Here is a 288,358-nt window from a genome sequence, read left to right as displayed (position 1 = left end):
TGCATGTTTTTAGATGCTTCCTCAAATCTAATCTCTGGTCAGGTTTATTTACTTGCATTGGATTTCAATGGTGACAAGATTTTCCTGACATTGACACTTACAAACACATAGAATAGAAGCGTCTCCTGCAGCATAATCCCCTCCATCTGCATGCTCACCATGTTCCCAAACACCCACAGTTGTGGCAGAATACACAAACTCACATCAATGCCAAAAATGTGAATGGCATGGATGTGCGTATAAAGACCATGAAAACAGAAGAGTGGAAGAAGCCATGTTTTGCTCAGTGTGCTCCAAATGCTCGATATTCCGCCAGATCCTGAGAACCCTGTGTTGGAAACACACTGAGCATATGGATGGGCAATATGTGTGTTTATTAATTTTTACCAAAAGATGGCTAATCAGAGATGTGGTGAAAGAAATAGATTGACAATGGGTGAATTGGTTACATTGCAAGTGTGTTTCCATCCAGATCTTTGTGGGGACGTTGCATCCATACAGAGTGGGAACTTTGTATTAATTTGGATGTTTGTATTCACGTTTTTTTTGTGATATTTCTCCTCCCGTTGTGAAACCTGGTCACCCAGAGTGTGTTTGGACCAGCATGACTTGAAGGTGACTACCATTGCTATTTCCTCGAAGAAGCAACATATATATAGATAGCACAGATTTTCGGAGGTATGAGCGTCAAATAACATTATTTTACTGCTGTTCATCTGTGCATAAAAGTCTGTCAATGTTGCAATCCACATCTTGTTTTTAAGGCTGTAGTTGACCATGGAGGAAAATACTTGAGGTTTGCATAGATTTGCCATATTACATAACAGATAAAAATCATATTTAATGCAGTGTTATTGCCTGTAACTTCCAGCCATACCACCAATAGGATTGGTCTCTTACCAGGAATCTCCATAATTTAGCCTGTAGACCAACCCCCTTTCAAATGGCATTCTCCCATGAAATCCAGCAGTTCAACTTAAAAAAGTTCCCTTCTCTGCTCGTGTCATTTGAATAGTTTTAGAAGCCTGAACTCGGTCCAAACATTTTAAATATAAAATCAAATGTCTATATTCACAAATGTAAGGGTCTTTTAACTTGAAAATCAAAGCCTAGCTGTTGTTTTCTTTGGCCACAGTAACATATATGTGTTTCTAAAAGTTTCTTCTTTTAATATTGATTTACAGTAAATGCTTTACTATATAAAGTTCTATTCTAAGCATCCCTGATCACATTGGAGCAATAGGAAAGATGGCAGAACTTTCAGGTGCTAAAGATATAAAGAGAGACAACAGTACCATCTAGTGGAAAACACAACTCTGTACCAGCCTTCCTGACCTGCTGAATCATGCTCTGCTGTTATAACTTCCACAGTTTATATGAATATTGTTGATTTGTCAGACACACCCTCGGAGAAATTGAGTCTTTCCTTTTGTTTGGTTTTGGATTGTTATATTTATGTCATGGCAGACAGCCTTTAAATGGAGAATGGAAAGTTATGGGGTCGAGAAAATACATCTACTACATTTAGTGTGAGAAAACTGGCAAGAAGACAAGCAAACAACCGACCTAGACTTGAAACAAACTTTACTAACCCAAGTAAAATCAAATAATGAACCTCTAATGGATTTCATTTCTGCTATTTTTGACCCCTCAAATTGTATTTCAGCTGCTGTTTAGTGAACCCATGAATAACCCTTCCCTCCTGTATTCCTGGGGATATAAACACATTACCTAAGTTACAAACCTCTAAACATTTTAACTTTTGACGCATTGCATCTCTCTCTGTTTCCCGTCTGTAGACACATTCTTCTCCACACAATACCTGAAAAACAATTGAGAATAGAAACTCCATATTTCCCCGTTTCCCTCCGACAACTGATGAGCTGATTAGATTTCGGGAGCACCTTGCTGCATTAATTTGCATATCAGAGATGCACATGAAAAAAGGTCATTAAGCAGCTCAAATGCCTCGTGTTTAACTCCCAGCCTCCCTCAGGCAGGAACAAGGTCAGTCTGGTTGTGATTAGCATCGAGGAAAGGTTACTTTGATTTGGGTAAAGTAATTGGAACAACAGACTCGCAGTGAGGTGGAGTTTGGCAACGGAGAGCACATCTGTCCGGACTGAACAATAGGAGATGCGTGTCTTTAGAGAAATGCCTTCCTTGTTTCCTCTGTGACCTAGAAAAAATGATGTTTGTGCTACAGTGTTTCATGCTGTGCCGGTAATAGAGGATATAGAAGAGGTTGCACTTGTCTCACTTGAAGAGAGAATCTGACATCAATGATAAAATGTGAGAAAACACAGCAAGGGGAACTACCAGTTTGTAAAAGAAACTGTAGGATTATTACAGATTACATTAAAAGTGATTTCTATCTGTGCTTATTCAGAAGTTCGATCTCGAGCTACCCGTGTAAAGCTGGTGTAATGCACGTACATCTCCTCAGTAGCAGACATCCATTTTTGATGAAGTAGAATATAAACGGCCTAAAAGAGCCTCCACTTTCCCTGGCTACTTTCCTCTCTACCTGCACTCCTCCACTCTAAGTTACTTTCCTGTAGGAGAAGAGTGGCTTTTAAGGAACATGGCTATTTAAGGGCTTTGTTCCGCTGAGTACATATCCAAAGGTGTTTCAAAAATCCAGATTTCAGGAAATCGAAAAAATCAAGTTCTCTCTTATTTCTATTTATATAAGTGAATGTTAAAGTTAGCTAGTGCCTGAAGTTATTATGTACCTTTCTGATTATTTTCTATGGTGTTTTTTTTGTACTGTATTAGATATGTCACTTTAATTACTGTTGGAGTCGGGGTAGGGTTAAGTTCTAACTAATTTGTTGACTTTATTCTTTAAAGATGTTGCTAATGGTAAAGGTTTGTGGTTGCTGATCACAATGCATCTGCTTGATAAAAACATTTTTCACGAATAAATAAAAAACCTATCCCATAAGCCAATGTTTCAGGATAAACGTCATTTGATACTCCTATTTTTTTGTTTTAAGCTGCCCACAAAGTCAGCATTTAAGGCGAGCTTATTTGTTTAGCAGTTTTCAACAGAAAGGCACTAAGAAAACACATAGAAGAACACAAAGGCAATACAAAAAGATTATTTTAAAGACACACATAAATAGGATGTTTGAATGGAGACTTCATGAGTTTAAATCAAAACAAAAAGTAGGACAGTTGTAGCATTAAGAGATTGTCGCACCATGGAAAATTGAGTACATGCACATTTGTTTTAGTTTTTTAGGTAGATGGCTTTTCTTTTCTTTTTTTTTATACGAGAAGTGTTTCTGTATTGTGTATGATTTACTGCAAATTACCATATGTGACCAGTCAACATATGGGTGCACACACACGCCCAAAAGTGTGCACACAGCCAGCTGGCATTTAGCAAAGCAAACAGGCAAACATGATGAGTATATTGCTTTATGGCAAGGCTACGCTCATTTCGCAATTACTCTTGTGTCAGCTGTTAGTAAAGTGCTATCTATCATTTATTGCTTTCATATGGCGAAGAAACCGTTCCCACTGAGCACAGCTGGAATTTAATTGCGTAGATGTTGTTGTCATCTGCTGTTCATGCCAGAAACCAGCAGGGGGCAGTGTTGTTACACCATAAGGAGCAATGCAAATAAGTGAAGACTGCACAGCGTTTCATAACAGCACAATGGAGATTATCTTAAAAATAGTGCTGAGTGTTGCACTGCCATTGTGTCATCGCCTCAAATGCTCTGGGAGAATTTAGCCATCATGCCACGATCTTGCAAGCTGCGTTTTCCCTCCCACAGTTACATCGAATAAATTGACAGTCGAGGTGACAGAGCCAGTCATGTGGAACAGTGAAATCCTTATTTATTTAACCGTAAGCCCTTGCATTTATGGTTTTCTTTCAACTCTGCATATATGCACATAGACAGTGAGTGAGCCTAAGTCCCTGAGGAACACCGTTACCATGTTTCCTGATCATGAAACAGGGCTCTACTTGTCATAATGTTAATTTTCGATGCTCTATTGCAAGATGGCTACTGTGCTATATCAATACTGCTTCTGTTTAAACGCTCCACACATATCCTGCAGTTGAGTCTACACTGCCTGGCTTTGGACACAGGCCTAACATTGCCTTACCTCCCTGCCTGATGCCTGGGATGTGTTGTCCTTCACTAGGCTTGAAGTTGAGAGTAGGATATATTTATGCTTGTTATAAACTCGCCCCGTTTTTGTAGAGCAATTATAACACGCTGCTAGCGGTTGCTCCCATTTGGGATGCTACCAAAGTGGTTATGTAAGACGCAATTTTTCTGGGGATTGCATACAATTTCACAGGGATAGTGCAATATTTAAAGAGCCTGATCACATCATTTTATTGTTAATATATCTGTAATGACGCTATATGGCTACAGATGGGGTACAGTAATTACATGTGAGAATACACAAATTGTCATCATGAATGCAAAGAGACAATGAGCTGTGCAGGTTTTAAATATTAAACATGCTGTCAGCTCTTTGTAAGATCTAGGCGACCAAGCTGACTCACTGCAGTAAATATGACATCATGTGACACTAAATATTTGATGAATTGTGTAACAGTTTAATTTTTGTAAATGAAGATTGATGATTGAATGATGATTTATGATTGAATGAATGATTTATGCTCATAAAGTAATTGCGCTTTTTTTGAAAATGGTAATAATAATATAATACTATAATAATGGAGTTGTACCCATTTAAAAAGAAATTAACCCTTTTCATAAGTAAACAGCCATAGGACAACTTGACATTTAAAAAATGATCAAGGTCATCGTGATGCCCATACATTATTTGTCAAATTATTTGAAATATAATTTTAAATAGAAATACACTTATTCCCCACTGCCAAAAATCTCTTCATGTTATGGACGCACTTCTGCCTAATGTACCTTTTGTGATGAATGATGATGTCAATCTTAATGCGCTTTCCAGCACACATATTAACCATATAATGTGATTAAAATTCATTTAAAGTTGTGATCTTGCAACATATGTTGTTACTTCTGTGCAGGCAGCTAGAATATTGTTCTTGGCTTTCACTGTTTTCCTTTGCTGTAATTTTGTCCTCCGTATCCTCGCTTGGTATTCCCTCCCACACTTCCAATTATCCTTGACGTGATAACACACTATAATGTGACACAGAAGGGCAAACGGCTACTCTGTCTAGTAACACATCTCCCCCTCTGCATACTGGGGAAGAAAGTGTCTGAAAAGTAAAACTGCTTATTCATTAACCAACAGATCTCACAATATATTTGCATCACTGTTATTTATTTCTAGAAAAAAACACTTCTGAAACACCATTCATTAGGCATTTTGCAAAATGGCAGACAACTACTTCTTATGCAGTTCAGATGCAAATCACTGACTATTTAATGTCATTCAAAGGCAGAAAATGAAGTGAACCAATCCACCTGCATACAAACTAGAACACCCACACACTGTTGCAGTAGTGGGCTTCATGAAAGTTACTTAGCGACCAAGGCTGCTGTCATGGATGTGTTACTTAAACACTCATGACATTAGAATATGACACAATAGAAACACACACTGGTGATTGAAATGAAATATTATATTGCTGTACAACAGTATTAAAGAAGGCATACTTGTGTTAGTCAAGAGTATCTTTGTGAAGACTGAGAGGATATTACAGGTTTTATTCTCCTTCATACAAAGTAAACATACGACAAATTAGTACTCCTCGAATAAACCACACTGATAGCATAAAGACACACGGTCATGCTACAAGTTATCCTCTATGAAATGAATAAATCAAAGGCTTACAATGATTGATCATATCAGTTAAACTAATCAACTACTAATCAAATCATCATTAAGGCTTCTTCTACCAACAACCATTTCTAGAATACAGTTATACAACCAAAATAATACTGGCAAAAGAGTGCACGCAACCTCTATAATGAAACTACTGTATAAACAACATCGCAACAAGCATGCCACTTAATGCACAAATGACGACATCCATTGCAATAGTGTAGTTAAACGTGGAGCTACCAGTTACCAAATTACTCAAAGCATGGTAGAGACTGCTTTAAATGCTTTCTTTAGACACCCCTCTGCTGATTGCTTTAAGCTCTGTCCACAAATGAACAAACACATTGATTTACCTGCTAGACCTAAAATTGGCTTTGCCTCCCACTTCAGCCACCAAATGCCTCAGCCTGCTGATCGCTACAGCTTTACTGTACCTATGCTGGCTCATTAGGGATGCACCAATTTATCGGCCCAACGTCAGTATTGGCAGATATTTGCCTTGTTGACTGCCACATCGGCAAATAATAATAATACACTTTCTTGATTATGGTGGCCGCATTTCTGACGGACTGTATATAATCTGACATATCCAGCTGCAAGTTTGGAGAAATCCATGACATGCAACTTGTACATGTTTCTTTAAAGGTCACCTATTATGCAACATTCACTTCTCCATGTCTTTTATACATGTGTCCCCTCTGTGTAAAGAGATTCTGAAAGTTTCGGGAAAAAATATATCCTCCCTTTATTTTCTGATATAAAAACCTGTCTGAAAATGAGCTGATCAGATTTTGGCCAATTTATGATGTCATGTTTTTTTGGCTTGTGTAACCATTAGCCAATCACCAAGCAAGGTAACCCCCCCCCCCCCCACCTTATCACATGAATCTCTTCCTAGAGCACCATTGTGTTATTTTTAACCAAATATCTCTGAGGGGCGTGGGGAGTGGCTCCTTATTTTCATTTAAAGTGGACCTATCATGCTATATTTTAATAATATAGTGTAGGACCATACCTATATAAGGCATATTTATACTTTTTTTTTTTTCAAAATACCAAACAGATCATGCATTTTAGCCATGCCTCATTTTGCTCAATTTGCACTTTTTTAGCCCTGTTTTTGCAAGGGCTGATTCAGTGAGAACAGCACCACCTACAGGCCTGGAATATGTACTACAGCGTCTCCAGCGCTTTCGAACGGCAATGGCCATGGCTGTGTCCTCCTGATTGGTGGAGTTGGCCCAATAGCCGCAGCGCCACCGTCCTGACGTCAGGACAGTGTTCAAATCTGGATCAGTTTTTATCAGATCCGTTGCGGCCCCTTTTTTAGAGATTTGGGTATGGAGGAAAATAGAGAGTGTTGTGTTTTCTGACACTTGGTGAGTTCCCTGGAACACCGGGGACACATATTCATGTATAAAAGACGTGCAAAAGTGCATTTTGCATGATAGGTCCCCTTTAAAGTAACAGACACAGAATCTGCACTTTTGAAACAGGGCTGAAACAGAGGGGATTATGGGATGCTACAATGCATGATCAGTTTGGTATTTCAAGTCAAACACTCCAGAGACATGGTTTGTATATATCTGAGACCTATAATATATTGATGAAAAACTGTATAATATAGGGGACCTTTAAATTGCACCTGTTTGATTGAGAAAAAAAATCACCTTTGTTTTCAAGCACTTTGAGCTCTATGCTTACATGAAAAGAGAAATAATTTAGCTTCAACAAGGCTATTGGGCTAGTATAGCAGGCTATAAATGTTTTGAAGAAAGAGTCTTTAAAAAAATAGTAATAATAATTTCATGTTAAAGATTACAAAGATGAAATGAAGGGAAAAACTGAATGGCTTCATAACAATTCATTTTTTATAGTGAAAATGTCTTTGTTCCCCTCTTACAGAAAGAAATAAACAACAACAAAAACTGGTATCTGCAGTCAGCCAAATCACTATTCTAAACATCCTATTGGTCAAGAGTTCCACAAAGGGTAAATCCTTAAATCTTATGAAACCACTAACCGGTAAAGTTAAAGTGGACCTATCATGCTATATTTAAATGATATATTGTAGGGCCATACCTATATAAGGTATATTTATACGTTTCTGTTTTCAAAATACCAAACAGATCATGCATTTTAGCCATGCCTCATTTTGCTCTATGTGCTGTTTGCTGTCTACGGGTCTGATTCTGCTGACCACGCCCCCCTGCAGGAGAGGGGAGACGTGCTCTGATCAGCTGCTGGGCTGTCAGAAGAGGGGGAGAAAAAGAGATCTCCGTCCTCCGTGTTTTATTATATAGAGTCGTTATTCATTTGTTTTAAAGCTCAATAAATAACAAAGAAGACCTTTGACCGGCACTTTTCTAATTTTGTCCGGAAGATTTAAACTTTAACGGACATCTTGACCGGCGAAACAAACTGAAACTGAAACTCTGCCGCACGGTCCCCTCGTTCCTTGGAAGAGGCGGAGAGGTGGGTGTTTGTCATCTGCTGGTGGACTAACCGGAGAGAATTACAGTGCTTGCCTCGACGGGGAGGGATTGCATTGAATTAAAGCAGCGGGAGCAAACGCTTGCCTCGGGGAGGGAGAAAAAAAGCCACAGCGGAGAATAAACGGAAGGGTAACCATGGTAACTATGGGCGGGAAGTCTTCTTCGCTGCTTTTGTGGCAGACTACAGCGCCACTTACAGGCCTGGCATATGTACTACAGCGTCTCCAGCGCTTTCGAGCGGCAATGGCCGGCCGTGGCCCAACCCCACATTCCCCTGATAGGTGGAGAGTTTTTTTTTTTTTTATATTTAGCCTTTATTTATACAGGTTTAAAATCTCATTGAGACACAAGGTCTCATTTCCAAGAGAGACCTGTCAGTGGTAACACTACCACACAAAGTTACAGACAGACAGGACACCAAACACAGAGGCAACAACAAAATACAACATCGTAAAAAAAGCAGTCACCGAAATCCACACAGCAGTCAGTTAAAGCAGGTGCAAACACCCACAGATGATTTCTCCAGCTTTTTTAAAATTAGTTTAAAATCCGTGATGGGTATCAAACTGGTCAGCTTAAGTTCCTGCTGAAGTGTGTTCCAGGTCGAGGGGGCAGAGTATGATATGGCTTTTTTTCCAAGCACCGTGCGAACTGAGGGGACGGACAGAATGATGTAATGTTGAGATCGTAGGCTATAGCTACGCTATAGAGTTGGCCCAATAGCCGTAGTGCCACTTCTGTGACGACATAGAAGTGTTCAAATCTGGATCAGTTTTGATCAGATCCGTTGCAGCCCCTTTTTTAGAGATTTGGGTATGGAGGAAAATAGAGAGGGTTGTGTTTTCTGACACTTGGTGAGTTCCCTGGAACACCGGGGACACATATTCATGTATAAAAGACGTACAAAAGTGCATTTTGCATGATAGGTCCCCTTTAAGTTAAAAATGCAATTCATGAAATCCTTCCATTCCAAACAGTCCAGTTACAATACTGAACCTTGATTAGAAAGCAGCTTCTCTCATTTAAATGAGGTTAACGTGCCCAGACAAGGCTTTCCAGTGGGAACGCTTCATTCCTGCAAAATGACCTTTCCCAAAACTTACTGCAGGCGTATTGATTAGGTTTCTAAATGGAATCAAATATGAAATGTCTTCATTAAATGTTTTTACTATCTTAATTTGAAGCAATAGAAGGGTTATGTAAAGATGAAATAAGTCAAAACCTTTAACTTTTGCATATGTGGACAGAGAGGGTTGAAATCAAACATTTTAAAGCCTTCCAAGCACTATTTTGGACAAAATGTAGTACAGACAAGCACAGTGACATGTTATATCTCTTCACCTACGCCTCACTAGATGCTTCGTAAACTTTGTTGTCATTTCAGAAAGCATTGAGATTTGGATTTGAGGGGTGCTGATAGAGTGTTTACACAAGCCACAGTTCACTAACCTTAGAACAATGAACATTAGCGAGTGACAATGGTATATTGAAACTCCTTAACTGAAAAGTGAATGGTCTTTAATGGGTTATTTCATTTACTAACACGATGTATGTAGTGAATTCTGAACCTAAATGTGGATAGTGCTGTTCTCTTGCCAGTTGAGCTGAACAGACTCTTCACTATATGCTTATGTCGTGTTTTCAGGCGTGCAGCTTCAGCAAGTATAAAGAGCAGCACATCCTGTAGTAGGCCATAGGATATATTCCTTAAACAGGATCCTTAAACTTTAATGGTTTTATATATTAGATGTGTTAAATCCATTGAAAGGAGGACCAGTGTTGGCACTGATCATGGTTTTAGACTGCAGCATATAAGTACAATGTGATGTAAAGCAGGGCTACATGAGTTGTCAAATATAACTATTTGCAAATGTTTTGACTCATATTAGAATATGATTTCCAATATTAGAGGGATTGATCATTTTGCATTAATATTCTCAATATCATTGAAAAATAAAGGTTATCTATTATGCAAAAATCAATTTGTTCATGTCTTTTATACATACATATGTGTCCCCTCTGTTCACTTTTATGGAAAGTTTCAGGTAAAAAGATTCTCTCTCTTTTTGTCCTGATCCATCGATATAAATATCTGTCTGAAAATGAGCTGATCAGATTTTGGCCACTTGAGTTGGTTTGTGTTGTACAACCATTAACCAATAACCAACCAAGGTAACCCCCTCCCACCTTATCACCTGAATCTCTCTCTTTTTACCAATGATCTCGCAGAGTGGGCGTGGCTAGCAGCTGCTCATTTGCATTTAAAGCTACAGACACATAATCGGCACTTGTGGAATAGAGCTGAAACAGAGGGGTTTATGGGATGCTACAATGCATGATTTGTTTGGTATTTTGAGATTTTTTTTTGTATATATCTGAGACCTATAACATATTGTTGAAAAAGAGTATAATAGGTGACCTTTAAAGGATTTCTACCAAACGATTGTGTTTTTTAAGTACCTAGAATACGATTTGATTACTGCAGCTTCCCAAAACTATTTTGAAAATAGTGTTTTAATACACATTTTGTTTTCACCAAATATTGAGCTTACTGCAATTTAAATGTTGCACTAGTCCATAATGCAATTAACAACATTTATTAAGGAAGTGTGCAGACCTTATTTTAAGTTTGAAAGGTGTATTGCACATTAAACACTTTACAACTTTAATTGAATAATTTTACCACCTGCCTACATGATGAATTGCAGCGTGTTGAATGCAGCATTTGTATCATTACATCACTTTAACCACCAAATAAAATGTCATCACGTCCACCAGGAAATGTCACCAGCAATGGGAAACTAATTTTGATCGGCACCACACTGCAGACTGAAGCTTGTCTTATCCATTTGAGTGCAGCACAAGCTGGGGTGGTGTGAGGACAGGAGTGTTGAATCTGTACTAGCGCACACCTTGCAGAATAATGTGCACATCCTGTTATAACTCAAAGTGTAAGGCCTTTTATGTGGGGTATTAAAAGGAACATTCTAGTGTGATTGGAGTTTCTTCTTATTTCCTGCCTCCCTGTACAGCATTCATCACTTTGAAAAATGAAATATTTGTTGTTTTGTATATACAAGGACATCAAATCCAGCTTTCTTTCATTTTTGCCAGACTGGGTTGTGATAGACACAGGGAGACTTTTAGCATAACCACATTTTGTAGGGGAACATTATGAGTTTATAAAGCAACGATTAATAATAATAAGAGGAAACCACAGAAGCAATACAAATCGAACTAAGGGCTATTATAGCGGAGTTAATATGAAACTCGGAGTGGAGCCAAAGCCTTATTACCGCTCTGATGGAACGTCCAAAAAATGTGTTTTGTGGCCTTCGGTTCACTTTGATGGATTGCTTTTGACCAACTGAATTAGATGTCTCTGGAGTTTGTTATACAGCTTCGGGAATCGACTGAGCAAAAGAGCTTTGGCATAACAGATCTTACAAAACTCTCGTCATGGTGCCTGCATGTTAATATGACTCCATTGACTTTACAACAGCAAAAAGAGAAAAATCAGCAAAAACTCATTTTACAATGGGACTGACCCTATAATGTAGACCTGACTATGGGCTGGTTTGCCATGCACACTCATGATCTGTCCTTCTTTTCTATGAACAGTGTATCTTGGTGAATGTGTCTGGACTTTTATTGTTCTGCCTGTTTTGCTGCTTCAGCTTTTCTGCTTGTTATTCATGAGTTAAAACTTTAAAAAAAAAGCCGCTTTCATCTGCCTTTCTGAGTCCTCAGGGTCTCTCCAGCTTCTTTACCACTGCTCTCTGTTCATAAACAACTGAATAACAGTATTTGTTATTTCTACAGACGCGTTGTTAAAACAAAATCACCAAACCCAACCAAGTGCCCTGTTGACTGCCATATGCAGTCCTTTTAAAACTACTTCTCTGTAGCTCCACAGAAAGGTACTAATGTGTTATCTTTAATCTCATATTTGCACAGAGGACAGCTTGTATTATAGGATAGATATATTCAGCCTGTGTCTCAATGCTCTACTGCTGGATATCATTGTTTCCAGTAAGTTGTAATCCTTTTAATACCAGTTTGCATAAAAGACATAAATGTACTGTTCCCCCAACCTTCGCTCCACTTTTCTTCATTGCGTTTTAATTTTCTCTAGCTTTTAGTAGCTCTTCCACTTTCGTTATATATATTGGACTGCTTTGACAGAGTTCATCAAATGTATTTGTAATGTATGTCACAATTCCACCCAATTATCTATATGCACTGACATGTTTTTATTCTACCAGTTTGTCGCCCCTTTTCTTTCATGTGACCCACCCAGTTAGAATTAGCATATAGTATGAAATTGGGACACCCCTTGTGTGCCACAATCTCTCCCACACATAGACATACTTAAATAGAATAAATTCAGCACTCTGCCTTTTCCCAGGACTTTACCATTTTGTTATGCAGTGGATAGCTCCTTATATCAAACGCTGAATTAATCGAGGCAACAGAGCAAATCACAGGTGCCTCAATACTGACTTGCCTAGAAGGCCTAACCTCTCTGTCTTCAGAGCCTTACACCAGGGACAAGCAGAGCTCTGCCCCTTTGCTTTGTACTGTGAAGTGCCCCTCTAGACCAATTTAAGAAATAATGATGGCCGTAATTATAAGGAAGTTGTTATCGCTGCTACAGTTATTAATATAATTATATACAATTATTTATGTACATTTGATTCGAAAACCTCTATCAATTCACTGATACTGTAACATGAGCATGCTTTGTGTTAGTATTAATGCTCTTTAATGACAACGTTAAGAAAGAACCTCATACTTTGTGTGTAAATGAATACAAACAAAGCTATTCTTCTTCATAATGCATGTGTGTTATGCAGTATTTATAGTTAGTTTGCTTAAATAGTGTTATATGTCTCATTCTGATAAGTTGAGTAGTGTAGAGGGTGACATAGCAGCTTTATTAGGCTTTGATTTTGTGGTTGTTTTGTAGCTGTTATCCTCACACATTTAAGGCCTGTTAGGATTAGTTTTGTGTTTTATGCTTTTAATTACTGATTTAATCAGATTTTATTAGAAATCTTGGGGTTGAGTTTCTGAACATTGTATTTTTATAAAACATATATTTAGGTCTTTATTTGGTTTGTCCGGTAACCGTATTGCACTTGATACTGCAAAAATCATTTATGGTGTCCACAAATGACACTGTTTGGGGTGAAGCACACCCCGCTGTAGCCTCTTCTCAACCTATCAAGACACTTTGTTGTTTTATGATAAACTCCATTGCCATAGTGATGGCTAAAGGGGAAATTGTGCTCCCTGCCATGATTGTTATTTGTATTATATTCTGTAGCGCAGCTGCAAAGCACACCTCAGTATCTTTAGATTTTCATGTGTTATCACACTTGGTCCACATGGTCTATTTTCATGCTTGGTGTACATTATACATTTCAGATGGCTTATATACCCTGTGAGCTGTCACAAGTGTACAAAACACTATCTTTTATTAAACAGTTGTGCACTTGTATGTGATGGATGAGGGGTACAGGCGTGTGCATAATCTAAGATAACTCTATTGCAGGACATGTATTAAAAAAAGTAGGAACTATTTTTCCATATTCTTTTTCTCACTGTGTACCCGATTTAAACTCCATTTTCTTTGTAAAATTATGATTTTTTTTTTTAGAACATACACTGCTTTACAAAGGTGAATGACAGTCCTTTTAGAAACTTGTTCTACCTCTTTCGTCTATTTGAACTAATGAGCCAGCTTCATTAAAATAATGTTGCATTAATTACATTTAAATATAGGATTTAATGGTAGCTTAAGCACATTACATAATGGGAATTAGTGAGGCTGTAAAGCTTGCAGTTACTGCTACTCATGTAAAGCTAGAGTAGTTCCCTTTTAGCCGGATATGCCTGTGGTTTAACTTTATCTTTTTCCATTATCGTTAGCTACTGCCTTATTCATTACTCAAGATGTTGGATCTTTAAAATATAAGTTTTAATCATAGCTAAAGTGTTTAATCTATCTTAAATTATCAGCTGACCTAGATTAGTTTCTTATGCTTTTGGTTTTTACCTTTTTTGCACATTTTCCTCTTTATTTACCCATAAAATGTAAAAACTTTATAGAATAATGTTATAACGGTGTCAAAAAGTCCACTCAGTTTCGACTTACTATGTAGTTAGTGTGTATTGGACTCTTTGGGAAGTGTACAATCTGTAAATTCAACAAGACTGAAGGCATGATCGACTGATTTCTTTGAGGCATGATGATTTAATTTGGGATATCCAAACTGTGACAATGTGTCAGTCACAAACAACGTCGACACAGACATGAGACATTTTTTTTCACAATATAACAATACTCATCAGTCAAACTACTACAGTACAATAGCTTAGCCCCCTTTCAGTTGAAGTGATATCATGCATTTTGTGATCTCATTACTCTGGGACAATGCTCAGGGCGACTTTACAGATTCCTCATTCAACATTCAACACCATCCCTTCGACTATAATCTGTTAAAAGCTCCTTTCCGCATGAAGCCGCAGTCTCTAAGAAAACCCCCAACGTGCCCCTATATAGAGATAATATGATAATATTCAACAATTAATGTTTTACTGTTTTAATCTACATATGTTTCTGTGTGTGTAAACAGATTAATGTTTTGCAAATCGGATACTGTTTATCTTTTGTGCAAACATAAGGGGCCTGCAATGCCTCTGTAATTAGAATTCAGCAAAAGCATCTCCAGTAATATGTTGTATAAATATCGTCATTCCATCACTTAGTTTGAGCAAGGGATTACAAAACTGCAGAGGTCTTATTCTTATTTTGTATCTAAAAGATTTAATCGTTCATATTAGATGCATTGAGTTTTTTTTTATATTTTGGATAGGGCGGCACAATTTGCAAAAAACAAATAACGGTTATTATTTTGACTGATATTGCAATTGTGATATTCTTCATTATATTGGGGGATTGCTCATTTTGGAGTCATATTTTTCATTATCATTGAACAACATATTAAAAATGATTATGCTTTTGATTTTAGTTATTTGAAAGACTATCTGTACCAAACCTGTTAAGTCTGAAGAAAACAATTTGGAGGCCAGGATATATCTGCAGCTCCATAATTCTTCAGTCAAAATGGTATGTCTATACATATTTAGACTTTAACAAATATGATGCTTGTTCCAATTTGAATATTGGTCTTCTCCATATTTCAATTTTGATTAATTGTGCACGCCGAGTTTTGGGGTGTTTTTCATTTTGCAGCGGGTTAGCATAAAGTGAATCACAGGGATATTTTAGCCATTTAACAGTGGTAGGGAGAAATAAACAAGCAGTTCAGCGCAACCTACTTTCAGCTTGTCTTGTTTAATGCCTATATATAGATTCAGTATGCCTTGGTTGGCTTAACAGATGGCAGTAAGCCCAGTCTCAGGCAACACACCAGCTCACGGTAGATGGCTCTTCATCATGATTGACAAGTGTTTTAAAGAAGTTCACCTGCTGAGGAGGATGAGGCTGAGACCAGACAGGTGTAACAACAGCAGCAGCTTCACGACTACAGAGATACCACAGAGTAGATTAGAGTGCTCCGGTTTGGGCTGAGAGTCACTGACAGTGTGACATGCTGTTGTTTGCAGCAACAGACAGTTGTTGTATCTACAATGTTGCAAGAGGGATTTCCTGCCTCTTCATATTTCCTGTTTGTTCAGACGTCGATTCCTACAGGGTCGCATGTGAAGCACTTTCCCTTGTTCTTCATCAAATTATTATCCGCAGGAATTAATAATGGCAGGGCAGGCTTTTTATGGGGCATATTGTGTGTTTCTTCAAAGGAAAACTGTTCAAATATTAGTAGGAAAGTTAATCCCCACATTTCAGTATTTAATTAGACTGAAAGTCATGTTGTCTTTTACAATCTAAAAGCTATTTTTCATAGTGACATTTTATGACATATAATCATAACTATTTTCTTTGCTGTACTTCCAATTACAAACTTGTATCTTATCTTTCAATTTCTCTCAGCAGGAATTTTAAATGAATGGGTCTTGCAGCTCAAATGTCAAACCCTATATTTTCCCTGTGGGATTTACAACCACTGATTAATACTAGGAACAATCTCCTTTGTTTTGCCACCGGGGAAAACAACAGGGGAAGCACTTCAACACTTCCAGACTCCTTGACTAATGGAACAAAGCTAAGTGACATTTTGGGAGGGAAAGTCGGGTGAGGCATTGTGTAAAATGTACAACCAAGCAGCTATATACAGAACATATTCTCAGTAAATATAGATGAGAACTGTAGCTTGTGCTGGATTGAACTGCTGCAGATGTTCAGCCTGTGGGAGGTCTGTGATGTGCGTTTGATAACAGATAACTACAGTACAGCAGTGTAGTGGGTACATAAATCAAAAGATAGATATGAGAGAGTGCCAGTTCAGCAGATGACACTTGTTTAGACTGCACTACACCAGATACAATATTATCAAAATGAGGCATGTGGACTATTTGCATACACTCTTTTAATTGTACAAATTGGTATCTGACCAAAAATACGGGACCATCAATTTGGCATTCATACAGAATGTTAAGCTGCTTGAAAGCACTTGTATTATATTTATATTATGCTCATTAAATTTAAGGAAGATCATTGCCAAGGCAAACTCACTGGTTCCCACACCTGTTCAGTTTGGATGAAAATGGATTTGGTTAAATCTGAAGAGATTTGGCTTCACAGGCATGTCTGTCAATGGCATTATGTTCTGTATTCATAAGCATACACAGACATTTTAATAACAAAACCCCAGCAGACTTTTTTTAGAATAATAACTTGAGTCACTGCACATTTTATTTGTTCCTCAGTTGGAACATGCATCATTAAAGCATTGCAGATGAATTCCCCCCCCTCCAAAAAAAGCACGGTATAACTTTAATGCTTTTATATTTCATCATACCCCTTAGACACATCCCAAATTGAGCTTGTTCTCGGTGAAAGAAGATGACATGAAGACAGCTAACAGGCTTGAACTCATTATTTCCTGGATGTGTGCCAGTGTTTCTCTGAAAAATGGGGAGAAACCAGCGAAGGAAAACATGAGATATTCTGTTTTCCCTGCGCACGGAACATGACACGATCAAAGTCATGGTGGAGTATTGCTCCGGGTTAAATCAGACAGCCAGTGTTCAGCCGGGGTGAGAGCCCTATTCATTTCACCTATAGACAATGTTGGGCTGGCCTGTTGATCATGTCCTCAACATCAGCCTCATATTCAAGCAAGTGTAGACTGATTTGCTGCAGCATATACCATCATTTCAATCTTTCGCAAGCCTGGCTGTGCAGTATCTGCACATGCTTCACCAATCATTTTCTCTCCATCTGCCCCGGCAATATCTCTCCCCGGGGACTCCTTCTTGCCTTCTTTGCAGAATCCCCTCAGCAGTATATTCATACAGGGGACGCCTTAAGTGAAGGCACAGATAAAATGCGGTTAAATATGTCATCCTCCATCATATATTTACCAGGTTTCTTTCTGCAGACGTAGTTACAGAAGCTTCATGAAAATGAGTGAAAGCTAAGTAGCAAGTTTTATTTAAGATTTCCTGCAATACCACAATAATTCAACCCTATTCTTACAAGGGTGGAGTCTCCAAACACTTTTTTCGCTCCACACTCCCATTCAGGGTTTTAGTTGAGTGGAGTGTATCCAGTGTTTACTGTGGAAGGCAGGGAGCACAAAGCCAAACATCAAAGCGTCGACACAGAAAGGCAGTTTAGAGTCTCTAGTGTTTTGCTTGTCAGAATGTAGAAAGAAACCCTTCCAGACTTGCCGGCTTCACACACGTCCCCGTGTTGCCCCTTCAAGTTAGATTTGTGTTGTAATTATGGTGTTGCAAAGAATGAAACGCAGAGACTAAAAGACAATGGCAAATATTAAAAAAATTGAGTTATATAATGCCTTATACGCTGTATGGAATACAATGTTGTGCTTACCTTTTGGTTTGACTTATTTTGATTATTTTTTTCATAACATTCCCTTAAAGTTAACCATCATTCGCTTAAACCATCATTTCCAGTCTGTTATATCCATGTTTTATTCAGAAATGTCATTACTGAAGCCTGCATATTAATTCATCACGTGCCATGCTTTCCATAGTTTATAATAGGTACAGTATAGTCTAGAGAATTACTTTCTCAGAAGCTATTTTTCTAAGAACTAATGAATGTATTTATGATTCTCTTTACTGTGTATTATATTATCAAACAGCTACTTGTGTTCCTTGGGGTTTTAGTTGATGTGTAGATGAGGCACATGCATGCAGATTATATCACTTGCTTTATATCTTTGCAAGGAAACTGTCATTTTCTTTTTTTTTTATCACTTTAACTGTAAGCACAACATTGCTTATATTTTTATGACCTTATTATTATATTTGAAGATGTAGTGATCTCTGACATGGGGCAGAAACTTGCAGTGCATGACATGAATCAGAACTCTAACACTAAAAAGAAAATTGAAAAGAAAAACGGTGCATTTTAAGTTAAAAGCTCGTGTTTTCTAGAGCTGAAAGATGAGACATTCCAATAATCTTCACTCTCTTCAACCAAGGCCTGTTTTCCAAGATGTTCAGAGTTTTTGACAACAGCTACAATCCTGCAGATGTGCCTGCTGCACATCAAACACTATTCACAACAATGAGCAGACTGCTTAAGATTCAACTAATGTTTATCCAGGGATCAGAAACATGCATTCTAATCACATCTCGTTGGAAGAGATGAGCCCTTTGATCGTTCAGAAGTTAGAGGCTTTAACTGCACTCATATTATTTAAAGCAATGTGAAGCACTCTTTCAATGAATGTGAAGATTGAAGAAGAAGATTCAACTTATTGTCATTACGTAGTACAAGTACTATGTAACGAAACGGTTCCTCTGCATTTGACCCATCCTAGTGTTAGGAGCAGTGGGTTGCCATTATGTACGGCGCCCGGGGACCAGTGTAGGGAACGGTGCCTTGCTCAGGGACACCTCGGTAGCACTTGGTCTTTCCGGGACTTGACCTGGTGACCTTCCATTTGCCAAGCCAAGTCCCTATGGACTTCGCCACCACCGCCCTGACGCGTGACATAGCAAAGGAGAAATAAACAACATTTTATTAGCTCACATTACTTAATATGACCAGCATGTATCATTCCTAGTTTGTAAATCAATTATAATGAATCATTGTCAAGGGGTGAACTCAGAGGCATGAACTCAAATGCACAACTCAGACTCAGACTCAGGAGGTTTTCAAAAATAAAGACTTTACTGGACTTAACACAGTAACAGAAACAGGAAACACAAAATCACTCTTTCGAGGAAAAACTAATTGCTATCGTCAGGAGCTTGAACACGGAATTCGAACATGGAGCAGGCTTGAATATAGTCATGAAGGAAAACGAACTGGCACTGGACAGGTGGGGACTAAAACAATATATACACAAGGTGAGGGGCACAGGTGGAAACAATCAGGGCGGGGTAAACAATCACGAACGCAGAAGACACATAGGAGCGGGGAGCATGGAGTCCTGAAACGAGAGGGAGAATTACTTTTCAAAATAAAACAGAAGGCACAGGACAAAGGGACATGACAAAACTAATTTAAAGAATAAACGTTCACAAAAATCTTCCGAGACATGACAATCATGGGATATGTATTGATAATGACAGTGTTATATATCATCAAAAAGAGAAGTTCACTTTTTGAAGAATGGTTTGAAATGTATTTTCTTGCGAACTTCCACAACAAACCTTTGTCCTTTTGTCCTTAACAAGCTGTGTGTTGCTTTGATCTTTTGAAAAAAAACACCCCCAAAAGATTCGACACTGACACAGACGAATACTAATAATGAACAGACAGAGAAACGAGTGCAGAAAGAGGCTCACAGCCGACCTGTGCAGACGAACAGACTGAGAACAACCCACACATACTGCAGGACAGCCAGTGGAGACAAAGGGAGGACGATCTGTCAAGCAGCAGCTGAAATAAATCTTAGAAAGGTGTTCGTGTTGCCAGTAAGTGCATTAGAGGTTCCCCTGTGCCTTCTCAAAACTATGGTATACTGCAGAAACATCTTCTGAAGGACTATTAAAAACTTGAAGGTTTATACTTGCTGCTACACCGCTCGCCTGAAAGTGTTGCTGACAATGGCCAAAAATACTATTTCCCATTGACTTAGATTAGGGAAGAGACGTATGTAAACAAGCACATTTAGCTAAATACCCTCCTAATTCAATTTTTTTTAATAATGACTTTCCTAAAGTTCTTAAATGTGCTGTATCCAGTTCTTTAATTAACTATTGCTCGCGACTGTGCCGAGCATAGTGATTTCTATTGTGTCAGAGCATAGGTAACAAATATCAGAGCTATACATATTCTACATTCACATACCAAACAAATCCACCTAATTTCGCTGACCAACACTGTCTCCTAAAATAATCCCATACAATTTTACTGCTTTTTCAATTCCATTTTGAGTTAAACATACTTTTCCCAGAATACGGTCACAGTTTTCACAAAGTATCCTGGATAGACGTTTGGAGTTTGCCCCCCCCCATAGACTCTCCCTCCATTCAAGGACTGCTATCATTACAAAAAATGCTTCGGATATTTTAAGCGTTATCTGGGCCAAACATTTTTCATGAAACTCAGTTTAGCTATATAGTCCAGGCTTGGCTGACGGAACATTACATTTCCAATTTTAACAAAAATGTCAAGAGTGGATTTTGAAGAACTCTATTGTCTGGGATTACACAATATTAAAAGGATCAAACAGGATGAGTTTGTGAGAGTTCCATCTCAAGCGCTCTTTACACTATGAGATGGCTCTCAGGATGCTAATATACCTTAAATCACAGTTCAATGTGTAAATTGTTGAACTAATGTAGCTAATTGTAACTAATGGACAAAGTCAATTGTCTGCAGTGTAGACTGTTCGGCTCTGTTCAGTTCATTTACGTGAAATGTATTTATAAAGAGAATCTTAAATTCATTTTGTGTGCTTTTACTTGATTTAATTCATTTACCCCCTCCAGTTTTTCTCTTATTCAACCACCTGAAATGTGACATTGAAAATATGTGTTGATGGCGTCAAACTGTGACCAAACATGTGAAAGTCTGGAATGAAACTAAATTGCATACAGCCTCCGTAGGCAAGGGTATGGTTGAAGATATTACAATTTGAAGAGTACATATTGTACTTCTGTGAAAATGGTAGAGAGTGGGTTTAAATGTCTCGAGTGCAGCTAATATACTGCCAAGAAAAACAGGAGAAGAGATATTACATCTTATACCATCAGTCTCTTCTCAACCTTAATATACAATAACATTTCTCAGTGGGAGTTCAGTGCGGTAGTACAGTCTTCATCCTCAATAAAAAGCAGGTACTTCAGATTACTGGCAATATATTAATACAAAAGAGATAAAAAATGATTACTCATTGTGTGATATCAAAGCTATCTGCACAGCAGGAAGGGCATTCTGTAGGAGATGGGCCTCTGCTTTTCTACTTTGTAATGCTACAGAGCTTCAAATGTACTGTGGACCAAAGGTGCTTCAATGTACCTCTCCGAGAGATAAGTCCTGCAGTCTGTAAATTGATAAACGCCTTTATCAAGCCGGTGCTTCACTGTTTAGCTCGGGATTATTACAGTTTCTCATCCGGCAGCCGCTACTGGAACCTATACTGCAGATATAAAGGGAGTGGGTTAACTGGGAGTCACTGCTTTCTATCCCAACCTGCTTGGGCAAAGATAGCTACAAAAATATAGAACTGTAAAATGTAATTATTGAATAACAATCTAGTTTATTGAGAGGTATGTTGACATAAAGAATTTGCATTGGTGGTTCAAACTTAAAGAATCTATTAAAACAATCTGCAGTTCTGTTTATATAATAATAATGGATGGTTATTAATGTCAGGTCACGCCACATGTATTTTCTGTGTTTCTCAAAAATGTTGTAAAGCACAGTAGGGTTTGGCTGTATATTGATATCAAATCAATATTGTCTTTCCCTTCCTCAATTAACAAGACTAATGAGATGTTCTATGTTGTCATCTTGACCCACTCTGTCATGAATCTGCTTGAATTATGGTTATTTAGAAAATGTCTGTAAATATTTTGTGAAATCATCAATGGTCCGCAGGGTGGGCTGTGCCTCAGGTGTTCGATGGTTCTCCACTAATTGAATCGATCCCCGCCCCTGCAGTCAATCAAGTCTCATTAGGCAAGATAATGAACTCTAAATTGCTCTCAATGGAATGGCCAACGTTGTGTGCGTGATTGTGAATGTTAGTCTCTGTTGTATGACAGTATCAGTGTGTGTGAATTGGTGAATGCTGACTAAGTAAAAGTGCTTTCAGGGGATGCAAAGACTGGAAACAAATGCTGCTCCAAAAATAAAGTTATACAATAATGAAAATAAGCTGTTTTCACTTGAAATAAGTACAAAAATCTGCCAATAGAACAAGTGAAAATTTGCTTGGTAAGATTTCTTGAAATAACATGGGATATTTAGGTAAATTAGATCTTGTAATTAGCTGGGAGAAAACTCATTTTGAACTATATTCGATCAGAATCAGGAAATGTTGCGTTTACAATATAATCCGCAAATGCTCAAAAGTTTTCTGTTTTCTGATGTTAGTTGGGGATTTTTTAATAAATATGTAAAAAAATGTGTTTCATCTGAGATACAACTCAAAATAAGATGTGTTGACTTAACAAGATGATGCATTGTCTAAAAACAAGACCCGGTATCTCACTGCAGTGTTACTTCTGAAGTTATTATGTCTTATATCAGGTGTAAAGACATATTCTGACTAGATATTAGACACATATACTTGGCAAGATTTCGAGTTTTTCTAGTGTATGAGTTCAGTCCGTTTACTATTCAACCTTACAATATTTTCACAATATCGATATGGAGGTATTTGATAAAAATGTCTGTGATAAATGATTTTCCTCATATTGCCATCGTATAAAATACAATTTGATTATCCGAGTTTACATTTACGATAGACAACATCTGAGCTTCTGAGGCCATTTGTCATCAGTATTCCCTTTTGTTCTTGGCCCCTAAAAACCTCCTCTGATGCTTCAAAGAGCCTGTGACAAGCCCCCCTCTGACTCCGACCAACTGCCATTATTCTAGTGTTGGATTGACACTTTAAATGAAATAACCATCAAACAAAGTAGGAGGCCATCTTTGTCCGTGCGCAGGCATCTGTACCCGCTGAGTGTTGAACAACAAAGAGCCATAGGGAGCCTTCGAAGACGTCGATTGGGTTTTGGTGGTCTGTGGGGGGTGAAGCGCTCGGCTCAGAAATGTCACGTCTGTGATTTGTCTCTGGTGTTTTATGCCAGAGATGCAGGCTTGATATCTGTGAGTACTGTCATCGGACGAGATGCCTCTGGTTGTGTGTTTCCGATGCTTTCAGTTCAGAGTAGCACAGACTGTGTCTAGCTTTAGGGACAACAATGGTAGATTTGTTCAGAGCTGAAAGCACTATCTGTGGATCTGCCATTCTGTTGCATCTAAAAATAACAACTCTTAGTTTGGCCAGTAATCAAGACTGACCTTTTATACAACATACAGCACCAGTTATGTGTTACATACTACTCTGAATCATACAGCGCTACGTCACTTCCTATAATAAAGTAATCTGTTTGTTTTCCATAATGTTTTCGGGTAGCATTCTTAGTAAATGTGTATTATATGTTTTCCACTCATTACTTTGCGGGAAATGTACCAGCAGGATATTTACACCACACACTGTCATGAGCAAATTCAATCTGCAGCCAACTGATTGAGCAATTTGCTCAGCAATTGAGCACAATAGGCCATCAACGTGCAGGAATACTAATGTATATCACACACCCAGGAGAAAAAGAAAAGCTTCAGTGAGAAGTTGCATTTATTTGTACCACTAATGATACTGTGGGTTTGGAAACACTGTCAAAAAGATGCCCGGGGGAAATGGCTCTAGTGTGCACCCCTTTTACCAAGGATTGTTTATGGCAGCGTCATGGGTTCAAACCCGACCTGCGGCCCTTTTCTTGCATGTCATCCTTTCTCTCTACACCTTTCTAGTCCTGTCATTTACATCTAAAGGCCCGAAAATTAAATATTTAAAAAAAGAAAACGGGTCACCCAGGGCATTTTCCTGTGAACTAATGCAAATTCAATACTTAACTATATAATGATCTGTTTTGATTAACACAATGTACCCTAAACTTTGTAAAACAAAACCAGTTGTTTTTTTGTTAATATACTTAGGCTGATATCACAGGCTCTGTACCCAAAGCTAGATCAGAATAGAAAGCCTGTTAACTCAAGTGATAGTAGTTTGTGCCATCCATTACAAGTGACAGATAGCTGTCGTCGCTACACTGAGGCTGACTGTGAGGGTCAGGTGATGAACTGAGGCTGTTAGCTTGATAGTGACAGATGGGGCAGGAGAGGTTAGTATGCACAGATTGATTATGTGAAGAACAGTCAGAAATGGCAAAAGAAGAAATCACAGGTACAATAGCTGCCACCTTGGGAGAAAATAACTGATGCAAACTTTATGTAAAACTTGCAAAGCTCTTCCTAGAAGATAAAGTGTACTTTTAATTCAGAGATACAGTGTTTCCCAGTGGAACAATCAACTCTCAAAACTCCTAAATAACTTCAAACCACAATTGTGGAAGACTGGTTGCCGTGTGGGAAAATATACAATATGAGATGATGCTTAAGAAACATCAGTTTTAATTTAGCTGAAATAGCTCTCCGAATGAAAAATGCTTTACTTTGTCAATGCAAAACAAATGAAAACAAATTACTTCTCTTCGCATCCCCAAAAATTGGGAAGACGGCATTGTGCATTAAATGTGATTAAACTCCCTAAAATGCTCATATAATAATCTCTATTTACACAGAGGAGGTAAGAATAAGGGTTTCATTACATTTGATACTTTTTCCTTCCCTATCCAATACTTCCAAAGCCAAACTTGTGCTTACATGAAATAGGCCTTCCCTTAAGTCTACAAATACACATGCTGATCTGATCAATATGTTACACGTGTCATACCAGAACTGTTTAACCTGCAGTAAAGTGCTGTTTATGTAAGCAAAGAGAATCCACTCCATCTAAATGTGTGACCTTAGACTGAGGAAAGTCAAAAACATGGCACCAATGTTTTTCTACCTACACTGCAGTGTCCACGGGGAGGGTGAAGGGTTTTGGTATGAATGCCGAGTAGGAAAAAGAGAAATGGGAAATCCAGGACTAAACTCCAAGACTTAAACTTGTTATAAACACCCACTGAAGGGATGAAAAATGTAAAATAGGCTAGTTTTTAAAAGAAACTCCGCAATCTACTCAGTAAAACGGACTTTTCTCACTCTTACAGTAGTTCAAGGCAGGCTACCTATTCCTGATGCTATTTGCAGCATGGCTTCTACATTCCTCTTTTATTAGCTCTAATTTCAGATGGACAAGAAAACGAGATGCATGAGGCGTGACCTACATGACAGAAGAGGATAACCAAACTAGGTTATGCTTTGATGCAGAGAAATACCGCCTCGGCTCCATGTTATTGTATTATTAAACCCTTCCGAACATATGCTGAAGTGACCAGTGACACTCGAGTGCTAGGTGATGCTGTTGCCAGGCGTGTTCGCGCATAAATATTGGACAACCTAGACGCTGTTTACAGATGTATCTTGAATGAGTGAGTCTAAAATAGAGTGAGAGAGCAGGGATTGCAGGAGAAATGATGTACAGGTACACATATAGATCAACTTTGTAACACATATATAAAGAAAAGAAAAAAACTAATTTAATACACAATATTTGCTGAGAAAAAATGTAATCCACTGGGGATCCCATGTCTGCAGTGAAATGGGTAAGAGCCACTGTGTTGTAATTAACTTGACATTCATTTGGGTGAATATGACATGGGCACCTCTAAGTCTAGGGCAGGGGGAAGGAAACATAATAATCTGTGCTCATGGCCTGCTGCTACACCCCGCCATCACTCTCTATCAAATTAAAAGGCCAGAATCCATGTCTTCCCTCCAGAGTGCCATCCCTCTCTTGTCAAACCCTAACAAGTAATTTGCTGAAGGTTATTGTTATTGTATGACATTTAATCCAAGTCATGATATTAGCATAATTTCCTGACCGGCCTTCTTAACCTGCAGTCACCTTTTAATTGGTCGGCGCTTTTTAATGCCCATGTTTCACATTGCGCTGAGTGTCTTACTTTTAATTGTTATTGCTTCCGCACACTGCTGCTAGGACACATTGACATTAAATATTGGAACACACTAACATTTAAATATTCTCTTGAATTTCTCTGGCATATCAAGCAGATATTATACATTAATATATGCAACATTTGTGTGTTCTTTGGTGATATGGAGAAAGACAGATATTACTTATGCCAAAATACAATGATATGGATATTGTGACAATATTGTAGGTTTTTCATGGTACAGCAGATACAGTATGTACTGTCAAGGTACTAGCAATGATGGGACAAAGACAATATGAACTTTGGATGCAGTAAACTTATTATCGACACTATTGTTCTGCTAATAATACTACAATATCAACACCAAATATGTGTTAAAATCAGCAGGAGGAGAGCTAGTAATGTTAGCTGTTAGCACCCGGTGGGCAGAACAGTCCTGCTAGGCAAATGAATGAAGATAACCGCTCACATACATGCAGGTATCATTCTATTTTTGTCTCAATAATAGGATTTATGTTAATATAATGACTAGGTGTGTAAATGCAAATCATTTCACCGTAATGGGGTTAAAAATGCAGCAGCACACGCAGGCATGACAACACGCCATCAATTGCCGAACCCTCATTTTGAGAGGCAGATCTGATCACTGACAGATGGGTGGACCCTGCGTTGGGTCTTGGATATGTGGTTACCCTTCTTAGTCGCATGTGCATTGTCATTTGAGGCAGTTGGAGGACATGGTGTCAGACCTCAGTTCACTGAATGATCTCGGAGTTCAGTGAAAATGAGGCAAATCAATGTTTGTTTCATGCCAAAGCAACAGCAGATTTCCAGATAGGATGGCCAAACCTAAAAGTATGGTCTGTTTTTCATTGGAAACATACCATTTGCCCTTTTCTTTTGGTTTCCCTCTTCATCCTGCTGTATTACATTGAATGAGACACACAGTAGAGCAGCTTACTGGGTAATTACTGCATACAAGTCAATTATTTGGCAGGAGGATCCAAACAATAATGTCTACATTCATAGTCCAAACTTTAAAGAACACTTAGAGGCTCATGCTGAAATATATACTAACACATGATATAAGAAGTATGAGGCCTTTCTTTGCACCAGATATATCACTTGCCCTTTGCATTAAAGCAAAGGGATAACCTATCTCTCCCTCCCATTAATAATTCAGAGGTAAGACATGACCACAGCCCTCAGCCTTTTGTAGGCTCTTAGTCTACAACACAATTATGCTCAGCTTAAATTGCCAAATTATTATAAAAACGTAAGCTAAAATGTCTACAATAAAGTACATACTTATTCAGTCCTTACTCTATCCAATGTTTTGTTTAAGGGGCACTCTTTCTTGTCTTCCACATGAGTAAATTATTTAAACTGTTGACTTTATTGATATTTCTCTAGATGTGGATTTCTGTACCCTTTTGTATGCTTAGATAAATGAATCTGGCATTTTAAAGTGTTCAGTGCAGATCCGTCAAAGCTCCCACAGACAACAAACAAACACATGCACAGCGGCTCGATATTAAATAAAAGATTGTTTATGTGTAGAAGTTTCTGCCGGCCTTGCATACTGTACAGTCATCCCCATGAATCCAGTCCTCCGTCAGAACTATTACCAATTTGGCAGGCAGCACACTCTTTACTTCCCTGCACACTAAACATCCCTCTATAAATATTGAGCCAGATTGGGTTTTCTCCATCTTCCCATCTTGTTATTTGCCAACTAGTCTGCAAGTATCCTCCATATAAACAACAGCAGTCACTTCCACATCTCAATTCTCTCAGAGGAGTGGTCAGCTGCAGTCTGTGAGGATGTGGCAGCAATTACAGCCTTTTTTTGTTTGTAGGTATCCCCCCCCATTAATAGCCACTAATTGCCATCATCATCATCACACAAGCTCCTGACCTCTAAAGCAAAGATGAATGAAGGTCAAGATCAAGAACTCATTGCTGTGTGAATGTGGAATAACTCTCCTGTTATGCTGTCATATGGGACAATCCATTGTTTCCCTATTATTTGTACATTTTGACATGGTATACATTTAATGAAGTTCCATTTACAATTTGAATAGAGAAACATTCTGAGCGATAACCAATGACTAGTAAAAAAAAGCTGAACCAAATGAAATGGACTGCACTTTTAAATTTGATCTACAGTAGATGTATTTGAGAAAAGGCTTGTGGATATGACATTTAAATTAAAAGCCTGATTCCCTGAAACATTTTCTTTGAATTTACGCATATTTCATTTTTCAACTCAAGGCTCCCATGAGCCTCAGCTGATGGGGAAACATGCCCCTAGCCAAAGGTAGTGGAGACACCTTTGAATAAACAATTGTCTGCGCAATTTCCATCGGCCCTCTTGTGAAGGAAAAGGCATTTCAGCCACTCTCCACCTACAAATGGAAATAATCCCATGGCAGTACAACCCCTCTGTGTTCTTTTGATGTTGTTTTTGGCTTTAGAATTCAGTCCTGTGCTGCAGGTTTAGAGTTTGTGCTCTTACCTGCTCCAACCTTGTGCATTAATAGTTATTTAACTATTTCCTTGCATGTGTTTCCCTTTGTATTCAACAACTTAGTATAATAACATTAGACTGGAAGTAAGGAAGCAGAAGTGATTTTCTGTAACCCTATTTATCTCATTGTTCCCATTATAATCACTTAATCTCCTTATGCCTCTTTGGTAGATTGTTAACTGTATATACTATATACATTTACAACTTCTTGTACCCTTTACAAGTGTATCCGTGTCAGCAAGTGGTCTGTGAAAGTAGCCCCTATCAGGTCTTTACCCTGTGATTACAGCTACCATGAATTAAGTCACCATGAAATTACACTGATATAATGTGTTGTTTTCCTTGCCACAGGAAAACAAGTCTCCAGCTATTTTTAGACATTGCATTTTTCAGGTACACCGTGCTGTTGTAGCAACTGAGAGGGTCATGAATGATAGCATGTGAAGATGAATAAATTGTGTCTCACTGAGTCTATCTGAATTAGCAATGTGTTAACTGCTCACTTTAGGATATCTATCAACTTATTTTAATCAAATACAAATTCTGTAGTAAGGGTAAGGGTTGTGTTAGGGTTCACCTGGTGTTATTCTACAATTCACTAAACAGCTATAGCTGAATTAACACCATCCTGCTCATTTGCATTTTGCCTCAGAAAGCTAAGGTGTTGCAATCACATTTGTTATCTGGCAAAATGTGTATTCAATCCCACAGGGATTTGCTGTGATAATAAAACACCTGCAATGTAGACTGTAAATGGGACAACTGACACTGATTTATAGTGTTGGGCCATCAAGTCTGATTATTTGAAAAGGCAGTTGTATATCCAGATATGAACCTGTTCTGAGAAACCAAAGCATTTCAAATGAACATGTTGTTATAACATTTCCTACCAACTGATCTGTGTTGTCTCTTTAACAGTTCAATTGGGTGCTGCTGGCAAGGAGATTCAAAGTGAGAACATAAGATTTATTCCGTCACATGCTCTACAACAATATTTTTGTGTCGGACAAACTCCATGTAAGGATCACCTTCCTCAAAATGGGCAGTTAAGAAGAAAGAACAGACACCGCTGCGGGCCTCCTGAAAGGTGAATCAGATGATAACATGGCCTGTTGGAAAAATAATAAAGCTTGATAACACTGCTCAGAGCAATGCAAGGAATACCAATATGTGACCTCAGAGGTATTTGTCATTTGCAGTAATAAGCCCATTTGTTAGCGAAGCAGGTACAAAGACTTCACCGGGGAATGTGCTCCGGTTCATGGTTGCAGAAACAGAAAAATAGCTACGCCATGACATATGGAGTCATTTTCTTGCACAAGTTGTCTGTACTATTGTTGAATCACGGTTTGAATGATTTAATGAGGATCCTTTCAACAGTGGCATATTGTGTGTGCAATGTGGCCTTAAAATGATCATTTGGATGTCATTACCTATTGTCGAGAGATAATGGCCATGATCCCCATCTAAGGCTGCTGCATGCCCAACAGATCTCAGCCAAAACAATGGTTCTTTAGCCTCATGTGATGTGATTTACTTCAACACATTAGATGATTGTTCTGCCTCTTGAACATATTTGACTCAGTGAAAAACACACCACATCTATGGGGCAGGTAGAACGAGAGGTGAGGCGAGGCAGTGCTACTGAAAGGTCTCCAAACGAACCACAGAGTGTTTGGGAGCCAGTTATCGACTGTAGGGGTTAGTGAACCATGTGCACAGATCACAGGTGTTTATTTGGGATGGCTTTATTTTCCCTGTATCCAAAGGCTGCACTTGGAGGCTGTTTAAATTGTTTGTTGAGCCATTCACCATGCATCCAGTTCGCCTCTGCTACGGCTCTGTTTCTCAGCTCCTACACAACCTCTCATCTCCTACCAGGAGGTATAGCTTTAATGAGGGGAGGACATCTGGTTACAGAAGGAGACGTGTGATGTTGCTAATTTTATCACGAATATCAGTGTCAATTACATGTCACGTGGTAAGCCAGTTGCTAAGCCTAATCATGGGTAATCATGCCTAGTTGATTGAAAATTGCTGAAGGCGACAGATTTTAAAACGGAACATCAGTAAATCTAGTCTGAATTGGATTTTGTAGGCTTCAGAAGCTTTTAGGAGCTCACAATTAAGCATTTACTGCACATTCACATATATGCATATCATTCAAGCTAATTTTGTTGGGATTTTATTGTTATATTAACGTCCCTTTAACACACAGCAGACTGTATGTAGGTCAGGCAATGTGGTGTGGTGGCATTGCGTGTGAAAGTACTTATCAAAAAAAGTTACTTCCATGTTTCCTCTGACAAAACAGCTCTGACAGATGTCAAAATTCTGGCACCGTGAGCATGATGGCAGGTTCTGAGTCACAACGGAAAGATGGAGGTAGAGATGATGGAAGGACCCTGGAGAGAAGCAGCTGGGTATGTCTGAAATAATAAATGGTCAAAACTGATATATTGGTAAATATTTATGTTTCCAGGGAGACGATAATGCCTGCACACATTAAGAAGGCATGTGTCCACCTCTTCACCTCAGGACTTATCCGTCCCCAGGATAACAACAAACCTCAAATGACCAGCCCCTAGAATATTATTTGAACTGTTTGTCTTATTTTAAGATAAAGATTAAGATTTGTCATTGCACAGAGTACAAGTACAAAGACGACAAAATGTAGTTTACATCGAACAAGAAGTTCTAAACAGTAGTAAAGTGCATAGTGATCTTAAGTATATTATAAATATATACATCTCACAGTATTTACATTACGTACAGTATAAGGCAGTATAAACATTACAAACTGCATGGAAAATGTAATACACTAGAGCTATGGTATAAATAAGATGCAATACAGAATAAATAGACTTATAACTTAGAAATCCTCTCCTATTACAGGAAGATGACCTAAACTCATTGCTGTGGCCTATTGAATATCAGACTTCGATCTTTATAATCAACTGGTCCTGTCATTACTGTATCTTTTATTTAAATGTACATGTAGACTTCTTAAAATACACAAGCAATAATGTAAATGGCTCTCTTGTTGACTAGATTGAAGTCTGAGAGTCAAGCTTAGCCAAAAAACAATACAAACAAAAAGCATTTTTGATATGAGCAGTGTCTGCCACTGCTCATATCAAAAATGCTCTGCGCCCCATGAAGCCGGATTTAGCATGTTGATCAAATGCCAAAAGAATTGTCTGAAATATACCCATTAATACATGGTCTGGGGGAATTAAAGAGCCATCATGAGGTTTGAGGTGCCTTTCAATCATCATTTTTCAGTGTTCATGTTGTTAAAAATCTTGGTTTTCACTGTCATTGATGCTTAAAAACACTGCAGCTATCATTTTTGGCAGTTATTTTCAATTCAGGACACAAGTTTATGCCATTAGGGTTCCTGACTTGACAAATTGCTAAGTGAGGATGGTTCTAAAATAGATAAATTCCTATCCTATTCCCAGAAAACATCCTTTTTCCCCCCCGTACACTGAGATAGGATTGGATTTTCAGGCTTCAGTTTTATGACGCCACTGTAGGAAATGTCGTCTCAACAATTCCCTCAGCAAAAATAAATCCCCAATAGTGGTAACGATTACAATTTTTTTCTTCCAACACTCTTTTATTTTAAGTTTCAGATGTTGGCTGACTTTCCACTTGACTGCCACATGCAGCCAAGCACACATTTGTTTTTTTCACACGCACACAAAATGTTTTCTCTGTAAATTCAAGCAGGAGAAAGGAGAGATAAAACGATGACTGTGGTTTGGAACAAGAACAATACAAATAAAACAGGGCAGTAACTCAGGAGGAGTTACTTCTATTTGCCTGGCCTTAATTCACAAAAAACCCTTGTAGTTGTTCGCCAACAGATGGCTGTGGTAAGCTTTGCTTTGTAGTGTTTCTAATTCCTAATGGCTCCCCCAATCAAAAGGGACGCGGAGCCATTTATTTAGAGTTTAATATAATTGTAAGACTGGTATTGCAATTTATCCTGCCATGATAAAAACAGGCGCATTAATAACCAATTTAGAAGTAATATAGATCTTCTGGGAGAATACGAGAAGCCAAGGCATAATGGCTCTTTTGTGTTAGGTAAGGTCGCTGCCATAGCAACTACCTGTTTTCACTCTTTGATTTGATTGGTTCAGCAGTTTTGTTCCCCCCTGTATCGTAAATCCTGTGGCGCAGCAACATGGTTACTTTCTCACTTTTGTAGCAAATGTTTAGTTGTATTAATTGAGAGTCAAAGGATGCAAGAAATGAATTAGGAGCTGCATCCATCTATAACAACGTGAGAGGAAGCAGGTCAGCTGGGATTCTCTGTGAGGAAATAAGCAGGTGGTGGAGAGAAAGGGGATCTCTGATAAGCTCCGTTTCATCCTGTTGGTGCCACAGATAATGAGAGGCTGTGCCCCGAGATCTTAACATGAGGTTTCACACTGATTGGATATCCTCATTTTGAATTTAGCAGTCGCTTCATGAAACCATTGCAGTTCATCTATTCTCTTTTATACATGCTTTTCCTGCTTATACTTCATTAAAGAATGTTTTGGGAAATGCACCCATTTACTTTCCTCCTGAGATTAAAACAGGAAGGATTAATACTACCTTCCTGACTGAGATTAAAATCGATCTGCTTGTCTAGGTCGGGGGGAAAGAAACAAATAAGCGTATTTCCCCAAACATTTGTTTCTGGCGACATGTGGCGAAGTGAATAAAAGTCGGCAGGCGCTCAAATGTGGAGACGTCCAAGACCTGCTGGTTACAGCTTGTTACTGAATGAAGAATCAGCCAGCAGAGTAGTGGGGCTTCGGATAGTAATTACAGAATGATGCACCTTGAACACACAGCTTGATGTTTAACACTCGCCTGCACTTGCCCTTTTTGTCTTGCACTCTACTCCTCTCATTCTCTAAAAGTGTTAACAGAGAGAGAGGAACTCAGCATCTACATGAATTCATCCAAATGATGACCAATGACCAAAAAACGAGGGTCAGTTTTATATTCTTCCTGCACAGTGCTACCACCTACCTTTTAAGCACACTGGAGACACACTTGGGCTATAAGTGTTCTACCGAGGGTGGTACGCTGGCTCAACAGTTAGCGCTGCAGCCTCACAGCTAGATGTTTGTGGTTTTGAGTCGTGGCCGTGCTGCTTCTCGTTTGAAGGCAGGTTCGCCTCCTGTTTGTGTGGGTTTCCCTCCGGCTGCTGTGGTTTCCTCCCACCATCAAAGCACATGCAGCTCAGGTCAACATGAGACTCTGAATTGTCCAGTGTAAATATGTTTTTCTAAGATTTGTAACCCTCCTGCTGTTCTCTCAGCACTTGCTGGGTCAGGCGCACAGACCTCCACGACTACAAGTAGAAACAGGAAACAGTATGCCTTTGCAAACAGAAATGCAAAGGCTATGCTAAATGTTGAGAAGTGTATCTAAATAGAACAGAAGGCCTTATTGTTGGGGAAATACTGAATGTACTCTTCCAATATCATGATAACAAAGGCCCAACGTAGCTGTGTATGTAACCGGATGTGATTACCTAGAAGAGCGTCAGGACACACTGTTTAAGGCATTTGATAGCTATGTGACAACGATTAACATGATTCAGCCTATATGGAGATAGACATACTGTATGACAAGCATAATAATAGCATGATAATTTCTGACGTGGGTCTCAGCTGATATAAACTAAACATTGAATACTGCTTTGAACCGGTATTACTGCAATCTGTGACTGTGTAACTCCCTCTCTTGTATATAAGCTTGTGAAGGACACTGTTCAGGAACTAGTTGTACCAAATGCTCTGTATGTGATGACTACTTCCATTCTTGCAAGGATAATAAATACATGTATCCTGATATTGAAACTCAAGCCGGTGACGAGTGATATTTTTCTAACATAATTCACCAACATAAGTTGTTCTTAAACATGTTCTTAAAATGGATCCAAAGAAAAGCCAACATCAGATCCATGACATATTCTTAAACCGCAGAATTCATCCTACCTGTGCTCTTATAATGATGAATCCCATTGTCATGTAAATTGAAAGCGTGTGCCAGTTGATCCTTATTAACATAGGTTAACGTCCTGCCAATCCGCGACTGCAGGGCTGTGTGCACATGCAGAAAAGATTAAGTCAAGAAAAAGTGAAAAAAAATGGTGGACTCTGGATTTGTATCAGTATCAGGTTTATTGCCAGGTAGGTTCACACATACGAGGAATTTGACTTGATGTCATGGTGCATACATACAATATAAAACAAAAACTCTCCATATAAAACAAAAATCTTTAAGGACACTGTAATAAAATATAGTTAGATAGCAATAAAATAAAGCAGTAATTTACAGCGAAATAGAATGCAGTGAATTACAGTATAGTATAGTTCTGGTGCTTCTAGTAAACAGCAACTGGCTGGTTCAATAAGGAGGAGAGTCAAACAATAACCACAAAAAGTTCCCATTTGAGTAAAACTACGTCAACAAGCGCCTGAGCAAAACCTCAATGTCGCATACGTTACACGTATACCCAGGAGGTAATATGTTATCATTTGACTTACAATTAAACCCTGGCCATTTTTGACCTGCTCTTAGAAGCACAGAAGCTTGTTAATGACTTGGTATTTCACTTTTTTTCATTCACAATGCAGGGAAAGGGCGTGTGGCCACAGCCTCCTGGACATTATATTATCAGCGCCCCTGTTGATACTCATAGAGTCTGGAAGTTTCATGTTTATTTATTTCAAAAGACCATAATGCTTTGTAAAATACTGAATATTAATCCTATGAATATTATTCTGAATATGAAATCTCATTCTATACAGATGGATTTAAAACCTTAACTCAAAACAGCATAAAAGTAAGGATTCCCTTCAGCTATTTATCATATGGAATAATTAAAGGTAATATAGAGCTTTGGGATATTCTTGTGCTTTTATTCTTAATATGATGTATAAACACCATCTACTTCAGACAGAACTACCTCATTTGCATTAATATCAAGAGAAAAATGTGTGTGTGTCCGTCCGTGTTTCCATCCGTGTGTGTATGTGTGTGTGAGAGAATAGAAATCAGATCACCATTAAACACATTCTGACTGAAATATTGAGGCCTTGCTTCACTGGGACACTTTCATGGTGCATCAGATATATTCACTTATCAGTTTCAAAAAATGTCATTGAGCGTCAACTAAGATAAATGCTTTTGTAGTTTGAATTATGAAGGAATCACATTAGTGATGTTGAGATGCAATTTCCGGCTCTTTCAAGTCACTTCAGACATCTGTTGAAGATGGGATTTTACATAATTTAACAACAAAATCGAGTTGGATCTGTGTTTTCCATCTGTGTGTCAAAGCTTTTCATTTACAAAGGCTGGCATCATGGATGGACTAGATGGATGTGTTGGGTGAAATAACGTCGGAGTTGTCTTTGTGCCGCAACACTTCTTCGTCTCATGTAAGTCATTCTTCCACCCAGCCATCCATCCACACAACCTTCACATAAATCTCTTCAGCAAATGTTGTGTGCAGAATACTTAGAATTGGCATGATTCATCGACATGGCGATGCAGATTTGTGGATTATTCCTTCATTGCACTGACTCTCTGGGGTGCAATCATGTCATTCACAGTGCCGCTGATAAATACAAAGCTGATTTCACACCACGTTTCATTTCAACGTTAATGATATCAGAAGCATGATCCATTTCTGCCACGAAGAGTGTGAGTGCCTGGGTTAGTCGATGCATCAGCTAGTATGTTATTTGAGAGCAGGGAGAGGCAGGTGGGTTAAACTGTCCATAAACAGATGGTATGAAAAATAGATGAGAAACAGAGAATAGAAGTGGATGTTGTGATATAAAAATACAGGTGTAAAATAATTTGTCATCATGAAAATTAATGCAGAAGGGTTGATGATTAAGTGGAAAGGGGTTGTTTTTGTTGTTTTAAAAAAATCACTCAACTATAAGCCATTTTTTTTAATGTCATAATTACCTGTAATCTTGCTGAATTTTTTTTTTTTTTTAAGTGCTCCATTCAGTCGCTAACAATGTCCGTACTCATGCTTGATTGCAGAGAGGCTCTTTCATTTTGGCAGTAGGCCAGTTGGAAGACCTGCTCATTACAACAGGTTAACCGCTTACAGCGTAGAGTGTGCTTGATCTGTTGGAGAAGTGGCTTTTTTCTCTCATCTAGATTAATATGGAATTATCATGGAAATGTTGGCTTTCATGGACAGAAATCACCCCGGACGAACACGTTTCTTCAGTTCTGACGTCAGCCTTTTAAAACGAGAGCACAAAGTTGGGTGACATTTAAAAGGCAACCTACATGTTTGAACTGACTCAGAGTAATTCCGAATGTTTTTTCCACCCTGTCTGTCAACAGGGTAGGTCAGGGTTGTCAAAGTCTATCTCTGAGACGGCCACACTAAGGAATTACAGAGGAATTCATTCATGTTCATCTCTAGACTGAAATCTCTTTGGATATAAACATGAGAAAATGTTTGAAACTCTAGTAAGCTATCAAAGTAAGCTGGGAAATATGATTAATATTAAGTATCACAATATTTTCAACCAGCTATCTCAATATTGTGACACTTTCTCGGGTTGACTGCTTTCAACAAATATTTAAAGATGTATTTATTGACTAGGTGGGGGAATGCAAATAATAGAAAAGCTACACGTCTGGTATCTTCATAAAAATGTCACTTTCTTATAATGTATTTTAAACTTAGAAAAGACAAGGGTATTATGATATCCAAAATATAAGACTGTATTTGTTCTTATATCTCATATTTATCAATATATTTCCCCACTTCAGCTCTATTGAGTTATAAAATATTTTAAAACTCTTCATGAAGTTAGCTTTTTACAGCGTTAATAATATAATAATAATAATAATAATAATATGTCAATTTATTGAACATGTCAGAAACAAAACATACATCAATACTAATAATAATATATATTGCTTCTTCCTTTTCTTCCTTCTCACTCATAATAATAATAATTATACCAAAGTACAATAAAATAAATAATAATGATAATGCAAAAAAAAAAGAAATAAAAAGAAACAACAACAATAAATCTTAAATTAGTCTCTGTCGTGTTCAACAGGGGCAAGAAGAAGCTTAAAAAAATGTTCTGGTCCTACCCCTTCTAGCGTACATTTTCCTTGCAGTATAAATGAAGTAATTAGGTCATCGTCATCAGCGACATGTTTCTCTTGATACTTTTTTACAAAAACAATCAGGAAGTAATTACTTTTACAATTACAGGAAATTAGCGTTCATTGTGTTTACATCCTTTATTTCAAATTGACCTTTTATTAACTGGCGGAATCCAGTATTTCCACATGCTATTCATTGCCTATCCTCACTAGGGACTTACAGGGATGCACACATGTAATCTATTAATACAGTCTTTAATACTATCCTAATATGTAGGATGTCTCTATTTAATTTAAATGTAGCCATTAGTTAGCAACTGCTGAAGGTCCTACATAAAATATCCACATACTCCACCAGCTTGGCTCACACAGCAAGCTTGGTTCACTTAAAGAATATGTAGAAGGCTGCTAGAAAATCTTGGCCTATTTGACGAAGATTATGCTTCTTTGAGCTAAGACAAATCAGTTCTTTTTATCTTCCTCCAATTTACATTTCATGCTCTTATCTTTTCTCGCATGTACTACTGCCACGTTGGTACTCCTTCAATATTTTATTGATCACATTTAAAGCATTAAATGGCCCTGCTCCAAAGTATATCAAGGATTTATTGACCCTCTGTGTGCATGGGCGTTGCCTTGCGTCAGTGGATGCAGCTCTGCAGGTCCCCCCCCCCCCCCCCCCCCATCTTGGCTTGTGACCAAAAGTGATGGGGATATTTCTTTGGATAACTCTACCTTTAGAAATGAGACATGCCAAATAATTAGCCTTCTTCAAATCCCTTCTTAAAACTTTATTTTATAGACATTTTATGAATATTTATGTTGTATTAAAGATTTTGATGTTTATGTTTTCATGATCCATCAGTTGTTTTTATTTTTATTCTATTGTTGTTTATGTTTCTTATGTTTGAAATCTTAACCTTTTGAATAAGCAAGAACATACTAAATAAATAAAGTTTAAAATTATCATCATTATTAAATATTGTTAGTAATGGCAACAGAAAGTAAATGAAATAAGACGACAACATATTTCTAAAGATGGCAGACTAATCAAATCTTCCCACATTTAAATTGAAGTAATTAAATATGTATGAGTTATAAATAGAGAACATGAATTAGCAGCTAATTAAGTAGCTATATAAAAGTAATCTGTATCAGTTTGATATGCTGTACACCACCTCACACATATTCCTACTCATGAGGTTTACAGGGTGTGAACTGGCAGTAGATTTGCAGGTCATGTCACTCGATTTGTTGAGACGCTCGTTTTGACCGAGGGTGACAAGTAGTAAGCACGACCAATCATTTCAATCTGCAGGGGTCAGTTGATGCTAATGAGTGGTAGCCATTTTTCAGACTTCATTAATCGCACATTGCAGGGAATGATAAATGCTGCTCACAGCAGTGTTTATTGGCTGCTGGCTAGAGCAAACAGCCACAGCCATTGATCAGACTCGGAGGACCAACATCTGCTGTGTTTGTTTGCACAGTTGCTCTCTCTCTTGCTTCTTTGACCTTGGGGATTCTGTTGTCATCCTGTATATGCAATGGTTTCTTTGCCAGCCCCCTTGAATTCATAAAGCCGGTTTTATTATCACCAAAGGGGCGTCAAGGTGGCCCTTAAAACTCTAACTGAATGGTTCTGGGTTGCTGCCTTTTTGTACCTACACCCATCTAATGAAAGGTGAAATTCCCCTTCAAGTCATTTTCCTTACACTGCCGTTTCTATTCCAATGTAGATTGAACATTATTGCCCACACCATAACGAGAATTGTGTGGACTCATGATGTGACAGGTGGCTAATGGGACACTGTACACCCATCATGGATTGGCGCTTCAACATAAAACTCCACTTGCTTTAGCGAATAACAACACTGCTGTCCAAAATCTCTTATCACAAAAACACCAAAAGCATAATTGTAAAGCACTACCTCTTCAAGGACAATTCAACAATGAAATAGGTGTTGACAACTGTCTAGACCTGATTGTTGCAGTATATTCTTGCCAGTTTTTTCAACAGCTTGATTATCCCTAACTAAATCACATCTATGTGGGTGGCTTCCACCAGACTTGTATTCAGCTATCCGCATATGAAAGACGTGTAAACCTCCCACCTTCAAATATTTTAATATTCAGGATGAACCACTGCTAATTCAAGGTTTTTACTTTGCATCACTGATCAGCCTTCCCCTTCTGCTTTGCTGCTTACTGCACGTTTGTAGCCTGATGGTATCAAATCTTTCATTACATTTTCTTTTCTTTCGCTTATCTACTGGGCCAAAAAGCTAAGCTTATCAAGACACACCATTTAACAGGAGAACCCTTTGGCTATCATTCTGCCCCCCTGCCCTTTAGATATAATTAGTGCCACTACATTTCTTCAAGAGGTGAGGGAGAGTTTATGTTAATTATATCTGTATTTCAACCTTAACTCCGACTATTTCAACATCTCCAAACTTTCCCTGAATAGCTCTCCAAATATACATACGTACATGGTATATCATTACAAAACTCAAAGGTCTTCTTTTTCTCACCTTATCTCATTACTGAAATGAACAGATGTGTTACTATTCATATTCTTTCAATAATTCACAAATGCATAAAAGTGATAATGTGTATGACATGTTGCATTGAGAAATGTCACTTCAAGATGGATCTATATTGATCTGTTGGCTATTTATGAATACATGTAGATGCGTCAGACGACTGTTTGTGTAATATATTGTGAAATGAATTGGTGCCAGTGAATGAGCTGCACGGCTTTCATTAGTGGTTCTTAACCATACGGCACAATGCTACTAAAGACTGCAGATTTGATCTACACTTAGTCTTAACACCTGGGGATTAGTTACATCTATAAAAGGCTTTAATCAGTGAGAGCGTCCTAGTCATTCTTATTGAAAAAGCTGCCAAATACAGGTTTATTTATTTATTTATTTATTTATTTGCACAAAAAGCTACTGCTAATGGCACCAGCTAGTCTTCCCGGGGTCCAAATAGATTTGACATGTAAAGGAAGCATTGCTGATTATTTGCAAAAGCTGACAGACCAAATAACATTGGCTTTGATTATCATTTAAAATACATTTTGCATAATTGCATACATGTTCCTTCACCAATAAACACCACATTTTGAATCGACTTGCAGTAAAATAACTTTTACACAGTGATGTGAAAATATTTAAGGTTTTATGGCAAGAATTTAAAGGGGCAGCAGGAAAATGACCCATACAAAAAACACATAGAAAACACCTAAAGGCAGAACATTATCACGAAAGATAGAAAAGATCAACGTCCATAGGCTGTGGTCTATTAAAGCGTTGCAACCACATTTTCAATATATTAGTTTACTTCTTCTATTACTTTCTGTCTCCAAAAACATTGAGTAAAAATGCTAGCTGTTCTTTGACATTTGCCCTTAAATTAAATCTGAATGTCACCACTTTGTTTTCCAAGTAATTCTGTCTGTAATATGCTGGTTTACAGTGGAAAACTATTCAATAGACACAACATTTTTAACAACCATTGCTGTGCTATAAGGTTGTCCAGCATGCTGAGTAAAGGTGCATGTAGGGCAGAAGAAGAATGAGAGAAACATGTTTTTAAAGCAAACCTGGACTTGGTGTTAGCCTCCCAGCTCTATAACCATAGGTTTGACCACAACAGCTCTACTGGGCAAAATGTTAAATATAGAGACAGTAACCTTGGATTTAATGATTAACAAAATGAAGCCCTGTGACATTACCTCCCCTTTTAATTTCTATTTAAGAAAGTGTATCAGAGTTAAAAGTGCATCAGTCAAACAGGGAAGCTTTTAGTTTCTTTGAACAGCTAAAGAAAGGTGGAGACTGCTGATAAGAAGAGTGGAATTGCTTAGAAATGACATGCTTTATATTAAAATCCTATTAGCTTTTAAAAAGAATACGACCACTTGTGGACCTCGGATGAACTTGTGTGCTATGAGATTATAAAGGAGAAAGCTTCTCTCCTCCTACAACAAAGAGTTAAGATAGCAGATGGTATTTCTTTATTGTTTTGGTTAAGGTCAACTATTCTTATACAGGTTAAAACATGTGGGATTTTCTTCAGGTTCAGTCAAAGAACAGATACAAATACAGTGGAAAACATACATAAAAAAGCCAAACAAAAACAGGAGCCCAGAAAGAGGTATTGAGAGGGGAGAAAAATACCAATCCTGAAAACCTATACCAAAATGTTTTATTAACCAGAAGAAGTCTAATTCCTAATAAGAGGAATTTTCAAATAAAAGCTGAGAAAGGAGATCATAGCAGTTTGAATGTTCCAGCTTTAGCATTTCAGTGGGAGATAGAGTTGCAATGCAAGTAGCAACTGACAACACTTATTCATACCTCACAGCAAGTGGTGAGAGATTTGACATATTATAAGGTACACGTTGAACCAAAAAGGCACCACCGTCGGGGTGTTGTTCCTCAGAGACGGTTGCTTAGGATGTATGTTGAGACAAATATTCTGAGGTGTTGCACAAAGTGGCTGTTAAACCAAACAGTTAGCTACATGTTGCACACCTTCAAGTGCTTAAGATAACAAAGGAAGTATTTTTCTACTGTATGGTTTCAGCAGAAGAAACATAGTGTAACAAGTGAAAAAATTCCTTTCTACATTAAGAAATCCCTTTTAAATAATTACTGAATTTGCATCAAAACCTTGCCTTGGTTCAGTCACACCATCTTTTTTTAAAGAAAGATCTAACATGTTTAGAAAGCTTCAATGATCACCTACTCCTCTGATATAATTACTCTTTTCCAAGATGCTTAAATATATTTTTTATATGCCTACAGTTTGAGAATTGGACTAAATAAACCCGAAAATGAGCGCCCCTGGCAGCTACTATACCTCAGGCAGCTGGCTTGGATGTCTCCATTGGCAATTTAATAAATTAAAACCTGGGTTTGGATATCTAAATACGGCAGTGTCAATTCTTCAAATGGTTTCGTTAGTTGGGATGTAGAACTTGTCAAATTAGGGAAACATGAAGCCAAGATCAGTCAAACACATTTAGCTCAAACCCATGTTAAAGAGCTGTCAGCTTGCCAAGTCATTTATATCACAGGTCTTTTTTAAATTGATTTTCCCGTTAATGGTATTTGAACAAATTGGGGGCACTTCTCAGCATCGTGGTATCCTACCAATGACTGTCTCCTTCACATTTTGTGGCTTTTGATATTCAAGGTTAACACTTTCTGGTGTCAACTCCTCATGGGGGATCTGACTAAAATCTGGATCAAAGTCTTTGCCATTTCATTGATATCAGTAGCTTGTTGTGTAATGATGCACCCACCTTTTTTTACTTCCCTACCAGTCAGAACGGTTTTCTCTATCTCTATATGTCATGTGTTTGAAGTGGGTTATAATTACTCTGCTGAATCCAATAAAACAGGACTTGGTCATTTAGATCATAAACTGGAATATGGCTAAATAGCTCAGCATCCTCCTACATATTGTTATGACATTATGCAAATAAATGTTTGAGCCTCCAGCCACTTCTTTGGTGCCTTGGGCGGATGACTCTTGTTCTCATGCTGTCTTCCACATCTTTATCCAGGGTTTCACTCCCGGGGGCTTCAGATGTCCCTGTATGTGCCCACCTCACCTGTAGCCATCTTCAGCCTGGCCTCTTTTCTTGCACAGAGTTTGAAGCATTGCTCAGCTTCCCTCCGGCCCACCTACACCAGAATACTTCCAGCACAAGCCTGAGGATGAGTCAAAGGTCAGGAACTCGAGAAAAAGATAACTCTCAGCCTTAGCACTGAGATGCATTTTAAATCATAGTTATTGCTCTGTTTTAATTCAAGCGTAAAAAGCCCATCATGTCGGCTGACTGCATCCTGCAAGCTTTCAGTGGTGGAAGAAGTTCTCAGATATTTTGCTTGAGTAAAAGTATACACCACAGTGTAGAAATACTCTGTTACAAGTCAAATTCCTGCATTCAACATTTTTACTAAAAGAAAAACAGATGTAACATCCAAATATACTTTAAGTAACAAATCTAAAATAACTTGTTGAGCTGATTTGCCATTTTCCCAAAATATTATATTATATTGCTGGATAAAGTTATCTAATGTGTTGCTCATTTTAAATGATCTTAATTCAAAACACTACATGATCATTTATTATTTGATTTATATTTTTTATTAATAATATTAACCTGCAAAATAAAAGCTAACTCAAATCGTCAAACTAAAGTAGTGGAATAAACGGTAAAATAATTACTTACAAAATGTAGTGGATTAGAAGTATAATGTAGCATCAAATGGAAATATTCAAGTAAGTACAGAACTTGAGTTAATGTACTTAGTTACTTGGCACCACTGCGAACATCCATTACTTTTTGAAGCAGGATAATCCTACAAGATTGTGAAATTAGCTATAAACCTCAACTATAAAATGAATCATCACTTCTGTGTTCAGTGCTGCAACATACCACGATTTAAAGTTTATGAATACAAACAAATACAAACATTGTAAATAACAGACAATGGTCCCTTAAAACCGTAGAGATGCTTGAATATGTCATTTCTTTGAACCCAGGCATGGCCCAGAATGACAAACACCCTCTGTGTTATAAACTCAGCTCTGCAATGCAGTGTCTCATTCACACGGGTTCGTGTGAGGCCACGCATTTGAAAAACTCACAGATCGGATCCTAGTGAGGAGGGGCTTCGACAAATGCTACATTTGGAGACAAAATGTCTGCTCTACTGTTTGGCACACGGACACTTCTCTTTGTGTTTTAAAAAGGATGAGTTAAAAAGTATGGTTGGCTTGTTTGAGAGGGCCAAAGAACTAGAGAGAATCGCTATGAGCAATTAAAGGCTCTGAGTCAGTGTGCTATTTCTGCTTCCCTTTTTCCACTGAACAGTCATTAGTCAATACACTGATGGTGTTAAAACAGAAAGATGAATTGCCAGAGAGTTGTGTAGCTGCAGATGATGGATGAATAGGCGGATAGATGGTTGGTTATTCAGCTTTTGACTTTCTCTGACTCGCTGAAATGTAAAATGCACAAACAGGAGAGCATGTGTGCTTGAATGACTACATGTGTACATGTTTACACGCCATCTCTGCTGATTTCTCCCCCTTACATCGCCTGCTGAGATCATTTTCATGTTAAGATCACTCTAGCCCTTTTTACAAAACCCAGCCCTTATCTTGTATGACATTTCCTCTCCTGTATTCATATTTTGAGCACCACTTTTAATTCTCAAAGCCAGTTTTGAATGTGATTCCAGGGATGGGAGGGGGGGAAGTGGATTTGAATAGTATGACATATGGCTGTGAATATTAATGAACTGTAAAAGTGCTCTGCATACGATTTCAATCTTGTAAAGGATTCTGCTGTCTAAGGTTTTTTGACATTCCTGAACCACTGATGCATTCTCAGTTTAAGACTCAAAGAAGCTATTTGACAGTTTGGCATGATCATGCTCTACTTTTTTTGAAGACATAAACTCTAAAATAATAATGGGAAAATCGTGAAATGTGCAACTAATCTGGGGATATAGCCCATGTACATTTTGATCATTGGCAGGAGCTACAGAAGTGGACAACGTCTACAGAGTTTGATCTTGACATTATGTTGTTAAGTTAGTAACTTTTCTTACACATTGTCCCTTTTTTTAAATCCTTTTTTCTTCATGTGTGATTTATACACGTCAACGGACCAGTATTGGTATGTAGGAAGATAATGCATACATTTTCCAAAACAATGCTGAGGTTCTTTTGGTTATAAATGACAGAATGACATTAAATAAAGTCTGTAGTTTGGGGCACATTTGTAAGAGAACAGTGACAACTATGCTAATCAAGGCTCACTAGTGAACGTGAAGGCCTTACACGTTCACTAGTGAGCCATATGCAAATTAAGCAGGCGGGACCCAGATTCGGATTGGTCAGTTCAGCTCTGTGAGGGAGAGCCTTATCAATGTTTTTAGCAATGTTTTCAGCAACGTCCCGAAGACGTGAGGTGCATCAGTCGGGTATTTAGTGCCTACTGTTAACATATTGTCCGTGGGAAGTCAGTCAGTGTGTGTTACTTTTGCCTAGAAAAATAATGTGTTCTGTTTCTGCTTTGCTTCGCTTTGTGTGTGTTTTTGTTGGTGCGAGTGTGAGTATGCTTGTGTGTGAAAACACCGGCACTCACGACACAAAAGTAGCGGATATGATCGTAGGACATTTTATCAGCGGTGCTCATGAAATGAATAAAGCTGAAACACTGGACAGATCTTAAAATCAGGGTAACGATAGATCCGTATGAAGATAAACAACCTCTCCATATGTGCCTTAGACTAATATTTACGGAAGTCACGGCGATCTCTCAGCCTCAGAGGAAAGCTGTGATCTGAAGAGGGTTATTAAAATTCAAATTCAAACGCTTTTATTGTCATTGTACAGAATACAACGAGATTTATAGTCACTGCTCCAGCGAGTGCTTTAAAAACAGACATATTAAACACAGATTAAACACGTTATTCCTCCTTCTACCCACCATAGATGTCACTCTGTGATCACAGTGCTATTCTAATCCAAACACCTTTCTAATTGCAGTTTAATCAAATGTTTTGAAGAGGATCTTTATTCCTGTCTGCAGTCCTAAGGCAACTTTCTCATTTTAACAAAATCTTCAATGTTCTTACCTAATTTGATACACAGGCATATGATCATAATTATATTTTTGTAAATATCGTCATAGGACTGTATTTTAAAACACAGTGTATTTAAGCTCTTAAATAAACTATTTGGGCTGGGTGGCGCTCTAGCTTAGGGCCAATAGGAGACCTTGATGCATTCTTTCCCCTCATTAGCATTCTACTAGTGTGACTAGTGCGCATTTGGGATCCACTAGTACCACTAGTGAACATTTTAAGCCTCACTAGTTAATTTTAAATGTATCTCACTAGTAAACTAGTAAAGGCAAAAGGTCCACTAGTTAACATGTAGACATTTTGAGCCCCACTAGTTAAGGTCAAACAGGCGTCAACTAGTTAACCTTTTGCCTTTACTAGTTAACTGGTGAGTCATTCTGGGTGCTACTAATTAACTAGTGCAGACACATGTATGCCACTAGTTAACTAGTTCTGCTTATTTTTTGTAACTAGTCAACATGTCAGAGCTTTTGCAGCGCACTAGTTAACTTGTAAGACTTTTAGCGTCACTAGTACGGTCAGAGGGCCACTAGTTCATCAAAAAGCTTACATGTTGGGACTTTGGTGCTACTAGTGCTGCTCCTGGCATCACTAGTAAGGCTTATGTGGTAACTAGTCAGACAAAAGTGCCACTAGTTTGACCATATATCTAACAAGTGAAATCAAAGAGCCAACTAGTGTAGGCAGCTGCCGTCTGATATCAAGGATATGGAATAAATACTCAAATGGCTTGCCATATGCAAAGGGATTTGACACCTTTGTTGTAAAGTGTGACCTTTTTAAGGCACTTTGCTCTAGAGCATTACCCAGAGGAAGAGCTCCTGACTGAAAGCTTGTAAAGATGCAAACATGACTCACTTTTGAACTTTTAATTAACTTTATTGCAACTTTCTAAGCGACATCTATTTTCAGACTAAATCTCATCAGATGCGTCCATTTAAGGCATGTTGCTTCTCAATGCTTTCCCACTGGCCTCTCTATAAGGCTTAGGCTCCACGGGAACGAAAACTGGTTGAATCCGCATATTTCTCATGCGTATAGCCCTTTAAGCTTAACGACGCCGTAACGGAAACGTAGAAACAGACCCTGCAAACGACAACGGGTCCAAAGGTGGATAGATCTGGGAACGGAGGGCTCTGGGGGGTCCAACGGGGCCGTGTGGTAGCCTATACGGTCATCCGTTTCTGATAATGACGACGCAATAGCCCCGCCTCTCCCCGCCTCTGCTACTCACCCCCGCAAAAGTACACTGCACACTGAATTCAGATTATTTATCTTTATCTCGATATGGACATAAACCCGAGTGAAGTCTAATCTGACAGGACGGAGACACGCAGCTCCTCCCGCTGTGATGCAGCGGGAGCAAAACACACACTTCAAGTCAGATCATCACCCTTAGCTATTTTAATTACCTCTCAAACTACCTAAACTAGTTATAAATATGTTTATTTTTACTGTCGGGTTTACTTACTGGATCAGCTGCTGCATGAGGAAGCATGAAGATTTAAACTTTAACACACGTTGACCGGCGAAAAACTCTGCGCGGTTCCGTCGGCCCCCACCGCGGAGAATAAACAGAAGTGCAGCCATGACAACCATTCTTCTTCGCTGCTTTTGTGGAGGAAGTTGCTGCTTTTTGTGGAGGAAGTTACAGCGCCATGTACAGGTTCGGCATATGTACTGCAGCTTTTGGAGCAGGTTGGATGTAAACGGAGCCGTCTCGTGGAGCTTGACACAATCCGGTGTATATTGCGTGTGGGCGGAAGCTTTTTTGCAGTTGCGTTTGCGTTACTCCGATGCGTTTTGCCGTATGCGTTCCCGTGGAGCCGGGGCGTAAGAAGACTGCAGTATGTTTATGAGGTCACAGCTAACCAGTGTGCATGCTCTGTCAGTAATAAGACAAAGCTTTTGATTGTCTCTATGCATTTGAAAGTACACAGGGATGATCTTAATTTTAGATCAAGGGCTTGTCAACATAGATTACATTCTGAATGACTTCAAGAAAAAAAACGTTTTAAAGAAAGGTTATTGTTATGAAACAAACACTGGTGACATTAGCATCTTTAGCGGGGTGTCATGAATGCCCCACAACCATTTCAGGCACCAGTTTTCCCTTTTTAAAAAGCAGGACTTAAAGGAGAGGTGTCATAGCCATTTCCACTGATCATAATTCCATTGTTGAGGTCTACTAAAATAGATTTATATTGTGCATTTTTCCAAACTCACATTGGTTTCTCATACAGCATCTCTGTAAACTACGTGTATTCACTGAATTTCACTCTCTGCCTTTAACGGCTCGTTGTAGCTCCAATAGCTCCAGCCCCCACCCTCCCTGTGAGCACAGTGTGCTCTGATTGGTCGGGACGTTGTGAATCGCGCTGAGCTCCGTGGAGGTGTTGTTTCCTTGTTTAAGATACATAGTGAAACACAGCCAAATTCATCCTGAGCACACACAAACTGACAGTCGAAGTAAAAACAATAAGTGTGGCTTGATATTGAGTAAGAAAAAGGTTGATAAACGCTGTGAGAATGGGTCTGCAGAGAGAATCTTGCCGCGATCCCAACTGTCTGTTATCAGCCTGCAGCCAGGGAGGAGAAATCAGCTGAGCTGCCTGCTCCCTGCACACAGATGTGTGTGTGAGGAAGTCCGTGGATCGGTCAATTTGGACCAATCAGCGGGGGCTTAACGTAACGGCTCCGCGGACGTAACGTAACGGCTCTTCGGGATTGGTCCATTTCGTTCCGGGTACCGCTTGACATCATGCCGTACCCGGAACGAAATGGAAGACTCAAATGGGCAGTGACGTATCTCCAACGAGGCGTTTTGGGGAGGTATTTTCTGTGTTAGAGTTTTACTCGCTACAGGGTGTACTTTGAGGGTTTTGACTCTGCACACCGTTTACATGCATAAAAACCTTCATAACACACAAGGGGAAGGGTAATAACCGGAAAAGCATGACACCTCTCCTTTAATGAATGGAAATGCACTGCAGTCGACAACACAAATGAAGTGGGATATGTTAAAAAATGAAAAGGAATAAAAACACCAGAGAGAATGTGCGCCTTCCTCCAGGCCTTTAAGCCTCAGTGGCGAAAAACTCAAAGAGTGTGGAAGAACAATAACGGAAAACTGTGACTCTACTAAATGATAATGAGGAAAGATACAACTAAGAGTTATTAAACAGTATGTAGGAAAATAAACAAACAGCTTAAGAATGAGATAAAACATGAATAATGTTAAGCAGGGATTTCTTTGTTGATGGATGGATGGAGACATATGGGGACACAAAGCTTGGCACCTAGCTCCTCATAGAAAAAGGCATTATAGAAATCCCCTCTCTTGTACCTGTGGCTGCAGTTCCATTCAGGTGTGAACGTTACGGCCGCATGCAGTTAAGCTTTCATCTCTAGCGACATTGTCCCGGAGTTTCCTGCAACGTGAAAACAGAAGACTATTTTGGGATTTACAGCGATATTGAATGTTGTCTTTTGTACCGAGCTAGGTTACTAGGTGTGGTGTTTGAAATGAGAGATAAAACAAGGAAATCAGCCGGCAGGCATTGAGCAATGATTTTCTCATCTATCACCATGAGAGATCATTTCATTCCAATTTGTAGCTGGGAGGAGGAAATAAAAGCATGTAATCACCTCAAAGGCCTTCCCACTGCTTTAAAAAACATGTTTTGTTGCTTGGAAAATACACATTAAATACGTGTGGCCGTTTGCTCTGTTGACACAATAGTCTTCCGCACCCCAAGGCGCTAAATACATGTGCGGTTCTTTAAACATGAGCGGAAATTGTAGAACCATTATAATAAATCACATTGCACATGATCAGCATTTTAAATGATGACTGTTGTTGTGATGTTTGGCGAAAACAAAGATATATTCGTAAAATAGACTCATTATATGTTACTTATCCTGCAGTAAACTACAATCACAAATAATCACACTAGTGGAAGATTATTCCTTTAATATATTTTTTTCTTCTGTTCAAAAAAGCACTTTCCATTAGATCTGTCGGTGGACGAGCCCCCTAACACATCCTGAAGGCTCTTCCCGCTTTCCACACTGATAAAGTTATTAATTAAAAAAGACATTGTGCAGTGAGACTGTGGCTGATGTACTCTGTGCAGACACACACCCCTGGGAGTGCTACATTATTAACATTCACACAGAAACAGTTTGGTAAAAAGAGAGAATTCTGCAAATAAAGTAGCTTCCTTCATGTGGTTATGACTATCTGAAGAACATCTTGATGTTTTCAAGGGAAGATTCAACTGATCCCTGTCACCAAAACTCTTCTTTTAGTTAGGGTGCTAATACAAACAGAGAAAAGAGACCAAGGGTAACTTACAATTATTGTTATAGTTGACTTATCAATTAGAAGGTTATAATTGTTTTGCTTGTTCAATTATAATAAAAAGATTGTCTATAAAATGTCATCTGAAAATAGAAATGTAACATTGATATTATTGTGTAAGAACTGCAACTACTGATGTTTTTTATCATTACTAATATTAAAATATCATACAATGGTGAAAAAGGAAATGTTCCAGATGTCTTACTTTGCTTTATCAACACTCAGACACACACAAATATGGTTTCTATCAAATATGGCAACACAAAGCTTCAAATTCTCACATTTGAGAAGCTGATGGTTATGATTTTTTAACACCCTGGCAGCTCCATTTTTCTATTATATTTCATTTTTTAAAACTTCTTTGAGCAAATGTTTCCCTCTGAATTATTATTATAAATTCCTGTCATTGTGCAAACTTTTTCAAGTTCTAATACTGACAAATAACTTATTTTACACCAATGACGTAGGGAAGGGAAAAGCAGCACATCCTCACATTTTGTGAAGCTGGAGCCAGATAATTCTAGGCATAAACTGTATTTATGTTTGAATAAATGCTTAATGAGCAATATGTTTAGGGATTCAACTGACCATTCGTTAGATTATTGTTTAATCGGTTTATTATTTTCTTAATCAATTGTTGGGACTATGAAATGTTAGATAATAGTGAAAATGTCCATCCCAGTTTCTCAAAGTCCATCGTTAACGTCTTCAGATATCTTTTTTCTCCCAAGAATATTCACTTTATTATAAGGGTTAAATTAAGGGGTAATATAAAACTGAAAAAAGCAGAAAATCTCCACATACAAAGGACTGAAAACAGCATTTTTGGCAATCTTTGCATGAAAAATAACTTGCTTGTTCAACAGTTGAGGATTGTTTTCCATCGATTGTCTTATCGTTGCAGCTGTATTTCTTTTAATATATTTATATACCTATATGTATTTTCATAAGGAGGCAAAACATTTGAAGTGGCAGTATGTTTCAGTTTATTCCAGCCTGATGAACATATTCTGTATATACTTTCTGCAGCTTTTGAAGTCAGTCTTTCCTCTGCACTTTAAGATTGCTATGGTTACAGGTTATGTTCGGAGCTACCGGGAACCGCCTGAGGGATGTTCTCCATTTACTTCTTCATATACAAAGATCTAATGTCTCTCAGTTCGGCTGTAACATGTACACCATTAATCTCGACTCTCTCTCGCAGTAATTATTGTTTTCAATCCCAAACACTTCAAGCCGGATCATAGTCTGTGACTCATTCGTGTAATAGTACAATGATTGCTTTGCTGCTGTTCTGCAGACGTCTGATAATTAAACACAAAAGATAAAGAGAATCAAGAATATGAGAATAAAGAAGATGAATTCTTAGGCCTGCTACATAAACACTGTGTCCAAACCTGATTTAAATTGAACAGTGATGACATTCATTAATTATTAACAGTGGCTATACATCTATTTCCGTCAAGAATGTGCTACTTTGTGGCAGATTTGAAGGCTGGTTTCCATAGCAGGGTGTTATTTTGGGAGTTATTACATGTCAGTGAACGCGAGAACCCATTTCAAGAGGCGTGAGTATCACAAGTCAATTTGTCCTCCCTGTTTTTGGCATAAAACCCTAAGTCAGCTCATAAGGTATAAATGTTAACACAGGCTCTTCAAAATGTGTTGTTCCACTTTTATTCTCCATCTACATCAATAGTTTAGGTGAAAATGTGGATGAAGCTACTTTGCATTTTTATGCGGATGACACCGTGATGTACTGTGCAGCCAGGTCGCTCCATTAAGGAGGCGGTTGTTAAATTACAGGCTGTTTTTAACATTATTCAGACTCAGCTCTCTGAACTAAAGCTTCTTTTAAATGTTGAGAAAACCAAGGTAATGCTCTTTTCTAAAGCTAAAAAGACTCCAGAGACTGCTTTAGATATTGTTACTATGCAAGGACAAGTACTCCAAGTGGTTAGCTGTTATAAATACCTTGGTATCTGGCTTGATGATTGTCTTACTTTTAAACTTCAGGTCACTAATCTGCTTAAAAAGCTGAGGGTTAGACTAGGTTTCTTTTTCAGAAACAAGTCCTGTTTCTCTTTTGAAGCCAGGAAAAGGCTAGTCACTGTGACCTTTTTACCTGTGCTAGACTATGGTGATTTGATCTATATGAATGCACCTGCCCATTGCCTGGAAAGGTTAGATGCCGCCTATCACAGTGCTCTGAGATTTGTTACTAACTGTAAAGTACTTACTCATCACTGTACCCTGTATGCCAAGGCAGGTCTGCCTTCACTTACTGTACGGAGGCTCAGTCATTGGTACATATTCATATATAAAGCCATGCTGGGTAAACTACCGACTTATATATGCTCTTTGATCTCACGGAGAGTGGCAAGTAGCTATTGCCTGAGATCCCAGGATGTGTTTTTATTACATGTGCCAAGTGCTAGGACTGTTTTAGGTTCTAAAGCTTTTATGTGCGCTGCTCCTCTAGCTTGGAACACCATGCAAAAAATATTGAAACTGAGCATTTTGATTCCCTTGCATCGTTTTAAAGCACGGCTGGATGAAATGTTATTGGATACCTGTCAATGTAAATAGGTTGCTAATGTATACCCCTGTAATTATGTTGTGATGTCCTTTTGTTTTCTGTTTGTTTTTATGTGTAACTAATGTACCGCAGGTCTCCCTTGAAAAAGAGATCGTTGATCTCAATGGGATTTTTTAACCTGGTTAAATAAAGGCTACAAACAAACATGACTTTATTTCTTACTGTAACACATCTTGTCACTTTTATTTAATCAACACTGGTAATGCTTATACCGTATACTCTTCCTCTTACTCTCTCTGCTTCAAATGTCTGAAATTATTCTAAAAATAAGCATAATTTCATACTCTGAACTACCTGCAATTTGATTTCCCTTTGTGAAATATGAGCAAAAGTGGTGATGTTGGTAATTGGAGTCAAATACAGCCACTTTAGTCTTTACAATAACTGCTGTTTTTCACACCTATTCAAAAGAAAGAAAAAAAATAACTTCAGCTTACAGTAAGTCTCGCCTTGAAGCAGACCCTTAATATGTTTTGTCAATTGGGGAAGTCATTTTCATCTAAGTGTCTAGACCTGCTTCTTGTGTTGATTGTTTTAGCGTTGAGGGCGAGAAGTGTTCATTATGATGTAGAATTGTACCATTTGTATGCCTTCCAATCCCAACACAATGACAAAAATGTATTTACTAATTCAAAATACAATAGTTATTCATTTCTGTAAGAGAAGGCGGGTTCAAATGTGTATTTTGTGCCTCTACTGTGACATTTATACATGATTTAGCGTTCAAAAAGTGCTTTAATTTTGTCATACTTTGCTGCAGCACCTCTTTTCACATGTTTTGTCTGAAACAAGTGTGATTAGTGAACCGCTAAGAGATGTCCCGCCCCTTGTATCAGCCTTTGCAGACTATTTACATGCACAAACAACACACTACAGGAATGGGAAAAGCATAATAGGGCCTCTTTAAATTCATAAGAAAGTATGTTGAGCAGATGTAGTTCTTTGAAACATAGAATAAATAACCTCTTTAAGGTATGCAAACCTCAAAACATATTTACTTTAGCTATCGTCTGAAATCAGTTGAGGCAACAGAAATGCTTCTGATTTAATTGGTGAACAATTAAGTGAAAAAAGCAAATGACACTTCAAAATATCAGAAAAAACACTGCCTTCCATTGTAATGTGATTGTAGGGAACATTTTCCTTATTAGTGTCATCAGGAAACTTGCAAAATAGCAGTGTATTACCCATTACAGTTTCTCGATTGTTAACACACTAAAATTATACATAAAGCACAATTATTTTAACTGACACTCAAAGAGCAAAACATCGGCTCAAATCTCCAAAACTCTAAACACGTTTTCAGCTTTTCACACAATTTGCAAATCAACATGGCACTTTTTGCAAACCATTGCACACGTTTCTCGACGTAAGACACAGGCATCTGACATAAAGTCACGTGTTAGCTGGTTTAAAACACTGATATTCAAAATGCCTCACACATGGACCAATGATCAAGAAACACGTTCCACCTGACCAAACACCTGATAGCATAATTGTTGGCTCATCAATCAGGATGTTAGCACTATAAAAAGACCACAGGTGAGTACTTTCTTACAGCAACAATGGAAGCCAACATGGAAGCAAGAAGAAGAGGAAGAGCTGGGCTGAGAGTGAGAGGAGGAGGAAGAGTACTCTCTAATGAAATGAAATGTTATCAACCATGGTTTGACGATGAGAGAGGCTGGACAAGAGGGTTCAGCCTAATCTAAACCGATGTACTGTTGCCTCTGTAATCCGGACACTTAGACTTGAAAACAGGTTACCAGTTTGTAGCTCTGCATAATTCATGATATATCAGTGCTTATATCTGTTGTGTGAAACGTATTTACTTCATTACTGTAATTGAATTGTTGGCATGTTGCATACTATAACTGTACACAAATCCTGCTTAATTTACTGTGGTAAACTTACTGTTATGCAACACAGACACTGACCAACCACTATATCTTTGTTGTTTATCTGAAGGATTGAGAAACAAAGAGGTGCAGGTGGAAGGCTAAGGATTTTCAATGAGGCACAGGAAGCAGCAGTTACAAACTGGGTTTTGGCAAACAATGCCATCACACTTAGAGAGATCCGAAGCATAGTAACTATGTGCTGAGATGCATGTTGCACAATGTTATTTTTTAATAAAATGTGATTTTTGTGTGAGTTTTTAACAACTCATTTGTATTTCTTCATTTACTGTATTTCTGTATACTCAAGCAATCTTTCTCTGCAGAAACCTCTATGTACAGAGCATAGCCCATAAAAGATGAAAGTGCTTTAGATTATGCTCAGCAGTGTGTAGTTGGGTGGTCAAACAATCTAATATTATGAATGAATTGTTATATTTGGTGCAAAAGTTTGCTTGTGTTTATGTAGTTTTGAGTGCAGTTCTTCATTTAGCAGGAGAAATGAGGTGTTTTGCACTTTGGGTGTGGGGTTTTGTGAATTGTGTTTAGTGTTCTGAGAAACTGAGCAATTAAAAAAAAAATGTGTGTTAGCAATCGAGAAAAACTGTAAGAACCATGTAAATGAGCTGTGATCTTTATAATACAAATACAGACAGAGAACACACTGTACTGCCATGGCTGAGAGAAAGCAAGCAATATGCAACTGTGCCATCTAAATGAGAAGGTGCTAGATGCAATGTCATTTATCAATCTAGAAAAATTGATCCGTCTGCCTCAGAGTTGGCGGCTGTTATGCATGCACCAACCCCAACTCCACACACACAATATCTAATGTAATCAAATCTCAGCAGCCACAGTTTGTATGCAAACCAGAAAATATGACTTACGCCTTCTGTGTGTGTTTTCTCTCCAGCTCCCTGTAAAAGACTGTTTCTAACCTGAGATGTTGCCCGTCCCTGCTCCTCAATATACCGTTTGACTTATTGACTCACTCGCTGTAAGCCTGACTGTACTGTTCACTCTCAGGTTGCAGGAAATCTATATATCAGAACGAAAACAGGGGCGGGGGGGACGGACAGACAGACAGTCTTTTCCTGTAGGGGCCTTCCTCCAACCTCTGGATACAAGCTTCTTGTCCTTGTCAATGATTCAGACTGGACAGTTTTCAAATCCACATTCAGTAACTGAAATTCAGCACTTTGCCACCTGCCGCCTGCACTTCCCTCTCTCCTCGCGTGTGTGCGTGTGTGCGTGTGTGTGTGTGTGTGGAACACACTTTCCCTCATGCAAATTAACTCTGTATGTCTAGTTTTGTATTTATACTACCATTGTCATTGCTTTTCAAACCTTAATGGGGCTCTAGAAATGTACTTAACATCATTTTTATCACTTTAATCTGAACAACTAATGTATTATCATAGGTTGGTCGTACAAATCAGCCCCAGCTGCAGTGCTGACTAGCAAGTGTTAGCATGCTAGCACACGCTTCAGAAAGATGGCAAACATTGTTCCTGCTAAACAAGCATGATAGCATTGTCATGGTGAGCATGCTGACATCAAAGCACAGCTGTGCCTACTTACTGCCTCACAGGGATGCTAATATTTCTGTAAACCCTCAGTGTCGTTAAATATTCAGTGTTTATGTTTTTTAAATATTTCTACAATATCTGCCAATGACAATGTAATTAAGGTTAAACATACATCATTCATTAGAGATGATTATGGTACGTACGGTAAAGCAACACTTGGCAAGGAGATATTGTAGTTATGCTTTCACAACAAATCAATCCCAGTTCTGTTACGAGATGCGAAGAGTGGTCCTTCACCTCAAAGACCAATACGACTATCCACTGCAGCCTCTACATCCTTTCCCCCCCAGCCTTGTTCCATGGGCACAATATTTCCAGCGTCGACACTGGACGTAAATTGCAACCAGTGTAATGGTCCAACATAATTCACAGGGACACTATGGCAGTATTTTCATCATGCTTAGTGGTTCTTATCAACTACTATCAAAACATAGACAGAGCACAGTCCTGTGAATTTTCACTTAAACACCTGATAAATACTAACTAAATCTGAGAATGTAATTTAAAGCATGCCAATTGAATGTGAAATGTAGCCCTATAGTGAGTTGGATTTTCAGTAAGGATCTTATAGTCAATTCAATGTTATAGGTTTATTATAATTAACTTTCAAACTATTCCTAAAATAGTCATGAGATAGATTTCCATGTTTTACCCTCCAGCCGGTGTCTTTCCCTCTCAGTCACTGGCTGCTCTTCCTGGCTGCTTCAGACACACGTCTGTGTTCTGCTGTAATCCCAAACCACAAATCTCTGCAGACTCAGGTCAATGATTTTTTGGGGAATCCACAGCTCTCTCTCAATTAAAGCTTAAAAGTAGCTGCAGAGTATGCATGGTGGCAATGCTGCTTCTGAGACTTAAGTCTTAATGTGGTCTACTTTGTGGGTGTCCCTTGACTGAGAAGACCCTGTTATCTGTTTAAAGGAATAACTTATTCATACTGCAACTTACAAAATGGATATGTTTCTTTCATAATATAAACATTGCGAGGGAATCATTTAAATATGTTATTGAATTTAAGTGCTTCTTATCTTGAACAAGTGTTGTGTTTTCATCTCACAACTATGTATAATAAATTAAGCTCAACATGAGAGTTGGGGATAGAAGCCGAGTCATCTAAAATGTGCTTGAGGTGGTAAAGGCCTCTGATCAGCATGCCTTTCGGGTGCCTTCTTTTGGAGGTTTTCCAGCCTCGTACAACTGGTAGGAGACGCCGGGGAAAACCCAGAACAGGCTGGAGGGATTATAGATATCTTCAGTCTTGGTATCACCTCAGGAAATGCAGGGGAAAGGTTTGTCTGGACTACCTTGCTAAGTCGCTGTTACTGCGACCCGGCTCAGTTTAGTTGGATTTACACAGATTGGGGGCACTTGGTCTAATACTGGTGCCCTTAGAGAGCTTTGCTGCAGTATTTGAAAGATTAAATAGGACCTGTTTTAAAGATATTTCAACATTATGCTTCTGATCCTTTTGGTAGTTCAGCTCATGGGCTCTCAGGTTAATTCATTAAAAAAAGAACACATTCTTTGGGCGTTTAAAGCCTCAATTTGGTCGAGACTTCATGTCTGGGGGTTAACATATAGCCTAAAGATTTTGGTTTGGATTCATTTTTTCTGTCCTGAGAGTCTTCCTGTATTATTATTATTATTATTATTATTATTATTATTATTGTATATCTTTATTGAACAAGGACCATGCATAAAAATACATTCATCTCAAAAGAGAAGAGATGCTATATGCCAGATTATAGCAAAAAGCAAATTTCAATCTGCAGTCCTTGGGCAGGTACACACTTAACAATCAACAAACACTAAAACAACCTATAATGCCTATCACACTAACCGATAAAACAGATCAAATACAGATGTATACAATATAAATAGTAGTTAATTTGCCAATATTAATATCATTTTACAATTATTTTAAACTAATATTTCAAATGAGAGTAAAATGTATGTTGGCAAGACTGGTTGCCCATTAAACATTGTTATATGACGCTTCAACTCTGGTATCTCCATAGTGACCTTTTTCTGAACTATTTCTGATTGATTTCATACGTACAGTATACTAGCAAACTGTCCAAGGCAAGAGAGGCAGGTTAATTAAGACACTTCACCCAGGTAAGTAAGATCTTAATATGATTCATCAATTACAATGAATAAGAATAGACAAACGCACGTTTTAAAGAAATGTACAGTTAATATTTTTTATAGGGTTTATTACTGCATACTGGGAAATATCTGCAACCCCAACCCCTATATGACCTTGATTTGGCAAAGGAAATGGTAAGAATCAAGGGATTCATTTCACTAATATTTAAGTTGAAACGATACATACAAATGATTCATTTATTCAGGTGCCAGTTTTCTACTGAAACTCACTATATCTTTATTATACTTCCATAAATCCAGTGTATGTTCGAATATATATAATATACAGTGGAAAAATAAATAACTACAGCCTAATGGGATTCAGTTTCTGTGCACCACTAAGCCAACCAACCACAATTCTCAGATGTTCAGCAGGGAGATGTCAAAAGCAGTACTGTGCAAACAGGCCAAAGGCCAGGGAAGGTATGCCAAAGTCATCTTTATGTATCATCAGTTAGCCCAGGAGACACGGGGCAGAGGTGCAAGCATCTGTCTGCTGCACCCAGACGGCTGATGAGTCAATCTACATCCACAAAGTGGCCAGATGAACACATTTTTGATGACTAAAATGTTATGCTGGAACATGAACATTGACTTTAACAACATGATTAGGAAGGATATGAGAATTGATTTGAGTTGAGTCGGGGAGAGTTTTCGGCTAGAGTTAATATTACATCTAATATCGATAGATTATCAACAGGGAATTTTCCATCTGCATTTGAAAGATTACAGGTATTGACAGTTACCAATTCATACTGTAATGGGCTTGTAATATAAAAACACCAATTATTGCTATGAAATATTTTAGCATTTTAATTACAAAGTTGGAGTGGTTACTGAACATTCATAAACAAGTGTTGGCTAAACCACGATATCAAACAGCATTTATCAGACCAGTGATACACAACCGTAACAATTCACATATTCCGAAGCAGTGCACAGTACTTATTTTAAAGTACATGTAAATAAGACAAATACAAGAGTTAAGGTGTAAGGATTTGGTTAAACTATAATTATGTCAATCTGCTGTACTGTAAGCTGCAAACTTCGTTACGTATTGTAACTAGCTTAGTAGTAAACAAGCACTACTTTCGAAGATAGGTGGCATGTTGTTTTGTTATTACAGATTCTGATTCTGAAAAATACATGTTCCAAAAGAATTCCATGTGTTGTAATAATTTAGGGTCTAAAACAATAGTTGCTATGTATTGGCAACACTTTAGCAACTCTAGACAAACATGTGATGATTATTTTCTCTTGTGTCTTGTAAAAGTGATAGGTACTGTTTCAAAATATGAATATTAATGTATAAATTGAACTACTGTATTACAAAAGTTGAGGCTTGCTTTTTTACTTCTGTGAAATATTTGGTTTGGTCAAATTTTTAAGTGAAAAATCTCCTACTGTTATCAATGTAAACACAATTAGTTATCTAATGAGAGATCATTTGGTCCGTAAACAAAGATATTTTCAGTTCAGCATGGGATCTCTTTAGCACTTAATGTAAAACTCTATGCTTATTCGAAACAAATGAAAAGCCACATTAGCATCCGATTATCAAACTGCTCTACTCTGTCTGTAACTGTAATACCAACTATGAGAAAAGCTGCATATTCTGTATATAAATGTCTTTTTTTCTGTAAAGTTTGAGCACAAATGTAAGGGGAAATTAAGGTTTGCCTTTAGACTCTCACCTTGATGATTGCACTTTTGATTTCTCCGCTTGAGGAAACTAACCTGAGTAAGTGGCTTCGCTCTTTACAGATAAACTAGGTGCAGTCAGTGTAAGAGGAAATCTGGAAGGGTTATGATTAGTTCATCTGTTAGGGAATATCTTTGGCAGCATATACAACAAAAATGTAAGTAGGTATGCAGGATACATTTTACTGCATTTTACAAAAAGTTTAATCTAGGTAAGACTTCATACCAAGTAGCTGTATGAATTTTTTTGTATGATGCGAGGCTTCCCTGTCAACATACAAAATAATAAATGCATTATTTTGCTGTTGAAGAATTCCTTATTCAGTCAGAGTAAACCTCTTCCTGAATAAAGGATAATTTCTGGTTTCTGTGAATGTGTGATTTTTGTTAAATGTACCAGTAATGGTAACTGCAGCAGCATACTTCGTCAACTGAGGATAATACATATTTTGAAAAACATCTCTTACCAAATATATATTTTGAAACTAAGCCATGCCAGCTTCATGATTAACTTCATAATCTGTTTTATTTCGCATCCAGTTTAACAAATAATCCACTTCCAATTTGCTCTACTCTCTCTGTTTAATAGTTTGCTCAGAGTATGAATTTAAAGATATTTTCTGTAGAAAAGCATAGATATGCTGACAGTAAGTAGCATTTTCCGTATTCATTCTAAATGATTTGGTGCTTTGAAAAATAGTCTTTTCTCAGAGGAATGCTTCCGCCTTAATTTTACTCAGGGTGCTATCTATCTTCATGCTGAGGTGGATATCAATTAAGTGAGCCAACCATGTAATTGATTTCCACCCTGTTACCTTTAGCTCGGGTATTTGTGATGTTCCGACAGCGCTACCGTTGCTTGTCTTTTTCTGCTGCCTTGTGTCAACACCTCCACACGTACATGCACTTTATTACAATCGCAGGAATACATATGATCTATATAATCCATTTAGTCCACACGGGCCGCAGCTCATTGTGATTTTCATTAAGTTATGCTGAACATGGCGCGAGATCAACACCAGGTCATTACCAAGTCACCATTACAGTAAAATCAGATTTGAGAACAAAATTACATTTTTTTTCTCCAGTCTGATTATTGGATAACTGCTGTCTGACCAGCCATTCTTCTCACGTAACAGGAAAAAGGTTGCATGCACCTCTTGCTCTCGGCGATTTGAATAATTCACTCAGATGTGTGGATGCGATTGGTCCCGCGACCTGTGTGTGTGTGTGTGCGGTCTGCCTCCACTGTATGCAGGGAGGAGATAAGAACGTGAATCACAGACAAGAGATACCTCAGGGAGGCTTGAGGAGCGGAGCAGAGAGGGGCAACCCGGGGTCAACAACCTGCCCAAGAATGACAACTCATGCCAATGAGATGTGGGAGACTTACAAGATAAGTCAGTTTTTCTGATAGGTTGAGTTGTAAGAAAATATGAGGGGTTTAATGCCCCTATCTGACTCTACACGTTGAAAGGAAAATGAAAGCAAACCTAAACTGTGTCATAGCAAATCTGAGACAAGAATGAAGTGAGAGCAAATCACAGGAATTATGAAAAACAAGCACAAATTCATGTAAAGAATCAGAGCTCGGGTTACTTTCGCCCGGAAGATATCTGCGACTCCATACATCAAATGGTCGAACTGTTTCATTTAAATTATTCTTATTTAATTCAGTCAACTATAGATGAATGGTTTGGTCTTTATAAATATCAGCAGATGCTTAATTTGGATCACATTACGTGAAATAAGCAAAATATTAGTTTTCTCTTATATGTTTTTTTGTGGCAGCTTTCTTTTCTAACTTTTCTAACTTCCTAATGTTCCCACTTATTGTGAAACACATATTGTTAGACGGATGTTTATTTTTATGTTGGGACATCACAGCCAATGTTTTTTTTGTAGCTAAAGCCTGGTTGTTATTCTCAGTGGATGCTGAACATATTTTTTATCTAAAAGTATGAACTGGAAGTATCAGTTTTTATTTTCCATAACGCCGAAATCAAGAAAATATATTGCATGACGCGTAGAGGCAACTGGAGCAACACAAAGGAGAACACCGGTGTGTTTTTCCACTGATTATCCTGATAGAGGAAAACATTTTGTGAGAGAGATCCTAGTTTTGATGGCTCACTGTGTATACTGTGCTGGGATACAATTCCTGCAGAAAGATAAGTGTGAGTCTGTTCAGTAGGATGTCATTCATAAAGGCAGGGGCCCATAGAGACAGGAAAATAAATTCTGACTAGATGGAGTGATGAATGTTCCTCTTTTCTATGGCCTCTTTCCGCACTCTTTAATATCCCATCATGGAAATGAAGAGGCTGAAAGAGAGGTAATTTTACTTGCAGCCTGCAGTGCCAATCATTTGTTTTGTGGTCCTTCTGGGTTCTCACGTACACTAAAGGCAGCACGGCTCGATGCTTCAAGGTTAACGCCGAAGTGCTGTTTTCATCCACATATTCCTGGAAAAGAAGAGTGCCTCCGTCACTTAAAGCTTCTGTCTGCTGTGCTGTGTGTGTGCCTGCAGATTAGTGTGTGTGTGTGCAACCTTTTTCTCACTGCCTATACTCATGCACCATATCTCAAAAGACCCCTCTGTTTGCTGAAGTGGAAAAAGCAATGTTATTCCCACGAAAACTGTTGCGTACAACAAACACATTCAGACTCTGTGCAGCCCTGGCATCGGGCTAGGTTAAGCTAAAGGCTATAATAAAGGGTTACCTTGTACGACCGGTACAAGTTGATGTGTGCGTGTGGGTCCTCCAACACGAGGACATATCTTCCCTCTCAAATTGAATCATCCGCAGTATGTCATCATGATAAAATGTCGGTTTCCCTTGTCATAGATCATGTGCTGATAAGCCATCCATCGACTTCTCTTTACTGATGTGGTTAACAGCAGAGGTGAATCTGACAAGAATACAGTGAGGAGGCAAGCCCCTACCACTGACCGGCAGTAATTATCAAGACAAACCTGACGTGTGGAATTACTATCGCACCTTACCTTCGAAAAACAGGTCTACCTGACATGACAACTTTCAATTCTTCTCCATGTGAGAAGTCACCACTGGAAGGTGCTTTATCCTTTCTAAAAAAAACAACTAATTCAAAATGTGTGGGCAAAAAGGTGGGAGTTACCTTGATGCGATCAACCACAGGGAGTCTGGAACTTCTAGCATCAAAAGGATGACTAATGCAGCGTTATTTTTTCTTTTTGGTTCATCTTTTGTTTTCCCCCGCTCTCATCACGACGGCTGACTGATCTAAGGGGTTTCTTCTCTTTGAATGGAGGTACTATACTGAAAGATCTAGCTCATGACAAGCGGCTTTTTTAAAAAAATGTTGTTCACTTGGCCATTTCTCTGCTATTACAGACATTTCTGATACAGAGCGTCAAGCAAATTAGCTTGCCGCCTGTCATCTTACTTATCAGAGGGAGATAGGAGGAAGGTAGGCCCTGTGTCAGTGATGTTCTGTGTGACAGTTTGACGGATGAAAATGCTATCACCAGAGTTTCCCTTCCATCTTTGCTGATATCCTCAAGCTTCTTTGGATGATGTTTTTTCCTACCACAGTCATAATGCACTTTGCATTGATTATGTTATTGCTTGAGTGCAATAAAGCAAATGGAAGACAGAATGTTTTTTTCTGTGGGAAATGACATTGCTTCTAGATGTCTATGGACCTATTGATTCATAAGCTTATTTCTGAAGGTAAATAAGTCTTTGGCACTTGTTTTGATAACATATTAAAACGTTTTTCCTCTTAGTTTTTTTTTCTAAAGCTTCAAACTGTAATTAAGTGACCAAAGTGACATACTTATGTGATAACAACTGAGCTATATTCATGAAAACTGCTAGTTTTATTTTACTGCTGTTTTAAGATTTATTTGGGGAACCACTGCCTTTATTTAAGAAACAGAATTGAAATGGGGGGACAGAAGGGATGACATGCGGAACATTTTTCTGGGCCAGATTTGAATCCAGGCCCTCCGCTTGGGGAACAATCCCCGGTACATACTAGGCCGCCAGCTCTACCAATTGAGGATTGAGAATTCCGAGGCCTGGCAACAAACCGAACTTTGTCCATTGTCTTTTGAGTACAAATCTGCCTGTTGGATATCTCGCTGGTCTATCAGCAAACAATGTTGATGAAACTAACAATTTAAACTGTAACTGCAGGATATGAATGACCCATATCTCATTTTAACTCTTTGCATGACTGCTATTGTGTCGAAATGAAGCATGTGGCCGAAATACATGCATTATTGTATATAATTACACTGATTGCCGGAAAATCCACATAGGCTGTAAATTATTAAAGTGGTCACTGTAGATGTAATATTGAGAAGTGACAATGCATTAATGATAAGCATCAGACCATCACTGGGTCAATCCATCATTTGTTTGGTCATTTGTTTGCCTAATTTGAAAGTTTTTTTAATCGGGTAGATACAATTGCCGCTTTTCTTAGTTTTCATATCAGTGTAAATGGTATATGTATGGATTTTGGATTGTTTCACATCAGGAGACATCACCTTGGGGGTTAGTCAGTTTGATTAGGTGATTCCTGATTAAGCTATTTGCTTATGAAGTGTCAGAAAATCATGAAAAAAGCATATAAAAATGACCTTGTATCTATCCCTGTAATAGTTGTATTAGGTACCGAGCACCTTGATATTTCAAGTATTTAATTCACACCATTAAACAAAATTACCATCATAATTGTAACTTCATCAGGATATATACGGCATCGATATTGCCATAAAATATTGAACCATTCCACCCACAGCTAAAACAGTACATTGATTTTGGCAACATTTTTTTCCTAATATTGTGACACTGATTTTAAAGTGCCGATCGTCATTTTTAGTGTTGTTGAAGGTGATAAAACTAGTGATAAAACGTAATGCTCTGAAAGGTGATAAAACAAATTCAAAACTCTGGCAAAGTTTGCTACATTGTGAAAAGGGAGGGAAACAAGTTTATAAAGAAAACTTAGGAATGCATTAGAGGAACTGAAAGAGATGATCGACAGAAAGATTGGCGTCTATCTTATCCTTCGTAACATATTTCCATTAAACCTTTTCATTATTGTCAGATTCTGTGACATTTACATGTATACAGACTTGTTTGTCTGGTTTCAATGTGTTGAATTTCTTTCTGTTATACTAAACTTTTGTTAAATCAGTTTCACCTAAAGAGGACATTGCTCCCACATACAGTAGCAACGTATCTCTCTGGGTTATTTCCTCACTTGATCATCATTGTTGCCTCCTCCAAATGACGCATTTTAGACCTACGGTGAGCCAGGTATGTCAAATTGAATTGGCAAATTGTTAGACCTTCAGTGGCCTTAAAGTGCATCTTTGCACTATATGGAGCTGGATGCAGAAGGCTATTACACACACACAAACACAGATTCTTGTCTAATACAAGTTACAATGCAACTCTTACAAAGTGAATTGTCATTCAGAATAATATAACTGCTAATTCCCTTTTTTACATTTTACATTTGCATCATGGCAGTGTGATGCTTGGAAAAGATGCCAGAATATTACTTGAATATCCATGTCTCACCCTTTTCATGTAGTGATTTTGTGTCACTTTCACCTTCAATTGTGTGAAATTATACCAAATTTCTCTAGCAATTTACATTACATTGAATCGTGACTTTTTCTAGAACCACCGTGACGTTCACATTAGAAGTTTCAATTAAAACTGTACTTGACAACTTGGATGGATTTCAATAAAATGTTGTACTGTACTGACATTCATGTTCCCAAAAAAATAAATGTATTCTAGCATTTTATATAGCAGCGTCATGAGGTCAAATCTTTTTGGGGGCTGCTCGATTATAGCAAATATCATAAAAGTCACACTCACACGGCATAGTAAATGAGACTGGGCCTGGGAAGGCAATGAAGTCTGGGGGTGGGATGCTGTAAAGCTCACAGCCATAGCGGCGAGGCAAAGCGTAAACAAAGATGGTAAACATGGATGTTTTATACCTGCTAAACATTAGCATGTAAGCGTTGTCAGTAAGATATCATGTTAAAAAAACGATTTACAGTAGAACTCACAGAAGAAGAAGCATGTTTTCTCTTAATTAGTTTAGAATGAGATAACACTGTGTTACTCAGAGTTAGTGGTGGGAATGATGTGGAATACAGCCTGTAGTGTTAGCAGCACTGCATTCTTATTGGCAAGGCACATAGACCACATATTTTCTTTATGATGTATACTTTTGGCTGTTTCCCTGCTCTGCTTTGTAAAGGACAGGTAGCAGCTCAGTTTCTCCCTTCTTTCTTTCCTTTTCAATAAAATTGTACCTTTTGCACAATGTGTTCCCCTTTTACTCTTGTATTTATATGTGTTTTTATTACGAGTGGCATTTTATTACGTGTGTTCTCCTTTTGTTGTTTTTATTGCTACTGCCACAGAACCAACTGCCCCTCGGGGGAAAGCAAGGATTTTGAACTTGAACTTTATGCTAATCTTGGGTTTTTAAGGCTTTGGAAGCATGTTGTCCAACGTTTCTATAGTTGAACCAAAATGGAATATCGTAAACTCTTTTTAAGACTATAGTTAAAAGCAGCATCACTCTGTTTGACCCTGCATCCCCTTGTGTTTTTCTCATAGTGCCCCGAAGATGTAGCACTGGTCAGGGGCTCTCTTCTAGCCAATTAAATCAAATCCATAAAAGACACACACACAAACACACAGCAAACAGACTATAATCACACTATATATCATGCATTATTAAGCATGGGTTTGAATAAAACATTAAGGTTAGTGTTTCTTAAATTATTCTCTCAGGAAAAGGGAGGAAACTGTGAACATATTTGTACGGCACTGTCCTGCAGCTTGAATTAATGGGAGATTTGATTTGAAGTTGTGCTTAAAATAGTGAATTAGATGTGTGTAATGGTCATCTGCTACATACACACAACATATTCAAAAATGTGAAAGAGCCTCTAGAAAAATCACTTTCAACTTTTTATATTTATTTGTAACTGTGACTCAGGCGATTTGGAAACATTTGATTTAAAGTCCCCTTGGTATCAGAGTAAAATATTGTGTTGGAAATGGCTCTTTCCATTATCCATGGGGTAAGATGAAAGCATTGGGAAAACAGCAGAGGACAGAGGCTAATACTACCTCCAGGAAATATAGTTGTTTCACAGTTTAACAGAGATTTACCATCCAATGATTAGGCTCCCTGGAGACAGGACCACCATTTGAGGAAGACACAAATGGTATTATATAGAGCTCTCATCAATAAGTCATTGGAGGTCAGCTTAGTGTTTGTTTGTGGAAACTAGTGGCTCATTAAGTAAAGAGAGTCAAAGTATTGGCAGTAGAGGTGTTAAAGAAAACGAATGGTGTGTGAAGGACACAGGAACATCTAAGGTGCGGGGAGAAAAACACATGTACCTGTACTTGAACTGGCTTTAAAAATTCATAGGGAGCTGTTCACTCTACTATAATTGAATAATTTTTTGTTTGACATTGACTATTTATTCAGCCAAGCCTAAGCATGAATAGGAGAAAAAAGCAAAGGAACATTTGAAAGAAGAAGAAAAAATGTTGTCTTCAAGATGGATGACACATAAGTGGTCTGCCTTTATAGTAAAATATTATAAAAAGGTTTCTTTGTTATTTTTGTGGGTGCATATAAAACAAAACAATAAGAATTTACATTAACAACGGTACAAGTCACGGCAGAACTGAGTTGTTTATTAACCTTGGTGAAAGTATGTTAACATTGATGTCTGGTCAGAAAAATACCAAACACCAAGGCGAGTCAGTGTTAAAACCCATTGTCAGTCTGTTCAGTCATTGCTTTGTTGGAAATACAGATATGGCCAGCTTGAATAAAGATCCATTCTCTGGCAGAGTCTAAAAGCTGCTTTGTAGACATAGTTCAATTTCAATATGTGCAAAACATATCACAGTTGACACAGGCAAATTGAAAGCATAGTTTGTTGTGCATGTGCGGCACTGTACCCAGCTGGGGTGATCAAATAATCCCTCCCCCCGATCAGGCTCTGGAATGGAGAAGAGACCTCATAAATGAATGATGTAATGTGCCCTCTTGCGGCCATATTGGAGGTCCATTGCTTTGGGCAACAACAGTTAGGAACAGCTGATCCTATTTGTGATCTTGGCTTGAACATGGCTAATTTATGTCATAGTTTTAGTTAGGGGGACCGATGGTTTGATTACTGCTACATCTGTAATATTACCCGTCCGCTGCACCCATATATTTAGACTTATTCATTTAGTCAGTCATTTGCTAATCACTGAAATGACATGTGTTGTAGATTATTTATCAATGTCTAACCTCTTGGTTTTTCTTGTTCTTAAGAGTCTTGAATCCTGAAGCACCTCTGCTGGACAACTAAAGCACTTGCTTCCCACACAACCCTGCCTCTCTGTTGGGTAAGAGTGCGCTAGTTTATTATTCAATTACTTGGAGTGTCATTATGTCTGTCTGAGAGGTTATGCTTTTATCCTATTTGTTTTATCTGTATGGATTGCAACTCAGGAGTTACAAACCAAAACATAATGCTTTGGATATTGCTACCAGTCAAAAATAGGTCACAAGCACGTTGAGTGGCCAGCTTTGGCAGATTTAGTTGCTCCAGAATCAGCACAGTGCTCTGAATCCTGCTCTGTTGTCTTTTCGGTGCTGCTGCATTTTCCTGATTTGCATTCAACTCAGTGAAACGAGCAGATGGAGATGGCAATATTCCAATTTCCATCTAAATTTAGGGCAAATTTTAAGTGAATATGGCAAAAAATAAATGTTATTAATGAGCTCTTCCAACGAATACTGTCAAGTGATAATCAGGAGTTGCCTGTATTAAAGTTACAGTTGGTGGTGTTAATTCTTCAGTTAGATGACTTGCAACAAAATGACGTTATTAAAAAAAACAGTCAAATCTCAAGCGTTGGAAAACTGTCTCTATGGCTCTACACACAGTATCCAATATTATTATAGAACACATAGATCTATGCTACGCCCTGAGGGGGAAAACATTTGATCAATCAGTCACCACTGGCACTGCCAAAAGCAAACTAGAATTTGTCCACACAGTGCTGTGTGAGTGTGTTGTACTACTTAAGGTGTTATTTGCTTCCATTTATATTGCTATCCTTTAGTCTACTCAGGAGCCCCCCCCCCCCCCCCGACTCTTATATTCTTAGATTTCAAGTACCAGTAATAAAGACTCAAAGTCCAGGAAGAGCAGTCAGAAATCACTCTGGCAATGTTTGTTTTTTTGCCACAAATAACAAAGTACATCATAAAGTCCTGACAGGCTGACCCATCAGACATTTAAATGGACACTTCCCTCTAAACAAGACAGGGTATTTACCATTACGTGATCCCACACAAGCTGGGATTTCCAAATGGATGGATTGAATGCAGCCAGGCAGTGCAACATGGATACACCCCTGTCCAGCTGCTTAATAACTGAGAGCAGAAGGCCAGCAGAACAAATACAACTGCACTTACCAGAGAAAAGAAAACAACACAATGTCTGGCTTTTGAGAAACTAACCAGAATGACCACCATGGCTGACAGGAACAGACCAGAAATGGAAGTTCAGCAATGTGGAACCAATTTATAATTTCCCCCCTGCCTGAGGTAGCTTCACCTGTGCTCTGGGAAGAAACATATATTTCTCGAGTTCAGTGGCAGGTAGGGATCTTAGTAAGTGCATTAACGGGAGCAGCAATAAGCTCCTCAATGAACCACTGGTAGAAACTGGTGAACCCCATTAAGCACTAATCCTATTTTACAGAGTTGGGACCAATCCAATTCTGCATTCACCTTTTTGGCTCCACACACATCCAGTAAGCCTTGAAGATATACTGTATCACAGGAACACGGCACAGCAAATTGTTTCAAACATGTTGGCCCAAGGAGTATTTGTTTTCCAAAAGTATTTTCAGTACTGGACTGATGCTTAGAATGCTTATGCGTGTTCTGCGAATATGCCTGGATGATGTCCATGAACACAAATGCAAACCTTGGCATTTGCCATTGGGAGGAAAACATCAAGTATTCACAGTGACAACAAGAGTTATGTGTCTGACCCTCAATATGCACAAGGTTACACATCCAGGGGAGTTGTGTTGATGGGTCTTAGTAAATAGTGGCTCCCCGGATGATCAAATGCAGACACCAGCAGAGGGAGAAGACATTGATTTTTAATATTATGCACGGGGTAATAATCAATACAGTGATGGATGTTGCCTTCGTTTATGCCCACAAGATGAGGTAGGTGAGAAAAGAACCGCAGACCAGGGTGGAGAAAATGATGTTAGTGGAGTCACAAGGCGAATGCAGAGGGCGAGAAGTCAGCCATTACTTACTGAAGATCTCCTGCACTTCTTCATGCTCTGAAGGCATGATGTTCCTTGGAGTGGAAAGGGGACCATAGGAGGGCTTCCTGGACATAGACAGGATACCTGACACAATGCACTCCTACAGCTGCCCAACAGTCTATAAAGCTGTAAATAACCCCCGACCAGGAGATACCCAGGGGAATGGGCTAGATGAAATGCTACGTCCTTCTGGTGACAACCCTCAGGCTCTGGATAAGTGAGATAGCAACGAGATGAACTTTAAGTGACATCTATGGACATTCATCAAGGACACTGATCTTAATGGCTCCCCCCAGAAAGCAGAGGTGAACTCCCCACTCAGAAATATGGTGTGTTGAGGGCACCCGGCCTAGTCTTAGACCGTAGCTTTAATGGGACTTGAACCACACTCACTTACCATGTGAATATAACACTATAGAGTATCATTATAGCCATTTGTGGTGGTTCATGGTAAAGGATATATATTTTCTATTGTAAAACTCTGCAGCATGCCGCTATGCGATACATAGTTAATGTGCGCTGTTCTAAATTAATTCATTTTTTATAAAACTTAATGAGAAACATATCACAAAAACGGTAAACAATATGCTAAAATGTTTCCCCATGCTGAATAAAAAAATTGCCTTTTTAAGCACTTTATTTGGGAAGCCTTTATACTCCAGAGAAAAGCTTGCAGAAACGTTCCATCCTAACCCCTTATTCAAAAACAAAGCGATACGCAATTGAAACCAATGATGATTTGAATACATTTCCACTGTTGTTAGTCCTCGGATTTGTTTTTTCATCGAGAATCTTCAAATGCGTGTGAGGGGTAAAAAGAGCAAAGTGAAATCCTTGGAGGTAAAGACTGTTGACAGCCTGTCAAGCAAAAGTATCTTCAGACACGAGACAATGCCTTTACTCCTAAAGCAGTAAACAATGCAGCCAAACACATCAGACACATTAGCAAGCCGCTAATGAAAACAATTGATCTATTCAGAAATATGAATAAGCATGGAGATGTCACAGTGCTGCAATTGTGTCAGTCATTTTCTATAATTTATGAAAATCAATTGGGAAACCAACCTCGGGTTGGTGCAAATTGTTATGTGAAAACAATACATTCAGAATGGCATAATTTTAGAGTCGTTTGGGGAATGTGAAGAGTTTGAAATGCATCCCTTTTTTGCCATGAGCCATAAGCAGTTTAGACAGTAATGCATGAGGTGTTTTTAACATTTTGTGGAATGATTGCAACGGTCTTGAACTGTGTGTTGCAGATGCTTATACAAATCTTGTTTAAAAAGTAGCATACATTTTACTCTCCCTTACTCACATACCACCTTCCCCCACTTTATTTCACCCTCACAGAGGAACACACATACTACACACACCAGTTTTCAAGATTATTCCTATTACGCATCTATCCACCCAATTTTTCAATGCCAAATCATTGTTTTGAACTTGTCGATAACCCAGTTTAATTGTTAAATAGAATCAATCATATTCCAAAGAAGCAGATAGCAGCTTTGAATAATACCATCATCCAACTTTATCTTGGAGAAACTATAAATGAGAACCAAAGAGTAAAACACTGGAGACACAAAAGACATCCAAATGTCTGATTAGCCTTTTGACAAACGCAACTTCTCAATTCTTTAAAAAATAACGTCTTTTCAGATTAGAAATTAATCAAGGAAAACTGGGGAGTCACACTTTGAAACTGAACTGCATTGAAGTGTCTTGACAATGTGTGTAATAGATACCGGCAGTAGGAAACGAATGTGACTAGTTACAACTTGCTGTTTGCAAAAAAGAATGTAGGAATATTGCATGCAGAACATTTTAGATACTCTTTTTGTACATTCTCACATTTTGTTTTACCTGAACTTCGCATGTAGTGCTCCTGTTTTCATATTTGCATACATTGTGTTGTCAAATGCATGGCATCTATAGGTTCCTTCCTACACACAGGCTTTTTCAAAATTAAGAATACAAATGCCAAATGTGGCTATTCAAATGAGCCTTGATTATATTGTGTGTTTCCTCTCATATTCTGATAACTTACTGCCAACATATGATGATATGTTGTTGGCTGTGCACCTAAAGCCCCCTGTCCCTTGTGAACTGTTAAATAAAGGATTCATCTACTGCCCACGGAAGTATCAAGTTGAAGTAGGGCTCTAACTCCCCCATAAATTATGAGCCAGGTGTTTGGTTTGTTTGCTCTTGTGTGCCACTGGTGGAAGACATCGGGGTGGCGCCTCCCTCCTCCTTCTACCCCTCCCTCCCTCTCACCGCTCCCTGGGGTGTGTCTATGGCAGCGCCTCTCCTCTCCACGCCGTGTTTGTGTGTGTGTGTGGCGCGCGTTGCTGTTGCTGCCGCCTCCTCCCTCTGCCTCCTATCTGCATCTGCTGCAGAGCTTAGCCAACACGCATCTTTCTCTCTCTTGTTTTCCCACAACCTCCCTATTTTCTATCCAGCAGAATGTTTTTCTGTCTCTCTTTTAGCTGATAAGAGAAGTCAGCGCACACATACATCCGTGGAGTCTGGGGGGAGACATGGGGCAGTCACAAGTCGTCACTTTGGAGTATTGAGGACGGCGGTGAACCGGAGGAGAGCGCCGCATGGGATAGTTGCCGTGCAGCCCACATCACTCACCGCGGATTGAACAACCCACCCAACAATCCCTCCATCCTCTCTCCCTGACTGTCTCTCTCTAGTCTGCAGCCTCCAAGAACAGCCGCCGCATCATTTTTTCAAAGCCCCCACCCTCCCTCCATCCTCTCTCCATCTCCTTTTCTGCTGCTTGCACCACTGTGGGAATGCAGTGAAGGTAAACCGGGTTTCTTTTCTCACCCCCCCTCACACACACACCGATACCGGATCTATCATCGCAGACAGACAGCTCAACGGACGCACGACTGTCACTCTGGGAGAATCAGAGATCGGCGTAAGGGATTGGACCCGGATCAGTTGGATTTAGCCTGCTATACCGGGCACCCCAACACCACCCCACACTGGCAGATCACATCAGATCCCTGTCTCGTCTCAGTTTCGGTGGCTTTCCCCGGCTCTCTCCCTACTGGATTACCGACAGCTGGAGCGCTTAAAAAGGGTGGCGGGGCATGGAGAACTGAGGGCTATCAGAGGCAAACTTGAAGCAGCCGACAAAGACACCTGCAAGGGAAGCTCTCTAATGTATGTAGAACATGTCCAATAACTTCAATAAAACCTATGAAAATCACGGGTTAAAGTGAGTTGTATTTTAAGGACCTTATGCGGCCGATAATCAACCAATTGAGAGTGGAGAAGGGTGCTGCCGTAGCCTGGATTGTTGATCTACGCACGCACACACGCACATGGATTTACAGCTCCAGTCTGACGCGGATCGATATCCATCTCCGTGCTTTTCACGTCGGCTTTTTTTTAACAAGGGAGTGAAGCATCCTGGGATTTATCCTTGCTTCGTTAGTGCTGAACTAGAGTGAGGCGCCACCTCGCTTCGCTCTCTCACCTCTCCATATCCTGCGTGCTCGTGTGGAAGTGTGTATATTATTGTGCATATTTGTGTGTGTGCGTGTGTGTGTTTGGGTTGTTGTCCGCCAGAGGGAGTGTAGGTGATATTGCTTGTGTATGCATTTGAGTGCTGTGCCAGCTTTTAATTAGTAGGGTGACTGTGAGTGGTTGTGTCTGCTTGTGAACGCGGGTGCTTGTGAACGCGGGTGCTTGTGCATTAGTTTGTGTTTTATATCTGTGCATGTATCTATATAGGCTAACTATTGTGCGGGTACGTACTTAAGATGCCCAACATCTCTTCTGCACCACATCCCCTTCCTCGTATATGTCCTTGTATCATTTGGCCACCTGTTTGACATCCTGAACACCCCAAGAGACAAAGAAAGCACAGGCAGGATGAGTGAGCATTCGGGTGCAAGCAGTCTAGCTGCCATGACGCTGGAGGAGCCAGGGGCTGAACAGGCGTCTCCCAGAGCCCCGGGCCCCCTCCGCTGTGGCCCCTGTGCTGTGTGGCCTCGTCAGCAGACCTGGCTGTGTGCTGTGCCCCTGGTCATGGGCTTTGTGGGACTTGGACTCAGTCTGATGCTGCTGAAATGGATTGTTGTGGGATCCGTCCAAGACTATGTCCCTACTGATCTGGTGGATCCCAAAGGTAGCATTGGACAGGACCCTATATTTCTCTCCAAACCCAGTGCCATGCCCAAGGGGCCCGACATTTCCACAGCCACCACTACTTCAACTGCCTCTACCACAGCAATGGTGTCGACTACTACGCCGCTAGCTGCAGATGGTACTGCCCCAGCGCCAAGAACTCGACCAGGGCCACCGGCAAACCACTCAGCCAATGGCAGCACTGCCAATGGAGAGGGCAACCGCGCTCCTCACCTTCACAACCGCATTGGCACGCGTGTTAGTGGGACTGTGGTTACCACCTCCACCACTCGGGCCACCCGACTAACCCCACCACCCAGCGGTAAGGAGGTCACCCCTCACAGCACTGTTAAAAAAGGAACCGGCTCTGGTAATGGACGTAACGGCGCCGTCAACTCAAAGCCAGGGCAGTCTGCCACTGTCACCACTACAGCATCCACTACAGCTACTGTGAAGACCACTGCCAAGCCGCAGCCGACCACCTCCCAGCAGGCAGTACCTGTCAAGCCCACGTCACGATGGAATCACGGGCGTCCAGGAAAGGGCCCGGCCACACGCCCACACCATCGCTTCAGAACACGTAAGTTCACCTTTTGGGTGCGTGCTTGAGTGTTGTTGTGAGGTTATTGATGGAACTTGAGATGAGTGTTTTACAAGAGCTCTTTTCTGGGCCTTTACTGTTGTAAAAATGGTATATCAATATAGCTGCCTGTTATCACATATAAATGTAGGCCTGGGTAAAAAGAAATCTCTATTGTCTGATATGCTCTGATATGACTCATGGTCTGAGAAAAATAAATTATTTCCTTTAATATCCACATGGAAAGTGGATACTCCAGCAGCTTAACATTAATCGTATTCATTAGCACAGACAGATATGAGGGGATATTCGCAGTATTTTCACCCCTCACGTCTTTATCTTTTACTTGTGCATTAATCCGATATGAATCTTACCTCCGGAGCAGTTTTTCTTTTATCACACGCTGGGTTTAGTACCATTAAAGGCAGGGCTCCATCTAGCAGAATTTATTTTGTTTTGTCTGCTTGAGTTGAGATGTTAAAGCTTTGGGATGTGTGCTGTGACCAAGGACAGCATATTTGTGTTATGAAAACAAATAACGGGAGCTGCTGAGATGTCGGAGAAGGAGAAAGGTTAGCCCTCGCCTTCTGTCTAGAGGAATCAGATACAGCAAGGCCACACATCTCATTTAGATGAGATGATACTGGGAGCAGAGTGTCGCAGGTACTGCTTTCACACTGCAGGGATACACTGAGAGGGACAGGGAGATAGAGACGGCTCCGAGGGTAAGGTAGATGGATGTAGGGATGAGAATAAGGTTGTAAAGGACAAGTGGATAGAAATGTGTAAGGAAATTGAGAAACAAGAAGAAATAGTTTGATAAACAACAAAGTATGAGAGGAAGAGAACGCAGGAAGCATAACAAAGCAGAGGAATGCAGAGTGGGAGCTGTGAGTAGAGAGAGATGGCAGATGGAGTGGGCTAAGTGAGGGAAAGGCTTGAGGGAGATGGAGGGTATAAAGCAAGAGAGCTCAACATTTTTGCGTATTTAGCATTGTGTAAAAAAGGAAGGCTTCCTGATTATTCATTCCACCGGGGACATGTTTTTAACATCACAAGGCATCTTTTTCAGACGTGGGTGGGGCAGGATGTGAGTGTTATCATGAGTCCTGACTGTGTATGACTCTGTTGATTTTTCTTTTCTCAAACTACAGGCCCTCTATTTGTCAGCTTTGATTTATAACTCACTTTTGGCTCATGATCACCAATGTATAGTTGCATTCACATTAGCTTCATGTGGTTGCAGTAATGTTAAGGACCCAGTGACAAGTACTGTGATCTTAATGCTGTGGTTAAAATATGAGTTCAGTGCGTACACCATGGGAGGGATATTGTCTATTTCCTGTTTGTTTTTTTGTTTCTCAGTAAAGTGCTCTGGAGGGAAATGAAAAACATTCATGTGGAAACTGAACCCTTAATTTCTAAATTTTTCTGGTGTGGACAGCAGTTCCGGTTGACTACATAATATCATCTCGTTCATCAGTTGGAACGCGTCAATGGCATTGATTCCACAGGCAAACAGTGATCAAGTTGGCATCACTTTCTTGCTCTTTACCTCAGGGCATACATATTTCCAGCATAGACATTGGGTGGACATTGGATTTGAAACCATATGTACTCTATTGCAGTTGAATAGCTTTGAAGAAAACAGCTTTAACTTTGTAGTTTTCGTATTGAGAGACATCAAGAACATCAACAAAGAATTCCAAATGTGACAAAAGTGTAGAAATGTCAATAGAAAGTCCTCAGACTCCTCTTGCAGCCTAATGCACTGATCCACAGTCAATTACGTCACCAGACAAAGAGCTGCCAAACAGCTGAAAGCTGCCAAACCAGGCAGCCCCCTTCTGTGAACATCAGGACACATCTGTCTGTACTGTATACTATAAAAAGGCACTGCATTCAAAAGCTAAAGCATGCTTAGTAAAGCTGTCCTCAGTGAATAAAAGCTTTCAAGTTATTTTTGGCGGATGTTGTTGATAGATTTAAAGCCTACATGTTGACATCATACTGAGTGGGCTGACTTTTTGGCTGACGTGACATCTTTTCCCCTGTATTTAGTAAATGTCTATCAGGCTACAGGTGGCTGTCGACAGACAGCAAAACACTCTTTTATGTTCATTTTTTTTAATCAATGTGAACAGATTTTTGCCAATATTTTTTTGTAAACTCCACAGTACTAAACCAGATCTTTCTAATGAAAGCTATAAACTCCCGCCCCATTTCTTTCCAAAAACATCACCATGGCAGCTCTTGCTCTTTGGTTAGCATTGGTATAATTGATGATGTCAGTGATTAAAAACAAAACAATATTCCCACAAAAAGTGATATTTGAAGAAATAGATCTTATCTGCTTTCTTTTTGTATACTGCCATTGCAATAGCTATTACATAGAAAGTTATGGCAGTCCTCAGCTATTATAAATAAATATACCAACAACCATGAATCAGTGATCTTTTACACTTCATCTTTATTATGTTTTATTTAAGTCTCTCCTTGTTGTAAAACTGTGGAAGGTTAAGCAAAGAAAATCATTAAAATTAAATTAAAGTCAGCAGGTCTCATGATAAATTGCAGACTTTTATTGTACTATTTGAATATATTACATTTATTGCAGAATAGGTGTCTATGTAAACATACAGTATATATGTGTCTTGGTTACTTCTGATTTAATTTTACATTTATCAAAGCCCTTATTGTTATATTTTTGAACGCCAAATCTCCTTGTGCATACAACAGCTGTAAATCCATTGATTTTTATAGTTCATAGGTTCATAAACTATTGTGGTAGCACTTCCAGTATTCAAAGACAATTCGAATTCATACTGTATCAAACAACAATAAACATTAGGGAACGTGGCTACAATTGAATAGTCAGCGGAGCTCACCGTCGATGCGTATTCTCCCAAGGCTTTGTATTAAACATCATCCCGTTGTTATGCGTTTCTTTCCCGTGCTTCATATTGACATGATTTTTTATGGGTTAAAACATTGAAGCATTCTCTTTACTGCATATTACTTTCATTCCACTTCTGTGCTGTTTATATTTATTCACATAACCCTAGTGTACAGCATTAATGTGCTGTGATAGATGCAAAACACTAACACAGTATCCTTTAGGGCACAACACAGCCTTTTATGAATCAAGCTTTGGGAGTTTCGGAAATGCAGCTCCTTCTAAAGCTTGAATGTATCGAGCATACTAGTATGTGGAGTTGTGCAATGCAGCGTACTTAAAGTGTAATGATACACAGAAAATGTCTCAGCTGATGATGAAATGCTCTGTAAAACATGGCTTCAGGTGCATTTGCCTTTAGCCAAGTGATTTCATATTTTATGTTACATGTTGTGCTAATGCAGTAATACTATACGGTCTCGGGTTTCACATAATCTGGGCCGCGTATAGGAGGCAGTGACATGCATTGTTTCCCACTCTACTGATGGCCATTGCTCCTGCTTTTTATGATTGAAAGACAAGCTCTGTCCGTTGGGGATAATGACATATTTTACCTTCTCCTTTAGTCTTTTTTTCTCCATCATTCTCCACCTTACCCCATAATTATTGTGTCTGCTCTCTGTGTCATTGTATACCTCCCTCCTTTTTTGCTTTGCTTTTTGTGCTTGTCTATCTTCCTTTGTTTGCTCCTCAGCTTGCATTGATGAACATATGGGCAGACACAGATAAACTGGCACACTTGTGAACACAAAGACGAGCATCAAGCATGTGTGCAGCCACACTCATGAATTCACACATTTTCGTTTTCTGTATCTATGGCTGTTATGTATCCGAATCCACTCTCTACATGCAAGCCCCATTGGCTCAGAAGTAGGGAAATCACAGGCGAATGGAGCATTGCACAATGAATGCCTGTTGGGGAAACCATGGACGCTGTGTTGGCTCAGGGCCCAATCCCACTCTCTTCTCGCTTCTGAGAAATCTTCCTTAGTGAAGTGTGGTTGTAATTCCATGCACATCTCACTCGCCTAATTCCAGAGCAGCTAATCGCCAGCCACATTCACATTTTTGTCAAGTAATTCAAAGGTCTGGTGTTGCTTTTCAGTGGAGTCAATGGCTGCTTCCCCCCCCAGTTGGAGAAAACAACCGAGTCAGTCAGCGCCTTATAGGTGGAACTCATTTTGTCATCTGTGTGAGAGCCAGACGCAGCTATCAAGGCTTCTGTTAATCAACTGACTGAAGCAACAACCATTAACCACCAGAACAGCTGGGCACTGGAGGCATTTTCATTTCTTTAGAGATGAAAAAGTGTTTTGTTGACATCCCCATAGGTTTAATTTATCAGCTGGTTCCGTTGGCATCTCGGAAAATGGATGGGGAGGATTCAGTACTTATAGTCGGCCCTACATCTTTTCTAAAGTGAGCAGAATTCTTGAGTTTGTAATCACTTTGTTGTCCTGTAAAGTCAATTAGCAAAAATGATTTCGGCATGTTAAAGCTGTCTCTGTTAGCCACCGAACTGCAAACGCTGATTCTATGTTGCCTGAATAAGATGTTGACCAGATGGATACTTTAGTCACAGTGATTGGCCCGAAACGAAAATAAACCCAAACAGAAAACGGCTTAATCAGAGGCAAATGTCAAACTGAAAACTGGGGGGCGGTAAGGAAGAGACATTTCAGTCTGAATAACTAGCGTCATGCAGCTATGGAGTCCAAAAGGCAGTCAGATGTTATGGCACATTTTTATTTCAGATAGCGAAACACAGGAGAGTGACACGGATGAACCTTTTCTCTGATGTCCCGGAGAAAAAGAACAAAAAAGGATGTTTTTCCTGACACGAAAGCCTGTTTTTTTTGTTGTTATTTGTTTTTCTCCCTGACTATACATGATGCCTGCCCAAAGTACTACTGTAGGACCAGTGGAGCATGTAAGGGGGATTAAAAACAAAGATATAAATCCAGTTTGCCTCTCTCTTTGTCTCCAGGGAGGTCAGGCTCAGATTTGCCGGGCTGCCTCTGAGACCCCTCTGTTTCTCCTGAGACACGCTCTGCTTGTTCGTTGAGGCCGGCCCAAGCAGGGCTGCTTCTGCACAGTGTGTGTGTGTGCAGCTGCACCAATTCACAAATATCGTCCTAGTTGGAAGGCAAGCTTTTGTGCCTTTAGCTTTTATCATTTGAATCTCAAAGTTGTTCAAAAACATTTGAACCCAAACTGTTTTTCTTGGTCTCAGCATGTGACTTACAGATCTTCTCTTACAAAAGCTTGTTGTAAGCCTCCGAGAAGTAGCTCAATGTTGCAATTTGATGTTAACACACTGAGTAATAGCGGTCGAGCTAGTGCTAGGGATTTTCAGTCACAATAAAAAAGTTGTCTGACAATGGTGGCCACTGTACACGAGAATCACATTTAAATGGCTTTAAAGAAGCTTCATTATTTAAAATGAATAGGGATTTCTGTAAAGTGGTGGCATGAAAGTCATGATCCCAGAATAGAATTTATTTATATTAGCATAGCTGGAGGAGGCATTAGCAAAAACCATGCCCTCAGACATGCTACAGTAAATGTAATCCTTTTGACATTGTGAACCGGCAGGCCTCCATTAGCGTTTCTATAGTGCAAAACATGCACATATACAATCTCAAAACATTCTCAAGTGTGTCCCTGACCATGTATCTGGCAGAGAGATTTGACACTGATGGGCACCAATTACAAAGCAGAATGCATCAGTGGGAAAAGCCTGCAGACAAATTATCCTCGAGTGACAGCCAAGAGAATGCTTGGAATTTTGTGGGAATTGATCCCATGGCCTTTCCATTGCTGGTGCTGCGATCTACCCACTGAACCTCACTGAATCAATAAGCAAGAGGGCGGCAGGGAGAGCCCCCGAGTAAGGAGGGCCGTGAGACAGGGAAAAAGAGAGAGAGCAGAAGGACAGAAATAGGGCGTGTTGAATGCAAAAGAAAAAATGAATTTGTCTTGGCGAGGCTGTCAAAAACCATGAGAGCATGCTCCAGAAGCAAGGATCCAGCTGCAAGGTAAAGGCATACACTCATCACAGTTGAGTGAATGAGGTCTGGCTCAACATTTTACATATCTCCGACCACCTTCTACCCGCTCTATTATTATCTCTCTCATTTTCATGCAGATTGCCCTCAAGGTATTATCCATATTTGAATGTCTTTTGCTTCAATCCTGTCACCACAATGTCTCCGAGATGTACCCTTTAGAGAAATCAATCAGCAAGATATGTAAATCAGAGCTGGTTAGCAGTGTATTATGTTATACGGTACCTTATATATACATTTTATGGAACCATAGGTTTGTGTCTAAGTGTCTATGGGAAACTCTTGTAATATTCGGACATAAAGAGAATAAAGAACGTTTTTATTAAACTTCGAGTAAGAGTCACCAATATAGAGCTGGATCTGTGGCCAAACAAGAAATGAATCGGCTACTTTTTACATAATTTATCGTTTTGGTAATTTCAAGCACATTTGGAAAACATGCCACCTTCTGCAAATATGTGTGACATAAAAGTAAATTAATTATATACAGATGTGTCAGAAAACAAGCAATTTCAGTATGTTATTTGGCTGGGCATTCCTTTATATAAAACAATCCAACTATTCATTAAGAAAATAATAGTTGAATGTGAGAATAATCATGAGTTAAATCATGGTGCAATAATAGACCCAGCTGTAGTATTACCTTGATGCATAATGCTGCTAAGGGCATGCTAGCTAGCACTGAGAGTAAACATGAAGAATATGCTAATGATTTGGACACACAAGGTTGAAACTGCTACCAAAACGTCTCATGTTGGATCAGCGGTTCAGTTCAGGCGTCTACTCTGTCACATCCTAAATCGTAGCCTTGGATTGCTGTTGCATGCCGTCCTCTCTCAAACACGGGACATTTGATCTTTGAGATGTGCCTCTTAGGCAACACTTCCTCTCAGGCTGTTTACATATTCCCCCTCCTTCTGTTGAATTGGCTGTGACTTTCCACAACCTTGGCCCTGACCTTTTCTAACCTAAAGCATATAGGACTGTTGGGGGTGCTAAAAGGCCTGGGACCAATGCTTCCCGAGGGACATGGGCTTGGTAAACAAAAGTCCTTGTCAATAGAGTGCCACAGGGACGTGTCCTAAAACCCGGAAGTAAACTCCTTCCGGTTCCTTCGACAAAAAGCAATGCAATTTCTCCATAGGATTTGGGAAAATAGCTCGAAATAAGGTCTGTGGTTGACACATATTTAAGAGACGGATAACGTTTTGTTCAGTCGAATAATTTCCACATGTCTACCCTACTTTTATAATTTTCGAATCATAAATCTAATCGATAGATTTATGATCGATTTATGTGAGCTTACTTCCAGGTTTTAGGACGCGTCACTGTGGCACTCTATACACTAAAGATACAAAAAATAAACATCCAAGCGTTATCTAAACTTCTTTAGTAAATTCTCCTGCCGTCTTAAATGATTCAGACTCTTTTGTTCACTATTACAAATAACTTATTACATCCATTGTAGTATATGCATAGCAAATCGTTGTGTTGCTGCTGCAGTAGAAAACAAGTTTATCTGATGCCTCGGAGTGACATTTGACTGTCAGGCAGCAGAGAGGAGACTTGTAAGTTGTTGGAGGAGAAGCTTGTCGTCTGTAAGTACTGACTGAGGCCATCTTAGGACTTCTTAATGTCACTGTGTGATTTATGTAGACAAAATGTCCACCGGGATGTGACAGAGAGAAGAAGAGCTAGGGTGGGGGCTGTAATATTCATGTATGGGAAGAGAAACATGTAGAATTTGGTGTTGCCGGAAGTGTGAATTATTAATGAAGCTTCCCTGTTATAAAGTGCTTGAGATGTCCCATGCTCAGTGGTCTAATGGCTGAAACTAAGTACAGGAATTCTACTTTGTGACAGTCTAATATAACCTAAAGCATTTCAGAGGCAACAATAGTCATATGGCCTTTCAAAATATAAAGGTCCTCGTACAATTTGGATTTACGTTTGGCCTCTAATTGCTCATCTCTCTTTTCATACCCCTCCCCTGCAGAGTTAATGGTTACTAATTCTCCCACAGAGAAATAAAGGTGTTTTCATACTAAGGAAAGAAATAATCCTAATTGAAAATAAACAGTGGGATCATTATTGTCTCTGAACACGAGTCCCCTGCTTTACATCTTTTTAAATTGGAAGGAATGGCGAACAATTCTAAGGACTGGGTTTAGTGGTGGCGATGTGTGTGTGCTGGGGGAGTACTCACTAACTCACTCATTTTAATCACATGCTGTCATGCCTACTTACCCACAAGTCTGCCACCGTGCTTTTTTTCCACATCTTAGGAATGGGTACTTAGTATTGGCCTGCTTCAAATTGACAACACCACCAGTTCACCATTCTTTCATTCATTAACATTAGTTCTCTCCTCCATTCATCCATTCATGCATGTGCAGATAAGGAAGTGAGTTGCTGATAGCTCAAGGGGGCACTGAGATATGGTGGTGAATGTGGCTGTGGCAGCGCAGAGAGGATTACAGTCCATCATATCTGATCTGAGACTGTTAGATCCAAATATTGAATTACGGACCCTGCGGGGTCTCTGGTTCCGTTATCAATTTGCAAAGGAATAACGCAGAAAGGAAAAGAGATGAGAGCTGGAGGGGGAACGTCTTGCTTTGAGGCAGGTTTAGTCGGGATGCAATGAATCTAATAACAAGCAATTTTTTGGTTCAAGGGACTGCAAGTGGTAACACAACTGCCATGCCCTGTGTGATTTAGGTATTGTCCTTCTTCCTTTTTTCTGTTGGATATTTGGTCTCAATTTGAAGGTATTACAGCTGTAGTGGCTGCATAAAGCCTTCATTAGCCATTATGAAAACATATTTATGGTCCACATATCCTTTTAAAGCATGCATTTTAAATGCTGTTTTAAAAAGAGTGTAAGAATTGACCACCTACAGGATATATGATGTGTTTGAGGTTTATTAATACGAGATAACATTTCCTTTTTTTTTTTATTGGACGCTCAAGTGACAATTCATGCAGACCTCTCTATCATTTACAACATGCTCTCATTCTGTTGGTGTTGCCTCCAGTTGTAAAGTATCATTAGGACATTTTTGCATAAATTCCTCCAAACTTGTCTGTATCTTAGCCTCGTTTCATGCGACATGGAAGGACACTTAAATCACGACTTCAGACCCCGGTATGCGCCACATGTGGATCATGATTTTCTCACTAGCTCTGTTCACACATAGCATCATGACATGACGAGCCTGCAGGAAAGTGTGGATTGCGGAGGTTGCAGCAGTCGGATTGATTCACAGCAATGTGTGGCCTGCTGCCACCCCCAGTGACGGGAACTGTGCCATGATGCCCCGGTTGAGATGGAGAGGCTTGTTGTGGCATGTGGAGGTGGAGGTAGAGATGGAGGTCACCTCTTTCTCTCACCTCCCTCCCACTATTTGTCATGCCTCTATACTTAGTTCCTCCTGTTTTTATTACCATCCTCCTGTCCTCTATTTCAAGGCACAGTCTTCATTCTCTCTTTGCTTTTCTGTGTGTCTTTTTTTCATTAACATCACATCGCTGATATGAATAGCAACCAATGAGAGCTCTTATCTTGGAGTGCACCCGGAAGAGATCAGAGTATCATTTATCATTCCTTATTACCTACTGTCATCACTTCCTGCAAAGAATTCCCAGGGGAATTATGATAAGGAACAAAGACTATTTCATTGTTATTACCAAAGTGGGGTTTTATTCCCTTAAGGGCCTCTGAAATCCTTCAGTTCTCCATTTCATACCAAAGCCTAAAGCTGCATAAGTGTTAGATATTCTTGCTTACTCATTGCTTTCGATGACATCTCAGTGCCTTTCTTAAACTTGTCAGTTCAAATCTTTTTGCACCAAACTGTAAATATCAAATGGGATAGCTTATTATTAAATTAATTTGGTATGTTGTAAAGCATTACATAATTGTACTATGTTGTACTTCAATGCATACATGAAGAAATTAGCAAATTGTTTGAACTATCAAAACACAATTAAATGACAATCCTTTGACGTTGGAATTATATAATATTTATTTTCTTCATTGTTGTAACTGAAAGTAAATACTCCATTTCATGCCTTTCCAATACATTTTAATTTGACTCTACCACTGTGTTATAATGTTATAAAAAATGACAATAAAAAAACGCTCCCTTTTTAGAATGGGAAACTGTGAGCGTTTCAAGCATTCCTGTTTCAATAAAATAAAGGCTAAGAAACATTGGCCGTTTCTCAATCGCGAGGATATTGGCTTCCAAGCCAATATTTCAAGGATGCTACGTCATCGAGTGCCGCCGAAGGACTGTTCCAATCTCCAGCATACTTGGAATTCCACCGAGGCCGCGTCCTTGGTTTGGGGGAAATTTCGAGGCTGCACATGGGTAGACTTCACGTCCTTAAAATCCCCACAATGCTTTGCGCATGGACCAATTTCCCCAAAGGCGGGGCCTCTCATATGACGCACACTTGCTAGCCTGTTCCACTCTTTGTTTTCCGAATGCCAGGAAGTATTCTTGCCTTGCTTCTGAAGCAAGATGCTCGGCTCGGCTGTGCTACCAAGCCAGCATCCTCGCGATTGAGAAACGGCCAATGTCTATAAAAGAAATTAGAACTTAACATACTTTCTGTAATTTAGTAAAAGGTTCTGTTTCTAACATACACCCCTTAAAGGAGTTGTATATCATATATTATATTATCTATATCAACAAAGCTGCCTTAGGAACAAGCTCTTCTTCTCTTTCCTAAAAATCAATCAGGGGTCTACAAAATATTCAACACCCTGCTGCTAGCCTTCTGAATTAAACTATAAAGAAAGAGCTAGTATGCATGGAGTAATGAGGTTTTCTTTAAACACAGTCTAATCTTAAGAACAGTAGCTCCATGTATCATAAGAACTTTAAGTACTTTTGCTCACACATAAAGCTTAGAATGTCTGAGCACTGGCCTACGTTGTAGATCCTATGTTGTTTTATGTTTAGTCCTCAATCAATCTGATCCTCCATTGTGGATGTGTTAGATGTTGGGAAGCAGAAGAAGAAATATTAAAGCTTTGCATCTCTGCTCGGGAACATATGGAAGGCCCTTTCCACGGATAATAGGGAGGCAACTTCAGTGACACAGCTTAAAAGACGTCTATTCATGTCGGCTTTCAACTATACTAGACTTTCTGCACGTCTCTTTTTACTCTTTTGCTATTTGTCAATATAATGGAGACAGGGAATTTGAACGATTGTGTGTTCCCAATTTTTCAAAAGAAGAAGACAGAAGGATGGCACTTGTGAAGTTACAGCAGATGTCATTATTTTTCAAACATTGTGTCAGAAGCCCCAGGTGGGCCGATCATGGCATTGATGAGAAGTGAGAGTGGGAGCCCAAGTGGAGGCGAAGATGGAGAAAGGGATCGACTGAGGTCCTCTCATGTTATTTTTCCCGGGGGCGCGCACAGCTTGTCTCATGCGGTAATCCATGCATGGTAAAACCTTATCCATGGGGATAATGTCAACTCACTCCAGAAGATAACAAGACAAAAGCCTTTGCCTAGTGCTCACTCCAGAGTGTGTTTCATATTCCCCTAATCTGGTATCTTACATGGCTCTGTTCTATGGATTTGTTGCCCAAGCTTGCGATTAACACAAACATACACACACACACAAACGCCCATGCTTTGAACTGTGTAGCTTTATTAAAAAAAACATGGTGGTAAAGCTCCTTTTTTCCGTTTAAGGAAACACAGTTGTGAATATATGGTAGCAGCACAAAGGCTGCATGGGAAGAGTGTGTAGTTAGTCTTAAAGCTTGCCATTACTGATTATTATTTTAGCCGTGAATTTAAGTGTACCAGATGTTTTTATTGCACTAGCACTCATAGATGTTTGATTACACATGGCGAGTTGATTGAGCTGGCGCTAGTGGAGAGTAACTGTACAGCCTGCTGTGCTTCCAAGTTAAATGGAGGAGCCAGTTGTCAAATATTGGTGGGTAAAATTGAGTGGACACCTATTTGATGTGTGCTTGGTGTGTTTGTGTGGAGCACTGCAAGTCTAGCAGCATAGTGTAAGTATCAAAAGATCATAAAAGGACATTTTGCAGTGTGGTTCAAGCTCAAAGTGGCCTAAGAGATCCAAGGTTTAAGAGCACTGAATCTTCACAGGACTGAAAGAGCATCCATCACATTCACACCCAACACTTCAGACAACTCGGTGAATTATATATTGAAAGTCCCCCCCCCCCCCGAACATCCAGCGAGAGACATCTTTCTCCCCGTCTCTCCTTCCATCTGATGTGCTGCATTGAATCATTGATAGGACATCCACAACAACAGCGCTCCTCCCTATAAAACACCTGTCACAGACAGCCTGAAAGGAATACAACCAGAGCGAGATGTGGAATCTGTTTTGATCTTACGGAAAAGTGAGCATGCAGCAAAAACATCATGCATATTGTGCCTTGTATATAAATAGTGCTAATGCCATGTGGTTTACTAAATAACCAGATTCAACACTTGACATTTGTAACGGCTGACAGCTGTTAACAGACTGGAGTTTTTGTCAAACTTAAATTATTTTCATTGTAATTTCATGAAAGAGCAGTTTTTATTATCCAATGTGTCTTCATCGGGTATGTTGCACTTATTGAGGAAATGGGAACACCAAACCCTATTATCTATTTTTCACGATTGCTATTAATGAAATAGAATGAAGGGGTTTGGTGGAAGCGGGACCCAGCCGTTGTCGGCGCTATTATGCACTCAGTCATCAAGTATACTCTTTGATCCCAGCTGGAGACGGGGATGCTTCAGGGATATGATGGAATATTTTATTGCAGTTCTGGGAAAGCATTTGGTGGGGTTTCCTCAGTCCGTCCTTCTCTCTCCATCACAGTAACTTAAACTTTAAAGCTTCAGCTCTGTACCCAAGTGACTATTTTACATGATTTCACTCTTAAACCGACTGTTTTACAAAAGGACTCTCCTTCCTCTGAGTTGTTGGAGTGTGTGTGTAAAGGGTGGTGTAGTAGGACATGCAGGGGTTGGATGCTGCACGGTAGTAAAGAAGAGGCTGACAACCCAGCAACAAAAGAGTCCATGGCATTACAGGGAATAATGAAGATTAAGCTGAGACGGGGTAGCGGGCAGATTGGAGGGTCATTGTGTAAGATCAATGTATGGCGGGAAGTGGAGATAGATGAAGGTTTAGGGCAGACGGATTTCCTGTTTCTCAAAAGAGAACTCGGCTTGATTAAAAGAACCCTACATTTCTCTGAGTAGCCACGTCAAGGCTTGATCAGATAAGAACATAAAGTACAAGGCATTATTCATGGCTTGCTTTTTGGCAAAGGGTTTGGGAGAGTTTTAAGTTGTCGGATTTGGGACCCACAAACCACACATTCCCTAAACACAATAATGATATGCTTTTGAAGTATGCTGTCAAAGTGGGTTTAATTTGAAGCTCACCTGTCGTTCATCACAGTTCACTTTAAAGATGGTTCTATCCATTTGTACTCACTGGCCTGAATCTAAAGCGAAGCATTGCGTATTATAGTATGTAATAACAAGCAAGCCTGCGCTTTTGTGTTGGATCCCATCCAGGGCAACGCCATCAAACACTGGGCATAAGTCCGAAAAATAGACCAGCTCTTGTAGTTTGGTAATCCACAACAGCTGGTGTGTGTGTGTGTGTGTGTGTGTGTGTGTGTGTGTGTGTGTGTGTGTGTGTGTGTGTGTGTGTGTGTGTGTGTGTGTGTGTGTGTGTGTGTGTGTGTGTGTGTGTGTGTGTGTGTGTGTGTGTGTGTGTGTGTGTGTGTGTGTGTGGTGTGTGTGTGTGTGTGGTGTGTGTGGTGTGTGTGTGTGTGTGTGTGTGTGTGTGTGTGTGTGTGTGTGTGTGTGTGTGTGTGTGTGTGTCCACACGTGCATTGTGTGTGTGTGTGTGTCCACACGTGCATTGTGTGTGTGTGTGTGTCCACACGTGCATTGTGTGTGTGTGTGTGTCCACACGTGCATTGTGTGTGTGTGCGTGTCCACACGTGCATTGTGTGTATCTAGGGAGACAGAGAGAGGAGATAGCAAGGCCAGATGGGTCCAGCTGTGGATCTGGTGGCCTAGATAAAGGCTAGATGGGTGCCACCACCTTCATGAGGTGCCAGCAGAACATTTGGAGTAGGTGTTATAACCTGAAGGCTTTAAAGGACCCAGACATACAGGCAATGTAGTGGATTTGTAATGAAGTTTATCATGAACATCCTTAGAAATTGACCAGAGGCTTTTAATTGATTTTCAATCAGGAATCACCTAATAAGTGGTTCCAACTTGTTCAAACAATTACTGATTACATGTGTTATTAAACATTTTCTGAATGGCCAATCCATTGTAAAAAAATATTGGACTATTGTTTTATTTAATAATTGTTAATGAACTGTTCATAAATAATACGATGTTCTTTATCACAGCTTCCCAAAAGGTGATTCTGCAACTAAAAAATGACTATAGACTAATCGTTGAAGCTGTACATTACATGAATCAGCAAACATTTTAAAGGACTTGAATCAGCAAATATATACTATTTTCAAGCCTGACAAAGGACCATGTCATCAATCATCAAAATAGTAGCCTTTATATTTTCTATCAGTAAAAAAAAAACACTAATCAAATTATCGTTTTCGTAACACTTAGTTGAAAATGTAAAAAAATCTAAACCCTTCCCTTGTTTTCAAGTTTGACCAGACGGTGTTTGCAGCCTGTAGCGGCCATTTCAGAAACCCTCCAGCACACAGCCCACTCCCACACAAACACTTAAATGGCCATTATGAGAGGAGAGGTGGAGAGAGGCCTGCAGGAGGGGAGGAGGTGAGGTAGCCAGCCTCTGTCCTTTTCCAGGGAACTCTAGGACACCGAGAGCTTTCGCCAGCACCCCAGGGAAGGGGAAGACAGATTAATGCAGAGGCTTTAATATTTCAGATGAAAACGTATTACTGCTCTCCTGCTCTTTCTACCCCCCCACCTCCCTCTCTCTCTCTCTCTCTCTGGCACAGAGAAGTGGGCTTGCTTTCTCCCCTTATGTCTTCCTCTCTGGCTAGGAGCTAGAATATATTTTGCTGAGCGGAAGATTTCCCCCCGTCCAGGGCTTCTCTCTCTACCCATTGTGACATGAAGTGGTAGATCAGCATGAGACAAATCTAAATAAATAGTGGAGTGTGTATTTGTGAGTGTGTTTGTGTGTAGGGGGGGGGGGGGGGGGGCAGCAGGGGTTGGGCTTATCTGTCTGTCCATCTGTACACTGAAAGCTCTTGACCTTGCTGTCTTTCTCTGCTATCATGTTATATCTACATAAAGCCTTGTTCTGTCTTTATGTCTCAGCATTCATCACCTCTTTGGGGATCTCCCCACCCCTCAAAGGTCAGACAGCCACTGTCTTCAGAGAAAGAAAATCCAATTGTTTCATCTGACCCCAATGGCATCTATCCTGGCTTAAGATTCCACATATCATATATTACTGCATGAATAGGTCTCAAGCATGGCAAGGAAATCCAGCCTAAGAAGATTAGAAAGACAATTATAATCTTGTGGACCAGGATTTTAGAGAACATCTATAGCGTCTTATTGCGCTATTTAATGAGAGTAATGTGTATGGATGGTCCAGTCTTTATACAATCCAGTTTTGTAGCCGTCTCTGTTTTTTGTTGGGGATATGAAACACATGGCTGCAGTAATGAGTTTGGCCACCAAGGCTTTGTTTGATATTATACCCGAGTCATCCATGTTGAGCTATTTCCAGTGTTTGAACAATTGCTCAGATCCTTTACTTATTTCAATATAGCTATACCACAGTCTAAACATACTCTATTACAAGTATAGGTGTTGAGTTAAATGGTATTTAAGTAAAAGTACAGAGGTAATTTAAGTGAAATATACCTAAAACAATCGACAATTAAATAGCTCCTTTTTTTCACTTCCAATTACATATACATTTGAGTTTTTTATGTAGTAAAACATTCTGTGTGTACTAATGAGGATATAAACACATCATGGTGTTCATGTACAAATTAACTACGTTTTTTAAATACATGAAGTGCAGTAAGAAGTACATTATTTCCCTCTGAGATATAGTGGAGTTGAAGTATAAAGTGGAAAAAAAAAGTTTATGCTAAAGCACATCTATCTCACAATTATACTATAAATACTTAAGTAAATCTACTTAGCTCTACTACCAAAGAGCATATCATCTTTGTGGATGCTTGTTCATGTTTCCCGCTCCTTCTGTTCGTACAATCCCAATTCTACTGGCAGCCATCCATTACCTGACTACATGTGCATGTCAGGGTCACCGTGACAACATGGCAAGCAGAGCCGCTATTCCCCAGCGTGTTTACCTGGTGGGGCAGTGTAGCCCCTGCTCCTGCTGGGAAATGTATTCCCCTAAGTGTAACGCGGGTCAGACTCCAGGTACCGTCTCCTCCTGGCCCAGTAAACCTCTGAAGAGAGATCTTACAGGGGCCCAGGACACACCCTATTACTCCGGTGCTTTTTCCTTAACCAGGAGCTAGTGCTGGCAGGTTCATTCTGTGCTTTTTCTTTTTTTTCTCCCTCGTGATATTCAGTTGATGCATACCATTTAAGATGTCATTCTTCATCTGTCTCTGCTTCCCAGGGCCTGAGGCTCTTCGTAGAATGAAGTTCTCTTCCTCCCCTCTTTTCCGCCCTCGCAGCCCGCGCTGCACATGTCACATGTCACACGCACGCGCACAGAAACACAAACGTGCTTTCCATTCCCTCCTCATTACGCACTCTCACACTTTCATGAGGTTTTCTCTCTCTCCTCTCTCATCTCATCTCTCTCACTTACTCATACACACACATTCCTGCAATTCATCTCCCAGCAGACCTCCTGCCTCTCTCCAAGCCAAACAGTGTGCTAATTTGCTGATGTGTTTGACACACGCGCCCCCCCCCCCCCCCCCTCTTGTTTCCCCGATTTCTTCTTCCTCTTCTTCTCCTTTCCCCATATCACATTTTCCCCAGCTCAATCCCTTAAAATGTAGACACACACACACACACACTTTAATCTGTGAAGTCATAGCAGGAATCCTATGATATATTTTTTGTAATGAAATGTTTGCGTAACATATTTAAAAAACAATGAGGATACTCTTACAAGAGTAGCAACCCGACTGTGAGGTGCCACTTTAACCACCGGTGGATTTAAGATTTTGAGTGTCTGTAAATTGTGTAAAGATAACCGATGCTATATAAATGCTCTGCTATTTGGGGCTTTGTCTTCATAGTGGTTAAATGTGACGGTAGTTAAACTTTAATGTTAACTGACAGTGTTTTCTACAATGTGAACATATACTGTACTTAAAAGCTTTATGGTGCATGTCCATCAATGGGATCCTGTTTAATCTTAAAAAAGTGTGCTTTGTTAAACTGTTAGATTTGAAAGAGCTCTCAAAGGGATAACACTACTGTTTAATTGTTTTCTCACAGAATACACAGTCCCACCCTTAGGTTAAATCACCTATTATTTTATTATCAGTTATTCATCTGTCTTTTTTGTTGTTGTTTTGTACTTGTTCTAGTTTGAATTCGAGGATTTGCTTTTTTTCCCTAATTCTTATATACATTTGAATTTCATATATTTGGGCTTTGGACTGTTGGTTCAACAAAATGAGCATTTTGAATATATAACATCATTTTATAATGGTCAGATATGAGTAATTAAGGAATGTACATCAATAAGTCAATATCATTTCAAAATTGGGAATCATCTCAAAACCAAAATGTCTAAAATTAAATATCACAACCAGTCCTCCCAACGGAACCATATCTGTAATTAGTAACAATCTTTTTTTATATGATGCCCCTATTGGCAGGACGATAATTTGTCTTTGCCTCCTAAAATTGTTACAAATCACTGTTGGGGAATAAATCAGTTTTATGAAACATATGTTATGTTTTGGGGCTCTTGCTTAAAACGGCTGATGGCCAAATAGGTTGGAGGGAGAAGGAAAGTATTTTTCAAAGTCACCTTATGCCAGATGTTATCGTTGTCATAATAATTTTTACAGCCATTCCTCCTTTACTTCAACTTCTTCCTGATTTTCATATTATTGTTGATGTTTTTAGTATAGTCTTTTGGCGTCGACAATTTCATCTTTATTGCTAGTCCCAAAGCTGAGGTATACAAAAAATAAACACTATGAGGTCAGGAAAAAATGTTAGGAGAATCATTATAACTTAAAAAAAGACATCCACGGTGCTAAAATAATCCCACAAAATGTACAATATGCTATGTTACTTTTCGAAGGTCGATGTTATGGAAGTTGTTAGGAAAATACTGAATGTACTCTTCCAATATCAGAGTAGCACATGATAACAAAGGCCCTACGTAGCTGTGTACGTAACAGGATGTATGATTACCTAGAAGAGCGTCAGGACTGTTTTAGGCATATGATAGCTATGTGACAACGATTAACATGATGGTTCAGCCTCTATGGAGATAGAGCATGATCATTTCTGACGTGGATCTTACTGTAGCTAATCTAAAGAAAACATTGTATACTGCTTTGAACCGGTTTTCCTGCATCTTGTGACTGAGTAACTCCCTCTCTTGTAGGGCTGTGCGATTATGGCAAAAATCATAATCACGATTATTTTGGTCAATAATTGATATCACGATTATTAAATACGATTATTCATTGACTTTGAAAACATCCATTTATTGAACTTTAAAACAAATACAAATAATAATTTGAACAGTATCTTTTTAACTGTTTATTACCCTGAATGTATAATTCAACTGAAAAACCAATACAAAAAATAAATTAAATTATACATTTATATTTACATTTAAATAAATAATATCAAAATAATAAATACCAATAAACAAGATCAACAAATATTTTGGAGCGCACTTCCACAAGCTACTAAACATATATAAATATGATAAATACAAATAAATTAGACTAAAAATAAATTAGATCAAATATGTTGCAGTGCACTGTCACAACCTAGCAAAGCAAAATAATCGTTTTTTACGATTATGTTGTTTTCGTAATTGTGGCAGGCCAAAATCGTAATTGCGATTAAAATACGATTAATTGCACAGCCCTACTCTCTTGTATATAAGCCTGTGAAGGACACTGTTCAGGAACTAGTTGTATCATATGCTCTGTATGTGATGACTACTTCCATTCTTCCAAGGATAATAAATACAAGTATCCTGATATTGAAGCTCAAGCCGGTGACGAGTGATATTTTTCTAACATAATTGCGTCGCTTTAAAGGAATTGTGGGACAGCATTGTCATATTTTTTTCTGTAAAAGAAGCTTTTCACCTTTGCTAAACGCAGCATCTATTTAAGCTCTTTTCCTTAACATTTAGAGAATTGTACCGGATCATATCAGCCACCTTGATCCTTCCAGGCCATTTCCCTCAGTTAGAAACCTTTCTAAGCAACAAAGACCACTCGACCACAGCCTCAGTGTCCAGTCAAGGAGCTGTCCAGCACTGAAAGTGGTTGCACTGCCGGCTCACAGCACTGAGCTTTTAGAGGTCAACAAGAATGAGCAGGAGAGAGGGTGCAACAGCAACACAGTGTTGAGGGGTAGAGACACACTGGGAGCAGCTGGTCGGGAAGGAAAGGGGGGGGGGGTAAGAGGTGAAGCCAGAAACGAGAGGGATACGAGGGATAGAGGACAAAATGGGGGAATATAGAGCAACGAGAGTATCATTCTCAGTTACACTGTTTCACATGGTGGAGCCCCTCTTTAAAAGGCCAATTACTCTGTAATAGTCCTAGACTGACTAGGTGATTTCTCACTGTGCTGAGTGGAATGGCAGAGCAGGAGTGGAGTCAGTCCAGTGGAGAGACCCAATCATCATCGCACTGGAGTGAAGGGAGTCCAGGGACACACACATATGGGGGTGTGCGCTCGGGGATGTGTGTAGGTGTGCATGAGCAGTATGTGCGTATAATTGTCACTATTCCACTGAATTCATTATTGAATGTGACCTTCACGGGCCGTCTCCACGGCAGCGTTAAAAAATCTTGAAACGCTTCTGCCCATTCACTTTGAATGCCGAAATGCATTGTGGGCAGGCGAGCGGAGATTCTCAGGATTTTCAAGATCCAAAGTTGAACAATGTTCAACTTTTGAAGCTGAGGAGGAAGCGTCAGCCAATCAAATCCCGTGTACGCAAATCTGACAGTTCAAGCTCTAGCCAATCAAACGGCGTGTATGCTGGGAGAGCCAGACCGCAGGTCATTTCCTCATATTCCAAAAAATGGAGGAGAAATTAGCGGTAGCGAATCAATCACCGGAGGAGCCAGGCATGGAGGGAGGTGGCAGAGACAGTGGTATGTTTTCGCCTGTTTTGGGGAGTTTATATCCAGTTTACTTCGGGCTTTTTGGCTTCGTATGTCGCGGGCGGGAGATTCATGTGATTGGTTGATCGCAAAAACATCCCCAAGCCTCAGATACGCCCACCTCCAAGATTTTTTTAACGCTGCTGTGGAGACGGTCCGTCACTGCAAGCTAACTTCAATAGAGCTGAAATGTTGCGTGGGCCTATACTGTAGGTGAGCTTACTTGGTATAAGCTCACCTATAGTGGGAGAAAATGGTATGTACGACACACACATTTTGGTGTCTTTTATATAACTTAGTCTTATCTAATGTGATGCAAATACATTTTTAAAGTTTCCCCGCTGTTGGACAATTTACGGATTTATTATTTCTGAAAATGACAAAGAATAGAGGATAGCATTTGATGAAGTACAGTATGGTTATCTTAGACAAATCAATTTACAGAAAAACTACTGTACTACAATACAAGATTCAGGCCATATTGTCCACCCTTACTCTCAATACAGAACATTGTGAAACATTACCTGAAGCATGCATAAATTAACTTTCATATCAAATACAATTTGAATTTTTTTTTACGAGTATGATGTGTAGTACTTTCTGTATAATATTATTCATTTGAAAGTGAATTCAATTTTTCAAGCTCTGACCTTGCCATGATAAATGCTTGTTCACCTTTTCCCTTCTGAATACTTGCCCACACTCAAATCTCTTTTATAGCTCTCTATCGCTCTTATTCTCTGCTAACCTTGCTTTTATTCGTATCCACCATGGTGTATCTGTGGGCTGACTTTATTCCGTACTAACTAGTGGCTTGTAATTTTGATGATTTAAGGATTTAAGCTTGCTTCGGTGTCGCACTCCGTCACTTTGGATAAAAACATCAGGTGTGCCGACAACTATAAAATAGACAGCACTGAGAGGATTGTGGCTGTTGTACCACTAAGCAGTAACCCAGCCTGAAAATGAAAAGATTATAGTCACATAACAAGGAAGCTAATGTTCTATTCTGTTGTTTCACAATCATTAGAAATTAATCAGGGAAGGGCAGCAGCTTAATGGCATCCCCAAGTCACTAGTCTAATGTATTATTATTGAATTCATCTTTGATTTGGACAGATTTTGATTATTAAAAACGCAGCTACACACATAGAATATATTCAATGAAATATTCTGGTGTCTTTACTCTGATTTGTTCAGTAGCACATAGTTAAAGTGACTCATGAACTTATTTTGATATAGTTAAAATAGTTAATCTTATTTTAAATGTTGTTAAGCTATTTTGTAGTTAAAAAACTGAATACACAGTACTCTAGATCTGTCTTATTGTTCATGTTATAATTGTATGACTTACAGTACATACAATTTAACCCTTTTTAGGTTATTGGTTATAAATTGCACAAAATTCTGACTTTTTATCAGTATGTTTTCAGTCTGTGTTTAAAGACCATTCATGTCAGTGTGACAGTGATGTCATTAGACAACAACTGTAGTTGTTCAGATTTTTTATGGAGGAAATGATGGACAACATCATGAAACAGCTAATCAATAAACTTTACCAAAACGTAAGATGTGGAGTCAAGTGAGCAATCTGACAGTCTGTCACTCAAACGTGAAATGTAAAAACAGAGAATATCCCAGATCAGCACATCCTGTCAGGAGAGGAGGAGGGACTTACTTTAGAAATAAGTTATAAATATTTAAAAGGCCAGTCTCTTCATGTTATACACTAATGTTATATCAGCGGCTGTCATTATGAAAGAGAGAGAGAATAGTGCAGAATACATACATATATAAACATGCGCTTCTTACTTTTTGACAGGCTAGATTTTCCAATATCAAAACTGTCAGAATCCAGTCTAATTTGATGGTAAAATAAACTAGGGCAGGCTTAAAGCACAAGGCAGAATATTCCCTGCCCTCCCAGACTTCTTTCTCCTCTGTGGTTCCCTTTAAAAGCCAACTTACCACAAGCTAATGGTTGAGTATTAATGTTTAAACACATATGGATGCGATCAAAGATTTTTAGATGTGCGTGACAGTACCCATTCCTTCCCTTGTGGCCTTTGCTGGCCTCCACCAACGATCCTTGAGTGAAGTCATGCTGAAAGGGCTAGATGACCCTGCTGCTGCTGCATTAGTGCTCTGGGTGTGTGTACTCACGAGGGGAGTGAAGTGAGAGGTACAGTACGATGGAGGTGGAGGAGAAGCTGTTTTTACACCCAACAACCTGCCAAGAGTGTGATTTAAAATGATACAAATGCCCTGCATGTGGAGAGATACAGTGGGTCGGATTCCTGTCCAAGATTGAGAGAGGTTAGGGCTGCCAAAATGGAGTCCTTCCAAAAAAAAAAAAGCTTTGTGCAAATACTAGAAAAAGTTTGACTCTTTTGATTAAATAGTGTGCGCACATAAAGGCACCTGCTTGAAATTCGGCTTTTTGCTTTTCTTTGTACACATACAAAATATATTGTTCAACCAATGAATTCCCTGAGCAGTCCTTTTCAATGTTTTCTATTGATCAGGCACATGCAAGAGTGGACAGCTCTGTTTGCACATGCGCTTGGTGTGACCTTGTATGCTGAGCACACACACGTGCATATGCTATAAGGATTTTTGTGGAACAGATTGCAAGTGCACTGGAGTGGTTTGTAGTGTACTGATGTTGCCTGCTTTCACTCATTTGACAAGTTGACAGGACTTTTTAGCGCGCAGGCATGACTAGAGACACTGGGGAGAACATAGTGACAGACAACACGGTAGCGGAAACATAAGGAGAGATGTTCCAGCGACAGTCATATCATGCAATGGCCGTTGGAAACTGGGGAGTTTAAAAAAAAAAAAAATCTGTCCATTAATATTTTCAGATGCAGAAAATCCTGCCCAGTTAGCAATTCATAGGAAATAAAATAAAATAAAATAGATTTTAATTGTTGACTTTTGTGTAATTTTGAACTATAACGATCATAAAATGAGCTTTATTTTGAAGTTCCAGACTGATAAATATGCAAGCAAATAGCTGATATAGCGTATTGGTTACCCATTAAAAATCGGCATATTTCGTCTTCACACCAGAAAAACATTTTGTTTCAGTTCCAACTATCACAGTTGAACATGTCATTTTCTCCTGTTAAAATGAGTGATTTTCCAGCTAAATATAGAGCAACAGTATTTGTGAACATACGCCTGCCATTAATTGGGTTTGCTCTTTCATCATGATGCAGATAGTCAAAAAATATGATGCACACATCAGTCTAGCAGACAGCCAGTTCCTAGAGTTAATGTGTCCAGATGTGATGAAAACATTTCCTCCCTAAAAGCCTCTTTTGTCGCTGTCTTAACATGCGACCTTTGATGCAGCAAATGCAAAATTGCCAAAAACAGATCAGAGCAGTAGACCGACTGCATTTCACAAGTCAAATAAAGCCGCTTTAATGCATCACTTACATGTTCTTATTGGGAAGCCTGGAAGGCAGTGAAGTAGAAAAAATGCATTTCACCTATTTCTCTGTTTCTGCCGCTTTCCAGCAAGTCAATAATATTCCAATTTCTGCAAGTAAATGCAAAACGAATGATGTAGATTGGAGCGGTGAGTCAGGGCAGACCTGTCTGGGGCCTTTAAATTGAATCTCTCCAGATCAGGCATCACTTTTTCGCCTGAGCCTTGTAAACAAAGACTGGTTGCATATTGTCTAATCCAGCCTCTGATTCAACTGTAATTGAACCTGCGTGGAGTGAGTTAACTGTTAAATTGCTCTTCAGTAAGGCGATGCCACCCAATGCGCCTGGGCCAACCATCTGGGGAACACCGTGATGAGACTCTAACGAGATGGGATGACAAAGAGCGATGGGCTACCTGCATTAACCAAAGGCTTGCACAGTGCTATACGCTGTTGTGCAACATTCACAGTTGACTCCGTAATGCAGCGTACATGATGGGTACGACCACAATTATCTCTGTCCACTACATTGCTCATTGGCTCACCACAACGGCAGTGGACTGCATACTTTATACGACGAAGTTGTGCCCACAGTAGCTGCATTTGGAGGCAATTTGGTAATGAGGTAGAGTGGTAGCCATTAGGTTTGTGGTGTGTTAATGCTAATAGTCCAGCTATTGCAGCAGGTGCTTACAGGGGTTATGAGCCCATTCAGGCCTCATCATTACAGAGCAGTTAAGAATGGAAAGGGGCTTCGCTTAAATATCAATGTGCAATTTAACACATGTATGCTTTAGGATTTGTTTGATACAGTCAGTAAATCCATGGTTGTTGTTGATCTTCGCTGTTACTAATAATCTGCTCCCTATTGTTTTTCCTTTCTCTGTTACCAAAGGAATTGAAACGTCAAGGCTTATGTGGGAAAGCTATGCTGTTTTAGCATGGTTAATGTTGTGAATAGATATTTTAGTTCAGCCTGTTTAGTTCTTTTCAAAGCTTGTGCCTGCTCATTCCTCAGGGGTTTTCAGTCACTGAGAGCCAATTGTATTCCTACTCTCTTATTCGGATGGGATTAATATTCCAGAGGGACGTGGGTGATATAATATTAGCCATACTGCGCTGCAACCAGACTCCTCATTCTGGACTGCGTTTTCGTGGCAGTGACTTACTAAATTAGGGGGTTTGGAATAAACGACACAAGACACAACACGACCCAGACCGACAACAAAGAACATCAGCAATAAGGCAGCCTATAGCCAGAACATCACATCAGTCCATTTGCAGGGCTGGCCGAGTCTCCTAATGGCTTTGCTGTTGTTGTTTTCTTTTCTTTTTTAGCTGTATGGGCTTACAAGAATGATTGTACAGTGGTGTAAGTGTGATTGTATCCATCAGATTAGCCAAAACCCTTTCAAATTACTCCATTACCACCCATTAAACTCGACTGGAGAGCAGAGTCGATGAAATGGAATAACAAAAGACAATGCTCCTCATGCAGAAATACTGGGGGATGCAATTTAAAACACACAGGCGATTTCATAAAGAGGGGTTTGGGGCTACTAATAGCACCGTGAATAGGGCATCATTTGCACCCTCTATCTGCCCTGTATCAGGGTCCCACTCATAAAAGACACCGTGCTAATGATAATACGGCACAAACAGGCCCATAAAGTTTGCGTCCGATTGCAATTATCCATATGGCAAAGTATACAAGCATTTGAGGCCAATTCATCGAATGTGAGGAGGGAGATTCAGGAGAGGCTTGCCAGGGAGGCACTTTCTACCCAAACTCCTGAAGGCCATTAAGAGAGAAAAAAGGGGAACGTTTAAGCCCAAGCTTTGGGAGAGGGAGGCAATCATTAGTTTTTCTTTCATAAAAATAACCATTCAATTTCCCCCTTTTTTTGTTTTAATATATTTTTCATAGATTACCTGTAGGGGATGACTAAATAAATGTGGTTACTGTAAGTGGACATGACTTTAAAATGTGTGTGTTACCACCAACTCTGTAAATATGCAAACACTGTTTGACTGTAACTGTGTGTTGCTATTAGCGCTGATCGTTGTGATTTAGACTACTTTCGCAATGAAGCAATACATGGGCCAATCTTGTGCCAAATGCATATTACCTTATTTTAATTGTACTAAAAACACAAGGACACAAAGACTCAATGTGCTTGGCAGCACAGTAAGGGGTGCATTTCACCCTTTTTCATTTGCTTAGAGAATTGCCCAATTTATTTTTCCTTATTTTTGCTCCGGATCGCTCAGGTTTGCTCACTGCTTTAACACCTAACAGCATCCTCACGAGGTTTATGAGGGAGAAAGAAATTATAATGGAGATTTAAAAGAAAAAATAATGCTCCCTGCTCCTCCTCCTAAATTGCTCTGTCAGTGTGATGTGCCCTCTGCTTGGCCTGCAGATGGGGAGTGGTCCTACAAATCATATCAATTATACCTCATTTCCATTCTGAAGTAGTCCCTGCAGTCACCCCCCTGGGGACGCTGCACACATCATCTCTGAGCTTTGCCATCCTGAATTTTTCCGCTTTCGTGCAAATCCAAAGACAAATTGCTGCTGTCGTGGTGGACAGATCTGGGGGGTGAGGGTCTCTGAGGCTCCTGAGCATTGTGTCAATATCTTTGATCTTATTAACACAGGGATGTTGGAAACGATCGATGCACTTCTGTCATGCAGTTATAGTTTTCCTGATGTCTCGATTATACCCAGTTATCATTTTAATATGGCCATTTGGCATAGACATGGTAATTGTCCGTCTGTCACTGTTCATTCATCTCCATTTCTCAACATTAGAATAAAGGCAGGGCACTAAATGAAGACCATGTTCTAAGTGACATACTCCATAGCACTTTCCTATAAATTCTCCTTAATGGAAACAAGAGGAAGAGTACAAGTCAAGTTTAATGATTATAATAGATATTGCAGTTCTAGAAAGTGAATACAATGCAGTATTTTACAGTCAAGGTATTGTATTGCTTTATTTGAAGGGGAATCATGCTCTGCACAGTCATCCTGTAAGACATTCGTCGAGAAGATATTGTGCGCTCTGTGAAAATATAGCCAGCACATCCAATCTTTGAAGGGGGGGGGGGGTAGCTATTAAAAAATGTGTGTATGTGTTCTTGCCTTCATTTTTTTATGGATAATATTCGGTGACTTGAAGAGCTGGATTGTCTTCATGACTTCAAAGCACCGAGTAGAAATGTGAAGGATTAATCTATCACCTCCTTGAAAGATTAGTTTTTTTGTTTTTAACGCATGACTGTCTGGAATGATGGTGTTGATGGAACTGCTCCACTCTATCGTTTTATACTGCACCTGCAGCTCAGGCACATTGTAATGGAGCGGTTTTATCTGCTTGAAATATACTTAAACTGCATAGGGATTGTGTTATGATGAGGTCCAATAAGCCTCATGGGGATGTACCAATATAATATACATTTGATCTGCCTGAATTTAAAATAATACTTCAGTTTCAACAATTCAGATGGATCTGTTTTGTGTATGTCTGTAATAGTTCTGGTAGGATGTATTTTGAACATTGGGGCATGGGGCAATCTAACAATATCTATCCTAACATTCCCATGGCGATAATTAGTAGCACGGTTGCTGTCATTGTTTCGCTTGTTAGCCTGCTAACATTTGCTAGTACCAACACTTATTAAAAGTAAGGCTTTGAGGACTTTGAATATCTGTTCTGAATATCATAGTGAAAACAAAGTGAAATTTGTTGAAGTATTTTTGATCCAAAATGGAGAAAAACATGTCAACCTCATGGTGGCGCTTTATAGAGTAATTTCAGTCATTAGGATTGATCCAAAAATGCCTTTAACCAAATGTCACAGTAACACATCAAATACATATGATGTTCTTTTTGGTGGTTTGACCAACATTGCCATCAATGGAGCCACTGGCTGTAATTACTGAATTTCCAGTTTACTTTCTATTATTTCCATTCCACCTGGAAGTAAATTACCTTCTCCTGGAATGCAAACCAGCAAGTCGCTGTATGACTCGCATGGGGAACAATTTCAAACACATCTGTGAGGGCAGCTGCATGGCTTCAAGATATATAGCCGTTGTCACAATCCTTGCTCATGTGGAATAAAGAACCAGGCAGCTATTTCTCTCCGCCCCTGCCAGTTCAGCCATTACAGTGCTTGAAGCCATAGAGGTCTTGTGTCACCTTCATTAATTATCCATATTAGCCACCGCCGTGAGTATTCTGTTCAGAAGAGGGCCCTCACAGTTCAGTGTTCCCCCTTGTTTGCTGTGTGACAATTTTCTCTCATTTTTCAGTCCCCTGCAACTGGGAAATAACAATAAATAAATACATGAAATGTGTCAAGGAGCCTGGGATCTGAGAGCGCAATAACTTGGCATAAATCTTTGATTTGGTGCTGAATGTTTGTCCTCTTAGTGGTAATGGCTTGACCTTTAGAAGGCGATCCATAGTGGTATGCTCGGGGAGGGAATGAATGTGATCAGATTTGGGCTCGCCATTTCTGCAGGAGAGCTCTTAATCGTTCATGGCCTTTCTTCTGGAGAAGCTGTCAACACGTTAAATGTTTTCTTTTGAATGTATGACCTAATAAACAAATCCTTATATTTTCATTTGAAACGTTATAGTTCATATTTAAAGCAGTGCTAGAAAGTATTGCAAGAAAGCAGTAAAATATTGTATCATAAGTGTAATATGAGCCCAAAAAACATCTTCTTGTTCTTGTTCTTTGCTATGATAAAATTCACCCTTTGAGGTTTTGGATTCCAATACAGTGATCTTCTACCTCCCACAGCTCCTTACATCTTATTAACCAAGGGAAAGATTCAAAGAAGAAAGATCTGTCGATGATTCTTATTGACCAATTGGGATATCCTCGCTCTCTCTAGCACAATTTTAAAACGCGTCCATTACTCACGGCCCACAGCTGTATTACCTGTCACCTGTGCTGCTTGCTATGCTAAACAAATGTGACACAGGGCAGCCGTTGCATTGACTGATGTAATACTATGTTGCGTTATTGCTTCACCCTTATTCTTTTAGTCATTCCCGCCTACAAACTTGGCAGATATATAACTAGGATGTGAAATATTATTCCTATTATACACCAAAATTGCAACATCCATACATGCTCAAAAAACTGCATTTGGAGGTAGTGATTGAAATCAGTCATATCTAGCTAGTGTTTTCCACCCTGTGTAATAAAGCAATACATATGCTTGTCTTCCATCAATACATTTTCAAAAGCAGTGTAATTAAACTTCGACCACTATGAAGAATGTCACTGATTATCATCGGGGGTGACGGTTTTCAATCACATCAGCTGTCATGAGTTACAGTGATGCTGCACGCTGGGTTATAGGGAATCCATCTGTCTTGATCAATATTTAAATTCAATGATCAACAGTCCAATATCATCAATGTATCATCTTGAAGAAACACAGAGCCATTACCCATATTTGCTAGCTGCTCAACATTATAAGTGTAAACAGTGCAGTATGTTTATGATTTAATTGTTGGGGGGAAATGCTACAACTCCTCAAGACCCCAAAAGAGGGTTTAGCCCATAGGATGGCAATAACCCAAGCTCACTTAAGGTGGGCTGTCTTGGTGGAATGACTATTCTTATTTTACCGACAAGCACTAATATTTTCTGACAAGCAAGCAGACCTCCAGCAACAGGGGGGCAATTTTCGTAATTGACTTTTTTTAAGTATTTTCTTTCTGTTTTGCAAGAGCCTAGTAATACAACTGTCAAATCACATTTGAGTTGTTTCTTTTTTCACTGATATAAATGTTACTGATTGTATTGAAGGGACATATGACAGTGCTTCATATGATTGCAGACCCTTTAAAATAATTGCATCAAAATTGTGTCGTGGCAGACTTCTAGACATTGGAAATTATACATATTGAGATGAAACTTGATGAACATGATTTACATCCAAACTCGATTTATAAGAAGAGGAAGTCATTTACATATACAATGTTTAAATCTTAAAGCAGTTTATTGTTTCTACAGTTATCTGTATCCTATAAACGTGAATTAGTATAATCCTGGGTATATGCTGAATATATTCCATAAATGCCGGAATGATTTACAGTTTACAGAAAAACAAATATTGGATAGGGAAATTATATCAAAACTTAAAGTGCTTCAGCCTGACAGTGATTGATTAGGTTTTCTGCTCCAATACTTATGATGGATCGATTGCAGCCGTCGCAGACTGTGACAAACTGAAAAATAACACAGAATGGAAAATCTTTTCATTACTGGAAGAAAAGAAGCGACATCAGGCAGCATTCAGAGCAGCTATAATGAAGTCTATAGCCGACCTCCTTCGCTAACGGAACCTTGTGCAGTGGGTATTACTTTTAATCTTTGATATTATAGGTCTAATGAGGGCTGGTTAATTAAGAAATGGAACTGACTCAAATTAACACACATCTAATGCTTTTGACTCCATAATAGAGAAGAATAAATTATATAACACCCACGGTTGGTTCTGTTGTTTGTCCTGACCTGGTTAGCTTGTTACACTCACAGTCTTTCGCCTACTCTTCACACTCCTTCTACTGTCCAATCAGTTGAGCTGTAGTGACCAATCAATAAACAGATTCGCAGTGAAATGGTGTTACTCCTAACAAGAAAACTTTAACTGTGTATCTCCAATCCGAGATCGTCTGGGAGACTTGTCTCTTTCTTTTCTCCTCATCTCCTCTGAGCTGCATTTAACTGATTGGAACATCCTCCGTAATGGTGGACCTTGATCGATTCACGAGTCACAGAGCGGAGAACGAAGGAGGAGTGAGCAGATGAGGAGTGAGCAGATGAGGAAGCACAAATGGAGCTCATTGCGTAGGTTAAGGCATGAACGCAGTCATTGATGTGATCTGTATCAGCTGAGTATTGGCCAATCTCCCTAAAAGCCATCTTTATGCCCACACACATTTACCTAGGTAATCTATTTAAAGGCCCAACACATCCGTGGTACACCCACACAGGTGATTCCACCTATATTGGCTCATAAGACACCTCGATAGGAATGTGTGTGTGTCTGCAGACTGATGGTAAACCTCCCTCTCTCTTCTTCTTTTTTGTTTTACTTTGATTCATTTTCTGTAATGTCACACAACTTACCAGTCTGTGTCTTACAGAATGCATAAAATCAAAGGATAGTCATTTGATTCTTGCGCCCTGGGAAGAATGTTTACAAGAAAGAGCCTTATTAAAGGTCTCATTTGAAAAGACACTATGAATATCTGTTATTGTTGTTACTCATCAATTAAGCTAGGTATTTAATGTATATGAAATATGTCACTCTTGTGTGTACACACATTGAAGTGACCTTGTGTAACAGACCATTTTCACACACAACAGCCGTTATTTATAACAATGAATGATGGATGCATTCCATTTAGTTTCGCTGTGCTGGCTCACTGGACATACAGCAACACTTACATTGAATCATGGATGTTATTAGTTACACTTGTGTTTCTTCTCTGCTAACTCAAAAATGTCTGCCGTGAAAAATATCTATTCCCAACATAGCGTCGCTCAATTTCAGCCTGAGCAAGGACCTAATCAGCCAGAATAACTGGCAACACCTCTTTTGGTGTGTAAGGCCTGAAATGTCCTTCCACATCTGATTGCTGCTGCAGCTGCTTTCAACAAGCTGTTACTAACTGCATTTGCTTCTGCTGCCATTCACTGACATAAACTGAATGCCAAATCTATGCTATATTTAATCATCTAGTACAGTATGTTGTCATCTGGGAGCAGATAATTAGGGCTCTTGTTTTTGCCCTGTCCAATAATATGAAATTACTTCCTGATTGAGCAGGGACATTAACTTTAAATTAAGCCACTATGCCTAGTTCAATTGTATTTGCCATAATATTAACTACAGTATGATGAGAGGATGTTTCTGGCTGAACTAGCTAATCGGAAAAAAACCTTTGTGAGGACTCCTTTCTAATTCCAAATCACTTTTTCTCTCGCCACCTCTTGTTGGGGGATGACCTCGCTAACCTCAAGGTCATCCTGCATCTCATTAATATGAGCAGAAGAAGCTAAGCCACACCACAAGAATGGTATGGGTTTCAAACAAAGGAGCTATTTAAAAATCAAATGTACATTATTGTAATACAGAGTTCAGGGTTATAGGAGGTTCTTATAACTTCAGAAAATCACTTGCTTAATGTTCCCTGACGTACAATCTGAAGTGGAACCTCCTGAGAATAATAACAGCACCAGAATTTCACCAACTGAAGCAAAAACAGATATAGTGGTATTCTAGATGTAACATAGCAAGACAATGTCAAAGAAAAGGAAAAGTCTTGTATCCTGTCAGCATTTTTTGTTGTTTAAACAGCAGATGTAAGCCCTGTATTACCTTTCAAACATAACTGAGGGACAGGGATAGAGTTTACCAGTAAATGCAGCAATATGACCTCAGCAAAAAGTGAGCAAGCTTTGAGGAATTATTAAGCACGAGAGAGTTGGAGGGATTCAATTAGACAACTCTCCTCCTATTTGAATCAACATATACGTAATAGCTATAATGATATGTTAATAACAACCACTTCACCAATAATTACCAAGAACACTACAATCTGAAGATGTACGTTGAGTGCACTTTACAGGAGCTGTCCATTCAGCGCCACAGATCTAAAGGACCAGCAGCACAATTACATTATTCATTTCCCTCACACATTTGCCAAGTCTGCCGCTATTCCTTTGTTTGTTTTTTGCTATAATAATTTAAGAAATATTTTAATTGTTTGTTTCCCTAGTATTTAAAATCTTCCAGGTGGTCTGATGCAGTGTATAGTGTTTTCATCTGCCAACCACACTCATTTGGTAGTCTATAGTTGTTTGCTTTTGGTCTCTGGATAGGAATATGAGTATTTCTTGATAAAAACAAAATCGTTGTTTACTGATTGCTGAACAGAAATAAAATAGATGGAAAAAAACGACTCAAATTCATAATCATTAAAATAACTGGATCAGTAGATGCATTACGTTGCATGTGATGCACAGCTCAAAACCACGGACACATAGATACCGGCAGCACATGGCCTAGAGATTTACAGATCGTCTCATGTTTCTCAGTCACTTGACTATTCTATTAATACAAGAATAGTCTTCATATACAGCCTGCTTACTATACATTGAAGTAAATGACCTGCACAAAGGGACTTCAACACTAGCTTGGTCATTCACAGATAAAATCTATACTTGGTTTTATATTCATGGTTTTAATTTCAGTGAAAGTGCAGGTAGGTCATACGGCTCACCTTACACTACCCACTACTTTAACATATTTGGAACTACTTATAGCTATAGCAGTTTGTATTGTGCAGAAGTGAGGGTTATGGCTGGTTCTTTATTAATTGTATGCACAAGTTGTTTTTGAATTAGAATTTATATTGGTATATGAACATAACAAACCTGTGTCTTTATTTGGAATACAAAATAAAACATCTCTCCTTTTTGCACTAGGCCACTTTATTGCAACCTGACTGCAAATGACTGGGCTTGCCCATTTAAATGCAGCAGGAGAATTATATAAGACTAAAGCCAGTGCCCTGATGCACGGTGTTTAGAGATGGTAGGATGCCATAGTGAAAGAGACACCCTGCCTCAACGGGAGGATGAGTATTTAAGCTTCTGCGTAGGGAAGCATTCACCCTGCTCAAGCATCCTGAAGCAAGACTGTGATCCCTGCCAGCGTCACGCTTCTATACCTTTCTGTGGAGGGTGGAGAGCAACAGCAACAATCTGTTGGTGCAAATTCCTCCCAATTAGGTTAATTAACTGTTTTAGTTATTTTGTAGTTAACAGATTGGTAAACTTTTTTGCATGAATATATCTTCGTAAAAATAGCAGCCAAAAAGCTTGATTAACAGTTATGACAGAATTTGTGCTGCAGGCCAAAAAGTGTTGGCCTCCACCACTGTGCTGTTGTCTCTTTCAGAGCGAGCCAACCCCTAAAATGTGTTTTCCACATCAAATGAAAAGCATGTAGAACAAATGCCAGGTTGGAAAAAAGTCTTGTTTGTTCTTTTGATAAAAGGGCTAGTATTATCACGTTGAAATGCCTTTTTTAAAGGTTGTGACCTGTTAGTTTTGTGTTCAATACATGTTTGGAACAGTCAATCTCCTCATATACATTCATGATAATATAGTAGATCTAAACCTTCTGTATTCACATTTCCTGTTTAGACAGGGATTTTGGAAAGCCTGTTAAGTGGTCTATACCGGCTAAAACAAATGAGCTTTAGGGAGAAGAGACGCAGAGGAAGAGAGCGGATAGGATATAATGTGAAGTATGACGTCAGTAGAATGAAGACTTCATATGTAATTCAGTCAAAAGTTCAGTTGAGGGAGGTCATTTCATTATGTCATGACATCTAGATTGAAAGCATTTGTGATCTTCTGATCTTCCTTAATCTCTGTGCAACAGATGCCCGACCTTTACTCAAAATGGCTGCCAAACGCCCACAGCGCAGTTACACTGAGGATTGACAATGATACTAGATTACAGGGCTCAGCAGAGCACTGATAAAGCAGGGAAATACATCAAATGCTCAGATAATCAGGACAAATGTTGCTTTTTATCTTACGTGACGTGAATTGCGGAAATGTAAAAAAAGATACTAGTAAGTGATACTTGTGATCTTTTTCTCTTTTAAGTAAAAAAGAAAAATCCTAATAGATCAGATTTTAACCTAAGGACACACACTTATATTATATACTTATACTTACGATACTTATATATTTTTTTATTACATTTGCACCAGGATACGCTGGTAGCTTCAGGTGTTTTCTTACAATGACGTCTACAGTTAAGCCTGGCTTTTTCTTATTTCCAGTTTACCCATTTTTCTTTCAATTTGCAAGGTCATAGGATTTCTGCTTTATAGTTTGTTTTTGCTTTTTATCACGCTACATACAAATATTCCTTCATTTAAAGCATCCTGGTGCGGTATATAAGAGGGGTCAGGTTCAATACTTTGAAGACATCTAAAGAATTTGAGATGCCGGGTGTGTTGAGCTCACAGTGACCTTGAATGAGAGCGGGAGCTTAGACTGCTGAATTCACGGTGGGTGACTCAGAGAATAATCTGTTCACTTTGCTAGCAGTGATCAAGCAGTCAGCCTCTCATCTGCATGATCCAGAATTAATTATTCATAAGGTCTTTTTCTACACTAAAATGGTAGCACATCTTTCACTGCTTTTTGAATCGAGTTAATCGACGATAAAGGATAACATATGCTTCGATCTTTCTTACACATACAATGGGGAAATGATTGTCATTCAGTATATAAGAATATCAAATAGATTATACAAACAAGAGGATCCAATCAGTGAATTTATTTCATTTGTAGCAGATATTATTGAAAATATGCCTGAATGTGTACATTTCAATTACACTTCAATGTAGTTTAGCTTATTTTCTGCAGTGGATTTAATTAGAAAAACAAACTCATACCTTTTATTTATTTTTTTATTTAAAGTGGACCTATCATGCTATATTTAAATGATATATTGTAGGGCCATACCTATATAAGGTATATTTATACGTTTCTGTTTTCAAAATACCAAACAGATCATGCATTTTAGCCATGCCTCATTTCGCTCTATTTGCTGTTTGCTGTCTACGGGGCTGATTCTGTGAGCTGCAGCTGACCACGCCCCCCTGCAGGAGAGGGGAGACGTGCTCTGATCAAGTCAGAAGAGGGGGAGAAAAATAGATCTCCGTCCTCCGTGTTATTATAGGCCTATAGAGTCGTTATTCATTTGTTTTAAAGCTCAATAAATAACAAAGAAGACCTTTGACACGGCACTTTTCTAATTTTGTCCGGAAGATTTAAACTTTAACGGACATCTTGACCGGCGAAAGAAAACTGAAACTCTGCCGCACGGTCCCCTCGTTCCTTGGAAGAGGCGGAGAGGTGGGTGTTTGTCATCTGCTGGTGGACTAACCGGAGAGAATTACAGCGCTTGCCTCGACGGGGAGGGATTGCATTGAATTAAAGCAGCGGGAGCAAACGCTTGCCTCGGGGAGGGAGAAAAAAAGCCACAGCGGAGAATAAACAGAAGGGTAACCATGGTTACCATATGGGCAGGAAGTCTTCTTCGCTGCTTTTGTGGCAGACTACAGCGCCACTTACAGGCCTGGCATATGTGCTACAGCGTCTCCAGCGCTTTCGAGCGGCAATGGCCGGCCGTGGCCCAACCCCACATTCCCCTGATAGGTGGAGAGTTGGCCCAATAGCCGTAGCGCCACTGTCCTGACGTCAGGACAGTATTCAAATCTGGGTCAGTTTTGATCAGATCCGTTGCAGCCCCTTTCTTAGAGATTTGGGTATGGAGGAAAATAGAGAGGGTTGTGTTTTCTGACACTTGGTGAGTTCCCTGGAACCCTGTACATATTCACGTACAAAAGTGCATTTTGCATGATAGGTCCCCTTTAATCAACACATACTGTACCATCTACAGGTGTTTCAGAGCGATGTGTGTGTGTATTTATATCTGCTTACATATTTGTGAACTGTAACACCTCTCATCTGTATTATCTTACAAATGAGAAAGCTACTAGCAACATAAGCATCCTCTTATGGGAACTCCTTTATCACAAATTCAGTTTGTTTCTCCGTTTTATCTGTAAGGTTGACTCCAAATGCACAATTATTATTCATATAACAACATTTAATTCAATGTATATTTGTTGGGAGAGTGGGAGGAGAACTGTCATAATGCAGAAAGAGCGTATTATAGCATGATGTGAATGTCTTGTAATGTAAGCCTCATTGGAACAAAGCAGCGAGCTGTTAGTGTTGCCAAACATGGATGTTGCATAATGCATGTGCACTTGAGAGAGAGTTGGAGAAATACCCAAGCAAGGTTTGATCCACTTTTTTTAAGTGGGGGAAAAAGGTGTGAGAAGTGGTATAAATAAATAAAGTGATCTTAAAAAAGTCTTACAAGCCCATCAGATTGCTAAAACTCTTTAAGATATTCAGATAATCATGACAAAATAAAAGGAAAAGCAGCACATTTTTCAAAATTCAGGATCTGGAATAAGCCTTTGTTAATTGTTTTTGCTAAAATGCATTCCTCGCATTCTAGTAAATAATTACTACATTTGAAAAGGTGCATGTTGGCGAAGAACAAAAGATAAAGAAAATAACTTTGAACAATAATGTCTTTGTGTTAGATCAAGCTTTGTTTACGGCAATGTATATGCTTTTCTTTATGTTCTATGGTAGCTTCATCTCCTGCCAGATTCTCCCAACTGTTTTATTGCTACACTTCAGTGAAACAGAGCTCTCGGGTGCACTCACTGTGAACATTTCTGCTGCTTCTTATAGAAACTGTTATTTCTTTATATTTCTGTTTGACTGCCCACACATTGCACATGGCTCAGAGAGGCATTGTAATATAAAACATGTACCAAATGAGATGATACATCTCTCAACAGTGTAGGTTTGTACATCTGTCTGGATCCTCTCTACGGTTTTTGAACCCTTGACTTATGTTTATTGCATAGTTTATGAGGTCATCCTTTAAATATTACCACAAAACAGTTGCCCGAGTATTATGTGTGGTTGAGATAATACAGACAGGATATTATATTCCTAAAAAACATCTTTATTTACCAAATATTGTAATGTAGAGGGATCATTCTCTACAAATCTTCTCATACTCACTGATGTCTACTAGTATTGCTACCAAATCCTACTATCCTCCTCTCCTTATTGGGCTAAAAGCCTAACACAAATGCTTTTAACATGGGCCAAAGGGTTTCCCGGGTCAAGATTAATTAGAATGCCCTAAAAAAACACAAGAAAAAAAGCCCCTTTTTAAGTGAAGTTTAAAATGTTTGCAATACTGCAATCATTCAAGGATTACGGCTAACATTTTTGCTGTACAGTGTGTGGCAAAAGGCTGCCTGAGGTAAGATTAACTTGCTGGGTTATGTAATCCAGATGTTAGAAGATGTTCTCTGGTGTCCCGTTTCTGGTAACTGCACTGAAAAATCTTTGTAAGCTTGTCGCATTTTTTGTTTTATTCCTCGTTTCAGTTTGAGCTTTGCCTTCTTCCTTCACTTTAACAGTGACGAACAAGTCACAGAATGTACGTGTGCAGGTTTGTGTACGCAGGCTTATTTGTGCCTCTCTACATCCCATTTGTGGATACAGAGAACGTATCTTATATAGATGTATTTTTCATGCCCTCTTGATTATTCATTTGTCTTTATTTCAGTATACAGCCATGAAAGCCTTATGAAATCTAGTTAATTCTGTTTGAGATCTTGGTGGGACTAAGCCAGCCATTTGCAGAGTTTATGGAGCAGATGAGAGCACGTCCTACAGCTGGCACACCCGCCTATAATTTGTCCTTCACAGTTTACGAGCTGGCGGCGCTACAAACAAATGTATGCAGAGACACACAAAACAGTACTGCTGCTTTTTAAGTGTGCTATATATATAAGATCCTAACAGTAAGTGCAAACATATGCTTGTGACCATATTTAATAGAACAATCTCAGTCAGCATGTGCATAAACTCCAGTGGGTTTGGAGGTAGAGTGTAATTACTATGCAGAGAAAACATTTCTTTGAGCATGTCTCTTCACAGCTTTTTTCACTAGTGAAATAACTCCTAACCCATTTCTCCCACAGACGCACACACACACTCAACATAATCTATAATTTAAGAGTCAGAGAGTGTGATGGAGGGAATGTGTATAGGCAGCAGGAGCGGGTGCACACAACAAGCATCTTAGAGCCTGGACTGATCAAAGCGTCTGCAGGTCAGAAGGTTAGATATGCACAAATCAAAGGTGGTGTTGAGGAGGCATCTAGAAGCCCCCGTGGGCCCTTATGTATTCAGAGCTCACAGTCACAAAATTGTTCATGCCTAATACAGTATCTAAGCTCTGGTCCAGTGGATATCAATTTGTATATTTTCATATTGGCACACGTGTAGCGTATCAATTATGAGAACTAGCTTGCTGTGAAACCTCAGAATAGAATATTTCACACTATATGTGAAGAAGTACCAAGAACAAACTGATGCTGCCTAATTTAAATCCCCTGCACTCCTTAGGTGTGAAACTTCGTCAAAGTCACTTCCTCGTGTGCACTTCACATCTCTAAAAACTGAAGAGCTAGAGAGCTACATGTGCTTGTTTGAAATAAACCCCTGTAAACCCTTTTTTTGTACTACGCAGCTGTAAACAGACAGGCGCTATGTTAAATGCAGTTCATTTAAGAAATGCTCAAGGTGTTAATTAGTGTTGACTTTGCTGACATTTTGGCAGTATTTTCCACACACAAAACATCATGCTCTGAGGTGTTTTAGCCTATTTGCATTTCTAGATGCAGTGTGAGTTTGCATACTTGTCATTACATTTTAAGGGAGACACCCGAGGTGAATAAGATATGTAAATGTTAAATGACTTAAATATAGTAGTACTGGCATCCAAAACGAGATGAGTAAAACACATTTAATTTATTGTTGCTCATGGTACGACGTTATCTCAAACGTTGCAACTCATTTGACATCCGTAATGTAATTTAAATACTTAATTATTTACCTCTTTCTGGTGAGCTTATTCCATTCTAATAGTGCCACTACTTATCAAACAAATAACCAATCCTATGTAGACAAAGATGACTGACAACACTAAGGGAGAGTAACCTTATCTGCTGTAAATGTTGTATCTAACAGTAATCCCTGCAATGTGCTTCGGACTCCATCTCTCCAGGTTAAGAGAGAAGAGTCGATACAAAGTAATCAGAAAGTGTCATGTCCTCCATTTGCCTGAGGACAAGCCTAAATAAATGTTGACTGTGTTTAGCCTTGGTTGGTGGCTGCATCGTTTGTCAGTGAAGCACTGAGGGGGCCGAGTGTCTGAGGCCTTTCTCAAGGGTCATTGACTGGTTTGTAATCAAGGAGCTTATTCTGTTAATGCACCAGTGCGACCAAGCACCATGCCAATGGGAATCACCGTGCCACTTGGCTTTATGTAAAAACATCTTTGCGTCATCATACTTAGTCGTAGACGCCCTGATGTAAGACGTTTTTACCCTATACCCCAACGGCATGTATTTCAAGAGTCGTATTGCTTGTCAGTGACTCCTCCTCGTGTGTCAACAATATCTTCAGGTAAGCTTTTGGTTTTTTTAAGCCTGGGAAAAATAAACTTTTACATTTTGTGTTGTTGAACTTGCTATTTTCAGGCGGTTAAGCTACAAAGCAATAGTCACTGTCAGTTGCATAACAAACCTCGCATATTTCCCTGGTAAACTGTGTTGCTGCTCTGTAATGAGCTATCCAGATTTGACATCTAAATACATATTTATATTATACTATTTTAAAATGTTGTTTTGTTATTTTGAAAATATAACAAATGCACATATTTTGAACAGGGAATGATGTATTTAATGTTGTACTTCACTTTTTTTCAAATGTTCTACTGGGAAGATGTCACCAAAGAAAATAAACACATTTAAAACTAGACTCTTTACCAAGTGTTAAAAAGGGGGGCAGGTGGGATGCTGCGTCTCACCAAAAACAGTCTCTGAATAACTCATGTTGAGGTTTAACTGCAATATTTATTCATTTTATATATATTTTTTTACATTTTCAGTATCGTATCTTAAGAAAATGTTATTGTTCAGTGCAGAACATCAATATTGTAATGCAGTGCAACCCATATTAAGCATTTATTTTGAGTTTTAGAGCCCCAACCTTAATGTCTTTGGTGAGGATAAAGAAAAATTGTCATATGGGTTCAGGTAAAATGTCTTATTTTTGCATTGGCTGCTAGATAGGGAAATGTAAGGACAGTGAGAGTGCAGAGAAAATGTGGATCTAGCTCCCACCAAGTCTCAATCCTGTGATGTTTCATAACATAACTTAAAAGGCACGAAATCTGCCTCGCCCAGGGTTAAGTTTGTGAGCAGAAATAGTTAAACTCAGTCCAATGTCAAAGGAGGTTCCCTAGAACTAACATTAACTTAAATACATTTTCAAAAATACCTTCCTCTGTCCCCTTCAGCTAATCAGAATGTACTCCACTGTACTGTTCATACAACCTAACTCCCACCATCCCCCCTGGCTGTCTAAGAACTACAGGGAAATGGAGATTATTTTTGGGCAGGTAGAGGGAGTGTGTTGACAGGTGTGCAGTGTGTTGTTGGACACACATCAGAGCAGTTAAGAAAGTGGAAATCCAAACATCCTGTTTTTAAAGTTCGACACAGAAGAAGAAGGGTAACAAAACTACAATTTGTGTTTTATATCTTAGTCGCAGCTGCTGTTGTTTTTTAATTAAATATGAAGTGTAGCTATTTTGTGTTGGGACATGTTTTCTCTCTGTCTTGAAAGGGACTGAAACAATCAGGTCAAAAAGCACAAACTGCAAGGGAGCTAAATGAGACAATTATTTAAATACACAAGAGAAGCAACTTTATATTTTCATGGAGACGGTTTCTTTCTTTGTGCTGCTGTGCTGAAAGACATATTTGTTCAGCTGAGACTGGACCGCCAGCAGTCTGCAGTGGGAGGATCTAAGGGGCCACACGGTGCTGTAGGGGATTCAAGTTTGCTGTGGGGAAAGTTTTTAAGAGACCATGCAGAGGATTGAAAACAAACGAGAGACTTTTAAGAGTTTGGAACAAAAGAGGCTGAAATAATTTATGATACCTGGTTCATATGTAAATAGAAAAGCCTGCAGTAGCTAGGAGGATATTCATGCAAAGAGACCAACAGGGGCTGATTTTTCTGATAATCTCAATCTGTTTGTCAAAGTTCAGAGCACAAATATGACCCCAGGTTTTTTGCCATGTGGCCTGACATCGCTGGATAACACATTCAAGCTCTAGGCATTGGCAGAAGCTGCAGGGCCAAACAACATTCTGTGGGAAGTTGTGTTCAAGCCAACTTTTAATGTTGGGCCTTACAGGCTTGGACCCTTTGGTCTTTGCGGATCATAATTAAACTTTATTAGATAGATGAAATCGATTTTCGTGCCACAGGTCACACTTTCATTTCGGAACAAATGGTGCCATTACCGGAGTAACAGTTATGGTTATGCTCTGAATTAAATGACACATTGGAAATTACTTTCAGGTACTTTTTGACCCGGATTAAAATGAGAACAAACTTAACTTTTAGTAAGAACTTTCAGACCTTATACACGACCTGATGCATTCAAGATAAAATAGCCTTTCTGCTCTCTGTCCAATATACATGATATCTGCACATGTCACTACAACTGTCATATGATTTCATATGCTGATCATCATGCAGCAGGAAGAAAATGTTTACCCAGTTGTGACTCAAGCTTAGCAGAAATAAGCAGCGCTTTCAGACGTAATTGCATGAAATGAAAAGCTGCCAAGCGGCAGGTCCTTAAAATCAGTGTGGCGTGATTGAGAGGGAGGGAGGAATCTTCTGAGCGCAGCTGGAGTCCCTGGGTGTACTGCGCCCGCGGCTGTAGCTGTGTGTGTAGGTTGATGACTTTGTGGTTGTATTTGCACATTTGTGTTATGTCTGGGTATATTACGGAATATTATTTTGTGTGGGCGCATCTGCAGGTCTGTTTTTAAATGTTTGTGTTAGTGTGAGCGTACTTGACATGCACACTGAGGGTACTGTACATACATGTGGATAGGACAGAAAGGACATGCGAGTCCTTCGGGAAAATGAAACTCCCCGTGGCGTGATAATGAACATATACAGTAATGTCATTGAGGGGGCAGGTGAAAGCCCCATCCAGCAGGCCTTAATTACATCACAGCCACTGCTGATATGCTTGGGTGGACACTGCTGGTGGAGCAGGTAATGGCAACACTTGGCAGGGTAATAGGCTAGGGGGCGTATTGCCCATTTCACCTGAGAGAGCACATGCGCTTTCAAATGCTCGAGCTCTGGCATCTTTAGGGAGCACTTCTTATCTGTTTTGCCCTGAAGCACTTTTTAAAAACAGTTTTACTTTAACTTTTTGCATAAATAAAGGTTTATTTTCATGCAACAGGTGGTTTCCAATGCTCTTTGTTATTCAATGTGCTTATAGAGTCTATTTTGGAGAGGCTGTTGCTATGGTCACATGGTCTAATTGCACGGGTGCTTTGCATCAGGACTAATTAGGTGATTGCAAGTGTCTTTACAGGTGTGTTCATTTTCTACCGTGCTTGAACACAGTCAATACAATCTGTTAAATTGCTATTGATAGCATGTTCACAACCTGCGAGTTCAACTGTGAATGTTCAGGTGACGAAAGCAGTTTGTTTGAACTAAATGTAGCCAGTTAATTACTGACAGCTTCAGAAATAACCAACCTGCGCCACAGGCTGGCCTCCCACATCATCAATGGACTGAAAGAGTCCCATTCCGCCGCTGGGTGTACAACTACTGCTTTTTTTCAAAAGGTCCAACAGTCGTTTACAAAAAGCATCTCCATATTCGCACTTTGGTTTCACTACACAGGTACACGTACCAACACAAGACTCCCAGTAACCATAGAAACAGAGACGATCTGCACAGAATACAAGGAATTAATGAGTCACAGACGAGAAGAAAAACATTATATATTTATAATAAAGAATACGTTGAGATGACACTCGCCTGTTTTCCCTACTGCCTGTGCATATTTAAATGTTGGTACAGTTTTTGTGTATCACAATGTGTTTTCTTAGTAAAGGCAAATGTCATCACATCTTCGTGTATGCCTGAGGACCTTCCATCTCTCCTCCCTCCTGCATGTAACCTATCCAGCAGGCATTTTTTAAATATTTAAAGAACACATGGGTAGAACACACACTTATCTCAATGTTTTTTCGTGCCCATGCACTCTGCACATCCGCACACTTGCGGATAATAACTAAAACCAAACCCTCTTTGCCTGCTAAGGTGAAAAAACAACCCGCAGAGACAAACTCTTGTGTAAGTACAAGGTGAATTCTGCCTGCGCTCTGTAGGAAAAACGACAAGGCCACCTCATAAATTGCTAGATTTGCTAGAGGTGGGTACATTTGGGAGCAGACTCATTACCTGCTTTGTAGAGAAGCCTAGACAGTGCCTCAAGCAAGAGCCGTAAACACACCATTACCTCAACACTTCAGTGTGCTGCTGCACTCCGTCCCAACGCTCTCTTCTGAGATCTTTGCTGCCTACAAGCTGTGTTTCATGCTGATCCCCAGTCAGCCTCATTCATAAAATCCTCTCTGGTGCAAGTTTCTTTTGCAACCCTGACTATTAGCAAGATAACATGTAAGCATATTTCCCAGAATGTCAAACTGGTCATTAAATAATAGTTTGCAAACAAATATGTATTCCTCGGGTATTTTTAAGATGCATTTAACAGTAGAAAAGAACATTTCTCAGGAGGAACTGTAACTAATAGATCCCGATTTACTCAAAATGCCTACTAAATTCAGATTGAATACGTTTTTTCTTCATATGGAGTCTTTGTTTACCTTTACAGTCTCAAGTAGCTTTCCTTCACCTACATTGTGAATAAACGAATGCAGATGATAAAGCCGAACGTTACGCTGTAGAACAAGGGATCAGTCGACAGTGACTGAGTTATTACAGAATTTGAATTTACCAATATTTTATTATCCATGTATATATGACAAGTGTTCGAGAATACTTACAGTATAATGGGGACCGTTTTTGTTCTAGTCTAGCCACCTGTGCATAATCGAGTATGTGTTCCTGGGCTTTTATGCAATTTTGAAAGCTGTCAGACGCGTTGATGTACTGTAAATGCAATATTATTATGCACCACGCAAGATCAAATAAGGCTGGAGAGGGCCTTGCCAGTGCTTGTTTAAATGCAGAGCACGCACAGTATAACCAGTACAAGATCTCTTTACTTGTCTCATAGGCTCGACCACACTGTTAAAACACAAATCTGGTTGAATCCAGCTGGAGAACCGTGTGTTTTGAGTGAAGAGGAGCTGGACTTATTTGCTTTATTTGCAATATAGGTAGATGGATGGATAGATAGATAGATAGATAGATAGATAGATAGATGGATGGATGGATGGATGGTTTGGTTATTTGTAAGCTTGCATCTCATTTCAAAGCTACTGTCACAAGGACAGATACTGGAAAACATTCCTGCCCACTGCAATAACTCTGTACAACAAATCACCTCTGGCTGGAAGAGAACTCTCTGCTCCATAGTTTCTCTAGAAATAAAACCACCTTGTACATTTTACTCACACATAATCTGTTTCATATTTAATACTCCATAATTCCATATATTTTGAATATATATATATTTGTATATTTGTATATATATATATATATATATATATAATATCTGTATGTATATTTTCTATTTTGTATTTTGACATGTATATTTTATATTTTATTTTATATTTTATTTTATTTTATTTCTATTCTTGTATATTTTGTTTTATTGTAAAATGCCTTTTATGCTGCTGTAACAAAAACAATTTCCCAATTTGGGATCAATAAAGTACGATCTATCTATCTATCTATCTACTGTAAAGTCTGACACCTTGGCTAGAGAAGAGTTAATGTAAAATATGTGTAGCTGTACAGTTTAACTAGCTGAATAATGACTGTGCATGCTTGGCTGCATACAAGCTCCCTCCTTCATCTGATTAAATCTGTCCACTTTAATTACAGCAGCCATCGATTTATATTCTGTTATTACCTTATTCATCAGGTGATGAATAAAGTAATAACCTGTCTCGATCTGACCTGGTCAGTAACCTTAGCTCAGAATTAGTTATGCTCTGTTACAGAGAGTATTGGCGAACATCTCCGACATAAAAGACTTCACAGTGATTTATTCAGTGCATAGCAGAATGCCAATGGCTGTCTTTTTGTTCCATTTTGATTGTCAAGGATGAAATCCCCATCCTTTTAAGATGCGAGGCAGAAGAAGCATCGATGATATAGGGTATACTTAGGAGGATTTAAGAAATGATATTCAGCTGATCACAGAAGGATTGGCCTGACAGTTTTTCAGAATGAAGCGTAGCAGCTTTGATCATTACCCTGTGGCATGTGCATATTTTTTTTCTCTAACCAAGGTCATCCTTAGTTGCAGGATGAGTGACGGGATGTTTTGTAAACTCATTGCACGAAGCAATTGCAGAAACTATGTAGCCTAGAGAATTCTCGTATACTGTAGTTTGTGAAATGGATCGTAAAATAAAACTCTCCATTTTGTATCCTGATATATTCCAACAGTGTTAAGCCTTTTTTTATTTGTTTCTTTGCTTTCCATAATGCCTTGAAAAGAACACAACAAAATATTACAGAAAGCCATTTCAAAAATGGAGATAAGGGCGGATTTACTCACAAAGATTGCATTTCATTTCATTCAATTCCAGGATTTGCAAATTCACCCTTGTGCGTTGAGCATAATCTCAATTGTAGATTGTGTGAAACAAGACTTCGCTTGAGTAGAGGAACTATCTCACTGAGTGATGTTAGAGAAGGTTGTCTCTGAATTGCAAATAGTTGCGTAGTTGTGCAGATAAGATCTAAAATGAGTTGTGAAATTAGCTTCACCATGATTAAAAACCAAGTTAAAATCAGTGTTTTACTTGCAGTAGTTAAAGCTGATGTAATGTTGTGTGATTTCTTTGAAAGCGTTGTGTTGAGGGTGAGCATGAAATTAATATTGAAATCATTGGGATGGAAATCCACATATAAGATCATATCTATATATAATAGAAAATCTATGTGAATGACTATGCATAGATGCACAGATGGAATTTGAGGAAGAGATGAGACTGATGTGCAAAGACAAAGCAAATAAAGAAAATGTGCACACCTACACAATGACCTTCCTCTGACTGGAAGCTGGCACACGTACCGATTCCTTCATTTATCAGGTTATGAGCCTCTGGAGCAGAATACTGCCTCATTAATGGGCTAGTTCTTCAGCTGTAATCAGTTCACGCCTAGTCAGAGATCCTTGTGCTATTTCCTCGCCTTGATATCAGTAGTTCTGTTGGAAGGCAGTAATCCTGTTAGTGTAAGCTATACATGAATAACTCAAAGACTGCGATTGCTTTGGGTTGTGGAGAAAAAAACACTAGTGGTTTCTTTTTCAAGCTGTAGTCCAACTCAACCGGACACAGAACATATGTAATTTTCTTCAACATAAATATAGTTAATCACTATGAATATTTCAGCAATTAGTTCATTACTAGCACTGCTCGCCTTACCACAAGCCTTTCATATAGACAGAAATGTGCTTTTTCAGAAAACATAAACGAAGGTCCTTTGATTAAAAAGGGATTGATATATTTTTTTAATTCTATAATGCATACTGGCGAGATTTCAAAAGGTGGGAAGAACTCTAATAAGACAAAATGCAAACCTGCAAAAAAAATCTCATTTCACTGCAAAGAAAGGAAGGATCACATTCTCTTTTCACTTGTCTGACAGGATGAAGGTACGGTCATGTAAAGATGATATTTCCTTCAAATTGAGGTTTCATCATCCATATTCGCACCTCTACTGTAAGGCAGGTGGTTTCTAATACGGTTTAAATGTCATTAGAATTGTGCGGCGCAGGAAATACGAGTTACATGTCACCCGTCATTTCAAGAATTAAAATTGGGGAATAAATGCCTGCCAGTGAGGGTGCCGCTTATTACTTGCAAGTGGATGTAACTGAACGGCGTGTAGATGTTGAAGGTTGTATTTCTTTCGTCATCTTCGTAATGCGCTGAACGATTCTCTTGACAGCAGGTGTAATCGTTGGCAATTGAGCTCGCATGGTTTTCTGGTTATTTGTAGCACTTCGCACTCCCTTGCAAAGCAAACACTCATGGGTCTCTCCCTCTCTACATGTCATATATCCTCTATTTATGTTTTTCTCTGCCGCGCACAGCTATTAGCAGTGAAGATATAACCAACGCAGACAGCTGAAGTCGTGTTGGGTATCAGCTATGCTGGGACGATGAAAAGCCAAAGCAGTACCTAATCTCTTTGGCTCAGACACTTGGATAAGAGACGATGTGTAATGATGCTCCAAAATAACAGCCCGAAAGTAAGCTTTTGACTCCCACTGTGCGGTGGCCACATTACCTTCTGTGACTCATTTCTGTCTCAAGCTTCTTATTTACGTGACTTTAGGCCAGAGCCACACTGGTTATGCTAATCGTCTTTGAAGTGATCACATGCAGCCTGATAAAGGACTTGGTCTTTCTTTTGTTGAAAAACATCCAAAGCTGTGCGAAAAATGTCAACCCTCCGCTGGTGTCTTTTCTTTTTTCGTTGTGATGCCCCGTGTAGAAGTATTTTGAAATTCGTGAACCCCCTTATTCAATCTTTGACTTGAAGTCTCCTTTATCTGACAGAGCACCAAGGTTTTATTCTGACAGTTACAAACACAGGATTCATAGTGTGAGGCCTGGATGAAACCCACATTTCTACAGTCTGCCGCTGAGCAGCTCCAATGAAGCCGCTGGAGGTTCAATTGTTAAATCGAGGTATCCTTAATGTTGAGTGATGCGAGAGTATAACTTATTCACTGTTCTCACTCTGCATTGCGACAATCTCAGCCTTAAAGATATAACTCATGTATTGTCTATCTGTTTCTTGGTCGTATTGCGTCATTATAGTGTGCTTGCTTTGTTATCTGATTGACAGATTTTTCAAATAAGTGTAGAATACTATACTGCAAAAACCTGTTTTCCATGATCTTTGAGTCATAGGTTGGCACTTTAAAATATACAAAAAGCTCAAATGATGATTGAATAGATTTATTTCTAAACTGTTGAATTGAAAAGCTGCCATTCAGAGTCGTATTGCCTACACACGCTCAGTATAGGTTAAAAGAGTCAGAAAAACAAAGAATTGCTTTAGGTATAATAATTCCCTGCAGATAAACAACAACAAACTGAATTTGGGACTGTAAAATCATTTATATTTGTTTTTTAGTGGCAGCCATTGATAACATAATAGAGTTGAACTGGAACTGTTAAAGGGCAGATTGTGAACACAGATCAGCGTGAAATGACATTTTTTAGCAGTACAGTTTCCTAGGTAGGAGAACAGAGAGAGCCAGAAGCGCAGACCTGGCTCAGTGGAGGATTTCTGGCTCGTCTTGCAGCGCTGCAGCTGCCAGGTTGTGTTCCACTATCCTGGATGGAGTAGCCATCCTCTCACAATTGGATGGTAATGAGAGTGACTGATGGGGACGCTCGGAGAGTCTGCCAAAAATAATGTTTTGTGTGCCTCTTGCTTGCTGTCGTGCTGTCCTTTGTGTACCGCTTCTTTTATAAATTTAAAGTCAGACAAAATGTTACAAATGTAACATTAAAATTAATGACTTTACGCTACTCAGTAGAAAAGTGAGGAATTTGCATTTTATTTATAACATACTTTCAGAGAGGTGAACATGCATATGGGACACCTTACTCTCATGAGATTTACAGGTCATATTAATACACAGAAATGCGTCCATGGAAGTTGTGAGAATGGAGGAGTGTGTGGCATGATTGAAACCGTGATGGCGTCTGGTTACAATAGTTGTAATCCTGCGATTATGGAGTGCACGGCATTACACAGAGCATCTGTACGAGCTGCCTGCAGAATGCTGACAATGAGAGCAATGGCTTGTGAAAGTGGTGTTGTTTTAAACCCCTGGCCATCGGTTCAGCATCCCAACCAAAGATACAGTGTGTGCCTTCACTGTTCTACAGCTGGGATTACAACATCTGTTGTGGTAAAAAAAAAAAAAAAAAAAAGAAAAAAAAAAGATGGCAAGGCCACATTGCTTTTTCCTCGCCAGACTCATTCTTTCTGTCAGCGTGCAACACTTCTGGAGGGCTTCCAGAGTCAGATGTAGTTGTGCGTAGCCATGTCTTAGCGAGGCACATTAAGCCTCACTATTTTCCCTGGTCATTATTTCCTCTTAGCCCTGACCAAGAAGGACTGAAAGCTCACCCTTGTAATTTAACAGTCTCGTACATTGATACTTTGAAGAAAAAAGTGTACTCCTCCAGTACTCACCTTCAACCCCTGTGTTTTCCTGTCCTGGATGTGAGAAACAGAGATGCAACAAAATGTGTTAAAAAATAACAAATAATCACAATTTTTTGACGTTTTTTTATATATAATAAAAGGAAGAACATATCTTGATAGAAGAATATTTAATTGTAAAATAATACTTTTCCTACCATAAAGATGCGGCACCTAAAAACCACCTTCCTTTGTCCTCTATAGTGTTATTTTGAAACCAGTAGTGAAAAGTAACAATCCCCCATGTAACACTGAGCGTAATGGGAGGGGACTAACACCAAAGTCACTCGCATTATAACATGCTACAGTACAGGGCGTCCTCTCACTTCTTTCCATTTCAGATATGACTTATGGCAGGAAAGATGTGGAAGAAAGATGTTCCTTTTTCCCAGCCGCATTTCAATCCTGACTTATTTTAACAGGGAAGTGGTGCATACATCATTTATTTTGACTTTGCCTTGCTGGGACTGCCTTAAGGGAGGTTTCCTATTACTGAAGAGAAGTGAGGGCCGCTCTGTAAATGTGACTCTAATGACCATTAATTAACTCCGTTTAAAGAAGCCATCTCACAATAAAAACAAATTAAGTCTCTGTAACTGTGTATCACAATCTTAACTGATCAAATCAAATACCGACCTGTCCCTTGACTAATCATTCATGTCAGAGCTTCTTTAGAGCATCAAGTAAATTAAACTGGTCTATAGGGTGGCTTGATTTACTGTGACTAAATAAAGAATGACACTGATTTAGTAGCAATACCTATGTGATTTCTTAGAAGCAAAATCAAAACATTCTTACCGTAGTAAAGGAGACATATCCATGCCGTTCTCCAAGTGGAAGTAACTGCAAACCCTTTTGTATTTGATTGCTTCTGCTTCAGTAGTTTGAAAAACCAATACGATTAATTTACAGTCAGTATCTTTACCCCTTTGTGTGTCACTTTCACGCTTCTGTATCTATATTATTCCCTTTATCCTTTTGTTACTGTTACCTCTCTTGTCTTATCTGAACGACAGTGACATTATGCAATTCACTTCAGTATACAGACAAACCACTTTGACATAACACAGGGATGTTTGATGTCTATGCTGCAAGTGTGAGTAAAGGGGTTGCTTTACCTGTGTGGCCCTGTGGGTGAGGCACACAGGAGAAAAGAACAACGTAGTGTTAACTCATAGATAACAATCACTACTATGGCATTTTTTTTTTAAACACAAAGAGGGCAAGAAAGAAATAAAGGAGTTCAAATAGAAGGAGGCAAGATCAAAAGTTGAGGCATGGGGGGATGGGAGGTGAAGAGGGCATGTCAGCTACCAGGGATCAGAGAGTAAGCCAGTGTCATTACGGTGAAGTCCACCAGCTGTCAGTCCTCAGTGGACTTACTCAGTGGCTTGCTCTCCAAAAAGTCCAGCCAAATATAAAGAAAAGCCAAAATAATACATCAGGTCTACCAGATGCGTAGACAACAAATACTCCCTGTGTATTTCAGGTGTGTGTAGCTATTTACAGACTTGATTAGATCATGTTACAGAAATGTCACACAATTCACACTGCTTGCAGGGATAGCAGAGAGATAATGATATGATGTGTTGGCTGAAACACGGAGGATCATTGTTCAGTAGTACGCCTATCCTGCCTCTCTATACTGTAGCTGATATGCAGCATTGACAAATGGAATTTTTGACAGATTTAATCTAAATCTACCAATACTTGCCATCACTTCTTTTGATCTTTGTCAGTGCCCTGCCTTGCTGGTGTGTGCTTCAGCTAGATGTAATCCAAAAGTGAACACATTGTACTGTCTGAGCCTTGCTATCCCACATAGTGTTATACACTGCAAAACTGGGTAGATTGGCAACTTCAACATGTCCTGTAGTGAATGAAAAAACTGTGGATGCGGTTGGTTTGTAGAAAGAAACTAAGCATACAGTAGGAGAGAGGAATTAGAGGAGACAGGTCGTCAAGATGCTTTCAAGAACCAGAGCTAAGAAAACTCCACTCATCCAAGTGCCAGACAAAAGACTCTCAACAGTCAAAATGGGCCCACATTTGGCCGGACAAATAGTGTTAGTTTCAAGCCCTGATTGGTGGTATTTCATGCTGTTAAAAGACAAAAACAAAGAAATGCAGTTGGCAGTAGTAATAATGACTATCCAGCCGTGATGGGCTCTGCAGCGGCTGCAACCCACTTGCCCAAGAGAACATTAGTGTTGGACAAAATCCTGGATTAATTCCAATCACAATGTTTTAACCCATTATTCGTACAATATGACAGTTAACGTGCAGTATGTCCAAACTTGGACCAGTACTTTGTTAAAGGTAGGGTTGGTAAGTTTTAGAAACCGGCTTGAGATACACTTTTTGTTATATTCCATGGAATGCTCTTAACATCCCGATAGCAATGAATATCTTAAGTGCTTTGACAAAAAATCCATAAAAAAATGTCATCTGTGGAAGCCGTAATACTGTAAAAAGCACGACCAATCATTTTAGCCGGCCCGGCTAAAATAACTGGATGGCCTACCTGCCTGTCAGCCTTCCATCTGTGCACAAACTTATCTCGTGCCCTCATTGGTCATGTGCGCGTTGGTGTGTGTTGGAGGATGGGCTCTATAAGGAAGTGGCAGATTTTCTCCGGTTGTGTATTTTCAAATTCTAGCGATCTCGAGCCGGTTTCTCAAACTTACCTACCCTACCTTTAATGTAAGGGAAAGATTATTGTTTGATCATAGTGGTTAACTATTGAAACAATGTTATATATATATATGAGTTGGGTAAGTAAAATTCTATATATTTTAATTCGAACATTATTCCGCTATCCGACCTCCATATCTACATTCACCCTATTTCCTCCAGTAGCACCCCACAGAATACAGCAATTTATGGTCTTTATTTTTTATATTATTCCTATGGAGATATGCACAGATGTTATAATGTATAATTCATAAAACTATATTATAATATGCCTTTGCAGACATATTTCAGAATATGCGTTTCCATGCACTTTTGAACTGCTTTACAGTGCGATTTAAATATTAAACATACATGTATGATGACACGAATAAAACTTAAAACATTACAGAATGTTAATTCTTATTATTATTAAATCATAAAATGTAATATATATTTGTTTGTACTGGCCCGATGATTATGATTAATGGCTAACCAACCTTTTGATTATTATAGATAATTATTATTATAGATAGTTTCAAAAATAAAGACACAACCTCATCAACAGCTATTTTTCAAGTTCTTTTTAGCTTTTAATGCAAAGTGTAGGTGTTTTCTCATCTGACATCAAACCACTTGTGTTGTTTGCGATTAAGGGATGTCCAAAAATGCTTCCTCTAAGTGTTTTTTAAATCCTCAACACCATTGACTGTTTGCCCAGGTACAGTACATCCCTCAGAGAAGCCAGCAGAGGGCTCAGCTGCTGGTGGGAGAGGAAGGATTTAGATCCTCCTGTTTGGAGGACAGCCAAACCCTTGTGATCACTGCTTAATCCTCTCTATCATATCATGTGATCATGGCAGCACAGCAGGCCTTTGTGAATTCATGGGGAGGCTGATGTGGGGCTGCTTACTCCATATTTGTGTCCACATCTGTCCCTGTAATGATGTCTCTCTTATTCTCTTATTCCTTACCCTGTGTCTTTCCGTCTCTCCCTCCCTCCCTCTACATTGTCTGATGGTGCTGAGGACAGGGATGGGATCAGTGGGGATTATCACTGTCTGGAGAACAGGGCTGGATTTGTACGCCATCTCTGTGGCCAGCCTGCCCTCGACTAATGGGACAGCAGTGCACTGTAGTGGCACAAGTTAATATCAGTCAAATGCTCTTAAGCAACAAAACTGTCCCTTCGGTGAGTCATCTAGGGCAGTTTCCTTCACCATGGCTCCTATGAGCAATCCATTTGTGAACAAATATGACTAAGTGATAAACAAAAAGAAGGAACTGGTGAGGAGAGCAAAAGCTGCTGGGTCTGTGCGTGCTGCCATCTAAAAACCTTTATAGCGAGATTAGGATATGCAGACAGCAGGGGCTACAGCAATGTGAAATCCAAAAATAATTTAACCTAAATCTGCTTATTAAGAAAGAGTAAGCCCCTGGCTCCCTTTCTATATTCAAATCTGCCTTTTTTTATGTCTGTTTGGGGTCCTGCTCTTTGTATTTATCACTCAGTCTTTCAATCGCGCCTGCTTTCTGCTCTGGTCAACACCGAGTTCACCGAAAATGTGACGGAAATGTTAAGAAATGCAGCTGCAATCAGAATTGTGTGCAGAACAGGCTCTTTAAGGTCTAGATGGCAGTCGCCGACTAAGGTTCCTGTGGCGTACTTTTTAAACGAGCCTTTGTGTTTCTCTGCTTTTGAGAATCAAGCCTTTTATATTTCATGTCAGTAACCCAGTGTAAGAATGCATGTTCAGGGACTTTGAAGTGATTCTCTTAAAATGTAGCATCCAGCGGTATGTCTGCTTTGATCGCAGGCTCATGACACATAACCATTGGTATATTTATTTCGACTTTTTTTATGTCGGTGTTGAAACAAAACAAACATCAATTGGACAAACATGGCTTTTGAAAACGACATCTGAAAATGGCCCCACAGGGTAAAAGTACAACCGTCTGCGCTGAGCCTTCCCACTGATGCTCTTTTTAAAAGCAAGCAGGAAGTGATCTTAAAATGCTTGTCATGTCTATTTAAAGAAATCTAAAATTATATTATGGATGTAAATATGAAAAGCTTGTCCAACAGGATGTATTCTCACAATATTGTTGACAGGCATTGGCTTTACTCCATAGCTCTTCTTGTGCTTATTCCAATAACAAATGACAGCGATTTTTTTATTTGTTGGTGTGGATAACAAAAAAAGAAGAAGAAATTATGTAGCCAGATAACGCAATTCAGTGATGACGCATCCATCACTGCAGGTGCCAGCTACTGCATGCCTGCTGAGTCTGTCTGAGAGTCAAATGGATTTGTCACGGCTCGTCCACACAGCGGCGTGCGTTGAAAGCTTCACCATTCACTTTGAATGGGGTGACGTCACTTTTCGCCGAACTGCATTGTGGGAAGCGAAGCGGAGCTTTGCTGGCGTGGCTCGCTGCAAAGGTTGAGCAATGTTCAACTTTTGAAGCCTCGGCAGAAGCGTCAGCCAATCGAATCATATGCCAGTACAAGCTCTAGCCAATCAAACCGCTGCTTGTGTGTCAGGGGCGGGAGATTCATGTGATTGGTTGTTGGTCGAGTTTCAGACACGCCCGCCGGCAAGCTTCAACGCACGCCGCTGTGTGGACGGGCCGTAAACCATTCATATGTGCATGTTTAAGCTACAGTGAGGTCGACTTATAAAGCATTTGTAATGTTGTTACACTTTATTAATATGGATAATTGTCTCACATAGATGTAAACATTACTAAAGGGATGAAGGCAGCTCCGCCCCTTGTGATGACAAACAGCAGTTAGCTTTGGAGACAATCTACGATCACATCTAAACACACTAATTAGTATTTGTCATGTCCTTGAACATACAGATTGTAAATACTTACAATATTTCAGCGGTAGTTTGACATTTTGGTAAATACTGTTATTTCCTATTGAGAATTAGATGTCAAGAACAACAACGTTTAAAATGTTTCATGCTAAATATAAATAGCTAGAGGGAACAGGTGGTTAGCTTAGCTAGCGTAAAATGCTGGAAGCAGTGGAAACAGCTAATCTTCTTCTAAAAATGACAAATTGTTGTTTTTACACTTTTATTTATGGATCAAATAAACATAAATGTGAGCTTTGGTGGCTTTATGCTAATAACTGAATGCTGGCTCGCGCTTCATATCTAGTTTACAGATACGTGGTATCAATGTATTGAACTCTCCCTGAAAGAAACCAGATTAAAATGCTTTTCAAAGAGAATATAGTCCTGAGCTCAAATGGCTATACCTCTACATGGATTCCTCAGAGACACAAAACCTTTGTGATGTGTTTCCGTCAGAAGTGTTAATCTGTTGTAGCAAAGTTTTATTTGAACCCTTGTGAGGAGGAATGAGTGACAATATGATGTCTAAAATAGTCAAGCAAAACCACCCTGTCAAGTGTATTTCTGTTCACTGAAAGGCGAGAAAAGATGCCTTCCAGCCTGTAGGTGAATGCTGAATGTAATGATAGTCTCTGACTTTTGAGTTGTCAATCAACTTGTCAATTACTCACAGCTGTCAGTGGGGTTTTAGACATATCCCTACATGCTCTCTCAGAAATGTCCACACTATTGACAGAGCAATTTCTACTCGGCATTATGCACACAACTTTGATTGGAAAATATTTGAGTCTAGATGGAGGCACAGCGGTGTTTCATAAAAAGGTGGATGAACACAATCATGAATCTTCAATAACAACTCTTTATCGAGCAGGAGTCCATGTGAGACCTCAATGCAATCCGGTATTACAATTGTTTGGCTCGTGAGGCATCTGCAAAAATAGATTTTATTGTAAAACCTTCTGCTTGTAAAAACAAAAGCGGAGTTAAAGTCTGCTGGAAATATTCAATATGTATTTCTAGCATTTAACCACACAGTAAAACAAGACATAACCTCGGTTAATGTGCCCCAGATTTATACTAGTTGTGAATTTAGGATCGTAACACTTACTGCAGAGTATGTTTAAATGTTTTTTCTTGCCATGTATTTCATATTAAGCATCCCCCTACAGATATAGTAGGCCATTCCAATGCATATTTTATAAGACTTCTGTCTTCTTAGATCAAGAAACCCACTGGTTCCTCTTTAATAGCTGTCCTCCTGGCTATTCCTAATGGGTGCAGCGGAACCTCAGAACAACATTCACATATGTGCACATTCTTGCATGTAACCCATAACAATAACCCACTCAATTCAGACTGTCACCATGTTTATAAATGTGCATCTAGTGAATAATGGGAGTGAGCACATGAGACGAAGCAACGTAAGATAAATGTCAGGTTTTGTGGAGTAAATAATAACCATCCATCATCGGGGTTTAGTTTACCGAGCAGTGAAAGACCGTAGAGAGTATTAGAAAATAAGTACCTTGGTTAACTTTCCAGTGATTTATCTGTTCTTTGTGCTCGATCATTCTGCTTCTCCAATGATCCTTTCATCTAATATGATACGTAGGAGTTGGTGCTCTAAGGAGGTCAGATGAGCTGATGCACAAACTGAGGTGTCACAAGCAGTGGGCAGGCGGTGGTAAGGAAGAGAATACGATGCAGAGATTTCTTGAGTGTGGTTCCTGGACATGGATCAAGGTGTCAAGTAGAACATGGGTAATAGGATGGGACATTGTGCGGCTTTTGCTGCCACTCAATCTTCACAAATAAGACAAAAATAAACCCTAATTATAAGCAGTTGAGTATGACGCACAATTCATTATCCAATCATTTCCCCATAAAAATATAATTACATGATGTATTTTCCTGTTCAATCACATAAAAGATTCTCCTGTATCAAAATCACATTTTTTTGTATACCCTTATTGCCATTTATTAATCAAGATTGTTTTGATGTGAGTTGCAGAGTGCTAAAGATATCGGCTATAGAGATGTCTGCCTTCTCTTGAACATAATGGCATGCAGCTTGTGATATCAAATGTTCAAAAAATGTCATTAGAACTCGACGACAATGTTCCTTTCAAGAAACCATGACATGACTCAAGATAATCGACAGACCTTGTTGAATTCAGATTGTTCTCACTTAGAGCTCATTTGCATTTACTCCCAATCTTTCTATTTGCTTTCTGAACCTGAAGATTTTCATATGCACATAATAGAACCATAAGCACACAAGCCATTACCAGTCATGTAATATCTTTGAGCCTCTATACAATCACTATAAACCCCATGTTGACACATTATTATGCAGAAAACACCGTCGGAAATATAATTCTACACTGTCACTCTGTTGTGAGACCCTGGAAAGAATTTATTGCTGGTGTTTTTAATACCTTTCCAATATTGGCAAACATAAACTCAGACACTGTGGTAGCAAAAGGCTTCTAAATCCGGAAATAGTTGTCAAAATAATGTATAAACATGCCACCCATGCGAACACATCCCTCATTTGTATCAAAAAGCAAAATTGCCTGTATTTAATACATGCTCAGTGATTTTCTGTTTTGGTGCTGAGCAGCAGAATCACATCCTACTGTATAAAAGGCAGATAATGAGAACACAGGGGAACACACAGGAAACGTCTGCACCAAATTATCTTCTGATAGTTACTGTGAAGGAGATGGTAACGGTCAAATCAGACTGCAGAGAGAGTGCACTCATTTGGCTTGCATGTGTACCAACCTTTGTGTTGATTCTATTAGGATTTGCAGCAAAAGCAAATACAAAAGAGAACAATATCGACTATCGACGCTCTAACAGTCAAGTGTCTCTTCACCCTCGAACAATAAGGCCTGAAGTGGCTATTGGTAAGAGCACATTGGCTTGTTGGCTGGTGTGCTGTCAAATGTCTCCATAATGATAATTGAGACTATGATTAAAGGGACCAGGGAAAAAAAGGAAGCTGACCGTTGTGCTGAAGTGAAAACGGCTGCGTTTTTCGAGTATGTATTCTCTTTGTGTTGCATGGCAGTGGTTGTAGTATCATATTTCCAAAAGTAATCTGTGCTTTGGTGATGTGTTTGGAAGGCGTGGGCCCACTGCAGAGTGTGAATGATAGACGGGCTGCCAGCACGGATGGATGAAGGGTGTTGGCAGTACTGACGCTTGTCTGTGCCAGAGCCCGGCGCACATTGTACATTCTTGGCCTCTAATCCATGGGATCTGAAACAGAGGTGCTGACTCCAGTCAAAAAAGCTGAGCACCGTCATTAAAGAAAGCTACCCCCTGCTCACCATTAGACGTCATGGTCTAAATATAACCCTCTGTGAAAGAACACACTCTCTTGTCGGGCAATTTCATATTCAGTCTGTGCTCTTCAAATTTGTCCCCCTTTTATTAGCCCTCAGGATTATGATTACTCTCCAATTTAAAAAATTGTGCCAACCCAACCTCAGCGGTTCCTCATCTGATCCTCAAGGCAAGACAAGTCTCTCTGCAGTAAGTTTCTCAAACCCAGAGAAATCATATTTCCATGTGCAGTAACTCAGTAATGCTCTCCTAGGTGCAGCATTTTCTTTGAACAGTGGGATTCTGCCACGGTAACAAAAACAAATGCATCTTTAAAAGGTGAGGCCCTGTGAATATTCTCTACCTGCACAATGTAAGACAATCATTATTTGTCATACACCAGGGAATACAATTCCCTGCTCTGGTATGCTTACTGTAGTTATTCTTTAAATGGATAATAACAGGCGAGGGTAAACATTGCACATATATATCCATTTATAAGCTCAACAAATCACTCTTTAACCACTGGAAGAATGGTTTTCTTAAGTATCTTATCCCAAACACTGGAGCTGAATATCATTTTATCTTCAGGATATTATCTAATGTCCCTGCACCCATCAATACTTTGTTCCCTCTTATCCCTATTAGATAGATCAAATGTGAAATCTGTTAGTTCTACCCATGTAGAATATTAATTGAAGTTGGATGAGAAAAACCAGTAAGTAAGTTATCAACACATGTTCATTTTTAATACCCTCCAGGCGAAATCTGAAATTGAAATCTATCCGAGCTACGAGTCAATTTAAATTTAATAGGTTCAATGTTGGAAGTAAAAGCAATTTTCAATGAGTATGACCGTGCAAACTACAGAGGAATTCATGACAAACACAGCAGAGCTCCCTGTGGTTCAGGGATATGAATCCAGGTCATGACTCTGCATGTGTTGTCCACATGGCCAGGGGAGCCATCAAATCGCATCATAAGGGCCGAATGTGGACATGTTTGTTCTGACTAGTCCAGAGGATCATCATCCTCTCGCCCCCTAGCTCCCTAACCTCCAGCCACAGATAACTTCAGCTCTGTTTAAACAAATCTGGGTGACTGGCTGCTCCTGTCAATGTCATTACCAACCAGGGTGAGATCCTGTCTCATTCGCGTACCCACGAACAGGGATCTCACTTGAGAGCAGTGTGGGAGTGCTGAGGAGACACACTTTCAGATTTGAAAGGGCAGAAACCTCCGCCTCCATGCAGGGCAACCGGCCTGGCTGATGTGACGTGCCACTGTTGATTCCGTCACTCACCAAATCAAAGAAAACAGTGATGCTGATGTAAAAGCAGAAGGGGCTATGTGTTTTCTTGATCCTTACATCATGGTCGTGAGAGCAAAAACTGAAATGGAGTCTTCGTAACCTTCTCTCCCAGCCCCTCAGCGTAAACTAATTTCTCTGCTCAATTACAGTTTATGTCAAATGCAAGATGCCACAATTAATGTTTATGACTGATTAAGTATTGAAGTGTGGGTTATTGTTTCATGGGGCATTGAGCCCGATGTTTGTTTAAGGGCTGTAAAGACAAAGCATTGTCTTGCCATTTGCATGCATTTTAATTACCGCATGATTGTTTGATTACATCGTGAAGGACGTTTTTTGCATAGATTAAGGAAGAACAAGTCATGTGACTCAATTAACAAGAGTCTGCCATCAAACTGTGTGCCTAAAGCAATCGAGACTGTGAATGTGTTGAAATTATATAAGGCCAACCATGAAATCAGACTGTCATATTCATTCTTTAGATACCATATTTATGAGTATTGGTGCCATCACACTTAATTAATTAGCTTAAATCATCACAGCCCGGGACCCCAATACATTCTGTGCCTGCGATAATGCTATTTGTCTTTTCAAATGCTTATCATGAGTGAGATATAGAGAAATGAGTGTCCTGCAGACAAATCTATTGTATGAAGTCGGGACTGTGTAGTTCATGCTATTAAACCAATGAAACGACACTATCCTTCCCACATGTCCCAGGCATGACTTCCAGATGTGTTTAACCCCTGTGTGCACTCTGTCAAAGTAGATTATCTGCTCTGCTCTCTTGCATAAAACATGCCGTTGGGTAAGCTTGTTTAACTCGTATATAAAGAACACAGCCATTTTTCAATTCTCGACTAGAAAGGCAATCACCTCAGCAATGGTTTCACCATCATTAGACAATGAAAAAGCTACATAACCACAGTTGAGATACTATCTGTAACTAACTGCAGCACGCACTGTCACAGAACCAAGGACAAAGGAGATTTGCTTCTGGTTCTGTCTGTCTTTTGTCCAACACCAATAACATAAAACACACCACTAAAAGGGGAAATCTCAAGTACTCGGGAGCGATTCAATAACTTTTCCTCTCCAGTCATTTCTGGTGCTGCTTCACACTTAATCAAATCACTTTTTTTTTTATCTCCATAGCTCATTTACCCGCACTTACTGAAGCAGGGCCAGGTTCAAAGAAGGGTTAATTGAGTGCATGTACCTGGTGTGGCCCACCAGTCCCGACTCCTGACCAACACTTACAAGAAAGACACACTTGGCATTTCAGTGAATATTCTGCAGTTTGAGCCTCTTCGACAATATCTAAGCAAACATCATTTTGGAAAAAAAACATTTCAAGCAAAGTGAAATGGATAAAGATCTCCACGTTTTCTGGCCATGGAATTTAAATGTGTTGTTTGTAAACAAATAGAAAGCTCCAGAGATAAATAGTATCAACACTCTAGGTAGGTCTATTGAATCGGCAAGGAAATAAACAGCAGCTTGTCTTGACTGACAACCACATGCACATTATTCCTCTCCAACCACAACAGTTATTTCTCCATTGTTGACAAGTCTGCTATCTCTTAGCCTTGTCGGTTCCATTAGTCATTGTTTTATTGCTTCAGTTTAACATTTTTGCTGTTCTGCATTTTTTTCAAGTGTTTATGTTGACCCCCAACTGGGATATACTGTTTCGTATTTTTGTAGCTGAGAGAAAAGGTAAGCAGAACCTGAAAACTCATGACTGATATATCAGGGGAAATATAAAGGAGATGGATGGCAGGCTTTGAATGCTGTGTCTGTTACAGCCACGATCTCTGGCAGCTCAATTTGAAATGGAACTCATTTCCAAGTCATCACGGTCCAGATTTATTGTATATTCATTTCTGTCCTTTTAAAATGTCCTATTTTTGCAAACGACGTGTTTATTGTAGCATACTTCAGTTGAGGATAGGATAGATGCTCATTTCCCTTCCTCCACAATCAGGTTTCTTGCTTGTGACCTGTTATCTTTCATTTTCACCCACAACATGGGAAATAATGGGCTCAAGGGGTAAGGAGTCTGGCGAATGCTTCTGGAAATAGATTAAGACATGCCCTGGTCACCCACCCCCTCTACCTACACTCCCCTCTTCAGTGGGATTCATTTCTCCTTTCAATTCCCAGGCCAATTTTTCACCACCGCAAATGTCTGTATGTTTTCTCTCATCCATCCTACAATTTGCGGACTGTTTCTCATAAAAGCCCAAAGGTTGCAATCAAAAGCCTCTAATCTTGTCGAGCAATTATAAAACCACAAACATTCATTAATATGTAAGCAGAAAACCTGCTAGTACCCTTAAGTGACTGCTTCAAAAAGCCACAAAAGTGTCACTTGTCTTATTAATATTTGTAGCATCACTAATGTGTTCTGCTTAAGTTGTAAACCTGTTCCAATTTGAGTCCTGGTTGACTTGGCGACAGCCGTGGTTACTGTGGTAACAGCAGATTTAATGCTACATGTCCCAGAGTTTTCTCCACTACTTCATCAAAAATACAACATAAACGATGAACAGTTTATAGTGAAGCCAAAATAGTTTGAATAAGGAAGTCTGCCATCATTTCAGCACGATCGGCATCATGCTGTTTGAACAATTTCCGTTAGTGCTTACCGTGGTTACAAATACATGTGTGTCCTGTATGTCTTTCCGATAAAATGACCCCTTGTTTTGCCAGTGGAACAATTCTTATGTGAAGCAGCCATAGTTGTCACTAGAAGAAAACAAACACTAAACTGCAGATGTAATAGTTTTTATATCAGTATAATCAAATTAGGCTTAATAACATGCATGTATCATTTTTTCTGTTCCTGTCAAGGGAATATGAATGGCAGACTCTACATAAAACTACCATATAAAAAATATGAATAAAGAATGTAAAAACTGTACATAAAATTAAAAGAAATTGAGACCATAAATTGTAATGCGAGTTCTCTGATATATTTGAAAATAAAACTACAAAACAACATTAAAGTACATTTCTTGCAATGTCAGTGACATGCAGATTTGAATTGAAACCCTTTTTTTCTCCTCTCATTATGAAAATGTGAATTTTAAATATAGCAAGTGCAGAGTAACACACCAGAGATGAAAGGGGAACAATAGTATCCCTCTCAGGCTTGCCCACAGTTTCCTCAAGCAAAATGCTGAGTTGATGTCACACACTCAGCACTCATGAATTATTCAATAGCCTAGTTTCATTTTTGCGAAAAACTTGAGGTGATTATTATATCTACTGTCTTCAGGGTGAATAAACACCCCCACTCCCCCATTGTATCTTCTTAGGCTGTATATATCCGCTGCAATAGGAAATAGCTGCAAGCTCTGAATCCATGTATGATGTTTTGTTAAATGTCTAAAAGTGTAAAAATGTCCAAACAACTTAGGGATTCTTTGGGACTGATAACGAAAACAAATAAAATAGAGCTGACTACATTGAATAATCTTCTTTATTGTATCTAATTTGATATTATCCAGAGTATTATACTGTTTCCCTATAGGCACATATACAGGCTTACATTAATTAAAGGCTTAGCATCTTACAGATCTAACCTTAAAGCAAGCATTATGCAGAGATGCTTCCACTCATTTTTAGACATATTCCATGTATATTTATAAAAGAGTTTGGAGACTCATAATGAGCGTTTTTTCTCATTCACTATAGATTTTTTTTCTGTTTGTGTGTTACCTTACACTCTCTTTACTTGAATGAAACCTGTGATAATTAACATCTGATCTGGTTTACAGTTTATACAAATCTAAATTACAGTTTTAAAATAGGAAGGTGGTAATTTGAGGATACAACATATGCTGATAAGCAGATAAGGGGTGAACAAAAAAAAGATGTAGGCGAAAAAACAGCAGCACACAGTAAACAGAGTTGGAAAGTGAGTAATTGGGATCCTGCGGATAATGAGGAAGAGGGCTGGTTTGGAAATGAGAAATGCAAAAATATGGGATTTTTCAGAGAGTACACTTAATTTGAATTCCAAAACAAATGTGAATAATGCATGTTTATTTATTGTTTCATAAAGTTACAACTGAGATGAGCTATACCAGGATGTACTGCGCGGTTTCTCACACTTTGTCATGCAGCGAGTAACATAATTTAGCCAAATGACAAAGGATTTGGATTATATGCTTTAAGTTTGCTTTTCGGTGGAGGGTGATAGTAAACCATTTATGGTAATATGCTTGGTCGGTTCATGAGTGGCCAGCTCTGATAAAGCACTGTGTCTAATTAACACGCTGACAGCAGCACTGTCTGGGCAATCACACTCTTCCAGTTTATTAAAGTGGTTAAGGAAGTCACTCTGGCCCTTGGGGGACTGGTACAGTAATTTTCCCCCTGCAAGCCAGATGATACGCCCAGAGATGAGGCAAACCAAGTGTGACTGTCTCTCCCTCTCTCTCACTCTCATCTCCTCTTCTTCTCTCTCCATTTTTTCTCTTCCTTGCTCCTCTCTTGCGCATCAATATCCCTCCTCCCCCTCCTTTTCTCATCCCCGCCACTCCTCACTCTCTGTGCCAGTCGGAAATGTAATATCACATGCGTCTTTCGGCTCTTTTTTCCCTAGTCTAAAAATAACTCTCACAGCTGGAATTGCTGACTTTTGCTTCCTTCACCACTTTAGTGTAAACAACGACACATTTTGATTGGTCAAGACAGGCTTCTGATAGGAGAGCTGGGCTTGATGTTGTCTAGTCAGCAGCAGTACACAGAAAAAGCCCAACACGGAAACACTTTGAAGCCTCAAACAATAATAAGCATGAGAGATGAGGGAGGTCTGGTTATTGTATTGACTACTTGGCACGCTGAACTGTAGTACTTAATACAAGCCAGGCTCTTTCAGATTTAATTGAAATTATGCTTTATTCCCTGATAATTGTTGTTGACCTTTTTTCCCCCCTGACATAAATCAGTTCATGATATTCAGCGCCCTCTGCCAAATATTGTAATGCTCATTAGAGCCGGAGATGCATGCATTTTCTGCTTTTTGTAGTGACATAATAAAGGTTAATCTTTTTAAAAAAAAACACAAGGCTTCAGATAGAAGTCCAGTAGAAACATCATTGCAAAAAATGACTTTGACATTTTGGTGAAAATCCTATTTAGCTGCCCATGGGGGAGCAATGTTGTACCTCCCTGCTTGTTGCTGAAGGCAGGATATCAGCTGACCTTGTTATGTGCAATGGGAATTCAAACAGCATCTGAGGTGAAATAGATACATCTCAGTTTCCTGCCAGCAGTTCCTTTGTATAGAGACCATACAGTCTATGGTAGAGACAAGTGCTTTTTTCTAACAAAGTGGTTGAAGCACAACAGCACAGGAGCACAGGGACGGAAACGTATCTGTTTTAAAGCAAAATACAATTTCCAAAACGGTTTATCTCCACTGAAGCCACCATAATCTTGCATCTTGAATCATTTTTACTTGTGTACAATTCACAGTAGCTCAAAGACATCAAAGCAATTGTTTTTGAAATGCATAGTTTCTGATAAGACTGTTGCCAAAATTATAGCTCTCCGAATTTCAGTATGTTACACACAAGGTTATGCTCACTCTTAAACTTTTTCTCCATAAAAGATGTGCACTACTTTCAAAGATTTGGCACATTTATGCTTTTCTTTAGTTGCTGTATGTTGTGGGAAAGTCTTGATGGGATAGTAAAAAGGCTCTTGTCGTTGTCCCTTCCTTGTCCTGCTGTGAGATACACCCAGAGAGACCTTTGGGCATTTTTAGCACTCCACTAACTGATCAAAGGTCAACACTTGGCAGAGCCGTGACACTGACCTTAGGCGTGTGTGTCGTGTGAGGTAGCGAAGTCTAAGGCCTTCTGACATGAGCCATAGTGACTCAGTCAGGCTTCAACCCTCTGTGCTTGCTGACTAAACAATATCATGTACTTTTTGCTTACCTAGCAATCAAAATGTTCACATCAGTGAGCAGCTCTTGGGTTTTTCTTTTTCAAGCTGGCTTCACTCAGGGAGTCAGAAAGGTTATGTTGGACATGGTTCAGAAAGAATGTCATGATTATTCATGTTCAAACAACGTAAAGATGGAAAGTGCTTCAAGCAACGGGGAAAGGTAGGTCCCATGTGTTCAGCATGCACTCCTTTTAACAGCAACTATAAATACACAAGTTCAATTAGGAAATTACATTATATAATTCAGTTTTCAATTTAATAGCACTCAAAACACAAGAACCATAATGAATATCGGCAATAGTTATCATAAATAAGCATGTTTTTGGAAAATAAGCACACTTAAATGATTGCTAAGACCGACAATGTATTCAAAAATAATTTGACAACTAGGCTTTGCCATTTTAAGGCATGTCTTTTAAAATTAGATCTTGTTCGTGTTTATTACACTTTTCCTTTTTTTACATCTGTTTTTGTCCGCCATTAACCAATTTCCTTTGTTTTATCCTCTGCCGTAAATACTTAAACTGCACAATAAAATCTATTTGTTCATTTTGCCTTCTCTTGCCTCTTAGCATTGCTTCAGGACTATATTTATTGTATTTTAATTAACAATTTTCACATGCCGGAATACAGACCAGTGGGTTAAAACAAACCAATAATTTAAATGGACCTAACTTAATGCATGTGATATTGATCCACTGACTGTTGCCCAAATGTACATTCTTCAGCTCTGCTTAAGTCACGTTTAATTCCTAAAGCATATTTAGTATCTTCCAGTATTGTAAAAAGAACTCCTTCCATAAATTACCTGCAATTTAAATGTTACCCTTGTGTACCAGGAGATGTAATCAAGCTTGTCTTTTCCCCTGCCTCTAAAGGTTAGGCTTATCAAAACAGTAATGATGATTGGAAGGAAAAGTAATCATGCTTTTGTATACGTGGGTAAGAAACACATAACTCCTAAACATAGCCAACAACCAACCAATCAGCTTCCTGTTATCTGCACTAACATGATATAATGATAATGAGGTGATAGGTCTTATGGATAATTATTTCTTGATTTAGTAAAGTTATTCTGGACAAATGCAAGTGCAGAGTATTTATTTTGTAATCTCTTTAAATACAGCCTATATGAGACATTTACCTTTTCTATCTGAAAAAGGTGCATTGTATGTCCTTTAGAAGCAGCTACATTATACCAGTGACTCAATGGCTTTCTGTTAATCTGCAACCAATCCGAATGTTTACCTTTGATTAGGCATCATTCTGCATCTGATCTAAAGATAGAGTATTTCCAGCAGATGGATGCGTCGCTGTGCCTTTTGTCCGCTGAGGATCCCATAGCTATTATCATACATTTCTCTGAGTAAATATGTGTTACAAGGGGATTCAGGCTGATGCAGGCTATTTCCCTCTCCCTCAGTGGTAATCAGTCAATGCACAAAACAAGTCATTGTGATTGTAATAGCTTCGAACCTAGGTATTGTGGTTGTTGTGTACAACATGCCCTCTTGACACCTCATCCCAGAGGTCTTTTTCAATTCAAGAGGATCCAATTTGACTTGTGGGGAATGCAAATGCATACGACAAGTTGATGAATACTCCAACCCGTGGGCAGAGGATTGGAGGACTGTGTTGTCAAGGATTGCCTCGTCAACAAATAAAACCAGACCCAGTCTCGTAGAATCCTGTTACAGCCGTTATGTTGTTCGAACCAGCCGCCGCCTTGAGGCTGTCGTTTCTTGCTCGTCCCCCCGGATTGGTGGTAACTACCTCCACCAAACACAGGAGAGGGAAGCCTCCTTCAAGCCTCATTGACTTTGTTTTCTCAGGCTTATTTTTTTCTTTCTCCTAGCCGTCCGCCCCCACCCCAAAACACACACATGCACATACCCAGACACACATCCAATTCATTGCCCGCCCTCCCCTTTTCCACGCCTCACCGTTTTCATGGTGATTTTGACACGCAGGCTGTCATGCAGCAGTTCTCTGGGAGGTAGCGATTAACAGAGCTGTCGCCATATGGAGTGAGATCAGCCGTCAGAACCTCACATAATTGGCTCATGGAGGAAAAACAGTTGCGTAACAGGGCTGAGAAAGGGGAGGGAGAAAAGAAGTGAGGGCGGACACCTTGGTCTCTGCATCCGCCAGTATTAGATGCCCATTAAAACACTTGCTAGTTATTTATTAGTAATGAGCAAGGAAATGCAAAACCCAAAGGAAGGACACATCTAGCCTGCTATGCAATAGAAGAAGAAAATAAGGCCCTTTAGCACTGAAAGAGGAACTAGTGTAACAGAACGGAAACATTACCCAGTTGTTTGTAGTGAGAAGCCACATCGAGGGCGAAGAAATAGCTATTTATCAAATGACTGTGTGAAATGCTCACATTTGATGAAGCCATTGTCATGTCTGGAGCTAATATTGAAATGGACATGAAGTCTGAGCCAGGGGTTTACATTGCTGACGGCCTAATTATATGGATTGGCTGCAGTAGAGCGTAGCCTATCAGCTCTGGGGAGAAATTAATTCTGGTACAGGGGAAGAGGGAGAGGGGCAGGCTGCAGTCGGCTTCACTGCTGTGAATTGATGGCTGCAGAGGGCCTGGCTGCTGTGTGTGTGTGTGTGTGTACGCACAGGGTTCTGGTTCACTTAAAGCTACACACAGCCTTACTGAAGGGTGTATTCTTTGTGATTTAGAAACAGCGTGCAGCTCTGACAGATATGTGTTGAATTACAACAACAGCCATAAGCAACATGTAAACAACATTATGTTGATTCACTGCTGTTGCCGTACCTTTCCGTTTGCATAGGCAGATTTCTACAGCTCAACAGTGTACATACATTAGCCATGGGTATTTCAACACCAGTTGGTGGTCAAAGTAATGTGCATCCTCTGAGAGCATTGTGTGAGTGACTCTGCAGACTGTAGACTGTGAGCTTGTCAGGGAGGCATTTAGTTTCAGTAGCAGCTAGCTTGAAAATACACTTTGAGAGTGGACAAGTTAAGAAAGTGGCGAACATGTCATGGCCAAAAATAAACTGGTAACTATTCATGCAATAAGCATCTAGCCACATAATGTGTCATAAAAACATAAATAAAACCACTGATGAGCCGTATGTGTTAAGTAATACCTGAAAATACAGAAATGCAAAATATAATAATGTTTAGTTTAGTTTGTGTGCGGCAACAACTGATGCTGCTTCACACCAGAGAAAGATGCTAGCCTGCATGTAATTACCGCCAGCGGACCGATGACTCACAACTATTTTCACCTTTGTGCACAAGTCATACTGACATTTCTTCCACACCATGTGCAGAATTCCTGCCAGGCATATGCTTTATCTCCAGGTCTTACATTAATTATCTAGTAATCTACTGTAATAAGGATGATGCATCTGCGTTCACGCCTGAAGACATTAATAATTAACTGATTGGTCAGCCACCTTCTTAATAAATGTAATCTTATGTCATTTACAGTATCTGCTGTAGGGCTCCTCATGGTGCACCCTCACAGTCTTTTATTAGCTCTGTGACTTGGTTCCAATATTGTAAAGGCTGAATTTATTTTGCTAAAGATAATATTTTCATATGTCAATCCAGACTCGGGTAAATTACATTCATGAAATTATGACTTTATACATTTTTTAAAATGATGCTATCATTTTAAACACAGAAGATAATTGTAATTATACTGACAATAGTAATGTAGTGAGATTAATTTGACACAAAGGTTGTTTCAACCCAGTCAAGAAGAGTACAATGTCTCAGTTGCTAGGCTACACTTAATGTCTGTTCTTCGTTGTAAACCATAATGGGAATCTGACGTCTGTCCTTTCATTAAATATGTGTACAGTCAACATCAAAATGATGATTATGACTATTATGTGAACTGTAACACAGCACAGAGCACAAATGTCGATGCCATAACACTGTGCACACAATATGTAGTGGGAGAAGTACAGTTTAAACCCTGTATACACAACATGTTTTTTTCTGTGGTTAGGAAAATAAGAAAAATATGTACATGAATTCAAAATATGCCAAAACATATTATTTTTAAATGTGCTCCTGCAAGCCAGATAATACTTCTGTTCCAGCAGATACAAATAAATTGGTCAGAAAAATAAATCCTGAATAGTTCAAGGGCACTGAAAGCATCCTGCCATACCAGCCTGTTAATTGGCTGAATCTGAGGTTGTTTGGGTTGGAACCATCTTATTGCTGTCAACACAAATGAGCACTTAATAGGCTCTGTGATGTATATTGAATGCGGATGCATGTCAAAGCTTTTTCCCACACTTTGGCAAATGTTTATAGCCAATTGTGTGCATCATGCTGAGTTCACAACTGCAAAGAACGAGGCACAGAGGCCTATGATTGACAGAATCCAGCATTGTATACACACTGAAAAGCCCAAGCCTCTTCGCTGCTCTCTGTGTTATAATCAGGGGTGCACATAACTGGTACGCAGGTACGAATGCGCGGCAACAATCTGAAATGCGTACCGTCACTTGTGTCACAAAGAAGCTTTTCCAGAAGGCGGTTAGTTCACCGGACGAGAGTCGGTCTCCGTGTGCACAGACAGGGCTGCTGTTAACGTCGGTCTGTACAGCAGCCCTGCGCTAAAACAGCTGATCACAACGTTCACACGCTCCGCGGTCACGAAGCTCTGTACTCTACTACCACACCAACCCCCCCCCGTTGACAATCGCGAAGCGCTGTACTCCACTGACGCCACCCCCCCCCCCCCCCCCCCCCCCCCCGTTGACAATCGCGAAGCGCTGTACTCCACTGACGCCACCACCCCCCCCCCGTTGACAATCGTCAGAAGTTGGAGTACCACACACTGACTCCAGGTACTCATCTGAGTACCTCACTGAGAAAGTTGTGTGCACCCCTGGTTATAATGCATCCGTGTTATCAGTCCAGTCAGTTTGACCAGTTTGTTATTTATGTGTACCAGTACCATCACCCGTTTCTGATGCTTTGTGGTGACATGTGTTAGTGGCTTTGTTCCTCCACTAGCTCCTCTGTCTTATAGTTGGCAGCATTGGTTGGCACTAAGAGAATGTCTTTGGGAGCAACATGGACAGCATCAAATGAGAGCACTATGTTTTTTGTTTACATACTCAAGAGTATTTTCCACAGTATAGCTTGTTTATGTAAGTGTGTATGCTATCCATTGCAGTATGTTCAAAGGAAAGTTGATTAATAAAACCCAACCCAAGCTTACACTCATACTGTCTCCCTTATGACTTTCTACTGTAGACCAATTATATTATCGATACAACACACGTGACACACTCTTTCAAATAAGGATCACGATAAACCCAAGCAACTAAGCTTCCATGACATCTAGAACCAATATTTCTATCACATGCTGGTGGCCAATGGGTCGTAGGATTTGCGATTCAAGCATCCATTGTCTCCATCAGCAGACATTTGTCATATCAAAACAAGACACTAATCCCTGTCACGCTCACCAAATGTAAACCCTGTTTACTCTCCTTTATACTCTTCAAATGTCAAAATGCCACTAAAAACTACCTCCATCAAGATATGGAGCAGTGAAGTACGAGGATTGACAACACTTGATAACTTATCCGTAAGAGCCTGGAGATGTCATTCTGTGACAATGTTTTTTTTTTTTTACATGGATCTGTCTAGAACTGAATATCTCTACTTTCACAAAATGGAGGTATAGTACTATTTTCCCTCATCCAAGACATGGGAAAACTATTCTTTTGGGTGTCGTCAACTACTTTCAACTTGTTTTTGACGTTCAATTTCATGCTCCATACCGTTCACCGGCAGTGATGCAGTAAATAAAACATCAGTGGCATCTTTGAAAGTGTGTCAGATTGGTGGTCGCTGCCAGTTTACCCATACCCACAATGTGAAAATGGCAGGGTCGTACTTGACCTTTCCATCTATTGGAAGGAAGAAAGTAAACATGACAAGCTGATGTTCTGACAGAATCTCCCAATTTCTTATAAAAACACCCCATCGTAAAGACTGCAGGCTTGTTGGAGGGTCACAGCAGTGCAGTTATTCTGTCAAGTCAAAAAGGCCACATTGTCATGAAGAGTGGAGCAGGTGGAGCAAAACGAAGTAGACTGCAGGCAACAGGAGCTTCAAAAGGAAACAACTTAAATGTAAGTTTCGGTGCAGGCAATGGTAAAAAAAGAACTTCATGAGAAGGGTGGAGAAACTCAGGTGAGCGGAAGAAGGTGATTAACAGGAGAAGAGGCAGGGAGCTGTTTTGCAGGGGGAATACATTGCAGAACAGGAAATGAGCTTTGCTGGGAAAACTAATGAGACTGATTCAGAGGAGGTGTGAAGATGTGTATAGGAGGCAAAGGCAGCCCAGGAAAACAAACCGAAAACAGCAAACAGAAAAAGTCCACAACTAAGTCTAAGGGCAGCAGGCCACAGAGCCAGACTGTGGAAAACATTAACCACCAAGTAAAGTCAACATCAGTTTTGACAGCTTTAAGGGAGCTTTGTTTCTGAATGGGACTTTTTCTGTGACAATAGTTGTGTTTTTGGTCTGGAGGCACTAGGGAAAGATCAGTGAACTGCCACTTTATGTTGCATTGAGGGCTGTAATGCTGCTGCTCTTGTGGTATAACTGGATTAATGTATACGGCATTTGTAAGCTCTGCTGCCTTCCTATTTGTCAATGTGAGATTGCAAATTTCAGGCTGAGTTTTAACCTGAATAATGTGGATTTTACATGATCAATTTCAAAATATGACATAGATAAATGATGGCAGCACATCGTAGAGCTAATCTTTTTTAAACTTTTCTATGATGGAAAATGTTTTCTTTTACGTAATCATGGATTAGTTGACTGTAAATGTAGGAAACAATTCACCATCATTCCCTTCATGGATTCATCCCCAGCCACTTTCAACTAAAGCAAACAGTGTTTGTTTGCTATTCAAAGCACTTTATCTCGTGCTTCAGCTTGGGAATTTTCTGCTCTAAGCTTTGAGCAACCTACAGTATCTCCCGCCCCTAATGTGCCAAATTCAACAGCGACGCAAAAACTAAAAACAGCATTTCACACCATCCATGAAAACAGAATTATTTACCTTTGTTTCCTCAAGAGAAAGTACTTTTGCAGTGATTTTGAGACAAACATCCAGTCGGTAAAAATATATTTGCCTGTGGCATTCATTGAATGTGACACATCAAGGGAAGGCAATGTTGTTGTGTGGAGGAATGGGGAGACTCCATTGTATATTCATCCCCAAATGGCTCTGAGCGAAACTTCTTTGATTAATATGTCTGTTAGAAAATGCTATGCACCGCAGAGAACCACTTTCTGAAAACACAACCATCATTCACGCACAACATCTTTGGCCGTCAGGTTTAATGTTTTCATATGTTCTTTGATGGAGGCCATAGAGGAGAAGAACATTCTTGAGGGGGGGTTATGTTTTACAGGGATTTTAATAGCTCTTACAGTATGTGACAGATCATCATCACCGTTAATCACCTCATGCTGCATTCAAATCCATCCAAAATTCTGAAGCCATCCAATTAACATTACTTTACTGTACATATGGTGCAAATAAAGAAAAAGTCATAAGTGTAGTCTTTATTCAGCTCTTGTGCATGTGCTGAAGTATATTTGTATTGACCACACTTTTCTCTGCTGAGACCTCAACACACTCATCTCTCTATTTCTCACCAACACACACATGCAGAGGGACATAGCAGGTGGTGCGGTGTTAAACATGGCATGATTTGGCTCGAATTGGAGGGCAGACTCTCCCTAAAGGCCAGGAGAGGGCTAAACAGGATTTTACTGATCCATCGTCAGGGCCAACGGTGCCAGTCCCAGTGCATTGTCAGCGCCAGTTCAACATTTCTCTGCACTTGGAGACAACCCGCAGGATATGTTGGCAGCTTGCTTCAGGGTAAAGCCTGTAGGTCCATATGTACAAATACAGCTTGCGACTTAACCTCAATACCGCTCGCAAACTCATTGTCCCCTCCTGCTTGTCGTTATTTAGTAAATCCCTTTCAGATTGTCACATGTCTCGTCTTTTTGTCAAGTACTCCTGATGAAAAGCTTGTCACAAAGGGAGGCAAAGCCAGTTTCTGCATGTGTCACCATGATTGGATCAGAGCTGTGTCTTTATGCTGTGAGTGAGCAGTCTGAAAGGCATGTAATCCTGTTCCAACTACTCCATCTAGAGCAGCGGGCGTTTGGGGGAGTGTGTAGCTGCCTGTTTCCACCTATGTTATTTTGTTAGGCTTTGGGGTGATAATGCCAGGGTGAATTTGCTGCGTATGTGAGTAAGAGAGAGAGAGAGAGACGGAGGCACCTCCAAGATATGAATGGGTGTATTGAGCGGTAAAGGGGTGACAAGGAAATGGGCCTTGTTTAAAGGAAAGCTAAACTCAACAGGGCTTTGCTCTGTCCACGACATGCCGTTTAGGGATTTAGAATTGGGATTAACTTTTGTCCCCTGGTGTGTTTTTCCAAGCTAGTTATCATTAATGTAATCCAATTAGCACATTCATTGTGTTTACAGATCTGACTCTAAATGACTCCAAGAAGGTTAAAGGATTCTAGGCTTTTATTGTCATTTGTACATATACAGTGTAGATATATCAATGCAAATCTTAGGTCACAGGCTCCTCCAACGGTGCAACATAATAAAACAGACACAATAGTTAAAATAGTGCAAGTAATACAAATAAAATAAAATAGAAACAGTGCAAGGAGAGTCTATATACAAGTAATTGGAATATGATATATTAGATAATTTGTAAATTGCAGATGAATGTAATGGATGTCCTTTCAAAAGTTCAGGTGTTGTACTTAATGTGGATTCAAATTCAATATACAGTATAGTCACTGGATACAGTATATCCCATATACCTGGCGCACATCAGTGTTCCCCTTAAAACAAAAAATGTGCCGTCACTGCAGCTACCCTGTGCCCAACTGTCTACATAATCCACTTTATAATCCAGCTTGGTTTGTTGTCGCTGGATAGCATTTGAGGTAGATGGTTAACAGCCAGTCTATAATAGTCTGAATCCCACAAAATAATATTCTCTTCAAAAATGGATAAATCGTATTCATTTGAACATTTTAGCTAACTCCTAATTGAAACAGCTGTTTGTCTGATTCAGGGATTTTTAAAGGTCAAACAGAGTGCGGCTCCACTAAATTACGTAATATAAAAGATAGCGGCACATGGATGGGGCTTGTTGAGTCCCCTGTTGACCTGCATTTGGACGGCAGATGGGACAAACAGTGGACACATTTGACATCAACCTTACAACAAACTGCTGGATTACCCTTGTCTGCCGCACAATAAATCACCAAAATAACAAACAGGATTGGGAAAATTAAAAAAAAAAACGACTGATAAATTCCACTTTGCAATGCGCCCACACAAACCCTGTGAGTCTGACTCTAAGCAGCTGCCTGAAAAGCACAGCCCACAAACTTTCCAAGTCACAGTTTATGTGTCAAACACAGTGCAAGGCACAACTAGCTAAGACCACCTTTTCTTGTTTTTCATATCACTAGAATCATCTGCTCAGATGGTGCAGGGGCTAATCACATCTTCCCTCCAGTAAGCCTAAAGTTCTAAACCCCATCTCAGTCAATTTTTACACTGGCTCCGCTAATCCTTCGCTCTTTTGATGTTGCCTGCTGTTTGTATAAAATCAATCAAATATACAGCAGTAAAATGCTCTCCTCTACCTTCATCTTGGCTCCTTTCGGCAGACCAAAGCCACCGAAAGGAGCTAGCAAACCATCTTATTGATCTCAGGAGTCACAAAAGAGTAAATTGTATCAGTGAATGCTAAGACCGGCTCCCCTGCTATGCTCATGTATGCCCTCAGTAACTCCATATGCCAAGAGAGCTGCCTAGGGACCAGACAGGAAAGCTCTGTGACTGCCAATCTGCAGATGCAGGAGCTCTCCACTCATGCATATTAAACCCACACCACCTGCTCGTCGTACATCACACCCTGCATTCTTGGTCCCAGGAATTTTAATCAACTGTGCTGACAAGAAGCCGCAGGTCCACGTTGGTGAATTGCTCCACTCCTGGGGATGCATGTTGATGTTGCATTTCTGCAGGAGTTCCCTTGAGGAAGATGGTGAGTGGCAGGTAAAGATCGGCATATGGCGATAAGGCCGAGGAGGAAAAAGAGAGACTGCTGCGCCTTTAAAAAAATACAAGATCTCCAATGGCGTTCGGTTGTCTTTCTTGTCAAAGCGCCCACACTTTGCATACTGTCTTTCCTCTCCTGTTGTCCTCTCAGGTGTGAATAATTGCCTGCCTCTTGTTGGATTAAACAAAAAGACAGTGACAGAGGCAGAACAAAAGAAAAAAATCCAGCATCAATAACTTGCAAAATTGCCTATCAATCTTTATTGCTGCATATGGTGAAGGCAAATCAGGCCTCCCAACTTCTCTGCTGTTTCTTTCCCTCTTTTATAACTATTTCATCTATTTGCATGTGCAAAACCGCATCCAGAGACGAGTGCTGCATAAAACAGTATTTTTGTGTCATTTCCAATTCAAATAGGTTTGTCGGGAAGAGGGGCATGGAGAATAGCCGTATAGGAAAAATGAAAAAACACTTTTTTTTTAAGTGAAGTATTTGAACACAGCTGTGTGGTGATCATAGCCACGATAACATTGCATCTCAGCTCATCAGCATGAAAAAACAAACATTTTGAAGCATCAACTGTCATCTCTGTGAAGATGTAATCAGGTACTCGTCCGACTGCACCTCTCAGTCACTCTGCCAGATTCTGCTGGCACAGCATAATCCTCTAGAACCCCCAGGATTACATTTTTATGCCATCTTTTTAAATATAGTCTTAAATAAAAATTAAAAATACGCAGATGGAGACGAGCACTGCCAAGACACGTGTGTTGTAACAGTTAGATGCACATTAACAGACAAAGCCAAATATGCCATGTTTGATAAATGGTTTTAGTATTGTTAATAAATTGTTAGGAACAAAAGACTTTCATGGAAATAAATAGAATATGTGTGCGGACACCCGCTGTGCACATACTCACAGCCATGCACACACCGATTACAGATCATAATCATATCTGTAAATGAGAGTTTTGTGAGAACAACTTAAAGTAATTATGTTTAGGTTTTTTAATGCGTAAGATAGTAGACATTTATATCAATCAGTCAAGATGTATTCTGTTCAAGGCTGTATTATACTTTCTCTAAAACCCAGCCAAAACATCAACCATATTTTTTCAGAATTAATAAAATGTGTTTTTTCAAAATGCCTAAATACTGTACATCAGACCTCACGCACACTGCATGTATTTTTGTCGGCCTATGTGGGCTACAGTACTTTCATGCCTTCCTGCACATCGATGTGCGTGCAATGTGTGTTTTTCATTAGTTTCACAGCCTCTTTCATGGGGTCGTGTTTGTAAACAGTGATACATTATTAATTACTTAGGTTTTCCTCAAGCAACACCACAGGTAGCTTCAATAAATTCTAGATAAAATGAAATAAAAACTCTAGCAAGGCATTACATTTTCTGTCTGAATTCTTGCGTTTCCTGTCCTGGAATGGAAATTTAAATGTGATGTCATTGCTGTGGCTAGAGCACTAAAGCGACCTCCCTCATTAAATATGCATTTGACAGGATCAAGTGTATTTCTCCAGCTGCTGGTTATTCTGTTATTTGTTCTGTAAGTAATGGGGATAAGCAGCAAAGTACATTTTGAATGAGGTAGAGGCTCTCATCCCATTCTTAACAGCTTTTATGAGGTTCCCCCCGAGTGACTGCATGTACTGTATGTTCATAGCTTCTCTGACATCATATTGGTTCAGCTAATGTAATGTGTAACACACACCGCTGTGACATCTCAATAACAGTCATCCAAAAAAACATAGATATCTCTCGCAAATTCAAGAAATGCTGAAAAAAACATTGCAATTATAGGCACAACAGTCTTTCTCTCATGTCTGAGATCACAAGCAGTAACATAATTGTGTCCCTCCTGGTGGCATATTATAATAATTACACTACAAATTGCAATCAATGATTCAGGATAAATTATCTGTCTAGTCTTATATTACTGCATATGGGTTGCAAAGATAAATTAGCAGAGAGACATTGCATCTGATAATATTGTTCTGTGTTTGGCATCCTTTTCGACCTCATTACGGATTGGAGTCTTAAACGGGAAGTCAATAACATTTGACAGATTACTTTTTGACCGTGATGGCCATGAAGAAGATATGCATAACATAAAGTGGAGTCACAGCTGCTTTGTGTCACAGTGCCACTGTTATGATCAACATCTAAAGTCAGTTGGCATTGTGACTCTGTGACCACGACTGAGTCAGAGAGAAGTGCTATTGAAAAGGCAAATTATCTTCAGAAAGCCCTCAAGGCACCTTCGGAAAAACACATAGCCATAGCTCTCTGCACTGATAATAATGACGTGAATGAATCATCATTTCAGAGAAATTCAATCAATCTCACGCAACCCTCTGTGTTCCTTGTGTTTTCTATAGAGTACTTTTTATATTCTTCATTTCTTGCTTTAATAGCTATAGGTCCAATGTCAAGCAGAATAGAAACACAATAAATACAAAAGAGGGGTAATCAAGCAATGAAGTCAATAATGTAAATTACGTTTAATTCAAATTTGATTTCAAAGTTCTTTAGAAAGCTTAAAGGTATGTTTGCCCCCCTGCAAAGACTGATGATTTATGTGCTTTTCTTAAGGAATCGTTCCATCCAAAACGACATGCTCTCTCCTAGGTGAATCCCCGCTTCCCTGAGGTTTGCACAGCCCCATCTATCCGATACAGGTTGTTTTGCTTAAAGTGCAGACCTCCAACAGAGGTATATTCCTCTTTAGATAACAAGAAAGCTAAGTCTTCTTGTAGATCGCAGTAGAGGCGATTCAGACTTCCAATGCGGTCTCTTGGCTGAAAAAGAAATGCACTATGCTGCGCGGGTTGTGGAGAGAAATGTCCTGGTCACTTTATGATCTGTTTGGGAGAAGGAGGGGTTTGGAACAGCAGAGGATGGCTGTACTTGTGTGTGTACGGTATGATTTAGCTGACAAAAGGTCCCTAGGTAATGTCGATTTGTACAACTTTTCATTAAGGGGTGTTTTGTTCGCTTAAGGTTAAATGTGTGTTTGATGTCTTATGAGGTCTATTTGTTCACCCACTGCTTTGGGCCTGTCACTGTGAACACATTCAAAGACCTTTTTTAGTTCGTCCAATAATGGTGCTGTTAAATAATGACTAGACTCAAAGGTGTCTTGGTTACCAAGAAAAACAGTTCTTTGTACTCCTAAATTCAAAACTGCAATGAAAAATAGAATCAAATTATGTGTATTCCTCTTCCCTTGGCAAACATGTAATAGGGTTGCAATACGTTTGGGCAATTGGATGAATGTATGAAAATATAATGAGTAAAATTGCACCTACAATTTGTATTGTTCTCAGCCAATCAGTTGTGTTTTTTTGTATTGAATTTTTTGTCATTTTACATTCCTAATTTAATGCTCTGACCCCAGAAGAGCAGGTGAAAGCTGCCGCTGAGCAAAGCACACACACAATCACACTTGTGGTAAATATATTGGCAATTGCTGATTGTTGGGCTGACTGGCTGGTTGGAAAGTTTTAAAATATTGCCAACACTACTCTGCAACTGCTTACCCATAGGTCAAACCTTGTATACTACCCTGTACAACATATACAGTATATGTCACAACGCGGGGCTTTAAGGTTGGACGAGAGTGAAGAACGAGTAGCCGTGACAAATGTCCCAACGGATACCTATCACTGGGCTGTCATGGCGACCAAGGCCGTGTGCTCTTTAACCCTGCTTACAGCCAGCGCCTGTCTTTTAACCAATAGTCCCATGGGTCAACTACTATTTGTTTGTGTCATGTCAGGGACAGAAGATCTCCAAAGGCTTGTCGTATCGATGATTATGCAGGACATAGAATGCTGAACAGTATATATGGGCATGTTTGTGTTTGACTGACTCAACAGAGCTATGCCACTATAGGTCTACACATATTGACCATGGCTTTTTCTAGGTATTGGATATTCATGGCTAAATACGTCTTTATATTCTCCGTTATTTGTTTTCTATAGCTTTATCTTTCAAGGTCTTTCATACATGCTCAGTAGTTCAATGTTTTCTTTTCAGTTTATATATTCATCTGTATGCTGGTCAAAGTGCTGTTTGTCTTTCTGAAGCTTTAACAAACAGTATATCAAACACAGTGGTGAACCGTGTCTATCACAACTGGACCTTCTGTAGACACACACACACCCTCCGCCACCGCGCCCCCCCCCCCCCCCCCCCATTAGCTACAAATCAATATATGATTGGTTGATCAAACTGTCAATCCAAAGGTACGCTCTCATTCAGTGCAACGGCCAGGGTATTCTATCAAGGATATAGAATACCTTGGTTGAAGGATATTCTACCCAGAGACCCAGAAAAATATCTGATTGGTTGCTTTTTTTTCTAACACAAAACCACTGAAATGTGTAGTGCGTGGACCGAGAAGAACAAACAAATCAACGTAACACTGTAATATTACAGATCAACAACACAGATACGATTCTCATTTATTCATTTTACATACATTTTATTACATTTTATTTATATAATTAAATAGATTTTGTGTTTGTTTTATCTGAGTGTTCCAGGGTATTCTCTGAATACCTTGAAGGCCCTGACGGTTCGCCACTGATCAAACATAAAGTATGTTTTGCCATGTGTCTGGACGTAGGTGGAATAAATGACTTCCATGAGTTTAAAAGAAGAAAATATGAGATCTTAGGGTCTCACAGTGCTTCAAATCAAAAACAGAATTTGCTTTTGAAAGCAGTGTATTTACATAGAGCAGATATATTTGTATTCAGTATACATGTTTTGCATGTTGGTGTATTTTCTATATTGAATTCAATCACCGACCTGAAAAGGTCAGTGAGCAAACAATCAGACATGACTAGCATCGGTAGCGCTATTGTTTGCTTTTGACCTCACATTTAGGAGGCAAACATTGTGTTTTGCTTTAAAATAATGCTTGAATTTAACTTGAATTGAATTGGCATGAAAAAGCCAAATGATATGGACATTTGTCGTACAGTGAGAGCAGGATGGAGTTTGCTCTAAAACTGATTTAAGTGTATGTTTTGAAACATGGTGGGCATGGAGCATTTATCCTCCTTCCAATAAGGTCCGGTAAATTCCAATGTCTTATCAGATGCAGTGCTGCTTCAGGGCCAATATGCTGTCCTTACCTACTACACTGTATGCATCTGAATATGGTTCTGCCCAAAAGACAGTGGTGCATGATGGGTAAGCAATCAGCAGGCTCTCTCAGGACTTTCCCCTTTACCTACTAGGCCCTCTTTGATGTGTGCAGCAGTAAACACAGGCAGTGCTCTCCCGACCACAGTCTCCGGAGGGATAAGACTCAGCAAAGAACACTAATGAGCACATTAGAAGGAAGCCATAGATGGAAAATGCTACAGTTGTAAATGGAATTGTCTCTGGAGTTGTGTTGTCTGTGCTTATGATGCACTGTCTGCAATAAGTTTAGAGCACAGGATTTCGTATGGAAGCCTCCACAGGACAATTACATAAGAGCTTTCTAGGGAAAATGTTTTCCAATTTTAAACAGTTTTCCGTGGTGCTATAATTGTCAGTTCAAAGTGATCAATATTTAGGGCTAAAGGTAAACGCGTGAATGGTAAACTGAGGTTACATATACCGTTTAAAATAACAGTAACAAATCGTTCACCATTTTTTCCCTTTAGGATAATCACAGGTAATAAATAAGTGATAATCCTACCTGCCGTAAAAACAGTTACAGCCTACTTTATGGATACATTAAGGCATATGTGTTGGTTAAAATGTATGCTCTTTTTTATGGATTTGTTTTGATTGTATGGATTTGTTTGAGAATAATGTATAGTTAACAGAGGAGGTCATGTATAAATGCAACACTGAAAATGTCTCAGTGTTAACCAAATATGAATCTTCAGATCCATGCTGTGCTGTGAAGATGCTGGCCCACTTATAGAGCACTTTGGATGGCTGTATTTTAGGGTTAGTTAGAGAAGAACATGGGTTTTTAATTGTTATCATACAAAAGAAGTGACTTCATTTGTGTATTTATTTTATACTAGAAGAGAAGGTTTAGTCCGAAAAAAAGTAAATCCCATATTTAGTTTAAGCTGTTTGAGTTCTTGAAGATATTGATTGAAAGCTATTTAACGGTAGTGACTAGGAAGGAGTTCTAGCCTCAGTATTCCTCTCAGATAACTCTGATCTCTCAAGCATCATCTGAATCTGTGATCCCCAGCCAGTAGATTCCTTGAAAGTTACCAAGGGATTTGGCAATCTGGATTGCCTTTGTGCAGCTGGGAGGGTGAGAGACGTGAAAATGATTTAAAAGAGTGCAGGATGAATCATGCTCCCACTGCAGCTGCCATTTATTAGCACATTTTCAACATGTTTTTATTTTCACGGCTAGCTAAGAGTTAGAGTGTCATAAAGTTTGCTAAAGGCATGCAATGCAAGGGTTTATTCTGTGAAATGGTTCATTAAAAAAGGGTTGATAAATGAATGTTATGGGAGCTTGTGTGTTCGTCATAACTCCTCATGACACTATGTCTTAGTAATACCTAAAGCAAGAGACACATCATTTATTTATCAGCTATTACCTCAATAATGAAGATGAAGACTAATTTTGCTCTAATAAAATGTGGAATGCTTTCAGCACTGCTTCCTGTCTAGCTTTAATTGGTCCGCCTGCTTGGATCCACTGCAGGATTCACATTGATCTTTTTAGGGTTAGTCACTGGAGAATCAAGAAAGGACAACCCAGAAAATATCACATCAAAACATACAAACACACATTATCAGCATTCTGCTCTGACACTTTCAGGAGGCAGACTAATTGCTTTATTAACTTGCTCTACTTCTGAGAGCCGAATGTTTAAAGAACGTAGCTTTTCGAGAGCTTTTCTTGTTTGACAGGTTCTCGTTCAAAAGTGCCCGAGTTGTGTTTGCTGTGCTGCAGATTTTTTTAAATGTTTTGCCTGTCACAGTGATGAAGCAGGAACCCATATGAAATTGACAGCCTGTATTGCTCAAGGCCAAACATACTTGGAGACGGCTTGTTCTGTGATGTGGCCAACAGGGCTAAAAGAGTGGAGGTAATCCTTTAGAACTGAAGAGAGTTTTTTTTTCTGTCTTTTTCTGAAATGTAATCAGTTCAAAATGTGTGTTTGTTTGAAGACCTTGCACCTGGCGAGGAAAGGTACAGCCTTTGTGTGCAGAATACCAGCATAAAGATTTGATAATGTTTTATTAAAGTAGAGAGTGCCAGAATGTTTGTGTGTACTTTCACATGTTTAAAGGTTAAATGGATTATATATGCAATATTAAAAAAAAGAAAGTGGGGATTTCAAATACCAGCTATTCTAGAAATCCTTTGCACATTAAAAGCATGCCATAATATATTTGATTTAATAGCACTCATGTTAGCCTCCCACTCTCCGGTGTGATACTGGCACATTCATTGTCTGAAAAATAGACAGAGCCGATATACAATAGGTGCTGCTGTAATGTGGCTCGGAGCTTTGTCCCCGGTGAAAGGAATATATGAACACGTCATACATCATCACCGATTCCCAAAGTGCTGTGTCATAGGAACCACTGTGACCTTGTGTAGTTCACATTCTCCCCCTCTGCTCTGTCAACAACAAGAGACAAATGAAAGGATTGCAGCAAGGGATAGACAGTAATAATGGATCAACAAAAGCCCTCTTCACTGTATATTTAGAATAAGATAAGGTGACAGGTGAAAAAATACAGTTTTCGAAGCGTTTAAGGAGATAAGACCACTTGTGACGCAGGAACTGAAAAGGATGTTTGGTATCTGACTAACCTTGGCTTTTCTAATGTAAATGAATCAATGGTTAGGCACAAAATCTATTTCCTCTTTTGTCACAAAATCTCTGCCTCATGTACCTAAACCACTGACCTAACATAGAGGGTGCTATTTCTTACATGCGCTCACTGTAGCTGTCTGCATAATAGATACAAGTGACTTTAAGCGCCTTGGTAATTATTACCCGTGACATGGGTACCACAGGGGGACTTTGTGTTCTATTTTCTATTATTAAAGTTGCATCTTGGAATAGATAACCTTTTTAGCATTACACTCTGGGAATCTCTGGAATTAATAATACAAGCTGTGTGTCCTTTAAGCCGAGAAAGTGTGAGTCAGCCTGGGTTCACAACCTACTTTTATATGCAGCACACTCTTGGGACTGATGTATCAGAAGTGATCCAAAAATTATTCTAATTAGCAATCGGAGAGCGAGAATGCGTTGCCTTTCTTACATCTTAAACATCCCCTACATAGGTATACAACAGAAAGAGACTCCTCATGCTTCTGAAGATCAAATATGAACCACTACAGTAAGTGGATTAAATGTAGGCGTCCAAAGTTTTTGCTCTGTAAGAGAAGAGTCCCAGGAACACCACATATCTCTTTTTGTGTTCCCCTAATCTCTCATCATCTCTCGGGCCTTACATGAAGAGCCCCCCGGATTTACCGATCAATGGCCGTAAACAAAACATAGATTGAACTGGACACTGGGGCACAACAAACGGATTACCGACTTTTTATTTCTCAAACACGCGCGGTTGGTCGAAAGAGGGTGGGGTTAAACGGGTTACTGGCTGGCAGGAGTGTGTCCTGCAAAGCAGATTGGGCAGACTCGCGTACAAAGACGATAGAATTAGGAAGTGATGACATTCAGAAGAATATGGCTTGCATTATATTGGTTTCTGTGTGCGAAATATAAATGGATGAAAGCAGGATCCGATTACAAGGTATTGAGCGTAATACTACTCAATCCAATTTTCAATGCTTGACTACATGATGGAGTGAAAGAGCTTCTGAGTGATAATTTAAAGTGTGTGTGTCTGTGTGTATGCCAACATGTGTCTACTTGTGAATATCTGCATACAGATGGTGGTTGCACATGCTACAGTAGCTCACAGTATGTATACGTCACAGTGACAACATGCCTGACAGCTGTGCATATTTCACAAGGTGGAGAACCCTGCATTGCAGTGCTTGTACATGGCAGCCATGCTCTTTATGTGAGAGCGGCTCAGGGTCAGACTACAGGAGGAGAATTAAAGCTACATCCCCGAGCCCATCTCTCTGCGTGTGGTGTAGCATATTATCCTCTCACTTCCTTACAGCTCTAATGTATTTCTTTGTTTTGAAACTGTGTTTACAGAAAGCAGCAGGTCAGGAGATTCACTAAGGAATTGTGGTTAGACTGCTTTATTTGAAACAAGCAGCAAAATAGAAACTATGCGGTAAATATGTGTGATAAAAGCAACACATGCAGAACTGAAAACAATAATAGTAGAGCATGTTATTGCTTTCAATAATTTGTGTGACACTATTACTTTCCCTATTGCATCAGGGCAGAGTCTGAAACCTTAAAACCAAAACTGCTTATTTTATTAAGTCAGAAAAGGATGTTGTTTCCTAGGGCTATTTTGCCTTTTGCCCAAAGAATGTAAAACAACGTATAAAGTCTTCACTTCCAATCTGACCAGAGGTTGTCATTTAAGTCCAAAATAAATCACTGTGGAGGTAAAACTACTTTCAGATGCATATTGGCACTCCATGTGCAGAGGCGGATCAAAGAAAAGAAAGAAATAGGATCTGATCCTGTGAGAATTAGATAGGATATAAGTTGAAAACATGAAAGAAATTACCCTTCTTTTCTTTTTTTTACTGTTTCAGTTATATTAGTAACTAAAATCTGCATCTGTCTTTTTCTGTCTACAGCAGTGGCCCCCACTCTTCCCAGTCTACGTTCGGAGGTATTCAAGCCATGCGTGGAAGACAAGGACCTGGCCTTTTGTCTAAACGAGGGAGAGTGCTCCATCATTGAAACCGTGGCTGGGGTTCACAGACACTGCAGGTTTGTGTGTGTGTGTGTGTGTGTGTGTGTGTGTGTGTGTGTGTGTGTGTGTGTGTGTGTGTGTGTGTGTGTGTGTGTGTGTGTGTGTGTGTGTGTGTGTGTGTGTGTGTGTGTGTGTGTGTGTGTGTGTGTGTGTGTGTGTGTGTGTGTGTGTGTGTGTGTGTGTGTGGTGTGTGTGTGTGTGTGTGTGTGTGTGTGTGTGTGTGTGTGTGTGTGTGTGTGTGTGTGTGTGTGTGTGTGTGTGTGTGTGTGTGTGTGTGTGTGTGTGTGTGTGTGTGTGTGTGTGTGTGTGTGTGTGTGTGTGTGTGTGTGTGTGTGTGTGTGTGTGTGTGTGTGTGTGTGTGTGTGTGTGGCGCATTTGGTTTCTCGCTCAGCATTGACGTTTCCTCTCTTTGCCCTTCCCCTTCAATCACCAACCTTGGGGTCATTTTCATTCAAGCTACTTTTTTCCCCAGCCTCACAGTTTGTTTTTAGATTGATGAAACACGAGGGAAATGTTGTGGAAATGCACCTGACCTACACCAAAGATACAGATGCTTTGCCCACAGTAGATGCAACTGATTCTCTCTAAATCAACAAAATCTGAGTTCACAGTTGAAAAAGTCTGTTGCAGATAAAAGAAGAACCCCATGGGGAGCAAATGTGATCTAACTCTGTCTTATCTGATCTGACTAAACTTTTAATAATGATAGCAGTCTCTGGCATGAGATGCATTTCAATGATAGGTGGAATGATTCTTCCAAGATCCTTCTTTGATCTTACTTAAAAGCAACTGATTTATTAATTCTTCTTTAGTTTCACTCAAGCCGTCGTTCACCCGGTGAACAGAATGAAAAAGATAACCCCAACACTAACACCTCTAAATATAACCTAAAAGGACTTTGACACAACACCTACAGTAATGTGGCAGGCATGACATAAATGTTATCAATTTATTGAAAACACACATCCAATCCTTTTTAATGGCTTTGTCAAGGTATGTTACTATCTACATTAGCAAGCAGATTCCTTTATCTCCCAGCTGATTGTTTTCTTAGTAGAGCAAGCACACTTTGTTTATATAGCACTCAAAACAACAAATACAAAGTGATTCACGGGAGAAGGAAAAGAAAAGGAGGAATTTATTAAGAGAGCATAAAGTAAGTGGTATAACAGTTCTTACATATCTTATTTGAGCAGAATCTTTTATTTGATTTGATTAGATTTATTTCAAATGTATAAAACAATAATACAAAAATGTAACATGAGAATTATTATACAATACAAACATAAGCAGTGTCAAATTGATTTACAAAAATATTACTCTACTTAAAGGTAGGGTAGGTAAGTTTGAGAAACCGGCTCGAGATCGCTAGAATTTGAAAATACACAACCGGAGAAAATCTGCCACTTCCTTATAGAGCCCCTCCTCCAACACACACGAACGCGCACATGACCAATGAGGGCACGAGATAAGTTTGTGCACAGATGGAAGGCTGACAGGCAGGTAGGCCATCCAGTTATTTTAGCCGAGCCGGCTAAAATGATTGGTCGTGCTTTTTACAGTACTACGGCTTCCACAGATGACATTTTTTAATGGATTTTTTGTCAAAGCACTTAAGATATTCATTGCTATCGGGATGTTAAGAGCATTCCATGGAATATAACAAAAAGTGTACCTCGAGCCGGTTTCTCAAACTTACCTACCCTACCTTTAAATACACATCTGAAAAGGGGTGGGAAGAAGTTTACACTTATTTAATCCCACCCCTTCTCCCAAAATCTAAATTATTTACACACATATATATATATTTCTTTTTTCTTAAAGAAATACAATTTTTTATGAAAAAACTAACAAACAAAACAAAAACATAAAACAACAAATAAATAAACACATACATAAACAAACTGATAAGCAGATAAATAAACAGATAAATAAACTAACAAATAAACTAACAAATACATAACAGAGGTAAATGATATTCAAGAAAAAGATAAAATAACAAACCAAATAAATAAATAAACTGCAAACACCCAGAATGTCAGTAACATTTTCTGTTAGCTATCAATTAGCCATCAAACTACTCAGGATTGTGTTTTTATTAGGAGTGCAAAAACGACCTCATCAAACAGTATGCTAGGAGAGCATCCATATTACTAATGTATATGTGATTGTGTGTACATTACATATTTACAACATGTGCACACACTGGATGTGGTGTTTAATATTCAGTGGCAGTTCCTCCTTGGACTGTCAGTTTCCTTTTTCTTTGTATATTCCTGGATATCTGTTGCCCCTCGCGGCCTGATCCACTTTAACTATGCAATCACTCAGATACATCCCTTTTAAAAATACATCACTTTAAAAATACATGATATGATTTTTTCTCTGAGGGAAGAGTTGTGCTGAATGGAAAAACAGCTCATTAGTACACCTACCTGAAATGAAAGGGGCCTACATCTCCATCTGAAAAAAAGAAGCTGTAAGATGAGTGACGCATCAGTCAAGCTTCTAAGGAAAGTAAATATTGAGGAAGTTGTGGAAGATTCAGGGCACGTGAAAGAGATCATTAAAATACTCACAATTAAACAAGATTCAGCAAATCTTTTCAATTTAATTTATTGTGTAAAATGTTTCTTTGACAAATGGGAAGAACCCATACAGTGTAATCATTCCTACCTTCAGACAAAAAAAGTTTAAAGCCAACCCAACTCTGGGCTATAATTAGCGACATTTGAATGAGTGCATGTACCGTAAGTGAGGGGCCTAACCTAGAAGTGCTGTCTGTCAGTTTCTCTTGAGCCGAGTACCTGTTGCGTAAAGAATGATTACAGGTTTAGTACATTCTTGAAAGGTAAGGTATTTTTATTTTATGAGAGAAGTCTACGCAGTAAGTCTGAAATATATTATCATTTAAATGACCGCAATGCTGATTTTGTACTGACTTGTTTCACGTTGTCGCTGCCAAGTGGAACTCAAAATGTCCGTAGGATTTTCAAAGATTACTGGCAACAAGTAATTTAAAAACAATTAAATGTAACCAACAGTCTACGTTAAAGCTGCATTCAAAGATTTCTACCCAATAGCGGGCAACAAGTCCCCCAAAACATACTCGCAGTACTCTATAGTTAAAGCAGTTTTATTTAATTATGTGAAATACAGTCGACCTTCTTCGATTGATAAGCTATTTATTATTATTCTTTTTATTGACTATTTTCACGTTCTAACTACTGAGTAATTATTAGAAACAATTTCAACAATCTTATTTTTTCTATCCATCATTGGAATTGAAGTCCATGATTCGGGAGTTTTTTTCACCCAACTCCTGAATCAATCCTTTCTGGCTTGTTCATTGTTACAATCTACTCACCAGCCTTTTGTTTACTTCCTATTTTCGCCGTTTCATGCTGAGCAAGTAGCGTACAGTCCGTTTGTTTGAGGTCTGGATGAAAATGACTTTCAACGGTTTTTCGTGGGGATTCACCCATACGGACAGAAAGACTAAATCAATGAGCTGCAAATAGCTGTAGGGTTTCTGCTGTGCCATTTCTATATTCATACTATGTTGTTTTCTTCTGTCCTTTTAGTGATACTGGGCTCGGTGATAAAGCTTGATATTGTCCAGACACATTTCTGGATATAACTCACAGGGAAAATGTTGTAACTTGAAAAAATATATGGCAGATGATTTAGATCGAGGTTTTCGGTGGAGATACTGGCGTTGGTCTATCATCCCTCAAGGCAATGTCAGATCAGCGTTCTCTTGACAGTAGCTGAAGATCTTTAAAGTCTGTTCTACAGCATAGCAAAGGAAAGATTTAACGATCGCTGCCTCCATTGACGTCATTCCAAATGTCATGTTCTTAAATGTTGTATGTGAGGGACTATACGGATGGAAATGAGCTCAAAGCTCAAATCCGGCATGTTTACGTTTTAAAGCATTATTTGTTTTAAATGTTCATCAATGTGCATTGTCCCTCTTCAAATAAATGAAAATTAAATTCTCTCCTCCAGGCCACTGTGTAAAGAGCATAGAAGATGGTTGGATGTTTTCCAACTTTATACAAATAGAGATGTCAGAACAATCATTAAACACTTGAATCATTGAGTGAGAACACAGTTTTGAACTTGGGAATCAATTTATTTTGTTATGAAACATTTCCTTCGCTCTCCTCCTCCTTTACCCCCCTCCTGCCAGATATTCATGTTTGCCCATGCTAATAAGGCTCCCAAAATAAACATGCAAATGTGAGTTTAAGACCTACTTCCACATCAGTGCTGTGGGTTCTTATACACTTGATACAGAACATGAAGAAGGATTAAAAAGGTCTTGTGGTAATTCAAGGCTCACTTTTTATAATTCCACTGTTAACCAAAGTAGAAAGCCATTACTCAGAGCCCTGCCAAGTTCCCAAATATGTATTTGTTTGAGAAGTAGAACATTACAGTAACATCTCTTGATCCATATAACTCTCATTCAGTGGCACAGGGCATGCCAGATGTATTAGAATATCAAATTATCGAACAATGTTTTTTTTTAAGATGCATAACATTTATAACAGCCTTTAAATTAATAAATTGATGTATATTAGTTGACTCAGTATTCCCTGTAAAAGTATTTGTGAATACACTTTCATACAGTATATGTAGATGAGGCGAAATTACAAATGTTTATAATATTTAACTATATGACAGTTATTGCCTCGATGCTCCCCAAAGTCTCCATTAGTGGTAAAGTATGATTACATTTCAAATTGATTAGCAATGCTTTATCAATGCAATGTATGTTGTATACAAAAAACAGTTTTGACATTCTGTTGTCAAGCACAGCACAAATCATGACAAATTGTAAATCTCAATATTATATTAGTCATGCGAAGATGCAGATCAATATCAAATCTGCCTTCAGGAGGAGGAGAAACATGTTTGTGATAGCAAAGGAGAGACTCAAATGATGTCACACTTTCCTTTGGCTGCGAGATGTCAGGCTGACTGAGTGCACACAAGCAGAATGCACATTTTCTATGAAAATGCCAAAGGTGGAGGAATACATTATCAGGAGCTGGCCGTCATACCTAATCATGTCACCAGATTTTCTATTCCTGTGTTCAAAACCTCAGCACTCAGAGAGTTTTATGATGGTGAGTGTTAAATAAAACCTGCCACTAAAGCTTCTTCCCAAAGGCACCTTCAATTAAATTATTATTGGAAGAGATAACACGTGTTCCTGTGTGATCCTACGAGAACTCTTACCCGATGAAAGTATTCAGTACATGAAGAAACAAAGAGAACCATCCGCAGACTGTGGGGACACTTCGTGCCGGTGGACCTGCCAATGCCTGACAGAGCCATGGAGGACACAGTAGCTCCACAACTGTCACTCCTCATGCGTAATGGTGCATGCTGATAGTTCTGGGTTGAATAACAATCACAACACATAGCCACAAGTGTATTTAGTCATGAAAAGGAGGTAAAACAGCTTTTCTCCAGATGAGGAATTCAAGATAAGTGTCCAACATATCATCTGCAAAGAGTTTGAAAAGGATATACAAATATATTTATAATTTGAAGAAAAATAGAAATTGGCAGTGGCTTTCCGCGGGGCTGGAAATATAAGCCAATGTGTATGCATTTAAACGAGCGTTCTTCATTAGCCAGCAGGGGGCGACACCACTTGTTGAAAGAAGAAGTCTGGTTGCATAGAAGTCTATGAGAACATTGTAAAAAATAGTTTTAACAGGACGTTTCATGTCTTCTTCAATAGAGCACAATGTTCATGTTTTGAATGGTCTCAGTTGTCTAAATGATAAAGCAGTGTATTTTTTAAGATGGAGCTACCTTGTGATCGACATTGTGACCACTGCCTGTTAGATGCTTATTTCTTTCAAGGTTTGTTATCCAATTGTACACTTGCACCATTCCCTTTGGTTCCTTTCCTTTCACTTAGTTCATAGCAAATAAGCACAGTATGTTTGTTTGTTTGTTTACTTTTGTCTATAATAATGCAAACGGTTCCATGTGTAGTTATTAGGAGGTTAATTGGTGGTGCAAAGAGTAATGCATTGGTTTGCTCTGTGTGCGAGGTCTGTGAATTACAGGAGGGCACGTGAGTAATTCAGTGAAGTGGAGCTTGCCAGAGCCACTTAGAGTCCTCATAGACCCCCAAGGAAATAGGACCTTGAGGCCTCTGATGATCTTTTATTGAAATAACCGTGTGTTAATTGATCTCTACATGGAGGCCCTTTATTCAGCTCAATTCTTATTGATAATACGCCCTTTCCTCATGTAAAGCTCTTGCTGCATTTCAATACAATTATTAGTTGAACAAATATTGGACCTGTTTGGTGATGCAAGGTTTGACTTTGGAGCGAGGGGCTCAGCAGAATCGTTTTTAACATGTACTCAGCAAACCAGAAGCATGCGGTTAGCCACGCTTGGAGGATGTTGGAGAATATCTCGGGATGATGGCGCACTGCAGCTTTGGCCGCCACCTGCAGCATTGTGTTGCGTTTTGGTGACACACAGCAACGGTTTATCATTCAGTCATTAAGAAGCAGTGGGTGATTTACACAGGGAGTGCAATACCGCCAACATGTCCATTCTTCATTGTTGTATATGGATTGCATAATGTGGATCCTCTTTATTTATTCAAACAAATAACTTATCTACAGAACGTCAGTTTTATCAAACAGATATTGCTTCTGCTATTACATCATCCTATGCTGCAAAATCTAGTTTTTCTTGCTAAAATGGAAAATGGCTTTCTTTCACTGAAAATACATCCCTCTTTTTAACAGAATGTTTCCTAACTTGTATGGGCATTGTGTCAACAACACACTACAAAGAGGCTTGCCTGTGTTGCACAGATGATGTAAAGCTGCTGCAAGTTAGCTTTTTTAAAACAGCTTGATGCCACTCTGCCAAAGAGACACATTAAGGGAAGAACATGGATTGGACCGTGCTTTGTGTGCATCAGTAAAAACATTTCCATACACAGTAATCCATTTTTATGGGCTTTGAATATTTTTCATTCTGATTTATGGGTAAATCCATAATAATAATAACAAAAGAAATTACTATTCCGGGTAAAGCTGAGAAGAGAGCTATAAGAATTAAACAGGAGGTATTTTATGAAATAGTTTTCACAAGACAGTGTACTATCTTAAAGTCAACTGGTTAGATATGTATCTGGTGATATTGCAAGTATCTAGGATTCAGAGGCCTGCACATGAAATTGGATTCATTTAAAAAGTTTTAAAGCTGAAGAAAGGTTTACATGTGAATTTAATGATCATGTAACAAAGGGTGTTTTTGATGAAATGGAGACTTATGTTATCCGTGCCAATCTGGCATTAATTATAGGTTGAGTTAAAGAAGCCAAAGGAAGTCATATGGGTCTGACCTCCATTTTCTGTAGTGCAGATCCTCACCTCTCAATGACAATAGAGGTAGTGATTAAATCGTCAAAAGAGATGTGACGCTGCCTTTGATGATGATAATTATACAGTAGAAGAAGAAGTCAGACTCACCCAATGGTTTCTTTATGTTTGACCAAGCCTTTAGATATCTGTGCTTCTTTAATGGTTTGGATGTATTCTCTCAGCATAGAGGATGGATAACTGTGCTGTGTGTGTGCCTTTGAGTGTCTGTCTTTGTGCATGTGTCTACATTAAAAGCCTGGCAAAGCTCAAGGTAGCTCGTGTCTACTATTACCATGGTAACTTCTTCCCTCATTAGAGAGGCCAGAAGCAGAACAAATATTTGTTGACTAACTTTTAGTGCTTCTGCTACGCCGGTTCCATTCAAATGCTCTAACAGCAATTATCATTTGCATTATATATTTTCTGTATTGATTTATCAGACATTAAAATAATTGCCACCTAATGGTATGAATGGCATGCCGTTGTGAATAATTCAAAACACAATTTGCACATTTGATTGTTTCATCCACAGCTATGCTGACATAAAATATTAGATCATTACTTAAATGAACATCGATTCTGTTTTACGTCTGTTCCTCCAAAAGCAATCTGTGCAGATAGATAACTTGTGAAACCAGTATTTCATAACCAACACACTTGCAATGTGTGTGTGAATCCAAACGCCTTAGGGGACATGTTCATCTACCCTGATGAGAGAGCACATGAAATATCACAAAATAAATTTAAAAAAGACACAGCAATTCCTGGCTTCCCATGAGGGAAAGAGCTATTCCTATTGGTGGTTGCTGTAGGGTTCAGCTTAAGGATAGGCGGAGAGTGCTTTAGTCTCTGTCTCTATGAGCCTGTTTATGTTTTTTTCCTAAGACCCAAGAGACGTTGACAGCAGTATTAACAGTATCTGATATGACAATATGAATCATATAAATGAAGACCACAGCCTCTTAACTTTCCCTTCCTGTTTTTCTTCCTCTCGTCTTCCATTTCATTTGGGGAGCCTGTTCAGCGATTAAATTGTCACTGCACCGTCAGACCTTGACAGGCTGCACTAATCCACGATGCTGTCGTTCCTCTGCTGATCCATCCAGCTAGGGAGGACGTTCTCCAGGCTTAAAGCCAATGGGCCATGTCCCCCGCTACCCCACCCAGCTCCTGTATAACCGCAACACAATTATAAACATGGGGGAAGACTTACCTGTTGGCTACATCCAATGACAGGCCAATCATATTGCCTTTGAACTGAGTACATTTGGCACATTCACATCCAAGTTCTAACTTTAGGAATGAAGTGCATCTTCCGTTTCTGACTAGCAACAAGAAGATGGTATATATGTTTGATTAAGGAGCAGATATACAAATGTATAGGTTGCACATTATTACATTTTCCTACAGTAGCTACTACGCAAAACATGCATACTATTAAAACCACATCACTAATTTATTCACCCACATTTCTGTCTCGGTTCTTTAAATATCATATTCTACATTCTGCAGGCTTGTCATGCAGATTACGTTGAAGCTAATTAAGACAGCCTTGTTTTTCAAGCTACAGCTCATAATGAGCATAGAACCGACGTGTTGTCAAGAAAACCCGTAGACAATTAGAGCTTTCGCAAGGCGTCGGTTTATGATGTACTGTTTTACATATCAGCTTACAATACATCCTTGTTACGGTATTACAAGGTATAGTAGTGCCCATAAATGATGAAACCATTGTCAAAGGCAAAATGAATTAAAGATTGCAACAGAATCATTATACACTGTATGTCCTTTGTGTTATTGATTTGTTTGTTTATATTTCCTAAAATGCTCCCATGTGAGCCTGACAATGCTAATTTGATTGGTGCAGTATCTATGTTGACAGGGTTAGAGTTTAACATCTTTGATGAGGCACTCTTTACCTTGCTCAAACATCTGGTTCATGATTTGAATCACTGGTTGGTGGCGTACGAGTTTTGATTGTCTGGCTGCAGGGAATTCTTTTTGTTGGAGTACTCTTGAGTGGCAACTGGAAGCAGGCTCAGTGGTGTTGCCATATTCAGCCTTCTTCATAAATCCTAGTGAAGCTGGCTCTCAATCGTCATTCAATTACTGCGAAAGAAAATGCTCATCCAGACACCTGAACGTAGAGGCAGTTTCCACAAGCAAAAAGGAAACATAAGCTCAATAGCTGCAATTTCATTATAGAAATGTGTCCTTGCAGAGAGAGTGAGAACTCTAATTCCCTTTTGATTTCACCAAAGAAATAAGCACAAATAGTCGTTTATTTGTGTTCCCAAGCTGCTGCTGATTATGAAACCAGAACAAATTTGGCAAATATTCCTTTCAGTTTAAATGACCCATCTGATTAACACAGTTGATATATTTTATTCCGTTACCACCTGAGAGTGGAAATAATCGTATTTGTCCATATATTGACACAATTATGGAGAGAACTGTGCAGAGCGTGAAGGAGAACACACAAAATGAGAGACACACTCTCTCCTCTTAAATGCAAATGCACGCTGAGACTTCAATATATTAATGACAGAGCCTTTGGATAGATGTACTCACCACGAAGACACTGCATTGGATTTGAAGGAAGCAGTACAGCCCCAGTTAGTTCCCCGCAGCACTTTACTTGTCATTTCCTTCTAAGCCCAGCTGGTGAAGGATAACAGCTGCTTCTCATTACTGACACTCAGTCTAAATGATTTTCAACAGTGGACACAGAAGAGAGTCCATATCATGTTTGTGCACAGACAATGCTGTTCTATTGCTGTAGCCAACACATGCAGATGGGATGTCTGGAGGGTTTCTAAAGGACTACCTACTGTGCCTGTCAGGACGAGAGGACCAGATAGAAGAGGGAAAGCAGAGGGAGAGGTGCAAGGTGATAATTCAATTGTGTTAACAGGGAAACAAAGGAGGATACGGATGTAGCTTCCTCCTACATGTATCACAGGGGTATCAGATGGTTTGTGTTCAGCGTAGACTTTGAAACATTTGCTATAACTGTGCTAAGGATTGTCGGCTGCACTCCACCAGAGGGAGCTGCATTTATTTAATCATTACAGGTAGAAACTTCATGAGAAAGGAAATCGGGCCATATTGGAAGCTGTTAATACTTCTGTGTGTGCTTATAGGCAAATTCTATTTACATGGTTTGTTGTTTCATGGATAACTGTATAATCAAAGATATCCAACTGCCCATAGTGGAGTAAATGAAAAATAATGAGCCTCTATTTTCCTTCCACTATATATCAACATTCTCCCTTGTCTCCCTCATTTAGTTTCTTTGTCAGTAGTGAGGTATAGTAAGACTTGGTTCTTCTTTCTAGCATCTTCACCGGCTTTGTCTGAGCTGCAGCTTGCACATTATATCCTCAGAAAGGTGTCAAATAAGATAAACAGATCAGTTAGTTGGGAAATACAAGTCAGGGGATTTAGCGAAAATAAGGAAAGAAGACACCACTGGAAAAAGAGATTGAAAACAATAGAAGGAATGGATGCAGTTGGTGGTGCTTAACCCGGGTCATATTTCATCATCCAATGATCTGACGTGATTCTTTATTTTTCCTGATATCTTCTTTCTGCTTGGCGTGTTTTCACAAGAGGATTTTGTTTTGTATTGCCCCTGGAGAACCGTCCATGTTATTGATAAAACGCTCCTGAATTGTATTTGAATTTAATTAAGTAAAGTAGCAAATTAAAGGAGACGGAGAGCGGCAGAAAGAAATCCCATCGTTCCACCTCAACCTGTCTCAGACTGAGATCAATTACCAAGCTGCGTTCTGGTTTAATCCATGTTCTCGGGGAAACAACAAGCAAACTGGGGATAAATATTCATTTGTCAATACAGATACATGCTGATTAAAAAAGCTACGATAGAAAGGGCAGTCTCAAACATTAAAGCTAATTTGAATTTAAACAAGGAATAATGGTGTTTCCATGTGGTTTCTCTTATCTTTACCTGAGCAAGACCGTTGCATTATTGTGAAACAATCTTTTACAGATAAACCTCACTAATTAGAGTTCTTAGAGATGGGCTCTTTGAAGCCTTATTTAAATAATTAAATGATATAATAAACTGTTGATATGCTGACATAGTTTGTTAAGGCTTATCACATAAATATACCTCTTTTTTTACCATTTTCTCATTTAACACATTTATAAAAATCACAAGTTATGGTCACAAGTTATGAAAATACACCACGTACTGCAACATCCCTTATATACTGGGCTGGATGTACAAATTGTGTGAATGGCGTGAGGACAAAATGGGCACCATCCCTTTTAAATGGATCTATTGTAAGAACTAAAAATGTAATATATTTCTTCTTAGAAACCATGTGATAACTTAACAAAGATTACATTTGAACCAGGAGACAGGACAGATTCCCACATATCTGATCAGTGTGAAGCTAAAACACATCAGCTGTCATGTGTGCACATCAGTGTGTCATGTGTGCGCCCAGTGTGAAGCTAAACCATCTTATCAATGCGTAAGCCTCGGTTGCAATTGACATGCAGGAAGCCCTTTTGTAAAAGCTGTACAATGTATGTGTCGGGACAGAGCACTCGACAGGCGCAGTGGTGAGTTTATGGCAAGGCACGTAAAGAGTGATCTTTTGTCCTGCATGGCTACATAAGGGATTTCAAAATTAGAAAAACAGTTCATAAGGTGGGAAAAACAAAGGGCAGCAGCAATTAATTGACTGTTTCCTAAATCCTCTCCCCCTTTGTTGCCTGTCACGCTTTCCACACTTTCCATACTTTCCATACTTTAAGCCGTTTGCAAAGATAACAGCGGCATATTCATCACTCACAATTCATAGTATTTTATTTAAACAAGGTGTCATTGACTTGAGACAGTTACGCAAAAGTAGGCTCATTTCCAGCTGGTGACAGTGAATTTGATCAGCTTTATATATTTGTGCATTTGTTGTAAATGATGTGTCTATACATCAAAGCTTGAACATGCACTTTATGACAACATGGTATTATGCATGCAAGACTGAGGCAAAGATTCATAAATAAAAAGCATTGCTCTTTTATTGCATTGCAAGTTAGCCCTGATATGATGATATGGAAAAACTTTAAATAATTATGTCTCCTTGGCTTATTTGCATCTCCACTTTCATCACAATTTACTTTAAGTGGAAGGTCAATTGTTAATCTTGGCGACTTAAGAGCATTCATTGTACATATTTAAACAACCTTAAAAATAAAAACATGAAAAAGGGAACCGTAGAAATATAAGACATGGTGTAAAAGAAACAAATGTACATTATTAATATTATATTTTACACTATTAGTATCTTTAACATTGCATTAGAGAACTGTATTATTTGAATTTTAATATGACTTGTTTAGAGCAGGAACATGTTCAGCCTAGCCTCATAAATATAAAAAAATAATTAATCCAAATGAATCCCTGTTTTACCTGTTACAAAGGATCTCTTTGGAGATGGACATTGTAGCTCCATGCTCTGCCTGACCTCTGAACAACCTCAATAATAAGCTGAGGAATTGCCCTGGCCTCTGTGGGACTGCCCCCTGTGGGACTGCCCCCTCACTGGTTATCTGTCAGTATGTCTTTGGTTGTATCTGTGATTGTGTTACTTCTGCTTAATTTAGTACGTGCAGTGAGCCACAACCCCTACTTCCATTGCTATGGAAATACTGCAGTATCTGTCACTGTCCAACTGGATGTGTCCCAAAATGTTCTTTGAGATAAATGTAGACAGACAATAGTGTCCCTGTCACTGGCTCTCATGTCATGGTATCTCAAAACAAATAAAGATGTCTCGATATTCTCAACATGTACATAAAATATTTTTCCGAGTTATATTTTCCCTTTTAAATAAACCCTTTTTAGATAGAAGCCACATACTGACTGTGATTGCCGTATTACGCATCAAAAATAAAACAGAGGGAAAATGTTGATAAAAGATTTATAAAATACTTGAAAGTACTTACTGTTGACTAAAAAGCAAGTTAAATCTGTAATTAATAAACCAAAATATGAGGAATCATGCTTCTGTGTTGTAGGCTGTTGTCTCAGAAAGCCCTTGATGCCTGTCACTACTCCCTGCTATATTCTCTTTTTGTCAGCACCAAGAAGTTATTTTCAGTTGAAGAAGCTGTCTAAACTTGGGACAAGAAATGGAGAAGTGTTGTCAAAGTCTGCCTCTTCCTAACAGTTCAGTGGATACGAACATTTTACAGGAAAGCATGACAGTGATTACATGTTTTGAAATGCCTCTGGGGTTTCGGGTTGTTGATGGCGTTGAAGCTTTGTTGGTATTCCTGCAAGTTTGCCAGTCTACTGCTTGTCACTGCTGTTTTCTATTAATCTCAGTAGAACTCAGTTTATGAAAGTTCCTGCCATCTCTAATTAGATGTTGTCATTGTGTCAAAAACCAAAGTCGGTATAATATTATGATCTTTCAGGAAAAAGAAGGGCAATGCAGAGCAGCAAGGCTTTTATATGTTGCAACTTATTAATACTTGTTTTCACAGCCAGTATCAAACTTAACAGAAGTGTATAAGCTGCATAATTAATCAAAACAGCAGTAGGTCTGCCTCGATGTTGAGGCTGTTTGTTTGTTTTTAATTGAATGGTTAAATTATATTTTTTGTATCAACATTGCTGAAAGAAATAAGAGTTGCTTGCTGGATATAATTAACTAAAATGTGGCGTATAGTGTTTTATCTGTCACACACACACACACACACACACACAGACACACACTCACACTCACACTCACTCACACACACACACACACACACACACACACACACACACACACACACACACACACACACACACACACACACACACACACACACTTCCATTTTTTTAGAAAATCAGGTGAATGGGATCTGGAACTTTTAATAATATTCTATTGACTTGAAATTAAATATTTACAGTCACACTATAATCAATAAATGTAATTACCTTCGTATCTACTTATGGTTAAAATGACTAGAAAGCTTTAGACATGTTCTAGTTGAGAATCAAATAACTAGAAATCTCTACTACAGTATAATTCGTTTTAAGGTCTCCCTTTTATTTGTGCAAATGTTTTAGTAAATTGGGGCATTTTGTCAAGATTGCGGCACAAGCAGTGACCTCACACTGACTCCCCAAACACATCATAGATAGATAAGCTGTCATAAGTCTGAACAGAAGGTTAAACTTTCTAATTGATGTCCTGAGCTTCCTTAATCACTGCTTGTGTGAGAGAGCAGAGAGCACGACACGCAGAAAGAGAGGGAGGCAGAGAGAGAGAGATTAGAGTGTTTCATGACAAGGAAAGCCTTTCAAGTTTGCAGGTTTGAAGTGCTAATGACATGCAAATGTGTGTAAATGAGCATGCACCCACCCACTATAACTCTCGCTGAATACTTGAAGCTGAGTGAATTTCTGTGCTTGTGTTGTGTTTGGGGAAGTTTGGGGAAGTTTGAGTGTTTTTAACTATCTTAGCCACAGTCCGATTCAGTGGGAAAGGGACACATTTAGCTAATTTGTCAACAAATGTGTCTCACTTTCTTGATTAATATTAGATTAGCAAAATGTTTTTGTGTCCAATATGCCCTCAGTGTGCAGAATGTTAGTGAAAGATTGCTAAAGTGAATAGTAACTTGTCACGAAGAGTAAGGTAGATCTTTTGTCATACTGTTGTTGATAATCCATAAATGTATTAAGTTTGAAGCGTGGGCTTGAGCTTGTTGTCCAGATAAAGGGGACGAATGACCAGATCAATGATCCAATTATCTTCGCTGACAAACAAATCCATAGACTGTGTGGAGAAATATGGAATACTAATCCATTTCGCAGCAGTTAACAACTTTGATAAAAGTTTTCTTGTAAAACAAAACAATTAATGTAGTAACTGTGTGGCAACAGATAAAATTAGTTACGGTTCCAAAGCATTGGTACAGAGAGAGAGCTCAACGTCATGGTAGCTTGATAACAGCAGTTCCTCTCAAATACTTCAGGCCCCATGAGAAAACTTTGCAAATCCATTTTGAAAATGTCTGAAATCACACTAGTCTGAGTTTTTGTTTCCCTGTCTTATAGACGATTAGGAAAAGCAGCGTCTCTGACACACAGCCATGTAGCTGTGATGATCCTCTTGACTCCTCATATGTCACTTACGTCAAGGCCTCTAATCTCACAACACCCCCGTTTGATCGCATACGCATTAATATGCATATTGATGTATATGTATAATATGCAGTGATAAAAGGAAAACAGAATTCGCCATGGCAGGTGAGAAACATTCATCCCCTCAAAGGACTCGTGCAGTCACTGATACCAAACAGATCTCACAATATCAGGGTGGCTCAGAACAGTCCACAAGTGAATTAGAGTGATTAAGATGGATGGATAAATCTGTAAAGCCTTCACACTATACAGATAATCTGTCCTAACTGTCACTCCCAACCAAGCTCTAATAGGGATTTCCTATTTGATTGCTGGGCTGGATAAATCTGGTGGAAGTGGCCCAATGAGGACCGGGATAATCACAACTAGTTTGTACTTCCTGTTTATTTTGTTCCAAACGACCACACTCAAAGGCAGGGTGGGAAGTCGGTTGTCATAGAGAAAGAGAAGACTGTGTATCATTTATCTGGAGATAAAGGGTTGACATTTCAGCACAGTGTCTCCTGGAAGACATTCATAGTGTTGCACGTTTGTCTAATTAAAGAAAGAACCATTGTGTAACTCTTCAAACAGAGCTGGAGAGAAGTTGAAATCTTGGCCCTTTTCTCTACTCTGCAAACCTTGTGAAGTCGTTGCGAATTTGGGATCATCAGTTTCGGCATGTTACAGGAAATAGTCAATCACAGCTATCTCTAATCTGATATCGGAGGTGTGGGAGGATGGGGTTTCAGAAGTCATTCCACCTCTCCTGATGGAGTACACAGGCCTCCTTAGGATTCGGTGAGTTTCCTTCTGTATTTAACAATTTAATGTCAGTGTAAAATTACTTCTACAACTAGAAAGTCATTGTAAGACTGGGGACACAAAGGCAGCCCTTTTAGGTTGAGTGACTTGGCAGAATCAAGGAGAAACACAAAGTAGCCTGAGCTGCCTTGAAGCTCAACTGGTGGCAATCAAACAAGCCAGTTTGTGAAATACATTCAAAAATGGGTTTCTTCCATTTAACAGCTTTGCAATGCATATTGACAAAACTGTGATTCACCCCAGAAAACATTCCTGCTTCAGCCTAATTCAGTCATTAATCTCTGTTATTCATTAATTGAAAGCAATAGTTTATTCCTTAATCTCCCTACGAATAAATAAAGGTTTATCTTAATGTTTAGGATTCTCGCTGTTGTCCAAGCAATTGTGTAATTATTGGATAGGGAGACAACAGTACCAGAGCTTTTATATTCTGCCTGTATTTTTGGCTATCATTTCCATAAACTAATGACCTTAGCGTAGAAATCCTACAACCCGATGAATATAGGTCCTGACAAGCATTTAGATCTTAAAAAGTCCTCTGTCTATTTAACTTGCACAACCCCCGTCTTTCGTGTCTTTGGCTTTCTACCATTTGGAGCTTCTCAAGTAGCACACCATTAGGTCGTACAAGGAGCAGCTGTTGTTATATGGTATGCTATACACAGAATATATGAGGGTGTTGATGAGAACCACTGGGAATTAGTGAAAACAATAGCTGAAACTCCAACTCTGCAAAAAGCTACAGACGTTTGATTAGTTCGAGCAAACTTGTTTTGTTGGTTTTTCTTTTTGGCTTTTTTGCCTTTTGAAAGCTGTATTGAAGGAAAGAGTTAGAGACAGGGGAGGGGATGCAGCAAGTCAAATGCAAATGTGGTAATCAAATGCTTTTTAGAGTCTTTATAGATAATTACATGTCAAGGTTTTGGCCCATAACAATAGAAATACGTTTAATATTGAGAGTCGATTGAACTATTTCTTAATTAAAGTCAATCAAAACCTGTATGAATCACTTAACTGCAACCTTTGTATTGTTTCTGACATAAATGTCACCGCATGCTGGTACTTTACCTTGGCTTTTTTCTCTTCTTCTGAAATTATAAATCAATAATAAGGTTGAACAATGTGCCATTTCTTTCAAATGATAATTTAATAGTGAACTATTTCAGATCCCTTTTCAACATCTCTTTAAAAATATGTTTCTCAAAAGAAATAAATGAAAAGGTTTCAGAGCTTTCTGCCAAAGGAATGTCTCATAAAACCTTACAGTAGTTAAATAATGGTGTTTTTCCAATACAAAGGTCAGTGTCTGAATTAGTTGGCCCCTTGAATTATGTCCTATTGACGAGATTTGTAGTGCTTGTTAAGACCTACTTACACGTTATAATAACACGCTTTCATGTGACAAGGTTAAAGTATGAACAGACGTTTTAAAATCTAATATGAAACATTATTCAATTCCATTTGAAACATCGTGTTAGAAGAAGAACAACCCCCCACATTTGGGCACAAACCTCCTAATTAACATTATTAATAGTACTCTTTTCTCTTTTTTGTTTGAAATTGACAAAGTCGCAGTTTACAAACCACTATTAAAGGGGCTCATCAGCAACACTGAAGCGTGAGAAATGACAGACCAATTTGCTATCTTGAACCCACGTACTTGCTCCGTATCTATCGCCTCCAGGAATCTGCCTCCGCCTGCAGGGTACAGTAGCACTGAGACAGGTCTAATGAAAGTAACAAATGACCTGCTATGTCGACCAGCGCCCTGCATTAGTCCTTGTTTTCTCTGATTCAAGTGTGTCCTTTGATGCTGTTGGTCTTTGTATTCCTCTGTTTTTTGGTATATCTCCTTCTGTTCTTCTGCTAGTTTTGCTCATTGATGACCTCATAAATCATTTTTAAACATGGAGTCCAGTTTTAAAAAAAGAACTTTAGAACAGATCGTTTCTGTTCTATTATGCAATTGCAATATTCTTTGTCATCTTAATGAAGATGGTTTTAAACATCCAATGAACTACAGAAGGCAATTTCAGAAGAAATGGTGTGAAGATTAAATGTTGTAAAACTGACTTTCAGTTGGGGCTTTAAAAGTTGAATAATGCCCATAAGTTATGAAATATGTGTGAGGTTTGTTGAAACTGAATTGCTGATTTAAAAGTTATTATTTAAGAGAGTGTAAGTTGTGAACGGAGTTTCGAGCTGAAAGTATGAATACTGCCAGAAGAAAAAACTGCTTGAAAAAGTAAGAAAAGTACTGCGTCTTTGAGTGTCTGTCAATCAGCTGTGTGTGTCCAGGTGCAATAAAGGTTTCCATGGTGACGGTATCTGCTGACTATCTCTGAGTCAGAAAGTTCATTTGATAGAAATTCAGGTTTAAAAACAACTCGTTGTCCTTTGCTGCAAAATATCATGAAAGAGAAGAAAAAAATCGTGAACACATTTATGTAGATTTTACATTTGTGGCATCGAATATATGAGAATTGGAGCAGGGTAAAAAAAACTTTCTGATTTCCTCCTAACATTTCTGGTCTCAGTTTCCATCAAAGTCAATGCTGCCACTCCTGGGCACTGCTGTCACTTTCAAGCTCACAGTGCCAAATGTGTACGTCTGTTCGCTTCCATAGCTGCAGTGAATGAAAGGGCACACATTTTTGAGCATTTGAAGAGCGAGAACTTAGGGAATGAGAAAGATGATTTGATTTGACCTCTTTCACCAATGTCACATACTCTGGCTGTAGACATTTTTGCTAACCTACTTTGCGATAAAACTGTTTCTAATTCAGATTTTCTCATAAAATAAATTGCAATATTTCCTAATTGACATTAGCCCTGGCTTTTTAATTGCATTTTTATGTTGAGAAATGTGGAATAACAAAGAAATGTGTGGCTATAATAATGATAAAGATTTAGAGCGTTCACAGTTCTCTTTACAGACTAATCTTCATTACCCAAAGGTTCAACGCTTTCCATCTGCACCCACTTCTTATCACCCAAAAAGTATATTTATATCTTCATTTAGGTTGTGGTTAAACAGCCATCCACACAAACCAGAAAAAAACCTAATCCAGTCTCTCTTAGTCTGTTCACTGACTTTCTGCAAATGAACATATCGATTATGGACTTGCAGGATTAAGAAGCCTGCATTGAAAAGAACAAACAGCTTGGGAACAAAAAAACCTTTCAACAATGGGAACCCAACTATCTGAACAAGCTTCCCACCATTGTTGAGGAACCAGACACTGTCTGAGTGTTTAAGTCCAGACTCCATTTATTCAGCACAGCATACAGCCCACCTTAACTCCCACCTCGTCAGCCAGTCTCTTTTATGTAGCGCCATGCGGAGTATCTTCCACTTCCCTCTACAGATGGTCCCAGTATTGCACATTGAAGTGCACACATACAGTTTCCATGGATATATGCACACTGACATTTACTCTGGCATCATTTGCTAGAGCTTGTTTTACATTTGTTACATCTCCTCTTTCATGCACATGAGACCGTCATGTCTTGTACTTGTTCCTCGTGAAATTCACACTTAAGACTTTTGGAAATGACGAATAAATAACCCTCTGTTCTCCTACTTTAATTTAAACACATGTATTTAAGCATCCAATAAATGTACCACTGAACTACATGATGACAAAATATCCAAAGACAAGAAACTAATTAGCAATAACTGCAGGTGACCGCTGAAGGCACCTCACATTTAATTTAGAAGAAAGAACAGTTTAAATTGGATAACAGCATGTGATTGGTAATACAAATGCAATTCCAATTTACATAAAATGATGGAAATAAGTATATTATTTGGTGAAAAGAAGTGATAAGCATGCAAATGTGTGTAGGCTATGTGCACTTTCATATATGCAAATAACTGCAGCCTCTTTGACCATATCATACATATATTGAATATATATATATATATATATATATATATATATATATATATATATATATTCAAGAGTTAAGGATATTCTTTGTCATACAGGGTTGCACAAAAAATGCGGTTTTACCTTAACCTTTTTGTCTTAAAGGGGACCTATCATAAAAAACAAACTTTTGTACGTCTTTTATACATGAATATGTGTCCCCGGTGTTCCAGGGAACTCACCAAGTGTCAGAAAACACAACCCTCTCTATTTTCCTCCATACCCAAATCTCTAAAAAAGGGGCTGCAACGGATCTGATAAAAACTGATCCAGATTTGAACACTGTCCTGACGTCAGGACAGTGGCGCTACGGCTATGGGGCCAACTCCACCAATCAGGAGGAGACAGCCACGGCCATTGCCGTTCGAAAGCGCTGGAGACGCTGTAGTACATATTCCAGGCCTGTAGGTGGTGCTGTTCTCACTGAATCTGCCCTTGCAGAACAGAGCTAAAAAAAAGTGCAAATTGAGCGAAATGAGGCATGGCTAAAATGCATGATCTGTTTGGTATTTTGAAAACAGAAACGTATAAATATACCTTATATAGGTATGGCCCTACAATATATCATTTAAATATACCATGGTAGGTCCACTTTAACTTGAGCACGCATCAAAAAACGAATTTATCACACACAGGGAGAAGTGAGTGTCATGCAATGCAGGAAATTAATTTCCCCAACAAATAAGACTTTTCTAGATATTAAACCTTCAGCAGAAGAAAACAAACGTATGAAAGCATAGTCTGTCTCTGAGAGGAGATGAGTCAGGAAGGAAAGGAATAAGGGAAACAAGAATAAAGTGGTAAATGTATCACAAGGTCAACTGACATAACCGTCCATTTTAGGCTTTGCAGTGCTTCCTGTAGGCACAAAAGCTATCGGAAATATCGACAAAATGTTTATTTATTTTGGCTGACACATTGTTTTCTCACATAGCCAAAATAGCCATTCCACATGACAAGTGCTAAGCCGTAGTCAGAGAGGTGTTGCTGTGTGATATAACTGCTTGATATGTTTTTAGTAAGAATGGAAACTATTATTTTCCTCTGGGTGAGTCATGTCAGTGTTCAGAATCTTAAATGGATAACATCATGAAAAACACATTTGTGAACATTCATTTTTTTCTCACTGCAGCAAGTAGGAGTATTGCATGTTATAATATGATTACAGGCCAGGCATCTACTACTGTTTGGCAGCACACCTAGAGAATATGTAAGGTGTTGTAAAACGGATTGTATGTTGTATGCATCTGCCTCGGTTACGCATATTTATGTCTGTATATTTAGCACATGTGTCACTGTGAGTCAGTATTTCTAAATGATAAGTATGATTGAGTTGAACACAGCTCTGTGGCCTCTGTTTAATTCCTTAGTAAATGAAGATCATTTGTAATAATCTGTGTACAAGCATTCATTTGTGTCTCGAAGATAAAGAATGAGATGTTTTTGTGTTTGGGCATGCAGTTCCCCCCCCCCCCGCAGCCTGACAAACTTGCACCAGTAGCTCCTGGTGTTCACTGTTGGAGTTGTTTGGTTATGGTTTGGTCATGGTTACCGTAGGCCACTGACATTCCTTGTAGACTTCTGCTTGGACGGGTGTATGATTTGCTTACCATGTCTTATATGAGCAGTGTTTCTCTCTCTCACTCTCTAAGGCGTTTCACTGATGGGAACATTTCACCTCAACTTGCCAATAGTCCAAGTGTTAGTTAACACTACAATTTTATCTGCAGATATACTGTACTTAATATAAATAGATTCATTATTGAAGTTATGGGTATTGCTCAGCAGGGGGTCTGTTAACACATGGGGGTTGGACAGAAGCACACCTGAAACATATAATGCAATCTAATGCAACCCACATGCAATAAGTATAACCTTTACAAAGCTTACAGTGATCAAAGGGTGTGATTATTTCTGAGAATGGATTCCACTCCATTCATGAGGCTTTGATGTTGTATGTAGAGCATTATCCAAAATAAGAAACCCATTACAATGTAATACGATAAATCAAAACACAAAGTACATTTAACTACCGGTATATGCTTCATTAAAGTGCTGTTTATCACAGTGGATCGACTATTCAACTTTAGTGCTATTATGTTCAACTCAATTCACCCATGCTACTTAACTGAAGAAATATTAAAGTGGCATTAACTATTGTGGGTTTTTTGTTGGCCACGAGGGAACAGCCGAACAAGCATGATCACTTTATAGAGTGATTTTTATGAACATATTATCAAACAGTTGCTTTTTTAAACACCCTAAGCAATATTTATTTGGAATCTTGTCCACTTATGCTGTTATATAAGTTGTATATATGTTCCCTCTCGCTCTAACCCTGTTTTGGTCTGAACCCATTTATGAGCGTTTTTGCTGAAAACAGCTGCCAGCCGAGATAAATCCATAAAACCAAAACAATTAGCCAAATTGTGCTAAAATGCTCCTTACAGCTGTAGAGTCATGTGTTTTTTTTTTGCAATCACTTTTCATTAACCCTTTCACATAACATACGTTGATCTGATCCATTATCAAAATGTTAATGGTCGGCTTTATATATCATACAGCCAATGGTATTCTCCAATTCTTTAGAAACTATAAAATCTGTCACCATAGCAAACGCTACGAGGTTTCCTTATCATTTACCACTTGAAGCTGACTTAAAGGTATGAATGTACTTTGTGTTTGATTACTAATGGAATATGTGAGAGTAACCACATGAAGCAGTATGATTAGATGATGACATGCACTTTGAATGATACACTATCAATACTTTTCCTCTGTTAAGACTTTTAAACACTGTCAATACTAATGATGCAATTTTACAAATGGTAAAGTATTATACTTATTGTGTTTATATTGATCAACTTTCTCTATGCTGGTAAAGTTCCATTATTATGAAGTGCTCCCACTGTAGCACTTCACCTGACTTAAAGGCCGATTGTAATCGCTCTGCTCTCAGAGAGGTGCTGATGATAGCAATGAGGAAAAGTGGCAGGACTGTGTATCAGTTTCCGGACCTCATCTGTGGAGAAAGGAGATAGATAATTTAAACCAAAGTCAGTGAGGTCAGCAGAGGAAGTAGTAGGGAGAATTGAGGACAAGGCCGGTGGGTATAGTTCAGAGAAAGAGCCTTCGAATATTGTCTAACTTCACGTCAAGGCAGGTGACAGAACCCTGAGGCAGAGGGAGGGATGAGAGGATGAGGGTGAACAGAGATACAGAGAGAATTATTTTCCGAGTTAAGAAGCACAGGATTGGAATTAGACGAGAAGGGTTGAGTTAGCAGCTGAAATAAATGCCGATAAGAAGGTGTGGAGCGACTGAAAAGGGAGAGAGGTCATCAGACAAGGGAGACTTGAGCCACTTTCTTCCAGCAACCTGAAATCGTGTTTGCTCGAATTTGCAAGGCTTCAGACAGCAAAGAGGCAGGCGGATTGACAGGGAAGTCTAGAAGAAGTGAACAGAGAAGGTCAAAAGAGGTGCAGGAGCAGATAGACATTAGCACTTAGTGTAGCCCGATCACAGAGAATGGTGTCAAGTTGAGGAGATGACAGTAGGATGGATAAGGGTGTATAGAAGCTACTGGCTATTTTTGCCCGTTTTGACAGGGTAAAGCATGATATATTGCACCTGAGCATCTTGGGAGTTAAATGGAGCAAAAAATAGATACTATATTGAATGCTACAGTGCTATAAAAGAGTCTGACAGAACAGTTTAGAGGAAAAATAAAATTCACCACGCCATCTTAATAGAAATCTATATAAGCCATCCATTTAACACTGCAGAAAGTCTAGGAGAAATGAGCACTATCGATAGTGCTGCAGAAAAGGAGGGTATAGCAGACAATTTAAGAATACATATATTATTTCTATGCTCAAGTACAGCTCAGTTTGTGGAAAAAAGCTTTTTCAGCCAGCAGAGTTTTTCCTCTTACAGCTGACTCCTACAATACATTGAAAAGTGGTTAATTAGATTTAGGTCAAATAAAACTTGAATAAACTGTTCAATTCTTCTATAGTTTGCATATGAATTGCTTTCAAAATGTTCACGAGCCATATCTGTCTTTACTCCAATGCGCTGTCAACAAGCCTATTGTACCAGCCTATACAGTACTTATTTATAACGTTTATTATGCATACTGAACAATCAGATGTTGTCCCCTCACGGGAGCTACTGCAAATGTGTGAGGCTTGTATCAAAGCTCTCTCTACCATCTACTGTAACTCTATCCAACCATTGACGGCAGTATTATTTTTCTAGCTTCACTCAACGTGATGAAATGTTTGGAACTAGCTTCAAGGACAGCAATGGTTTGTGTTCCATGTATGACTGGCTAGAACCTTTGAATAATTTGAGGTAACCTCAAACAAATGAAAGCTCTTGTAAAATGAAACTCTGCTCACGACAAGACCAGCTTATAAATCTTCAGAATACCTAAGCAATTGTTGTGTTCTGATTTTGTTGGCTAAAACATACACTTTGATTCAACTCACTACTTCCTGTTTGAAATAATAACCTTATTATTACATTTTCTGTCTCCAAAATGTTTCTTAGCTTACTCTCCCTTATTTAATTCCGTTTAAAAAAACATGTGTAGCTGTTTGTATTAAGCTAATGAGTCTCCTGACACATGTGTTTACGTGCTGAGGTGGCGTAATTATCCCTGAGCTCCAGTTGTTGTGTCACTTTTGTGAATGTTTCTATACATGTTGTTGGGTTTAAAAGGGCATGCAGCTAATTTGACACATTAGGATCAGTTTATTTTGTCATGATTAGCACTATTCAGCCTTTAAAAACTGTTCCAAAGCATCTGTGTTACATAAAAAGCAGCCTGAAGGTGTTGGCTTTTAAAGAAGGGTCTAATGAAACATACTTGTTGAGGTGAATTCTAGGATTTCTTTTAGCTTGACCCATTCGAGGAAAGTCAGTATATTTGCTGTTTCCATATTGACAATTTCTCTATCTGCCTCTTGTGAGTTTCCCACCTTGTTTTTCCTCTCTCATGGCTCTCTCCCACTGCCATAATCATATAAGCAGTAAATATGTGTTGACATTTATATAAGATAGCCAGAGGGTCAGAGGTGATCGTTCAACTGGACGAAACAGAACTGAGGTGTCCTCGAGCGAGCCTCGTCCCTGCAGGAGGGAGTAAATTAGACGTTTGACTTCCTCTGTGGCAATCAATAATAATCACACTACTATTTCACATGTTTGATGGTTGGCAGTGAATGAGCCCCCACAGCAATAAGATCAGGTATAGACAAAAGAACATTTCATATTAGAGTCTAGTTTAATACTGCTGGGCCTGCTTGCCGCACTTCACAGTGGGTTTACTCCAAAGGGAACAGATTACAGAAATCTAATGGGGAAAATCACATATCCTTTGGCACACAATTGTATTGCAGCAGGTTACATGCATCCGAATGTGAAAGGTTAGAAGTAAGGCAATTATCTTTATTCAGCATTTCAGAGAATTCCCCTGAGAAATGGTAAACAAACAAAAAGGCCAACTATGTTTTACCTCGCCAAGCTCTCAGCACATGCATATTTAAGGCTCAAGTGGAAAGCAACCATTACATTGAGTTTGCAGTCTCAGAAGACCATAAAAGACCTGCAGATTGGACGATTTACATTTGTTGCTCTCTGTGGTGAGATGCTTTCTTATTGTCATCCTCACAAAAATCCATATAAAGGTCTCTTTGTGTTTATAGAGAAAAAAATCTAAGAAGTCCTATTTGTTATTCTTCTTGCCTCTGCGGCTCTTGTTTTGCTGTTACCAGTCTTTACAGTGATGCACTGGCCGGTTGCAGAGGTTTTATAGTTACTTTATCACCCTCCATTAGCACCAGTGTCCTGCATTACAGCCATGTCAGTGACGGATCAATACGATGCAGGGGAGTTTGAATTGGCCACAGAGAGCTCCTTGATTCTTCCTATAAAATGTGTGTGACGTGGAGAGGTTGACACCACTCACTGTGGCCACTAAAACCAATGAATAATATTTCAGATCACCAAATGAGCAGCCAAACGGAAAGCTCAATGGGGCCCACCTGCCGACACTCTGTGCTCAGACTAAATGCAGCAAACACTGAGAACCATTTGGATCAAATTGGGCATTTTTCCGTATTGAATGCCATTCAGCTTACGGTTCATGTGCGATTTTAGATAACTGATTCTGTAGATAAAATATTTATGATATGATCAGTCGAACATGTCAACAATTGGCCTGCTAACGGCTGTTACTGTTGTAGATATGGTTGTGTGCCTTTTAGATCTGTGCCTTTATCACTTCTCCCTGCTCTCCTCGACACATATCATATCTGCATTGTTCCTGGATTGAAGCAGACAATGCAGAATACTAATCACTGTGACAGCATGGCAACATTCATCTCTGGTATTGACACTAGAGTGTTACTGCAAGCAAAATCAGATAGTTATGTGTCTAGATGTGTCAGTGGGTGTATCATTGCGTGACTGAGAGAGAAAAGTCATATTGAAAAGAGCTGCAGGGTTGCCACAGTCTAGTGAAAACACTTCCAGTCATCCTAATTATCCTCATCCATTGTGAGGTTATTCAGCAGGGTTTTCTTCTCTGTGAATGGAAGTCGGAAAATGAGGCTAGGCTCAGCTAAATCTGACCTGGGTCAAACTTATTGAAAATGCACTGCTAGTTTCTTAAAGCAAGACATATAACAGCCCAGCTTTTCTCTCTTGTCAGAAGCAGGGGAAAAGCAGGGGTTGTCATCCCATTGTATTTAGGACAGGAAGTGAGATTGTGATCCTAATCTGCTCTGAGGAAGTATTTAAGTGGAGTAGAGTGTATCGAAAATTGACCCTAAAATCTATAGTTTCAAAGTCACATTTGTGATAGGAACCCTTTGTAGTACAACTGAGCAGAATTACTCGCTGACACATCGCGGTGACAGTGATGCTGCGCCTATTTCTATTTTACTGGTAATGATGTCAGATGGATCACAGGTACTACAAAGGTGTGCTTGAGGGTTATCTTTAAAACAAATCAATCTTCCACACGTGCTGGACAAAATATTCATATGTGCTCACCTAACATCCTTTCCAGAGTTCATCCTCCTTTGTTATGCAATCTGGCAGGAGGCCACCTCCTGAAACCCACTTGTCCTTGTCCTATAGTCTGCCTCGCTGAGCCTCAACCTGCGTATTGGAACGACAGGACACTCTGCTGTTAATGTACCATGGCGTGCAGACTGCACCTGGAAGTGCTATTTTGAGGCGTAAGAGTATTCTATACGTGTCACCTGAAAGATTTGTTGAGTTTCAGCAAAGTACCCCACTGCATTATTGTCCCTTTTGAGCAAGGTCGTATGGTAAGGCTGTCTCGCAATAGGCCGATGATGGCATTGCAGCAATGATTCATACGAAACAATTAAGTTTAATTACTGTTAAACATCTATCGCCAAATATAGACCTTTGTTTAGCAGTAACACTGTGTAATTTGCCTTATGCTGCAACTAGAAGCCAAATGCCACTCCCATGAGACGGCTGAAACATCTCATCTTGAAAATGTCTCGCTGTGACTTTTCTTTGTTCCACTTCTGTAGAAACCACAGTTATGTTTTTAAAATGACACAAGAAAATAGCAGTTATAATCTTATTTACCCCCTCCGGCTGAAAGCTTGTTGGCCTTCTCTGTGACCATCAAAACATGTTTTTGGACCGTCTAGGGGAAGCAGATGGTCCTCTCTGCACTTTACAACCTGGTACTGATGCACGAGGCACGATGCACACTGTTGACTGCAGGCTCATTTACACTTAATTTTGGTCTAAAATGATGCAGCCTCACAAATAAATGCTATATCAAATAGTCTTACATTTTCAAAAAAGACTTGCAAAACTTCTTTCTTTAAAACTTACAGTTGATAATTCTCCATTTTAAATGCAAAATATGTAGGCAGGAGGTTTCCAACCAAAGGTAGTTTTTCTTATGTACATCAACACAGGCTTGATTTGCATTTAGTATACAGTACATATTTATAGGTTGAACATATAAGGTTTAGCATGTAAAGATATACTCAAATCTGCATAGAGATAGAACTTTAGATATTACCCAGTCAATCCAATCCAATTATGTAAATGTGTTGATATGTTGTTGCCGTCTTTGCAGTCTGCAAAAATGACTGTTAGATTATCCCTTTGTTTTATATAAGAATATTGGTATACACTCATCATAGGAAAACGCCACTAGAACTCCACTGTGTACCTTGTCATCAAACATGAAATATTATTTTCTATTCATCTATTACCATTCATAAATCCTTGTTGATCTGAGGTGAGACTTGAAGTTGACAGCAAACATAGCACTAGGCCGGTTGTGCGCAATATTTTTATAAAGTCAATGAAACACGCAAAGAGAACCAGTAGTATTAGTCTTCTGTCTCTTTCTTAATGTCTCCTATTATCAAATATTCACTCAATAATCAAACATGTAACTGATGATTGAAGGTCCTTCAACATTCCGATTGGCATAATGCTTTATGTTGTCTAGGCAACCATTATATCTTGCTAGATGAGTGATGTCTTTTGAGTAAACGATGCCTTTTAACATCTGCAGGGCTATAAATGCAATGAACACCAGAATAAATAAACTCAATATCAGGAGCAACAGAACCATGAATAACTCATGACCGTTACTCCAGTGATGAGTAAACTATTGCCCTGAAATGATTATTGCAGTTTAAGTGTCACTTTAAGATATAGGATCTCATCAATTTATTTCTCGAATCGTTTCTGAATGATAAACCACTGGCTTTGTCTAAGTGTGTGATTGATAGTTGTAGAAGGTCTTTTTATGCTAGATTTATGCTATCATTAATACTTTTGATTTATAAAAGAAGTCAAAATAATGATTTGATTAAGAATTCACATTTGTCAAAGTGTTTTTTTAAGTAATGGGATCCTGCATTGTGACCCCAATTGTTTACTCATGTGCTATTTTGAATTTTCATTTCATACCACGTTTACTGTCTATTTCATAAATGAAGGCTAAACATAACTGAATGTCTGCAGAGGTTTAAATAAATGATTTTCTGAGCAGCAAATCAGATTATACTTTTGATTAAGTGGCCATTTAGCATGGGAAATAGTAAGTGCTGTAATGGTGGTTTGCTCGAAAGTCTTTCACCCCTTTTTAAATCAGATTTACAAACATTTTATATCCAAATCTCAATTGTTCCGAAATGAAATATCATCCTTGACCTGGCTTTTAACAGCAAAAGAGTGTTTGCTGGTCAAAATATGCGGGGGGAAAAAGCTGAAATACAGCAGTTTTACAGATAATTACAATATATTATTGGCTCGTTAAATATTTTAAACATGAGTTTGAAGCTGTGGAACTTATTCAAAAACAACTGTGCTTTCATTTATATGCACAGCCCACCCAGTGATTGTGTTTTGCAGAGAAGTTGCCATTTCAATTATTAACCGTAGTTGACTTTAATTGCGAAACCAAAGCCAGAAAACCGTCATCGGATTGTTCACTCATAATGAATATTTTAACTGAAACCAAATGTAATATAGAGAATAAATTACTTTTTTGGAGGCGTCCGTGGTCAGATGGAATTACTTTCCATTATTGACTGAAATAGAAAACAACACAGAACACAGTGTTATATCAGAGAATTTAATATTATTTTACACAAAGTGGGGCAAAGCTTTACTACATTACCACAACCTTTAAATAGTTACACAACAACATCAGTGGCTTTATGTTTACTATTGAATATAACAAAACCTTCAAACTAAACCGAGTTGTAGCAGTTACACTGTAAAAAATCACTAGTGCATTGTCAAAAGAAAAGACGAAAAATAAAAGCTTTTTGTTATCATTGTGAGTTGGAATCTTTTTTTGTGACCAACTTTTTATTGTTTTTTTTTGTTATTGCCCTCACAGAGGGACTTGTATACACAGATACAAATGATATAGACAATAATACAAAAAGAAAAAGAAAAGACAAAGAAAGAATATAGGGAATCCCTTCCCCATGCCACCCGGTCCTTCCCCCTTCCCACCCATCTTGCCATTTCACAGAAAATCCTACCTGATGTTTGTTAGCAATCGTCTGAGTTCATCTATCTATTATATTATATATATTATTTACATTATAGCATAACAATTTAGTTATGAGTTGGAATCTTGTAACTTTCTTGTATAAAGCATTTTGAATTTCCTCTTAAGACTTGCAATAATAAATATGATGATTTTCCAGAACAGGATATTATTTACATGGAGAGAAAATGCAGAACCTCAGAGAAAAAGAGTAAAAACAATAAGCTGACCAATAATTATTAATAAGAAAACAATTTTCATAGAGTTTCAATTGTTCAACGACATTTGCAGAGTAAATATATTGAAATGTATTTTATTTGCAGATGACACTAATATTTTTTGTTCCGGTGACAATTTGAAAGAGCTAATGGAAGTGATAACAGCAGAAATGATTAATGTAAAACATTGGTTTGACACAAACAAATTATCATTAAATATAAGCAAAACAAAGATTATGTTATTTGGAAAACATAAAACAAATCCACAGGTGCAATTAATACTAGATAACATAAACATAGAAAGAGTATATGAAATGAAGTTCCTTGGTGTGGTTTTAGACCACAAAATCAGCTGGAAACCTCATATCACTCATGTAAAAGCAAAACTGGCTAAGACTATCGCAATATTGGGAAAAGCCAGACACATTCTGGACTACAACTCATTGTATACTATATAACACACTCATATTGCCATATCTGATTTACTGTGTGGAGATTTGGGGAAACACGTACAAAACCAACCTACAGCCGTTATGCACATTACAAAAAAGGGCTATCAGAGTTATCAATAATGTTGGATATCTTGAACACACTAATGTATTATTTTTGAAGTCACACATATTGAAGTTCACTGATCTGGTTCAATTTAATACGGCACAAATCATGTACAGAGCAAGACATAATCTACTTCCTAGGAAATTAAAAACATGGTTCATAGACATATGAACATAGGTATAATTTGAGAGGAAATCTACATTTTAAACAACTCCAGGTCAGAACAACTCTGAGAAGTATGAGTATAACAATCTGTGGGGTGATTTTATGGAATGGTTTGGAGCAGGAGTTAAAACAAAGCACAAGCATAATTCAGTTTAAAAGGATGTACAGAAACACTTTTTTGGAAAACTATGAGAATGAAGAGAGGGGATTGAAGATGAGAAATTATTGTATATGTATGTGTAAATGTAAATGTAAGTAGGAATAACTTGCATAATGACTTAAAGTGGACCTATCATGCTATATTTGAATAATATAGTGTAGGACCATACCTATATAAGGCATATTTATACTTTTTTTTTTTCAAATACCAAACAGATCATGCATTTTAGCCATGCCTCATTTCGCTCAATTTGACATTTTTTTTAGCTCTGGGCAGATTCAGTGAGAACAGCACCATCTACAGGCCTGGCATATGTACTACAGCGTCTCCAGCGCTTTCGAACGGCAATGACCGTGGCTGTCTCCTCCTGATTGGTGGAGTTGGCCCAATAGCCGTAGCGCCACCGTCCTGACGTCAGGACAGTGTTCAAATCTGGATCAGTTTTGATCAGATCCGTTGCAGCCCCTTTTTTAGAGATTTGGGTATGGAGGAAAATAGAGAGGGTTGTGTTTTCTGACACTTGGTGAGTTCCCTGGAACACCGGGGACACATATTCATGTAGAAAAGACGTACAAAAGTGCATTTTGCATGATAGGTCCCCTTTAAAGGACAATCATTGATCAAGTAAGGGGTGGGAATTAATAAGCATTTGCTTCCTCCTGCTCCCTTTCGGACACATATGATTTATTATTATTATTAATATGAAGACTTTTTTTCTTGTTGAATATATACATATTATCATGAATGTGGATAAATACTGTATTTTAACAATACGGTATTCTGTTTTTCACATTTGTTAATTTTTTATTTGTTATTTTTTTTAATCTGTTCGAAATAAAGATTGAAATGAAATGAAATGAATTGTGTCATATCAAAGGAAAACAGCGGGTGTGAATGAGGAACACTCACACCTGAGCAGTGGTGCCCTTTGCCACTTTACATTAGACAAATACAGGTTCGTCTGTGAGGATAAGAGTATTTCAATGTCGAGAATGTTTTTTTAAGAGCTTGAATGCTCTCGAGCAGGGTTAAGGTTACAGTACCTGGAAAAAAAAAAAAACACTTACGTATAGAGAGTAAAACAGAAAATATATGGCAAACAAAACATAGGGAAAAGCAGTTTTTCAGCCAGGAGACTAATATTCCCAGGTACAGATAGAGAGCCTGAAAGCATCAGCAAGAGTCAAACTAACATATTTAAAAGAATGAGCAATGAATAGAACGTTTCTAAAACATAATGACATTGTCTTCCTGCAGGAGGTAAAGCCTCTTTTTTTTTAAAGATATCCCTAACTTTCTGTAAGGGGGTAGTAAGCACTCCTGAGAACACCCTGAAAAACGGAGAAGATGTGCAGGGATTTAGCGTCACTCTAGCTTTAGGATCCTTCCACGGAATGGGAACCTGGTGTAGGCTGAGGTGCTTTGTGGTAAGAAAATTGAAAAATAAAATCGTATTCCTGCGCCCTTTCTCCAGAATTCAAAAGGAAAGCTCAAATATTTGGAAAGAATCAAAGAAGGATGAAACTGAAGCTTTGCCAGTGATTGGTAAATGTTACTTTAAACCTCATAGCTCCACTGTGGTAAAAAAAGAAGGCTTGGTCCAGCAAAGAATCGGCTATTAGGTAAGGTAATGCTGTGCATGGACTTGAAATAGTTAAACATGTTGGTAGCAAAGTAAAAACTCTAAGAAAAATTATTCAGCAGTGGTGTGTTATGGAGCTGTAAATGTAATGGCAAAGCACTTAAATGGGACATATTCTCTTGAGGAATGTACAGCTCACTGCGTAAACATGAACGTTTCCCATTTCAAGCAAAACATCTCTTTGGTTTGACCCCTAATTTCCCAATAAAAGGCAACCAATATCCTAACAGACAAAATAAATAATGTGTGAAAAACGTTCTGATTCATCATGAATAAAACAGATGCATTCAAGGGCTGAAAACAATCCAATTTTCTCATTTATTTCTTATTTCTGACGTAAATACCTTGCATAGGACTGAGGCGGGATAAGAGTTTGTGTTTGTGCGCAGCGTGGACATGCACAGTGAATCCTTGTATGCAGAGCTTAGAGGCAATATTGCCAAAACATGCAGATACACAGCCAACAATGCTAAAAGTCGGCTTAAAATTCCACCGCCTACCCACCGCCCCTCCCCCCCAAGGATGACAGCAGCCTGGCATTTTGCTCTGAAATGTAAAGCCTCTCACTCATATGTATCAGTCTGGAAAGGTATCAGCACAGAAACAAATGATTCCCCGCCCCTAGTCAAAGCATTTTTTTTTTGTTTCCTGCTGAATTTGCATGGATCCTCATGCTGTCGCTTCAGTCCTCTGATAGCAGTTTGGGCACAAATTAATGACACCAGTGAGGCCCCTCCAGACGCCACAGAGGTTCAGTGGCTCGTCTTTAAACATTCATGTGTTCCCGAAACAATTTTCTCTGTCTAATCTGAGGACGTTAGCAGGAGCGTAAATTATTCATTAGCAGGTTGGTCTGCCAGTGAAAAGGAGGTTGTGAAAAAGGGAAGAGATCAGTCATGATGGGCCTGGGCACATTAGCACACAGTGATAAACATGCACAAAGTCACTTGTATGCATACAATTAAGCCATGCAAAGCGAGACCCACATTAAAGCTAGAATTTAGGGCTGCAACACACATCGCATGGAGTCATTACGTGACCAGAAAACAGACGATTTCTGATGTGCCTATTTCATGTGGTTTGGTTGACATGAATTATAAACCAATTGGTCAATCGTGTGTTTAATAATTATTCCTTTTTTGCCGCTTGCTCCATGAATAATTTCATGATTTATGCGTTACGGTTTCATAATATCAGGGCTTAAAGGATTATCCTGGCGTCATTTATTTGTTGCTTTTGTCAACAAATCCCATGAGAAGAATCAAACCCACAATCTGTTGTCCACCATTCAATACTGTCCATGCCCCGTCTCTGCCACTTAACCCCATGTCATGTGATCTCACTGAAGACATATATCTTAGAAACTCCTCAAAAATGATATTGATTTATTTGAAATGGTTGTAATTTGTCCTAAAACATCTGGACCATGTACGTTTTTTTAATCTAACCTTACACTATTAAATATGGCATTTGTAGGGGACTGACGCTGTTATATCTATCCATGCTCTCACCAAAGCAACCAGACAACAACAATCTTACCCCACAGAGCCGTCAGCTGCTTGTCTATAGCTACCAAATGGGTTGGTTTGTTTGTCGTTGGTCAATCCAAATGAACTAAAGTCACACAATAAGGCAAACTAAATAACTCATCTAGACAGCGATACGTCAGAAACTGAGTTAAAATGACTGTTTTTGTCAATGGAGTCTGGTAGCTTTTGAAAGAACATAAATAATGGCTTCAATTCCACGTCAGAGAGGGCTGTCTCAGAGCAGCAAATATACTAGATTTGTGTTGTTTTATTTGCTCTCAGTTGGCTAAAGTAGGTTTTCTGACGCCCCGGTCCACAGCTATACTTTGCTTAGCTTCAATGACTAATGGGGCTTTCACACCAACGTGGTTCCAGGGCCGGTTTGGAGCTAGAGCCTGAAAAGCACCGGTTTTTCCTGTTCACACCGCAGCGGAGCCGCCTCTAAGCTCCGGAATCCGGTTAGTTTCAAGCAGGGTTCGAGTTATGAACTGAGCTCTATGGGGGTCTTTAAAACTAACGCGTGCGCGCACGCACACACACACACCAGCAGCCCTCTACTTGCTACAAACTTAAATATGAAAAGGTTCAACTACGCACACACACATCATCTCGGCTCGCGCAGTCATTATTTAATTTAATCTGTCTTCGTATGATTAAAAGCAACACGATCATCGACCCGACGCAGTCCCCCATTGTTGTTGTTGTAGTGAGCGCCGTTGGGGAGAAAAATCAGCGACGTAAACGGTGACGTCATGACGCAACAGCGGAAGCACCAGTCGGGCTCTGGGCGGTGTGAACAAAACGGGGGCGAACCAGAAAAGCTCTAGCACGGAGCTAGAACGGGAATTGCATTGGTGTGAAAGCCCTATTATGGCGCATTTCCACTACAGCGCGGAGCTCGCTTTAAGCGTGCCGTGTCGTGCCGTGCCCGTTTTTGGTTGCGCTTCCACTAGGCCTAGTTACGGCCCGGCCCGGCCCGGGGCCACTTTTTCACCTCTTTTCTGGCCCGACAAAATTGTGGTTCTATCGGGGCCAACAAACAGGGCTGAGTCGGGCTGAGTATGCTAAACTAGAGAGAGGAGCGCTGGCAAGGGGGCTACAACTACAACAAGATGGACATATTTGACCGTGATTTAATTGTAATACACGTTTCAAAATGATGCCGAAGTAACAACATACTGATACCGGTTAGTAAAAACCATGAATTAATGCTTTGTCAAGTCTGCAGACAGACGGCAGGCGAAAGACCTTTTAAAATGCGTGTTTTTCTAGATGGAGATTGGCTAAGCTAACGCAGTATATGCTCCGACCGTCCACACTCACAACAACGGCCTATACAGACATAAATAAAGCAGCGACTGTATTCACCATGACACAGGCAGTCTGTGGTTTGTACTTGTTTAACTTTTGTCTAGTTTCTGAACATATATAAGGAGCTGTGAGCTCTGAGTGCTAACAGCTAACGGCTGTGTTGTGTTTCTGGAGTTCTCATTGAAGATGACGTCACGGCTCCGCCTACACTGCGTTACTATAGTAACTACCCCAGTTCCTAAACTGTAATGGAAGCGCAGCATGAAGTGAGTCGGCCCTGTTAAGGCCCAACGCGGCAAAGCCGTACCGAGCCGTACCGAGCGTGGCCGAGGCCGACCGTGTAGTGGAAATGCGCCATTAGTGAAAATGTTAATGTAACCTGAAGTGTTGATGTTGATAACAGTCAGAGTCAGTGTGTCCTGGGTCTTTTTGATGTAGCCCCTGCAGATAGGAACAATCTATGGCACCAGGTTTTGGTCCATGGTGGAAGGGATCAGCCACAATCTTTCCTGGCCGTCTCAGGGCCGTGGGGGCGGACAGTTCCTGGAGGGACGGCAAATTGCAGCCAATCACCTTCTCCACAGAGCATATTATTCTCTGCAGCCTCCACTTATTCTTGGCGGTGGCAGAGGCTTACCAGATGGTGGTGGAGGAGGTGAGGATAGACTCGATGATGGCAGAGTAGCGTCAGTGCCTTTGGCAGGTTGAACTTCTTCAGCTGCTGCAGGAAGTACATCCCCTGCAGTGATGTTTTCATGAGGTCGCTAATGTTTCGGCTACAACTTGAGGTCCTGGGTAATGATGGAGCTCAGGAAGCGGAAGGAGTCCACTGTGGCGACCGCGGAGTCACACAGGGTGAATCCTTAAATCCACAAACATCTCTACCGTCTTCAAAACATTTAGTTCTAAGTTGTTTTGACAGCACCCGGTCACCAGATGGTCAATCTTCCACCTGTAGGCCAAATCAGAGTATGTATGGAGCTTGACGGACTGGAAACATGAGGTGCAGCTGTGGGTGTACAGGGAGAAGAACAGAGGAGAAAAAACACAGCCTCGAGGGGAACCTGTACCGCGAGTCAGAAACATGTTTCCCCCACTTTTGGTGCTACTTCCTATCATAAAGTTGGGATAGATAAGATAACTCAAATTCATCATTTTATATCTGTGTAAATTTACAGGAATTGGAAGATGCTTTTATTAAGAAAATGTTATATATGTTGTGATTTCAAATCTGAAATTGTTCAGAGTTTCAATTTGCTTACAGTATATACACAGAATGTAATGTAAATACTTCCAAAAGAATCCATCCCTTTAGTTTAGTGCTATCAAACTTTAAATTTAAGTGACACTATAACACATTATTCCTCTTTTCTTTCAAACTAGACATCACTAGTTTTTTCTGCAGTAGTTATAGTGTTGAGTTTATACAGAATGGAAAGGGTAAAACATTTTGTTCTCACATCGTTAACCATGAAACATGAATCCGACCCCTTTTTATCCGTTAATAGGTCAGTTGGACAAACGATTGTTTTTTGGCATCTGCTTGTTTACTCTCTGGGTTGGATGCCCACTGACACTGTGGGCAATGTGCCATGTGGGGTGTGAGGTGCTGAGGGCTTTGCATCCATAGTGGAGGCTTGCAAGAGGATGTGTTAGAGTGCTGATAAGAGCTACCTGGGACACCGTCTGAACATTGAGTTGATAGAGCGGGGCATTTGTGTCGACTGCAGCTTAGGAGGAATTATCTTGATGCTTATAGAGCGAGATGAAATTAGCTAAATCATCCAACGCTCCAAAATATGGGACATCACATAGCTATCACTCTGTCTGTGTAAAACAAAACTTTCACAAGTTTGACCTGAAAAAGTGGAACAAATATTTTGCAGAGATACCACGCAATCCCTTGACACTCTCCAATGGTGTTGTTTTTAATAAGGTTTCCTCTTATCTCATTAATTTAATTTACCTTCCAATCCTCCAGCCTATATCCAGGAGTCCTGATTGTTGTTTCAAGCTTTACATCTCTCCGGTTTCTTCACATTGCCAAAACTGATTATGTCCAACTATTTATTTTTGTGTCTCAAATTGTTTTGAAATGTTTTTGCATTTAAGCAATATATAACCTGTTATGCTAACTTGAAATTTCGCCTGCCGCTTGTTCTCATAAATTACTTTTTATGCAAGAATTCTTTTTTACCTCTCCACTGGTCTGACATGGCCAGAATGCAAACTGCTCGACTAAGTCAGGTGCAAAGGCAATCAATTCACTCGGTGTTGAAAGCAACGCCACATTTGCATAATAATATTTCAGTTTTGCATGGACCCTGAATAGAGATACGAGATCTGGATCATGGAGTTGCAATGCAAGATAATCAGCTTTACTTAATAGGTCACGTATTTTTCAAGTTGGGATACTGTTATATTGGAGCTTTAAGGATCTCTCAATTGTCATTAATAAACTGAAATGTTTATGTCTTCATTTCCAGTATTAACATAAAAAAATGGAAGACTGTGTACAGCCTCATTGGGTTTGATCTTTTAAAATGTATGCTGTATATTAAAGGCCATGACAAACACAGGGTAAGATAAACTGATTAAGGCTGCATTAATCCTTTTCTTTTGTTTTTCTTCTGGCACTCGCTCATTCTTTGGTACTACCATTTCCCTTTTCCCAATTCATTTGAGCGAAATGTCACGATTCCACTGAGTTGATTGCAGGGTTATCAGATCACCTGTTGTGCATGGTGTAGGGACTGGCTCCAAATAAAAAATTGAGAGCAGCTTGGTGCATTCCCCCTCTTGGCCAATCAGGATGTGACCATGCTCTTTCTTTAGTGCCTAAGAGAGGAAGGAGAATTTCATACCCAGGGCATACTGATGAATCCTTGACTTAATAATGAACACCTCATTTGAGCTGATATCAATGCCAGAAACTCATCGCTGTAGGCCCTTTGCAGACTTCTTTGCTGTCTTTACTTTTCTGATTTAGGGTGATTTTGAGCATTTGGAAACTAGCTGGAAGCAGAACACAACAACAAGCTGAACAACACAAAGACATTTCTTATATAATGGCTAAAAATAAACATATAACATGAAAGCGAACTACTGTGTTTATACAACTGGCAGACTTAGGAAAGCATTGATTCCAGTAGGGGTCGTGTGTACTTATAGCTCTATTTTGGTCACCACCTCTTCTCTATCCGGCTCTTTAGCTTGCTAGCTATTATGTTCACCATCTACTTGCCACCTTCGTCAAGCTATTGTAAAAATTACTAAAGCTGTCCGTTTAGTGCTGGGCAGAAACATTTCTCAGTAAAACAGCTGCCTGCTGTATAGCTGTAGGTCTTAAAACCAAAAAACACTTTCTGTATGGCTATAGGACATTGCAGATTTGTTCATAACTTGCCTCTCATTAGGCAGTACACATGGGAGCTTATTTGACCCATCGGTCTTAGACAAATATTGATTGATGCAGCTGAAATTATCCAAGAAGTTAATCTAGTTTAAGATTGACTGCTTTCTCAAGCATGTTGCATGGAGATTTGGTCTCTAATGGGAATGAGAATGAGCAAGGTGTGTTCTGAAGTCCAACACACACATCAAGACAGCTGCCCTTATTATTTTCAATCAAAACACACAAGGCTACCTTGGATTCTTATTAGTGATTCATTGGCTATGTCTGTGTTCGCCTTATGGGCTCATTAAACACAGGTAAAATGTCATCAATCAGGCTACTTTTCACTCTATGTGGTCTCATACAATACAACCAGGATACGGTCTACAGGCTTGTTAAACCATCACTCTTAAAACACAAGGAGTTAGGCTGTCACATGTTAAACTGTTTATATATATATATACATATTATCCTGTAATTAAAATCAGTGAAAATATCAAAGGTTTTCATAGTGTTAGAATGATCATTTTAAGATTTTGAGGGGGGACACTCACTTGTCATTCATAAATATGCAAACCTAAATAAGTGCCTTAGCTAATATAAAATGCCAAGGTAAAATGATTTCTTTTTTTGTGAGGATTTGTTCAGTTGTAATTCAAACACAAACGATTATTGTAGGAACATCTGGCTTCTTACAGTAGTTTTCTTTTTGGCAGTGTAGTGGTAGCCTAGTTTGTTTGAACTATGTTATTCTCCTGCATATAGGAGAATATTGTGGGTCGTCTGAATTAGCTGAAAGTATGAGCATTATGCGCTTGCATTACATTGAGTAAATTAATCTATGAATAATAATCGCCTTGCTGCTTAACTGAGGTTTAATCTACTTTCATGCCACCAATCCCTAGGTTTCAAACCATGCCAGAGGGATCGCCGGTTCGCATGTATTAATCTGATCATAAGCAGCTCTGAAAACTTAACATCACTAATTTGCTCGAAGCTAATTTGTATTTCCTGACATGTAGTGTTGATCAAGCACTTAACAAATAATACCACAAACATACCTAACATTGTGTTACATTTTGTCTTTTTATGACATTGTTCACACCAAACATAGCATGTAGGCTTGAAAATGCAAATGTATAATATAAGTGTCTTTGGTCTCCTGAAAACCCATTTAATAAGATACTAAATGGTGAAATCAAATTATGTAATACAATCAGTTTTGTTGAATGAATAGTATAATTAAGTCATGGAAAACAGAATGGAATTGATTAACTCTTCAATCATTAGCTAATTACCACTGACCCATTAAATTACCATGTGTTCATAGTTAGGCTTTTGCACCTTAAGATTGTCTTTGCAGTTAATCGTTTCTAAATCTCTATGAAGTAAAGATAAAATGATATAAAATAACTAGCCTATATTTTTTACAGTGGCACAGTTAAAGAACAGTACCTGCTTTCATCACTCAAACCAGATCTATTTTTGTTCACTGACCAATTAGGCTTTGTTCCTCTCGGACAGTGAAGGCAGGTTTAGGTTCCTCTGGGATTATGTGTTAGCTTTGTAAACATTGGTGCAGGCTATCTATTAGCAGCCCAACATTTAATGATGTGTGTGGTGTGCATTGTTGGTGACTTTGTTGTTTACTTCTTCCAACATCAAATTAATCATTTCAGTTCAGCATAGTAAGTGTTTTTAAGCTGACAACAATATACGGTAGACATATTTAATAAGTAACATTCAGCACGCTTTGGCCAGCATGAGCAGAGAGTGCATGAAGAGTGTTGAGCCGTGTTTGTTTTGTAATAACACCATGGTTACAAGATCTTTTATTTCACCTAAAGCTATTTCTCTCCTTTCTCAGTTCCCTGAACTCTTGGCTGGAAACCTAATAATAAGTGAAACTGGTTCACACTTTGAGATTGACTGAAGTTGTACAGATTGGAAAATATATAGTATTGGTGGAAGATGTGAATATACGAGGTTCCTTTTGTGCCTCAAAAACCAACGTGAGCAAAGCATTTATCCCCAGCAGTTACTTTCGGCTTTATAATTAGGTTTAGAATTTGAATGAATCACAACATACCTCCCCACTTTCCATCAACGTTTTCTTTTATAAAATCATACAATTATATAAAACTAAAAACTATTTGTAGTTTGCACTCTACATTTTACCTTAAGGTGCACCGCACTTTAAAAGAAAGGACGTCTGCACAACACAGAGATGTTTAAGTGACTGGATTTGGAACATACAGCTCCTGCGACGGCAAAACTCAGACACAGAAAATGGTTGACTCATTTAGAGGTCCTGACAGAAAACGAATTAATCACTGAAAAGGCTCAGACTACCAGGCACTACCACAAATGTGATGGCTTTAATTTTCCTGACAGCAGCACTCGAAGCAGAATCATTCACTGTACTCTATGCCACAGCCTATGCGTTTCAATGCAACCAATCATAGTACTCTAAATGTAATAGCTTTGTGCACACCATTTATTCATACCAATATTTTTTGCTACAGATTTCAAAGGGAAAAACATAGTGATTTAAAGGCAAGTAACCAACTTTGACCATGAACACCGAATTATTAAAAAGCCCTTTTAGATTTCAAAGCCTTCGTCCTTCAATCATTCCATTAGTCCTGGCAGAGGACACACAACTTCATTAGACCTGCTGCTTTGAGAATATTCACTATGTAAAATCCATTTGAAAGACTTTGCATGACAGATTACTTATTTTCCTTGTCTTATCCTTAAAAAAGAGCAAGTACAGGAAACTGATCAAAAATGTTGAATCGGTTTCTCAGTGCTTGCAGACTAATTTTGATCCTGTTCCACTTCTCTTAGAAAAGTCGACGCAATTCACTGTGTAAATGTTTACATTCAGTCATGTTACAAATTATGTTTATTTAAGTCACTTATGGCCAGAGGATTGCTACCTTTTACAGTTACAAGCTTTATATCTCAACAAATATAAAAAAATATATTTCCTGGCCCAGAAGAATAAGCTACTCCAGTGAGGAAAAGAGTAGTGTTCTTCTTAGCAATTCACTTCCAGCAAGCCCACTGTGAATTCCATATTTTATCTGCTGCATGTAGTAAGGTGATTTCAAAGATAAAGGAGAGGGAGAGATCAGAGACAAAGTCAACTCTGAAAAATGGAAACAGTGCTGGGCTTATTGTACCTACTCTAGGTCTCAGGCGAGATGGACCGCCAAGGATCTGTGAAAATCATGTTTTCAACTTTGCTGTTGTCAGGATTTTCATCGATGCTGCTGCTAGCATGGCACTGGGGAAGACAATGTTGGTTTGTTATCCAACAGTTTGTTCTAGGCTGACATTTTTCAACAACCATTGGATTAAAATGACATTTGTAATCAAAATCCATTGGAGGTTGGTGATTGGCTGCCTTTCCCCTATAGTTCAAACTGTGATGTTGAATTGTGTGGTTTAAAGTCAAATATATTGTTGGATTGCCAAGAAATGTGTAACTGATGTGTATGTCTCATACATTCTAATGATTATGGTTTTTCCATTAGCTTAATAGCATTGTCAATGTGAGTGTGTTAGCATGCTGACAATAGCATTTAACTCAAAGCATCTTGTGGTTCAAGACCCTCTTTTTCAAATGTGGAATATTTATGCTTTTATTTTGAATGCAGTTTAAACACATTTAATATGTGTCTTTAAAGTCTCCCATGACCCTCTCTCTGGCATATCATGTGACAAAGCATCAGTCACTAAATGACGCCGACTATGAACACATTCTCTTAACAATTACATAATAATACTTTTAACGGCTTATGAAAAAAAAATGAAATGCTCAGCTTTAGGACGCTGTCACTTTGTATTTAGGCCACCTATTCCCCACAGCAGACACTGCACAATAGAAAATACATTTAGTTGAGGTCTGAACATCAGTGATGTCAGCTACTTTTGGGTAATCTCCACTCGGATACATATCTGCTCGAGTGGTGCTTAACAACAGCTTTGGTGCATTGACTCAGCTGAAGTTAAGTACTTATCTCAATTCTGAATAAAAAACCAATGAAGTATAAAGAAATCAGTTTGACTGGAGGGAAGTGGGCATGCCAAAAGACCTAATGACTACATTTTTACCACTTCTGATCTGGACAAAGAATCACAAATTGCTGATACAATGTATAACTGTTCAAGTAGCTCTTTATTCATTAGCATTCATTTTCCAACTAATTAGTATGAAATTGCAGTATCCTAGAGTAGCCTAGCTTTTTTTATTCTCACAGCCTGATACTTCTATAATACTGATGTGACAGTTCCGAGTCACTTAGAAAACAATCTCAATCATCTTCACCAAAAACAGGAAAACTGTGGCACATAACCTCATTATATCAAATATTTCCCACAGCAAATCAACTGTGAGAGAATGCATGTTTATATAATCCCCGCACACCAACGCACAATCGAAGTTGTTTTGCACGACTCCCCGGTGTTTGTAGCGTGCACATACTTTTCACCTTGTTTTGATGTTATTATCACACTTTAAGGCAACAGAGCTTAAATATTGGCAATACAGTGTCGTAGAAATACCTTCGGTTGAGGGGAAATCGATCTTTTTTTAAGGTATCTAATATATCTTTGAGATCTTAATGATGCCATGATCTTAAAGTTCAATATATTCATAGAATAGACCAAAATACATAAAATAAATATCAAGCCCGCCTTACAACCAGAAGAAGATCTAGTAAGGCCTGCAGTTCAATTTACCACATCTTACTCAATGTGCACATTTGCTCTTTTCCCTCCATTTGACGGGTACAGCAGTCATGATAGCAGAAGTGAATGTCAACGAGCGGGAAAAACCATGTTCTTTAGTTCCTGAGCAGAGGGCGCCGTCAGGGTACAGATCAGCCACGTGACAAGGTGCTGTGACTCATTTCCAGCTCACTGGCATTAACGAGCAGTGCCCTTTCTGCTGGCAAGCGCAGTGTGGGAGCAGGCAAGCTGGCTTGACAGCGCGATAAGAAGGAGGGAGTGAGAAGGCTCCTGCTGCTTTCATCGGAGAGAAGTCAAGAGTGGAATACATTCACCGGCGCAGTTCGGTTCAGATAATTGCCTTGATAAACATAATTCTTTGTCATTTTGCTTACCTGTTTAACTGTGGCTGTCATCCAAGGAATGGCATGGTTGAATACTCTCGAAGATAATCGTGCGTTCAATGACATCCTCTTTTCCATCGTGGCTTTGTTTGGAATTCTTCGTCATTCAGCTCATTCCTCAGGTGTAATGTAATGTTAGATTCCTGACCCTATTTAACTGGATATTATTTTGAAATTACAACATTTTATAGAAGTTCTCTACTTTACAAACACCCTAGCGGTTAAAAGAATGTTTAAATAAAATAGGTGTCATATACGATATATCTGGGACTGATGGTGACAGATGTGCTTATGCATTACTACACTCTATTTAATGAAAATAACCTAGTTAGGTCTGCATTCATAGTTTGTTTTACTAGTGGAATCTGTTGAACCTCAAAAAACAGGGGAAGTAAAGTCAATTTCGACCAAACACAATGGTTATACCTCAATGATTCTAAAAGTGGCTGCATAGCTTTCACCTCCTGTAGATTTTAATATGAAAGAGAAAATATGAAAGCACAAAATGAAAAGGCAAAAGTAGAGCCTTCATGCTGCGCCCATTTAGCAAATGCAGCAGCTGCTGCCCAAACCACCACAGATCTGAAACGCAGTTATCTTTTCAGGGCTTTGATCAAGATTTGATTTTCCCGACAAATATGTCAGTGAGTTTGCTATAAGTACTTTATTATATGGCCTTCCTCCAAGAAAACAAGTTAGCCTACAAGGACGTTGTAATCTGCTTCACTCTACTCTTACATTTAAACATCACTGTATACACTGCCAGTACTAAAGCAGATGTACTTGTATGAGAAAAATACTTACCACAGAAATGTCTCCTCTTGAGATGGTGTGGGGGTTAATAAGCTCAGACATCTGGCAGCGCTCTGTTCGAGGTGAATGTGTTGTTGCCAGAGAGGTGGACAAACGGCTGGATCTGTAGAGATAAAACACTGAAGGTTATCCTTGATCACTCCAAGATGTAATCGTATCATCGTCTCCATTTCAAAGAGGAACGATGGAGTGTGGGATCTTGAGCCACCACTTGCTAATTCAGCAGATGTATGATCAGTCATCCTGAAATGACACTTGGTCCAGCAGAGAGGATTGCTGCATTCATAGCTGAAAACAAACCTTGATTTTTCTTCATTCAAAATGGGTATTTACTGGGAGCAATCAAATTGATTTTGCAGACGTGCTGTTATTTTAGTGGCAACAGAAGTGATTAGGTTCCTTGCAAATATGTGCAAACACACACACACATACACACACACACTCACACACACAGTAGGAGCTTTGGGATCAAAGCTAATCAGCAGCGTGTAAGAAAGTAATTAGCAGCAACAGCAGCACTCACATGCAAGATGAACCAGTTGAAAGAGAAAATATGTGCTTAATATTGACAGGTGAAATAATGATTAATAGCTTTTTTCTTCAAGGTGGACTGTAAAATATGTGGTTGAACACATGAAGAAGATATCCTCCCTTTGAATTTCAACGTTTCAGTGTCTTTGTTCTTTTTATTTGTCCTCATTATTGTTACCATAAGGAGCGGGCCAAGTATCTGCTGTGAATTGCTGCTTGTTGGATTCCAAAGGAGAATCCAGTGTATGCCAAAACGAATACAATTGAAGATTTTTAACACTCCGAAATGCAGCGTTTGTGATTGGTTGGAAGACTGTATGCAACAGCATGGGGTGCATCCAACATATCATTGTTATAAAAGGCTTTACAGCTCATTTTAACAAGAAATCCTTTAAGACATTTAAAGGTAGGGTAGGTAAGTTTGAGAAACCGGCTCGAGATCGCTAGAATTTGAAAATACACAACCGGAGAAAATCTGCCACTTCCTTTTAGAGCCCCTCCTCCAACACACACGAACGCGCACATGACCAATGAGGGCAGATAAGTTTGTGCACAGATGGAAGGCTGACAGGCAGGTAGGCCATCCAGTTATTTTAGCCGGGCCGGCTAAAATGATTGGTCGTGCTTTTTACAGTATTACAGCTTCCACAGATGAAATTTTCTTGTCAAAGCACTTAAGATATTCATTGCTATCGGGATGTTAAGAGCATTCCATGGAATATAACAAAAAGTGTATCTCGAGCCGGTTTCTCAAACGTACCTACCCTACCTTTAAAACTCGCTATACAGAATCAGGGACAAACAAGGCTGATTATGATTGGGGAGGATCGGAATGAAGAGACAGATTAATAGATAGATGATTTCTAATAAAATACCTGTCCTTATTTATTCTCTAAATACGTTTTTGTTTGTTTTGCTGCTGCACAGGATTAAAATAAAAGTTTGATGTGGGTGTCATGTCTGACATTCAAGCAGCACAACAATCAAATCAGCAGTTCACTGACTACACTGAAAGGTGGATAATAATGAGACGCATTGTTGTCTTTGCACTTTGATTCTGCCGGATTTGAAGTTTTTTAAGGAAAAAGTTTAGTTTGTCAGCCAAATAAAGCAATCACATTATTACATTTCAGTGTCCCACACCAACGCCTAGAACAGGAAGTCCTTTTATTCAAGCAGGGCAACTACAGTCTTTCCTTAGATTTGAGTCCTACATGATATACGTGATACCTAAGGATATCAGTTTAATACAGCAAACACTCCTTGAGCAGCAGCTTTCAAAGATAAACAACAGACGAGCAACTAATGTGTCTGATTACACTTCAGCCAAACAAACTCAGCTTGTCTTATTAAAGAAGATATTCAAATATAATTTAAACCACGATCTGATGTCATCTGCAAACAACAGCTGGACAAATTAAGGACGGTGACGTTGCTGAGAAGTTGGATGTGCACAGCCTGTAGTTGTCAGTTTTGTTTGTATCTAACAGCTACCTCACTGTGGCTGGTCCACTGATGAAAATGCCAAATATGGCCGCATATTGTTTTTTTGGCTAGAATCTTTCCATGGTTAGTGATAACCGCAGTGACAAATAAATTGCTGAATTTAAATACATTAAATGGCTATTGTGGGGAAAAAAGGATATTTATTACATAATAATATTTAGGATCTAAACGTTATCTAGAATAGAAAAGAGAGGCCATAACCCTTATATTGTGGCATGGTCAAATATGTACATTTCTATTCGACATCGTTCTTTCAAACTTTCATATCTCCATTTCTAATTATGGCAAAAATGTTCCTTCCTTAGTACCTATCGCTGCATGTTAAACATAACATGCGTGTAATATCCCCATAATTCTCCATTCGAATCATGTTAGCAGACAGCACAGCTGACTCTGGTGACAATGCTATCAGTACATGTCAGCTGGCTATTGAGTTGCAAAATGTTTCTCCCCATCAGCATGATTTGTTGAGCATGGGAACATCTAATTAGCCGCCATCATTGGGGATGGAGCCTGACTGACGTTGATGCACTCCGCGTCGACGCTTTCTGTCCCATAATTCCTAGACTCACCCGCCTTTCATTTTCGTTTCTTTTGCCCATCACTTTCATGTTCATCCTTTTAGCTGTGGTTCTGCAGTGTGACGTGAAGAGACATACTGTATTTAACCTTAGGCTAAACGCGGAAGTGTATACGCTGAGGACAGCAACGTTATGCTTACGTCGGACTGACGCAGATTTGTGTTTGGTTTGTTTGTGCTTCTGGGCATTGAAACAAATGAGGACAGAATCATCTTGATGTCTTTACAGTATGTTGCACTCCTTTTTAAGATGAGATCAGATGTGAAACATGTGCTAAGTGCAGTCATTTGTAGCATTTCTATTTGTAGTGTACAGATAAATATACCATTTCTCAACTAATTCATGTAAATAAAGTGTATTCCAGCCAGTCAGAAACACCACAGTGACCAAGCTGCATGGGATCAAGGGTAATTAAATCAACAGAGGTCATCTATTCCTGTGCTCGAGCTACATTTGCCCAGACAGGCGGTACATCTCGGCTTCTGCTGGCAATAACAGCGAAACGAAGGGAACTGAATTAGAATTGAATCAATACCAATTCATAGCTGTCCAGGAGCAAAGAAATTGCCTTAACTCACATGAAAAACTCACCGATAGGTAAATCATAAAATATTGGTGTATTTACAGAGTGTATAGTAAATATAGATCACTGTCCACACGGGAAAATCTATATGGACATCTGCAGTGAGACTGTGAGGTTATTTCTCCAGCTCAATTCTCTTCCAATTAACATTGCAGCTATAAGTCCGTCCTGCAGCCTCATTTTTCATTTTTAAATGTGAAATCCATTCCTTAAATCTTTTAGGGGGGGGGGGGGTTTGTTTTCTCACTGCCTCAGGACTATATTAGTTTTGTGTTCCAGATGGATGTTAGGGTTCAGATGGGTGTGTGTGTCAAAGGAGTGACGTATATTGGTAAAATTGACTGTTTGACTGCATATTGGGTAATATCGAAGCTAATAACTAGTTTAAGAGGATCTGGTATTAAAAATAGGATTTGAAACTCCAAACCACGTCTTTTTCTGACAATCAAATTGACATCAGTCTGACAGCTGATATTTATGTGTCATGAACCACGCATTGTGAATACATCCTGGTTGCTAATTTACTGACTGGGCAGATTCTAGTTACAATTGAATACAATAAGATCAACATTGTAGCTGGAAAATGGTTAGCATATTCAAGTTGTTAAATTAGGGATTTCTGGGCATACATTGTTCCTTTTTTGTGTCTTGTGTGGAAATTGTGCAAATGTGTTCCTGCAGTATGACCACAGTGATTTAACTTAAGTGCAGGTTCACACTTGCATTGGTAAAAACATGAAGGAAATGTGTATATATATACAGTATATATCTCTTTCTGCGGTTTGGGAGACCGGGCCTTCTGCTCGGCTGCCCCCAGTCTGTGGAACGCTCTCCCCGACCACATGAGAGCACCACAGAGCGTGGAGGCTTTTAAAAAAGGCCTCAAAACCCATCTTTTCAAAAGAGCCTTTGCCTAGACCCCTTTTACCATCCTTTTATCTTTATTTTTATTTATTTATTTTTTTATTGCTTTTTATTAATTCTACCGTGTTGTGTCATGTCTATTTATACTGTTCCTGCTCACTGCCTGTAGCACTTCGGGATTTGAATTCGAATATGAAGTGCTTTATAAATGGAACCCATTATTATTATTATTATTACCGAATAACTTATTTAAGGCTGTGTGCAAAATTAAATGTCAAATTAGAAGAAAAAAAAAATAAGGATTGTGTTCTTAATGTTTTTAACTCGTTACCAACATCCAGTAGATGCAAAACAGGTTAATACTCACACATACAGTAAGAAATGCAAAAATATGTGTCTAAACTGTCTGATTATACTGACCCTCATGACATTTGTAAACATTACCACAGCACCAATACAAGTTCTCTCTAGCTAACTTACCATGTCCAATATGCAGTGGCTCTTTGATAGGTTATATATCCATTTTCCTTGTTGTCTTCTACATCCGTGTGGCTTTTTAAAACTGTGATGTTCTCGTTGCTCAGGCTCTTCTACCTTCTGTGACGCCCCCGAAGGGTCTCACTTTGTGATAACCACAGCTCTCGCTATATGGTCACAGCTATCAATCATTTTGAGTTTGACATATCCATTTGTACCCATCAGTATGAGCGTTAGCAGTGCCAGGTGCAATATACCAACAAAATAAATCGAGTTTTTCTGAAAAGTGTGCTCCATACATACACCCACTTATGATTGGAAGCATTTAGGATGCATTATGCCAGCAGGTATTGTATAGACATAATTATAAAGACAATTTGCACAATTTGATTTCAAGCTGGGCTAAGATGTCATTCATTGTGTTTGACAGGGTATTGCATAGCGGCGCCTGCCTGCAGGGTAAAGACATGTGACCATCTATTCAAGGCTGGTTGGCTAAGGCGGTCAGATTGATCACAATGGGAGCAATCTTTTTTTTGTCCCCAGACTCTTGTTTGGGTTCTGTTAGAGAGCAATTTAAGCTGTTCCAGTCGTCTCTATCAGAGCACACTGCGCTAAACCTCTCACGTGTGGGTAGCTGGCAGGAGTAAACATACCATATTTGACACACAGGAGGCACAGAAGCAGTGTGCATCAGTCACTTAAAGATCTGCCCCTTCTCCTCTAGCACACACTTATTACATTGTGCCTCAGTGTGAGAGTGGTTGTAGAGGACCCTAATCCATCTTTTACAGCTGATACTGTAGCTTTAACACAGTGTGTGGCTTCAAGACATGTGCAGACATAGCTTGGCTGTGACTGCGTTTGTGTTTGGCTGTATGTAGTTGTGTGTTAAAATGTAGCCTACCAGGAAATATCAGGCCAACTCAGTGGATATGTTTAAACGACAGCTAAAGACACATCTTTTTAGATGAACTTTTTATTAGCAACCCCCCACTTTAAATGTTCTTTTAGTCTACTACTACTTTTATATTGTTTTATTTATTTTATAGGTTTTAATCTTTTTATTTGTATTTCTGTTATACCTATATGTTCACTTTGTTTTATATTTTATATTGTTGCATCGACTCAGTTGTCTTGTGTCTTATCTGTCAGAGAGAAACCGTTATTTATTTTTATTTTATTTTTATTATCATACATTTTACCTCCTTAACCTGATCAAATGTTATATTTTGCTGCATGTACCTTTTAAAGTTCTTAACAAATAATCTGAGGGGAATTTCTTGTTGTTTGTTGTTACCTTGTAAAGCACTTTGAGCCTGCACGTGTTGTACGAAAAGTGCTATATAAATAAAGCTTCATTATTATTATAATGTGTGTGCATTTGTCTGTGTATATGTAGTTGTGTGTTTATGTGTGTGCATTTGTCTGTGTATATGTAGTTGTTTGTTTATGTGTGTGCATGTGTTTGTGTATATGTAGTTGTGTGTTTATGTGTGTGCATTTGTCTGTGTATATGTAGTTGTGTGTTTATGTGTGTGCATTTGTCTGTGTATATGTAGTTGTGTGTTTATGTGTGTGCATTTGTCTGTGTATATGTAGTTGTGTGTTTATGTGTGTGCATTTGTCTGTGTATATGTAGTTGTGTGTTTATGTGTGTGCATTTGTCTGTGTATATGTAGTTGTGTGTTTATGTGTGTGCATTTGTCTGTGTATATGTAGTTTTGTGTTTGTGTGTGTGCATTTGTCTGTGTATATGTAGTTGTGTGTTTATGTGTGTGCATTTGTCTGTGTATATGTAGTTTTGTGTTTGTGTGTGTGCATTTGTACGTGTGTTCTGTGGGTCCTTTGGAGTCCATTAGCAATGTTTCTACCTCAATCATGCTGAATGTAGCAGGCAGGATTAAGGTTGTAGAGGCAGATGTTAGCAGCATCCAAAACATTGGGCAGAAAATGCAGCAGTGTCCTCTTTTTTGGGGGAAAGAAAAACTGTTGTGTCTCTATTTGACCGTGGGTTGGCCTGGGGAAAAAAACAAATCTCAGCTATTGGCAGACAGGAAGTTAACCCAACTCCACCTCCTTGATGAGCTCCTGATATGAGTGCAGATCATTGTTAACACCTGCAGCCACGTGGCGCTGTGGCTTTTGCACTCTGTTATGCATCGCCGAGCAGAATGATCCCCCAGATGCATAAGAACCAGAGCCAAATGTGTACTATGTAGGGCAAGACGAGAAGCGGGGAATTGGGCATAACTAATATCATTGATGTTTGTGGAGAAAACCTAATCCTGCGCTCATGATAGTAGTATTTACATGCAGCTCTTGAGGGCATTAGCAGTGTCAGTGTTTTCCACCCATTGCTAATGTAAAAATCATTTAATGCGGCGATATGTTGGTCCAATAACCGTGTTTATGCTATTGACTGAAAACGTGACTATTAGTGTGACATTCATGTGGTTCAGTGGTTGGATAAACACAGTATTCTGGTGTTGACTCTGAAACCCAGACAGGAAAGTAATAATATGAGTTTGCTGGATTTGAATACAGTGTGTTACATTTATAAGCATTTATTTATACTTATAAATGTGTGTGAGTACATTTGCCAATGAAAAACATACTCTAATATGGATCCACTACAAAAGTAAACAATAATATGCAGTTGAATTGTGGCCAATTCTTTCATAATTTCAATTATTAATAATAATAAGTATGAACTTTATTTGTATAGCACCTTTCATGCACAAAGCAGCCCAAAGTGCTTTACAGAAAACATAACAACAATATTAAACAAGATAAAACATCTAATTGCTTATCATTCTCTGTTTAACATTAAACGTAATTTAATAAAAACTTATATATATATTATTTTATTTGTTATTTGTTTAGCACAAAATGTATTTCAGTAAACTATTTGGGTATTTTGTATATGATTTAACAATTGCCAAATTGTGATATGACTGACTTCTTTTCTTGAGGGATTGTGTTGTAAAATAGTGAGAAACGCCGAGCACATCTTCTCATTTCTCTTCTTTGTTTTGTCCGACCAACAACATGAAACCCAGAAACATTTCCTGTAATTTACACGGACGAGAAACAGAGAGGAAGCACTTATAGTTGTGGGAAGACAGATCAGATAGATGAAGCAGCCATGGGTTGCTGAGAGTCTCACATAAAGCTAAAGTAAACTCTAAAATAAGATAATGTGCCGGAGGGTGATGTTGTTTTGCTCCTGAGGTGACAGATAATGACGGTGTTTCCAGAAATGTTGATACTTTGTGTCAAGTGTTAGCTGAGTATAATGTATATAGAGAATTTAGTTTCCCTCCCCACAGTCGCTCATCCTATAATCACGTATAATCATGTTTAAATGGCAATGGCATCTCCTTTAAGACTAAATTGCTAGTCTACAGCAAACATTATGATATTCATGAGGAGTCTGCATTTAATGCTGTGCTTATTTACAAACTGAGCCATTTGTTTAGATGAAGGTTGCTTCTTCTCAGTTATCTCTCCGCAGTATCATTACTGTTTATCTTAAAGGAAAATGCTTGGAAATATAGATTAATAAAGAGTGTTAGGGTGGTAAAGATGTCATAAGCAAGTAATGAACACCATCACATGCTTACACAAAGGACAATTGTTTCAGTCTTTTTATACTTTGTACGAATTACCTTCTAAAATGACTTCATTGATTCTTCTCAGCTGATATGACCATTATGAATATTTGAAAGCATGTAGAGCAGGGGCGCCCAATACGTCGATCGCGATCGACCGGTCAATCGCAAGGGTAGTGTGGATCGCGTGGCATTGAAAAAAAAAGAAGAAGTTAGCCTATCATCCATCCTTACTATGGCATTTGCCACTTGATTGACGTTGTATTGTGCCATACGGGTTCATGCAGTTATGAGGGGGCCTCACCTCATCTGAAGCGCAAATGCGGCACACTATTATACGCTTATGCGCGCTCACGACACAGATTGGGCAGGGGCGGCCCTGTAGGTAGATCATTTGGGCGTGGTCCTTTTTAAAAGTAGCTCCCAAGCTGAAAAAGTGTGGGCACCCCTGATGTAGAGCAAATGCATGTACACAAGTTATCTTTTACTCTGTAAGATGTTATATATTTAAAATCCATTCAACATTTAAGTGCACTAAAGTCATGTTTCCTTTATGTAACATGCAAGAGATCTAAATTACTCAAGGACATAAGCCTCCATTTATACAATGTGCAGACAAGACGATGATGTTACATCCCCACTTACCCATTACCAGTGAATTATTCATGTCACTATGGCCCTGTAGTGGTGATGTCATCAGCCACACCTGCTATCATTTTTGGCAGACTGTTCGCAAAGAAAACCCACCTTAAACTCAATTACTCACAGGCCAGGGCTCATCTCAGGACGGTATTTTCTATGTATTGTCACGGTTCCAAGTAACACAGTTAAACGTAATTACTTTTTCATTGGCACCGGTCCTAAAGGGGCATGTAGATGATTTCAAAGAAGATACGCTTTTAAACACTTCGTTGACAAGCAGAGGCTCTTGTGGGTTTCTTTTTTATCCCCACTCACTTGCCATCTTTCTTTATCACTGTTTAATAATCACATTATGTTCTCTCAAGGTACAGTTCAAACACCCCTTTCTAAATCTTTAATGTACTGCATCATCGTAGAGGAAGCCAACAGTCTGTGTTGTCTCTGTCTGGCGCTGGCAGTCACTTAAAAAAAGGAGGAGAGCTCTAATGAATAATAAAAGAAATGTCTCGGGTGATTCAGGAAGATGACTTTCAAAAGCTTCAATACTGCCAGGATGATCTTAGTCAAAGTATTTGGGCAGTTATCTCTCATCAGCTTACAAGTTGTATTATATAAAAGGAACATTAAATATCATCAATCTGGGAAATACCTTTCACTCAGACAAGTCATTATTAGATTACAAATACTACCGCCAGAATAATAATTTGTATATCAATAAATCAGTCTTTGTGACCTTGAATTACCAATTCAACATAATGAGGCTAAAAAAAGACTGCAGGAGATGTGTGAGCGTTAAATGGCTATTTTCTTTCAATTTGTCAGGAGTCATTACTTTTAAAATTCCAAGTAAAATGGGTTGAGTAAGTGGCTCATATATGTGGATGAATTACTCTTTTGAAACACAGAAGCATAACAATAAACTGTGTAACAACTGCGTTTTGATTAGAGTGATTACAGCTCAAATGTGGGAATCCAAAACTAAACTTGCTATTAAAAGATTCTTATTTTGATGGTAGCCCCTGGAGATATCACGCATGACTCATATCATATTGTTAACAGAAACATGGTGCAAATAACAACCCAGCTGCAGTATTAGCTGGTTATCTAAATGTCTCTCACTCAGCGGAACAGGAGCTGTTGATGGCACTCTTACAAGATCCAAATTAATTGATGATGTTTTGCGAGTCCTCTGCAAACACACCAGATGATCACCACAAACAGAGCTGATTGATGATAACGTTATCTCCCCGTATGAGACGTGTTAAACTAGCTCTGTGCTTATATTTACAGATAACACGAACATTTCTTAGTTTGTTTTCTTTTAGTCCAGTATGAAAGTGCTAAATTATTAAACATTAGATGGAGGGGAAGCCATAAGGTTGCTTGCTGAGGTTAATATTACACAATGCACATGGCTAGGGTTATTCAGCTTTGAAATTGCAAATCTTATGAATATTTAACCTATACTGACTACTGGTAAAAAAAATCGTCTTTATTTTTCAAGAGCTTAAAATATTATTTTCTTCAAAACATAATAGAACTGCCAGTATATTTTTGCAATTGTGCGACCACATACACACGCCCCGGGGAAAGAAAGTACACACGCCCGGGGAAAGAAAGCGTAAAGAAATCTCTGAAGATGAAGAGGAATACATTGCCTTCAGCAGGATCCCCCCCCCAACCCCTCTCTCACCGTGTCCGTCTCCTCTCACCCCTTTTCTTTCCCCTCTGTTATCTCTAGTCCTTTGAAACAGCACCTGTTACAGACTCGCAGCTTGGGAGCACCGTCATGATGTAGCGTTCACTCCTGCGTGATACACTGCCAGCTCCCAGATCCAATCCAACCCAGCTGATGTGCGTGGCGTACGAGCCGGGACGTCTTCATCCTCCAAGAGCTTAATGAGTACAGATAGGGAACACCAGACCAGAACATTGTGTGCTGTGTTGTTCTCTTGTGCCATGCGCCGTAAATATTGTATTTGTTTTTTGCTAGTTACTTCAGATGACACGCCCCTCTGAGAGATATTTGGTTAAAAAGAACACAATGGTGCTCTAGGAGGAGATTCAGGTGATAAGGTGGTGGGGGGGTTACCTTGGTTGGTGATTGGCTAATGGTTACACAAGCCAAAAAATCGTTATGACATCATAAAGTGGCCAAAATCTGATCAGCTCATTTTCAGACAGGTTTTTATAGAAATGGATCAGGACGAAAAGAGAGCAAATATTTTTTCCTGAAACTTTCAGAATCTCTTTACACAGAGGGGACACATGGTTATGTATAAAAGACATGAAAAAGTGGATTTTGCATAATAGGTGACCTTAAACACAAATACCTGTACTTTCTACTTCTTACATTTTCAAAACAGGTTTGTTACTTTAGTTTTAATCTGTGTTTGGTGGCGTGATCATTATTATTTAGAATCATTGCGTGCCTATTGATTTGAACACGATCCGTGTATCCATCATTTCCTGGTCTTCTCTAAAGAAGAGGGCACAATGAAAACGTTGTCATGTTGCCGTTGTTCAGCATGGAAACATTCATTAGCTAACAATGACATTATTTTTCTATTAATATAAAGGGAGGTCAGTTACTCTTTAAAACAGATGGTAGTTATGGGTACTTTTTACTTAAGTACATTTCGAAGCCGATACTTCTTTACTTTTACTTGAGTAAAGAAGTTTAGTCAGTACTTCTACTTTTACCAGAGTATTTTTTAAACACGAGTATCTGTACTTCTACTTGAGTAAAGGATGTGTTTACTTTTGCCATCTCTGTTGATGTGAGGCTGTGTAAGTGTGTGTTTATCTTGATGAAAGAATCAGCTGCAGCAGCCTTGTTTACTGTCTTAGCTGATGAAAATGTAATGGTCCCTGCAGCATAATGGGGAAATTGCAGCAGCTATTATGCCAGGGTGCAGCTCAAGAAAATGCAATGTGCTATAATTACTATTCACCGGCAAGACGTTTCCAGGATAATATCCAAAAAGCTGTGACACCTTATAAAAGGAACGAGGGCAGTATAACCTTACTTCACTTTATTCCCAAAGTGTTGACTATAACAGTAAAGTGCCTCATTAGTCACAACCCTAATGAAGCTGTAATTAACTGTAGTTGAGTTAGCAAGTGCAATAACTGAGACAAACAGTTGCTTGACTGACAATCTAGATTTTAATCACAGTGTTATAGCGCTGTATTTATCATACATCACATCATTGCGTGTCCCCAGCAAATGAAATGGCTTTATTAATGCTCTGTTTGGTCATCAAAATAATTAAGTCTACCTCAATTTATGATGCTAATTATTGAACTGCTAGGCACGCATTATGTTTGTATCCACATGTTCTCTGTTATTTTCATAGAAAGAGAAATAGCTCTTCGACAGATTCCTTCTAGCTTTACTGTACCTCTTTCTACCCTCTTCTCGGTATAGCATTAAAGTTTTGAACACATTCACTTCCCGGCAGCCGCATATCACTCTTGTAAGTAAACAGCTCTCACGCAGTAGTAGACATCCATCACATTCGCTCAAGGTATAATTCATGTCCGCAGTACCTTCCCGGCTGCACTGCTGCAAAAGACAGATAGAGATATGTATGCTTTGTGCGATACCGGCAGAAGACTGTCTTTATTGTAGGCTATTTGGCCTCGTATCATGTTTGGGTTTTTTATACCATGGAACAATCTAAGCAGATTGCAGCCAACTCATAGCCTATTCTTCCCTCGTGCACCATCAATCACAATGAGAGAAGTGTCAGCCTCTGATTACTCTTTGATATTGAGAGTGAGCAGAGATGCATGTGTGGGAGTGAACGCATGTGTGTGTATGTGCAATGGGTGTGATATGTTTATGTGCGTGCTTCTTATTATAAAAGAAATTAGATCACTGGAGGTCTACATTTTTTTTCTGCTCATAAAAAATGGATTTCAGTTAGACATCCCAACCTTCCCAGTGGTGGAAATTAGGCTGCGGTAGAAAGAGAATGCAGCTTAAATCAACTGCATGCCCTCAGCCTTTTTCTTATGCCGTATTTATAAAATGGAGGAAAATAGGTGGATATCATGGACTGCAGCAGGTGCTTTCTCAAAAATGAGAAAATTAAAATACCATGGTATACACCTTCCACACACAGGGAACGATTTTTTTTCATTATTTAGCAATTAACATTATACCATAGTTCATCTGTGCTTCCCATGCATATGCAAATCTTGATTTTATTATGCATGACTTGTAGGTCAAGCTATGGAAATTAGGGGTAACGCCCAATTGAGTAATACTTAACATCATCAAGGTGATTCAAAAGGCGTGGTGTGGTGTGAAGAATGTGTCTATTGAGTGTGGCAAGAACCCCGCTGCCAAATAATGATTGCCTTTGATAGTGAGACTGAAGAAAGTCATTTCCAAGAAGTTAGGTAATTAAGGGAAAATGGATCCGGTCCAACATTATCTGCGTTTCAAATTATTTGTGCATACTTTCTGTTAACTTCCCAATCATCATGTTTACATTACATGGAGTGCCAAGTTTAAGTAGCATGCAGTTTCTCTTCCACATAGTTTTAGTAGTATTTCTAAGTCAGTCGTTTTATGCCAGGATAAAAAAGTATTTATTACATTTTGGCAAGCTGAGCTAACAAGCTGTTTATAGCCATTTTCCTGCAGTTCAGGGTTAGCCAGCTTCGGTTATGAAGCCTAGTCATATAGCCAGATAAATCAAGACGTGCTGTCGGAAAGCTTTTTGTATCGAGAGTGGGGAAGTGATTGGGCTCTCCCCTTTCTTTTTAGGTTTCATTATAATAATGTTGAACTCTACAGGGTGCCAAATGTTCTTATCAAAGCTACTTGACTCCTTAGAAAACTATTTGACTCCATTATAATAGAATAATTATCTTCATCTTACGGTAGTTCGGAATATAGACACTTTAAAGGCAAGGAAAGGCAAGTTTATTTATATAGCACCTTTCAGCACGCGTCAATTCAAAGTGCTTTACAAAATAAAATAAAAGACATTTAAGAACAAAGACAGCAGCAACACATTATATAATGGCATTTTACAACAGGCATTTAAAAAGCAAAGATAATAAATTAAACACAACAGTTATACAATACATGAATAAAATGCATTCTGCAGTGCGAATATGAACAGCTCAATTAAAAGCAGCGGCAAAAAGATATGTTTTCAGTCTCGATTTGAAAATAGTACGAGTTTCTGCGGACGTGCAGGTTTCGGGCAGTGTGTTCCAGATTGTCGGGGCATAATAGCTAAACGCTGCTTCTCCATGTTTAGTTCTGACTCCCGGAACCGAGAGCAGACCCGTCCCAGAAGACCTGAGACACCTTGATGGTTCATAACTATGCAGGAGATCGTTAATATACTTTGGTCCTAAACCATTTCGTGATTTAAAAACTAGCAATAATACTTAAATATATATATATATACTAAAATCAATTATTTGGCCGACTGGAAGCCAGTGTAAAGATTTCAGAACCGGACTGATGTGATCCACTCTTTTAGTGTTAGTGAGGACTCGAGCAGCGGCGTTCTGAATCAGCTGCAGCTTTCTGATAGATTTCTTTGTCAGCCCTGTGAATACGCTATTGCAGTAGTCGAGTCTACTGAAGATAAAAGCATGGACAAGCTTTTCTAAATCCTGTTGTGACATTAGTTTTTTAATCCTTGATATGTTCTTGAGGTGATAGTATGCAGACTTAATAACTGTTGTGATGTGACTGTTGAAATTCAGGTCTGAGTCCATCACTACACCTAGATTCTCACAACACACTACTTAACTACTACCACAGTAGTAATAGCTCATATGGACGTATTTACAAGACATGTGGAAGCTAATTTGCGTGGGCGTTAGATATTAAATGAAAAGTTAGGTTGACATGATCACATTCTCGTTCCTTCTTTCCTCCTTGAAAAACCCGTCCCTCCCCTTGTACTCACACTTTTCTCCATTTTTAGTCACGCTAATTAACAGGCAGGGTGGTGTTGAGTAACGAGGCAGAGCTGCCCTCCCCTCCATCATCCTCCAGACATCAGAGGTGTGTTTTCTCTGTGACTTGAACATGTGTCAAAGGCCGCTGGGTAGTCGGAGGCAGTTCTGGAAAAAGTAGGGGTAATTCTGCAGCTCCAAGTCTATAGCTTCTGCTCACACACACAGCTGCTGCGAAATGTAAACACACATCTGTAGGGAGACTGTCGCACGTGCCCTGATTCCCACACACATCTGGGTTATTTTTGGAATAATTACATCAATGAGGGAACTCACCAAACACGCACATAAATGAATACAAGCTTTTCTTCCTCATTGGAAGATAGACACTCAACACACATACTCAAAGTGTGTCATTATCTAACATTGTTTATCATCCTTTCCGACGCCATGTTCACTCAAACACATTCACAAAGCATTGTTTGCATCTCATTGAGGGGTGCTGAGCTCGTTTCACAGTGCTACAAAGATGGCAGGAGGGGGGGAGAGAGATGGAGATATAGACAAACAGAAAGCAAGCCCAGACGTAAACAGATAGCCAGACAGGCATTTTGCCTCTGGGTTCGTGTTTCAGAATACTAAAAAGGCATCTCGGCTCACACAGGGATAAAAGGTGCGATGTAGGGCGACAAAGCCCAGCAATGGGAGGGGAGGCACGATTTACCCTTGAGATCTGAGAGGGTGCCTTGTGCTCCTCCCTGATTTTTTACCATACATGATTGGCTGTTTAAATCTGACTGGCTTGATGACAAAAAAGGGACAGTGCTTTTGTTTTATACCAAAACAAAGAAATAGGATTTTTAGATTCCCTGTTTCCTGTGATATGCATTTGAAAGCCAACAAAAGGTTGACATTGAATGTAAGAATCAGAATAGATGTGTGAAAAGTCCAGATTCTCCTGGGACACCACATTCATCATAAACTAGTATTTATATTTGTCGTTTTACTAGGTAATTAATCTGATATAATTGCGTTATTCATTTGCATTGAATGTCATGCTGTTTTACATGTTCCATTTCCATGTGAAGTTTTCAGTCTGATTTATTACCTTGGTAAATAATGATGATTTTTAAATGGATATTTAGATTCCCAGTTTTCTCAAAACATTCATATCTGATCACTTTAACCATATTGGCCTATGTCTTTTTCTTTGTCTTGTATTACAAATCCATTTGATTCTATTCTTCTCACACATTTTTATTCTACTTCACTGTATCATGCAAATTAGTAATCAAATCAGTCCTGGCACACAATTGCACAGCTATTAAGAGCCAGGCAATAAACGGTATGAATACATGAATACATGAGTTATCATCTGAATTACAATAACGTACGTTTTGCCAACAATGAATGCTTCAATTTGACGCCCAACATATCTGTATTACTAAGGAGCGTTTCCCAAAATATCTCCAGGATGCAGAAGTAGTCAGACTGATTGCTTTAGTAGCACTGATAACTTCTCTATAGGTCAACACAACAACATAACATTGTGTATGTGTTTTTATGTGCGTGTAAAATAGAGTTACAGGCCACTGAATTTGTCATCTTTTTCATTCTGATTTATTAATGGAAGTCTGGTTGTGGGAGGGACGGGAGACACTAGTTCTTAGTGCCCTTTTTATCTTGCCTGAGCGGAGAAATACAGGTTTTTGTTGGTTTTGCTTATTACTTTGGAAATTAAATAACATAAAGTGTTTGAAGTGTAAGATTTAAAGGGTTTATTTCAAGGAGATTTTTCACACATCAGTTGAACAGTAATGATTCCCACCATTTAAAGGTGCAGTTAGAGAGGTTTTTACTGCCTCATAACACAAAATGATCGGTTCCACGATCACGCCCTGCAGCTTTACAGCACTGCTGATCACCATGAAAGGCACTGAGATTTCAAAAGCTTTGCAAAGTCACTTTTCAGCACAACCATCATTTGAAATCTTGTTTTCATTATGTGCCTTTTTAAAGCAGCTGTTATCAGTATCTTTTCTTATTACAAATGGCCATGTGGGCAGGGAGAGAAAGGGATCACTTGTAGTGAAGAACCCACTGTACTGTTTAAGTCATTATATTGTTTTTCTGGCATGCAACTTTACTCTGTACACTATTGGTTTCTTTAGTTTTTCCCCCTAAAAGGGGCTACTGAGAGAAAAAGATTATAAATCTCACTGCACTTCGGCACCTCGGACAGCCATGGATTTATCAATAAACAGCTAGGAGGAATATAAGAGCCATGGTTGGGGCCATAGATTCTAACATGCATGAACCTCAGTCAAATAAAGGATCAATGAGTCAGGGGGACAAACATGCAACTAAACAACACCTCGGCACATTCCCTTCTACGACTAAGGGATAGAATTGGAACTTTTAGGTTCAAAAGGGGCATGCATTTTGGTCATTTTTCTGAGAACAGTGATGGTATCCCTCCATTATCTTTCCTCAAATTGCATACTGATGAAGAGTAAAATCACAACTATGATTACAGTTAATATCAGAATCACATTCACCAGTTGGCTTGGAACACGAGTCCATTTCATCATAATATTGCTCGTTGTCTGCCGGATATGGAAATTGGCAACTGCTTGCTAACAAGTTGCTGGAAAAGCAGCTACCAATGTGTTCACAGACGGTTTCTGGGGTTTCAAGTGTCCACAAATAAATTCAGTCAAAGCAGGTTAAACCAAAGCAAATGATGTCTCAATCTTGTGCAAAGAAGTGGTCTCTTTTGGTTGACATGCAAGTGCAATTGTATGCCAAACAAGTACCAAAATTGTACTGTGCAACCTAACATTTTCCTTTTGAGCCACGAAATCGACAAACAAGCCGCAAACAGAAAGAAAATGGACACCCAGTGAAAAAGGCAGATGCTGGGCATTAGCGCTACTCTCAGCTTTGAGCCAGCGTGAAATAAGAGGACCACATACCGTTCTGTATCCGATTTATTTTCATCAATTGCGCATCAACTCCATACTGCTTTATAGCCAAAAGAGGAGGGATGAGAAGTGGCACATATTGGGCTGAGACACACTGCACAAATGGAAGCTGCAGCTTGAGATATAAGACAAAGAATGGTGACAGTCTATCACATTTGTCACTCTTATCACATCCCTTACCTCCAACTTTTGATCTCCACAGCTGCTCGGTTTGTTTTACATGGCTCAGTTGTTGTTGACAGTGCTATTTTTTTTTTTTTTATTGTTCATCGGGCTATCAGGTCGAGCTGAGCTGAGTGTGACCGAATGGTCTGCTTCTGCCTGTCACTCATCTTAAACATTACGGTGTATGTGTGTTCGGTGACACTGGTGGAAACGCGACGGACAGATATTGACGGATATTGTGCGAGCGTAAATCCCTGCAGTTTACCTGCAATATGTCATCGACTGATGCAATGGAGAAAATATAGACAAGTCTGACATATCGCTCACTCATGAACAAGTTAATGTTGAAACAGTCACATCAAAGCAAATCCCCCAATTGTCTCCCCTAAGCCGTGAAAGAGCAGAGGGATGGATCAGCCCACTGAATGTTCTCACAGTATGGCCACTATTGAAGATAGGAATACAAAATGCCTAAGTCCTCTTTGAAACAGAAACTGTTGAGGATTGTGCCAAACTAGGGCTGGGTGCAGAGGAGCAACTCCAAAACTTTGTATTTCTGACCTGATTTTTGGAGCAACTTTTTTGTACAAAGACATTTTTTATTCTGACAGTAGAGATACACACAGGACTGGTAAAAATCCCGAGTTATTAACAAGATTTATACATGTATAATAATGTATAAAGATGGGGGTATTGCTGCGATATTTCAGATTTCCTAATTTCGGTGGATATATTTATGACAGTTGCTGAGGGATCTGCAGGCCTCCTCAGTGTGGGGATGTTTAGTTGGTGATGAAAGCAAATATCTGGACCGTGCCAAGACGTTGTTTATACGAGTCTTCCAGCTATGGCAGTTTCCCTTCCACTGTAGATCTTCCATGGTCTTCATCACGCCAAGTAATTCCCATCCCAGAACCCCGTTTTCTTCCACTGGGACCTGGCATTCCTGTCAGTCATGTGCTATCAGTGAGGCTGCAGGCGCTGCTTATAGGCCTGCCCAACTATCTTCTCCTTCCTTTCTCTTTCTTCTCACCCCACCCCTCTCGACAGTCTCTGTGTATCTCCCTCTACCACCTCGGTCCTCGGCTAGCACTCCACTTTGTACCCTCCGTTCAGTCTCATTCTAGGCTCTCCTCCTTTCCTTATCTGAAAGTCTCTTCATTGGTACTTTTTGCCTGGTTTGTCTAACTTCTAATCTTGTTCTTTTCCCTCCCCCTCTCACAGGTGTAAGGAGGGCTACCATGGACTACGCTGTGACCAGTTTGTTCCCAAGACAGATGCTATCTTGTCAGGCCCAAGTACGCTTTCCTTTCTATTTTATTATTCTTAAGTATATCGATCTGTGACATGATATAACAAGAACATGTTACATGCCTGCGAGCAAATCTCTGGAGAATAGGGGTTAAGGCCCCAACCATTAAGGTTCAAACACAACCGGGGATCTTTGTTGCATGTTCAACCAATCGCTCTCCCTTGTTTCCTCTCAGTTCCCTAATGTCAACTCATTTATGGAGGCATAATACAACCCAAAAAAAAAGAATATACATATATAAATCTTCCATTTAATGATATTGTGATCATTCAAAGAGTATAGCATTTTCAAAAGATACAAGCATAAAAAACCGACTTAGATTTACAATTATTTGGCCAATTTCTTTTTTTACAGCCACTTGTGCTTGTTTGATACTTAAAAGAAACACTAGCATGAGCTACGAAGCTTTATGAGGTGATAATACTCTTAGAATTCCAGAATAAGAAATATTTTCTTAGCTTTTAGTTCTAATTATTTTAGGCTTTATATTTCCATTTTCAGTCCATTTTTCACAGCAGGTGGTTACACATAAATTAAGTTATTATTTTAAATGTTTTATTATTGAAATAAAGAACATTAGTTGGTTACAAGACACTGTTGTTATGTGCGTCACAAGACTTTCTTTCTTTATTGGATGATTAAGAACAGTTCTACCATGCAGATATTAATATTAAACCCCGTGCATAAAAACGGCATCATTTACTGCAGTCTTTAATCTTGATTTAGTCTAGTAGTTACAAGGAAGGGAAGTTTTCAGTTTCCTATTGCTCATGAGAAACACTTACCCTGGAGTCTTTAAATTCCCATGACAGCTGTGTAGTGTAGTTAAAAAAAAAAAAGTCAGAGGTACAAGGAAGAGAAATTAGAGGCCCAGAGCCTTTCCCATGAGACGGTGGCTTTACAAATTCGCAGTGTTTTATGGAGTGACTTGACTCCTCCGCACCGAGTCAGAGAGGAAACTTAACTCCTACTTCCTCCTGCGTGATGCCACCAGACCCACTGAGAGGCCAGTAATGGGGTCACAGGCCGTCGACACAGAGCATGTTTCCTCTCCCTCATGGCAGCCAGTTTTCTGGATTTATTTTATCTTCTATAGGCAGGCATCCATTTTCATGCGTGTCCAGAACGGAAGATATTTTATATTGCCTTTTGAGATAAGCTGAATCATATTGTGTTTTGCCCAAACATAGATACCCAAAGAAACAAATCCATTATGTTACAAGACATTTATAGAACATTTTCATTTAAAGAAAGTGTATAATGCACTAAGCCTCAAAAGGCAACATATAAAAGAAGGGTAAATATATCCCCATTGCAACATCCAGGATGGAAGAAGGGAAGTGGATGGATTTTGTCAGTGGATTAAACATACAATAGACCTTTCAGATGACAAAAAAAACGGTGTTTCAGGGACGGCGAAGCCTAAAACAATTTGATCAGCGTGAAGCAAAAACACATTAAGGGTAGGAATCTCCCAGAGGAAGCTTTAACTCTAAGCTGCAAAGCCATAGTGGCAGTGTTGCTGCTCTTGCTACTGCTCGTGTGTTGTATCCACAGGCAACAAATCCCGAAATTCGTCTTGACCCCTTAGAACAAAGCTTTATCTATGAGCAGCCCCGGGTCACTGTCTAAAAGGTGTAAACGAATGAACGAGAGAGTCATTTTTTATTTCCAGATTCATTTTTTTTCAACCTTTTCTAAAGGCCTGTTGGGGTAAAATCATCCTGTGACCTAAACAAAGTTATTGTGTTATGTTCTATCATAAAGTAAGACATTTTGGAAAAGATTGCCTTTACTTGAGTGCTCCAGGAAGCTCTCCCAGCTTCACTTCAGAGAACCAACCTTAGCCCCACCCCCTTCTTGATTTCACTGTATATCTATCGATCCTGAGTATAAACAATATGATATGACGTCAAGTGCAGCCTTGCCAGACCTTTCCTGAAAATTAAAATCCCATGGAAATCACAAATAGACCTTCTGCAATCTTTAATTATGGTTATTAGCTTTTGTTTTTATATAACTGAAGGACTCGGTAGCTTGGAGGCCAAACACAAATCTAACATGTACTTTTTCTCTGTAAAAGGTCAAGTTTTTCTTCTTTCACTTGTTTTCCTTTTTGTAATACAAAAGCCTGGTAGTTTTTCTCAAGGACCAGCTTGAAAGCTGGGTGTTCTCTTTCTGTTGGTTCAAGTTATATGCATGTAATGGTCATTCATAATTACTCATTCATCTTAAGAGTATATAGTTATTAATAAGAATAAATTGCTAGATAAATGAAGTTGACGGATAAGTGAAGAGCAGATATCTATAGAAAATGTTAATGTTCAGAATTTTCTTTGACATTGTCAGTAGCATTGTGTGCCAGGAACACACCCCCGACATCTTGTATCAAGAAAACAAAATGAATAATACAAGGCAGTAAACAAAGTGCCTTGTGAGAGCACTGCATGCACGCACCTGTTCGCCTCAGAGAGCTGTGTTTTGTCCACAATCGTTTAACCACCAACAGAGATAAATGTGCCCTGGAAGATTTGAGAGAGGAATGAAGCCTATTTTGATCTCTGTTGATACAGAGTAATCTCAAATTTACCCAGATTACCAAGGGTTTGGAGGATTATCCTGCTTGCTAAAACCAAATCATATAATAACATACACACATACATGCACACTTACAACTACAAGTGGATGAGTTCCAGTGAAACTCAATTCAACGTGTGTGTGTGTGTGTGTCTCAGTGTGTGTATGAGCAATGGTTTGCAAAGATTTTAAGCTTTGGACAGAACTCAAACATGAGGAAATAATGAATGTTTTTATCTGCCATGCAAACTATGCTCTTTTAACCTTTTTTTTTTCCTTCTTCTCTGAAATCAATTCCTGTGCACGTCACAGTCAAAAATCAACCATTCGCTCTCATGCTTGGTCTGGGTATTGACTTGCCCCGCAAAGCAGCTTCTCAAAAGAGCCGTCCACACAGTCATGCCACTCCGTCATACACACATCTTTACAGAGGTAGAAAAGAGAAGTCGCGCCCATCTCAAAAGCCCGGGGACAAAAGGACAAAGAGACTCCCTGTCAGGTACTCCGGCTACACTGCTGTGAACTCGGAAATGAGGTGGGAAAAAAGAGCTGGGGTCTGAGTCGTTGGTGCACAGTGGGGATGGCGGCGAGGTATTTTATTGGAGACATGTAAGTGTAGGAAGGCTGCTTTTTATTCTATATCTGGTTAAAAATGGAATGGGTTCCTCCTTATACTTTGAAAGAGTTTGGAGCATGCCATTAATGGTGTTCAGTGGAGCAAGTTGCACATCTGAGACTACAGAGGTGATGGAGCGGGAGGGAGTTGAGCCGGCTTTTAGTTTTGCCCAGCTGACTTACAAAGAGGGAGAAGTCAAGCCTCTAATTTGAACTATATATCTCCGGTAGATATAATGTCTGCTGTAAGTAGCTACACGGGATATTGAGCGCACACACACACACACACACACACACACACACACACACACACACACACACACACACACACACACACACACACACACACACACACACACACACACACACACACACACACACACACACACACACACACACACACACACACACACACACACACACACACACACACACACACGCGCACACACGCGCACACACACACACACACACACACACACACACACACACTATTGGCTCCCCAGTGTTGCTCAGCCAAATGAAGGAGGGGATTAAGGATTTGATTCACTGCTGCCATTGTCTCTCCCACCCGCCAGATTTCTGCCTCTTAATCGAGCCAAGAGCATCTGACATGATGCACAGGTATTCTCCAAGCTTTCTCTCAAGGCTCCCACTAGAGCGTAAGTGATTCTCGGGGGTGCTTTGAGTTGCCAGTGCGACGGATTGGGAGCCTGCATGTATTATGATTGGCAAATGTCTCCAGACAAGGTGATGCCAGAGCGAGGGATGTGTATCAGTGTTGCAATGACATCATCTGCACAGGATGTGACAGTCAGGGCGATTTAGAGTGGGAAAATGTTGGCTGTTGCCATGGGCAATCACAGAGAAAGGCTTGAATGGATAATACAGATCAGGCAACATCAATGAAATACTGCATTCACTTCTTGGGCCCTGCCAAGTGTTTGTTCCTCAGTGACAGTAAGCGCCTTGTGTGGACCTTATCCTAATCATGCAGTTATATCTTTAAATTCCTCATGGCAATACGAATAATGTCCCCGGGCCAGAGTTGACTGCCTCTTCACTGTTTTGAATCTTTCATATATGAATTGTTTTCAGACTTGGTTATGACTCGCGTGTAATAAATGCTGACATTTGTTTAATAACCCTCGAGACTGCAGGGGATGAATATGGAGATTATGAACCGACATTATATTCAGTAAAACATGATGACACCTAGTCTCTATTTGAATACAAATGTTAATTCATTTGTTAATGGAATAATGTAGTTTTTCAGACATGTTATGCAGGCTTGTTGTAACCACAGTACTGTCAGGCAGCCATAGAGTACATTCAAATCTTGGCTTTGAAATAAATATAATTGTTTTACCTTTAAAAAAAACTTTTCTAAATCACTAATTTCATTAAGTGTAAAATGGCATTTGTCCTTAAATAACACCACTTAATAGATAGGGAGATAAGCTTGTAAAATGATTATAATCCATTCATCCAAATGTTTATTTGTGTTTTATTTGAACCCCACTCCAATCTCTGGGGTGTTTTTATTTCCCCCCAACTCACAAAGCCACAGCACTGACAGATTTTCCCTTGGTACAATCAAAATGCATCCGAGAACAGATGTTAATTTTTTTCCTTCTGTGTTAGCCTCTTTATTTTTTTGGAGAGTGCCCACTACAAAATCTGTCAGGAGCTTGGCAAGCCACATTCTATTTAAAACTCAGACCACCTCTGTCAGAAAAGCAATTACTAGTGAGGGTTTCATTTTAATTTAAATGAGATTACATTACAGTGACATGAAAAAGGGGCACTGTCAGGATGGAAGGAACACGAGGGCTCCTTTTTATCTGTTTCCCCAGCACTGGGATTGGGAAGAAAGACTTAACTGCATGAAGAAAGGCTCTGTGTGTGTCTGCGAGTGTGAGAGGGGGTGTATGTGCGAGACAAAGACATACACACAGAGTGGAAAGCACTGTATGCCTATGGGTGTGACGCATGTGAACGTGTGTGTTGGCGTGGCGCATCTTAAAGCAACCAGCTTGTGAATATTGAGAAGCTATGCTTGGAGACAGAGTAGCACAATTACTGCCATGCCTCAGGCGTGAATCAATACAACCGCCTTTCGCTAGGCAACGTCGGTGACAAAAGTCTTTTTTTTTTTTTTGACTTTCATGATCCTTCCTCTAATCCTCTCAGCCCCTTTATATGTGTTGTTTTCAAAGCCATTGTAGGCTAAGAGGGTATCACAGAGAAGCATACCGAGCTTCTGGGGCTGGCTGGCTCATTACGTGCTGCACAAGGGAGAGACATGTCAGAGAAAACCGTCAAACCAACTTTATGTTCTAGTTGCAGCATGTGTCCCTCCCTAAGGTGGATTCTTCTGCATCATGTTGTAACTGTTTTATTCTCCCATCTTTCTCTCTCTCCCCCTTTTTGTACCCGTTCCCTCCCTTTTCCTCATGCTGCCTGGCCTTGAATGGAACAGCGGATGAACTTGGGATTGAGTTCATGGGTAAGACAACTTTACACTGTCTATGTGGAGTACTCAATTGTTAATGTGCCGTACGTCTGTAAAACACCACATACAAAACACACAATCCAGCACAACAAGGCCACTCACCTTGGGAAATTAATGCGGGCCAGTTGCCATGGAAACACCGTGCTGGTGAATTAGGTGTATTCTGTCTGAATGGAGAACAGTGCGGTTGGAGACGAGTGATGTAACGAAGGGGGAGCAAATAAGACACACCGCGGCAGTTCATGTATGATTGTGTGTTTAGCAGTCAATTATATATCTGTTTAGAACAATTAATTGTCCAAGTTATCTAAAGCCTATACACAGAGTAATTGTCTAAATTGAATAATGGAAATACTGTTTAACCCCTTTGTAATTCAATATTCCTTCAGATACATTTTAACCCTCAAGGGGGTTAACACATCTTTATCCCCTATCTCTAATAATGGCACTGATCTTTCTCCAGAGGGAATATATAATCTCACCCCCCCCCCCACACACACAGCATCCAACGCATTTTTCCACTTTATCTTTTCGGTCTTTTCCACTCTCTCTGGCTTCCTTTTGTGTGTACATGATAACAAACATTTGCATGCTGAGAAGTTTTCCATTAACGCAGCTTCATACACCGCCGTCACGTCACACACTTGCTCCAGGAAATAGAAGGTGCTTTGAAAGAAAGAAGAAGCCTGCCCTGCGCACAGCATTACTCAGTTCAGTGATTTTAATCTTGGGGACTAAATTAGTCCACAATGCTGCTGCAGGTGGGCGGAAGCATTTGATAACATGAGAACAGGACTGATCGATTGATACCTGGACAGATGAAGGACAGAAGGGCAGGCCGTTTTTTTGGTGTTTAAAAGCTCTGTGTGTGCTCACTTGCTTATTCATTGTGTTCCATTCTTTTTTCTGCTTTAGCAATGAGACTCTTATAGTCAGTGTTTTTCTAAGTCTAAAATAGGATCGCTTGAAACAGTCAGTGAGAAAATAGCAACGTTCTGTTTGGAGTGGGATCGAGTGCAAAAAATAGGATCTTGTCTTTTGATTTTCTTGCATTTTTTGTCACCCCTGTCTCTAGAGTAGTGTGCCCTTGTGTATTTCAGGCCAAATACCCCATTTTGTCATGGATACTTTAGCATTATAGCAGTGCTTTATGGTGATGTGTAGAGTGGTTGCTATAGAATAGGTGGCCATATGGGATTGCGTTGTCCTCGTGTCAATATGACATGGCTTAGCCGACATAGCTGAGGCTGTTCAGTTCGTTCCGTGTCCCTACACCCTCTTGCATCTAATTTCAAGAATGCCTTCAAGGCATCAGGCATGAAGGGCCTGTAATGGTTTTATGCACAGACTGCATGCTGGTTTGTCCTCACAGCCATTCAGCACAGCTTTGTAGACAGCTGTTTTTATGTTCAGATTTCCAAAAAAGGCCTATTTCATCTTTCAAAAAAAAAAAGGCAGAGGCTCGTCTCAGGTGGTGCCTCGGATGAGCACAGATGATGCTGCAGCAGGGGAAGATATTTCCTATATCTTTCAAAGATGGAAACGTCAAGAGGTTATTTCACTGATGGTTAGAGGCTGCAGGGTTTACAGGGGCACGGCTATACAAGTGACACATTGCTTGTAAACAGGGCAACTTCTGTCGTTCATGTGTAAAGTGCAGCTTAAGGACATTCACTGATGTCCCTTTATGACAAATTACAGACGGACAAGAATCTGCAAGTCAGGAACTTGTTGACAGCTCCACCACTTAGGAGTATTATAATATAAGTGTCAAATATGGGAAGTGTTATGTCCTATTATGCACAATAGAGCCTGCCAGAAGTGCTGATATTATGGGCCAAAAGGGCTTATTATATTTGAAAACTTAAATCATTCAATTCCTCAGATATATATGAGGATGTTTGAGTGCATTCATATGCTATTTGACTTTAAATCGACTCGTTTGTGGTTTTATTTACTTAAAAATGTGAATTGTAGTAAATAAACTAACATTTAAAATGACTTTCATGTTGGATAAAAGTGTATTTCTCTGCTGGAAAATGAACTGGCCCAACATCTTTATCACAACTATTTTATAAACATCTCAGATGAAAACATTTTGATGTTTACATTTTATCCTTGAAATATTAATATTGGTGTTGACTATAATTTAGAACACAAATTGCCAACAAAAATAGCCACATTTTCAAAAAGTATTACTTTCAACCCAATATTATTCACATAACCACACAGTTTGCCAGTGTAAGTCAAAGTCAACTTTATTGTCAATCTTTCAGTTTGTGTGTACAGACAGAGCGATCGAAATACCGTTTCCCACAATCCCGAATATAAAAATACAAATATGTATAAAACTAATATGTAAACTAAGCAATAGAGGGTCACGGCCACGCTTGCACCATTTCTTAAATGTTCAACTCATCCTGGCTCCTTTCCACAAGAGCTGAGTGGGCAGTTTGAACTTATGATGTATACATATATTTCTCAACATATTGTATCCCCAGGATGATTTCAGATGCTATCTTGCCAGAAGTGTTCTAATATTAAAAAGGTTTTCCCGCCCTTTTGACCTCAGTTACACCATACTACCCCCTTGAATGTGTTGATGCAGCATTGATGTTCTGTAATGCAGAGGAAGAAAATGAAAGACATTGCGCACTTGGTTGCACTCCAGTGTCTGCTTCGAACACAGGAAGCTCTCCAAATGTCCCTTAAAAACAGAATTTGACGAAGTGGATAAACAAGGGTAGACAAGCAAGGATGAAGAAGACCTCCCAGGACAGTTCTCTGTTGACAGCATCAAAAGCCACAGACAAGCCCTTAAAAGGTCATGAACAGGTTGTGGGGATGTTTTCTGCACTTCACCCTGCAGTTGTCAAGTTATTGTTTATGATTGAATGAGTAATGTCACAGAAGGTTGCATTGAAGGTCATGAACAAAGTCTCCACCCTTCTGCGACAGTTTAGCCCCTGCAGGCATCGATCGAGTCTAGATAGTAACCCTTGATTTGTGAAACCCAAATTGATTGCCAGGAAGGGAATCAAGCAAGATCTTTTGAAGAGTTTCGCAAATCAAATGTTACTATCGAGGCTTGTTTGGGGAACTTCAGAGATTTTTCTGAAGTTTCCGTGTAGCCACCAGACGTCCGGGCCAAAACGTCCTACTCCATACGTCCTAAATGTTAATGTTCAAACAACTTGAGACGCGAGGATGGAGTTGAAAGACGACGTCTATACCCAGTTTTATTTTCACAAGTGGCCAGTTTACACACAGTTAACATATTATTTCTGCTAAAACCAAATCAAAACTAATATCCAATAGGTCCTGAGATTACATTTTCGCCTTTTTTGGCCTTCACACAGACTGTGTACCTGCTCAAGCATGATTGCCTACATACAGAAACCAATCTTCACCTACAGATTTCAGTTTTATAGTGATGAGGTCATGAATTTTAGCGGGACATAGAGGTTCCTCCAACTCTCCACACTAGTTGTAAAACGTATTTTCTTGCTTACTTTGACCACTAAACGATGTAATTGAATGCAGTGCCTCCACACTCTGCGGGATGAACCATTGTAAGTTGTGCAGAACCACAATTCATCTGCTCTGTCAGACTGCTGGGATCAACTGCTACTTGTCCCAGCTGCCTGTGACCTTAAGCCTCTGCTGCTGATCTACAAGGGTCTGACAAGAAGCTCCGGGAGCGCTCATTTGCTGCTAATTCCCTGTCGCCATCAGTCTCCGAAAATGCTGACACACATACAGTTCATGCACGCGCGCAAAACATGCACGGGGTGGCCCCTGCTGTGCAGACAGTCCATCGGGGTTGCCTGCTGGGTTTTGTCTGAACGAAATGATTATCACACTTCAGTTAGCACATGTCACTGAGCCCTGCCTGTGTCTGCCTTGTCCCTATCCCATGCTCAAACACTGACATTTACTGACAGCAGCATCGGTCGCTTTATGCTAATACAGATTGTGGGTGGATGTGTGTGTATGTGGCAGTTTTTGAGCGTCCATCTGCCGTTTGTGTGAGCTCAGTATGTTGATTCTTGATCTGTTTCTTTCTCCCTGATCAATCACAGCCCATATTTTGTGTGTCAAAGAACAAATTCAATGGCCTGAACTGTGTTTTTTTTTCCTTCCGCAGAGAGTGGTGACACTTACCAGAGGCAGGTGCTGTCCATCTTCAGCATTGCCTCAGGGATCTGTCTTCTTGGAGTGGCATGTATGGCTCTCTACCGCCGCAACAAGTGAGTGATGCCAGCCAGCACCACATTAGTAGAGTATGCCCCCGGCTGTGCCGAAAGAGCACTTTACTATCATGGCATGGAGCCCGATGACATTCTAAGTGTGAGTCAGCTAGAGGATGTTTTAGCAGGGCATCAAATCCAAATTGTGTAGGGTGCATTTGGGACACATACTCATGTAAGATTTATTCGGAAAGCGGTTTCAGCGAGCAGGTGTGTCACAAAATGCTCCTCACAAAACGAAACACACAGATAGGGCAAGAGCTAGACCATGTTCAAAAAGCCATTAGACACTAAGCGCGTGTGCGTACGTTCCAATCCCGACTGGGTGAGAGGGGTACCAGGCAGCACGAAAGCCGGCCTGCCAAAGTCAATTACTCACTGCAAGGAAAAATAAAGAAAACCAATGTAGACAAAGTAAAAGTAATGGCAGTGTAAAAAGGGAGTTAATGTAGTGTTGATTAAATTGGTCCTGATAAAAAAAAATGGGTTTCATTTCAGTACTGGAGTGCTCTAAGATGCGTCTGTCGGACAGCATGACCAGAGAGTCCTGGCTCAGCAGTAGAATAAATGTACTGGAAATTATCCAAACACATAGTCGTTGTTGAATTGAATTTATTTTCCCTGAATGTTTGGTGACAGTGTAGCTTTACATGCAATAAACTTAAGTGTATTCTGCTCCTCAGGCTTTTTGCATCAGTACTTCACTGAGAAGATTAACCAGTAGTGCTTCCTTGATAGTGTTTAATACAGAAGAGAAAGAGATAAAAAAGTAACTTGTACATTTTCAAACACTAAAAAGATATGAAAATCAAAGCCAAGTTAATGAATGGTTATAATTTGTAGTAATTATGCAGGATACAGAATGGGGAATACATAGAACTACATAGTGGGTGAAATATCCACCATCAGTTGCTGATTATCATGGATTAGACTATGAAATTAGCTAAGTAATAACTACTGTACTAAATACAGCATAGTGTATTAAGATTATATATTAAATGATGGTGGATTGAAGGTACTTGAAATGACCAGGAAAAGCCAGCAAATTGTTACTTTACGGCTTTCTCTGTTAGATACTGTTTTTAAATAGTTAGTAACCAACAACAACATCCATTTTCTTTGTTTCTTTTCTTAATATGAGCTTCTTTTAAATCTGGAAAAATTAAGCCTGCGGCCTCATTTGCAGATAAAGTATAGTATTTAAGAATGATCATTTAATGGCAATTTAACATCTAATTTGAGAGTCTTAAGCATAAATTATTTTCTTCTTTTTATTCAATCAAAGTTTAAAAACACTGTCAATTTAGTTTTCCGTGTCCCATTTTTTTCCCCCTAAGAGTTCCTTTTATTTCTAATCATGGAATGGATTGCAGGCGATTATACTGTACGGGTGAAAACATTTCAGTTATCTCCTGAAGCAGCACAGTCTGCTTAAGACTTCAGTATTACATGGATACATTAAAACCTAACAGGCACCATCGATTTTGACATGTTCACTTCACAGCTTTCCATTATGAATGCATTATATATCCATTAAAACATCCAGCCATAACTGTTTCTCGTAGTCTCCCTCTTCAAAGTGAAGTTCGAAACTCTTGAGTCTCTGGAGGTATTTCTGGAAAATCTCTGTCTTGCTTTTGTTCTTTTCTCAGAATATTATCACAAAGGCATGTAATGGACGTTTCATGGTACATTGACTTAATTACATTTTCACTTGTACAAGACATCTTCTCTCCTAATGCTATTTCTGTAACCAGCGCTTCAACACCATCAAACCTTTACTGTTACAGCTCCCGGGAAAAAAAATGTCCACATCTGAGTTGCAAGTTCAACGCCACTCAGTCTCCTTAACCTTTCAAGGCCGTCATACATTAACAATGTTTGACACATGTTGTTAGATCGTTGTAGTATCGCCCTAAGATATGTTATGTGTGTGTGAGTTATTATGTGGCTGTTTTCACACACAAACAGCAAATGATGTGTCAGGAATTAAAAGCCATCGGTTCAATAAATATAATCACCTATTGTTGTCACATATGTGTTTAAAGAGCGGGTCAAGTGGGTCATAAGAATCAATGATTGAAGCAAAAGCTGTTATCATTTCAGAAAAGGCAGGAAACACATTGACCTCAGCAAACTGCTAATAGTGTAGTTCACCGCCATGGTCATTTTAATTGTAGCCTATTATGTATTCTTCACGATTCCCTCTTTCTCACTGCTCTTGTTTTTGTCCGCAGAAGACACAGGGAAAAACTCCAGGCTCATTTCTCCGATAGCCGCAGCCTGAGGGACTGCAGTGTCAACGCCTCTGGCCTCATGTCCAAATCTGCTCCCAGGCTCCAGTACAGCCTTCAACTCCAGAAGGTGAGTCTTTACCTGCTATTGATTTACTTCCTGGTCATGTCTTTATCATCATTATGATCATTTTAATATGTATAGTACTTCTCTAAAAACAGTTTAGAGTGCTTGACAGGTTGATGTACGAGGGGCTTCTTAATAATCTCTCTACTGGCTCAAGCCTTTTTGTTCACAGTCGTGTCTGACGGGCTAAGAGACAGTGGGGAATTAGAGTTTCAAATGAGTGCATCACGTGGTACAGGAAAATCTGCTTGTCATTCCTGTGAAAAACTGTAGATTGGAAGTTCTGTGGCATATCACGGTTCCTGTATTCGACATGTAAGCACAGCACTAGTACTGTATAGTAGGCAAATGCTCTTAAATGACACACTACTGCTGGTATTTTAAGACTGAGAGTGCTAAAACTGTATTTTGGTGCATATACTTGTTGTAAAATTAGATTTTTGTAAATGGAAAAACCTTTTGGAACAGAGGTTAAAAATGTTCTGCAGGATATAGAGGTTTGTGCCAAATGTAATTGTCACCTCAGCTCAGAAAATGATAAGAAAAACTAAATTGTCTGATTAAATGATTGATTAATGAAGAAACAAACATTTGAAGAGAGATCAAAATGATCGTAAGGAGAACGATTTGATTTGAGCAACTGTTTCTCGTAATGAAAAACCACCAAGTCATGGATGAAGGGAAATAAATGAATGGCATGGTGTAGAAAGAAAAAGCGTCTTGAAATTAATTAAAAGCCACCGCTGCAGCAGAGAGAACTGACCCAGGCTCTCACAGCAGAGCAGGTGGAGGATGTAGATGGCTCTGATAATGCTGATCTCTTCTCAGAATCCCAAGGTAATTGCAGCCTAATACACACTTATAAAGATCTCATCAAAAGAGAGCCATCGCCATAACGCATTAGCACTTCCCTGAATGCACCCTCTTTGTTGGGTGTGAGGGAAAATGCTCACATATTACGTCAATGTTTTTTTTCTCCTTCCTCGGATGCTAATTGTTGTTTTTGAGATTCAGTGTGCATCCCTCTCATTGTTTGAGGAAGTTATACGCACCACTGCTTTGCTACCATATGCATATGCTAATGTACACCTGCTCTACAAAGATGTGGAAATCTCCAGGTGACACTGATCCTCACAAATTGCAAGAACATAAATAAATACTTCACATCTTCTGCAATTTGCATGATTCTCACTTAAATATGTATGTGTGTAGGCAGGGAGATAACATACTTTACTGGATTCAGAACAGAGGGTGGTCCCAGTTGATAACGGTCACGTTTACCTTAGACACAGTTGTGTTTGTTGCTGTCCTCATTCAGGTTTGGCCTTGTTCTGCCATTTATGAGTTGCCAAATGTAGTCTTACGGACACTGTTAAATAATTCAACAGAGTCTACTGTCACCCACCCGAACAAGCAGCCCTATATACTAGATATAATGCTGTCAGGGTGACACTGCAAATTATGGCTTTGAGCAGCTAAAAAGTCGTACAACATTTGATTTTAAAGTTGGAATGCTTTCATAATAAGACATGCACATGATTTCACTTCTGCACAGATATACTCCTAACGGAAACCCTCCGCTGACACAAAACCAGCCTCAGCACATCTGAGCCAAGTTTAGTGTATTTCAGTCAGGCACATGCCTATTGTCCCATCGCACAATAGCAGGCTATTATATTACCACCACGGCTGTGAGAATATGGTGACAGGATTGTATAAGGGCTCGGCATGCATTGAAACCCCATATCCAGCCCCAAAATGCTTTCAGAGCTGGACACACGGAGGAAGCCAGGTGGAAGACAAAACTAAAAGACAGTGATAACACCAAAACACGGAAACACAAGCTATAATAGAACAATGTGAGGGAAGCTTAAGGTGGGATGTGAACGATCACTCGCTATAACCACCCAGGAGGGGCTGCACAGACCGAGGAAAGATTAACAAGTGAAACCCATTTTTCCACGGATTTGACACAGCGACCCCACACCACTGATTTTCTCCACCCACTCTCAACCATGTAGGGAAAAGACATGGTGCAGTCCTACAAGTTCTCTGGGTTTTTCTTTAAAGGGTAATTTAGACAAAATGTACAAGGAAAAAAAACTCTACAGAGAAGAACAGAGCACAGTGTTCAAAGAGGCTCAAAAACATTTGCTGCATAACTACCCTCCATCAGAACACAGTGGTTTTCTTCTGAGGCTGTAAGTATGAGGATGAGCTCGGTGAGCCGTGACCAACAGGCTGGCTCTGTCGAGGAAGGTGCAGAGGGGAGGATGAAACTAAAGACCATTTGAGTGTCTTCCACACCCCTCTATGATAAACTGATGTGCTACTCGAGTATCTTTAACCGCCCGAAAAATGTGTGCACTCCCTGAGCTCAAGCGCTGTAAACTAAGACCTTTTCCCTCAAGGTGTGCAGAGAACGCATAGACCTATATGCTGACATCATTGTTACACAATGCCTCCTGCAGCAGAGTCTAAACCAACTCGGGTTACGAAACTTATGGCACCCCTTTTTAAAATAGACACATGTTTACTCTACAGCCATGAACTATAGGCAAGGCAAGTTTATTTATATAGCACTTTTCAACACAAGGCAATTCAAAGTGCTTTACACACATGAAAGAAATTAGGAGCATAAAACACATTAGAAACATTAAAAAGCAAAGATAATAAAACATGAATAACACAGGTACATGAATACAAGTTACAGTGCAGTGTAAGATGTGAATAGTTCAATTAAAAGTTGTGGCAAAAAGAAAGTCTTCAGCCTGGATTTAAAAGTAGTAAGAGTTGCAGGTTTCTGGTAGTTTGTTCCAGATATTTGACAATATCCCTCGCCAAATTCTCACATTCCTCTACCCCTAGTCTTCCCGTGAAATGATAGTTATTTTGACAGTTTTCTAAGCTTAACCTATACATTAACGCCTGACTTCTCTGCCCACATGCCCCGCCTCGTGCAGCATTTTAGCATATTTATATGATTCTCTTCCATCTGTCAGCACAAATACCTACACTTATTTACACATCTGGGAGTATTCCTGTGCAACAAATGTTCCCTCTATCTGTACATCCAAACTTAAATAGCTTAAATAGTTAATTGCACACGCTCCTGCACTTAATTCTATATACGCAGCGATGCAAACCGCTTTATATATGAGTCATCTATAGTATAACTTGTTTCAAGGAACTTTTAATGAAAATTGGGTAGTTAAACAACTCACATTCTACTGAGAGTTGTGTTATCAACATCTCTGTGGCATAGAAGTGTCAACTAAAAAGAGATAGGGTATGCCCCGATGAGACACACTGCAGCGAAGCAGACATGCACCAACATGAAGGAATAGGGGCACACATGCTGGAAGGACAAGACGAGGAGAACTCAATTCCCTTCTGCCGGAAGCTGGAAGTTACCAACTAGCCTCACTCTAAGAAGAGACTGGGTCACCCTCAGGAATGATGTAAGGCTTTATGAATACTTTATGTGCTCAGAGAATGGTAAGGGCCATAGAAAAAAGCCTTGTGTACCAAAATCCACAGAAATAGGACTTTAGAATATTTTAATCAAAGCTCGTGGGTTCCACAAGGCTTTGTTCTGTTGGACCAAAGTCAGTTTTACACTCTGATGTCATCTTTCTACAAGACATGACTTGCAGTACACCAAGAAAGCACACATTCTTAGAAACCAAAGGCTTTTTCTTATGTTGTTTGTGAATATGTTATCAGAATGTATTTGTGTTGTTTTATGAACTCAAGTGAAAGGTTTTATAAACAGGCATTGGGGATGAACTGCTCTCCTTTTGAATATTGTTTTAAATATGAGAAAGTATCAAATATGAATGAGCTGAAGTGTGTGTGCATGAAACTATGCCTCTTGAAAAAGTTGCTTTAAAAAGAAAACCTGAAGGCACAGTGCCATGAGAGAATTAACCACATTAGCCAGTTGTTCAGAGTGTTGTGACAGCGGGGGGGATGATATGAAAGCTTCTGTAGGTAGATCCATTAATAAAAGGACAGGCCGCTGCAGCTTGATCATTAATAACGCTGTCAACAGACACAATGCTAATGTGCATGTCGGCAATGTACAATTCTAGAACAGCCGATTAACATTTTGGTCAGGTAGAACAGAAATTGTGTTAGCTGTCAGTGTTAGTCACATTTACACGTTGCTCGGTTGGAGCACTAAACTGCATCTGCTGCTGGTTTGTGCCCAAGGAATGTCCCTCATGAAGAATGGTCAAATATCCCATTATTCCGGGTTCAGGACCTGCGATTTGATGGTAATCCAAGGAGGGTCAATGCCTGCTCTCAATGCATTGGTTTGCCATTCTTCTTATGTAGTTGATAGTCACCATATTGATAGATTTTTCTCTGGCTTTCACAAGTGGCATAAAACAAGGCAAAAGTGAGATAGGAGGGAACAAGTGAAATGGGATATGCCACACAGGTCTGCCATTGTCTGCCACAAGCTATTTATTTTATCCCCGGACATAGATATCATCCTCTGGGAAAGTTTGCCACGGTAATTGTTCCAGAAAGTGAGGCGTTCTCCACCTGCAGGGTATATGAGAGGGTGGGCAAAAATGATCCCGTTTTCTTGCACAACTTGTCAACAGCAGTAACAGCTCCCTCTGGGAGTCAGGGGTATATGGGAGAAAAAGAGGCTTATCACGCATGGGACCCCTGAACTGGCTCCAAGTCACATGCAGTTGCTTTAATGATGTAAAGTCAGAGAGAAAGAAAGGGCAGCACAGGAAATACTGTAACTGGAAAACAGAATTATCTCATGACTCTCAGAGGGGGTCTCTCAGGGTTGCTGTGCCAGAGCGCTGTCTGGGGCTTGTTGTGAGATAATAGTGTTCATTTTGATCATAATAAAGGGAAAGAATTGAGGGGGGAAATTCTTTAGGAAACCATTAATGTAATCTTGTGTGGGATTAATTCTTTAGTATGGCAGGAGTGCAATGAGGGCCATGCTGGAGTTTATTCACCAAGCGTCCCCTCTTAATCTGCCGTTTAAAATGTAAAGTGTAATTAAAGACACTCTGCCTCACTGAGGGGGGGGTGAACATCCTGACTAGGGACTCAAACCTGAGTGGGGACTCGCTGTTAAGCCACATACATATCCCCCGCATTATGTATTATACCCACGGCTTATATTCTTTGTTGACTTACATAATCACTTACACCTGACTGTCTTGTTGTTGATTGCGATCTTTATAACAAATGAATGCAACTACAATAAAGAAACTAAATGTCTGTCACATAGTTCAACGATCATTTTGAAGATGCATCCTGAAGCCACAATTACCATGTTTTATTACCTGCTGATGTACTATTCGTCTTCATTTTTTTTGCAGGGATGCAGTTCTCATGGATCGTCCGTTAAGGGCAGCAGCGTGGCACCGGGCACATCGACAGCAGCCCCCCCTCTTCTCAGCAGAGCGCTGTCTAAAGGGAAACGCTTCAGGTGACATGTGACATCCTCTTATTTCCTGTTTCATACCTCTCACTAAATCCAGATACAAGAGGCAGCCAAGTGAGAAATGAAATCATCCAGCAACATGGGAGAAGATACCGAGCACATTATAAACAGATCATTTGTAAAAATTGGTGATTTATGGTGATTATAATCATCAGCCACCCTATTAATATACATCTTGGATACATTGCAAGCTTTGTCTGTGTGCATAACAGAATCACACGTTGTATAGGGGGATTATTGGTTTAGCTTGCTTAATTACATTTATATTAGATTCTTTCAATATAGTTGGAAAAGAGGATGTCTTTATTGACATGACGGGTAGATAAAATGAGTCATTAAATGTGTGCTCAGGCAAATTCGGAATTGACTTCTTGCAGACTGGAAGGCAAGAGGAGACGGAAGAGAAGTGCATTTGAATTTGCAGAGTTAAACATTGATCAGACACATTTTCTCTCATGCCAGCCTTTAAATGACAGCAAAAGTCAACAGAATTGACAACATTTTGCAGGGACGAATCTCATTTACGGTTGTGATCACAGCAGTGAGAATTAATTGCTGTCATTTTAAATCCTCAGAAGAACACAGGGATGTTTTTAGAGCATGCTTCAATGGCCCTACACATATCTGGAATGTTTACAGAAAAGCTTCATTTGCTTTGATGATATGTGTGCAGGCACAATTTGAAAGTTAATGACATTCAGTCACACAACATGCAAGATGTCATTACTCAAAAATGTATTTCCCTTAGCACCAATTCCACTCATTTTTGGTAAATCGCTAATTGATTGCTGGTAAATGTCGATCTCTCCTCGAATATTACAATTTTAGGCAGCATTGGAAGCATCTGTGGTTTAGAGCTGCAACTTTTCAGAGAACAAAACGCTCCACACATGTATTTAAGGTCTTATTACATGCTGGGTGTGTTATATAAGCTTTCAGAACTATGTCGGGAGAACATACTGTACAGTACAGGATATACAGTGATTAGAGGCCGTGATGTTTGCAGAGAGAGGCGGGTGTGCTTGTGTGTGCAGGCAGTGGGGGATTTCAGATGTCTATAGTTGACTATGATGACAACTTCAGTGAAGCCTCCACTGATGCGGCAGTTGTTCTTTGTTTTAATGGGCTGCTGCTGTCTCCTAAAGGTTGTCATGTGTGTCTGCAGAGATGGTGCTGGCTTTTTAATCTCCACAGTGTCATGCAGGTGCTTCACGGAGAGCAGCTGACAGTCAATCATCTGTTCAGCTTGTTCTCAGAGCCGGACGAGGCAGGGGAGAACTAGACGGTGATGGATGATGTTGAGATGCTTTCAGCTATTGACCTGAGAAAAGAGGACCACATTTTGAGCTATCAGGAGAAATGCCCTATAGTGCATGTCAATAGGGCCCATAAATATCGCTGCAGAAGGTTACTTGTGTATCCCGGGAGTTGGTATGAGCATGTGCAGATTGATTCACATGCATGGATGCACAGTATATGTGTCGGACTGGGATTTGGCATCAACGATTAAGACATCATATACAGTAACATCAGTGAAAATATAGACATAGCCTGGTCTGAAACCAAAAGGAATAACAGTCTGTTGGGATGCACTTAGTCATGTGTGCGCTTTGAGCTTAACGCTTATAATAGCAGGCTAACATGTTTTAAATTATGATGCAGAAAGAACTTCTAACTCCAATGGGAATAATAGTTTTGCGGGTATTTGGTTATGTTTGACGCCATGGTGGAGCTAAAAGTGTTAAAAGCCGTTTAGATTAGTTGTACTCTCTCATTAAAACGTGCAGAAATGTTCTTAATTTGCACACAAAATAAGTCCACATGCAAAATAACCTCCAATTCATGACACGTGACATTGCCAATGTAGTTTTACGACTGCATAAACTGAATGTCACTAAATCAGATTCATTTTAATTTGACATGCAATTGCCCACTATTAGCAATCAGCTTACACCCCTATACAAGGAAATACATTTTTGTAGATGTTTGTGATGGAGAGAGTGTTGATATTGCTATAAGAGAGAGATAGTGCCCACAATACGTTTTTCAGTTTAGGATTTTCAGCACTGACCATTGGCTGCATTTGCACAATTTCATGGTACTAGAGATTGTTGTGGGTAGCCATCATCATAAGTACTGTTTGTGAATGAGGCCCATTGTCTGTAAACCAACATGTAATTGCAATCCATCAAGTGGTTGTTGAGATTTGTTCTCGATCAAAGACTGACTTTTCTGGCATCATATTTCGGGCATTTATGAATTGACACTTTCTATATAGAATAGTGCTTGGTGAAGAAATCTTTCATTTCATCTCCAATGTTGGTAAGTACTGAATGAACTAGCCAGTACCGCTCTCTCTGTTCAGTCTGTTCTCAAGCATATTTTCAAATTGCCTTGCCAGCTAAATCTGATGGAAATAGCTCCGTCCAAGTCAATGCATAATCACCACACTGCCAGTACTCAATCAATGTTTTCATTTGTGCTATTGTTGAATTTGATAAATCACCAAGTTTATATTGTCTTGATTGGATTATGAGGACATTGTAAGCTAATCAATGTGCACAAATTGAGTCAGTGAGCATGAATTTTTAACATGCTGACATGTGGTTCTGTGGAAAAGTGTTTGTCACATAACGTCATTCTCCATATTCCTGTCTCTTCTGTCTAAAAGAAGCACAAACATAGAAGAAGTCATTAGAATGTTTGCTGTAGAAGTCTAGCAAAACCCATTTAACATCAGGAGGCTGTACATGTTTGTAGTGAATGGAGATAAGCCGTGGCCTTTTAATTTCAGACCTTTAACATTTGACTTTCAATAATTACAACCGCCTGGTGATATAATTCACAAAAACATATTTGATTTTTCCAGCTTTCGGTTAATCCTAATTAAAATAATCTGCATACCAATAGCCCAAAAAAATGACATAATTCAGCTTTATTCATATCAACTTTTTACAACATCAGACGATGCATACGCTAATGCTGGCAAACTCTAGATCTGACATTAGCCATGCTTATTGTTCCACAGACACGGACATTTGGAAATGATTATTTAACTGAATCATTTTTCCACAGCGTTGCAGTAAGCTTTTAATTGATAACCAGTCGTCTACTGGAATGCTTAGTTTGCTGCATGAATTAAAAGCATTGTGGCAGTTCAAGTAAAGGACAAGCTAGAAAATATTTGCACATCCACTGACCTATTGTTCACAAAATAAACATAAGCAGGTGATGAAAAAGGCTGCCACGCTGACATGTATTAAAAATAAAACTGAAAATGATATATATATTTCATAATCCCACACCTTCTGTGGGAGTTGTATTTCTCTTGCTATGTATTGTAATATAGTGATGTATAACTTTGATTCACATTTGATGTCATGGCTTTAATGCTGCAGAAGTGCATGGATGTGCTTTGAAGTCGACCACCTGCTGCCTCCAGAACAATTTAAAAACAGTGTGCCTCGGCAGGAAGCACAGGCTTTAAAGAGGGTAGCAGGATGTAGATTTGTTCTCGTTGAAAAAGGAAGAAATGTGACCTTGCATATTTATTTCATCAACAGTGTCAAAATCAAGTAGGCAGGTCACAAAGAGAAACATTTCAGTTTTGTTCCAGAAGCACATTCAAGCTTTGTGGCTCTGCAGATGTCGGTTGTTCATGGTCATTCAGGGTCCCCAGAGGATGAATGATTAACGTGATTCTCTTACTATTCTCCTCTAAAGCTACCATGAGGTTTACATGTATCTTGTGGTAAAAGATATTCAATGTCAAAAGAGGATTCATTGCACTGACGTTGGTGATATTTTTGACTTAAAGTAGCCCCATCAACAGGTCAACATGTCCCCAATTCTTTGATTTATGATCAAACACAATATCTGCAAAACTAACTCCAATGAACCCCAGCTGTGCTTTATTTATCTTTTTAATTAACAAATGTTATTATGCTAACAGGCTCAACATAGTGAATCATACCTGCTAATCATCATCATGTTAGCATTGTCACTGTGTCATTTGCACTGCTTACTGGTAAATTACTATTCTTTTCACAACCCAATTCTAATGTTTAGACTTCAATACTAAGGTCATGAATGCACTGAGTCAATTAAGTGTGAAATATGAAGCTTTTTTCCTACTCAACACCCAACATCAAACAGCAACGTCCATCCAGTCCAGTCAATTATACATCAATGAACACAGTAGATGAGATGAGATTTGATACACTAAATGAATTAGTGAGTGCGGTTTGATTTTATGAAACTTTTTAAAGTACTGTGTTAAATCTGTAATATTCACCCTCTTTGCTGGTTTCATTCTGGTTACAGGAGTAGCTCCCTTTCTCTGAGCCCTGCCCGACAACGGAGGGAGAATAACTACTTCAGGACCCCACCCGTTTCCAGAGGAAAACATAAAATATCGACCAATCTCATTGATGGATCCAGAGGGGCTGGTCACGTCTACAAACACTTGCAGGAGGATGAGTCTACAGACATTGAGTTCATAAGAAGGTGAAGTTTGTTCTTCCTTTTGGTTAGTTTTGTCATGTTTGTTATACTGTATCCTCCCTGAGGAAATTCTCTTTGGCCCTCTATAAGCTGATATCAACCAGCCAGTGTAGTGATACTGACCTCCCGGACTAACTGGGGTTAACTTTGAGTGGCAGGAGGATAATTTGGGGAGAAGGAGTTTATGACTGAAATGCTCAGAGTTCAAATCTGAGAACTGGCTTATGAAATCTGATCAAGGGAAATAAATGAGATCTGCTGCGCCCTCCTTCAACTTGGACTGTCACAATTAATTTGGAAAACACATTTGATCCGGACCGCTCAACAGTATCATGGAGCCGGGGAAGTCCAAGAAATGAGTCTGAGTGTAATCCCTCCGTATACCAGCTATTGGGTTGATGCTGTGAATGAAAATGTATTTCATCCGCAGGGCTTTATCAGGGTTAAATGCACAACAATGGCGCCAAAGCTAATTACCAGATAATGCACAAGTTCAAAAGATGTCCAGAAATGGTTGATTTGAGATAATTATGAGCATTATGTGGAAGCCTTGTGGGTCGCATATCAAATAAATAATTACATTTTCTACCATTTACAGGATAAATATGGAGCTATTGGGTGACTGTAGCCTTCTAAAAACAAGGCTGCAAATTGAAAATGCTTAATATCGGACGTTGAGACATCTTGAGTTCTCCACATGCTCATCCTCATGTCGAGTGAGGACAGCGAGCTGCCCTATTTTCATGGCTATCACAAGTGAAGCATGTCTGCTGGCGCTGTTTCAGGAGGCATTAAAAGCAGGGAGCACTGTTGGCAGAGCCATTTCTCAAAAAGTTAGCTATCCGGGGGCTTAAAATAACTTACACATTTTTTAAGCACAGTCTTATAATGCTCAGTGGCTTGGGTTCAAAAAGATAGCGTGATGTGAAATCCTTCGCCGACACATTTGTGATCAAAGAGCCGTGTTCACCCCGTGTCCTCGAAATGGAGGTGATCCGTGTGGAAACAAAAGTATTTCACATTCAGTTCAAACTTTTCTTTTTGCCTACAGATGAATAAGATTGATTGTTAAGTAACATGCATCACAGCTTGAAAATGTTCATTGAAATGCTTGTTTCCCTAAGTTGAATAATGAATAATGTCAAGCAGTCCCGCTGGCATTTCCTCTCAAACAAGTAACACTACAAACATTGGATTAGTTTTTGTTACAGATGCAGGAGAGAGAATCTTTAAGCTTGAGTAAGGCCGTCCTATTTAGCATAGGACTCAGGAACAGCCTCATTTGCTGTCAGTGTGTGCAAATGAGCGATGGCACTGTTATCAGGAGCGTCTGTTGTTAAAGCAGTAGTGTCCCTCGTGCATTACACACACTTAGAAGTGTCTAGCGCTGTTTCTCTTCACATCCCATCCTGATTGAGCGCTACAGTGGCTTGTAAGATACACTGCAAGCTGCCAACCTCTTTATGTGACCTATTTCCATAATTTACATTTTTAAACAAAGCTCCATGGAGCTCAGCAGTTCTTTCAAATGGTTGTGCGGGGAGATCCTCCAGGAGCAGCTTCCTTCTTCACAAACACAGAATAACAAATAAACAAACGACTACAGAAACTAATGAGAATTGTTTGTTTTTTTCCAAATCACAGAGGTTTGTGAGCTTTAGGCAATTTAACCTACCACAGTGTTTAGGAGAAGAGATTCAATAAGAGGGCTCCTGATCTTCTTGGGGAGACGCTTGTACAGTTAAACTATTTTAGATCTCATTAGACATTGATAATTCCCTTGCAGATTCTTCAGTCGAGTGTATTGTTTTGGCCTTCAGGAGGTTGAAATGACGTATTTCTCGACTTACTATCCACACAACAAGCTACCAAGCTTACAGCCCCCCTCCTCCTCCTCCTCCTCCTTCTCCTCCTCCAGCCCCCACCTCTCCCTTGTTGCCATGGATACACACTCTCATCTCTGAAAATGAGAAATGGGAGGTGGAAAGGAGAGTGAGAGAACGAGAGAGGGGAAAGTGAGGAAAGAAGGGAGATTGTGCAGAGATGATGATGAGAGTGCAGCGGAGGAAAGATGGAGGCACAGAGTGCGGAGGAAAGTGTTTCAAAATGAGGAAAGAACACAGCAAACAAACAAGTGGACATGTTTTCCATTTTGAGAAAAACACATCCCCGCAGAGGATTGTCAGTTTCATTATCCCCTGTCAAAATATATATTTACCCATCGCAGATAAGGACAGAATTGAAGGCATATTTGCTATGGGAGTTATTTTTGGATATGTTTTTTGATCCGCCGGATTTACCTCCAGCTTGCATTTGCCCTTCTAATACCAAGGGAAGAGAGGGGAAAGTAATTCAATTATTTAAACTTGGTTATGCTACAAACTGTCTCTGAAGGCTGACAATAAAACTGCCTGTCTCCTAAGGCTTTGCCGGGGTGATTCTAAATATGAATTGAGTATTCAGTAACAATAATAACTCTTGTGCACACTCAACTCATACGCAAACTTACCAACTTGACTCTGGAGTTCTCTGCTCTTTCATACTGAGCATGACGCTTATGTTTCGTGATACATGAAGTCAAGTAGCATCTTCATGCCAAATACTGCTGAGATGCTCACACCCATGAATATAGCTACATTCACCTGTCAGACTATAGCCCGCCTCTGGACAAAACACCCAATAATATCAGTGACAATTGGCCTTCATTTCCGGGACCCCATGCTCTGCAGTGGTAACAGTATTTGTTCTCTCCAGATCAGATTTGCAATGATGATATTTCCTATTTCTGGTGTGATGCTATGTGAGGCACATCAATATATAGGAAATCAAATAAGCAGGAATTTGAACAATTATCCATTACTGTGCGAAACATTCAATATACTGTATATGCTCTCAATGCCACAGTCAGACAAAAATAATATATACTCGCTGATCATAACGGAAAAAATGCAATTATACTGCCAGAAATATAATAAAACTCATAAAAAAAACTGTCTCTTTCCACTGTTCCAACTATCCCCGAATCTTGTTTGAGAGTCTTAAAGAGGGACTTAATAAAAAAACAGGAAAAATAAAGTACATCTCCTATTCTAGCAGACTTTCACTGTGTTAAAAACTGCTTAAAACTTAAGCCTATTTTTGGTGGAAAAAGGGTCAATGTGTGTTCTGTGAGATTATGTATCCAAAATTAGAACACACATGTTCAAGAAGACAATTTTTTCCCCAAAAAAACTCCCACAGGCTGGGGTCAGGAATCCAGCAGCTGTGTTGCTAAAGCTTTAAATCTCCGATAAGGCAGTCATGAGAGAAGGGATTTTTCAGTTAAACATTCATGCGGAGACAATACAGACTGCTCATGCCGAGGATTATAAATAATTACACAAGATTATGAAAGAACAATACGTAAATAATAATTTGGTGGGGAAATGGAATGGTGAAAAAGCACAAAAGAAGGGCGGCTTTATCTCTGTTTTATATTCCTCACCCTTGTCTCTCCCTTAGGAAATAAGTGTCTCTGCAGAAAAGGTCACAATTTAAATGACTTGGTCTCTCTTTCTGACCCTGCCATTTCTATTCTCTCCTCTGCCTAAAGGTGTGATTCTGGGAGTGGAAAGGTTGGCCCCCTCCTGAGCAGGACTTCACTCTCCCACTTCGCAGCCAGAAAGGGATGGACCGAAGTCCCAAGCACCCGTCTGGATAAGGGAACAACCTACACTCCACCGTCCCTGTGCACCCGTTCTGTGCCAATCATCCCTTCTCTCCAAGCATGTGACCTCGAGGCGGGGAATGTGTTCACGAGTGGGCGAAACCAAGGGGGGCTACTGAAGTGGCGTCCCGCACTGGCTGGAAAGACAGCCATGCCCAAGAGCTCTTCTCCCTCTCCGCCCCGTGAGACTGTGGTTCTGGATCCTGTAGTTATGCCCCGCGGTGTTAGCCCTCCTGCCACCATCACCGTCACACTGGGGTCGGAAAAGAATCTCAGCTCCTCACAAACCGTTGAAATTACACTGGAAATAGAGCAGGAATTAAAACATAAAAGCCTTTCCACCACTATAAAAATGTTAGGGTCTCAAAGCGAGGTCCAACGCGGTGGCACAAACACTCTCGAGGCCGGAGCTGTGCAGGAGTCCGAAGGGAAAAGTGTCCAATATCCAGCCAGAGTTCTGCACACAGGCGGTGGAACCAGCGGTTTGAAGGCAGCAGGCCAAAGAGAAACCCAGGGACGGTGCCAAGGTCAGACGTCCCTCGTGTACGGAGGCGCAAACTACTCCTTGGCCACCAAAGGACCCAGCTGCAGAGGAACTGGAAATGCTTATGCCAAACCCTCTGCAAGCTGATTGGATTAACTATGTAAAGCTTCAAAAACACTGTTTCCAATAACTGTATACCTTTGCAGGTGGCAGCATCTGTGTGGCCAAACGGACCAATAACAGATGGCCGACGATTTTAAAATGAACACGAACAGATTAAACTGCAGACGGAACCAATATTGACACTGCAAAAGACTTGGAAATATAAAGAAACAAAGACAAACAAACACACATTGTGAATAAATGTGACTCAATAAGGAAAACAAAAACCGTGACTTGAGTGGGAGTTTGACTTAAACAGTGTATTGAAAAAAATGCCACTATTTAAAAAGGAGCTTCTACTTAGAAACCAAAATAGTGTGTCATCTCTATGTTGTTTCTCTATTGTAAAGAAATGAAATTATATATGTCATATAATATATGTCATATAGACGTATATATATTTGACATACAATTGTGACAAAATAAAGACTAAGATAAACCGTGTTAAATAAGGGCTTCGTTTATCTCAAATCATTTTTAATTTCATGACTTAAAGAATGTCTTTGTTTGTGTTTTTAAAATGACTTTACCGAATCACTGCACATTATTTCAGTTGTTTCTTTATCTCCATGACAACAGGTAAAGATGAGAAAAACACAATGTACTAACAAAGGCAATATCTGAGCGGAGGATAATAGTTAAAGGTTTGGAGATGGAACGCTAACACTGTTTATGGGAATTTCACCTTATACTTATTTCCCATGATGCACTTTAAACTGTATCCGTAGGCTATAAACACAAAAGGAGATTAACTGCACTGTTTGGAATTATAACAATGGCCATGAGGTTTCTGGATGGAAATGAAGCAAGCCGAGTACAATTATTTAGTCATGCCTCATTTACGTCAAATTCAGTATATGTGAGTTTCCTCCCTTTCAGGTTCGCAATGACTGCTGGCGAGGTAAGTTATACACGACTTACAAATGGATATTATTGAGACTTCTTCATCCCTAGTCCGTAGAATAAAACCATCTTGACTCCATAAGAAGGTTTTTATGAAGATTAAATTGAACTTCATTGATCTCCGAGGGGAAATTGTGCCAAGGCAGCTGCGAAGGAAAGATAAAATTACCATTAGTAGAAAATATTTAGAATTCTAAATACATTCAGTGACTAGACATAATTCACCACACATTCACTAAATATGAATCATTTTAGAGAGACCATGACATTGTATATTGTGGTTTTGCATTGCAGGCATACTACAAGAGATTATAGTATGCTTTAAGACTCTATCCTCCATATGGCTACATCTGACATGTCACCATACACTCGTAGTGGGCAGGTGCACATACATTATAATATTGCTCCTTAACTGCTGGATTTGTACATGTAAAAAAGCAACCGACCATTTGATCACCATATGAACTTGACGGGTGATATATCAAAGCTTGTTGCCAATGTCCCCTAGTAGCCCAAAAATACTTGATCTGATATTAACCTGTGAAAGCACATTATGTATGAGACATTCATCCTGAACAGCACTGTATTCTAGTCTAAACACTATCTGTGCATTGACACAATGACAGATTTCTAATGAGAGGCAATGTAGATTTGAATAGGAAGGGATCAGTCTTTGATCAGAGTTTGCACGAAAAGCTGGGAAAACACCTTTTGAAGCACTAGTCGAAGGAATGCTGACTAACTGGGCCAAGGAACCAGAGGAAAACCCGCCTGAAGCTACGGTGACTTTGTGAACTGTCGCTGTTAATCAAGACACAGGAAATGAGAACACCGTGAATGAGCTACAGCCAAGGTTCAGTCAATGGAACAGTGACTTTCATCTCACATTGTTTCACATCGTTTAGACCTGTATTAGAAGTTCAAATACAGATATTCCAAGATATTATATGTTTTGAAAATCATGAAAGAGTTTCCACTTTTATCTCAATAAGGAGAGATTTATTTTTTAACATGTACACAAGATCGTAGAAATGTGAACAGTCTTTGGGGATTGGACCACATCGTGATATGATGTATCTTATGGATAAAATAGCAAACCCCCCATCCCAGGGGATCACTTCTGATAAGCTTAACCTGGTCCCTGGAGGTGGAGGGGTGGAGAAGAGTTGCAGCCATTACACTTAAAATGACAGCTGATGGCAAGAGAGAGGAGAACAGATTTAAAGTTTGTGTGCACAGCGATGATTGGCTGTTGGAAATCAGGGCAAAATGCAGTTGGTTAGCTAAAGGACTGACGCCCCTGATTAGCTAATTGGAGGCAGCTGGGCAAGTGAGACAGAGATTTAATTTAGAAGGCAGTCTTCCTGATTGAACTTGCTCTGAGCTTCATGTCAATGGAAACAGGAATTTTAGCCCACGCCAAACAATTGTGGGTCTGTTTAGGCACAACATGAGTGGATGCTGCTATGTGAGGGGGTGGCAGCACACAAGCAAGGACAACAAACAGGAAGATTAAAAAGTAAGTGTTTCTATTACCTGAAATGAGCCAGGTTTTGTTGGGGGTGGGCTCTCTGGCCATTTGATTAATCCTCATCGTTGACTCTTTTATCTTTCTGAGGAATGTCACACACACACACACACACACACACACACACACACACACACTGCTCTCCCTCGGTTAGTGTGAGAGGACTACTAATGTGCCAGAGGTGTGAGGGGACAGTGAGGTTCCCCGCCAGATGGCATGAAGATTATGAGGCCAGCATGTGTAATGCAGCACAACCAGTGTGGATGTCTGCTAACATCTATCACCAGTTCCCCTCAACTTGGGATATCAGGTAATATTTAGCATATCCAGTGGTAGTGTCAATACAGTGGCAGTTTATATTCCTGTAATGAAATATGGTTTGTTGGGTGACGACTCGGATGCCATGAGTGCAGCACATTTATCAGTTCAAGCGGGATCTCTTGTTGTACAACCATCAAATCGACCAAAAAACAATGAAACATACAGCTAATCTGTCTGTGCACAATGTGGTGGGGCTTCTCTCTAACACTTATCTTTGATTTTCTTGCCATCTGCCATGTACAATATATATTTCATTTTTTTACAGAAACAAAAAGTCAAGATTAGTTTGCACCACAAGTTGCACCAACTCTACCAGCTGTAGGGCCTACTGTCCTGTGTGGGAGGAGAGGTGGGAATCTATCGGCATTCACAGAATAGCATAAAGTGTGTTCTTTTAATATTTAAAAAGAATTTCATAAGAGCAATGGTTTTTAACTTTGCTACGTGCATGGCTCTTGGGATGAACATGTCTGTTGCTATCTCCATCATGGGGCTCACAAAAGTTGGTCTGAGTGAAATGTCTCATCAACTATTGAAATGTGTGAAGAACATTCATGCCCCTTCCGAATGAGTTCCAAAGACATCAGCCTCAGTTGTGTTAAGAGCGAACCTTTCTCAAAAGTTAGCATACTAAGATTTTGTTGTGAAATGCTACATGATAAAGAACTGCAAGTTTTTATTGTCTCTGAGGATGTAAGTATTTCGATGTTAGCATCTAGCTAATAGCACATGTTGTCCGGCTGCTAGCATGAATGTATAGACACATTTCTTAAAGGTGGGTTAGGTAAGTTTGAGAAACCGGCTCGAGATACACTTTTTGTTATATTCCATGGAATGCTCTTAACATCCCGATAGCAATGAATATCTTAAGTGCGTTGACAAAAAATCCATTAAAAAATGTCATCTGTGGAAGCCGTAGTACCTACTGTAAAAAGCACGACCCATCATTTTAGCCGGCCCGGCTAAAATAACTGGATGGCCTACCTGCCTGTCAGCCTTCCATCTCGTGCACAAACTTATCTCGTGCCCTCATTGGTCATGTGCGCGTTCGTGTGTGTTGGAGGGGCTCTGTAAGGAAGTGGCAGATTTTTTACGGCTGTGTATTTTCAAATTCTAGCGCACTCGAGCTGGTTTCTCCAAAATTACCTACCCCACCTTAAAGAGAGGAAAATAAATTTCCCAAAACTTGATCTCAATATCATTTGAAGATTAACCTTTTCTCATGGAAGTGGAGAGGGCATATGGAAATATCTACTACATGTTTTCGAGTCAATAGAATACCTTTCTGTTTCAGTCAGAGAACCTTAAAGGACCTGACATTTACCATTGACAGTTTTGACAGCTGATTTTTTTTTTCTCCATTTAGTTCCACTGTTGCTGGGATCATTTTCCGATTAGGGCCACTTGCAGTATACCAGTATATATTATTAAAGGAGAGGTGTCATGCTTTTCCGGTTATTACGGTGCATTACCATATGCATGTAAACGGTGTGCAGAGTCAAAACCCTCAAAGTACACCCTATAGCGAGTAAAACTCTAACACAGAAAATACCTCCCCTAAACGCCTCGTTGGAGATATGTCATTGTCCATTTGATTCTTCCGGGTACGGGATGATGTAATCCCGTACCCGGAACGAACTGGACCAATCCGTGGAGCCGTTACGTTACGTCCGCGGAGCCGTTGCGTTAAGCCCCCGCTGATTGGTCCAAATTGACCAATCCACGGACTTCCTCACACACAGGCAGCTCTGCTGATTTCTCCTCCCTGGCTGCAGGCTGATAACAGACAGTTGGGATCGCGGCGAAATTCTCTCTGCAGACCCATTCTCACAGCGTTTATCAACCTTTTTCTTACTCAATATCAAGCCACACTTATTGTTTTTACTTCGGCTGTGAGTTTGTGTGTGCTCAGGATGAGTTTGGCTGTGTTTCACTATGTATCCTAAACAAGGAAACAACACCTCCACGGAGCTCAGCGCGATTCACAATGTCCCGACCAATCAGAGCACACTGTGCTCACAGGGAGGGTGGGGGCTGGAGCTTTTGGAGCTACAACGAGCCGTTAAAGGCAGAGAGTGAAATTCAGTGAATACACGTAGTTTACAGAGATGCTGTATGCGAAACCAATGTGAGTTTGGAAAAATGCACAGTATAAATCTATTCTAGTAGACCTCAACAATGGAATTATGATCAGTGGAAATGGCCATGACACCTCTCCTTTAAACAATGTACAGCAGTTAACCTTAAGTCAATGGAGCAATGCATTTTCTACAATGTTGCCCATGACATTGTGGGCTAAAATCAATAAGCAAATGATTACTAATGACAAATAATATGAATTGCCAGGCTGTCACAAAGAGAATTCATTCTAAGCAAAAGTGCACATAACCATATAAGATACTTTGGTTGCTTTCCCTTTTCATAAAGCTTAAAATACAACGCAGACTAAAGCATGTTTTTGATTCTGTAAAAAGTTCATGCTGTCATTATTGGCATTCAGTGGTGGTGGGTCAAACTTGACATGAGCTCTTGAATGCCAATAAAGTACCAGCATGCCAATTTTGTATGGGCTTTCTGAAACCACAGTGCAAAAGCCCTATGCATTTTGAAACATACTCGGATCATTAAGCATACCATCAGGGAATCATATTTCCATGTGTTTAAGTTTGCGCTCACACTAGCCAGCCCAGACATATGGACGAGGGAGAACTAATTAAAACATCCAAAAAACATCCTGTAAAATTATTCTGTTGGGTTCTACTACTGCCCTGCGGTTGGCAGAATACATGTTCTGCTTGCAAAGAAAATACCTCGTACCTCAAGTAGTCACATCAAGAGTAATGTCCAATGTGGGTTTTTTATGAACGTATGAGCTACTGATACATTTATTATAAAGCAACTGATATTTTAATCAATTCTGACGTGATGCAACTGCTTGGCTTGTGGCTAAACGTGTCCTATGTTAAATGACTCATTGGGTTACAGGTTTAAGCCAGGCTAGTGCAATGTTTTGACAAGAGAAGAGAAGGCAAAGGAAAGAAACATCTCCAAGCGTTTGTAAATTAAACATGAAACAAGACAGTGAATGTTAACATGTAAAAAAAGGTCAAAAAGGGCAACGCTGTTGGGAGCTAATAATGTCTCCCTGGCTGTGTAGTTTGTTGTGTGTTTTTTTTGTGTTTAATGGTACATGTCATCTTTGACCCAACAAGCCAAAGACATACAGTATAATGAGGACCAGATGCCTTGCAAGGATCGCAGTCAAAGGGGCTTTGTCTGGTAATAATACTGATCCAGTCTGTAGGTGGACCCCATAGGTGTAACATGGGTCAGAGGCTGTTATTCCTCAAACTGTGCCACATAATGACTTGACAATAGTGGGGGGAAAATACAGACGGAAGAAAGACTTTGGAATGACAACATGTTGATAGTCGGCCATGCCATTGAAAACAGATTGGTTAAAAACATGACAAATCTGTTCCTGTTTGGCACTCATTTGCAACCAGTGTTTTATTGAAAGATGTTTTATAATAAGACCAATAAGCATGCTTCTTCATCTAAAACATTATATTCATATATATATATTTTTCTTTTTTTTTTTTTTTTTGTGTAGTAATGGCAGCAGAGAACTTCATTATTTTAAAAAAGTTGTAGCGGGTATTAATAATAATAATACACTTTTTGTATAGCACCTTTCATGCACAAAGCAGACAAGTGCTTTACAGAAAACATAATAATAATATTAAAATAAATACAGAACAAGATAAAACATCTACAGTGATCCTAATGAAATTCCCTTGAATTAAAGCTGACAAGAAATAAAAATAGGTTAACATAAAACAATTTAAAAAAGAAAATTTAAAAATGTTAAATAAAGGCAAAACAGAAAAAATACAGTAAAACATGGACAATGATACTAGTGAGAATTGAAATTTAACCCAAATTTAAAGCCAAGTATTGATTAAAGATTAATGGTAGTTCAATGAAGCAGATACTCTCTGAATGCAGAAACAGAATTCTGTATGGTGAAGCAAAAACATTTCAAACCTTCTTTCCTCTTAGAGGATGCCTTTGCTAAACTGCTGACATGCAATGACAGCATGCTGCATGTTTATTTTTGAAGGATTCACCACAACACGCGCAAACCCAGAGGGTGGATATGAGTGTTAGGGCATCCGCAGGCCAAGGCCCCCCCCTGATCCTCCGGGAGTCCAGAGTCGCCTGCAAGACAGATTGTGGTCCTGACCTCAGACTGTGTTTTGGACAATGCTATAATCTGGATGTTCCCTATGCACTTGCTGTCAAGTTACACACTTTCAGTACTCTGCTCTGCCGTCCAGTTCAGTGGACTTTTTGACCTTTCTGGAACAAATCTGTGAAATCTTTTTACGGTCAGTAGTGTTTTGGTTGAATTCTGATCAGTATGCGTCCATATATTTCATAATTTTGAACCATTCCAGGAATTTAAGAACAATATATTGACAGTAAAAAGACTCTTTGCCCAAAAAATCTCATGTCTTTTCATAATTTTAAGATATCTTTACAGGAGCTGCTAGCCATATTTGTCTAGCTTTGGAAAGAACTGAGCGGTTTCCCACTATTTATAGTCTTCATGATAAGTTTAGCTAACACACGGAAAATGTAACCATATATTTACATGAGAGTGGTATTGACATTTGCATCTATAGCTCCTCTGCCCCATGAGGATACTTGGATCACTATTACACCTGCCATGCAGTGTCCTGATTGTCACCAGCTTATTGTTCCATGTCTATTTACGGCAGCATCTCCCGACAGCGCTTGTCAGTTTGTTTTTCCTTGTCTTGGTCCCACTGCTGTGTTTCTGCAACCTAACTTTTTCCAGCAATTGTCTGCGCTCTCCCCTGCCTGCAGCTTTCTCCAGTTCCCAGTCAAGGGTCATCTGTTTTCCTCCGTTCTCATCTGCAGTTAACCAGCACCTCCAATCTCTTCAGGCCACCCTCCACTGCTGCCTCCCAATCTTAAATTGTCCAGCATGCTTATCTGCCTTAAAGCCTGCTTGTGTAAGAGTTGGAATATTTGGTGGCTCTTAGTGGAAATATCAACAAATATTTTGGTAGACAGCGATGGATGCTGTTACTTTGCCCCCTTCATACCTGACCGAGAGACCCTTTACAAAAACATTTTGTTTCTTTTTTTTTTTTACAAATAACATAATCTAATAGGATACTTCAAAAGCTTTAATTACATGAACACTTTTTACAAATCAGGCCTGAGGTAATTATCTGTAGAGCTATGAATCACATCATCATCCTCTGTCTTGTATCTGCATTTGAGTCCACCAATTTTTACTTTTTTTTTTTTTAATTGATTCAGGCACAATGAGTTACATTTATACGGCCTATATTTTTCCTTTCCCCCCCTCCCGGTCCTAGCTAGTAAAGTAAATAAATAAATAAATACATATATAGGTAAAAATAAAGTAATGTAAAAGATAATTAAAAAAAAAAAAAATGTTAATGAATAGATAAGGAAATAAAGAATAATAATAATACATGTATATACTCACATATGTATACCCACATATACACATACACATATATGTGTAAAGGGGGAGAAAGAGATGATTGTTGCGAATGGGACTATGAATAGAGGCTCCACGAAGTCCATGAGCACTTCTAAATTGGGATCATATTCTTAGGGTGGAAACAACTAACGGGTTATTCGAATATTGAGTCGGCCGGCTGGGTAATGTAGATGTAAGCAAAGCCAAAAGTGAGGTAGTAGGACAGGATTTGGCTTCAAGCTCACACCAACTCAATGTTGGTTCCTTAATCCATAAAATTATGTTGTGGATATTGGCTGCCCAATAGTAGTGTCTTATGTTTGGAAGCGCCAATCCTCCTATAGATCTGTGCCTTTGTAAAAGCTCTCTCCTAATTCTAGGAGTCTTCCCTTGCCATAAAAATGAGGAGATTAGTGTGTCTATTTTACAAAAAAGTGATTTGGGTAGGAAGACTGGCAGACATTGAAAGAGGTACAGGAAGCGAGAGAGCACGTTCATTTTGATACAGTTTACCCTCCCAGCGATAGTTAAATGTAAATTATTCCACCTTTCCAAATCAGTTTTGAGTTTGTCAATTAGTGGTGGGACGTTGTTTTTGTAAAGGTCTGAGAATTTTCCACATATATTCACACCTAAGTACTTAAAATTACTCCTGGACATCTTAAAGGGGATCTGGAGGGCCAGGTCATTTACCTAGTGTAAAATATTGAGAATTCATCCCGTTAGTACTCACTGAAACCTTGGGTGAAGAGTATAACAATGCTATCCAGGACACAAATTTGGATCCGAGGCTGAACCTCTTAAGGACTTCAAATAGAAAGCCCCACTCCACCCTGTCGAACGCTTTCTCTGCATCCAATGAGACCACCACCTCTGGTGTCTCATCGGATGCAGGAGAGAGGAGGATGTTGAGAAGGCGACGGATGTTGGAGAAGGAGTGTCGGCCTTTCATAAACCCAGTTTGGTCTAATGATATGATGTTTGGCATGACTGATTCAAGGCGTATGGCTAGTATTTTAGCTAGGATCTTATAGTCCACATTCAAAAGGGCGATAGGAGCTACATTCAGAATGTTCCTTGCCTGGTTTTAATAATACGGCTACTACCGCCTCAGTGAGAGTTTGAGGCAAAGCTCCCCGGTCCAGAGAGTCCTCGAACATTCTCAAAAGGATGGGGGTCAATTTATCAATACATTTCTTATAAAACTCAATTGGATAGCCGTCAGGGCCAGGGGCCTTGCCACTCTGGATCAGCCTGATCGAATCAGCTATTTCACTGGGCTTTAGAGGTTGATCCAACTCACCCTCCTGAGCAGGTGTTATGCACGGAAATTCCAGATCATCCAAGAATTGTGTTCTGTCCGCATTATCGACAGGGGCTTGTGAGGCATATAGTCCTGAGTAAAAGGTTTTAAAGGTCTCATTGATAACAGATAGGATTGCTGTGAGTAGGGGGACGTATTTGTTTAATTTGTTGGGAGGCCGAGGCTCTTAATTTGGTGCGCTAGGAGACGACCCGCCTTCTCCCCATGTTCATACTGAAATCCACGCGATCTTAAAAGCAATTTCTCAGTCTCTTGCGTTGAAAGTAAATTGTAGTCCATCTGAAGATTTTGCCTTTATCTAGTTCAGGGGATGGAAATGTTGAGTTTGCTATCTAGTTTTGCTATACTGCCCAAAAGTTCTAACTTTTAGCTTTTTCAATTTGTTTTGCCTTGCAAAGTAAGAGATAATCTCTCCTCGGATCACAGCTTTTAACGTCTCCCACAGAAGAGATGGTGATATGAAATCAGACATATTGGTTGTAAGGAAATCATCAATAGCTTTAGAGATTGTTTCACAGAATCGATCATCGTTTAACAGTGTGCAGTTCAGTCTCCAGGGGGGACGTGTCTTTTGTAACAGTGTGAATGAGAGGTCAAGTAGCAATGGGGCGTGGTCGGATATCACTATGGTTGAGTATTCTATGTTTTTGACAGCGGGAAGAAAATAGTTATCAATAAAAAAATGGTCGATTCTCGAAAATGTTTTGTGAACCAAGGAGTAGAAAGAAAACCGTTTCTCTTTGGGGTAGAGAAATCGCCATGGGTCCACACATCCTGTTTGACTCATAAATAATGAAATGGCTTTAGACATGTTAGAGGGGGAGTCCCGCTTTGGACTAGATTTGTCTAAAAGCGGGTCCATTGTACAGTTGAGATCACCGCCCAAAATCAAATGGTGGGAGTTTAGGTCAGGTAGTAATGATATCACCTTTCCCATGAATGCTTCATCATCCCAGTTGGGCGCATATAGATTGGCGAGAACAACATTGACATTGTTGAGGGAACCAGAGACTATCACAAAGCGACCTTGAGGATCCGCTATAACCTTAGTCGGGCTGAACTGTATTTTTGTATACATCACAATAGTTGCGCCTCTTGTTCTACTACTAAAATTTGAATGAAAGGTTTGGCCAACCCATGATGCCTTTAACCTATGGTGGTCCTTGGTGGTCAGATGAGTTTCTTGTAAAAAGGCAATTTCAGTTTTGAGATGTTTTAAGTGGGAAAATATTCTGCCTCTTTTAACTGGGGAATTCATGCCCTTAACATTCCAAGAGACAAGTCTTAGACATGCTCCACCATTTCCTGTTACATTAATCATAATCAAAATTTGACCCAGAAGTATATGAAGAGGTAGCATGGGGCCTATGTAATGGAAAGCAGGAGAAAAGAACAACACAAAACCCCCCACAACCCCCCCCTCACCCACATCGAATCCTGTCTGACTGCTATAAAATCCTGGATGGCACACAACTTCCTCAAACTCGACAGCAATAAAACTGAACTCCTCCTCATCGGCTCCAAATCCACCCTCAGCAAAACCCCCAACCTGACACCCACCATCGATGGCACCCCTGTTTCCCCCTCCACCCAGGCACGCAACCTTGGCGTGATATTTGACCCCACCCTCTCCCTCGAGCCCCACATCCGCCAAGTTGTAAAAACCTCATTTTTCCACCTCCGCAATATCGCCAAACTCCGTCCCTCTCTCACCCGCCCTGCAGCTGAGCGACTCATTCACGCCTTCATCTCCTCCCGCCTGGACTATTGCAACGCACTCCTCTACGGCATCAGCACTACATCCCTCAATAGACTTCAGCGTGTCCAGAACGCAGCCGCCAGACTCCTCACCCACACCAAATCATGGCATCATATCACCCCGGTCCTCAAAGAACTTCACTGGCTCCCCGTTTCACACCGCATCCAACACAAACTCCTGGTACTCACCTACAAAGCCCTCCACCACCTGGCCCCCCCCTACCTCACTGACCTCCTCATCCTCTACCAACCACCCCGGTCCCTCAGATCCACCTCAGCCGGTCTGCTTTCCATCCCCAAGGCCAAACTCCGGAGCTTTGGGGACAGAGCATTCTCTGTGGCAGCCCCGAAGCTCTGGAACTCCCTCCCCCAAGACCTCCGTGAGTCCGAGTCCCTCACCCTGTTCCAGTCCCGCCTCAAAACCCATCTCTTCAAATCTGTATCTGTATAAAAAAGGATTCTGCACTGAGTTCAAGTTGATGGCCAGATTTTCAAGCACTTTTGGGAAAACATGAACTCAGCTAAAAGTGGATTTTATGTAGCTGGGTGGTCGATTACTCTCGTGATGCTTAATGTAGGTCAGACAAAGGTCTAGAGAGGTCTAGAGGAAGACTCATGTACGCCCGACTACTTGGAAGTGAGTGCAAGAGCATGTTTCTGCCACCTCTTAGCATCCTGGAGTGGCCTGAGTTACACCAGGCCGAGCCCGAGAAAGCTGAGAAGAAAAACATGTAGGATGAGTTTGTGAAAAGGCTCAAGGAGTATTGAACTGCCTTTTTTGTTATTACTGTAGATCAGCAGGGGGGGGGAAGACTTGATGAGCACCTTTCACATCGTGTGTGTGTGTCTGTGTGGTATTTCTGAAAGAATTTCATCACATGACCATCTCACTTATTCCTCGTGAGAGGGATCGATGGGACAGATATGTCTCCTATAGAGCAGGTAATAATAGTGAAGATGGATGATAGGGTCACCTCAAGAGGAAAGCAGAGCACAATGGGAAAAAAAGCAGACATCTAAAGAAATGCTTAAGTGCTGGTTATATTGATGGATGTAAAAGCCCTGCCTTGTTCCCTCAACTCCATACTTTAGCTGTATGAAGCAAAGGATTTCTGTGAGCAACCTCACAATTTCTCCGTTGGTGTTACAATCAGTGGCGAGCCGTCAGGGCCCTCTAGGCCCTCTGTGAGGGCCTAAGATATTCCAAAAAATAATATTTAAAAACATTAAAAAAATATATATTTTTTTAAAATATATATTTTTTTAATATTATTTTTGTTATATTTTTCATTAGTTTTACCGAAAAAAAACTTGATTTAATAAAATAACATTTCCAAAGAAATAAATCTTTCGAATCTGCCTGTTCAGTCTCTGTTTGAATGTCAGTTACTATAGCGGGCCTCTCTGCGATTCACAGAGGGCCCGCTATAGTAACTGAACGAGAGAGTAATGTCAAATGACAGTACAATTGACCAATCATATCTTCCCTCTAAATGGGTGGGTTTTATTATCGCGGACTTTATGACGAGTTCCGCCCGCTGTGAAACTGTTCTTGTTTCCATAGCAACAACAACTTCCTGTCAACAGCGTGAACTCGCCTTCAAAATAAAAGCATGCCAAATTACACTTAAGACATACAACTGCAATGAAAGTAACAAACACAATGCAATATCATTTTCAATGTCAAAGAACACAAATTGGGTTCACAGGTGTTGTTTTGTGTGGTAGAGGGTCGCTGTCATTGATGCGTTTTGCACCCTGGGCCGTTGTTTTGATATTCCGCTGAAGTATACGCTGTGACGTAATAACGTCTTTTTTTCGAGGGAAGGGGTGGGGGTCAGAGGGCCTAGGTATAAAGCTCACGGCTCGCCACTGTGTTACATGTATGGCTCAGAGTAAATAGCAGTTTCTCAGCAGGGGAAATCACCTGCCTACACCATTTTTGGGTGGAAATGAGTCCTCAAATAACCCACTTTGATTTCCCATTAGTCACTGAGAACTTATGTACCCCCCATAAGAGAACGACGAGAAATCAAAATGTTACTGTCAGCTGGATATGTTTCACTTATAAATAAAGCAAGATCTAACGTAAGACCCTGTAGTGCGCCCTACCTGAGCGGTACCCTATTTCTTCAGATGTACAAAGCTACTGCCACAGCAAATCAATCAGTCCAGGAAAGGGAACACAGGATGCCACTGTGCATGAACTGAGGGCAATCAGGTATAGCCCAGATGGCACAATGAAATACAAGCTGCAGCATTGTCTCCCATCGAGCCCTCTCCTTTACCATGGGACACGGCACACACCCAGCGACACAGGAGCACAAGTCATGCCACTTTGTATGGTTGATAATGTGACATGCACAACCCTCAAAACCTCGGCTAGCAGTTTCCAGAGTGGAAATTGAACATTTTAATGTGATTTATAGTTACAAGGGCACTCAGAGAATCCATCCCACACTTAATACGGTAGTTACCGTTCATATATGCTCTTTTTGTTCAGTAGATAAACATTTAAAACCTGGATGGCTTCAGAAAGGATAATGTGTCTCTTAAAATGTGTGATTTATATTTAGTTTTACAGTATCGAGTTTGTGCATTTGCCTTCCACTTATACATTCATGCAGTTTGTTATAAAACAAGCATACAATCTTTCTGTAATGCAACACTGAACAGATTACTTTCCATGGGAATAAACAACATTCAATGACAGAGCTGGATCAACAGCAATTTGGTTCTCTGACATCAGTGTTTGCAGAGGTTCAGCAGGGGGTAGAGGTGCTTCTGGAAGAGAAACAAAATGTTCAATATAGTGCCATTGACGCACATGGCAATGAGTATGTACTTCCGCTTACACCGAATATAATCACAAGAAACTAAAGTCAGAGTCTTGGGGTCTTTCCGGCCTCTGGTCATTCACACCTGTACTTAAAGCTTTGCATTATGTCATTGTATCCCCCTAACATGTTCATTTCAAGTATGAACAGGCACTAAAGATTGCTAGAAGGTTATGTTTAAAAAAGGTACTTGAAAGAGAAACCCAGAAGCCACGCTACATGTTAGGAACCCCCTCCATCACGACCTGCCGGGGGCCAAGCATCTCATATCTGGGGGCCCCCTGCTGCTGCTGCATTGGCTCCAGGCATATTAATGAGGCCCATTAATGATCTTTTAATGCTAAAAATAATGAGTCTCTGGCCTCTGGAGAGTTGAGCAGCCTCCTGAATCCCATATCTCTTATCGTCATGCTGGTGTTCACCTCCCATTTCAGCTTTCAGCATCAAAGTCCTCAGGTTGAAACTCCCAGAGCTGCACTCTTAAGGCCCTGACACACCAGGCCGTCACCAGAGAACTCGCCGACACCGACAGTTGCATCGACGAGTTCTCCTGCGTCTTGGCCATGTGTCACACTGGAACACACCGCAAAGACTTCAGCCGAGCACGTACGAACTGCGCATGCGTGAGTGGCAATAACTGTCCTTACCAGCAGGTGGTGGTAGTGTGTATTCGTCATTCAAAATAGGCAACAACCGGAAGAAAGAGAAGAATAACAGACTGTGATATAAACAAACAACAAATAGCGTGTGCGTTCCATTTTCACTCTCGTCCATCGAAAACATGTATCGTGCAGCACTGGGGATATCAGCCATTGGAGTGTTGCTTGTGCAAGATATTATCAAGAAACAGTATCTCAAGAGGCAGAAGCGACGAATTAGGAGAAACCGCACTAAATGGGTGAAATCATGGATACTGCAGCAAGAGGCTCATGGGGCTTTCCCGAACCTGTGTCGAGAGCTGGAGTTAAATGAAATGCCAGATTTCAGAAATTTTGCTCGGCTTTTTCCTGTTCAGTTCCACATGTTGGAGGAACTCATCACTCCAATCATCCAGAGGAAAAACACTAACTACCGGGATTGTATCTTCGTGGGGACACGTCTGATGGTTACGCTGCAATTTTTGGCAACAGGTATACAAGCTAAAGATGTTGCTATATTTGAAATTGCAGCACTTTGTATATTATTGTATATTGTGCTTTAGTAGTAAGTAATACCGCAGTGTAATGTAGATGTACTAGTGTAAGTACAAAACCAAAGTACTGCTTGGTTGCTTGAGAATTTACCAAGGGATCAATAAAGCGTTATCTTCTTCCTATAATAATGCATGTTAAAATATTTCATTATTATATGTTGTATCATTTGTCTGAATCTTCATAGTAGTTAAAGTAATCAACTATCTTGTAAACTATAACCTGTTGTATACAACCAAGTTCAAATGAACTGCGGTAGACAGTATCTCATGTACTTAGACACTTTACTTAAGGACAATGTTGAAGTACTTGAGGCCTAGGCTCCACGGGAACGAAAACGGGTTAAATCCGCATATTTCTCATGCGTATAGCCCTTTAAGCTCGACGACGCCGTAACGGAAACGTAGAAACAGACCCTGCAAACGACAACGGGTCCAAAGGTGGATAGATCTGGGAACGGAGCGCTCTGGGGGGTCCAACTGAATTCAGATTATTTATCTTTATCTCGATATGGACATAAACGCGAGTGAAGTCTAATCTGACAGGACGGAGACACGCAGCTCCTCCCGCTGTGATGCAGCGGGAGGAAAACACACACTTCAAGTCAGATCATCACCCTTAGCTATTTTAATTACCTCTCAAACTACCTAAACTAGTTATAAATATGTTTATTTTTACTGTCGAGTCATCATTACTGGATCAGCTGCTGCATGAGGCAGACACTGACGCTGTCAGAAGAGAGGAAAAAGAGACAGCCTCCGTGTATTTTATTATTATATATCATTATATCGTCGTTATTCATTTGTTTTAAAGCTCAATAAATAACAAGGAAGACCTTTGACCGGCACCTTTATAATTTTGTCCGGAAGATTTCAACTTTAGCACACGTTGACCGGCGAAAAACTCTGCCCGGATCCCTCGGCCCCCACCGCGGAGAATAAACAGAAGTGCAGCCATGACAACCATTCTTCTTCGCTGCTTTTGTGGAGGAAGTTGCTGCTTTTGTGGAGGAAGTTACAGCGCCATGTACAGGTTCGGCATATGTACTGCAGCTTTTCCAGCGGTTGGATGTAAACGGAGCCGTCTCGTGGAGCTTGACACAATCCGGTGTATATTGCGTGTGGGCGGAAGCTTTTTTGCGGTTGCGTTTGCGTTACTCCGATGCGTTTTGCCGTATGCGTTCCCTTGGAGCCGGGGCCTGAGACTAATCCTGCAACTTTATACTTCTGCTCCACAACAGTTCGAGGATGAAGAAACCATCACATCTGAAAGGCTACATGTGAATAGAGGGGCAGAAAACCGTCTTGCACATTTACATTTCAATCTTGAACAAAGCACAGCGGTAGACAGTATCTCATGTACTTAAGGACAATGTTGAAGTACTTGAGACTAATCCTGCAACTTTATACTTCTGCTCCACAACAGTTCGAGGATGAAGAAACCATCACGTCTGAAAGGCTACATGTGAATAGAGGGGCAGAAAACCGTCTTGTACATTTACATTTCAATGTTGAAGTACTTGAGACTTAATCCTGCAACTTTATACTTCTGCTCCACAACAGTTCGAGAATGAAGAAACCATCACGTTTGAAAGGCTACATGTGAATAGAGGGGCAGAAAACCGTCTTGCACATTTACATTTCAATCTTGAAGTACTTGAGACTTAATCCTGCAACTTTATACTTCTGCTCCACAACAGTTTGAGAATGAAGAAACCATCACATTTGAAAGGCTACATGTGAATAGAGGGGCAGAAAACCGTCTTGCACATTTACATTTCAATCTTGAACAAAGCACAGCGGTAGACAGTATCTCATGTACTTAGACACTGTACTTAAGGACAATGTTGAAGTACTTGAGACTAATCCTGCAATTTTATATTACTGCTCCACTCCCATTCAGTGTACTTTATACTGCGCTACATTTATTTGATAACTTCAGTTAACTTTGAAGATTCAGAACACTACAAAATATAATCAAGACATATTTTATCATGTATTATTATAGGTTAAGATAAAATGTTATTGATCCCATGGTGAATTTCCTAAGCTACCCAGCAGTATATAATGTAATTTAAATCAGCTCCTCCACTTCAGCTCTCTGAAGCAGAAATAAATCATTCTATGTTGTGTTATGTAATGGCTGTAGTATGAAGGTACGAAATAAAGTTTTGCATTTTGCGGTATAGGTAGAAAGTGGTTTATTATCAAACAATACTATGCAATACAAAAAAAAAAATGTTATTGCCACAACTGTCTGTAAAAAGAATTAGACATTTAAAATGAGTGAACTTTAAAAAAAAAAAAAAACATGTGTAGACAACACAAGTGAAATGTCTAGAGACAAGTGAAATTACTAGAGGTTTGATTTCCCTCTAAGTGCTCGAAGAAGCCATTGTCCACGTAACTCAGGAAGGGTCTAATCTGATGAGGTGGCAACAGCCGCAGTCTGTGCTCAAACACTTAGGCATGGGCCGCGAGTACGTCATCAACTCCACTCGGGGCCAACTGTGCCAGAGTGTTTGTGATCCCCTCCAGCAATGTTTGTGGCGCCTCGATGACGGACTCCTCCTACAAATCTTGCATCATCCTGCGCTTCGCCGGAGTCCTGCGATTGCTGAGTGTGCTTGGCCTCTCTCCGAGCGGTGCCGGTGTGGTGCAGATGGTGGATTCTGCCAGGAGGGTGCAGGGCTCAGCATCAGAGTGGAAGGACTCCTCAGTGGTGCTGGCCAAGGTTTCACTGCTGGTGCCACCGAGGGGTGATTCTGCAGCCACCAGACGTTCCTTAAAAAATGTTAAATAAATTCACAGTTAGTTGGATTTAATACCATGGCTTCTTAAAACTGTTTACTAAGCATTCATAACAAAACAATACCCTGAAATGTGTGTGCCATTAGTTCGGGGTGTGGTCAAGTGTGAGAGGCACATTGTAGACACATTGTGATGGCTCTATTCAGATGCTAAAACATACTTCTAGAAGATTCAGAACACTACAAAATATAATCAAGACATATTTTATCATGTATTATTATAGGTTAAGATAAAAGCGTTATTGATCCCATGGTGAATTTCATAAGCTACCCAGCAGTATATCATGTAATTTAAATTAGCTCCTCCTTTACCAGCTGCAACATTAAGGTGATGATCACATCAATAATTATAATACAATAATATATATATTTACCACTGTAACCACCAAATGAATGCAAATAATGTTTTTGTAAATGAAAGAAGCAAGAAACACTTATTTGTACTCAACAAATAAAATAGTTACCGTGATGGTGAGGTTCGAAGTACTCTCCTTCCTTTTTGTGTAGGGCTCCAGAAACTGCAGCCTGGTCATGATCCACTGCTGTCTGCCGGTCTTTGGTGTTCCAGAACTACCCGAAGAGGCAAGTCTCCTGTACCGGGTGTACTGGGTTCGCAGAGAATCCCACTTTTTCCTCAGCTCTTTCTCTGAAGCACACAAGGTACAAGGTTCAAGGTTCTTTATTGTCAATCTGACATAGCTACAGAGTAATTATGTAGTTGAAAATCTTATGTCACAGGCTTCTCCAACAATGCAACATAATAACATAACAATAAGAGCAAGAGCAATACAAAAAGAAAAATAGTTATAAAGTGATGATGTGGAATAGTGCAGTACGAGTCTATATACAAGTTATTGGAATGATATATATTAGATACATATTACTGAGTAGCAGAAGAATGTTTTGAAGTTGTTTCAACAGTACAGTTGTTTAACAGTCTCACTGCCCGCGGGAAGCAACTGTCTCCGAATCTTCTTGTCCTTGCCAGGATACACAAATAAACGATGTAAGCATTGTGGCTCAAATCATATCTATATGCAGTGCCAAACAAGTAGCAACAGCTACCAACAAGATAACAACAAAACACAAGGTTGAAATAACAAATTACATTTCACGTACGCTGGCAAACAATAAAAAAACAACAGTTTCTGCTAAAGAGCTTAATTGATGAAAAAAGATAATCTTACCTGAGAAACCAAGTTGAGATTCAATCTCTCGCCAGAGTCCCGTTTTCACTATTCGGTTCGAGTACTTTGTCTCTGTAATGTCGTACAGTGCTGGCCTCTCCTGGATCAAGGTGATGAGCAGGTCTTCGATGTCTTCATTCCAGATCGCCATGATGAGAAATAAACCGCTAGCCCGATAGCTTGTGTCCGACAAATGGCCGATTCAACATGTTGAATCGGCCATGTGTCGACCGTGAAAGGCCAAATAAGGCGTGTCACGGCCGAGGGTTCGGGACACACCAAATTGACTTTGGGCGACAGGGCACGCTTTGTCGCCAGACAACCGAAGACGGCCGATATCGGCCTGGTGTGTCTGGGCCTTTAGAGTACGTTTACTCTGCTCCAGCAGCATGTTTGTCACATCCTCAGCAGTCAGATGGGATTCTGTTTTTCTGCTGAAGCCTCATGAGTTCTGCCACCGGTGCAAACTGAGCTTGATAAGAGCTGATGTGCTTGCAGAGCTGCAGTGACTGATCATATATGGGTGTGCTAAAAACACCGTGATCAGGGGCCTGTAGATGCCTCTGTTCCCTTTTAATAAACTCCATGGATATGTTGTTGCTGTGCATCTCAATAAAAACAGACAAACGCGTCATAGCGGTTACAATTTTATACTAACCTTGCAGACTCAGATTGAACCAATACTGTCATCGTCCTCATAATTCACCTCAACAGATGGAGTTGCTTAGCTTACATGGATATCATATTGAGATTCAACTATGTCATGGCAGGTGAATTTCTCAGTGTCTAGTCTGAAGTTGTTTGTATAAGCAGATCTGGAAAAAGCAATACTGGAGGCCGAAGAACCAGCCTGTTCTGAAAAGGCATGTTTTCAGCGGGCACTAGTTATAATTCAGTAATTAGAAACGGGGCTGTGTGTGTTTTGGCTACATTGATGATGCAGCAATAAACACACCCTAGTAGGATTCACATTTATGCTCCAGATCAAATTAATTCACAAGAGACTGTTTTCTGTCTTTGAAGTAGTCTTGCTACTGGCTTAGACTTTGAAATAAATAAATAGATAACACTGAGGGCAAAAAAACCTGTTAAAGATATTCCCTCAGAATCAATTCCTGCTTTACAGAGTCAGAACCGCAGCTTTAAAGACTGTTTAGTCAGTTCGAAGGCATATGACATGAGAAGCTTGCCCATTAAATTCTACTTTAGTAGAAAACACTGGGGGGAATTAAATCTCACGATATAACCCCACGTTTTTAGGGCTGTGAAACTCAGGTTTAAATGTCAAAGGTATCTATTTTGTCATGCTTATGGGAAAAGTGTGACTGTCTATTGCTTTAGTGCAGGCTTTGCAATAATTTGGGGGCATGCCAAGCATAGCTGCAAACTCAGCTGGTGGTTAAAGGTGTCAGTAACACGTCTGATTATGATTGAAATGTATTCTGAATAAGTTATTTAAAACGTTAATTCATGCAGAAACTCCTTTTTCCAAGTATCCTGCCCAACACTGATGTATAGCGTGCAATTGCAAAGTCTGTAGGGGTTGTTGACAAACATGAAACTGAGCAGCATGTGTCCCTTTTCCAGGAGGAAACTCAATTCCTGTCCTGCAGTGATATAGATGAGATGGTCATCAAAGCATGTGGTATGCAAAAGGAATACCAATGGTATATATTTCACTTAGATAGCGTGGTTAGTCCTGATTCCGGTAGAAATCAGGAGAGCCAGGCAGATGCTGACTGAGTTGAAGAACATCCTTAAATCATCCTGAACCGTGTTAGCTGACAACAGTTTGCCCATTGCATCTGCTCATTGCAATGATTTTGTTCAATTAAGAAAACCATCATGCTCTGTCTGAGAGGTGTTCTGTTCTTCCGGCTGCTCGATAAAAGATTGGCTGTTGTGCAGCATCAACATGCACATTGCATCTAGACATTGCTTATCAAAGGCATGGCCACAAATTGATTTAACTTGATAGCATGTTGCACTTAATGGGCTTAGGGGAATAGCCACATCGAAAATTCCATGTGATGTGACCTTGCTTTATCCTCCATGCATGGCTTGCATTCAGGATATCAGCAAGGCCACATGGTGGGACGCTCCTAGAAAATAAAAAAGCTGGGGCATCATATAGTTTATCAATATTTGCTCAGATTGCGTGACTGTCGGGTTGACCAAGATGATATCACATATATTTGCATGTATATTACAGTAGTACCTTTTACTGTAGCTATATTCTCAAAGGGAGTGTCAAGTCTTGAGCCTTCATGCTAAATCTAACATTTACATACTGGCAATCACTCTCAGTAAATTTGCTCACACACACTCTTCAAATCTGGTATAATATTTGCACGCCTATAGGACATGCTTTAAATGGTATGTTTGCAAAGAGTGGTATGTTCGAGTATCAACATTTCTTAATAAATCTATGAGCAGTGTGACTGCAACGCCTTTTTGATGTAGTTATACTACCGTACAGATCACCATAGCAACAAGTGGATGGTATGAAGATATTAGATCCAACAAGAGGTGTGAAGTGCAGGCAACATAGGAGTATGGGAAGACTCAAGCCCCTTTCCTCCTGGATACAAAAACCATGACACCAAAAGATATTAATTTCCAGGATAAATGAAGGAGAACATCACATACCAGAAAGAATAATAGGAGAGGCATACTTGTGTACTCACAAAGGGAAAAGAGTCTCTAGCATACTCTGGCTCAGTCTCTGGCTGATACTTCATTTTTGAGAGGGAAAAAAGGGTATACAAAGCTTAGAAAGACTGACTGTCAACCAATTGAAGAATAAAAGTAGACAAGGCGTGAAGTTATAAAAGCATGCCTCATATCTCCAAAATAAAATATTAGTTTCATCTTCTTTATCACGCTAAAATGGAAATGTAAGTATTTAATTCTTTTTTAACATTTAAAACGGAGTCAAAAATAACCCCCATAGATGCATGTGGAATAAGGAGCCCCAAGAGAATTTGCTCTACCTCTAGAGAAATCTCAAAGTGACAGGTAGGCTTAGTGGCAGTGACAATGCAGCTGTATAGTTTTGTGTTCGTATTCCTGGCCCTGGTTTTATTTATGTATATAGGCCATGATTGTGACTCTTCACTGCCATGGCTCCTACAGTGGCTTTGTACCAAATGAACCGCTCTGAGGGTATTTAAAAAGACAATTTACACTCATCTACCTGAGTCCAAAAGGTGTGATTTAAAAGACAACTGAAGAACATTTAGAGGTAAAGCTCACAGCTGAGCCCACAGTACAGCATCTCTAGGCCGAAGTCTCTTTTCTGTGTCAGGTGTTGAAATGCCCTTGTCGCATTAAGTGGCAGATCTCAGGACACTTAACATTCCTCCCCACCCCCACGGCAGATGCAGTTTTTTTAATGACACTGTCTGCTTCCTGTCAAGTCAGCTGGGGGCTGATGTGTGGAAAGTCACCTGTGGAAGGACGGTGGAAAGGAAATGTCTTGAAGGGCAGCCCAGGAACTCTGTGTGAAGTAGGAGTGCTCTTTCTGTACAAAAAAAACAACAATTTATACACCTCATTATGCATCATTATAAGACCATATCAGACCTGCCTTATCAGGGTGAAACCAGAAAAAGCCGCTTCTCATCAAAAGCAAAAATAATAGTTTGATGATCTCTAATTTGGCACTCCAATTTGGATTCACAGCACTGAGTGGGCTCTCATTAAAAGCCTTGATGACAAAAACTCAATCGCAGATATTGATTTGCAAAGGCTCCTTTGTAATGCTGGATATCAGTGCTGTGTACAGACAGGATTAAACTGGTTTGAATCCTGTCTGCAGGATAACAAATGGTTTACAGTTGGTCCTTGTAAATCTGAACGAACAGCAATTACATGTGGAGTTCCCCAAGGGTCCATTCTTAGACCATCATATCTTGGAAAACAATAACATCTAACATAATTATGTGGTTGGCATGCTAATTTATCTGTCAATAACGCAAGAGGATTCAGGACCAACATGTGCATTGATCAAATGTTGGATTTGCTTTTAATAAATAAAGATAAAAACTGAAAAATATATATTTGTGTGCCAAAAAGGAGTCGGTGCTCATCTCAAGCATAAGAGTCCAAACCATGTCAGCAATCACGGTGTAGTAACTATTTTCCACAACCACCAGTTGTTACATTCTTATGTTTACTGCACCTCTTTAATACCTCAAATCAAATTCATTTAAACGTTTTTTTCCTCTTTTTTTCTTTATTGAAATGTCTATTTTGTATTACATGTTAACCCTTATGTAAAGCACTTTAATTTGCCATGTCTTACAAGGACTTGGACTGGCACTGCACACACACTAAACCTTTTTCGGTGTGTGTGTTTCAAACGTTAGCAGCGTAGTGTTCTTTTAACAGGGCTCATAGGGATTATTTTATTGCCTGATTGAATGGTTTATGAAATATGTCCAAAGGGAAATATAAAAATCTTTTCATCTTTGATATAAAAGGAGAAAATGTTGGGATAGAAAGGTACTTAAGAACATTTGCAAGAAAGACAGAGCGGGCTGGGGTTGAAATGCATGTGTGTAGGTGAAAGCATGTGTGTAGGTGAAAGCATGTGTGGCGGTGTGCATATATGCATGCACACAGCACCTACATTATAATTCAGGTGGGCTTTGCTTGCTTCAACTCTGGTCAGCTTAATCTTCAATTCAAATGAATCTGCTCCCCTCAGGCACTTGTCTCAGCCCTTTCTGTCATTTCGTTTTCTCTTTAATTTCCTCTTGCTGGTCATTTTTCACAGAGAATGTTCTACTAGGCAGGGAATATGCCTGCCAAGGTAGAGCAGCAATCTGGACAGCAGGGGTGACACGATGAGAGAGGAGCGGCTGATGAGAATCCCCTATATAAAAGAGCCGACACGTGCGCCTCTATTTGTGGTTTTCTACAGGTGAGTGTATGGTTTCCCACGCGTCAGTGGCCGCATGTGGGTAGTAATGATTAACGGCCGCACTGAGATAGTGCCTCTTGCTGGTAAAATAGAAGAACTGGGATCTTAGATAAAGTTGTCGAGAAAATTGAGAAGGACGTGACATGTTCATTATTCATAAATGTGGAGCCATGCTTTGCTTGTTAATTTGACACAACTAAACTGAGTTTTATGAGGGCAATTTTTAAAACTAATTGTCAATTTTTAACATTCTTCAGGACTGTCACACTTTAATAGCAGTGACTAAAAGCAGGCATCTTCACGTTGTTGCAGAGTATTTTATGTCTTGTGGTCGTGCCCAGCCATACATAGCAAGTAAAACAGCTTAGTTTAAAATAAAGGTCAGCTGATGATGCCAATTATTAACATTTGACTTTTTTGCTCTTAAAAGCTATGCACAGGCTGCAGATATGGAGCAACATTAGGATTCACTTCCAGTCATGTTTGTGTCCCCTTGTGGAGGTAAGTCCAATCTCTTTTTTAGCGTTGCTTTGCTTTGCTTTCAGGGAAATACCTGACTCTTCTGCTGCTAAATGCTCTACTCTGTTCACCAGCTAGTTTCTTTTTCTTTCTGCTGTTTGATGCTGAGCAAGTACCATGCAGCGGAGCTTTGGAGCCTTTTTGCAGCCTGCTGTGGCTGAAAACGGGTTTCAAAAAGTTTCAAGCTGGAAAACCATGATCTGAAAGAGAGTGAAATGCTGTGTAGAGCTGAGGGGAACTGCAGAGTTCAATAGTGCTGCTTTAAAACTGAAATTTGCCTGAGCGTTAAATATATCTGTCTGAAAACACAATGTATAATATGTGACTGTAAAAATGGGGTAAAGTAGATATACTCTAGTGCTGTATACAAGTACAATTTTGAGAGACTTGTACTTTACTTGAGTATTTCCATTTTACTTTGTACTTCTACCTCTGCATAAAACAGGTACCAGAGGGTTTCTTATAACTGAGTTTAGAAAGCAGCAATCATTATAATCAGTTTTGAGATTTAAAGTGAATAAATACATTTCTTATGATCCTCTTCTTCAAATAAGTAATTATGATCACCTCCTATCTTTCTCTCTCGGCTGTTTCCACCCTGGCTGAAATGAGGCTTTCAAAACAAAAATAAATATTAACAAATTTGCTAGGTGAAATCAAGTCCATAAATCAACAACACACAATAGAATTGCTCTCAGCAACTCACTGGCGTTAATCTTTCTGATGATCTTTTCCATCCTGACATGGTTCAGCATCGACAAATAGGAATATAAATGTGTTGCTGAAGGAATGGAAAAGTCACTCTGATGAAGAATATGCCATTTGTGCCGTGAGGTGAAAGTAGACTGCAGGAAGGAGTGTTAATGATGGAAATACCTTACCACACTCAGGATTTATTTGGCTTTTTACTGGTTTAGAGAATGGCACATTGTGTAATGTAAAAGCATGTTCTGAGTGAGAATGTAAAACTCTCAAGGGGCCATTCTGCCAATAATGACTCCTTAACCTGTCTCCTCACCTTTTTGGTGTCTCAAAGTGTTTCTGCAAAATGTGTCAGCCATGTTTTTCATAAAGCAGGATGTGTTTTGTGCAGAGTATAATTAGATATTCAACCCACAGGAGAGCGTTTTCCACATAACCCAATTAGAGGAATCCAGGAAGATGATTGCGCAGATGATTGTAGAGCGATGACATGTACCAAAACTGTATACAATTTAGCAATTAGATTACGTGTTGCTACTTTGGAGCTGTGATGGAGCTCCTAACAACTCCTATTTCTACTATTCATGATCAATTAGATGTGTAATCAATACAAATATTGCTAAATGTTTGCTCTTGGGACTAAGCTGATGGAAAATGTTTGAGCTGGGCGAAGGAAGCTTTCACATGTTAAGATGTAATTGAGTACACAGAGACAGAAAAGACACAACATAGGTCCAATGTGTCCATATGATAGCCATTTTTAATTGCATTAATGTTTGTTGATTGTTATGTGTTTACATGCCCAGGAACTGCAGCTTTTAGCTATAATCTGGCATATAGCATCTCTTCTCTTTTTGATATGAATGTTTTTTACGCATAGTCCTTGTTGAATACAGATATACAGTAATAAGCAGTGATGAAACTATTAGACAATTAATTATGAGTCCAGTTAACAAAAATGTAATAATGAGCTGCAAACTTGGTCATCATTCATGGACTTGATCAAACGTTTGCTTTTCAAAGGAGAGTATTTGTTGCTAATATCCATTTAATATCATTGTTTTCTGGTGGAACAAAACGAACTTGAAGACAATACCTTGGGCCTGAAGACCTTTTGACTGGCAAGTTGCACTTCTGACATTTCATCCACACATATAAGTTGCTGTAGTTGATTGTTAATAGAAATAATCAGTTGTATTCTCTTAGTTTTGGCCGCATATAACTAGGTAGAAAGACGATGAAGTGCCACTACCAGATATGAATTTATAATGCTTTTTCTATTTATTATGTTTGTTTTGACAATAGCGTTTGACCATTAGTGTAGGCAGCAGGTGCTTAGGCAAGCTGTTGCTATGGAAATGGGATGAAATGTGACAAATGACTCTTAGCGTTTCCAACAGTACTGTCATTAACTTCCTATTGCTGTCCACAGCTCATAAAGTTAAATTATGTAAAAACTTTATGCAAAATTTAAAAATAATTTGGTTGTATTGTTTTTAGCCAGATTGTGTTGATTACATTTAATAATTACATATTGAGTTTTCTTTTACAAATTAGTCCAATTAATTGACACTTCAAAGGAACTATATTGTAATTGTAGGATTTCTTATTCATTTGTGCAAAAACTTTTTTTAACTACTAAGCCCAGGGACCATATGTCCCATAGTTGCACATTTAATGAATGAGTTAAAATTCACATCCACTACTCTGCCTCTTAAAAATTAAACATCCAGATGGAAGGAGCGTAACAAGCTAATTAGTTTTCAGTGACTGACCCCTAGATTCCACCAGGTCCGTCTGCGTCGCCTTACGGCCGCGTTACGGCCGCGTTACGGCCGCATTACGGCCGCGTTACGTAGCGTCCACATGGCGGCGTGCGTTGAAGCTTGCTGGCGGGCGTGTCTGAAGCTTGACCAACAACCAATCACATGAATCTCCCACCCCGGACACACAAGCACGCGGTTTGATTGGCTAGAGCTTGTACTGGCATATGATTTGATTGGCTGACGCTTCCGTCGAAGCTTCAAAAGTTGAACTTTACAGCCCGTCCACACGGCGGCGTGCGTTGAAGCTTCAACGCTTCTGCCCATTCACTCTGAATGGGGTGACGTCACGCTTTGCCGAACTGCATTGTGGTTCCGTCGCTTCGCTTTGCTCGCGTTGCTTGCTTCAAAAGTTGAGCAATGTTCAACTTTTGAAGCTTCGACGGAAGCGTCAGCCAATCAAATCATATGCCAGTACAAGCTCTAGCCAATCAAACCGCGTGCTTGTGTGTCCGGGGCGGGAGATTCATGTGATTGGTTGTTGGTCGAGTTTCAGACACGCCCGCCGGCAAGCTTCAACGCACGCCGCCGTGTGGACGCTGCGTTACTCAACTTTCGAAGCAAGCAACGGAGGCAAAGCGACGCGACAGAACCACAATGCAGTTCGGCATAGCCTGACGTCACCCCATTCAAAGTGAATGGGAAGCGTCTCCGTTGAAGCACGCGACGCTGCCGTGTGGACGTAACACCTGAACAATGCAATTTGCTATGCTTAAATCTCGAACTACTACTTCACACCTGGACTCTAGCTCACACAATTAATCATTCTCTTTTGTGCCACTATCAGGCAGGCTAAGCTTTTTTTAAATCCATATTCCTTGCCACCACACATAACCTTTTTGGTGAGGCTCATAAATGAATTTGACAGCAAGAACAACCATAAACATTTAATCCTGCGGCAGTGGAATTTGAGTTTCAAAGTGTGTCAACATAGACTTACTTCCATAATGTTTTAAACATGTCCTGTGCACTGAGAGAACTTCCTCCGCCAGAGAAATCATAAGGGACGACTTGAGGAGAAATAGAAAGAGAAAGATCGAGTAAAACATGTTTTTCCCGTCCCTTTCATACATAATCATTGAGGCTGTCTATACTGAAGCACTTTAGCTGCAGGGCTGAAAAGCTAGAGGGTGTTCATACTACAGTAGTCATATGGTAGATTGCATGTACAGAAATCAAATTCAATAGACTTCATAACCCATTATTGACTCAGTGTTTTCATATTTAGTCGTAATGCCTTTGCCTGAAGAAAACCCAGCACATATTCCCGTTAATGTAGTCAGGGCACTCTGCATCTGCACATTCTTGGCAGCTGCTCAATTAGTAATGATAAATCAGCGCACACGCCCCCTCAAATGAAACCACAATTCAAGGACATCAGAAACTCAGCTGGCAGGGTCAGACACAGAGAGATGAACTTATAACTTAAGTTTAAGTTATTTACATAATGGTGTGTCGATTTTACATCAGGTAATTTACTGCCTGCCCCTCAGGGTCAATCAGATGTAGCAAACAACAGAGTGGCTGCAGAGGCGTTGTCAAATCCAGTTTGAATGATCTGAAAAACAAAGATGAAAGCATGATGTATTCAAGTAAAACAATCAGACTGTTTTCCCTCAAAGACCATTATCTAGGCTCCATTAGCAGGTTTGTACATCCTATATTCATGTTTACTATTGGGCAATAACCTCTTTTAGCTGTAACAATTACGACGAGAGGAAATCAGGTAGCGTAGTTTATAGAGCAACAAAGGGCACAATCTTTAGCATCACAATTTCAACAACCTCATATTGCATGTCTTAGTAAATGTTGAATAGAGATTTGTGCTTTTATTCAAACCAAGGAGTTTAGATTTGTCTCTAGGTTTTTGGACAAGTTGATGACCAACTGCACTAATGAGAGTTGGTAGAAAAAATTGCTTAAATAATTGTGGGTGTTTCTTTAAATTTTACACTTATTATGTCAGCTGCTTAAGCTCTATCGTGACTATAGCAAGAATCTTACAATAATCTTTCATCCTCTTAAGAGAGAAAAAACGTTGCCTCAGAAAAGCTCCTAAAAAAAAATCACAATTCATATGACGTGAGATTATCCGACACAACTTTGCAAAGGAGAAAAAACTGCAAGATTTTGAGGAACGTTGTAGAAAAGAAATGAGGAATCCACAGGGGTTCTTAATTCACCTTTTCTATGATATAAGGTGGCTCACATCAGACAAATCGGGGGGAAAGAGGCATTGAATAAAATGAGGAAGTCATAGAAAACCTTACGAGGATAATCTCTGTGACAGAAGGCCTCCTCTTAACATTTGATCTTTGGTCATTTGTCTGATTTCAAGGTATTAAACTCAAATTTGTGTCAGTGGAGAATCTGATTGTCTCTGCCACGCTACAACTGTAAGAGCATATTATTTGAATAGTAAGGGCAAGCCAATTGCTCCAATGTAAAGCCCTCTTTTCTGACTGCTGACAGGACTGTTGATCACAGATGTCTTTCACTTGATTCTCAGCTTTGATGCTCATTACGTATTCTGTTGGAATAGCAGCAGTAAAAGCCAAAGACTAAACATGTCTTGATTAATTTACACACAACAGAGTTAAGAATGTTATGAATGTGAGCATCTTACTTTACATTAACAAAAAAAACATCAATGGTAATGTACCGGTGAGAATGCCAAATCATTGGTTCAAAATATTTAATGTCGGATATAACCCAAGAGCCAAATAGTAAAGTATGTTATTTAATACTATTAATTATATGAAGTGGCCAATGTTACAATCATTGTCATTTGATAAACTAGAATTTGGAGTGGCATGCTGATAATTTGAATAATTTATCCATTAGCCTTCTTTTAGCTTGTTTTCATTCACTACTAGCTTACCATTGTTGGGGGTTTTTCCATTTACTTCAGCATTTAAAAAATACTTTTCCCCCACTTTTTGCCCTTTACATTAATACTTTTAACTTTAGGCTATTTTAGGTGTCTATTCGAGTCTTCATCCATTAAGTCGTTACAGCCACCTATACTACTTACTCGGCCTCAGATCTGTGAAATATTGACCAGCAACGATTCACTACTTCCCAAATGCCCTAATTTGAACACTATCGTCAGGCATCCTTCTCTTATAGTTTAGCTGTTTGCATTTTTAAGCATTACTTGTTAGGGCCTGAGCTCGACTAGAGTCGGAGCGAAGACCTATTGAAATCCTTGGGATTCTTTTTCTACCAAATTAATTGCCTTTTTGAGGGCCTTAGCATGCTCAAAAGACAGAGAATTGTTGCATACTTGTCAGGGCTGGTGAAAAATGTGATATTTTTGGGGGTTTCATAATCAGCGCACGCAAAATGGCTCTATAGCGCCCCCTAACAAGCAGCGTTTTGTTGTGCTTTCACCTACAAGTCTGAATTTTGGTAGACATATGTAGCATTATGGGACGCACAAAAAAGTCAGTGGGAGGCATATCGTAAACCCAACAGGAAGTTGGCCATCTTTTTTTGAATCTTTCACTTTTGCCATTTTTGCTGCACTTTCTATAGGAATGTCCAGTTAATCTGTCACTGATGATTCTTTGGACACTATGTTTGCAGTTTGACTATCGTTTTCAACACTTCATGTCTCTCCATCCTTTATGATTATATACATTCTGATGAATACCTGAAACATGTTTCAAGGCTGTTCAAGAAGATTTTCACTTAGTGGAAGTGGAATAAAAACAAACTGCCTTGTCAATATAAAAGAGGCATTCAATAACATACATTTGTATTGGTAGGCTTTGAAAAGTGTTAAGCAATAATGTTAAGAATGTGTTCTCTGTGCTACTAACTCAACGGCCTTTATAGAAAAGAAAAGCAATATATATTTTCCAATAGAAAAAAACTTTACTTAACAGATTTAAAAGCATAAAATAGGTTAGTATCCAATCGAGAGATGTTATCCAAAATGTTGTATTTTAAATAAAGTTACACAAGTTTGATGGCTAATGTCCCGACATTAAATACACAAAGAATAACCCTAAATCTGCATCTGATCATTTGATTGGTAAGCTTCAACATACACAAAAACGACACTGTACATTTTAGGGTGAATTTTGTATACAAAAACATAAATAACATAACTTAAAGGACAAACATAAAATGATAATTTTATAGATTTCAAATGTAACTTCTGGTAATTTATACTTGTGTATAGTGCTACTAATATATTCCATCCAGGATATTGTGTGGATAGTCACATATTGACTGGAATATCTGAGTCATAGTTGAGATTTACTTCTCAGTGATTCAGACTTGGACTCAACTACAGCAGGGCGCACACAGCTGAGCACACACACAGGCACACAATATAACTTACTTTAATGAATGCTCCCGCTTTCGAAAGAGCAATAAACTCTCAAGCAAGCAGTGTGATTTTTTTCTCTGGCAGAAAGCACAGCAGTTCATTAGCCTTATCTCTGCTAAATTTGCCCACCATGGAACAGCATGGGGAAATCAACCCTGGAATCCATCGAAGTTGGGCTTGGCAGGATTTGGTTGTTCATTAATTACATTTCGTAATGAGTATTTCTGTTGAACATGATTATTACACTGTTGGGATAATGGCTGTGTATTTCATTGCAACACACAAATATCAAACCCAGTCCATTGCTAATGTCATTGGGTGAAACATTCAATCCAGCTTTTAGGGTTTTAAAAATACGTTTTCTTTCTCCTTGAAACATAGGGGCTCTGGGAATATCTATTAAGCTCTTAATTGATTGCAAACTCATGGTCTGAGTCGCATCTCAATCTCTTCAGCTCTCTCTCACCCTGTTCCTCTGTACAGTGGGTCATGCATGCACGGATGTGGATGGTGTTGTGGAGGGTGAAGAGCAATAACTTAATGATTAGACCAAGAAGATTGTAAATAAGACCAGTGAGTTTACAAGGACACACACAAAATAAAGAGGTTTGAACAGACTTGTATCTTGGAAAAGGATGAACAAATAAAAGGCAAGCATTAAAAGTGAGAATCTAAAAGGTAGATTTTCAAAGCGCTGGCATAGTAAAAGAGGGAAGAAAAGGATGTAAAAAAAAAGTGATGAAAGGAGGGAAAGGCTGGACTTAGATAAGATATGAACAAGTGAGAAAGGAATAAAGGAGAGCAAGTGATGAGAATTCAAAACAAATATCGAGTCCCAAGTCTCTGTTGTACCCACTTTCACATCCACTGAAGCTTAAGAAGTTATATAAAACGTTCCCTTAAATCCTGTAAGCCTCCTAACTGACCGATGACCATGGATTTTTTCATTTTAATGTGCTTTGTTATTTTAATATAAAATTGATTTGTTCGGGTGTTGAGTTGCTTTGCATTGCCTTCGCAGTAGAAGGCCAAAAGATGTATGTGAATAGAGAAGACTTGATTTGCTTGATGAATACACTCCTTTGTTTACTGCTAGTGCAAATGGTAACCTCACAACTTGTTCATCATAAGCTGCTAACTTTATTTGTCTGATTTAAGAACAGATAAACGGTGGAATTATATTGCCACCTGATGTTGCTTACGTAAGTACGATGCTTAGAAATGTTTTATTGTATAATATCTGAACTGACCTTCCCTTAGCCCATGTTTGTGTCTTTTGTTTGGGCTGGTTGAAACTAGCTCTCACCAAACCACCATGTAACATTTTTATTATCACTTCAGGGAAAATGCTCCTGGCCGGTTTTTCCAGAAATCACAAACTGTTCCTTTTCTGTTTCTCTCTCTATAAAATGTGTGACGACCTTGGGCCAAGCGCTCATTTTACTGCAGACTTGTTCTGAGGTGCATTTGTGAAAGGTTTATTATTTTCTCTTCTTTAATAAATATATATATAAAACTTTTTGTTAATTTACTTTATTGTAGATTTTCACAAGATGTTGTAATTTCCAGACAGGAATAAATGAACAAAACGTGTGCAACCAATTTGAAATGGCAGATGGAAAATTGTGTAAAACAAACAGCATATTATAATATTATGATATTTTATTTGTTGCGGTGTTTATGCTTGGCTTCATGCCTTTCAGTCTGCAGCTTAAAACAAACTAGATCTGACAGAATAAGGATAGTCTTTGCTGATGTGAGCATTGTACATTAGGCTTAGCTAATTGTCCCTTTTAGGCTGTATAATTTAACAGTTTTCCATTTTCATTCAGCTTTTTTAATCTATTACATAAAACTGGGTTTTCATGTAGAATCTAGACAAAGGGTTTCATTACCTTTTTGGATTGCTAAAGATAAAATAGTGGCAACTATCTTTTGTTTTTTCATGCAATGAAAATCAGCCAGTATGTAAGATGCCTTCCCTGTCAGAAAGAACTACTAAATAATGGCCTGGTCAAGCTGGAAAACAAACAAAAATATTGAGAGATGTTAAGGATGCTCAGTGGTGCAGACAGGCAAAGTTGGCAATTTAATGGAATTGTGCATCCTCAAAATGTGACAAGCTTTTCTAGTTTGGGGTGGCAGACTGATCTGTGGGTGGCAAAATGAACTTTTGTCATAGTCGTTCACAGTTGTGTTGATTTCACAGTCAATAGAGTCAGTGAAGTCTTTATTTCCACAACACCAGCTCTGTGCCCTCACACTCTTTTATTCGTTTAAGCGTAAAACAAAACATGATTTTGTTTTTTGCTCAGACACACCCGAAGATGTTGTGTTGTCGCTGTGTATTAGTGGTGAGCGCTAGCTGATGTGCCCCTTCAAAGTGTTTGTAGACATCTTGAAAATTGGAATAGTTCACAATGAATTATTAATGGACCACGAATCACACTTTGTTTTAGGATGTTTTGCTGCTATGATAGCTGTTGTACATGCTGCAGGTTTGCGCACACTGTTTTTGCTGAAATCTCTGTTTTTCTCTGTTTAATATTTCCAAGTTGTTCGTCAGAGAATACTCATTTTCTGGTACTTACCTTAATGCTTCTCAGGGGCACAGGGGCCATCAACCTATCCCAGCTTATGAGACCGGGAGACTAGCCGCGTTCACACCAAGTACTTTGCCGTACTTAGTGCCGGTGTAATGCCGTAGATTGAAGCCTTGCCGTAGATTGAAGCCCTGTTCGCGGGGACGAGCAAAGTGACGTCATCGCCTGTATTGAGCGTTCGCCTAGTTTTCTAAGCGGAAAAACGAAAGATACTATTTACTTTCTCTCTTTTGAATGATATATTTCCCATCAGATTAAACAGCAAACGGCTGAATAAATAATGTGCATACAATTGCGTGGAGGCTCGTTTTAAGAACACTTTTCAGATCTGTCACAATCTTCGTATTGGAACAAACTTCCGTTTTTGAGTCCACTCTGTTATGTTCCTCCTTCCTACAGAACAGACAATGACTG

At 39.4% G+C, this 288,358-nt stretch overlaps 1 protein-coding gene across 2 annotated transcripts; it reads left to right on the top strand.

Moving 5' to 3' along the window:
• Positions 1-74,022: 74,022 nt before the first annotated feature.
• Positions 74,023-254,063, top strand: nrg3b (neuregulin 3b). Of its 2 annotated transcripts, XM_034118874.1 has the most exons (9): positions 74,023-76,379; positions 162,327-162,462; positions 226,887-226,960; positions 232,646-232,672; positions 236,826-236,928; positions 239,166-239,292; positions 244,650-244,759; positions 249,098-249,280; positions 252,870-254,063. In XM_034118874.1, exons 1-9 carry the CDS (start codon positions 75,545-75,547, stop codon positions 253,612-253,614), a joined length of 2,340 nt encoding a protein of 779 aa, XP_033974765.1. In that variant the 5' UTR covers positions 74,023-75,544; the 3' UTR covers positions 253,615-254,063. The 2 variants fall into 2 exon arrangements, with proteins under 2 accessions (XP_033974765.1, XP_033974766.1); XM_034118875.1 differs by lacking the exon at positions 232,646-232,672.
• The last annotated feature ends 34,295 nt before the right edge of the window (positions 254,064-288,358 follow it).

This window comes from Trematomus bernacchii, unplaced genomic scaffold, assembly GCF_902827165.1.
Source record: "Trematomus bernacchii unplaced genomic scaffold, fTreBer1.1, whole genome shotgun sequence".
Lineage (NCBI taxonomy): Eukaryota > Metazoa > Chordata > Actinopteri > Perciformes > Nototheniidae > Trematomus > Trematomus bernacchii.
This window is presented reverse-complemented; position numbering and strand designations above follow the sequence as displayed.

Excerpts from the sequence above, each read along its gene's own strand:
- nrg3b (XM_034118874.1), top strand. The coding sequence starts at position 75,545 with ATGAGTGAGCATTCGGGTGCAAGCAGTCTAGCTGCCATGACGCTGGAG. Across the intron at positions 239,293-244,649 it reads ACAGCCTTCAACTCCAGAAG|GGATGCAGTTCTCATGGATC; the intron begins GTGAGTCTTTAC and ends TTTTTTTTGCAG. Across the intron at positions 244,760-249,097 it reads TCTAAAGGGAAACGCTTCAG|GAGTAGCTCCCTTTCTCTGA; the intron begins GTGACATGTGAC and ends TTCTGGTTACAG.